The sequence below is a fragment of the Malus sylvestris genome, chromosome 11 (assembly GCF_916048215.2).
Source record: "Malus sylvestris chromosome 11, drMalSylv7.2, whole genome shotgun sequence".
In the NCBI taxonomy this organism is placed as follows: Eukaryota; Viridiplantae; Streptophyta; class Magnoliopsida; order Rosales; family Rosaceae; genus Malus; species Malus sylvestris.
The window spans coordinates 4,515,112-4,797,979 of record NC_062270.1 but is presented as its reverse complement, the minus strand read 5'-3'; the positions used below and the strand labels follow the sequence as shown (position 1 = coordinate 4,797,979).

The 282,868-nt window shown below is 36.9% G+C and overlaps 32 protein-coding genes, 1 long non-coding RNA gene, 2 other non-coding genes and 5 pseudogenes across 62 annotated transcripts; 14 read left to right on the top strand and 26 right to left on the bottom strand.

Moving 5' to 3' along the window:
* Window positions 1-17,763: 17,763 nt before the first annotated feature.
* LOC126588637 (uncharacterized) lies at window positions 17,764-20,019 on the bottom strand. Its single transcript, XM_050253740.1, has 2 exons — window positions 19,991-20,019; window positions 17,764-18,899 (listed from the first exon to the last, which is right to left on the bottom strand). The coding sequence occupies exon 2, from the start codon at window positions 18,889-18,891 to the stop codon at window positions 17,836-17,838; it is 1,056 nt and encodes a 351-aa protein (XP_050109697.1). The 5' UTR covers window positions 18,892-18,899; window positions 19,991-20,019; the 3' UTR covers window positions 17,764-17,835.
* Window positions 20,020-21,229: 1,210 nt separating this feature from the next.
* Window positions 21,230-23,917, top strand: LOC126589822 (GDSL esterase/lipase At2g30220-like). Its single transcript, XM_050255240.1, has 3 exons — window positions 21,230-21,890; window positions 22,495-22,756; window positions 23,482-23,917. Exons 1-3 carry the CDS (start codon window positions 21,276-21,278, stop codon window positions 23,736-23,738), a joined length of 1,134 nt encoding a protein of 377 aa, XP_050111197.1. The 5' UTR covers window positions 21,230-21,275; the 3' UTR covers window positions 23,739-23,917.
* Window positions 23,841-26,245, bottom strand: LOC126589821 (exocyst complex component EXO70B1-like). The gene has a single exon (XM_050255239.1). It carries the CDS (start codon window positions 25,871-25,873, stop codon window positions 23,969-23,971), a length of 1,905 nt encoding a protein of 634 aa, XP_050111196.1. The 5' UTR covers window positions 25,874-26,245; the 3' UTR covers window positions 23,841-23,968.
* A 1,927-nt stretch (window positions 26,246-28,172) lies between these two features.
* LOC126588702 (PRA1 family protein B2-like) lies at window positions 28,173-29,207 on the top strand (annotated as a pseudogene).
* Window positions 29,208-32,217: 3,010 nt separating this feature from the next.
* On the top strand, window positions 32,218-42,676 carry LOC126588709 (uncharacterized). The gene is made up of 4 exons (XR_007611567.1): window positions 32,218-32,689; window positions 41,678-41,920; window positions 42,002-42,165; window positions 42,335-42,676. It is a non-coding gene; the product is annotated as an uncharacterized LOC126588709 (long non-coding RNA).
* Window positions 32,782-39,238, top strand: LOC126588708 (uncharacterized; annotated as a pseudogene).
* Window positions 42,677-43,351: 675 nt separating the features above from the next.
* LOC126589322 (uncharacterized) lies at window positions 43,352-44,158 on the bottom strand. Its single transcript, XM_050254589.1, has one exon. The coding sequence runs from the start codon at window positions 44,156-44,158 to the stop codon at window positions 43,352-43,354; it is 807 nt and encodes a 268-aa protein (XP_050110546.1).
* LOC126588734 (uncharacterized) lies at window positions 44,156-46,090 on the bottom strand (annotated as a pseudogene).
* A 1,921-nt stretch (window positions 46,091-48,011) lies between these two features.
* Window positions 48,012-52,316, bottom strand: LOC126590144 (sorting nexin 2B-like). Its single transcript, XM_050255672.1, has 5 exons — window positions 50,839-52,316; window positions 50,546-50,755; window positions 50,120-50,380; window positions 48,859-48,945; window positions 48,012-48,378 (listed from the first exon to the last, which is right to left on the bottom strand). The coding sequence occupies exons 1-5, from the start codon at window positions 51,961-51,963 to the stop codon at window positions 48,298-48,300; spliced, it is 1,764 nt and encodes a 587-aa protein (XP_050111629.1). The 5' UTR covers window positions 51,964-52,316; the 3' UTR covers window positions 48,012-48,297.
* A 1,215-nt stretch (window positions 52,317-53,531) lies between these two features.
* Window positions 53,532-61,798, top strand: LOC126589353 (N-terminal acetyltransferase B complex auxiliary subunit NAA25-like). The gene is made up of 19 exons (XM_050254620.1): window positions 53,532-53,839; window positions 53,930-54,086; window positions 54,181-54,299; window positions 54,386-54,460; window positions 54,633-54,726; window positions 54,837-54,955; window positions 55,674-55,744; window positions 56,256-56,397; window positions 56,566-56,741; window positions 57,013-57,215; window positions 57,965-58,095; window positions 58,248-58,324; window positions 58,836-58,910; window positions 59,085-59,277; window positions 59,417-59,536; window positions 59,616-59,754; window positions 60,065-60,105; window positions 60,275-60,529; window positions 60,769-61,798. Exons 1-19 carry the CDS (start codon window positions 53,693-53,695, stop codon window positions 61,462-61,464), a joined length of 3,030 nt encoding a protein of 1,009 aa, XP_050110577.1. The 5' UTR covers window positions 53,532-53,692; the 3' UTR covers window positions 61,465-61,798.
* A 3,160-nt stretch (window positions 61,799-64,958) lies between these two features.
* On the top strand, window positions 64,959-67,105 carry LOC126589354 (laccase-3-like). The gene is made up of 5 exons (XM_050254621.1): window positions 64,959-65,057; window positions 65,173-65,324; window positions 65,461-65,834; window positions 65,914-66,861; window positions 66,949-67,105. Exons 1-5 carry the CDS (start codon window positions 64,959-64,961, stop codon window positions 67,077-67,079), a joined length of 1,704 nt encoding a protein of 567 aa, XP_050110578.1. The 3' UTR covers window positions 67,080-67,105.
* A 1,419-nt stretch (window positions 67,106-68,524) lies between these two features.
* On the bottom strand, window positions 68,525-71,807 carry LOC126589355 (uncharacterized; annotated as a pseudogene).
* A 16,486-nt stretch (window positions 71,808-88,293) lies between these two features.
* Window positions 88,294-90,687, top strand: LOC126591239 (laccase-3-like). The gene is made up of 5 exons (XM_050256820.1): window positions 88,294-88,406; window positions 88,522-88,673; window positions 88,810-89,183; window positions 89,264-90,211; window positions 90,299-90,687. Exons 1-5 carry the CDS (start codon window positions 88,308-88,310, stop codon window positions 90,427-90,429), a joined length of 1,704 nt encoding a protein of 567 aa, XP_050112777.1. The 5' UTR covers window positions 88,294-88,307; the 3' UTR covers window positions 90,430-90,687.
* A 236-nt stretch (window positions 90,688-90,923) lies between these two features.
* On the bottom strand, window positions 90,924-97,927 carry LOC126591238 (SWR1 complex subunit 6-like). 3 transcript variants are annotated; one of them, XM_050256819.1, is made up of 5 exons: window positions 97,467-97,601; window positions 92,247-92,773; window positions 92,043-92,142; window positions 91,455-91,561; window positions 90,924-91,358 (listed from the first exon to the last, which is right to left on the bottom strand). In XM_050256819.1, the coding sequence occupies exons 2-5, from the start codon at window positions 92,349-92,351 to the stop codon at window positions 91,155-91,157; spliced, it is 516 nt and encodes a 171-aa protein (XP_050112776.1). In that variant the 5' UTR covers window positions 92,352-92,773; window positions 97,467-97,601; the 3' UTR covers window positions 90,924-91,154. The 3 variants fall into 3 exon arrangements, with proteins under 3 accessions (XP_050112776.1, XP_050112775.1, XP_050112773.1); XM_050256816.1 differs by lacking the exons at window positions 90,924-91,358; window positions 91,455-91,561; window positions 92,043-92,142; window positions 92,247-92,773 and adding exons at window positions 93,197-95,305; window positions 95,813-96,820 and having other exon boundaries at window positions 97,467-97,927; XM_050256818.1 differs by lacking the exons at window positions 90,924-91,358; window positions 91,455-91,561; window positions 92,043-92,142; window positions 92,247-92,773 and adding an exon at window positions 93,195-95,305 and having other exon boundaries at window positions 97,467-97,925.
* Window positions 97,928-98,967: 1,040 nt separating this feature from the next.
* Window positions 98,968-112,210, bottom strand: LOC126589321 (cation/H(+) antiporter 24-like; annotated as a pseudogene).
* Window positions 112,211-133,008: 20,798 nt separating this feature from the next.
* LOC126588311 (shewanella-like protein phosphatase 1) lies at window positions 133,009-136,610 on the top strand. Its single transcript, XM_050253383.1, has 9 exons — window positions 133,009-133,319; window positions 134,128-134,228; window positions 134,368-134,481; window positions 134,721-134,933; window positions 135,030-135,165; window positions 135,280-135,455; window positions 135,832-135,920; window positions 136,023-136,092; window positions 136,201-136,610. The coding sequence occupies exons 1-9, from the start codon at window positions 133,046-133,048 to the stop codon at window positions 136,285-136,287; spliced, it is 1,260 nt and encodes a 419-aa protein (XP_050109340.1). The 5' UTR covers window positions 133,009-133,045; the 3' UTR covers window positions 136,288-136,610.
* Window positions 136,611-138,017: 1,407 nt separating this feature from the next.
* On the top strand, window positions 138,018-141,678 carry LOC126590547 (uncharacterized). Its single transcript, XM_050255995.1, has 10 exons — window positions 138,018-138,392; window positions 139,218-139,303; window positions 139,424-139,490; window positions 139,692-139,834; window positions 140,267-140,315; window positions 140,410-140,547; window positions 140,642-140,722; window positions 140,818-140,994; window positions 141,075-141,161; window positions 141,258-141,678. Exons 1-10 carry the CDS (start codon window positions 138,120-138,122, stop codon window positions 141,318-141,320), a joined length of 1,164 nt encoding a protein of 387 aa, XP_050111952.1. The 5' UTR covers window positions 138,018-138,119; the 3' UTR covers window positions 141,321-141,678.
* LOC126590548 (uncharacterized) lies at window positions 141,628-142,429 on the bottom strand. The gene is made up of 2 exons (XM_050255996.1): window positions 142,329-142,429; window positions 141,628-142,241 (listed from the first exon to the last, which is right to left on the bottom strand). Exons 1-2 carry the CDS (start codon window positions 142,360-142,362, stop codon window positions 141,742-141,744), a joined length of 534 nt encoding a protein of 177 aa, XP_050111953.1. The 5' UTR covers window positions 142,363-142,429; the 3' UTR covers window positions 141,628-141,741.
* Window positions 142,430-142,462: 33 nt separating this feature from the next.
* Window positions 142,463-142,533, bottom strand: TRNAG-GCC (transfer RNA glycine (anticodon GCC)). The gene has a single exon. It is a non-coding gene; the product is annotated as a tRNA-Gly (tRNA).
* Window positions 142,534-143,895: 1,362 nt separating this feature from the next.
* On the top strand, window positions 143,896-146,590 carry LOC126590525 (probable protein phosphatase 2C 26). Of its 2 annotated transcripts, none has more exons than XR_007612087.1 (11): window positions 143,896-144,139; window positions 144,223-144,274; window positions 144,679-144,758; window positions 144,936-145,017; window positions 145,125-145,195; window positions 145,285-145,364; window positions 145,450-145,547; window positions 145,746-145,869; window positions 145,977-146,054; window positions 146,157-146,205; window positions 146,291-146,312. XR_007612087.1 is itself a non-coding variant. In XM_050255971.1 (11 exons), exons 1-11 carry the CDS (start codon window positions 143,991-143,993, stop codon window positions 146,341-146,343), a joined length of 921 nt encoding a protein of 306 aa, XP_050111928.1. In that variant the 5' UTR covers window positions 143,897-143,990; the 3' UTR covers window positions 146,344-146,590. The 2 variants fall into 2 exon arrangements, 1 of the variants encoding a protein (XP_050111928.1); XM_050255971.1 differs by having other exon boundaries at window positions 143,897-144,139; window positions 145,972-146,054; window positions 146,291-146,590.
* Window positions 146,591-147,406: 816 nt separating this feature from the next.
* Window positions 147,407-150,088, bottom strand: LOC126590524 (uncharacterized). The gene is made up of 2 exons (XM_050255970.1): window positions 149,064-150,088; window positions 147,407-148,011 (listed from the first exon to the last, which is right to left on the bottom strand). Exons 1-2 carry the CDS (start codon window positions 149,844-149,846, stop codon window positions 147,796-147,798), a joined length of 999 nt encoding a protein of 332 aa, XP_050111927.1. The 5' UTR covers window positions 149,847-150,088; the 3' UTR covers window positions 147,407-147,795.
* Window positions 150,089-151,628: 1,540 nt separating this feature from the next.
* Window positions 151,629-152,636, top strand: LOC126589320 (protein CUP-SHAPED COTYLEDON 1-like). The gene has a single exon (XM_050254588.1). It carries the CDS (start codon window positions 151,629-151,631, stop codon window positions 152,634-152,636), a length of 1,008 nt encoding a protein of 335 aa, XP_050110545.1.
* Window positions 152,637-153,376: 740 nt separating this feature from the next.
* Window positions 153,377-154,100, bottom strand: LOC126589319 (heat shock 70 kDa protein 4-like). Its single transcript, XM_050254587.1, has 3 exons — window positions 154,095-154,100; window positions 153,737-153,939; window positions 153,377-153,617 (listed from the first exon to the last, which is right to left on the bottom strand). The coding sequence occupies exons 1-3, from the start codon at window positions 154,098-154,100 to the stop codon at window positions 153,377-153,379; spliced, it is 450 nt and encodes a 149-aa protein (XP_050110544.1).
* Window positions 154,101-155,781: 1,681 nt separating this feature from the next.
* LOC126589318 (protein CUP-SHAPED COTYLEDON 1-like) lies at window positions 155,782-156,801 on the top strand. The gene has a single exon (XM_050254586.1). It carries the CDS (start codon window positions 155,782-155,784, stop codon window positions 156,799-156,801), a length of 1,020 nt encoding a protein of 339 aa, XP_050110543.1.
* Window positions 156,802-161,009: 4,208 nt separating this feature from the next.
* Window positions 161,010-163,254, bottom strand: LOC126591525 (structure-specific endonuclease subunit SLX1-like). The gene is made up of 4 exons (XM_050257229.1): window positions 162,977-163,254; window positions 162,557-162,695; window positions 162,005-162,138; window positions 161,010-161,902 (listed from the first exon to the last, which is right to left on the bottom strand). Exons 1-4 carry the CDS (start codon window positions 163,213-163,215, stop codon window positions 161,137-161,139), a joined length of 1,278 nt encoding a protein of 425 aa, XP_050113186.1. The 5' UTR covers window positions 163,216-163,254; the 3' UTR covers window positions 161,010-161,136.
* A 1,593-nt stretch (window positions 163,255-164,847) lies between these two features.
* On the bottom strand, window positions 164,848-166,442 carry LOC126591526 (uncharacterized). 2 transcript variants are annotated; one of them, XM_050257231.1, is made up of 3 exons: window positions 166,115-166,442; window positions 165,869-166,010; window positions 164,848-165,113 (listed from the first exon to the last, which is right to left on the bottom strand). In XM_050257231.1, exons 1-2 carry the CDS (start codon window positions 166,277-166,279, stop codon window positions 165,903-165,905), a joined length of 273 nt encoding a protein of 90 aa, XP_050113188.1. In that variant the 5' UTR covers window positions 166,280-166,442; the 3' UTR covers window positions 164,848-165,113; window positions 165,869-165,902. The 2 variants fall into 2 exon arrangements, with proteins under 2 accessions (XP_050113188.1, XP_050113187.1); XM_050257230.1 differs by lacking the exon at window positions 164,848-165,113 and having other exon boundaries at window positions 165,580-166,010; window positions 166,115-166,441.
* A 1,795-nt stretch (window positions 166,443-168,237) lies between these two features.
* LOC126588373 (uncharacterized) lies at window positions 168,238-169,104 on the bottom strand. The gene is made up of 4 exons (XM_050253461.1): window positions 168,796-169,104; window positions 168,664-168,699; window positions 168,502-168,592; window positions 168,238-168,352 (listed from the first exon to the last, which is right to left on the bottom strand). Exons 1-4 carry the CDS (start codon window positions 168,928-168,930, stop codon window positions 168,267-168,269), a joined length of 348 nt encoding a protein of 115 aa, XP_050109418.1. The 5' UTR covers window positions 168,931-169,104; the 3' UTR covers window positions 168,238-168,266.
* A 7,456-nt stretch (window positions 169,105-176,560) lies between these two features.
* On the bottom strand, window positions 176,561-178,598 carry LOC126590809 (CBL-interacting serine/threonine-protein kinase 11-like). The gene has a single exon (XM_050256318.1). It carries the CDS (start codon window positions 178,328-178,330, stop codon window positions 176,951-176,953), a length of 1,380 nt encoding a protein of 459 aa, XP_050112275.1. The 5' UTR covers window positions 178,331-178,598; the 3' UTR covers window positions 176,561-176,950.
* A 4,681-nt stretch (window positions 178,599-183,279) lies between these two features.
* LOC126588342 (putative disease resistance protein RGA1) lies at window positions 183,280-197,313 on the bottom strand. 13 transcript variants are annotated; one of them, XM_050253428.1, is made up of 18 exons: window positions 197,019-197,313; window positions 195,981-196,930; window positions 189,560-192,416; window positions 189,322-189,397; window positions 188,958-189,054; window positions 188,571-188,822; window positions 188,386-188,459; window positions 188,182-188,251; window positions 187,276-187,688; window positions 187,107-187,199; window positions 186,018-186,101; window positions 185,819-185,915; window positions 185,258-185,507; window positions 184,997-185,087; window positions 184,831-184,924; window positions 184,541-184,729; window positions 183,981-184,341; window positions 183,280-183,825 (listed from the first exon to the last, which is right to left on the bottom strand). In XM_050253428.1, exons 1-4 carry the CDS (start codon window positions 197,191-197,193, stop codon window positions 189,387-189,389), a joined length of 3,993 nt encoding a protein of 1,330 aa, XP_050109385.1. In that variant the 5' UTR covers window positions 197,194-197,313; the 3' UTR covers window positions 183,280-183,825; window positions 183,981-184,341; window positions 184,541-184,729; window positions 184,831-184,924; window positions 184,997-185,087; window positions 185,258-185,507; window positions 185,819-185,915; window positions 186,018-186,101; window positions 187,107-187,199; window positions 187,276-187,688; window positions 188,182-188,251; window positions 188,386-188,459; window positions 188,571-188,822; window positions 188,958-189,054; window positions 189,322-189,386. The 13 variants fall into 13 exon arrangements, with proteins under 13 accessions (XP_050109385.1, XP_050109387.1, XP_050109383.1 ...); XM_050253430.1 differs by having other exon boundaries at window positions 185,819-185,944; window positions 186,038-186,101; XM_050253426.1 differs by lacking the exon at window positions 187,107-187,199 and having other exon boundaries at window positions 188,571-188,614; window positions 188,694-188,822.
* Window positions 189,061-206,570, bottom strand: LOC126589317 (putative disease resistance protein RGA4). The gene is made up of 3 exons (XM_050254585.1): window positions 205,121-206,570; window positions 204,884-204,965; window positions 189,061-189,199 (listed from the first exon to the last, which is right to left on the bottom strand). The coding sequence occupies exons 1-2, from the start codon at window positions 206,568-206,570 to the stop codon at window positions 204,901-204,903; spliced, it is 1,515 nt and encodes a 504-aa protein (XP_050110542.1). The 3' UTR covers window positions 189,061-189,199; window positions 204,884-204,900.
* On the bottom strand, window positions 190,123-212,587 carry LOC126588344 (disease resistance protein RGA2-like). 2 transcript variants are annotated; one of them, XM_050253434.1, is made up of 4 exons: window positions 212,138-212,587; window positions 211,080-212,050; window positions 205,827-207,738; window positions 190,123-190,271 (listed from the first exon to the last, which is right to left on the bottom strand). In XM_050253434.1, exons 1-3 carry the CDS (start codon window positions 212,310-212,312, stop codon window positions 207,217-207,219), a joined length of 1,668 nt encoding a protein of 555 aa, XP_050109391.1. In that variant the 5' UTR covers window positions 212,313-212,587; the 3' UTR covers window positions 190,123-190,271; window positions 205,827-207,216. The 2 variants fall into 2 exon arrangements, with proteins under 2 accessions (XP_050109391.1, XP_050109392.1); XM_050253435.1 differs by lacking the exons at window positions 190,123-190,271; window positions 205,827-207,738 and adding an exon at window positions 209,526-209,804 and having other exon boundaries at window positions 212,138-212,546.
* Window positions 212,588-221,499: 8,912 nt separating this feature from the next.
* On the bottom strand, window positions 221,500-223,734 carry LOC126588371 (EPIDERMAL PATTERNING FACTOR-like protein 6). The gene is made up of 3 exons (XM_050253459.1): window positions 223,019-223,734; window positions 222,868-222,911; window positions 221,500-221,997 (listed from the first exon to the last, which is right to left on the bottom strand). Exons 1-3 carry the CDS (start codon window positions 223,122-223,124, stop codon window positions 221,764-221,766), a joined length of 384 nt encoding a protein of 127 aa, XP_050109416.1. The 5' UTR covers window positions 223,125-223,734; the 3' UTR covers window positions 221,500-221,763.
* A 7,769-nt stretch (window positions 223,735-231,503) lies between these two features.
* Window positions 231,504-233,654, top strand: LOC126590674 (protein GRAVITROPIC IN THE LIGHT 1-like). Of its 3 annotated transcripts, none has more exons than XM_050256168.1 (2): window positions 231,504-231,821; window positions 232,228-233,654. In XM_050256168.1, the coding sequence occupies exon 2, from the start codon at window positions 232,231-232,233 to the stop codon at window positions 233,554-233,556; it is 1,326 nt and encodes a 441-aa protein (XP_050112125.1). In that variant the 5' UTR covers window positions 231,504-231,821; window positions 232,228-232,230; the 3' UTR covers window positions 233,557-233,654. The 3 variants fall into 3 exon arrangements, with proteins under 3 accessions (XP_050112125.1, XP_050112124.1, XP_050112123.1); XM_050256167.1 differs by having other exon boundaries at window positions 232,189-233,654; XM_050256166.1 differs by having other exon boundaries at window positions 231,505-231,821; window positions 232,224-233,654.
* Window positions 233,655-234,153: 499 nt separating this feature from the next.
* On the bottom strand, window positions 234,154-235,012 carry LOC126590677 (transcription repressor OFP17-like). Its single transcript, XM_050256172.1, has one exon. It carries the CDS (start codon window positions 234,909-234,911, stop codon window positions 234,345-234,347), a length of 567 nt encoding a protein of 188 aa, XP_050112129.1. The 5' UTR covers window positions 234,912-235,012; the 3' UTR covers window positions 234,154-234,344.
* Window positions 235,013-238,404: 3,392 nt separating this feature from the next.
* On the top strand, window positions 238,405-240,246 carry LOC126590675 (transcription repressor OFP4-like). Its single transcript, XM_050256169.1, has 2 exons — window positions 238,405-239,627; window positions 239,911-240,246. The coding sequence occupies exons 1-2, from the start codon at window positions 238,489-238,491 to the stop codon at window positions 239,996-239,998; spliced, it is 1,227 nt and encodes a 408-aa protein (XP_050112126.1). The 5' UTR covers window positions 238,405-238,488; the 3' UTR covers window positions 239,999-240,246.
* Window positions 240,247-245,764: 5,518 nt separating this feature from the next.
* LOC126590673 (probable serine/threonine-protein kinase WNK4) lies at window positions 245,765-257,692 on the bottom strand. Of its 5 annotated transcripts, none has more exons than XM_050256165.1 (7): window positions 256,981-257,692; window positions 255,413-255,678; window positions 254,901-255,124; window positions 254,660-254,817; window positions 254,273-254,582; window positions 248,232-248,552; window positions 245,765-246,543 (listed from the first exon to the last, which is right to left on the bottom strand). In XM_050256165.1, exons 1-7 carry the CDS (start codon window positions 257,038-257,040, stop codon window positions 246,122-246,124), a joined length of 1,761 nt encoding a protein of 586 aa, XP_050112122.1. In that variant the 5' UTR covers window positions 257,041-257,692; the 3' UTR covers window positions 245,765-246,121. The 5 variants fall into 5 exon arrangements, with proteins under 5 accessions (XP_050112122.1, XP_050112118.1, XP_050112120.1 ...); XM_050256161.1 differs by having other exon boundaries at window positions 245,765-246,549; window positions 256,981-257,691; XM_050256163.1 differs by lacking the exon at window positions 248,232-248,552 and adding an exon at window positions 253,862-254,182 and having other exon boundaries at window positions 256,981-257,689.
* A 4,967-nt stretch (window positions 257,693-262,659) lies between these two features.
* TRNAG-GCC (transfer RNA glycine (anticodon GCC)) lies at window positions 262,660-262,730 on the bottom strand. Its single transcript has one exon. It is a non-coding gene; the product is annotated as a tRNA-Gly (tRNA).
* Window positions 262,731-263,208: 478 nt separating this feature from the next.
* On the bottom strand, window positions 263,209-267,525 carry LOC126590671 (uncharacterized). 4 transcript variants are annotated; one of them, XR_007612124.1, is made up of 10 exons: window positions 267,010-267,524; window positions 266,459-266,644; window positions 265,645-265,737; window positions 265,357-265,539; window positions 265,171-265,273; window positions 264,884-265,069; window positions 264,304-264,809; window positions 263,773-264,146; window positions 263,505-263,687; window positions 263,209-263,471 (listed from the first exon to the last, which is right to left on the bottom strand). XR_007612124.1 is itself a non-coding variant. In XM_050256158.1 (9 exons), exons 1-9 carry the CDS (start codon window positions 267,265-267,267, stop codon window positions 263,564-263,566), a joined length of 1,941 nt encoding a protein of 646 aa, XP_050112115.1. In that variant the 5' UTR covers window positions 267,268-267,525; the 3' UTR covers window positions 263,209-263,563. The 4 variants fall into 4 exon arrangements, 3 of the variants coding, with proteins under 3 accessions (XP_050112115.1, XP_050112114.1, XP_050112116.1); XM_050256158.1 differs by having other exon boundaries at window positions 263,209-263,687; window positions 264,304-264,737; window positions 267,010-267,525; XM_050256157.1 differs by having other exon boundaries at window positions 263,209-263,687.
* A 3,669-nt stretch (window positions 267,526-271,194) lies between these two features.
* On the bottom strand, window positions 271,195-273,333 carry LOC126590679 (40S ribosomal protein S26-3-like). Its single transcript, XM_050256173.1, has 5 exons — window positions 273,168-273,333; window positions 272,971-273,063; window positions 272,709-272,793; window positions 272,451-272,581; window positions 271,195-271,646 (listed from the first exon to the last, which is right to left on the bottom strand). Exons 1-5 carry the CDS (start codon window positions 273,168-273,170, stop codon window positions 271,560-271,562), a joined length of 399 nt encoding a protein of 132 aa, XP_050112130.1. The 5' UTR covers window positions 273,171-273,333; the 3' UTR covers window positions 271,195-271,559.
* Window positions 273,334-273,991: 658 nt separating this feature from the next.
* LOC126590676 (UDP-xylose transporter 3-like) lies at window positions 273,992-277,435 on the bottom strand. 2 transcript variants are annotated; one of them, XM_050256170.1, is made up of 9 exons: window positions 277,214-277,435; window positions 277,019-277,065; window positions 276,751-276,918; window positions 275,959-276,143; window positions 275,695-275,762; window positions 275,355-275,487; window positions 275,013-275,174; window positions 274,647-274,919; window positions 273,992-274,513 (listed from the first exon to the last, which is right to left on the bottom strand). In XM_050256170.1, exons 3-9 carry the CDS (start codon window positions 276,878-276,880, stop codon window positions 274,415-274,417), a joined length of 1,050 nt encoding a protein of 349 aa, XP_050112127.1. In that variant the 5' UTR covers window positions 276,881-276,918; window positions 277,019-277,065; window positions 277,214-277,435; the 3' UTR covers window positions 273,992-274,414. The 2 variants fall into 2 exon arrangements, with proteins under 2 accessions (XP_050112127.1, XP_050112128.1); XM_050256171.1 differs by having other exon boundaries at window positions 277,218-277,435.
* Window positions 277,436-282,868: the final 5,433 nt, after the last annotated feature.

Genomic DNA, 282,868 nt, shown 5'->3' with positions numbered 1-282,868 from the left:
TTGAGTTTGCTGCGATGATTATCTTCTCTGTAGAAAACAGTATCAGATGAAAGTTCAAAAAATGTAAGGTCATGTTATATTTGCTGAGAATAAAAGCAGTATTAGTGAAACGGATGTCAAAATTTAACGACCTACAATACATTTTACTGAATTAACAAAACTCGGAATACTCGCATCGTTAACCAAACACATATAAGCTTTGCCGTGCAAAACAAATTTTATGCATCTGTTTATATAAATAAGAGTTAACAGCTCCTTGTCCACATTATCTTTCCAATAAAAAAAAAGGTCGTACCCAGTGCACAAGGCTCCCGTTTTACGCAGGGTATTAGAAACAAACAGATTGTTTATTAATGACCTGCTCTATATACATATGTATTACCTTGCAACCACCAGAGAACACTATTTGACAACGAAAAGAAAATGAAATGCCTCATCATTGAGAAAAATTGATAGCATGAATGTTCTTGATCCTTAATAAAAAAGAAAAGTACTAATTTTCAAATAATTAACTGAATGACATACCTTAATTCAGTAGTTACATGATTGATTAACTTAAGTAAAATATGGTTGAATTCATAATTAAGCTTTAATTTCTCACTCAAACTTTTAAACTTGTGTAAAAGCTTCAAGCAATCTTAAATACTTTCCTTTTCAAACCCTTTTCGTCTCTGTACATTGATCTAAACAAAACTTTAATTAAGCATTCAAGCTTTTAAACCTCTGTAAAACCCTTAAGTAATGTTAAATACTTTGCTTTTGAAAGCTTTTTGGTTTCTGGACATTGATTTAACCAATAACGAAAACAACTCTAAAAAATAATTGGAAAACAAATTGAGTCTTTTTTTTTTAAGAACGCTTAGAATGTACAACAACACATACCAATCAGAAGCACAGCGAAAAACGGTATCAACTCAACGCACAACGCATTAACTCAAGACACAGCCAAATTACCAGGGTTTCTTTCAAACAAATACAATTTTGCAGCAAAAAATTATACACACGGTAAACCAATTTGTTATAGCCAGCATAAACACAACAGAGAACCAAATTGCCACAGTTTTTTTTCAAACAAATATAATTGGGAAGTAAAAAATTACAGAGAGAGAACCAATATTCAGGGTTCCTTTCAAACAAATACAAACTGAGAATCGAAAATTACACGTAGTTGTTGTAAAACATACCCAAGCTCAATATAATTTCTTTGTCAGTAATCAGAAGAGGCAGCTTGCGATTATTCACCAATTTCACAAAAAATTTGTCCCAACATGCAGATCCGCAGAAAAAACAAAAACAAAAACCCTAAATTTCTTGGCCTAGAGATAGCAAAATGAGGATAAAACATTGAGAACAAACTAACCTTAAAAGTTCTTCCCCGACGATCGCAAGATGAGAACAAAACGCCGAACAACAAAGGATTCAATACCGGGAGAGACTGGAAACTAAATCCCAAAAAAAATCAAATGATGGATCTCTTCTGAGACAATTTTGCGAAAGAAAAAGAAAGGATTTGAGAGCAAAAGATGGGCCGACGAAGTGGGAGAAAATCACAGACTCATGAAAGTTAAAAACGAAAGAGGAAGGGTAAAGCAAAAAAGATGCGGCCGAAGCAGAGAAACAAACGATGAAAGACGCGTGGCCGGAAAGAGTATAACCGACTTTTTGCTGTATAAAAGTGGAAACAGTATATGGAGCAATGAAGAAACCGACAGCAGTTTCGCCCTTTCACTGCTGGTGAACAGTGTCGGAAGAAACTGAGTTTTAGAATATATGATTTCAACTTTTGTCCAAAAAAATAAAAGATGTTATTTCAACTTGTTCAATATCCCTTACTTGTGTACTTTTCCTATAAATAAGTTGCAAGTAGTGGCATGAGTAAAAATCTAATCAAAACATGTTATATGTATTGTTGGGCCGGTCTTTGAGCTATATAAGATTTTGTATAGTACCTTACTTATCGATGAAACAATCACTTAAATTTAGATGGATTGAGCCTTTGTAGATTAGGACATTGTATGATTTTAATAGAGAAACTTCTTAACTTGGGTGGGAGTAATTTTTTTTCTTTTCGAATGAGCATCCACAAAAGTCAGTGGTCCTGATTCCGTTTATAACCCTTTGGTATATATTAACCCTCTCTGTCTCCCATCATCTATGTTTGTTTCTTCTCAGTGAAGGAGGTAGGTTTTATATTATGGGGAGACCCCAAGTCTAAAATTACAAGATTTTGCACTCAATAGATTCTAAAGCAATTGAAGAAATAGAACAAGGCCAAGACATCACCCGATCATGAACAGTTCCGCCACTTTAATTTCTTCTTACATTTTTAGCTTTCCTTTTGCGTTTTGTACGAAAAAACTATGTGCGGTTTCTTCACGTTGAATTTTACGCTATCCTTAGTCTCTTACATTATAGTTTACCACAAATAAATACAGCCACATCAAAATCCATGAATTTATTTATCTTTCAATTGCCAATATGGACTCACCCTTAGTATGCGATTTCAAATCCATCAAATATTTTGTTGGCAGCCGCAGATCAATGCAAGTACAAGACTAAGGTACTTAAACCCTAGCCAAATATATGACAAGACAACTGATTAGAGTATTTGTCTTTGCTCGTGTGGATGATTTGTAAATTTTCATCTTTTATTTTTTTTTTATTTTTTTTTTTTTATGATGGCATCTTCTGCCACTTCAACCAGCTTGGACTAGGAAGCTTCATGGCACTGAGGTCTTATTTAGGCACCGACCTTAACTTAATCAACATTTACAATAATAATGGTTTGCTAATAAGGGACGCACGCACGAGGCATGAAATGCCATACGATTCCCGGTTGAATCTGAATTTCTAAGTTGATCAACATGTATACAAAGACTGATCGAAATGAAGCTAGCTAACTATCCATGGTTGAACAAGAGGCAAGTCTGTCTTTACACTGAAGCCAAGGTGGAAGTCCAATTTATTTAATCAAAGACTTGTTTTATAATTCTTGGGTTAATGATCGTTTGATTATATTAATGCATAGTTGATAACTGATCATCATTGGTTTTAGAGTATGATTGAAGCCTCTGCTCCTAACAGATGTCGTAGTACTTTACTACCCTAAACTCCTCTTTGTACTTGCTCCTACCACCTTCCCAAGACATAGCCAGAAACTTATATAACTAATGCTTTATTAATATAATTTTAGTTAATTAGTGGTTATTATCTCTGGGTACGCATTTGATAGCTGGCATTGTTGCCCAAAAGCTACAATATTTGATGCACATACAAATCTTAGGGATTGGTAGAAAAAATCCAAGTTCAGTTCATTGTATCCAAGTCTCGATCAACCAATTGGAAGAGTTAAGAATCTAAAAAGTGATTCTTTCAGTTCCTTTTATTGCTCTTCATGGATTAATTAGGATTAATGTATTGAAATATTTTGGATTTTCTATACAACATATTGCAAAGCCCAAGATTCATAAATTTTTGTAACCGATGGTATAACATAAATGAAATTTTACACTCAGTACAAAGGTGATGTACTTATGTTTACAATCCTAATAACTAAGAGTAATATTTTACGAGGCAACATTACATGTTATATTAACATTTTTGTAAAAGATGGAGCTCGCTGTGTTTATTTTTTTATCTCATTGGTGTATTTTCCTATACTATCTAGGAAATTAACTTTACATTTATAACTTTTGCTCTAAAGTTAGTGCTTTCATGTTGAACGCTAACCCTAGGAATGCATTGTCCTGTCATGTGTATGGTTTCTAAGTACAATTAGGTAAAATGCCTCGATTATTGGAACTGTCTAGATCATCAAGGATTTTTTTTTTTTTTGGGTCAAAGGGTAATATTTATTACCAACAACAAACTTTATAAACACAAGGGTCCAGAACAAAGCATACACAAAATGGTCCAGAAACTTTACTGTTTATTTCTTAAGGACCATCGATGTTTGTGGTCTGAGGCTCCTAGAGCACTTTCAGTGTAGGAAAGCCATGATAATTGAATCATCCTTACTGAATAGAAATTACTTTTAATAAATAGTAATTGTCTTTTGTATATTCATTCTTAAATTAAATAGTCATGGAAATGGTCAATAAAATATTAGTATTTTTTATGTTCTAAAATAATAATAAAAATATTTTTATTTTTAATTTCGGATATGATTTTTTACCGATCTCGTCATGTCCATGTATCATTATCTGAAAGTACAATGTTTGTGGATAGATTTCAATAAGATTTGTAACCAATTCTGTCGTGCAATGTGTCCTTCCATGTTTAGAATTGTTGAAAATATTGAAATGTGATGTAAGGTGAGAGAAAATGGTAAGGTATTTATAGAAAAAAAATATATATAATTTTTTATTTTTTTTATTTTTTTATTAACTTAATTAAGCTGAACCATTGGATTACAAAAAAAATTGAAATCCAACAATCAAGATTGTGACACGTGTCCCCTTGAAACATTTCTACTTTTTCTTAATTTTTAAAATCGGAACAATCTGTACCATTGATATGGAAATCAAACGGCCCAGATTCACCTGCCACTTAGTGGATTGCAACGCAGGCCCCATCGCCTGAAATCTTGTCGGTAACGCGGCCTCCACTCGCACGCGCCTGATAGAAAATTTTTTATAACGTGGCTGACATCATGCTGATGTCAACCTTGCATCACTCCTCCTCAGAAGCTTAGACCTTGGACTCCCGCCTGCTTTCTTCCACAGGCTCCTTCTTAGCCCAATTGCCCGAATGGGCTGGAGCTAGTTTGTGAGGGAAATGGATTGCAAATGGAGCATGTCCACAGGACAAAAGAGCACGGTGGAAGTGCTCTTAGCAACAACTTGAGGTTTAATTTTAACAATTTGTATTTTGAGTTCACATGAGAAAAGAAAAGGCTAACTTTCAAATATATCACAGCGACCTCTTCTAATATTGAAAAAGAACAACTAGCTAGTCCGTGTGATTGATTTAATTTATTTGATTTAACTTTAAAGATCTCTTAACATGCACCTCTCAAACTGCAGCAATCACAACTCAAGGACCTGTCCACTTCTGCTGTAAACCACTTTATCGAATCAAGCACAAAGTGACATATTATGCACTGTTCCAAATCGAAGTACATGATTTTATTGGAGAGAGCTCAATGAGGGCGAGGAAGAAGTGGAAGCTATGGACATGCATGGTCACTAGTTTTTTAGTGCAACAGTAAAGCACACCAAACAAAGCTTTAATTAAGCATACGAAACCATTATAGATGGGAGAGGTTGCAGAATTTGTAGTTGATATGTTAAGCCCTCCACCATTAACATGATGGTCTTTTATAATTGGAATGTTGCTACCCTTAGGCTCTAGGCTTTCTGGTCCGCCTTCCCATGCCTGGATTAGGCTTTGTTGTTTTCTTTGGTTGTTCTCTGTTCTTTGCCCAGTTAATATTATTCTTTACTTAACAAAAAAAAGAGATATAAACCCAAAACCCAAAAAAAACAAAAGTTGAAAGCAAGATATAAAGTCTAAGTGCAACAGGCCAATACATAAGCCAGCGTCAAGGCTTTAAAGGAGTTATTAAGGGACTGCCTTAGAGAAAGTGGTAATGGAAGCTCAAAGGAGAATTAAGATACACCATATGACCAACTGACCAAACCAATATGTCTTCTTTAGCTTTTTTTTCTTTTATCGGGGCCATAAGTGCAATCGCTTTGAGAAATAATTGTTGAGTTGCGTTACGATTGGTTGTAGGTTGACAATTTTTTACTATTGTTTCATGTGTATATATACACATCACATTAATGCTCAGAGATTCTCTGCGTGAGCGGCATACCTTAGCAAAATCCATAATTGTTATAGAATGAAAATTAGTTTGGAATTGTAAAGAAGCAGAATGGATGAACTTGAGAAGAACAAAAAATAGTATGAAATATTGAGAGAGATTGTTAGACGTAAATGTATTCTTTTCTTTCTTACTTTCTATTGTTTTACAATCCACACTTATATAAGTGTTTCCAAAACTCAATCTTACAGAGTAAGTAAACCTCCTTTTAACTACCTCTTTATGTCAACCGAATATCTCCTTATTCCAACTAACTATATCTCTAACAACCAAGATTCCAACTAATATACCAGCCTTTGTAGTCTCTTGACATGTGGCATTGGTTTAATCATTGATATCCTTTTCACTTGGACCACTATTTTCCACTTCATTCTTCTTACATCCCCCCTCAATCTGATGCTCGATAGCACTGAGCATTAGATTGGCACAATGCTGCTGAAACAAAGGTGCAGACAAACCCTTTGTAAGTATGTCTGCAGACTGATCGGCAAAGGACACATGATGAACTTGAAGATCTCCACGAGTGACCCTCTCCCAAACAAAATGATAGTCTATTTCAATGTGTTTGGACTTAGCATGGAACACAGGATTTGTAGATAGAGCAATAACGGATATATTATCACAATATATCATGGGAGAAGAAGGTAAAGGAATATGCATATCACAGAAGAGCCGTCGAATCCAAGCAAGTTCAGCAGCTGTAATTGCGTGGGCACGATATTCAGCTTCTGTGGAAGATCGAGACACAGTGTGTTGTTTCTTCGACACCCACGAAATAGGGTTTGAACCAAGAAACACAACAAAACTTGAAGTGGATCTCTTGTCATTTGGATCACCTGCCCAATCTGCATCACTATAAGATTGCAGATGTAGTGGTCCTGGTTTGAAATGAATATCATAGGTAGATGTTCCTTTGAGATATCGAATGATTCTCTTTACAGCAATGACATGAGAGACCATAGGATTATGTATAAATTGACAAGCCTGATTAACTGCAAACGCTATGTCAGGTCTTGTAAACGTGAGATACTGAAGTGCACCAACAACACTCCTATATTGCTCAGGACTGTGATAAGGTTGTCCATCATCCTTAAGTAACCTGTGATAGAGTAGATATGGTGTGCTACATGGTTTAGAATATTGTAAATCCACTTTATCAACCAACTCAGTGATGTACTTTATCTGTGATACAAACAAGCCTTCTGATGTATAAGTAATCTGCAATCCCAGAAAGAAATGTAATTGTCCCAAGTCCTTCATTTCAAATTCTTGAGTAAGAGCTTGGACAACTTGACTGATTAATTATGAACTGCTACCAGTGAGAATAACATCATTAGCATATAAGAGCAATAACATTGTCCCATTTGAAAACTGTTGCACAAACAATGAAGGATTTGCAGGAGAGACTTGAAACCCGAGACTTGGTAAAAAACTGGTAAATCTCTCATTCCAGGCTCTGGGAGCCTGTTTTAACCCATATAATGACTTCTGGAGCTTGCACACATAATTTGAAGGATATGTGGCACTTTCAAATCCTAGAGGTTGGGCCATATAAACTTCCTCTTGAAGTATGCCATGTAAAAAGGCATTCTTTACATCGAGTTGTCGAAGAGACCACTTGAATTGAGCAGCCAATGCAAAAATAAGTCTTATAGTTGTAGGTTTGACAACAGGACTGAATGTCTCCATGTAATCAACACCCTCCTCTTAACTATACCTTTGTGCCATAAGTCTAGCTTTATACCTTGACACTGACCCATCTGCATGTTTCTTTATTTTGTAAATCCATTTGCATCCAACTAAGTTCTTATCATGTGGTAATGGAACTAAAGACCAAGTCTTTTGAGAGTGAAGAGCAGCTATTTCCTCATTCATTACAACCTGTCATTTTGAAACTTGAGATGCAGCTTTGAATGTTTTAGGTTCTGAAGCAATAGTAGCAGTAAAAGCTTTCTTTTTTAACACCCCATTTTTAGATCGGGCTTGCATAGGATGTATATTCATTGGTATTGGTAGAACAACACTTAGTTACTCCTACTGAAAGTCAGGATCCACAGGGAAAGGGTGATGTGTTGTGGAGCTGGTTGGATGTATTGCAGGGTCACAATATATATGTGATGGAGGAATATGATTTGTGGGACAAGAAACACATTCTGGAGCACTAGATGCAACTGTTTCCAAAGAATCTGATGCTCTAGATGCATACAATGAATCTGAGGCACTAGATGAATGCATAGGCAAATAGTTTGTAGTTCGAGATTACAATGAATGAGATGAAGGTGTAGATGCTTGATTGGTTAATGTAATGACTGGAGTGACAGATGAGGAATGGATGTGTGCATTGGATTCATTCAATGGAGATGATGCAGAAATCAATTTTGACTGTTGACACATACTGGAAGTGGAATATGGAAAGCTATTTTCATCAAATAAGACATGCCTAGACACCAGAATTTTACCAGTTGCAATGTTAAGACAAATAAACCCCTTATATTGACCTACATATCCCAGAAACACATAAGTTGCAGTTTTAGGTTGAAGTTTAGAAGTGTTGTAAGGTTTTAAGAGTGGAAAACATGCACACCCAAAAACTCTGAGATGTTTAATATCAGGAACTATGCTGTATAGTTTTTGAAATGGTAATTGCATATGTAAAGAAGCACAAGGCATCCTATTAATCAAATAAGAAGTAGTACTACATGCATGAAACCAGAATTGGTATGACACTTTTGCAGTTTGAAGAAGTGTAATTGTTGTTTCTACAATGTGTATGTTTTCTTTCTGCCAATCCATTATGTTCAAGTGTGTCAGGACATGATTTTTGATGTAAAATACCATGATGTGATAGAAATTGTTGAAACTTAATGCTTGTAAATTCACCACCCCCATCAAATTGGAAAACTTTAACTATAGCAGAGAATTGTGTACACAAATAGGCATGAAAATAAGCAAAGGTTGCAAACAATTCTGATTTATTTCTTAATGGAAAAATCCATGTGTATTGAGTACAATCATCTATGAAGGTTACATAATACCTAAATCCTTCATATGAAAGTAAAGGGGCAGGTCCCCATACATCACTATGTATTTTTTCCAATGGTATGACAGATTTGTGTACAGGAAAATCAAATGGTAACTTGGTAAATTTTCCCTCTAAACATGATGTGCAGATCGATGAACATGGTCTATTGATGTAGAGACTTGAGATTGATGTAGAATTGCAGAAGTGATTGTATTGGATGCGTGTCCTAGTCTTTTATGCCATATGCTTGACTGAATTGGTTTTGCAAGAAAATATGAATGTGATGCAGGTAGGGTAGATGATGTCTTCTGTGAAATGTTGAATGGTATAGGGTAATAACCAGCTCTACACAGCCCCTTGAGTAGGATTTTCCTTGTGGATTTATCCTGAATCCCATTAGAAACATCATCACAAATGAATCTGCATCTATTGTCTTTGTAGAGTTAATAGATAGATAACAGGTGTTGTGAAAGTTTTGGAACATGTAAAACATTCCTAAGTGTAAGAAAGTGTTGTGGAATTACCAATTTAGAGGTACCAATATTGGAAATACTCAAACTTGCACCACTTGCAGTGGTAATGGTGTATATGCCCTGATATGGAGTAGATAGCTCCAAGTTTGCCAACTCATATGTCATATGTGATGTAGCACCAGTGTATGCAATCCAAAACTGTTCAGATAGTGCTTATGGTTGATGATTTGCATGCATTGCAGAGAGATGAGCAGTTAGAGGCCTTCCTTGATATGCAAAATTACCCTTGTGATAACATTGAACTGCTGTGTGTCCATATTTCCAGCAAATTTGACATTGAGTAGGGGTAGGACAACTCGAGGTTGAAGTAGTATGCCTTTGAAAACAGTCTGCAGCAACATGGCCCTTTTTATTGCATATTTGACATATAGGAATGTCAGCTGGATGATCTAGGCAGTGAGATTGGTATGGTTTGGGAGTACCAAGAATGCCAGGATTACCATTTGAAAATCAAGGACCAATAGTATATTGAAATCTCCTTTTGCCTTTGCCTCTGAAATTATTCCCTTTATATCCTCCATAGTTAGAATAGCCACCATTGAAATTGTTATATGACCCATGTCCATAACTATGATTAACAGAACTTGATCCTCCATTTGACTTGAATGACTGATCAGAAGAAGACCTTGGTTAATCTTGATCGAGAACAAGAGTTTTCCCTTTATCAGATTGAGTGCTAGCAACCATGGCACTACCAAAAGGCAATCCAGAAGAACTGTCAAAAGATTGCTCAAAGATAACTTCTTCTGCCAATAGTTGAGATCGAAAATCTTTGAGAGAGATACCATTTTCTCTTCCTCTGATCACACATTGAAATGTGTTGAAATCTGCAGATAAACCTTTCAACGCTAAGATGATAATATCATCATCATCATCAAAAATTACCCCAGCTGCAGCAAGATGATCTCTTGCATCTTTGATTTTTTGAAGATAAACAGACACATATTCTAACCCTTTCTTGATGTTATGAAGTTCTGTCTTCATCTAAAAAATTGTAACCTTTGTAACAGCAGAAAATCGTTCGGTGAGATTGAGCCACATCTCACAAGGACTCTTACTCCCAATGATGCAGGACATGGCAGTCGAAGACAGTGTAGCAATAAGCAACTGCATTAATGCACGATCATGCATCTTCCAGACCAGGTATTCATCGTTTTCGACCCCTTCAGCATTCGAATCATTATCAAATCTTTATGAACACTTTCTTGAACCATCCACAAATCCCATGATCCCATGACTTTCCAGAAGCAATCGGACCTGAAAACTCCAAGTAAGATGGTTGGAGTCATCCAATTTCACTGTGACCGAAGTGGAGATTGTGGAGAAAAGATTGGTGATGGGTGATTGAACAATCTGCAGCTGAGCAGCTGTAACCATTTTTGCAAATTCTTGAAGAACACTTTCACTGATGCTTTTAATCAAATAGTTGGTGGGCAGACGAGAAGAAACCAATTTTCTAAGCGCCTTGTATATTTCCTGAACCCAAAATTCACACAGAAATGCAAACTATAGGGTGTAGAAGAGAAAGAAATGTGTTAGAGACTAAGCGGAAGCATCGGATCGATCGGCCGGCGATGATACCATGTAAAGATAGCACAATGGATGAACTTGAGAAGAACAGAAAATAGTATGAAATATTGAGAGAGATTGTTAGATGTAAATGTATTATTTTCTTTCTTACTTTCTATTGTTTTGCAATCCACACTTATATAAGTGTTTCCAAAACTCAATCTTACAGAGTAAGTAAACCTCCTTTTAACTACCTCCTTATGTCAACCGAATATCTCCTTATTCCAACTAACTATATCTCTGACAACCAAGATTCCAATTAATATACCAGCCTTTGTAGTCTCTTGACATGTGGCATTGGTTTAATCATTGATATCCTTTTCACTTGGACCACTATTTTCCACTTCATTCTTCTTACAGGAATGGCTTATTTCAATTGTTTCTACCATTGTCCTATTTAGACTTATCCTTATGTTTTTAACATAAACCCTACCTTGATCCTGTATTAAAAAAATTAAAAAAAAATCTATCGTTGCACCTCAAAAAAACATAAACCCTAAACTCGAGCTCATCCTAAATCCTGAAATAACATTATAGTGAACATCAAAAAGATCAGCACATTGTCGTATTTCCAAAATGACGTGATCGAAATAAGCTGCTGTCCTTTTCCTTCTTATTAGAGAAGCTGCTCGATCTTTTAGGCATACAACTTGAGATCTTTTTCTCACCAGTGCTTAGATACTGCAGATTTTGTCAGCAAATTAAATCGTTATAAAAATTTGATTCCTATTGAATGTGCAGCAGGTGAGATATCTACTGATCTCATCCCTTGCAAGTGAAATAGTATATTTGCACCGTATTTCGTCATGCATGCATGCAGAGATTTAATTGAGTTTAAATCGAAGCATGTCACTGCAACTACCAGTTTAAAGATATGTTGTAAGCTATGGTTCAAGTTTCCGGACAGCACATATACGATTTACATATTGACTGTTGAGCATAAAATTAAGTAGCAAAGATGCAAACTGACCTGCAATAATATGGTGGATTGGGAGCAAATGCTATGATTTTTTTTGGGACATTTTGGATGCAGTCCCTAACTATCAATATTCTTTGATTGAAACCTTGTTAGTTTTTAGTTTTTGATTGAGGTCCTGATATTAATGTAATAATGTAAGTTACTATATTTTTTTAATTAAAAATTAAAAATTGAAATTTGTAATTGTTTATATTAATGAGATTTTAAATAAAACCCATAATTATGGGATTAAAAATAATAAAATATAAATTATTCTCTCTATTATATTGTGTGTGTGTGTATACATATATGTATGGGTACATTAACCAAAATTAACAAAAAAAGTTATTGTACCAAAACATGGATACATTCTCAAATCAACGAAAAAGAATGTACCCATATAAGTTTAAACATGGATTAAAAAATTTGAATGGATTTTATATTAAAAAAGGGTACATTTTACATATAACAAATTGATATATTTGAGAATGGGTACATTTAAGATTAAAAAAATTGAAAAATTATATGAATGGGTACATTTAAGATTAAAAAATTGAGAATCTTTTTATATATAAAAAAAAACTAATAGGTACAAACTTAATTTAATTTAATTTTTTATTATTTTGGAAATGTTTGAATTGAAAATTAATTAGAAGTTTAATAGAGGTGTGAGTATTAAACCCTAAATTAATTACTAATTTTTATATTAAAAAAATTATATAATAAACATGTAAATTCATTATCACATTAATGCTAGGGACTTGAATCAAAATTTAAGAACTAATAAGGTGTTAGTCAATAAACAGTAAAAACTAGGGACCGGATACTAATTTTTCCATTTTTTTTTAAAAGACACTTGGAAATGGGCAGATGAACAATTTGTCAATTTCCAATTCTTTTAAGACTTTTTTTTTTCAGAAACATTAATTATTAATTTGTTACTAATTCACTTGTATCTACACTTATGGTAAGGGTGAAATTTTGCTATAATCCCCATTTTCAGCTTCAGATATTTTTTCAACATATGATAAGTTTAGTTTTTTTGGGTAACCGTCAAACCGCTATAGAGTGTTACAAAATACACAATTTTTCTTGTACTTTGCACTTGTTTGGGCCTGATTTTAATGATTAATATTATCACATACATAAAATATAAGGTTCAAATCGTTATATAACATTGCAGAACGAAAAGGAGATCTGAAAATGTAGAACGAGAATATTCAAATAAGAATGTTGTTAGCATCCCTTGACAATTTTTAGTTCTGTCCTACGTTAAATGTTTCTTATTTTTTAACACACATGGACTTTTTATGTTTCTTAATTGTAACCAATAGAGCCCAAGGTTTGTTCCATAACTCCAGCCCAACTTTTGAGTTGGGAATTGGTAAGCAAAGGGTCAGCCTCAACCAACCCCTCTTGTTTTTTCGGATCACCTGCCCTCTATATACTAAACATGTTGTGGTTGTGGATACCAATTTTAGGTCTAAGGGTTAAAAAATCCAGTTTCATTGAAATTTCAGCAGATAATGATTAGGTCTCCAATATGATTCTTTGATTTCTTTGGTGGTAACTGGGTAGAAAATCTTATATAGAAGGAATGCATTCACAAGAGAAAGTAATGAAAGAATTTTTTAAAATTGTTATAAATAGGCAAAATTTATAGAGAGATAACCTTTACTCGGTGAAGGAACGAAGCAGTTGCAGAGTAATATACCGACACAAGCTTTACTCGGTGAAGGAACGAAGCAGTTGCAGAGTAATATACCGACACAAGCTGTTGCAGAGGAAGTAATGTATATTATTGCTATTAGATATATTTCTCTTTTCTTTCTTCTTCTCATTCACTAATCTTTGCAAAATTGAATTGCTCTATTTATAGAGCTACTTCAATGAAAATTACAAAACATTACTATTTAGCTTATGAGTATATAGTACACATGTGATACTTTACTATACACATTACTATACACATGTGGGCAAACATACCCATCATTTACAACACTCCCCCTTGGATGCCCACATATCAACATCAGTTGCCTCATTAAAACCTTGCTTGGAAAAACCCTGTGGGAAAAAACCATAGCGAAGGAAAAAGAGTACAACTTTACCCGGATGGTGTTGAGCATGCTTAGGTTGCCTCGTTAAAACCTTGATAGGAAAAACCCAGTGGGAAAAATCCTAAGCGAAGGAAAAAGAGTACAACATGCATGTATCATGGATGCTCCCCCTGAATTGTATCTCCCCCTGATTCCGCATTTTTCAAATCTGTAAGCCGACGTAATCCGATTCCCTGTACCAACTTCTGAAATGTGCACTTTGGTAGAGATTTGGTGAACAAGTCTGCTAAATTTTCATTGGAACGGATTTGTCTGACTTCAAGAACTTTAGCCTTCTGAAGCTCATGTGCGCTGAAAAATCTTGGAGATATGTGTTTAGTCTTATCACCTTTGATAAATCCTTCCTTCATTTGGGCGACACAGGCTGCATTATCTTCATGGATGACAGTTGGAGTGTTTGTCTTTGAAGGTAGACCACATGAATTCCGGATGTGATGGATCATTGATCTTAACCAAGAACATTCACGACTTGCTTCATGTAAAGCAATTATTTCCGAATGATTGGAAGATGTTGCAACTAGCGTTTGCTTTGTTGATCGCCATGAAATTGCAGTATCTCCATTAGTGAACACATATCCATTTTGTGAGCGGGCTTTATGCGGATCGGAGAGAAAACCAGCATCTGCGTATCCAACAAGGATTTGTTCATTTGTGGGCTTGTCTGAGTAGAAGAGACCCATATCTGTTGTCCCACGAAGGTATCGTAGAACATCTTTGACTCCCTTCCAATGACGAATTGTTGGAGCAGAGCTGTACCTGGCTAACAAGTTAACTGAAAAAGCTATATCTGGTCTAGTACATTGTGCTAAATACAATAAAGCACCTATTGCGCTCAAATATGGTACTTCTGGACCAAGGACCAGTTCATCATCTTCTTTTGGACGAAATGGATCTTTCTTAATGTCCAAAGAACGAACGACCATTGGGGTGCTAAGTGGATAAGCCTTGTCCATGCTAAATCGCTTCAGTATTTTTTCAATGTAAGCTGATTGATGGACCAAAATTCCACTAACACAATGCTCGATCTGCAGGCCTAGACAATATTTGGTTTTCCCAAGGTCTTTCATTTCAAATTCGTTTTTCAGATATTCAGCAGTTTTGTTGAGCTCTTCGGGGGTTCCAACTAGGTTCATATCATCGACATATACTGCCACTATAGCAAATCCAGTATTTGATTTCTTAATGAACACACAAGGGCAGATGACATTGTTGGCATATCCTTCTTTAATCAAATACTCACTGAGACGATTATACCACATTCGCCCAGATTGTTTCAGCCCATATAGTGATCGCCTTAATTTGATTGAGAACATACCCCGTGGTTTGTTAGTTGCTTCAGGCAACTTAAGTCCTTCTGGGACTTTCATATATATGTCAGTATCTAATTCTCCATATAGATACGCGGTGATGACATCCATAAGTCGCATGTCAAGTTTTTCTGAAATCACCAAACTTATTAAGTAACGAAACGTAATTGCATCCATTACAGGAGAGTATGTCTCTTCATAATCAACTCCAGGTCTTTGTGAAAAACCTTGTGCAACGAGTCGTGCTTTATATCTTGCAATCTCGTTTTTCTCGTTGCGTTTCCTTGTGAATACCCATTTATAACCTACGGGGTTCACACCAGGCGGGGTTTGGACTACTGGTCCAAAAACACTTCGTCTTTCCAAGGATTTTAATTCTGCCTGGATTGCATCTTTCCACTTAGGCCAATCTTGTCTCTGTTTGCATTCATCAACAGAGCGGGGCTCAATATCATCACTTAATATGATTTCAGTGGCTATTGCAAATGCAAACATGTCATCGATGATTATTTCATTTCGATCCCACAATTCATTAGTACATGCATAATTTATGGATATTTCTTTGCTTTCATGTACTTCTGTCTCTTCAGGGACATGTGTCTCATCAAGGACATTTTCTTTTTCTGGAAGTACAGAGTCACGAATTGTGGATTTATCATTCAATTCCTTTTCTTGAATGATATCATTTGGGTTCAATTGGGCCCTCATCTTTCTCTTTCGAGGAGCTGAATCTTTTGAACCTGGGGGTCTACCACGCTTCAGGCGTGCACTGGATGAATCATTCGCTGCCACTTTATTTTGTCCAACAGGGACATCAATTCTTGCAGGTGCGTTTGCAGCTGGTATATATGACTGTGTCACTTTCGAAGCATCATTAAATGCATCTGGCATTTGATTAGCAATACCTTGAAGATGAACGATTCTTTTCACTTCGTTTTCACATTGAGTGCTTCTTGGATCAAAATGAGATAAGGTGGGAACAACCCATGTTAGCTCTTGTCGTTCTTCTGGAACGGTCTTTTCTCCCCCTAACGACGGGAAAATTGTCTCATCAAAATGACAATCAGCAAAACGAGCTGTAAACACATCACCAGTCAAAGGTTCCAAATATCTAATGATAGATGGTGAATCAAAACCCACATAAATTCCCAATCTGCGCTGAGGTCCCATTTTAGTTCGTTGTGGCGGTGCAATAGGCACATAAGCAGCACAACCAAAAACTCGTAAATGTGAAATATTTGGCTGATGTCCAAACACGAGTTGTATTGATGAGTATTGGTGGTTGGCTATGGGTCTCAATCTAACCAATGATGCAGCATGTAATATGGCATGTCCCCATGTAGAAACTGGCAATTTCGTTTTCATGAGCAGAGTGCGGGCTATTAATTGAAGCCGCTTGATAAATGCCTCTGCTAAACCATTTTGAGTATGGACATGAGGAACAGGGTGTTCAACATTAATGCCCAGTGCCATACAGTAATCATCAAAGGTTTGAGACGTAAATTCACCAGCGTTATCAAGTCGAATGGACTTAATGGGATGATCTGGGAACTGTGCTCGCAACTTAATTATCTGAGCAAGAAGTCTCGCAAAAGCTACATTTCGAGTAGACAATAGGCAAACATGTGACCATCGGGTAGATGCATCAACCAAAACCATAAAATATCGAAATGGTCCACAAGGTGGTTGAATAGGTCCACAAATATCCCCTTGAATTCTTTGCAAAAATGATGGGGATTCATCATCAACCTTTAGTTGTGATGGTCTAATTACCAACTTCCCTTGGGAACAAGCCTTGCAAGGATTATCATTCGGGACATTAATGTGTCTGCTCAGTAATGGATGTCCATTAGAGTTGGTAATGATTCTACGCATCATGGTGGATCCTGGATGACCTAGACGGTCATGCCAAAGCATGTAAACCTTTGAATCAATGAACTTCTGGTTCATGACAGTATATGCCTCAACTGTCTTTATGTATGTACAATACAATCCACTCGATAAACCATGCAACTTCTCCAATATACGCTTCTGGGTATCGTTGGAGGTAATGCATAAATATTCCACATTTTCTACACTTTTCGTTTCAAGGTGGTATCCATTTAAACGTATGTCTTTAAAACTCAACAAATTTCGAATGGACCGAGTAGCATATAATGCATTCTTTATAGACAATATTGTTCCATTTGGTAACATAATCTGGGCTTTTCCTGAGCCTTCAATTACATCTGATGGTCCTGATATTGTTGTTACCTTTACTTTTGCAAGTACCAAATTCGAGAAATACTTTCGGTCTCGAAGTATTGAATGCGTGGTTGCGCTATCTGCAAGACAAAAGTCTCCGCCATTGATCTTGTTTTGAGAATAACCATAATTTTTATCCATGATCTCTGAGTAAAGAAAAAGCAGTTTATTCATACTGGAATACTATTTTTATTGAATTGAAAATGCGAGCATTAAACCACAGGTACAAATAACATGAGTACATTAAACATAAATAATTCAATCGGACCCATAAACTTCATTCCCTCTTTCATTAATAAAGTCTGTAGCATCCAGGTGGGTTGTGTTTAACTGTCCTGATAAATTGGTCACTGGATCAGGGGTTTCCATTGGTTTAGCCTGGTCAAGGAAATTGATCTCGACACCCTTTTCCTTGAAGGAGGCTTGATATAGTTCCACCAGATGCTTTGGGGTGCGACAAGTACGCGCCCAATGTCCGTTGCCACCACACCTATGGCAACCTCCTTCATGATTTCTAGGAGTGTTCACATGAGCTTTTCCTTTCTGGCGATTGGTATTTTTAAAGCTCGGGCCTGGATTATACCTTGGAACCTGGTTGTGAAACTGGACACCATGGTTCTTGCTTTTTCCTTTCCACCGACCTTGCTTGTGACCACGTCCTCGTTTGTAATTATTGCCACGGGAGGATATGGTATTTCTTTCAAGGGACGCAACATTCACTTCTGGGAACGGTGCTGATCCAGTAGGTCGGGAATTATGGTTTTTCATGAGAAGCTCATTGTTCTGTTCAGCCACCAAGAGCACAGATATCAGCTGGTTGTATTCAGTGAAGCCTCGCGCTCTATACTGTTGTTGCAGTACCATGTTAGAGGCGTGGAATGTGCTGAAAGTCTTTTCCAATAACATCTCCTCAGTGATAGTATCCCCACAGAGTTTCATCTGAGAGGTAATTCTGAACAACGCCGAATTGTACTCAGCCACTGATTTGAAATCCTGGATCCTTAGGTGAGTCCAGTCATAGCGAGCTTTTGGAAGAATCACCGTTGTCTGGTGATTGTATCTGCTTCTCAAGGCATTCCAAAGGGCTAACGGATCTTCAACCGTTAAGTACTCGCTCTTTAGTGCCTCATCAAGATGGCGACGAATAAAAATCATGGCCTTTGCTCGATCTTGAGAGGATGAACTGCTTTCTTCCTTGATGGTATCTCCAAGATTTGCTGCTTCCAGATGGATCTTGGTATCAAGTACCCATGTAAGGTAATTCTTTCCAGTAATGTCCAGGGCAGCAAAATCAAGCTTTGCCAAGTTTGCCATTTTCTTTTCTGAAAGAAAAATGAGGTGTGTAAGAACTTGCAGTAATATGTGTACTGGAGAAATATATTGTTAGAACTTCTGGTTCTTACAAATTTTTTTGATCTTCAGGCCAAAATGATAAGTACTCGAAACTTCAGGCTCGAGATTTACACAATTAATGAGAAGGGCAATTGTACCGCACCATTCTCATCGAAATAAGTATAGGATGGGTGATTATCCCGCACTACTTTAAACAGCAGGAAAATTTAAATATGTAGAGCAAGGTGGACGATTATACCGCACCACCTAAAATTGCGATAAAATTTAAATATGCAAAGCAGGGTGGACGATTATACCGCACCACCTAAAATTGCAATAAAATTAAATATGCAAAGCAGGGTGGACGATTATACCGCACCACCTAAAATTGCAATAAAATTAAATATGCAAAGCAGGGTGGACGATTATACCGCACCACCTAAAATTGCAATAAAATTAAATATGCAAAGCAGGGTGGACGATTATACCGCACCACCTAAAATTGCAATAAAATTAAATATGCAAAGCAGGATGGACGATTATACCGCACCACCTAAAATTGCAATAAAATTAAATATGCAAAGCAGGATGGGTGATTATTTCACACCACCTAAAATTGCGATAAAATTAAATATGTAAAGCAGGGTGGGTGATTATTTCACACCACCTAAAATTGCGATAAAATTAAATAACGGGAAAATTTAAATATGCAGGATAGAGCGGGCGATTATACCGCTCCACTTAAAATTTGCAGTAAAATTAGATCTGCAGTCCAAGATAGGCGATAGAACCGCACAATCTTGGATTGCATAAATAATCAGTGGGTTAGTAGTCAATATCTACACCAAACAAGAAATCAAAGATATAAGTGACAGTTAGTTGGAGAACTAGAAGTAAACATGGTGCAAACAGTTCTTCGCGAGGGTATACCCAGCAATTGAGGGAGAGGAAGAAGAAGAACAGAAAAAACCTTAGAGGAAACATTTTTTTTTTTTTTCTTTCGGTGAAAGGAAATGAGAAAAAGATTAGAGAGTCGTGCTGATAACGTGTTATAAATAGGCAAAATTTATAGAGAGATAACCTTTACTCGGTGAAGGAACGAAGCAGTTGCAGAGTAATATACCGACACAAGCTTTACTCGGTGAAGGAACGAAGCAGTTGCAGAGTAATATACCGACACAAGCTGTTGCAGAGGAAGTAATGTATATTATTGCTATTAGATATATTTCTCTTTTCTTTCTTCTTCTCATTCACTAATCTTTGCAAAATTGAATTGCTCTATTTATAGAGCTACTTCAATGAAAATTACAAAACATTACTATTTAGCTTATGAGTATATAGTACACATGTGATACTTTACTATACACATTACTATACACATGTGGGCAAACATACCCATCATTTACAACAAAAATGATATATTTGAACGATACTCATCATCTAGTTAAGGTGGAGAGTAAAGTAGTATGAATAGTTAAACTGATCAAACCTCAGAATATTTTCCTTGGTTGTTAAGTTCAAATTACTCTTAGAAGCATTTTTGGATACTTATACAACAATCTTTTCGTGATATAGAACATTTATCTTATCCTCTTCTATGTAGTTACAACGTTGTCATTTAAAAGATTTTTGGTCGTAGTGTAGATATATAACCGAAAAAACAAAAAAGAAAGAGAAGTTCTAAGTTCTACATTGTTGTTTCCCTTACAAACCAAGAGAACCGATGCCTCAACTACACGACGGATAGACGTAAGAAGCATTGCAAAGTTAGTGGAAAATGTCATCCACAAACGAAAACAACACATACCAAGTACCAACACTGTCTTAGCTCCAAATTTCAGAAAACCACCCAAAGGCACATACAGTGAAACAAAATCAGTGACCAATATTTAATCACCATGCACCGCATCATACCTTTCACTCCCACTAACACTAATGCTTTAAGAAAAAGATGGGTTATGGGTGTCTTTCGAAAAATCATAATTTGACACGATTATATAAACATATTTTTTGTGATTTTAGCACATTATGTTTTTATGTGTCAGACTGTGATTTGCATGTAAAGAAGAATGACTTGTGTAAAGGAAAAATTTTAATATGATATGTTCACGTATTGTACATGGGTTGACAACGTAATTGACCTTACTCATTTTTAGGGTACAAGATCAACCACTTCGTCCATAACACGTGGTCTAGTTATACATAGTGGTGTTCTAAAGAAAATATACATAACTTGACATCCATGCCAAGTTTCTACCTTCATCTCCATATATTTTAACTTTCATGGTTCTCAATCCAACACTTTATTTGATGGCCTATAACCCTATAAATCCAAAATATATGTGTTTCTAAAACAAGTTACAAAAATGGCACCCACAACACTCTTTATTATTCTTCTCCTAGTGCACATTTCCAATTCCAACACTTGCGATGCCACAAATCCTGCACCAAAATTCCCAGCAGTTCTAGTGTTTGGCGATTCAACAGTCGACACTGGCAACAACAATTACCTCAAAACATTGTTCAAGGGCAACCATTACCCTTATGGCAAAGATTTCCCTGGCCAAATCCCCACAGGCAGATTCTCCAATGGAAAACTAGTTCCTGACTTTTTGGTCTCCATTTTAAACATCAAGCAAACAGTTCCTCCTTTTCTCAACCCGAGCCTTTCGGATAACGACCTCATCACCGGCGTCTGCTTCGCGTCAGGTGGATCCGGATACGATGATATAACCGCTGCTGGCGCCGGAATCCTAGCGTTTTCGAAGCAGATTGAGTTGTTCAAGGAATATGTAGTGAGAGTTGAGAGGATTTTAGGGGATAAGGAGGCAAAGAAGTTGATTACTAGTTCATTGGTTGTAGTAAGTGCAGGTACTAATGACTTTGGTTTTAATTTCTATGACATTCCCACAAGAAGATTAGAGTTCAACATTAGTGGATACCAAGATTTTCTGCTGAATAAGCTACACATATTTATTGAGGTAAATTCCCATCCCTTTCACGTGCATATTTTCACCTGCGATATTTTTTTTCTTTTGAAAACTTCAATTTGGAAAGGGCTAGCCTTGATGCAACGGAAATGTTGCTCTTTTGTGATTGAAATGGCATGAGTTCGAGTCGTGGAAACAACATATTTGCAAAGTAAGGGTAAGGTTGTGTACGATTAACATTCCTCCTCCCGACAACTCTCGCCAAGTGAGAAGTCTTGTTGTCTTGGGCCGCACTTTTTCAAAACTTGAATTTGGATCTTTCAGAAAAATCTTAAACATGTGAAGCATGCATAGTTACAAGAACCATTCTGTAACATCAGTTTTCCCTTCACACAGTGAAAAGATTATAATATTTATTATATAAGATCACCGCTTTGCAGAAACTTCGCTTAGTCATTCTTTTTCACAAATCATAATCTGACATGTATGCATAAATAATTCATCAAAACTCACCAAATTGAACATTTATGAGCATATATCAAACTGCAATTTGTACGTAAGATGAATAGCTCCTTCCTCATCAAGACCCGAGTATTTTTCGTATTATATTGAACAGGTAGTACTTTGATGTGTTTTTATATCTGTATATATGTAGGAACTGTATGAGCTTGGATGCAGAAAACTGGCAATAGCAGGGCTTCCTCCAGTTGGTTGCCTTCCCATACAAGTTACTGTAAAATTTGGGAAACCAAAAGATGGACGATGTGTAGATGATGAGAATTCAGATTCCCAAATATACAATCAAAAGCTTGTCAAACTATTGTCCAAAATGCAGTCACTGTTGCCAGGGAGCAGAATTGTTTATTTAGATGTCTATGAGCCGTTGATTGACATGATCAACAATCCACATAAATTTGGTAAGAAACATTTATATTAAATTATTTATCTAAGGGGCGGATTTGTAGTACAATTTTTTACACATGTTTTTGTGGAATCCATTTCAATGTATTTTATGATCCGAAGTTTCTATTTTTTTATAACATTATTCATAGATCATTTTCTTGCAAAAAATTAGACAAATCTAAAACCATTAAGACATTCATTGGTAGTGAAGAAAATAAACGAATATGGTTCTGCAAAGACATCCTAAACTCATAATCCAATGGTCATATAGTATCAAATTTTGGTGATTTTTGGTAGACATGATTTTTTAGAGAAGACCTAAAACATAGACAGTTCAGATCATTGAAATACAATATGGGATGGGCCTCACAAAAACGTGTGTAAAAAATTATGACAAAAAGTAATGCTATAGATCATTTTCTTGCAAAAAATAAGACAAATCCAAAACCATTAAGACATTCATTTGTAATGAAGAAAATAGACGAATACGGTTCTGCAAAGACATCCTAAACTCATAATCCAATGATCATATAGTATCAAATTTTGGTGATTTTTGGTAGACATAATTTTTTAGGGCAAACCAGATCATTGAGATACAATACGGGATAGGCCTCACATAAACGTGTGTAAAAAATGATGTAAAAAAATGATGCTATAGATCCGTCCCCTTTATCTAAATTACACTGGTACTATGTCTGCAGAGCATATAGATCCTAATTTCGTAATTTTTTCTTATAAGGTTTTGTGGTAACGAAAAGAGGTTGCTGCGGTACTGGGTTTGTGGAAGCAGGGCCTTTGTGCAATGCACTGACTCCGGTATGCGCCGATGACTCGGAGTACTTGTTTTGGGATAGCATACATCCAACCGAAGCAACTTACCAGTACCTCTCAAAGTACCTAGAGAAGAATGTGCTTCCCAAGTTTGCTTATCGTAATCAATCGCGGCCGTCGATTACTCGGTCCGGCCATCCCTATCGGGCAGATGATCGATACTGATAATGCAGTTCCAGTTCCATACTCCCGTTCGGGGAGCTTTTCAGACGCGAAAAACCGGTTTCCGATCGACATCTTGGCTTCGACGTCTAGTTATCACAGATAGAAATAAAACTGTACTTAAACACAACCAAACATCTAGATTACAAAGCTTTCAATTCATAAACAAAACTTTCTGTAAACTTGTTTTCGATTACATACAAGGCGAATCGTCCCTAGCAGCTTTAGCTTCTTCACTTCCGGCCACCACCAGCGCCGGCGGATCCTCTACTGCCGCGGAACAGGTCATTGATCTTAGCTTCAACGTCCTCAGTAGCATACTTAATGTACTTATCATGCCATCCGATTTCCGGAACATTCGGAAACCTACCGATGAAGCTCTGATACGCTGGCAACAAGATTTTGACAAGCGAAATTATCAAATCGCCTCTGAGCTGATCGTCGAAAACTACCCAATTGGACTGCGTTTTACAGATCTCGTCGAAGTAGATGTTGAACAACTTGAGCTTCTCCTTCATGGACTTGACCGCAGCACTTGGCGCCAATGAGCCGCTATCGAGCTTCAACACTCCAAGCACCTTGTTCCATGAGCTTCTCTGGTAATTCACATGGTACTGCCGGACTTTCGCAGTGTGTTTTCGGATCCAATCATCGCCCAATAGCAATCCCAACTCGCTGTCTTTCGCTTTCTGCACAATGTACCTCCCATTGTTCATCATGAAAACATAGCACAAAGCAGAGTCCCGGTAAATCTTTGACTTGGCTTCCAAATTGCTCTCCAGAAGCTCCATAATCCACGCCATTTGTACGGACATGGACGAGCTTCGGTCATCAACCTTGGGTTGATGAGAGACCGCAGCACTGTCCTCGAAAACCTGCTCGAGGATCTGGCGCGATCGGCAAGCTGCCCGGAGATAATTCATCACATATCGAGTGATTGGATGCAATCCGCCGCCAGGAACTGGAGTTTTCGCAGGGTCGCGACTGATCAGATTCTCCAACTCCATGAAAATGCCTCTGATCGCTTCGCCTAACCTTTTCCAAATCGTAATCGCTTCGTTCCGGAGAAACAAGCAGTACTGATCGGAGAACACTGACTCGAATTCGGGCATCAAATCCCGCAAAGTCTCGAACACGTCGAGAATCCTGAACAATCGCTCTGGCGATCGGCTCCCTATTGCCACCGCGTCGGCGAAATTCAGTATCTGAATAGTCGAGCCTCGGCAAACCTCCATGAACGAGAGGTCCGCGGCGGAGGAGAGGCCGTAGAAGATGCGATCGCAGAGTCGTCGCTCGCTCGGAAACAGAATCCGAAGCGCGACGTTTGCTGATTTGATCCACCGCTCGATTTCGTCCTCCAGGTCCTGCCATGGCGTCTTCTGGACCTCTTCGATGCTCAGCTTCTGCAACCCTAGCCTCGACAAGCTCTCTTCCAGGAACTCTCTCCGGCAGCTGGAGTACACGTGCGAGCACTCCTTTCCGAAACCCGCCGCCACCATCCGCTTCGCGATCTCATGAAGGTCGTTGATGGTTCCAGAAGGAAGCGCGTCGATCACGATGTCGTAGTCGCCAATCGGCTGCGCAACAGGGATCTGGTGTTCCTCACCGTCCCCGATCACCTCCTCTTCTTCTTCATCATCATCTCCGGAGTCAAACGACAACGCGCCATTCGACTCGCCGCGAAACGCCCGAGTCAATTCTCGTGACTCGGCGCCGCGTTCGACCAAGGATCTGAACTCGTCCTCGAGCCGGAACATAGCGTGCTGCATAAGATCCTCGGCGCCCGTCAGGCAGACGCTGACGGACTTGTCGTCGGCCATCGGAGTCCAGTCTCTGATGGTAACGATGAGCTCGTCGATCGAGTCAAGAAACGCCGCGGAATCGGCGGAGTCGGACCAGATTGGGTGGTCAGTGGCCACATACTGCGAGATCTGACGGTCCAGCGACTTCAGCGAAAGCTCGAGAGCAGCACAGCTCCGAGTTCGTTCGTCGTCGGAAGCCAATTTCTCGCGAGAGAACCTACCGTCGAAGTTGGAAAAAATCTGCAAAATATCGTCGGCCATATTATCGTTGTGGCCCAGAGTCTTGGCTATGTGGCGCGCCATAGCCAACAATTTCTCTTCGCCGTTCTCAGCCATTGTACTGCAGTATCAGAGAGTGCCCTCCAAGTGTTTGATTTGATGCCTCGGTGAAGATAAACTTTTAGGGTTGTGAAATTGAGAGGAAAATTGGTTTTAATTTTTGGGATTTTTGGATTTCAGAATTTCAGAATTCCGTTTTGGGTATTAACCAATAAGCAATAAGCCAAAAGCCAGAAGCTAAAAGCACTGAGGGTGGGCAGAAGCAGTTGAATAGTATTATTTAGAGGTTCGCGGAAGGTGATTGGAAAACACGCGGTTTGTGGTGGGGAACGGATGAAGATTGAAGAGGGAAAGAGAAAGGCAGGTTTTCGTCTGGACTTTTTGAATTATTTTGCTTTTTCTAGATTTTCGGGACTGCAAGTTTTTCTATATTTTTCATTCCGAACAAAACAGTATTCTAAATTATTCTAATTTTATATACAGAAAGTTGAGCTTCATTCTCATCAGAATTATTCTAATTTTGAATAGTTAGATTACGGTCCAAGCTTAAACCTAGAAAAAAACGATCGTAATCAACTAACCTAACTCACCAAATGACATTTTACTACTTATGCATAGTTGGATTGCGGTCTGAGCTTAAATGTAGAAAAAATGAGTGATCAACTAATCCAACTCACAAAATAATTTTTTTTCGTTTATGCATTTATATTCTAGTACGAGTTCGATCTCATTAATTTTAAATTAGGTATAAATATAATAGATTGGATAAGAGAGAGTGAGAGGTGGGTGGAGACTAAAGAACGGAGAGAGGGTTGAATGGGTATTTTTTGAGGATTGGACTTTATTTGGATTTGGACAAATGAAGTAAAGTAAAAGCCCACAAAGGAGGCTTCGGCTTTGGTGGTCAAAAGCATAAACAGATGACTGGGTGTTCAAAGAAAAGACGTCGATTCCCACATCAGAATCTGGAAGAAAAAAAAAATCGAGGGGTTTCTTTCACTGTGTGCTCTTCTTGCAGTCGGTTTGAAAGTGCTTTTGCGTTCATAGGAATCACATTAACGGTAATAATTTAATATTACGATTTAATGATATTTATCATTATTAATGAATGAGAAATTTTAAATTAGATTTTCATTAAAAATAAATTTAGATCAGATTATTGTTAGCTTATTTGAAGTTAAGCCAATTTCCTCCTCTTTAATATAAATAATATCGTTTGTTAAAAAATCACATTAAATGTTTAAAAATAACAAAAACTAAAAGCTCTTTTAAATGCTTTTATAGTTTTTATAATCTATGGCAAGAATGAAAATAACGATCTATTTCTTAAACCATCTACTAATAAATTTTTCATAAGTTTGATTCTAATTGCGAATTTAAACCACATCAATATAAAGATTATATGTTTAATCGATGAATGCTTAAACAATTAAGTATTTTTTTAAGTCGTGTAGTTTCTACCTTTATAAAGTTTTTCAAAGTTTTCACTCATTATCGACATTTTTCCATAAATGTGTATCGGTATTTCACAAAAAATATACATTTAAATTGTCGCTTCAAAATCACGTGTAAAGTTTTGTTTTAAAACTATTATCATCACTCTAAGAGCACTTCAAACAAAGACACAATAAGAAACTTCTAATTACGGCAAATCACGCACTGAGTAAACATAGAAATACATTGAAAATACTAATAAGAATGGTCACATCCTTGTTGCCTTAGGGGTGAATTGGGAGTGAGGTACTTAAAAAAAAACAGCCATGAAAAAAATTATGAGGGTTTTAGGTGTTTGGTAAACTGAAAAAAAATGCTTATTTTGGAAGATGCTGCGAGAATAAGCTGAAATCAAAGAAAAAGCTGAAGCTGCTATTTGCAGCTTTAGAAAACTGGTTTTTTTTCAAAGCACACGGAGCTACAGTACTCCTTTAATGAAAAGACCCACTATCAAACTGTTTTTTTTTTTCCAAAAGCACTTTTACAAAAAAGTTTACCAAACACTCTGCTGATTTATTTCACATCCGCTTATTCTCATAGCACAACTGCTTATTCTCACAGCAGCTTTTTTTCAAAACACAGCAATACCAAACCAATCCTTAATCCATTACCGCGCGAATAACATTTTCTTTAGCAGTTTGAGTGGCAAATAGCGTACCCCTTATTGTACCCTTGAATTCTGAGAAGAAAAACTTACAAAAATATCACTGTAACGGTATCTTATCGCTCAGATGATGAACTACTCATGGTCAAAGACGCAATCTATCCGCGTGATTGCGGCTTATGCATACAGTGTGCCACAACTGATACAGCAAGAAAAGCAAACAACGGGTCCAAACACATTCAACCATCCAATATAATATTCACCGTCGATCCCTAGATCAACGGCCTCGGATTCTTCAACCCCAAATCCTATAAAACCATCCTTTTTATCTCTGAAGAAAGAAAAGTCGTCACAGTCTTGTTTCAGTCATCTCTGTTCTTCCAAACTTACCCCCGAACTTCTCACTTATTTACAACAATGTCATCGCCTTCCCTGATCCCAGTTTCGACCCAACAGTCTTCCCTCCAGCAATCCCAACGGTCTGGCACCAATCTACTCTTATTCCTCCGACCCTTCCTCACGCGCATCTCCGCGCTCTATCGCCACGCTCTCTCCAACAGCCGCCCTTGGACCGAGCTCATCGACCGCACTGCCTTCACCAGGCCGACCTCGCTCACCAATGCCGCCTACTTTAGCGTCAACTACCTCATCGTACTCGCGGTCGTACTCGCCTACTCCCTCATCTCCAACCCCTTCTCTCTTCTCACCCTCGTCTCCCTTACCGGAGCGTAGATCTTCTACGGGCGCCGATCGTCGGAGCAGTCGCTCGTGATCGCGATCTTAGTGACGAGCGTGTTGTCGCTGCTGCTGACAGCGGTGATGGTGAGGGTTGGGATCATCTGTGTTCACAGAGCATTTAGAGATCCTGATGATTTGTTCTTGGAGGAAACGCAGCCTTTGGGTTCTGGAATCATTTCGATTTTCGGTGGGCCCCTTCTTTTAGAAGGCAGGTGCCAGGCATGATGTCACGTGTCTGGCATGTGATAAGTGCAAATCTGAAGTCGTACATACTGCTTAGCTATAGATGAACCTTCCCCCTTGGGTCGGGTTGCTTATAAGAAGAAGAAAGATAAGTTTTGTTACAGTTGTTCTAAAAATTCCCGCGTAAAGTGCGCTTGTGTCTAGATCTGCTTAAGCGTCGGTCTAGTGTCTAAGCACCCGTTTAGTCTGTCTAGCGTCTGTCTAAATTCACCTAGGCACCTATTTAGATCGCGACTCTCATTTGTACAAAAAATTGATAACTTTTATTTTGCATTTTGATTTTCAATAAAATGTAAAATACTTATTGTGTAACGGACCATCCCCAAAAATTACGGTTTTTATAATTTTAAAATATGAAATTACGAAACTATCGTTCGAGGTAAATGCGTTGACTTTGTTTGACTGCCTTGTCGTATCACGTAAGATCCGTTTTCTTGGTGTATCCTCGTAGTACTTGTCACGACAAACGCATGGGCGCAAGCAGAATCGAATTTGGAGTTATAACAAAAGAGTTATTAACAAACGAAGTTGAAGGCAAAATGGTCATTTGACCATAAATCTGGAAGACTCCAGATTTTGCTGGAGCATTCAGATGATGCCACGTGTGTGGTTGTGATGGAAAGAAAATGAGAGAAATGAGAGGGGTGCAAACCCAGACCCTCCATTCGACTCGCGACCCGACCTAATTCCTACGAACACCCCTACGTCGATGCCGGCGTTTTCCCAAAAAATTGACCGTTGCCACCACCTGCATTCGACTCCATGACCCTCCCTCTACCAATTCCACCCCAAAATCGAAGACATTTGACCCTAATTCATGAAGATTGAAGCCGACGGATTTGAGGACATCGCATCGGCGATTCGTCGTTTCTGCAACCACTATTGTCGACCACCACTGTGGCTCGACTCCCCTTGAGGCCAGGATTAAACCCCAAACAAGTTTGGGGGCAGCAGAGCATCGGAGAGGATAAATCGATAACCACCCAATCTAAGGTTCCTGACGGTTCGTGGTGGTTTTCAGGCCACTTCCCGGTCGAATTGGACTTCGGCCTATGTATGAAAGTTATTCCTTCATTGAGATCTTCATTATTGTAAATTTTGGAAATTTTTAGAGTTGTTGAATTTTTCAATGAGTCAGGGTTGCCAGTCGCCGCCTTGTGGTGGCTCATGCAGCAACGCGTTAGGGGTAACGTGAGGTCCCTCCTTATGTTTTTTTGACGTGCCGAATCCAAATTCGTCATCCATTTTCCCAAATTCTAACATTGTAGTCGAGTTTTACTAAATGGTCCCTAGTTAAGTGCATCGGTGGAAAGTGACTCCATCCTCGCTAGCTTGAGCGGTTCCAGGCAACAAAATATTTGTGGGTGGACCCCTTCTAAACTTGCATGTTTTTATAAAATGTTAGGCTTGCATGCATTTCATATTTCAGAAATTAAGCATGTTTTATATTATGTTTTCTGGATTTCCATATTTATGGTTTACGTATAATTTATGATTTATTTAAATTGCATTACGAAATACTTATGGTTTATCGAAATTATGTTTTACGAAAGGTTATGAATCATCGGATTCTCGTATATGAAATTCTATGGCTTTCGAATATAATTGATATTACGGATTTATGAATACGGATTTGAGATGAAATTTTGAGATATGTTTTTTGTATTTATCTAGTGGGTTATCACACAACACATCCACACAACACGGGTATGTAGATGTCTATGGCCATAGGACATACTTGAGGATATCTATGTATATATTTCTTCTCCGGCATAACCCCTAGTCGTACAGCTTCGCCTTCGGGTGATGAGGCCTACCATGTTTCTTCACTAGCATAACCCAGTGTTGTACAGCTTCACCTTCGGGTGATGGATAAGTACTGCTTTCGGGCGACTATGATACCCCTAGAGAGTACAATATTGATGAGATTTATGGATTTGCCTTCGAGCGACGATAACATCGTTATTGAGCATGGTTTTACTCGTACTTGTTTTTTGAATGATTTCATGGCATGCTAGAGTTTTCAAAAAACTTACTATGTAGTATTGTATGTATTTTCAAAACAGGGGGTTAGTATGTTTAAAAAGAAAACGGCTTTCTTACTATTAGTACTATTATTATAACTTTGGTCCACTCACCTTTTTTGTTTTTGCTCCCCCCTCAGGATTTAGATTCAAGGCACATGATCCCGACGTCAGGGCACTTCCGCTCAGGCATCTTTGAGTCTCCTTTGTGTAGGACACAGTCATCGGTTCGTACCTTTCTATAATAATTCTTTCACTTTATTCTTGGTTAGTTGTATGCTCTGAATACGTTCCTGCTTTATTATATTTCTTCTTAATAACATATTTTAATTTGCACACATGTTTAAAATGGCTTCATCACCCTCGAGTGTTCGCCAACACGTGCCTACCTTGATATTTGGGGATATCGGGGTTGAGGCGTGTCATATTGAATATTTGAATAAATACTTAATCAATGCTTATTTGTTTTAATGTTTTATAATTTATATTTTGTTTTATTTTACAATTTATAAAATAGATCCTCGTCAGGACTATTTGTTTAGAGCCTGAACTGTAAGAGAGATGGAGCAAAGAGAACTTTGGGTGAAGAGACATAACCAAGAAAGGAAGAAGAGAGAGAACGGTTGTGAGAGTAGTGAAACAAGTGGTTTGTGGGAAAGAGATCATCTCCGGATCTTTTCCACCAAAGTCTGCAGATTAAGTGATTCGGGCCCTTAAAATTTGATCAAACAGTTAAAAACAGAGGCCTATTTTAAAAGTTATAATAATTTTAGTCATTAGATCAAATTTCAATGGTCCGAATCACTTAATCCTTAGGTTTTGGTGGAAGAGATTTGGAGATGATCTCTTTCCGTGGTTTGTGCATGGTAACACATTAAAAATGAAAATAATATTACAATTGATTCCTAGCCACAAGATGTAAGCCCAATATATAATATATAATAAATGTACTTAAATTCATATAGTCCGCCTAAGTTCTCATCCAGGCACTAGGTTTTTAGCTTAGGCGCCTAGGAGCCTAGATGCTATACCTCAAGTTGCCGTCCAACTAGTGTTTAGCGTCTTTTAGAACCTTAATTACAGTAAGGATATTATTCATTACTTTGAGATATTTGATGGACTTCTCAAAGTTTGCAATTTAATTTGTTAATTTTAGTGGCAATTTGTATTTGAATTTTTCCTTTTAATTCCATGAGGCAAAAATTTGATTATTTATTTTGCATAATTAAGAGATATGTTAAGGAGACTCCTAGTTACTTTACAGTTTAACATCAATTTCCGTACTAACATTATTAAGGGAGCTTTAATGAAAAGGGATTGAATTAACTTTTATTTAATGAAAAACCACCCTAAACTATTATTTAATGAAAAGGGCTTAAATTTTAATCATAAGGACACAAAACTTTTATCTTAGGCCGTACAAAACTAAAACACACGGGCTCACCAAAAAGCCCAAACCGCATAACAATTAATATTCCAAAATTGCCCCTAACGGAGCCTAACCCAGGCCCGTTAGCCGAAGTTACTAAAATTCATCATCCCTCCCAACGCCATTAATGTTCACCAGCCCCTTCACACCGTACCAAAAAATCAAAACCTCCATTACTCCAAACGTCAAGATCTCAAAGCGTTTTCAAGTTCGATTCAAGTTTTCAAGCAATAATCTACACATCAAATCCGGAATTTCTCAACCCAAAAACTACATTTGAAGACGAAAAACTGAAAACATTCGAACTGTATGTTTGCAGAGTCGAAATCGGACAAACACAGGTACGAACCTATAATTTCTGATATTCTTGATGATTTCTTACTTTAATTTACTAAATATGTGCATTTGCATGTTTGAGATTCTAAAAAATGAATTATGTTTCCAGTTCACAGTTCTGATTTGCATCCAGACGAAAACACACACAAAATTTGGGAAATAAAAGCAACAGAGAAGAAACAGAGGTACGTACCACAAAATTTCTGATATTTTTGGTGATTTTACAGTAATATGTAAGTTTGCATGCTTCGAATAGCAATGTTTCTGCAAAATGGTATATTTTTACTTCACTTTGATAACTGCTCGTTTTCTTATAACCTTTAAATAGTATTTTCTTGCCCTCATATGTTGTTTTCTTTGCTTAAATATAATCAACATTCTATTCCGGTGGTGTTTTAGTTTAATATATAGTGTTTACAAAACAGTTCACGATTTTTAAGTTTAATAAACAGTGTTTACGAAATAGTTTACAATTTGCTTCATTTGTAAATAGAATTAAAATGTAAGGAAATAGTAAAATCTGGGATGCATTCACGAACGAGTGTGGTTTTCTACTTCAGTTTGATAAATAGTTCAGTTTGCTAAATGGTTCAGTTTGATAAATAGTTGAGTTTGCTAAATAGTTCAGTTTGATAAATAGTTCAGTTTGTTTTGGTAAAAAAGTGCGGTTTTCTACTTCAGTTTAATAAATAGTTCAGTTTGCTAAGTGGTTCAGTTTGATATATAGTTCAGTTTGCTAAATAGTTCAGTTTGATAAATAGTTCAGTTTGCTAAATGGTTCAGTTTGATAAATAGTTCAGTTTGCTAAATAGTTTAGTTTGATAAAAGTTCAGTTTGCTTTGGTAAAAAAGTGTGGTTTTTTAGTTCACTTTGATAAATAGTTCAGTTTGTTTTGGTAAAAATGTGTGGTTTTCTACTTCATTTTTTATAAATAGTTCAGTTTGCTAAATGGTTCAGTTTGCTAAATAGTTCAGTTTGCTCTGGTAAAAAAATGTGGTTTTCTAGTGTACCTTGATAAATAGTTCAGTTTATTTTAGTAAAAAAAGTGTGGTTTTTTAGTTCACTTTGATAAATAGTTCAGTTTGTTTTGGTTAAAAAGTGTCGTTTTCTACTTCAGTTTGATAAATAGTTCAGTTTGCTAAATAGTTCAGTTTGATAAATAGTTCAGTTTGCTAAATGGTTTAGTTTGATAAATAGTTCAGTTTGCTTTGGTAAAAAAAGTGTGGTTTTCTAGGTCACTTTGATAAATAGTTCAGTTTGTTTTGGTAAAAAAGTGTGGTTTTCTACTTCAGTTTAATAAATAGTTCAGTTTGCTTTGGTAAAAAATAGTTGTAATAATTAAACTATGTTTATTCTTACAGATGGACGGAACAAAGAAACTAAGAATAAAGACTTTTGCTATAAAGAGTCCACGTAAGAAAGAGAATAAAAGACCTGCAACTTCTTATGTTCAATATAGATGCAACGTTTTCGGGTTTGCAAATGCAATGCAATTGTACAGACCAATGCTTCAACAACGCCAAGATGTCATCAATCATTTGGCCGAGACACCATTTTGGAGTCTAATCAAGTTCTACATGGATGATGAAATTGTTGCAACGGACAGAAAAAAGAAGTCTGATATGGATCTGATCAAGATCATACAATGCTATGATTCCAAGCAACAACAGTTCAAATTCGGAGATCATGAGCCAAAAGCAATAACAAGTGAAGACGTCGTTGAAATATTTGGATTGAACAACCAAAGGGTTGAACTACCAAACACAGACAAATCCACAAAGAACATGAATGACAACTTTGTCAAAGCATACTTTGCAAAGCAAAAAATAGTGAAAAAAAGGACATTGTTGAAGCATACCAAAAATCAGTCCAAGACAAAACTCCTGAAGGGGCAAAAGCTATTGCTTCAATTATATGTGTGCATCTGCTACAATCACTGTTATTTGCAACATCTGGAACTTACATAGCGTGGAGCTTCATAACAATTTGTGGAGCTTTGGACCAAATCAGAAAATACAACTGGGCAAAAGGAGTGAGGGACTACTTGTTCAAGAGGATTAACAAATCGAAGAAAAAGAGGAAAAATGGAGAAGAATCAGCAACAACAAGCGGATGCACTGCCCTTATTTTGGTAAGAAATAAGAACTATATTTAAAAAACATGAATTATGTCTTATAAATTACACAAGAAAGTAATTCAAAGTTCTTATTTCATGCAGTATTGGATTTGTCTTCACACCAATCTGGTGGAGACAATAAGTGGGCGAGAAAACATGATTCCTGCCATTGGAAGATGGGACATAACGAAAATCCACAAAGCAATCAGAGACATTCAAGTTGAAGAAATTGAGGTAAGGACAAATAATAAAAGTATTTCAATAAACAGTATATTTTTGCACTTTACAGTTTCATAACATAGTGGTCTTTACAGTTTAAAGTTTCAGAAGTGTCATTTATATAAAACAGATCAAGCAATAGTGTCATTTATATAAAACAGAAATAGTGTCAAAAAGAAAAGTGTATTTCAATAAATAGTAACATATATTACTCTATTATGCAAACTAGTGTGATTCTCTTTTAATAATTTGTACATTCAGTAAATAGTTTGCGTTTTTTAAAGTTTAATAAACAATGTTTACGAAACAATGACATTATTATGTAATTTAACAACTATTTAATGTGTCACTGTGCAGATTGGTGGAGGTATTCCTTGTTCTGAAGAACCAACAAAGGAGCATTCCAACATCAACCAAGAAGAATGTAATGTCATTCCTTATCCTCAACAAAATAATGAGTCTTCCAAGAAAAAGGAAAAGAAGACAACGGGAAGGAAAAGGAAAAGAACTGAAGTTGGAGCTGAAGAAGATCAAAGCATCACCATCACTGAAGCTCAGTCACAGTTTGATCAACTGTACCAAGAAGAATTCATGAAATTTGATGCAAGTTATCAAAAGGACTTCATCGGGATTGATAACACATTAGGTGTGGAAGATTTTGAAAAGTTTAAAAGATGTGCGAGCATGGATCAAAAGAGGTATCTAGTCCTCAGTCACATGATGATATATGCACTCGACAACATACACACAAATTCAATTGTAATGAATCAAACAACTGGAGCCCTCAACAGAAACATTGAAAAGCTTCTGCAAGAACGACTTGAGGACAAACAGAAGATTAGTTCAATGAACACAGAAATGATACAGTTGCAATTAAATAACACAGCAGCTTCTATGAAAGTAAATAAACTTCTGGATGAAATTGGAAGTTTGAAGAAGAAGCTACTGGAAAATCAAGCAATAGTACCAGATCTAAATGCTTCAACCAAGGAAGATCCAGAGGAGGATGAACCACCTAAAGAACATCCAGATAATGATGATCAAGTTGAAGAGCATACACATGATAAGGATACTGCTACTGAGGATCCAGTTCAAGAGAATGCAACTGAAAATGATGTGGCTATGGAGGATCCAAAACAAAGGCATGCAATTGATCATGATCCAGATGAAAATGAGGAGGATCAAGCTGAGGAGGATCAAGAACATGAAGGAAAAGACACTGCCACTGAAAAAGGAACCTTCGGAGTTCAACAAGATGTTCAAATGCAGACTCCAACTATCAAGGATGCTGAAAAATAAGGAAAAGAGACAGCCAAAAAGAAGACGAGAACACTAGTAAAAAATATTCGAAGGAGGGATGATCGTAAACCAAATGTCGATCCACATTATGATTATATCCCCATCCAGAGAAAACAAAAGAAGGCAAAATACATATATGATGTGAGTGACAGTGAAAGCCCTTCAATTTTTCAGTCAGAAAGCCAACCATTGGAACCAATAATTGAGAAAGGAAAGGAGGAGCCCAAGGTTGAATCACCCTTGAATCCAATTGCTAAAGAAATAGCAAACAAACCTGCAAAGAAGGCTGCAAAGAAACCTGTAAAGCAAAAGCTTGACAAACGGTATCATCTACCTGCATCAACAAGGGCGTACAAGTTACTTGAAGATAAGACAAAAGAAAAATTCAAGGAATATTACAGACAAGAGAAAATGTAAGTTTACATTATTAATCATAACTTAATACATGTGTACACACACACACACATATACATAGATATATAATACGTTTTATTTTCTGATACAGGGACTACTTCTGGATGCAGCCAAGACAAGGGTCCATGGCGACTGACCTTGTTGTCCTAAAATCAGATCTGACATCATTGTTTGTGGATGGAGCAATCGACGCCAACATAATTGATGCTTCGTTCTACACAATGGCAGAAAACGAATCAAAAATGAGGCAACAAAAAAATCTATATCTTCCTTCATTCATATTTGTAAGTGCCAAACAGTTTTGTTTACAAAAAAGTGTGGTTTTCTAGTTCACTTTGCTAATAGTTCACTTTAATATGTAGTTCAGTTTGCTTTGGTAACAAAGCGTGGTTTTCTAGTTCACTTTGCTAAATAGTTCACTTTCATATGTAGTTCAGTTTGCTTTGGTAACAAAGTGTGGTTTTCTAGTTCACTTTGCTAAATAGTTCACTTTGATATTAGTTCAGTTTGCTTTGTATACTTGCCTCCTACAAAAGGCCTTGCATTCACTTTAAAACTTTAAATGTGTATTCTTGGTTCAGAATGATATGGAGATTGAAAAAAAAATGTGTATTTTTCGGTTCAGTTTAAGAATTAGTGTTGCTCATTAATTAAGATTAATAAATACATGTGTATTCTTGGTTCAGAATGATATGGAGATTGAGAAAAGCAAGACTGATCAGGAGCACATTGACAAAACATTGAAGACAGTCTTACAAGATAATGTGGATAAAGTAGGAAAGGTCTTCATATTGATCAAGCATTACTTTCACTTCAGCTTGGTAGTTTTGGACATTAAAAATGGAAAAATGACACACTACAATTCCAAACTACCGAGGGTACATGGGAATACAGACCTATACTTTGATCATGCTGTTCAAGTGGTAAGAACAAAACTATAATTCAATTACAAACTATATTCTTATGCTGATAGGAAAAATCAAACTTCATAATACAATTTTTTTTTTGTTGTTTTTTTTGTTTTTTTTTTTGGCAGAGAGACAAAATAGAAGCATTTTACAAAGATTTCAAAGGAGACAGCAATCTCACAATAGATATTGAAAGATGCTTAACTTGCGCCCAACAAAAGGAGGACTCGTAAGTACAAACAACAAGTTGATCTCTATATTTTTCAATCAAATTTATACATTCAAACACATAAGAAGGACCATGAAAATCATATATACAAACACAAGACTCATACTTGAAAAAATAGTTTGCAATTTGCAAAATAATGTCATAAGAAGTTTCAGAAATAGTTGATTTTTCACTCTTTACACTTTACGAAACAGTATTACAAATCAACAAATAGTTCATTTTTTCAGTAATAATATGTCATCTAACTACAAATATATGGAAATGAGATAGAAAATAAAATCATTCTAGGAAAATATACTATAAATTTAGACTTTGCAAAATAGTGTCATAATATAGTTTCAGATATAGTTCCAGTTTGCATAACAGTGTTACGAACAAGAAATAGTTTCATTTTTTACTTTTAATATGTCATCGAATGTTATAATATGATCTCATTATCTGTCATATTTATTTGTTTTTTTTAAAAAAATAAATTGCATATTGGATTGTGGCATATTTGTCATTCAATTTGCAAACCAAGTAAGATTAATAAATGTGTATTTTTCAATCAAATTTATACATTCAAACACATAAGAAGGACCATGAAAATCATACATTCAAACACAAGACTCATACTTGAAAAAATAGTTTGCAGTTTGCAAAATAATGTCATAAGAAGTTTCAGAAGTAGTTGATTTTTCACTCTTTACACTTTACGAAACAGTATTACAAATCAACAAATAGTCCATTTTTTCAGTAATTATATGTCATCTAACTACAATTATATGGAAATGAGACACAGAAAACAGAAAACAAAATCATTGTACGAAACTATACTATAAATTTAGACTTTGCAAAATAGTGTCATAATATAGTTTCAGATATAGCTCCAGTTTGCATAACAGTGTTACGAACAAGAAATAGTTTCATTTTTCACTTTTAATATGTCATCGAATGTTATAATATGATCTCATTATCTGTCATACTTATTTGTTTATCCAAAAAAAAAATGCAGATTGGATTGTGGCATATTTGTTATTCAATTTGCAACCCAAGTGCAAGAGGGCAAACCAATAGAAGCCACCTTTGAGAAGGAAGAAGTATTTGCCAAAAGAGCTCAAATTGCAACTGCACTTGTGAATCACAAGAATAGTTATGCAAATGGACTGAAGAAGATACTTGAAGACAGAAGACAACAAAATAAACATGGTCAATATGATGACATTCCTGATGAGGATTTTATTACATTAGCTTGAGTTTTACAAATTACATTTTATATCAATGTACATCTACATACAAAACCCCGAGCTCAGGTGGGCTTGTATGCTGGTGCCCATCCCATACTTGCGTACGTTTTATAATTTTTTTGCCCTAGGGGGCCTAATACCATTACTCATCTAAAGAAACCATATAAAAATGAAAAAGAAGTTTAGTATGAAGCCAATCAACTTCACATACCTGATTCTTTGAGTTATAACTTATAAGAATGAGAACTATATTAAAAAATTTCACATGCTTACATTTTGACACTTCCTTTTTTGTTAAAGTTCCCTTTTATTATCCAAAAAATATAGTTACCAAATTAGATAAATTTATGCAAAACAAAAAACTAGATAACTTAAACTGTTTCTGAAATATATGTACACACTATATCTAAAAAATGAAAAATAACAGCTTTTTTTTTTTTTCAGTTCCAAATCAGCACCCCATCCTTCATTTCACTCATGCGCTAACTTCACTTTCTCTCCCTAACACCACTCTCATTTTCACGCACAGATAAGCCACGATGAAGAAACTGCATGCACTATAAAAAAAAAAAAACCAGAAACCCAGCCCCCAGCCCCCAGCCCCCAGCTCAAATCATCAATCCTCATTTCCCGATTTCGTACATCATTCAAGTTCTTTTACGGACGAATTCACGCAAATTTCAACTTCCCTGAGCAACTTGGTCGCAGAAATACCCAGAAAATAAACAAAAGGTAACAATCTTACAATTTTTCTCAACATATTTCACAAAATCATACGGTTCATTGTTTATATAACAAACATCTATTGGAATTAAGCATATAGAATAACATGCATAAACTTAAACAAAACCCAGATTATACTATTTGCTTAAATTTATTTTGTTATTTACTATCAGTACGAATCCATCACAGATCCACCCAAGAAAAGACTATTTACTAGCTAATCGTTCAATATATAAACATACATTATGCTATTACACGAACTAGTGTGATTCTCTGTTTGTAATTTTTATATTTGAGTAAGATAGTTCACGATTTTTAAGTTTAATAAACACTGTTTACGAAATAGTTTACAATTTGCTTCATTTGTAAATAGAATTGAAATGTACAGAAATAGTAAAATCTGGGATGCATTCACGAACAAGTAAATAGTTTGTGTTTTTTAAAGTTTAATAAACAGTGTTTACGAAACAGTTTACAATTGCTTCATTTATAAATAGAATTGCAATTTTTCCAGATCTTACACATAATACACCTCATATTGTATATTTTTATTTCTAATTTATTTAGTTATATGAATCTTATAAAGATTTATGCAGTTATAAAAATGTTTTCCAATTCCATAAATAGTAATTCACCTTGGTATGTTTCAAATATAATTGTGTACTCATACTGATTTTTATTTGTTTACGATCAAGTTGCATTCTAATAAAAATTATATTGACAGATGGTTTCAGTTAGAATAACTGTACAAATGTCAAACTCAACCAAAGCCAATGTCAAAATGATATCCAAAACAACATAGAGGACAGAACAAAGGAAAATGCTTGGAAAAATAGAAAACAGATCACGTACGAAGAAGGAGACAATTCATCTACAGATTGACACCACTACTGAAGAAGAAGTTGGAGAACCAATGCAAATTGCAAAGAAAAAGGTGCAAAAAAAACAACCACTACAAAGGCAGAGGAAGAGGGAGACACAACCTAAAGAACAGAACAATTGTGAATCAAGGATGCAGAAGAAAAGATGCCAAACACTCCAACCACCAACAGCAATCAAGAGAAAGAAAAAGGAAAATGACAAACCAGTTCCAAAGAAAAAGAAAAAGGAAAATGCCAAACCAGTTTCAGAATCAAACAAGCAACAAATTGAAGAAACAGATATTGAAGCTCTAAAAAGCAACAATACTCTCAACAAGAATGATTTACAAGTCAAAAAGCAAACATTCAGCCAAAAAGCAGCAAAGCCAATGACAAAAAACAGAAAGAAACTCTTGGGTGAAATTCCATCATTCAACCTGGATTTAAAAGATGAGCCTTCTTCACAACCGGATGACCTTCCAGCAACAAATCACATAGACAGCAGTGTGAATTGGACACAACTTCAAGTGTACAAGATGCTGAAACCAGATGATAGAAGAAGAATAACTCAATTCTGGTCAATAGACAGCAGGTAAGTAATACAAAACAAAACTCTTAACTGAGGTTTTTACACACTCCCATAACTTTATAAGCACTGACGAATTATTGTATAACTAATACTTTTGCACTGTCCTGCAGCGATGAATACTGGACGGCTGAAACTACAGATTTCAACTATTACAGAATAATGGTGTTGAAAGAAGACCTGCACAGTTTGATGGCAAATGGACCTACATCAACTCAGATTGTTGATTCTTTCTGCTACATGAAAAGAGAAAAAGAGAACATCACGAAACAAAAGAACTTATATGTCTCCACAACAATCTTTGTGAGCAAACAAAACAACTAATATTCTGCAAAAAATTATTTACATATACATATAAAAATTAGAACAATTAATCTGTAATTATGATGTTTGATAATTTTCATTTTCAACAGCACAACATCAATGAACAAAGCATTGAAACAACTCTGCAAAACAAGGAAAGGCTCTACAACCAATTGATGGACCAATATGGAATAGTATCAAAGATTTTCTTCCCATTGTTTCATTACAACCATTTCTCCTTGGTAGTTTTGGACACAAAAAATGCAGAAATGATTCACTACAATTCTCTTCGACAAAGCACAACAGATGAAGATCTGGACTTTGATTGCTACTGGGAAAATGCAGAAATTGTGGTAAGCAAAAACGCACAACCAAAAACTCTGTCATATTTATAGAAAACAATCATCTTATTATTACATTATAAATTTTTGCAGGGCCACTTTGTTCAATATTGGCTGGATAAAGCAAGAAAATCAACAAGTAATTCAAATGCTATGGATTCAACTTAAGCCACAACGAAGAAAATTAATTCCATCAAAAGTGACTTTGAATTCCAAATCAAAGAAGACAGAACCTGTGCACAACAGAAACCAACATCGTACGTTATAAAATTAAAAGCATTTTAGTTATATATATGTATAGTTTGTGCTTACTGCAGTTTCAGAAACAATATGAATAATTTGATACAGTTATAGAAATAGTTTGTACCACACATTTCATTTCATTATAATACTCATAATCATTCCATAAATTTCTTTGTAAATCAGATTAGATTGTGGCTTATACATGATGAGCTTCATTGACCAACTATCAACTAACCGGAAGGTTCAAGGATGTATCAAAGATCATCAAGTAATGAAAGCAAGGAAACATATCCTCGTGGATTTGATGAACCATGATTTCAGCTGGACAATGGAACAAGAAGCATATATCGAAATCTCACAACAACTCACAAGCATTGGACATTAGAATAAAAAATAAAAAATACGCATTATATGTAATTTTGATTCGGATGTACTTTTTAAGGTTCAAGATGAAAATCTGAGAGATGGTGGAAAGTATTAGTCTAAACTGAAGCAATACTTACATGTTCAAGCTTACTTTTGCTATGATTTACAAATGTCATTGTCAAACATGTTTGACACAACTCTCTCTCTCTCTCTCTCTCTCTATATATATATATATGTTTCATGACTTAATCTAAATTTTAATCTATTTTGATAAATAGTTCAGTTTGCTTAGTTAAAAAGTGTGGGTTTCTAGTTCAGTTTGATAAATAGTTCAATTTGCTTTGATAAAAAAGTGGTTTTCTAGTTCACTATCATAAATAATTCATTTTGATATATAGTTCAGTTTGCTTTGGTAACAAAGTGTGGTTTTCTACTTCACTTTCATAAGTAGTGTGGTTTTTTTTTCATTTTCTCTTACCTAAAATGGAATATTAACTAGATCAAGAATGAAAACCAACATACTTGCCTCCTACAAAATGCAACACACAAACTTACATACAACCTACAAAACAGATATTGAAACCACAAAGCCATAAACATAGATATGTATTCACTGTTTATCAAACTCAACTATTTATCAAACTCAACATACTGTTTCGTAAAACTGGAAATACTAAAACATTGAATTCATATTTATTACTCGAACATAATTCCAAATCAACAATTACATACTCCCAAACACCAATTGAAAAAAAATAAAAAAAAATATCCAAAATGAAAATCTGGTACATATTACCAAAAACTCCCATCTCTCAAAACAAAAAAGAAAAAAAATCACCCCTCTTGTATAACAACTTTACATGAAACCTTGTTATGTCCTGAACAACCACACCTACTACAAGTGACAGTCTTACTCCCACTGATTTCCCCAGCAGATTTGATCCTAGTTTTCTTTGGTCTTCCAGACGGAATCTTTGTAATTGGAGGCCTCACACCATTTATGATAGTATCAACATTCGGCTTTTCCAAATCTGAAAATGGATGCATGACAAATTGATATGTTTTCCGATAAAAGCTTGCTTTCCAGTAATCATCAACGTAATAAAAAACATCACGATTATCATGTTGCAACACCTGCAAAGCATGAGAACATGGGAAACAATTATGCTGCCATTGTACACAAGAACATGTCCTATCATCCAGACAAACAACAAACCGATTCCACTCTGTCCTAACTTCAAAAACATCCGCATCAGAACGACTAATCCTCCAATGCATGCCCTCCTTCAACATCAACTTCATCTCATTTTCTTTCTTTGGACACAAAATCGTATGAATATTCTGACCAACTATTCTTTTCTCAGCCATACTACCCATCAACCAAACTCTAATGTCTTCAAGAAGATCCATAAGTGGCATACAACGACTATTCGACACCATGGCGTTAAAAGATTCTGAAAGTGCATTGCTCATCGATCCCCATCTCTTACCAGGAAAATGGGCAATAGCATAGTTCTCTTTTGGAAAATCACACAAAAAATTCTTCACATGCCCTTGCCCATTATCCTTGAATTCAGCCATGCAATCATCAAAATCAGATGGGGTACATGCGTACGCACAATTTGCCAATAGATTCATCATTTTCTTCTTTAGTCCTTCACCAGCAGCATTTGGAAATAAAGTACTCACATTCTGTTTCAAATGAACAATACAAAATGAATGTGGACACTCGGGAAAGAATTCTCGAATGCTCTTCAAAATACCATCATGTCTATCCGACATAAATGTGATCACCCTCCCTTGAGGCCTCAATATACCAGATAATATTGCCAAGAACCATCTCCAATTTGCTATCGTTTCTGAATCAACAATAGCATAAGCAACCTCAAAAATCTCTACACAGCAAAAGTGAAAATGCACTGTCAAATGTCAACTACTTCTGAAACTGTAATTGAACTATTTAGTATACTTTGTTTGAACTACTTCTGCAACCTTTTTTCTTTATTTGAACATAAAATCAAAGACCAATGCACCAAAAAAAAAAAAGAAAAAAAAAACAGATACAGTCAAAGTATCACCTATTTATGAGACTGATTGAACTATTTCTTAAACTGTTCTTCAACTAGTTCTGGATATGTTTCTTTTGCACAGTAAGAAAACATAAACAAATAATATCCAATATAAAAGTCTAAAATTATTAACTCACCATCGTTACCATTTTTTGCATAGCAAGACAGAAGTGTTCCCTTATATTTGCTCTTGATAAAAGTACCATCAATGAATAACATCGGGCGACAAAACATGAAACCTTTTATCCATGCATCATAATCAATAAACAAACGAAGAAATCTATTGCTCTCCGGTACAACTTCAAGCTCAAAAACAGATCCAGGATTGCTTGAACGAGCATATTCAACATACCAAGGCAAGAACTTGTAAGCATCAACATCATCACCATTTAACTCAAAAACTGCCCTCTGTTTGCCAAAATAGGCAGTAGAATAATCGATATCTAATCCATAAAACTGTTTTAAATTTGAAATGATCTCCTTCGGTTTAATAAGAGGATTTGATTGAACCTTATCCTTGATAAGAGAAGCAACAAACTGTCGGCCAACAACTTTGTTTTTCTTCTTTCGAATCATACCCTTGCATGTATGCAGATTATGCAACTTCCGAATAACAAAAAAGTTATTAATATCACACTTGGATGCATACACACGCCAAAGACAGCCATCAGATTCCTTCCTAGAACACTCCGCACTAATGCGATTCTTATCATTCTTCAAATACTTCAAATCAAAACCACATTCAACAGAAAACTTCTTCAACTTATCTCGGAAATCAACACAACCTCCCCTAAAGACTTGCCCCTCAGATTCTATGTAATTGTCCCATTCACATGACATATAATTGTGCACACCGTAAGAACCATATTTTCCTAAATGATCATTTTCACTAGAAACAATCATAGAGTCTAATGTACGGCAAGAAGAAGATGTGCTTTCCGAAGGTAACTGAACTATGGAACCATCACATTTGTCTATAACCAATATTTCTACAATCGATTTCCCAACAACATCAAGAACCATCAGCATGTTTAGAACATCGGCATCACAATCTAACACGCAATTAGGATTTTCATTCAAACCATATCGCAACTCAAAACAACCAACTCTCAAACCCTTAAACCTAGAACAAAGATCAATGCAAATCTGATTGAAGGTAGAAGATGATGAAATAGAACTAACGACGCATAAACCACCATATGTAAACCGAGCTAGTTTACCATTCTCCATAACTGTTTATTAATAAACAACAACTGTTTATTAATCGGTTGTAAATCTAAATTCAAATCTTTGTAAAACAAATCAGTACCTAATAATTAAACAATATGCATATAAAACGAACAAAAATAACACTATTTATAAAACACAACAATCACAAAAAAAAAAAAAACAAAACAAAACAAAACAAAAAAAACAAAAAGTAAACTGAAATATCCACTGTTTCGTAAAAAAAGAACACTATTTCTGAAAAATGTTAAAAACATAAAATGTGATGAACACCTATTAGTTAAACAATATACATATAAAGTGAACAAAATTACACTAGTTATAAAACACAAGAATCACAAAAACAGAAAATAAACTGAAATATACACTGTTTCATAAAAAAAAGAACACTATTTCTGAAAAAATGTTAACAACATCAAATGTGTATAACACGAATTAATTCATAATAAATTTCTGAAAAAGAAAACAAAATCAAGATGACCAACATACAATATAAACAAAAAAAAAAAAAAAAAAAAAAAAGAATCAAAACTTACCTATTCTTCGAAATAAGAAACTCCTAACTGAAAATTTCACAAACCGGAATCAATCTACTAATCTGAAAACAAATCAACAACAATATATAAGTCAAATAAAAAGCTAAGCATAATTCATGCAAAAAAGAATTCAAAATCGAATTCCAATTCAAAAAAAAAAAAAAAAAAACAAACAAACAAACAAATCAAAACTTACCTGAGATTCTTCGAAACTCCTAACTGAAAAGTTCACAAACCGAATCAATCTGCTAATCTGAAAACAAATCTACAACAATATATAAAGTCAAATAAAAGCGAAGCATATTACATACAAAAACGAATTCAAAATCGAATTCGAATTAAACAAAAAATCCAATTCAAAATCGAATACAAAACTGCAAAAACAATGTCGATTACCTCCAAACGAAAATCTAACCAAATATGAAAGACGATCACTCCAGTTAAAATATTCAAGCACAACGAACAACACCGATGACAACGATTCAATAGAATCTCAAAATATGAAACTACTGCGAATCTGTTCTGAAACAAATGTTTATTCCGGAAAAATAGAACAACGGCGATCACGATTTCAAAATGCGCTCTCAACATTCGTCGGCAAACATTACTCAAACCACTCAACCAGATTCATAAAAAATTGAAAATCCCACTGAAACTGGTCGGCAAAAATTAAAATTCAATTAGTTTATATGTTCGGCTAACCCCAAACCGAGTAATCTAACAGAATAGGTAAATTAGGTTAACCACATCCGTTAGGGGTAAAATTGACAAACCACAATATTATTTAGTCTGGACTATTGTATTTGGGCTGATATAATAATGAGATTTGTACTAACCATTAAATAAACTTTCAATGTGGTTTTTGGTTAAAAGTTAAATTTTTCAAGCCCTTTTGGTTAGTTTTCCTTATAAAATATTATACTATACAGAAAGGCCCACTTTTTAAAAAGTCCCTTCAACATTTCTCTTAACAATATTTCAACATTTGAAACAAATTTCACCAATGAAAGCCAAAGGTCAACCGTTTCGAGCATTGATTTTAGGTTTTAAAACTTCGATTTTAGGTTTTAAGTATCGTACTTTTTCCGTAATAAGCATCAAACTCAATTTTTTTTTTATAACTTAGAACCTACAAATATAATCCAGATCGAAGAAAATTGAGTACAAGTGAGGTGTTTTTCAACTAAAAGCAAGATGTCCTGCACAGAGCCAGATTGATACATGTAGTTTTATAGATGAACATACAGAATATAAAGGAAAATTAGGGAAAAGAGCTTAAAAATTTTGAGTTTTAACAACAAAGATAAAATAAAAGGTAAAATAAATAGTACCATAATTGACTTTTTAATGTAAAAATACGATTTTTCGTTAAAATAAACAGTACCGGAAACTTTTCGTTAAAGTTCCCTAGAAATAAAGATAACAATCCAGTTTCTCCCAATAATCCGAAGGGGACATCTATAATTCAATCCAATCTCCCCCAATCATCCAAAGGGGACATCCTTGATCACAGGCTCAAACATCAAATTAAAATTTGCAAAACAACATATAAACATCCTCACCTTGAAGAGCAGGAATTTTGTTAGGTTTCATATCACAAAACTATCTTACAACGTCATGTCGAACAAATTAGCAAACGAGCAACAAGGAATCAGCAAACAATTGAAGCCAACAGCTGAGAGCCGAGCACCAGCTCGCGTTCAGAAACTCATGGATTAAAAAGCTCCACAATCAAACAAGTAGCAAGCAATTTACAGCATCAACTCTAAAATCGCACGATTATCTATCTAACAGATACAACTTTGGGAAAGTTAAAGTTTATAAACTACCCGGAGCTCCATTTTTTTTCGTTTTATTCTTATGAATGTAATGCAATTTACTTTGAAGTGGGTATCAATATAAATATGAAGAAAAAAAGAAGTGAAAATTTCATTTACAAACACAATGTTCAAGGGCTCTCTTTCGCATACGGACTGGTCTCCTCTGCAACATTTGACCACACATTTGCTATCTTTTCGGCGTATCCCACCTGTTGATTGTACAACACAACTATTCGTTACATGGAAGTGAAAGCGGCAATAAGGAGTGTGCAACAAAAGAGAAAGCATTCAAAGACGGACTTGCGTATGACACAAGAACAATGATGCCAAAAGAATTAACATTTAAGAGTCTGTCCCAACAGCAAATCCACTCTTAGCTAAGCCTCTCTCTCACAGATGCATTCGTTCACTTACCCAAAGCATCCCTTTTAGGCCTTTACAAACGAAACCATCCACTGATTCTCATTACTCATAACAAGTGGTAAACGAAATGGTGAAAAGCATGCATGAGCACATTCACAGGAACAAGTTCCAAATTCTGTTTAACATTTCTATCTAGCGGGGCATTTCAGATTATCCATCTCATAACACCGGAATGAAATCAATGAAAGAACGAAAGTAGTTTACATGCAGACTCTTATAGAGAGCTATAACTATCCTAGGTGAACAACAATGCAAGCAGTAAGTACCTGATTATGCACAAATCCCTTCAACATGTTCAAGAAGTCAGCGTGCCTCTCGTTGTCAAGTCTTTCAAGTTCACTCCTGTTATTTTCCTGCATTTCAACAAAATCAAATCATTCTAAGTTCTGCTGAGGATACTGACAATTAAACAGAGATATTTCAACTATACAGGGAAAAACAGTATGCATTTAGAATATTTCCAATATTATGTAAATGTCAAATATACAAATAGATCCATTTGCATCTGCTGAAAGGGCATTCAAAGTTTCACCGGGATTAAAAAAATTGGATAGCCTTTATCACAAAGGGACAAAAACAACAGGTTTAAGAGATCAAATGGATGCAATAGTTCGTCATAAAAACCTGAAACACTGAAACAGACACATCAAAACCAAATGTAATTTATGCATATTCAAATTTCTTAGCAACAAAACATGCAATGGTGGTCTGTAACAGTACAAGATCATTTCAGGTACTGAATAACACAAAGTTTGTAAAGAAAAAGAAACTCGGTTTCCAGAAGCATACACTTCATCCTACGCACGCAACAACAACAGCATCCAAGACCTACACTACTTAAAGTCGTTCCTCATTGTGAAGAACAGGCTCGGTGGTGGTGGCTTACAAGATTAACTAGTACCCTCATACAGGTGCAAGGCTCTGGCTAGACCTCACAAACATCACATCACATCACATCACCAGACCAGAGTCCTAAGCCAAAAGCAATGGCCGACAGCAACAGGATATATGGCAATGTTGCCGCCAGGTATTGAGATACCATAATAATAAATAGGAACATTACACTACCTAGTTTTTGATAACCCATGTAAACAACCAAGTATTAGTGATCAAAATAGCCATATGACATTGTCATCAAACACCAAGTGTCATGTACTTCAAAATGTTGTGAGCTTGTATGCTATATGGTTATGTGAATGCTATAAGGTTATCACCTATAAGATTACAAATCAGAGTGAGTAAATTCCCTGAAAGGAGTGAGATTAGACACAGTATAGGGTCAATAATGCAAAGCACACGAAAGGGACAGCTACACATAACGTGGGAGAAGCACTGGAAACAAACATGAGGACCTACGATTTAACAAAAGAAATAACTCTGCATAAAGCTAAAACAGGGGCAAACACTAGAGCCTTTGGGCTGCAAAAGCCTTCACAAGGTACTTACTGACATATTTAACTAGCACATACGGGAATGATTATCCTTGGCAGTAGTACATTAAAAATAATTTGAGGAGTATAATGGCACCTTGATCCGCTCATATTCTCTGATTGCTACATTTTTAGCATCCTCGGTGACTCTTATGGTTTCATTTAACTCCTCTAGCTTACGAATCCTTGATTTGTCACCGCCAAATATTTTATTGGATTGAACTTCAAGTTTTTCAGCTCGTGATTGCAGCGAACCCAATTCTGATAGAAGAGTCTGCACTGTCAACAGAGCACTTGACCTATCTGAGAATGCACCGTTGACAGCTAACATTAGCCCGAGATATTCATGAAATGTATCCTGCAACACACATAGTATGAACAGTCATTATTACAATTGATGGGTTTCCTTCTAAAGTAACAATGAAAAACAGCTGAAGAAAATGTACTACACACATAAACATTACTAACCAAACCAATTTTATAGTTCCAAATGCAATGACAAACAAAAGGGTTACAAAATTACCAAATGCTTGACGGTTTGAGCATTTAACTCCCGATAGAATCTGCTGGCTTTGACTGCAGCAGTTGCCACATTCTTCATGTCGGCAGCCCGCACTCTCTGAGAGCTGAACAAGGCCTCCTCGTTCTCAAATTTGGTCAGCTTAATAAACGCTAGTCCTAACTCTCCCAACGTCTCTCCCATGTCTTGTTGAGCTTTAACAAGTGATTCGGCCTATAAATCAAAGCAATTAATCACTTGAAACTGAAACATACACACACAGACAACACAGATATGTTCACTTCAGTACACATTACCTGCTGAGATGCATTGCTGAGCTGTTGCTCCAGCTCGTTCATCTGCACTTTCTTTTCTAAAAACTCCTTATCCTCCTCCCCCGCCAGCGGCCTCGAAGCTCCCCAGTCATTAGCTACAGACTGCTTCAACTCCTTGAACAACCTCAACAAATCCCTGCCGCCTTTTGCAGGCTGAACCACCTCGTGAGGCGCCAGTACCGCCCCACTCTCCCCAAACAACTGCTTAGGAAGCTTCACCGCCCCATCAAGCATCCTAGACGCCATATCAGTGGTTAATGCCAGGGGAAGCTTCCCCTGCACCTGCAAAAACACCTTCAATTCGTCGCTTCTCTTGATCACTGGGTGCGAAGCCAATCGCCTCAAGTATTTCTCCAATGCCACTCTTCTCTGCTCCACGAACTCCTGTTTCTGCATCACCTGACTCTCCACCACGCTCTTGTCCGGCCTTGGCGGTATAAAAAACCCTCTGTACGACTCCGCCAATCGGTCCGATAACGTCACCACGTCCCGAAACCGCCGCCGGGCACCGAATTCCGATCCCCCGAAATCCGGAATGTTCGTCCGAGTCTTGATCAGGTACGTGACGTATGTGTTAGCTCCCGGAACGATCGAATTCGCGCCTTCCTGCTCCTTCTGCGGATTCGAGACCGTGATTTTTAGGTACTCGGAAGAGGAAGACGGAGATCGCGAGAGAGAGTACGAGCTCGAGTTGTCGGAGCTCTTGCCGGGGCTCTCGATGCCGTTGATTTCGGCGGCGGTTGCAGCATCGAAGGGGCTGAAGGCCACGTCGGCGTACGAAGGCGTATCGAGGTACGTGGAGTTATCAGGGGCCGAGCTAGGGTTTCGCAGATCACGATACGGTGAGGGCGCGAAAAGGGGATCAGAGTCGGCTGGCGCTGTTGCGGCGGTGGTGGCGGAGGCTGAGGCGGCGGCGGAGACGATATGGGAGGAGGACGGCGACGACGAGAGGGGGTGCGTCGTATCTGAGAGCGACGACATGGCGCTGCGATAATTCGAGTACGATTTATTGCCATTCAATTGACCGTAGAGGACGAGATCCTCCATGTCTTCTTTCGGCGCGTGGAGGTGGGCTTCGCCGGAGCCCCGGTTCTCAGAGCCCATCATCTCGTTCCTTCACCGGAACAAAACCGATAGGAGACGAAAAAAAGAGTTGGAGGAGGAAGTAATTAGTCTAAGAATTGAGGGGCATTTAGGGGTTTTTGGGGAGTTGCAGAAGTGGGAAGACTTGACTGGAACTTGGCAGAGGTGGCAGGGCAGAGAAGACGATCGAGTGGGGAGGATGAGGGCGAGGGAGAGTCACGTGGGTATGGAGGATGTGCTGACTGCTGAGAAAGAACGATAAATCCGTGAGCCAAAAGGACGACGGGTTTAGTTCGTTGGACTCGGGACCATCTGGATGGGATGATGTTTTGGGAACTTTGGAGTTTTGCGGAGTACTTGGTTTTTACTTTGAACTGGACGGTTGAATGACGAGTTGCTTTGAATGGTTGGATTTAGTGGTATTGCTTTATTGGTTTTTTTATCTTTTTCGGACTCACAGACACATTTTAGTCTTTTTAGTATTGTTATATTGGTTTTTTTATATTTTTTGGAGTTTGAAAGACTTACATAAACATTTTAATTTTTTCTTACCACCATCGTATGATTCACCAGCGTAAAAAATCGAACTCAAAACGTACCTTGTGAAATACATGCCTGAAATTCATCTCTAACTAATAAGCCACATGTGGCAGTTCATACTATTAAACTGTTAATTAGTATGTGATAATGCAAAAAGAAAAATAGCACGCCTAATGAACGAAGAGAATTTGTTTCATGTTAGATGGTTTACCTGGATAAATGAATTTTATTAGATGGTCTTATCCTTTCATAATCACTTTAAGATGTATTATAGTCGCATCGTTTAATAGAATTCATCAACATACACACATAGTAACCAACCAAAATGACGGCTACATGTCCCCATTTAATCCACCGTGCATAACAATATATATTTTTCATACCATATTTATATTATCACTCTAAGACCATCTCCAACCCTTGGGCTAAAGCCCAAATTTTTTAGCCCGAAAAATTTAACTTTTAGCCCAGAAACATATTTTCTGCTCCAACCCTTCTAGCCTAAAATTTTAGCCCGGAATTATTAAAGAATGAACTTAGGCTAATTTTTTTCTTAAATCAATTTAAAAAATAATAATAAATCTGTAGATTATTGTAAATTAATTTTATGAACATTTTAATCTAAAAAAATTTAAATTCCGATAAACATTTGACATTTAGCTCGGGGGGAAAGCTGAGGGGTATTTGGCCCAGAAATAACATTTGGCATTTAGCCTAAAATTTTAACATGGATTGAAGAGTGTTTGGGGAGGGTAATTTGGCTTTTAGCTCAGGTTTGGAGATGGTCTAATAATCCTTAATGTGTTGAACAAAATAATAAAATCTTCATTTTCTAAAATCCAAACGGAAGTTTTTCATTAGAAAAACTAATGAAAATGGTTTGAAAATTTTAAGTTTTAATGAGAAGAACAAAATAAAGGGTAAATATAGTATCAGGATTGATTTTTAATGTAAAAATGTATATTTTCGTTAAAATGAACAGTACAAGAGTTCTTTGTTAAAGTTTATGTAATAATAGGTGACTCCACTAACTCCGCATCCAAACACTCCGATTAGGTTTTCATTTTACTGACTTTCTGTACTTCGCGTTTTCCCCGTTGTGCGTTTCCAAAGCTTCGAAGTAGCTCGCAGTGTATCCAAACTCTCTCTCTCTCTCTCTCTCTCTCTTCCAACCTACAACCTCACTCACTGACCCTTAAAATCCAGACGTCCAATGGCGTCCAAGTTCGGGTTGGCCGGAGGCATACCGGAGCGCCGGGTCCGACCCATTTGGGACGCCATCGATTCTCGCCAATTCAAGAACGCTCTCAAGCTCGTCACCGCCCTCCTCTCCAAGTACCCCAATTCGCCTTACTGCCTGGTAATTTCTCGCTCGCCCTTCTTATCCGACGTCGTTTTGCTCTTTACATTTTCGTAAATCCGCTTTCTTGGCGGCGTTTTCACTTCGCAGGCGCTTAAAGCTCTCGTCCTGGAGAGGATGGGGAAATCCGACGAGGCATTGTCGGTTTGCCTGAGCGCCAAGGAGCTTCTGCACTCAAACGACTCCGTTTTGATGGACGATCTCACTCTCAGCACCTTGCAAATCGTCTTCCAACGGCTCGATCACTGTCAGTATATATATTTTCCGTTTCTTAACTGTCTTGTATCAAACCCAGAATGCACACATTGCCGAATTTCTTGTCTTTTTGTTTGTACAACCAGTGGAAATGGCGACCAGCTGTTACGAATACGCTTGCGGGAAGTTTTCCAACAATTTGGAGCTCATGATGGGCCTCTTCAACTGCTATGTTCGCGAGTACTCATTCGTAAAGCAGCAACAGGTGTCTTTTTCTCTTCTTTCATATGTTATCTTCGTCGCTGTATCTTTTGTTTTCGTGTAATTTATTGTTGTGTATGTTTTTATCAGACAGCTATAAAAATGTACAAGCTTGTTGGGGAGGAGAGGTTTTTGTTATGGGCAGTGTGTAGCATCCAGTTACAGGTAACACTGGCTTTCTTGTGCCCTTCTTCTGTATCGATCAAAAGACACAATCTTTCTACTGGAATTATCATTATATGTTTTCAAGGTCGATTCTTGTTGACCGAATGGAAAAACATGAAACAATGGGAAATATGTACACTTGCTTATATCATTGGTTTTGAACTTCTGTTAGGTTTTTTGCGGCAATGGGAGTGAGAAGCTTTTAACACTAGCTGAAGGTTTGGTTAAGAAGCATGTTGCCTCCCACAGCTTGCATGAACCTGAAGGTGTGCATTGTTTATTCACTATTTATGGTGGTCCAGGTCTATCTCGAATCGTAATTATGTATTGGTGGACACTTCTAATTCCTGCACTAAAATCTTGTACTTGGCTTCAGCTCTTATGGTCTATGTTTCCATATTGGAACAACAAGCCAAATATGGGGATGCTTTGGAAATTCTCTCTGGAAAATTAGGATCGCTTTTGATGGTTGAAGTTGACAAGCTACGCATACAGGTACTTTCTAAAGCTTTCGTTTCTTGAGGCCTGCCATTAATAATCTACTGCTCGGATTTGAATCTAAATGCCTGTGTTATGTACACTCAGATGTTTCCACATGTCCTTGTCAGTTAAATAGACTTATAGTGGATGAATCTTGACACAAAACATGTTCTGTGCAAACACAAAAATATATCAAACTCAATTTGAATATGAATTTGTCCTGGAAGTCGTCCACAAGCATGCTAGTGGTTTGTTGCAACGGTATCAAGCATCTTATTCTGTTTAGAGTTTTTTTGCTATTTTCCAGTACTGAGATTCGCAATTCATCAGCTTATTGTTCGTTAATGTTGAAGCTTCTATGGAAAGCACATTTTGTTTCCCTTTGTTCTTTGTTTCTTTTCAAGGAAGACAGATGGATAACATTGCTGTGAAATAATATATAATGCTTGTGAAAATTGGACTGCTAAACAAGTTTTGCTTTCCATAAGAATTAGTTTAATAAGGTGACTTTTGAATAGATGAATAAATTAGTTTTTTTTCTAAAGAAATAACTCATTTGCATACAAATGAAAGCCTCGATATAGGATATACGACTGCATATAACTATTTTACTTTGTTTGAGTCTCTTTTTTTGTGTCAAAATTTTTAAATCTTGTAGTTACTAGCTTGAATGGTTCTTTGCCACTTGTTTGCTTTCCTTATCAACTTGTCCACTTTGGCTTTAAGTTGACAGGGGAGGCTTCATGCTCGGGCAGGTGACTACACTGCTGCTGCCAGCATATTTCAAAGAATCCTAGAATTATGGTATGCTTGTGAAATCTTTTTGTCATTATAAAAATAGTCTTACAGTATTAGTATGCAAGGCAGAACTGTGAGAAATATGAACAAGACTAGTTTGTTCTTGACTGCCTTTAATCATATGGTCTATATGGTTCATATTGATGTTGCCTTTATTTAAAGTAATTGAGGGGGTTTTGATGCCCTCCTTTCAAGTTAGTGATGTGAAATTACTCTTAGCAGCATACAAGACATGCTAGGCAGTACCCTTCCCTTTTATTCGTTCTTCAGATTTCTATGCCTTCTGGATCAGTACCTTGTCCATATATATTCTTTTAGGAAAACCTTTTCCATATATATTTCACAGTAGTATTGCTGATATTTGGCACAATATCAGCATAGTTAACTTTTTGTAATAAGTTATTTTAGTATTGATTGCCTTTTTTTTCAGGGCCTTGATGTGCCTTTCTGTCTTTCGGATCACTATATTTTCATTACAGAGATTTTGACTCTTAGTGTTGTTTCTTTCATCTGGCAGTCCTGATGATTGGGATTGTTTCCTACATTACCTCGGTTGTTTGCTGGAGGATGACAGCAATTGGTGCAATATGGCCATCACAGATCCAATTCATCCTCCAAAATTCATTGAGTGCAAGATTTCAACCTTGGGAGATGAAGTGGTACAAACTTATGTTTTTTTCTTTTCTTGCTATTAGAGAGTTGAGTGGTTCATGTTTGTCCTTAGTTAAGTTGACTTTCTATTTCTGTGTTATATTTTTTCTGTTATGCATATTTCTAACTGAGCCAATCTTTTGTTCAAAATTTGATTTTTACTTATTGGATTGCAGTTTGATTCTCGCATGTCAAGTGCATCAGATTTTGTAAAGAAGTTACTAGAAAATATCGGTGATAATTTTTTAAGGTCTCCATTCTTGGCAAATATTGAAATTGAAAGGAGGAGGCACTTACATGGCAAAGGGGATGACGACAAGTTAATGGAGTCTCTAATCCAATACTTTATTAGGTATATTACGAATATCCCATCTTCTCTACAGTTTTCACTCTTGAGTTGGCTATTTATATATTCCTTATGTTGTTCATTGTGGCGGTTAGAAGAATGGGGTTTATTAACTTTGGAAAAATTATTAACTTCAGTGACCTAGCAGAATTTAAAGCTACAGTCATTTTGTTTTCAAATGTAGGCTTGCTGATAATGATATGTACCTTTGCATATTGTAATCAAATTTATAAAACTACAGTTTCAAAGTGGTCATTTGATTTACTTTCAACCACAGGTTTGGTCACTTGGCCTGCTTCACTTCTGATGTCGAGATGTTTCTTGAAGTTTTAACCCTTGATAAGAAGGCAGAACTGCTGGGGAAGTTAAAGGAAAGCTTTGACTCCATTTCAGCTGTTCCAACAAAAGTTCTTGGGCAGTCAATAACATTCTTTAAAATTCAAGAATTGATTGGAAACACATTCAAGCTTCCTGTGGGTGGTGCGACTCTTAATCTTGTATCTGTTGAATTTCTTCAACTTCATTATATGACATGCCTAGAGAATACCTTTCACAAGTCATATCGGAAATGGTGGTATTATTTCTTTAGTTTGATGTTCTTTGAGATTGGTTATGGGCCTTAGACCAGGTTTTGGGATGATTTATGATGTGGGGTGTCTCTGTTGGGGGTTCTTTTCCCAAACTTTTTCCAGATTGCAAATAACATGGATGTAGGGCTGGCATATTATTTGACCTAGGCCGTTCGCCATATACAGTGGTCTTATTTTTGTGTGAACAGTGCTTTAACAGATGAAAAGCAGTAGATAGGACAGGAGGGGTGATGAGTTGCAGCTGTATGTTTGATGTTAGTTTAGAGGAGGGTAGGGTGTTGGCTTTCCACGGGGTATTCTTAAGCCCTTCAGTATTGGTTTTTTTTTTTCCTTAGTGGGATGCGGTTTGTGGGAGGATTTCAGTAGTGTTAATCTTTACAGGCTGTATGCACATATTTATTTTTCAGTTGGTTGGTGATGCCCAAGTCAAATGTAGTTCTTCTTGAACGTTGGCTTGGCGTCCTTTTTTCTCTATAGTTTTTGTATACTTGTTGCATCTACCATGAATAGCCGACCCCACTTAGTGGGAAAAGGCTTTGTTGTTGTTGTTGTTGCATCTACCATGAGTGTGACAATAAAAACATGTTATTAAGCTATCCTTTGAGCCAGACAATATTAATTTTAGCCATTCTTCTTCAGAACTTGAGGGATCTGCTGTGCAGATGGTCGAGATGTATTGTCAAAACCTTCCACTTTCGAAGGACTTGGATTCACAAGAGAGTATGCATGGGGAGGAGCTGCTCTCAATGGCATGCAATGCGTTGATTCAGGTATTTCATACATCTGCAAACGTACTCTCCTGAAGTGACTTGACGAATTTCTTGGCTTGTTTTACTAAAACCAATTTTCAGTTTGTTAAGTATTTAATTGTTAATATACTCTTATTGAGGCTGGTCTCATACACATACTGGTTTCGGTATAGTTATTCTGGCGTACAAGGAATTTCGGCTACTATTTTGAAGCAATTATGGTATTGGAGTTCGGCTTGACAATTCGAAAGTGAGGACCCCGTTAGTTTTAGTATAATTATTATCGGTATTATTGTTTTAAACTTGATGTTGGGCACCATGGCATCAAGTCTAATAAATATGTTGTCTTCTTTTCTTGATCTTCTGTCACATATAGCATCCTAATCTCTATGGTTCCAACATGTATGTCTTGTGTATATTCAATTTCCAGTTGAACAATTGGAGCCTGAATACATATGTATGTCTTTAAAGCCTTGTGTATATTCAATTTCCAGTTGAACAATTGGAGCCTGAATACATATGTGTCTTTAAAGCCTTGTGTGTATTCAATTTCCAGTTGAACAATTGGAGCCTGAATGCATTTTCTTAGCTTTATGGCTTAATGTGCTTGATCAACACGTAACTTTGCTTTAGGACTTATTTCCTTGTTAATTGAATTGTGCATGGGTTTGTATCCATAGAGAAAATTTTGCATTATTGTTTCCGTAGGAATCGTTCTTCTATCTGCTTATATAACATTAGTAATTTGGTTTGTTTTGCAGATATGTATGGCAGTACAAAATATTGTTGCTGCACTTGTACTCTCACTTAGGTGCCCTTTCGTTGGCGTATGAGTGGTAAATAACAATTAATCTAACCTTGGAACTTGTTATGCTAAAAGAATACTGTCATTGTTTGTCCAATGATACCATGCCAATCACTTGCTGATTAGTGGCTATTACTGGGCTTTATTGTTTATGTTACATTTACTAAATTTTTGTCAGTGCCTTACTTCTTTTAATCTTGTTTAGGTTCAAGTCATTGGATGTGAAAAATATCTTGATGGAAACTGTTTCACACCATATTTTACCCCAGATGTTGGTGTCTCCCCTCTGGGCAGATTTAAACTATCTGCTCAAGGATTATCTCAGGTTTATGGATGACCACTTAAGAGAATCAGCAGACCTTACATTTCTTGCCTATCGTCATAGAAATTACTCAAAAGTACGTAATGTATTTTTCATTATGCATATTATTTAACTACCTGATCTCTCTCTCTCTCTCTCTCTCTCTCTCTACTTAAATAAATGTTATTTTGTGACAACCAAGACTTTTTATTATATTGAACTATTTTTCATTCCAGGTAATTGAATTTGTCCAGTTTAAAGAAAGACTGCAACACTCTAATCAGTATCTAGTGGCGAAGGTTGAAGGACCCATTCTACAGTTAAAGCAGAATGCAGATAACATTGATGATGAAGAGGTAACTTTTCTTTGCAATTTTTCATTGAATGCATATTCTTTCATATGATAGCTAACATGTTTATGTTTATTTCTTTTAGACTGTTCTTGAAAGCTTGAAATGTGGGGTTCACTTTGCCGAACTCTCTAATGAGATTGGATCCAAGTCTTTGACCTTCAATGAAGATTTGCAGTCTCGTCCATGGTGGGCACCAACTTCAGAAAGAAACTATCTTTTAGGTCCGTATCACATGACCATATCTCCTACTTTAGTTATTAGACATTACAACTTTGCTACAAAAAATATGAGCAACAGTTGTTGGCATGTTGATACATTGCAGACCTGGAATGTATAAGTATTGGATTCACGTAACTGAGGGCAATTAATATTTCTCCAATCTTAATTCTAGCGTCTGATTCTTGTTCAATTTTTGGAGAGTAGAGCATTAGTTTCTATTTTTTATACATGTTCTGCACTAGATACTAAGGTCTTGTTTTCGCCTCTGATAATAGTTTTGAGAACTGACTTGAGATTTATCAATGGTGTCAGGTCCTTTTGAAGGAGTATCCTATTGTCCGAAAGAGCACTCGGTATAAAACTGTCTTGTACTGTTGTACAACTAATATGTATTTTATTGATGGTGATTTGGAGAAGTTGATTCCATGAAGTTACCCTGTGTCAATAACACCCTACTTATCTATTGAATTTTCTCATTGCCTTCTGTAATATAAATTTTTCTTCTGCTTGTACCGAATTTAGGTGAAAGAAAGGGAAGCAAATGTAAGGAGAGTTATTGAGAGGAAATCTCTTCTTCCTCGGATGATTTATCTATCCATACAGAATGCTTCGACTTCACTCAAAGAAAATCTCGAGGCCAATGGAAACACATCTGACCCTAAAGGCCCCTCAGAACTTAAGAGTTTGCTTGAGCGCTATGCAAAAATGTTGGGGTTCACACTTAATGATGCTATAGAAGCGGTTTTGGGGGTCTCTAGTGGCCTAAAGTCGTTTGAGGTAGTACTATACTCATTTTGGCATTTTTCTCTCCTTCATATATTTGTGATGTTAAAAAAGATGAAAAACTTAAGCATAGTTTTGTGAATCTCCTTATTTATTTTGAAATTTGAAGGAAGTAAAGCCAGGAAGGTTTTATTAATCGAAAGATTTGCTTAATTCCTCCGAAGATTTGCACCCATACGTTGACGGTGTATCCGACGACATTGATTGACTGGATAAAGTAACTTTTGTTGCAGGTCTTTGGTGCGGACTTGATTGACTGGATAAATTTTTCTGTGTTTCTGAACGCATGGAACTTGAGTTCCCATGAAATTGGTCAAGCAAACGGTGATGCGGGTCTGTCTCGAGCATGGCACTGTGTGGATTCGCTGTTGGAGAAGTATGTTTCGGAGAAAGTTAGCTCGATGGAGACTCTAATTAGCTGTCCTTGGGTTGATGTCCCAGTTCTGGTGCAGTTGGTTACAGAACCGTTGGCCTGGCATGCACTTGTAATTCAATCTTGCACTCGGTCATCTCTTCCGTCTGGAAAGAAGAAGAAGAAAACTGGAGTTCCAGATCATTCTATTCTGTCCCATATGCGGGATTCAGTCCAGTCTCTGCGTAATACTCTGGAAAAAGTTATGAAATGGTTAAGAGAACAGATCAACAGGCCAGAGGATGAAAGTTTGGAGACATTACTCTCCTCTTTGCAGAATAAAGGACAGAACGAAGGCCCTGGGCAAGTTTTCCATATTTTAGAAACCTGTATCTCATCCGTAAATGACACAGAGGTCGGTGATAGAATCTCCCGAGCATTGAAGTCTTGGAGTCCAACTGATGTCGCGCGAAAGCTGATAACTGGGAAATGTACGGTGCTGTCTGAGTTTCTACGGATCTGTGAATCCAAACTAAAGCTGTTGCAGACATTGAAACAGCAGATAGCTCAAGTATGAAGAATGATTGTCAAAGTTAATGTGATGTTTCATGCGCTGTTCAATTTTTCGTTATCCAGCGAGGGAAGAGATCGAAGGAGATGGACGTTTCTCTTGTCAGTAAAACTTTCGTACTGTTTTTTTTTCGCGGTTTTGTGCCGGCGGTGGTTCTGTTAGTAGTTGTGCTGTAATTTTCTTGTTGGGCAGTGTACACAGGCTTGTAACTTTAGTAATTTTTTTAGGCACAATATTTTGGACAATGTATCCTCCAATTTTTGTTTTCTGGTATTTCATCTCATAATTTGTCAAGCATTTTGTGAAATGTTGCTGATCGAAGTATTGGTTATTTGGTTCATGTCGCTTCATGTGATTCAGATATTTTTTTTTTTTGTTTTTTCTGCGAGTTAGATTAATGAAGCGTATTGATGATAAAAGTGATAAAATGTATTGCTGATGATAATTTAATGCTTGAGTTATTTTAAAAAAAAAGCATTTATGCTCAGAAGTGGTTATTGTAAAATGCTTCTATCAGGAATAAATGGAAAGTTTTAATAAAAAAAAAGTGCTTTCTAGAAAATAAATTGTCTAATTTATTTATTTTTTTTTTAAATTCAAAAGAACTTTTAACTTTTATGGTCAAATATGGTACCTAGTTACATCTCATAAGAACATATCTAATTGGCTGGGAGCCTCCAAGACAGATCTTCTTGGTACATTGAATATCTGGAGAGTGCCTGCTTCATCTCAAATCAATAAGAACTAATGAACACAAGATTAACTACTCTTCATGCGAATTAGTGCCTTGATTGATGTTTTAATAAATACCATCAAAGAAATACTCGTACACGTTGAAAAAAAACCATCATAAAAATGGGGAAATGATCATCTTAGAGATCCTGTAATTGTGTCCATTCATTGTACATTGTGCTATCATAAATTATTTAAAATTTAAAATTCAAATATAAATAGTACCTAACGAAAACTGACCGCATAATATGCGATAAACGGATACGATTGCTAGATCCTTAGGATCCTTAAGAAAAGGATTTGGCAAGGATCATTTCCATTCAAATGTCCGTACACTTTGAAAGTGTCAGCAGACTTGGTTTTTTTTTTTTTGAAAGTGTCAGCTGACTTGGCTTTTGTTTTTTTTTTTTTTGAAAGTGTCAGCTGACTTGGCTTTTGGTTTTTTTTTTTTTTTTTTGAAAGTGTCAGCTGTCTTGGCTTTTTTTTTTTTTTTTGTAACGTTAGCTAACTTTGCTTTCGAACATATTATTTTGGGTGAAATGCCGATTTAGTCACTGGACTATCACCTTAGTGAAAATTAGGTCTCTAAATTAATTTTTTTGGTAAAATAAGTCCCTAAATTCATTACAAATTGCTAATTTCATCCATACTATTATATTCAAAGCTATTTTATCCATTTTTTCGTCAACTTAAGTCATTTGATACACTTTAGAGTGTAATACCAACATTTTCTTGTCTATAAGCCCTTAACATTTCATATAGGTTGCGAATTTAATGTCTAATTTACCCTCAAAAGTTAACTTACACTGTTTCTTTATGAAAAACTATCAATTTATCCTCCAAAGTTAACTCCATGTACTATTTCTTTATGAAAAACTACCAATCTACCCTCCAATGTGTATCACATGCAAGTAACGTGACTTAAATTGACGAAAATTTGAATATAGTAGCTTCGAATATAACATTAGGGATGTAATTGGCAAATTTTTATAATTTAGGGACTAATTTTTCTGAAAAAAATAGTTTAGAGACCTAATTTTCATTAAGGTGATAATTTAGGGACTAAATTGGATGTTTACCCTATTATTTTTAATCCTTTTGGTTTTCTAACAAGTCTTACTTTTCAATTGTTTGTTTTGTAGACTAATCACTCGTAGAAGAGTAATTTTATACTTACCATATTTTTTATATCAAATTTGTACTACCTCTCTAATATGAGTAGGGCTCACCAATATATGGGGCTCTATGATGGCTGATAATTTATTGCACGACGTCACATGTTAACCTGACACGAGACGACACAAAGTAACAAGTTTCGGGTCAACCCATTAACGATTCAGATTGTTATCGGGTTAGTAGTTAAGAACCCGATATCGTTTGCCAGATCAGATATTCGACATGACAATTTATTGCACGATTCGTTGACGGATCGGGTAACTTGTTTAGAACCCGTTAAAATAACAGGTTTAACACGACACGATCTGTTAAGATAATAAGTTTGACACGAAAACGACAAGCACTAACCGGTCTAGTTCAATCTCCATTAGAAAAGTGGTACAAATATTGTATGAAAGATATAGTAAAAATATCATTTTTGTCTGTAAAATACATCTCTTAGTAAGTTTGCCCGTTAAAATATATATATTTTGTCAGGTACTCGATCGTAGATTATACGTAATGCAACAAAAAAAAGATTCTTTTCTTCTTCCTCCCTACCATATCAAACCAAAATTCAACCCCCATTTAACAGTCCCTAGATAATTGATAGGTTTTGAAAAGCACAAGTGAAATAGCACAAAAGTTTGGGTGAATGAGTCAATTTAGAATGCTTCAAAATGTCTTGGCTCACGAGGCATGATAGATGATGGACAAGTGGTGGTGTGATTCACTTGCCAAGGATGGAGATGATGAAGTACAAAATAAGAACAATAATAAAATTTTCTTGTCTTGCTATACAGTTCAACATGTTACGTTATTAGCCTTAGTCTAAACTGAGGATATAACGAAGGGGGTGGATATGTGGCACTGCATTTTTTACATAAATTTTGACACACGTTTTTGCGGGGCATACCCCGTAATGTATTTGACGATCCAAACCGTTTATCTTTTAGGTCTTCCCTCAAATATAGCGTATACTAAAAATCACCAACATCTGAAATCATATAACCATTTGATTAAGCGTTTAGTTTTTTTTTTTGTAGAACAATATTTGTCAGTTTCCTTCACTACAAATTAATGTCTTAATAGGTTTGAACTTGTCTAATTTTTACAAGTATAATCTATGAATGATTTTTTTAAAAGATAGATGGTTCAAATTGTTAAAATACATTATGAATTGAGCCTCACAAAAACGTGTCAAAAATTATGTAAAAAAATCGTACCATAGATCCGCCACCAACAACAAAATAGTACACTTGACCGTTAATAGTTAACATTTTCTGACCACGAAGCTTTTCGATTGCTCGCATAAAGTAAAGCATAACTCTCAATCCCTAATAAATTGAGGCACTAATAAGAGTCACCAAACCTTTGAGATGCTAAGCATTTTTTTAACATTTGACTGAGCAGGGCATAGTGGGTGAACCAATTCCCTGTTTGGTTGGACTAATATGTCCACGCAAGTGTCGAATGTTGACCGAGGAGGGCAATTTGTCAAAATATCAAACTAGTTGTCGCTTTTGTTTGCTCTGGGAAAATGAACTTTCGGCTTTCCCGCTTGATCCAGATATATATAAACTCACAAGCCACACACTGCCACCAACAAAGCAATGGAGCCCTCCAAACTTACCCTTCTGCTTGGCCTTCTTGCCTTCCTTACTTTCTTAGCTTCCTTCTCTGCTGCAGAAGATCACTTCCATGAATTCTTCGTACGCATTCATTCATTTCGTATACATATAGTCGTCTTTGTATTCGCGTCCATGTTCATATTTGTGTATTCGTATTCATAACGCCTTTGTTTTGCGCGTGGAAATTTCGAAATAGGTTGAAGCGAGGCCGGTGAAGAGGCTGTGCAGAACCCACAGCAGAATCACAGTCAATGGCCAGTTCCCAGGACCAACTTTGGAAGTCAGAAATGGAGATTCCGTTGCCGTCAAAGTTACCAACAGAGAGAAATACAACGTCACCATCCACTGGTATTCATTCATCATAATTTACGATGATTTTGAATTTTCCGCTGCTAATAAACTAAATCGTGGTTTATATACGGCTTAATGTTTGTCTAGTGTCCGTGCCAAGTTTATGTAATGCTCACTGTTCTGTATCTTTCAGGCATGGACGGAAGCAGCAGAACAATCCATGGGAAGAAGGACCCGAATATGTCACACAGTGCCCTATCCAACCAGGAGCTACCTACACATACAGGTTCACAATCACAGACCAAGAGGGCACGTTGTGGTGGCATGCTCACAGCAGATGGCTCAGAGCCAGTGTCTATGGAGCCCTCATAATCTACCCTAGATTGGGTTCTCCCTACCCCTTCCCGATGCCACAACGAGAAGTTCCCCTTCTTCTTGGGGAATGGTTTGATCGAAACCCCCAAGATGTCATGAGGCTTGCGGCTTTCACAGGAGGAGCACCAAATGTCTCTGATGCATACACCATTAATGGACAGCCTGGTGATCTTTACAGATGTTCCAAAAAAGGTTTGCTAAATTCCACTTGCTTAAATATGCAAAAATAAAAAGATGTATAATGTGTTGACATAAAAAAATGGCGATGCAGAAACCATTCGAATTCCAGTTGTATCGGGCGAGTCACTTCTCCTGAGAGTGATCAACTCAGCACTCAATCAAGAACTCTTCTTTACCGTTGCCAACCACCAACTGACTGTTGTGGGCGCTGACGCATCTTACACAGAACCTCTCACAACCAGAGTTATCATGATAGGCCCTGGCCAAACAACCGATGTTCTGCTTACTGCTGATCAGCGCCCTGCTCGGTACTACATGGCTGCTCGTGCCTATCAGACTGCCCAGAATGTGCCCTTCGACAATACCACCACCACTGCTATCCTTGAGTACAAGAATGCTGCTTCTTCAAATCAAGGTTTAGCACCAGTATTTCCTACATTGCCAGCTTACAACGACACAGCAACTGCTACTGCATACACTGCTCAGATAAAGAGCCCATCCCAGGTCAAAGTGCCCACACAGATTGACGAGAACCTGTTTTTCACTGTGGGTTTAGGACCTTATAACTGCACAGTTCCCAACAGCCCTTGGTATCAAGGACCAAACAACACCCGCTTCGCAGCTAGCATGAACAATGTTTCCTTTGCATTACCAAGTACCAACTCCTCAATGCAAGCTGCCTACTATGGTGTCCTCGGTGTCTTCACCACAGACTTTCCACCTGTTCCTCTTGTGCAATTCAATTACACCGGAAATGTGCCCAGGGGGCTATGGTCACCTTGTCGTGGAACTAAGCTCTACAAGTTGAAGTACGGTGCTAATGTACAAATAGTGTTTCAGGACACAAGTACTGTGACTATTGACGACCATCCTATGCATTTTCATGGATGCCATTCCTACGTGATTGGATCAGGATTTGGAAACTACAACCCCAGCACGGATCCAGCGAGATTCAACCTCATTGACCCGCCACAGAGAAATACCATCGGAACACCTCCAGGGGGATGGGTAGCTATACGATTTAAGGCTGATAATCCAGGTAACATGCTAATCTCGTATCCTAAGCTTTCATCTAACCAATATTTGTTCACTATTTTGATATCTTTCTACTTCTTGACCCAATTAGGCGTCTGGCTGATGCACTGTCACTTGGATTCACATCTCTTCCTGGGTTTGGCTATGGCTTGTCTAGTCGAGAACGGAATCGGACCATTACAGACTGTAATTCCCCCTCCACCAGATCTACCCCGATGCTAAATTACCAGCAGAAGATCGCACTAGCAGTTGGATTTCACCATTGAAATTGCACGATTTGCTGTTATCTTGGCATTCTTAGGTTTATTATGTACTAGAAAATAAGCCCGCACTATGATGCGGGAAGTCAGTGTACTAATGGTAACTGGATGAATAAGAAACATTTACCTAAATAAATTCAACATAATAATGAATGAACAGAGGGATATGTGATCGGTTCCATCCTGCATGTCTATATTTCCATTAAACAGAACAATTTGCAACACACTTCCATTCTAAATCCTTGTAAAAGTACTGGGGAAAAACGACAATTTCCTTGCAAGAGCAAAAACACTATGTTTGCTAGTACTTAATATAAATTCTTACACCAACAACAATAAAACATTAGCACATAAAGCATAGGTCTGTAAAATACAAAGTACACACCACATGCAATGTAATGAACATTTCCATTTAGTTGAGTTTAATATACAATACATACGCCGAAATAAGCATTTCGCTTTAGTTTCATACACATGTTGAAGAAATCAGGAAAACCAAATCAATGCATTTTCACGTAATTATTTTCTATCCAAAGCGAAACGGAGAATCCTCACTTAGCAACTGCTTCCTAATTATGCAAGAGACCATTTATTTCTGTGTAACCATCGGAAGTCTCACTCATCTGCCTCCCAATCCCCTCCAATCCTCCAACAGATGTATAAATGAAACAATGAAAATATATAGGAACTCAAAACTCAAGTGACCCTTCTTGCATGAGAACTCCAATTCAAAACTCAAAATTAAGTCTCATTTCTTGGTCGTCACTTCAGAACTTCCATCTTTTATTTTTCATGATATGCATGCTTCTCTGTTACAATTTGGAAAAATAAAAGTTGTTAATGTAAATGAATAACAGTTTTAGTGAAGAGAGTGATTTTCCTAATTGCTAAAATAATTGAGTAAATTTATGTGGTACTCAAAAGCATTTAATAAGACTCATTAAAATAAAAATTGCAAGCTACCTTTTATCGTCAGTCAACAACCTTCTACAAACTTTATTTTGGTGCCAACACGAAGAGTCACAACCTTTGTAAATAACAACAACAACAACAACAAAGCCTTTTCCCACTAAGTGGGGTCGGCTAAACCTTTGTAAATAACAATTGAAAAAAACCTGTCCAGATTCAAGATAAATCTTCAAGACAGTCATAGTTAAAATCTGCCATTCGCAATAAATAAAAAAAGAAAAAGACAACCATTGAGTTGCTTTCCTTCCAAAAATTCAATTCATCCACCATACATAAAATCATAAAATTTCCACCACGAAGCTCCATATACAGTTCTATACCACTCCCAAAATAAACTTATGCAGAAACTATACACCATAAACTTTCTCAAAGATACAATGTCCAGCTTGTATACTACTCAGAAGACATAATCCATCGAAAATTAATCTGCAAGAGGGATAAAGAAAATGTACCTTAACAACACCATTAATAAAATGGGGATCCTGGCAGATGTTATGCTTAAGAATACAATAGGAACTCCTAAATCGATTACAGAAAAAAACCAGCAACATCAACAGCCTTTTTGCGTACTGTTGCAGCCTCTTGTAGTCTCTCATCAACCTCTTCGTTATAGGAGTCGATGTCGCTAATTTGCTAGCACCCATAATTCATGAACCCAATTTAATAAACCATATTTTAAGATTAACTATGCATTGAGCGAAAACCAATTTCTATTTTTTTTTCCAATGCCTGCCAAAACATCAAAACCCACATTTCTAAACCAAATTGCACACAAAAGATATTGGGGCAACTCAAGTTGCGCAACTTAAACACATAATTACCAATACAAATACTTTAAACTATGACGTAGATAGCTTCAGCTGATCCACATATAGCCAAATTCAAAGTTCAAGACTTGAAATCAGGCTCAAAAACTGGAAATTTCACTTCAATTAAGCAGCTTTTCAGATGTTTACAGCTTAAATATGCATGATAACAAAAAGAATCATCCTTTGGACACTAACCGAAAAACCCTAATTTATATTATTCAAATTACAGAACCTATGATGACAAAACCAGTTACAGAACCTACCATTGTATGATCAAGATCTGAAACTATCATTAGCCAAGCTTTGAACCGATCCATGACTATCCTATATCCAACGCAAACCTGCACTGAATTATAATATACAAAAAATACAAACATCAGAAAAACCATTCCAAATCCAAATTCAAACATATGATTCCAATGACATGATGATGGACACACACACTACAACAAAACTTGCCAGAACAACCGAAAGCGAAAAAAAAAAAAAAAAAAAAAAAAAAAACCCAAACCTTAAAAACTGACCCAGAAGAACAAATCCCAGTTACCTCTCAGCCCAAAAGTTGTGATTCTCTTCTTATGTGAGCTGCACGGATATCCCAAACCGCTCTGCACTTAATTCCCATAAAATAAAACTGGTATAAAAATTTCATGACACCTATAAAAATCCACCGTGCATGGTTCTTTTAATTCTAACAAAGAAACTTCATTTTAAACTAACATTCACACAATCCTAATCATTTGTGAATTACCATATTCTTATCATTATTTCAATATGTCTTCTTATATATAGGGTGAGCTCAGACCAGTCACTAAAATTGCTAATGTATTTAGTGAGTAGGCTTGACTTACAATCTTCTTCAGTATCATCTCCATTTGGAATTGTCGGCACTGATCATAGCCACACCTCATAAGCTATCCAATCTCTTCCCTGGATTGGATTTGATTGTCTCAGATTTTAACTTTTCGGCCAGACCCTTTGGAGTTTGGAGTTTATTTGGAAAACATCGCGGAGTCCAATTGTATGGGGAGATTCACGCAGATGCTACAGCCTGAGCCATCAGATTTGGACAAAGTGGTGGTGGCAGCTGTCTAGAGGCAGAACAAAGCAAAAATTGAAACCACCATCTGAAATCAGAACCAAAAGGCATGAAATCAGAACCAAAAAAGGCATGAAATCAAAGGATTTAAGTGAATTAAGGCAGGGATGAAACTCATTTTATAGAGGAAGAGCTGAGCAGCTCTGCAATTCACAGGCACACCCCACCCCCTACCGCCCCTGAAACCCCTGCACCCTACGCGCACATCATGCACCCTTATTCCCCTGCACCCTCACTTTAAAACTCAACCCCAATATAATCAAACCTAAACAAAAATTAAAATCCAAATTAGCCAAATTGGAATAGTTAGATCAAATAAAGATTTGAGCCAACCAATTACACATATTAATCCATACAAAGGAATATGAAAAATTTGAGTCAACCAATCACACAAAGCAATCCATATAAAGATTTGAGCCAACCAATTACACAAATTTCAGAATGAAGAATAAAATTGACAAAAAATCTATACAATTTACACCTAATAACTTGCAATTTTCTCCTCAACCTAACAGTGAAGATTTAGGAAATACCAAATTAACAAACCAGAAAACCCTAACAATCAGAGTTGTTAAAAGCAGGTGTCTACATGTTCCAGCTCTTCATCAACACATTCACAGTTGGACTACAAAATAATCTATCACAACTTAATTCTTGCAACATGAATGTCAATCTTCAAACGCAAAAGCATATTTAACAAATGATTATTCACAGAAAAGCACTTTTACCAAATAATCAGGCAAACAATTCAATTGTACTCATTCTAAAAACAACTAAAACAAAAGTTAAAATAAATAAACAAATAGAAAGCTTAATCACTTCTAGCATCATTTCCCTGAAGCTTATAAAATTATTGGCCAAGAATTTGAGAGAAAGAGATGCAGGAACCTTTAAGTGGAGTTGATGAAGCATTAAATTGGATTTGGAACTTCGAAACCTAGGCATGGTAGAACAACGTTGTGTAGATGCAGAGAGAAAAATGTACAACAACCAAACCCAATTCACCAAATGAAAAAAAAAAAAAATTCTGGGTTATGTCTACAGCAATAAAATAAAATAAAAAATTTCAATCCATTTTTCAGATTCAGAAGCAAAAAAAATGGTGAACTACACAGCTAGGAAAATTCGAAAACAAAACCATTAGATTTGAAATTATTGCTCATAGATCCGTGAATGTTCGAACTAAAACAATAAAACCCATATTAAATCTTCAGAAATTGATTGAAAAGTCCTTACCTTGAGGAGGAAGACGAACGCCAACAACCAGATAAGCAAATTGGGAAAGGAAGCATATAGAAAAAGAAAATGACTGCACCCACCCTCTCTTTCTCTCCTTGTAATTGTGCACCCAAACTCCATGAAAAATACAGCAGTAAGATAAGGAATTGAATGGAAAATCCAACAATGAGATAAGGAATTGAATAGGATCTTCCGCTTAAGAAGCTACCAGTGGCAAGCAATTATTTTACAATTTGCTACAACTTATTCTTAAACATTCAACAACTCAAGATGAGTATTCTACAAAAACAGTATCCAGAATCGATTTCTTCACATCCTCAAGACCGCCAACATCTTTCTATTTCACATTAGAGACCTATAGGAAAACCACAAATAGGTACCCAATAAACAAAACACAGAGCAAGAAGAAGCCACGATTGCACTTTATTGTACTTAATTTGCTTAAAAGCAACACCACAGAGCAAATTCCAATAAACTAAGTTATTTATATGCTGGTATCCTAATAAATTATCCCAATAAACTAAATCATCTAGAAGGATAAATTAGATAAAAAAAAAAAAAAGGAAAAAAACCTATCTCAAAGGCATGTTGCGAAAATGTATTTTCTTAACCAAAAGAAAAGGTCACTGGATCTCAAATTACCGGCTAGCAATGATGATAATACAAAATAGAAAATCTCACACTTTATGGAAGAATTGGAAAGAAATTAAACTCATAGTAACAGATATATAATAGGATGCTATTTTTTTAATACATAAGTGTCAAAAAGTAATTATAGTCAAAATATCAACTATTGAATTCCATGTTGCTTCTGCGATCATTTACCATTCTAAAACCATTACTCTATATCCAGTCCTTGTAGCCAGCAAATGAGTTGTGGATATAATTCTAGTCAAAGTTGGAAAGATTATGTACTATGAGCTAGAGCGGAAAGTAAGAAGACTTACTTTTCCACCGCATCGTCACCTCCAGCTCTGTACCTTTATTCTAAGTTTGACATATATCAAAGTTCAAACGAACCACAGATTATGCATGTATTTAGTAAACAAAAGAAATCAGCATTGTTGATACTTGTATATCGAAGATATAAAACTGTGTAGTTGCCCTCTATTCGATAAAGGCTCTCAAAATAAAAAGATAATGGTGAATTGGTGATGCAGATGCTAAGATTAGCAATTGGATTAGCTTTTGTTCTACAACTGGGGATGCAGATGCTACGATGGCTTTGGAAAACAAAGTCACTGGAGTCATACCTTTCCAAATCAAGAGGAGCAGATTGGCAAAATTTATCATAAATTAGAGGCATACATTTCTGAAGTGTGGAATCAGAGTCAGCAGAAAACTGGTAGTACCCTGAAATTAACAATAAATTTAACAAATTGGATGATAAAAATCAAAACAGAGAAGCCCTAAGAAGCAATTAAGAGGGAAAGAGAGTACATCTACGATGAAGTTTAGATTGAGAGGGTGTGGTTTTAGCTTTTGGATTACACAGGGCAGGGTTGTAACCTATATTCATATTAGAGATGAGAGTAGAATCGAAAGCACTCCCAAGATTATACACCGTATTTTCCTGCAACCTAAAAATAGAATTAACCCTTATATGTATATTCTCATCTCTACCTAGCATGAGGCCTTTTGGGAGCTCACTGGCTTCGGGTTCTATTGGAACTCTGAAGTTAAGCGAGTTCGCGCGAGAGCAATCCCATGATGGGTGACCCATTGGGAAGTTCTCGTGTGAGTTCCCAAAAACAAAAACAGTGAGGGTGTGGCCGGGGCCCAAAGCGGACAATATCGTTCTACGGCGGAGTCAAGTCAGGGATGTGGTAGGGGCCCGAGCCGGGATGTGATAATTTAGGACATCAGGGTCGGGGTGTGTCATTCCTGATGGTACCAAAATTACCATGTGCCCCATATGTGAGGTACTACTCCAAAGCGCACCACACACCACACAAAGCTGCTAGAAATGCTTTCACATCCACGTACCCACGAACATTAAGTCCTGGAGTGAAATAGTCGAAATATGCGTAAAGGCGAACACATATCGTATAGTTTTTCCTTCATGACTATCCACTATGGTCGCACTCCAAATCGAGAAGTACAAGATCTGAAAGCTTGAATTAGAGTAACCATATCTCTTACCACATCATTCGAGTGACAGTTGTAATCTCAAGTCACACATGGCAATTAACGCCACAATCGCCAAGCTCAAAACCTACATTTATACCTTCACCAAATCCATGCTGAACTACTGCTCAATCTTCAAGACCACTTGAAACTCTTCTTGGTAAGTTTGGTAAACTCGTGAGAAGATTATGCTCTAATTGTTCCTGCTAGCCTCGATATGAAACTGGGCGAACGCATCTGCCAAATCGATCTATCTCGAATTCCTCAATGAATTAGCGAGAAACCATGTCGAAAAGACTAAAAGAACACTCAAGAATGAGGGTCAAAACAAGTTCATCAATCTAGAGTACAAGATATCTAGAGTGAATATATAACTCTGCTGCTTGAATGCGTGTAACTTCTTAACTTGATTACATGATAGTAATTGAAATGGTCGAATAATAGCTCAACTTGAACGATGGTCAAATGAAGCTAACGGACGGAAGGTTAGATTTTCCCTGAACCAAGATTTACTAAACTTCGTTACAATGGTAGCTCCAGAAATGTCAAATTACCAATGGTGAAGATTCGCTCGATAGGATGTTGATTTGGTGATTCAAGGACTGATGATCTCACTAAAAGTTTCGATGTCTAAGTGGTCCTCCTGGACAGTCTGTGTATTTCAAAACTGATACGGAGAACAGAAAAGTAACCCAAGGTTAACTAAGATATCTTTAAGTGCTAGGGGGTGAAACTAAGGGTACGAACAAAGCCGACGCAACCAAGACGTATCTTTAAGTGCTAGGGGGTGAAACTAAGGGTACGAACAAAGCCGACGCAACCAAGACGTCGGAGAGTCTGACAATTCCAAAAATGAAGAATTATATTAAAGGACTAAACAATTCCTTGGTCGACTCAGACCAATGTAGAAAAGTCGAACTTGAACTTAACTAACAAAGTTTCTCAATGATTAAAAGTAACGTCACCACAAGTACTCGGTATCTATGTGTTTTTATACTGCGTTGTCAGTAACTACAATTGCATAATCAGGGTGGCACGCGATGGTGCAATCGTAGACATCGGTAAATCCTAACCATCACTGCTCCCTGAGACTTAGCTATTTTCGAGTGAAGTTAACCGAGAAATGTGCAAGGTTAATAACGATCTGATCCATTCCTCCATGAAGATGTGTCATCAATTTTCCAAACCAAGATGATGGCAGATAACTCAAGGTCGTAGATAGGACGGTTTGCATCATATGGTCTCAATCGTCGAAAGGTAAATGCGTCACCCGATATGCTGCATCAGTGCACAACTATACCTTCAGTAAAACACCACTGTCGAATTCAAAATTCATTGATGTCGCTGAAGAGTTTAAGAACAATGATAGGGTGAGGCAACATCTCAAACAAAACTAAATGGTTTCCTAGCCACAGAAAAATGGAAATAGGGATATAGTCAAAGAATCGTTGACAACTGTCGATAGGAGTCAACAAGTCCGATGATAATTCATAATTCACGAAACTTGAGAGGGTTCTTGATTTCCACAATCACAATATTGAATTTGATAAGAACAATCTCTGTTATGCTCACATCTCTCAAGAAAGATTCGAGTCTAAACAGGGTCGACATTTGAGGAATTTGTATAAAGCTGGTTGTAGATGTCTAATAACTAACCTCATAGTCGGAGTAGACAAGGATGTTATTACTAAGACAATTACTGAGAAGATTTTTCGAAGGGTCCACATAAATTCCCTTAGTGAAAATAACAAACCCGAGGAAAACTGATTCGGTCTATAATTGATGCTTTCTTAATTTTTCTCCAACACAAACTTCTGGTATTTTTAGTAATCTCCCAACAGGTATAACTTTGCTTGCCATTCTAAAGGACCGCAGGTCGCAAAGTACCATCATAGGCTTCGATCTTCGAATGATCCCAACTCGACTTAATCCCACTAGTATTTCTCTATTTCACGTCACCTCTATGAAAAACCGACTCTGCCCGCCATTCCTAAGGATAGCATATTGCAGGGTATCAGTCTGATGTTGAAAGTCATCATTCAATCAATTACGTCTAAATTGAGGCACAATCCCGACACGAACTTCTAATGCTTCTAATAGGATGTAACTATTCATGCTGAATGAGGATTGTACAACCGTGCCGAATGACATCAGCAAATGGAAGCCATGACATCCAAATGATATCAAGACTGACACACTACTAGAATATGAGAACATCCTAAGTATGCTCTGAATAAAACATGTTTTGATACCAAACTGACACACCCCAACCCCGATATCCCCATATACCAAGGTAGGCACGTGCTGGCTGACACCCGATGGTGACGAAGCCATTTAAAACACGCATATAACTAAAATATATGCAATTAAAACGATTATACTAAAGCATGAACGTGTTCAGAGTATACAACTAGCTAAGAATCATATGAATGAATTACTAGGAAAAGATACGAATAAAGGGATGATACATACTGATGAGTAGATTTTATATTATATATTTTACCCTAATCTTAGTATATTTTGGTTAATATTTTGGAAGAATTTTGATACTTCGAATTGTATTTTCAATATAGGACTTTCAACTTCATCTGGAGAAAAACATGACCAAATGAATGAATTTTGGAGTAATTCTAGTTGGAGGACATTCGTGAGTCACTTAGCTTGATTGTATCAAAATTTGGGATTTTTCCACCAAGCGGTTATTTTCTGGCAATTAAATAAAGGAGCGATGCGCAGTACTGGAAAATGACGCTTTTGGGCTTAAATTGCGTTTTTGGAGCCCAAGATGACCTCGGATGGGTTTGTAGCCTTTTGGAGAAGTGTTCAGAATATTCCAAACATTAAATCCAGCTATATTGGGCCAGTTTTGGAGCAGCTTATGGGTCCAAAACGTGGCTGTTCAGATTTTAGGCGAATTTTACCATTTAATTTAGGGTTATATTTCCTATTTTATCATCAATTAAAGATTATATCTGCAAAAATTTGATTATTAATTTTAGTTTCCTAGGGGGAATAAAGGACCTGTTTTTAGGGTTTGTGTGGGGGCTTAGCAGATATATTGCTTGGCCGTCTACAATTTTTCTCTACGCTTTATTTTATGCAATTTTGGAGATAGAGAGAATTGCTAGGGTTTTGGAGATTTTCTACTTGAAGGTGTTTTCAATCCTTTTCTTAATAATATTTTCTATGATTTCAATTATAAATATGCGTAACTAATTCCTTTTGCTAGGGCGAAGTCTTGAGCCTTAGCATGAATATGTTATTTTTATTTCATTGCTTATGATTGATTGCATGCATACTTTGAATTGTTAATCAACAGGATAAAAACTATCTAATTTTCTTAATGCCTGATCACCATTAGGATCTTTAGAAAAGTAATTCGATGCAATTTTGGTCGGAAGGTTCCCTGAAATTGACGCTGGCTTCTTGTGATTAATAATTGTAATTTCACTTAGGATGAACACCACGTCTTAAGGGTTGCATGGTTTTTCAAAGAATTTTCATAAAGCATAATGAGTCTTTCATGTTCATATTTGATCCGAACGTCCGGACGGGTTACATGTTAGATATACGTTCTATGTTGGAGGTTCCAAGTAGAATATGAATTAGGAAAATCTAACCTTCAAAGTGACATGTGTAGATTATAAGTAATTGGTACAAATTCATAGGATTGCTAGGTGATGGTGGAACCCTAGTGCTTTCTTAATTTGATTTCTCCCAAAAATGTTTTCTTTTCCCTCCAGTTCTAATATTGCAGATTGTTTATTTTAATTAATTAATTTTGTTTTTATTTTAAGTAGGTTATAAAATCAATCACCTCAATTTCTACTTTACAATAATTAATTGAAATTTGGTTTGTTTCGAATTATTTAATAATCCCTGTGGAGAATGACCTTGCGAGATCCGTTTATACTACAACCACCTTGTGATTCTTGCAAGTATTATAGGAGTTTTTATCCCATTCACATGAGTAGTAAAATCCCTATCACATACGTTGAGAAGACTCGAGGATATCTATGCCATAAAGCCCTGACGCCGGGCTTAAAAACAGAAAAGGTGAGTGGACCAAAGTTATAATAATAATACTAGTAATAGGAAAACCATTTTCTTTATGAACATACTAACCCCCTATTTTGAAAACATGCATATAGTACTACATATAGTTTTATGAAAAACCCTAGCTTGCAATGTAAAACATTTATGAAACATCGTAAATCATATTCGTGTTGTACTCAACTATGGGTATCATAGTCGCCCGAAGGCAATACCTGTCCATCACCCGAAGGTGAAGCTGTATAACATGTCCATCAGCCGAAGGTGAAGCTGAATAACCTGTCCATCACCCGCAAGTGAAGCTGAATCAAATAGCATAACATCCACATCGACACTAGCTGTGGCTAGTGAAGCTGTATGATACCACTTTCGACGATGAAGCTAGGGGTATATAATATATCATATCTCACTCCTCCATCATATGTGTCCTATGGCCATAGACATAATACCCGTGGTGTGCAGATGTGTTGTATGATAACCCACTAGGTAAGTACCAAAACATATCTCGAAATCTCCAGCCAAATCACCAAAACTCAAGGGTTCGAAATCTCAATTCATAAATCGTATATAAAAACATATTTGTAAGTCCAAGGAGTTTCATATATAAAATTTCAATAATTCATAACCGTTATTAAATGTGAGTTCTATAAATTATAAATATTTCGTAAAGCAATTTAATTAAATAATGAATTCTATATAAACCATAATTATAGAAACCCGGAAAACATAATATAAAACATATTAAATGCATGAAATATGAAATGCATGCTAGGCTATATTTTGTAAAAATATATAAGTTATGAAGGGGTCCACTCACATATTTTATTGCCCGAGAACTGCTCAAACTAGTGAGGATGACGTCGCTTCCCGCTAACACGCCCCAAACTGAAACACCCCAACCCTGATATTTGGGATATCAGGATAGACACATGCTAGCCGACACCTGAGGGTGACGAAGCCATTTGAAACATGCATACGAATAGCATATATGTAATAAGAATGTAAAGTATAACATGAATGTGTTCAGAGCATACAACTAAACCAGAATAATATGGAAGGATTACTAAGAAAAGTTATGAACAAGGAAATGATACCTACGTAAAAATGCCCCCAACTTTAAACGTTAATATCTCTTTCGTTATAACTCCAAATCACGTTCTGTTTGCGCCCACACGTTCATAGCCACGAGTACTATCCAAGTACATCAAGAAAATGATTCTTATGTGACACGACAAGGCGGTCAACAAAAGTCAACGTCTTTGCCTCGAAGGGCATTTTTTGTAATTTTACATTTTTAAAATTATAAAAGTCATAATTTTTGGAGAGGAGTCATTACAAAGAAAGTGAGAGATTTGGGCTTAGGACTTCAATCAAAAGTAGGGGTGGGCACAATTTGGTTCAGTGCGGGTTTGAGTGAAACCAAAACTGAAACCGAAATTTTTTGCGGTTCGGTTCGGTGCGGTTTTGAAGCCAAAACCGAAATGAAACCAAGTCGTTTGGTTCGGTTGGTGCGGTTTCAAACGGTTTCGGTTTGGTTTTTAAGAAAAAATGTACAATTTGCAATTTAACATATATATAAGCATTTCTTAGCAATAGGAAAAAGACATTTGTTATGTAAACAATTAGCATGTTGCATGCAGTTGTGATGTTAAAATATGTTTGTGCAACAAAAGGGTGTTCCGTACAAGGTATAACATAAAACAAGTTGAATAACTTTGAATTCATTAAAGGTGAGCGAAACTTTCATACTAGAATATATGATATCATGCTTCAAATGAGTGGACTTCATTAGATCATTGTTTGACTCTTGATAACAAGATTAGTCCACCCTTGTACATATGTGTGTGTGTGATGGTATAAAATAACAATGGTCCTTCGAGTTAATGAACGAAAGAAAGTGATGAATGATGATATTCTAGTGTGCTTGACTCTATACTAAGTGTATGGATTCTAACAAACAACCAATTCAAACATGAAATCTAATATGGACATTTAATTAAATGTTTATTAATATTTGTGGTGTGGTTTGGTTTTGGTGCGGTTTTCAAAAGCCAAAACCGAAACCAAACCGGTTTTCTATGTTGAGGTTCGGTTTCAAAACCGAAACCATTTCAAAACTGCAAAACCAAACCGTTCGGTGTTGTTCGATTTGGTTCGTGTTTCGGTTTCTGGTTTTCAGTTCTAAGTGGCCACCCCTAATCAAAAGAAGTTTCTTTGTTATGATTTGTCACTGTACCTTGGAATTGGTAAACATATGCCCAATATTAGCAAATCCAGACAATTTGTATAATTATTCACCCAAAGATTTGATCAGCACATTCAGAATCTAAATTTATTATTGTTGTTATTTGTTTGTAAGAGGTGCGGTATTTGAGTATACTTCCTCCCAATATTGCTTAAAAAAATACGTGATGACTTCCATCTTAATGTTCATGGTTTCATTTGGATGTCTTTTTAATTGCAGTAAGAATTAGTTATCGATTCAAAATAATGACTCATATTATTGGGATTCGACACGAAGCATAAAGTGTCGCCTGTTGACTACTGACGCATTCTTTCTTTTCTTTACCGAACGTGTTGTGAGATTGTTGTGTGCCACTAAAGCTTAAGGAAAATTTTTATAAGACGACAATGCTTTATGACATGGAATGTTAGGTGGTCAAAAAGCAACATGTGCAGAAAATTAGTGTAGCATAAAAATTAGTGACCACAATTGAAGATAAGATGAGAGAAAATCGGTTAAGGTGGTTTGGACATGTGAACCAAAGACTTACAGATGATTCAGTTATACGATACGACAACGAGATAGAGCCTCAGAGCAGAAAATAGGTAAAGAAAGACCTATGAAAACTTGGAAAGAAACTATAAGAAAGATATGAAGTATTGGAGCTAAAAGAATACTTGATGCAAAACCAAGAGTAGTGGACATTCTAGAATTTATACAATCGACCCCACTTAATGAAATAAAACTTGATTGTTGTTGTTGTTTACTCTAATAAACTAATGATACGATCATTAAAGTGTAGTTCTTCCCTTATGTTTTCATAGGAAATGAGTGTCAGATATGACTTATCGAGTGCTAACAAGAGTTTTTGTTTGTAGGGAAGAGGATTAACTTTGTAGGAGAGTTGCAATGAGTAAATGATATGAAGTATCTGTACATGTAATTAACATATGATACATCACAAAGTATGCATTCAAATGAGTACTAATTTTATTCACTTACCTAAACTCAATTCTACCTCAGCTGGTCCCTATTTCTCTTTCAAATGCCATTTTTCAAAGCATGAACCTAGCTAATAATAAATACACATCTGGTTTCTGAAATATCAAACCCTAGTTACCAACACCATGAAATTAACAAATCCTTCACCTTCTGAGTAGGGCTAGGGTTACATGCAAACCTTCCACTTGTATTATCTGACCCTTGCCCTCTCAAAGTCTGCTGTTGTACCACTAACACAGAAGCAATACAACAAAAATCAAGAGAGGAAATATAGTCCCCAATTATTCTCAACTCACCATTCTCACTCCAACATGATAGCCCAGATAAAAGCATAGGATTAATCCCTTGTTTCCTCCCCACAATCCAAAGGTTATAATTATTTTCGTTATCATTTCTGAGACATTTAACCTTATATCCACATTGTAACTCAGTCATGGCCTTGAACTTTTTGAAACATTCAAACGCATCAAACTTGTTTCTCAGAAAGTACACCCATGACATCCTTGTGCAGTCATCTGTAAACAACAAGAAGTACTTGTTTCCAGAATGAGACTCTACTTGCATTGGACCACAGATATCTGTATGAATCAACTCCAGTGGATCTTTAGCTCTCTAAGTCGATTGAGAAGGGAATGAGTCCCTTTGTTGTTTGCCCAACATGCAACCTTCACACACACTTGATGACATTTCTAATTTAGGCAATCCATGCACCAGATCATGTTCTTCAAGTACCTTGAGACTTCTCTCATTCAAATGACCCAATCTCTTATGCCATATCTGAGAGCAATGTGTGACACCTGCTCTTAGTGCATACTGTGTTGCAGGCAACATTGTCAAAGGAAAACATCTATTGTTGGTCATATGCACCCTTACTACTAAATTATCCAGTGACCAACCATCAAAAATATTAACTACATCTCTTCCAAATAACAGATAATAACCGTTTTCCATCATTTGTCATACACTGAGAAGGTTTTCCTCAAGTCCAGGAACAAGCATTACTTCTTGTATATGTTTTCTTCTCAATTTAGTCTCAATCACCAAGGTTCCCTTTCCTGCCACTTGACAAATTTCTCCAGTTACCATCTTTACTTTGGAAGTCAAATTTCTCTGAACATTGACCAATAATCTCTCATCTCCTATCATGTGGTTACTACAACCATTATCAATGTACCACGAGTTATTGACTTTCACATCCGTCACTGCATTACAGGCATAAAACAATGATCCTGTATCTCTCATTTGATTTACATAATTAACTTTCTGCACTCCTTTATTCTCATGACAATCTTTCACATAATGGCCTGGCTTACCACAGCCTGTGCATTTTGGTTTACCTTCATACCAACATTTCCCATAGTGTAACCTGTCACACCATTTACCATCACTCTGAAAGTTGTTTTGCTTCTAAACATAATTAGGCCTATGATCCCAATTCCTTTTAGTATTATTCTATCTCTGAGAATAATCGGGTTTGTGATCCCAACTTCTTTGAGTGTTATTCTGCTTCTGAACAAAGTTTGGTTTATGATCCCAACCTTTTCCCCTTGACTTCCAATTCTCTTGAGACCTCTGATTCCCAGAAAATCCACCACTTCTGGCACCCTTAGATGCTACATTTAAACTTGCAAATGCTCTCTCAGTCGAAGACTCAGTATGTAAATTAAGCCTCTACTCGAATCCTTTTAGAGAAGCCACAACTTCTTGAACCTCAATAGTTTCAAGATCTCTAGAATGCTCAATCACAAAACAGATTGCATCATATGTTTTTGGAAGACTAATCAGTAATTTCTGCACAATTCTCTCCCTAGATAATTCATCTCCATAACTTTTCATTTGATTAATGATATCAAACAATCGAGAGAGATATACAGATAATGATTCACTATCCTTCATACGAGTATATTCAAAATCTCTACGTAACCCTTGCAATTTAACATTTCTTACTTGTTTATCACCTCGGAATTCACCCTTTAGAACATCCCAAGCTCCTTTGGATGTCTCTTCATTCATGATTCTGGGAAAGATCTGGTCCGAGACTGCGCCTTGAATCATCCCAAGCGCACAAGCATCCTTCATCAGAATTTCATTGAATGACACTTCACTTGACGTCTCCTTCTTCGTCTCATCGACCGTAGCTTCCTTAGACTTCAGATCTGAAGGTTCAAACCCATTTTCAACCAACTCCCACAAACCATGAGATTTCAGAATGATTTTCATTCGAATACTCCATAACTCGTAATTTTCTCCATTGAACATTGGAACTCTAAGCTCGACATTACCAGATCCAGCCATATTAGACTTGGATACAAGAAATCACAATTTCCAGATTCGATTGAAGCTCAAAGATGTAGCTCAATCGCACTCACAGATTTCACGCCCCAGTTTAGACAGTGAAACCAGGCTCTGAGGCCATGTTAGTGTTTGTGTGTTTTGATATGTATTTCAATGGAGATTCTCTTCAATGGTGGAGAGAGTTTTAGAGAGAAGATGATGCAAAACAATGACTCTTCCAATTTTGATACTCTGCACACAAAATACATTTTTAACCGTTATATGAGGAAAGAAAGGGAGATCCTTCACTCACCAACATACAATACAATCTTAACCATTCATTGTTATCATCCTATTAGATGATGCCACTTGTCTTATTCTATTACTTAGGCTAGATACATGATTAATCTACCATGTGGACTATGATCCAATGGCTCACATTCAAACTGAAACAAAACATGAAACATGATCCTTGCCGCCAACTTTCAGCTGAAGGGTTACACACCAACATGGAGACATTACTCTCCTCTTTGCAGAATAAAGGACAGAACGAAGGCCCTGGGCAAGTTTTCCATATTTTAGAAACTTATATCTCATCCGTAAATGACACAGCGGTCGGTGATAGAATCTCCCGAGCATTGAAGTCTTGGAGTCCAATTGATGTCGCACGAAAGCTGATAACTGGGAAATGTACGGTGCTGTCTGAGTTTCTACGGATCTGTGAATCCAAACTAAAGTTGTTGCAGACATTGAAACAGCAGATAGCTCAAGTCTGAAGAATGATTGTCAAAGTTAATGTGATGTTTCATGCGCTGTTCAATTTTTCGTTATCCAGCGAGGGAAGAGATCGAAGGAGATGGACGTTTCTCTTGTCAGTAAAACTTTCATACTGTTTTTTTTTTCTTTTCGCGGTTTTGTGCCGGCGGTGGTTCTGTTAGTGGTTGTGCTGTAATTTTCTTGTTGGGCAGTGTACACAGGCTTGTAACTTTAGTAATTTTTTTAGGCACAATATTTTGGACAATGTATCCTCCAATTTTTGTTTTCTGGTATTTCATCTCATAATTTGTCAAGCATTTTGTGAAATGTAGTTGTTCAAAGTATTGGTTCTTTGGTTCATGTCGCTTCATGTTATTCAGATTTTTTTTTTCTGTGAGTTAGATTAATGAAGCGTATTGATAAAAGTGACAAAATGTATTGCCGATGATAATTTAAGGCTCGAGTTGTTTTTTCTTAAAACACTTATGCTCAGAAGTAGTTCATGTAAAAACGCTTCTATTAGGAATAAATGGAAAGTTTTAATAAAAAAAAAAGTGCTTTCTAGAAAACAAATTGTCTAAATATATATATATTTTTTAATTCAAAAGAACTTTTAACTTTTTTTGGTCAAACATGGTACCTAGTTATATCTCATAAGAACATTTTTTAATTGGCTGGGAGCCTCCAAGACATAGATCTTCTTGGTACATTGAATATCTGGACAGTGCCTGCTTCATCATAAATCAATAAGAATTAATTAACACATGATTAACTACTCTTCATGCGAATTAGTGCCTTGATTGAAGTTTTAAACAAATACTAAACACTTTGAAAAAAAACAATCAAAGAAATATTCAAAACACTTTTGAAAAATAAATACCATCAAAGAAATGCTTGTACACATTGACAAAAAACCATCATAAAAATGGAAAAAAAGATCCTCGCCGGATAATGAAGCGTATTGATGATAAAAGTGACAAAATGTATTGCCGATGATAATTTAGGGCTCATATGGAGTTGGTTTTTTTTTTTTAAAAGACACTTATGCTTAGAAGTAGTTCTAGTAAAAATGCTTCTATTAGGAATAAATGGAAAGTTTTAATAAAAAAACAAGTGCTTTTTAGAAAAGCACTTAGACTAAGTTTTTTTTTTAATTCAATAGCACTTTTAACTTTTTTTGTCAAACATAGTTCGAAGCGTTTTTGGTGATATTAAAATAGTTGAAAACGTTTTTTGTAAAATGTGTTTTAAACCAATATTTAAGCACTTGACCTGCTCATACAAGAAGCACATAACTAGTGCTTCTTGTAAGAAGCACTTTAAGTGGTTTTGGAATCCAGAAATATTTTTTCTAAAAGAGTTTTCAGTCATTTTAAACACTTCCAAACGATTCCATAAAAGTGTGTTGGTGATTTGAAAACACTTTTACTTATTTTGAATGTTGTTTGTACCATACTTGACCAATCTCAAAACTACCGAGCACCGGTCAACGTTATACCGTCAAGGACCCAGAAGAGTTTCCCTCCAACCAAGAAACCAATCACAGCGCGACACGTGTCGACATTAGAAACCAATCATAGCGCGACACGTGAAAACATCAGAAGCCAATCACAACACGACGCGTGTCAATGTCAGAACAAAGTTAGAAACTCGCTTCTATAAAAGGAGATCATTATTCCACAATATTTCCTAATGTCATTTGTACTAAATCATTCACTGGTACTCACTAAAGGAGAGCTTGAACCACGTACATTTTGGGTTTGCTTCCCTATCTCTATCCAGTTACATACTTATCCACACTAGTAACTGGAGCAATCTAGCGAATGTCACAAACTTAACACTTTCTGTTGTACCAAAGTTCTCACTGATTTCATGCATCAACAAATATACTTCCATACATGCGCTTAGTTTAGTGGACTCAGTCTAAACTTTTGTATAGACCGTGAGTTCAAATCTCATGAACAACAGTCAAATAGCAATATGAGTAGCTCATGCGAAATGGTGAGGATGCATGTTTGATTGTTTTGTCATGTTCCGGTCTAAGTTTCTAAGATTAGGAACCAAAAAATTCTGAAACATGATATGATTTCTCCAAAGTTGGTTGGCAGACTACCTAAATTCCTAATTACATCTCATAAGAACATTTCTAATTGGCTGGGAGACTCCAAGACAGATCTTCTTTATACATTGAAAATCTGGACAGTACCTGCTTCATCTCAAATCAATAAGAATTAACTAACACAAGAGTAACCACTCTTCATGCCAATTAGTGCCTTGATTGATGTTTTAAACAAATACTACACTTTGAAAAAAACCATCAAAGAAATATTCGAACACTTTTGAAAAATAATTACCATCACAGAAATACTCGTACACTTTGACAAAAAACCATCCTAGAAATGTTCATACACTTTGAAACTGTCATCTGACTTCGCTTTCGAACATATTATTTTTAATCCTTTTGGTTTGCTAACAAGTCTTACTTTTCAATCGTTTGTTTTGTAGACTAATCACTCGTAGAAGAGTAATTCTATACTTGCTATATTTTTTATACCACATCTCTAATATAAGTAGGACCCATCAACACGTGGAATTTTATGATGATTGACAATTTATTGCATGACACGTTAACCTAACACGAAAAGACACAAAAGTAATAGGTTTCGGGTCAACCTGTTAACGATTCAGGTCGTTATCGGGTTACTAGTTAAGAACCCGATATCGTTTGTCAGATTAGATATTTGACATGACAATTTCTTGCACGATCCGTTGATAAATCGGGTCACCTGTTTAGAACTCGTTACAATAACGGATTTGACACGACACGATCCGTTAAGATAACAAGTTTGACACGAAAACGACAAACGCTAGCCGTTTGCCAGGTCTAGTCCAATCTCTATTAGAAAAGTGTCACAAATTTTGTATGAAAGATACAGTAAAAATAACATTTTTGCCCGTAATTACATATCTTAGTAAGTTTGCCCGTTAGAGTGTGTATATTTCGTTAAGTACTCGATCCTAGATTATACGTAAATGAGTTAATTGGTTTTCAATATGACCAAGTCGTTAGAAACCCTAATTATTCAGTGAAGATGGTGGAGGTGATGATACGGCAAGAAACTTGTTACTTCCATAGATGGACCCTCCTCCTCTTCCTAAGGTGGAAGTTTGTTGCATCAAATTCATAACGGAAAAACTAAACTAATGCAACAAAATTATTCTTTTCTTCTTCTTCCTCCCTACCAAATCAAACCAAAATTCAACCCCCCATTTAACTGTTCCTATATAATTTATAGGTTTTGAAAAGCAAAAGTGAAATAGCAAAAAAAAATGGGTGAATGAGTCAATTTAGAATGCTTCAAAATGTCTTGGCTCACAAGCCATGATAGATGATGGACAAGTTGTAACATTCCACATCGATCAACGGAGAGGGGGTGATGTGCCTTATATGTACATACCCACTTCCATTTAGCACGAGGTTTTTTGGGAACTCATTGGCTTCAGATTCCATCGGAATTCCGAAGTTAAGCGAGTTTGAGCGAAAGCAATCCTAGGATGGGTGACCCACTTGGAAGTTGCTCGTGAGTTCCCGAAAACAAAACCATGAGATCGTGGCCGTGGCCCAAAACAGATAATATTGTGACTACAGTGGAGTCGAGACTGGGATGTGATACAAGTGGTGGTGTGATTCACTAGCCAAGGAGGGATATGATGAAGTATGAAATAGGAACGACAATAAAAATTTCTTATATTGCTGGACCGTCTAACATGTTACGTTGTTTGCACCAGTCTAAATTGAGAATATAACAAAGGGGGCAAATTTGTGGCAGCATTTGTTTTTACACAACTTGACACGTTTTTGTAAAGCTCGCTCCGTACTGTATTTTGACGATTTGAACCGTCTATCTTTTAGGTCTTCTCTCAAATATCGCGTCTACTAAAAATCACCCACATCTGAAACCATATAACTGTTGGATTAAATGTTTAGTGGCTTTTTGTAGAACAATATTCGGTTGTTTCCTTCACTACAAATGAATGTTTCAATGGTTTTGGACTTGCCTAATTTTTTACAAGCATAACTTATGAATGATGCTTTAAATGATAGACGATTAAGATCGTTAAAATATATTACGAAATAGGCCCCACAAAAACACGTCAAAAATTGTGTAAAAAAATAATGTCGCAAATCCGCCCCCAATAACAAGATAGTACACTCCACCGTCAATAGTTTACATCTTCCGACCACGGAGCTTTTCGATTGCTCGCATCAAGTAAGGCATTAACTCTCAATCCCCTTATAGATTTGGTCGAGGCTTATGACCTTAAGCTCAATCCCTAATAAATTAAGGCACTAATAAGAATCACCACACCTTTGAGATGCTAAACATTGGTTTAACACTTGACTGAGGAGGGCCTAGTGGGTGAACCAAATCCCCTTTTTGGGTGGACTAATATGTCCTAGAAGATCTTCAGTGTCCAATGTTGACCTAGAAACCTAATTTACATGGGTAATTTCTCAAAATATTAAATTAAATTAAATTAAAATTAATATTTGTTCTTCCCTTTCCCGCTTAATCCAGAAATAGATAAATAGGTCCTCCCTCACAAGTCTAAGCTCACACTACCACCAGCAAAGCAATGGAGGCCTCCAAACTTACCCTTCTGCTTGGCCTTCTTGCCTTGCTCACTTTCTTAGCTTCCTTCTCAGCTGCAGAAGTTCACTTCTATGAATTCATCGTACGTATTCATTCATTTCGTATGCATATAGTAGTCTTTGTATTCGCGTTCGTGTTCATATTTGTGTATTCGTATTCATAACACCTTTGTTTTGTGAGTGGAAATTTGGAAATAGGTTGAAGCGAGGCCGGTCACGAGGCTGTGCAGAACCCTCAGCACAATCACAGTCAATGGCCAGTTCCCAGGTCCAACTTTGGAAGTCAGAAATGGAGATTCCGTTGCCGTCAAAGTTACCAACAGAGCAAGATACAACATCACCATCCACTGGTATTCATTCATCATAATTTACAACGCTTCTGAATATTCTGCTGCTAATAAACTAAATCATGGTTTATATACGGCTTAATGTTTGTCTAGTGTCCCTGCCAAGTTTATGTAAGGCTTATTATTCTGTATCTTTCAGGCATGGACTGAAGCAGCAGAACAATCCATGGGCAGATGGTCCGGAATACGTCACACAGTGCCCTATCCAACCAGGAGCTACCTACACATACAGGTTCACAATCAAAGACCAAGAGGGCACTTTGTGGTGGCATGCTCACAGCAGATGGCTCAGAGCCACTGTCTATGGAGCCCTCATAATCTACCCTAGATTGGGTTCTCCCTACCCCTTCCCGATGCCAAAACGAGAAGTTCCCATTCTTCTTGGGGAATGGTTTGATCGAGACCCCCAAGATGTCATGAGGCTGGCGGCTTTCACAGGAGGAGCACCAAATGTCTCTGATGCATACACCATTAATGGCCAGCCTGGTGATCTTTACAGATGTTCCAGACAAGGTTTGCTAAATTCCACTTGCTTAAATATGCAAAAATAAAACGATGTATAATGTGTTGAAATAAAAAAAATGGCGATGCAGAAACCATTCGAATTCCAGTCGTATCTGGCGAGTCACTTCTCCTGAGAGTCATCAACTCTGCACTCAATCAAGAACTCTTCTTTACCGTTGCCAACCACCAACTGACTGTTGTGGGCGCTGACGCATCTTACACAAGACCTTTCACAACCAGAGTTATCATGATAGGCCCTGGCCAAACAACCGATGTTCTGCTTACTGCTGATCAGCGCCCTGCTCGGTACTACATGGCTGCTCGTGCCTATGCGACTGCCCAGAATGCGCCCTTCGACAATACCACCACCACTGCTATCCTTGAGTACAAGAATGCTGCTTCTTCAAATCAAGGTTTAGCACCAGTATTTCCTACATTGCCAGCTTACAACGATACAGCAACTGCTACTGCATACACTGCTCAGATAAAGAGCCCATCCCAGGTCAGAGTCCCCACGCAGATTGACGAGTACCTGTTTTTCACTGTGGGTTTAGGACTTTATAACTGCACAGTTCCCAACAGCCCTCGGTGTCAAGGACCAAACAACACCCGCTTTGCAGCCAGCATGAACAATGTTTCCTTTGTATTACCAAGAACCAACTCCTTAATGCAAGCTGCCTACTATGGTGTACCCGGTGTCTTCACCACAGACTTTCCACCTATTCCTCCTGTGCAATTCAATTATACCGGAAATGTGCCCCGGGGGCTATGGTCACCTCGTCGTGGAACTAAGCTTTACAGGTTGAAGTATTGTGCTAATGTACAAATAGTGCTTCAGGACACAAGTATAGTGACTACTGAGGACCATCCTATGCATCTTCATGGGTACCATTTCTATGTGATTGGATCAGGATTTGGAAACTACAACCCCAGCACAGATCCAGCGAGATTCAACCTCATCGACCCGCCACAGAGAAATACCATCGGAACACCTCCAGGGGGATGGGTAGCTATACGATTTAAGGCTGATAATCCAGGTAACATGCTAATCTCGTATCCTAAACTTTCATCTAACCCATATTTGTTCACTATTTTGATATCTTTCTACTTCTTGACCCAATTAGGTGTCTGGCTGATGCACTGTCACTTAGATTCACATCTCTTCCTGGGTTTGGCTATGGCTTTTCTAGTCGAGAACGGAATTGGACCATTACAGTCTGTAATTCCCCCTCCACCAGATCTACCCCGATGCTAAATTACCAGCAGAAGATCGCACTAGTAGTTGGATTTCACTATTGAAATTGCAAGATTTGCTGTTATCTTGCATTCTTAGATTTATTATGTATTGGTTAGGTTGAATTTGTCAGTGAGTTCCCATTGTGATTTATTTTCCCGTATGGAGTCATGAGTTGGACAATGCTCCAACGAAGCAGTTAAGTTGTCATGTTATGATTTGTTTCCGAATTCAAGGAAAGGAATATATGATTCGAAACACTTCAGATTGCATATCTTATTCATTCCGGCTTTCAGATGATGAGTTGATAGCTCAAAATATGAAGGAAACACAACATGAGATAAACCTAGCTTCTATGTGGTGAGACGGTGCTAACTTCCCCAGAAGGTGCACCGTGCAGTCTGCATAAAACCATTCTAGAAATAAACTACGGCAACTCTTATGGTGAACAAGCTCCAGGAATGACGAGATGCAATTTCTCGGATTGCAGGAGAAAAAAAATCAATTACCACAAATGGATAAAATATGGTTTTTTCATTCTTTCTTTTCAGAACCGTTTGCCTTAGAACAAGATATTAGTGTAAATGATGGTACACCTACTTCTCAGGGAGACTAAAACCAAAACAACAATATAAACAAGAGTATTGTAACTGCTAACAACACAGTAAATGATAGTTATGGATTATCAACATGTTTCAGCATCAAGTTCACTAAAGTTACGTATGTTGGTTCAAACCACTCACCAATCAGGCAACAAACTTCAGACATCGAGTATCATTGTGTATATTCTGGCAACGACCTGAGCAGAAGCGCACCCCACACCTCACACATGTGTAGGTGGCAGCAGAACCACAAACAGTGCAGAAATGGCGGCAGGAGGTAGAGCTTGGTGGTCCCACTGCTGCCTTCAAATAGGAAGGTACATAAGGAGGCAAGGAGTCGAGATTTGCCTGTTTCCATGAGAAAAATTATGTAAGGAAACTTAGGAAAGGCGCATCAAGGCAATTCAAATCCTACAAGAATACATGCAGCAAAAACCCTGTTACCTCATGTACAAGCTCCAGGAATGTTCTTGGGGCCTTCTTGGCCTCGAGAGCTTTTGCCTGCCGAGTTTTACGCTTGGTGCCCTTAGACTGCTTCTTTGTTATAAACACTGCAGCAGCAGTTCAAATTGTTATTTATTTTCCTTCATTCCATCAATAATTGCAGAAGGAATTTCCCAAACGTTTAGTTATTACTTCAACCAAATTCGACTGGAACGGAACAACAATATCTCTCTAAGACTACCTAAGCTACAATTGCCTTCGATAGACAACTTACTGAAATAACTTCAAGTCATGAGATGGAGGGAAAGAGAGGTTGATCAGAATCTCTAATCTCTTCCGTTCTTACACACCGTTTGATGGCCATACTTATACACCATAGCTAATAACTTAACGAGCATTTCCCAACCAGAAACGCTTAAAATGCATATATTGACATCACAATGCACTTCGGTTTCGGATGCAAAATCATTCAACAGAATCTAAATCCCACTGTCTAATACAAGGTAATAACTTCTTTACGGAAACAAATACGAAAATAAAAAACCAACAAGAACAGAGTGGTTAAAGAGAAGTTCCATGAAAAATTACCATCATCATCGTCAAGAGAAGCTTCAGCATCGTCGTTAACTTCTACCGTCTCCAAACCAGCATTATCATTTTCCAAAGCTTCAAGCCTAGCAAAGGCAGCCTAAAACACCAACCAGCATAACCCATCAACTCTAATAAACTTATACAAATTCACAGGAAAAAAAAAACACCAAAACATATAAATACATGTGTGTTTGTATATACCTGCGTGCGGTTGTCACTGCTCTGTAGGGCAGCAGTCATTTTCGAAGCAACCTTTCGAGTTCGACTCGACATTCGGCGCAATGGGTTGGACCCATCGTCGTCCATTGCTGCAGGAAGAAGTTGAAAGGAGTCTCCTTTTCGAAAATTCGAGTGATGGAAAATCGATAGCAATGGCTTTCGATCAAGAAAGCATGATTGGAATGAGTAAAACCTTTCTGGGTAGGATTAATCCGGAGCTCACTGTGAGTGGTTCAGCTAAAGTCGTCGACTTTTATGACAATAAGATTTGGGTAGTCGCTGATTTCGCAAAACATATCGAATATACAGAAAGAAAATTGTATCACCGAAGCTGTATCGGGAGAGAGAGAGAGAGAGAGAGAAAGAGAGAGAGAGAGGCGTTACCGCACAACAATGGAGGACATTGCAGAGAGTGGAGGTCCTGGAGGACTGGGGGTGGAAGAAAGTGAGAGATTTGGGCTTAGGACTCCAATCGAAAGTAGTTTCTTTGTTATGATTTGTAACTGGACCTTGAATTGGTAAACATATGCCCAATATTAGCAAATCCAGACAATTTGTATAATTATTCACCCAAAGATTTGATCAGCACGTTCAGAATCTAAATTTATTATTATTGTTATTTGTTTGACAAGTACAAGGTTGTAGCTTAAGAGGTGCGGTATTTGAGTATACTTTCTCCCCTTATCGCTTGAAAAAATACATGATGACTTCCATCATATAATGTTCATGGTTTCATTTGGATGTCTCTTTAATTGCAGTAAGAATTAGTTATCGATCCTCTTAAAAAACTAATGATTCATATTATTGGGATCTGGCACGAAGAATAAAATGTTGGTTGTCGATTACCTAATACACTCCCCCTTTTCTTTATTGGGCGTGTCATGAGATTGTTGTATGTCACTAAAGTTCAAGGAAAATTTTATAAGACGACAATAAGTCCAACAATGTTTTATGACATGGATTGTTAGGTGGTCAAAAAGCAACATATGCAGAAAATTAGTGTAGCGAAGATGAGAATGCTTTGTTGGATGTGTGTGCACATGAGAAATGATAGGATTAAGGACGAGGATATCTGAGGTAAATTTGGAGTGGCCGCAATTGAAGATAAGATGAGAAAAAATCGGTTAAGGTGGTTTGGACATGTGAACCAAAGACCTACAGATGATTCAGTTATAAAATACGACTACGAGATAGAGCCTCAAATGGCAAAAAGGGTAAAGAAAGACCTATGAAAACTTGGTAAGAGACTATAAGAAAGATATGGAGTACTGGAGCTAAAAGAAGACTTGATGCAAAACCAAGAGTAGTGGCATTCTAGAATTTAAAAGAAGACTTGATGCAAAACCGAGAGTAGATGATTCAGTTATAAGAAAGATATGGGTAAATAAAACTTGGTTGTTGTTGTTGTTGTTTACTCTAATAAACTAATGATACAATCATTAAAGTGTAGTTCTTCCCTTATGTTTTCATAAGAAATGAGTGTCAGATATGACTTATCGAGTGCTAAGAAGAGTTTCTTTGTAGGGAAGAGGATTAACTTTGTGGGAGAGTTGCAAATAAGCGCGTATGTTTTGAGTGGAAGTAGGATTACCGTCTGTATGAAATGAGTACATGATATGAAGTATCTCTGTATGAAATGAGTACATGATATGAAGTATCTATACATGTAATTAACATATGATACATCACAAAGTATACATTCAAATGAGTACTAATTTTATTCACTCGCCTAAACTCAATTCTACCTCAGCTGGTCCCTATCTCTCTTTCGCCTGAGCCTAGCTAATAATAAATACACATCTGGTTTGTGAATTATCAAACCCTAGTTACCAACACCATGAAATTAACAAATCCTTCACCTTCTGAGTAGGGCTAGGGTTACATGCAAACCTTCCACTTGTACTATCTGACCCTTGCCCTCTCAAAGTCTGCTGTTGCACCACTAACACAGAAGCAGTACAACAAAAATCAAGAGAGGAAATATAGTCCCCAATTATTCCCAACTCACCATTCTCACTCCAACATGATAGCCCAGATAAAAGCACAGGATTGATCCCTTGTTTCCTCCCCACAATCCAAAGGTCATAATTATTTTCATTATCATCATTCATTGATTGAATGGCTGAGATTGTCTCTTCCCCATTCCTCACCACCACCTCTTTATAATTCACCCTCTCATTCCTCTCATTCTTCATCCAAAACCATGTCACAACCCCATCATCCAACTTCTTCTCCATCTCATCATCACCTTCAGAATTGTGTGAAAGAAACCGAATCACAGTCAGTGACACATTGAATTTTCCAGCCATCCTATCTGCATAACACAATGCCTCCCTAGAATCTGCTCCGCCCAAATATAGCACGGCAAAGTGTAGCTCGGTGTTCCTTAATGCCAGTTGGTTAACATGACCCTTGTCAACCAAAACTCCAACTGAGCAAGGTGCATGGGCTAACACATTTGAATTGACAGATCTAACCCCAGGCCTCACAGTTTCTGTTAATTGTCCTCCAAGAGTATCCAAACATTCTTTGTGAAAAGGCAAAATTAAAAGTGTGGCCTTTTTCACAAGAGCTAGGTCACAAATGTCTTGGTACATTGTTTTGTTTGGCACTATAGCTGTGAAGGGATGGAGCCTAACACACTCACCTTTGGTTTCTTGGTATTGCTTTATGACATTGTGGATTGTGTGACAAACTGCATATTTTGAATCTTGCTCTTCCTGCTTTTCATGGTCTATAAGCACAGGACAAGCCCGGCCAACAAGGTCGACAAGATGGAGAGAAAAGATTACGAACGGGGTGCTTAGAGTTGGATTGGAGATTTCAAGAAGGTTTATGAGGCCAGCTATGCTATCTTCATCATATATACATAGGACTATGCGAAGTTCTGCTTCCTCCAGAGGAGTGTGCTGGATGGTTCTCCTTTTATGGACCATGTATGGCCTTGTTGGGTCATAGAGGATGCTGATCAAGGGCGTGGCTATTGCAGTCATTGTAGTGATGGATATCACCATCATTGTAAACCCTGGAATCGCCATTATCTGTGCATGTATACACACAGAACAGCGAGCAAGTGAGTTCGGATGAGTAGGATTACGTTTCATTTATGAATTTCTACGAAAAGTAAAAATGCTAAACCCTAAGTTCAAAAGTAATGTAGTTTGGATATAAGCTCAATTCGGTGTAGATAAATAGTTAAGGCTCTTCATATATAAGCTCATCAAAACTCGATCATAGTTGAAAAACACCAAACTGATAGGTAAGATGTTGCTTTCTCTAGTTTGATTCTTTTCTGCTCCTCACTAACATTATAGTACTATTTAGGTGTAAAATGTCTTGGCAACAAATATAATTAAGAACCATTTTTATGCAAGTAGTGGAAGATTTCAGTCATACTTTTTTATCATCTAATCTAGCAGTTAATTTGTTGATTAACAATGTCATGTAATCCAAGAAGTATAAATTAACTGCCAATTTACACGATCTTTATGCTTTCTGTAAGTCCATTTAACATTTCTTTCATGTGTAGGCCAAAAACGTACGTTTACCTTTTTGTCCATCCAATGGAGTAAAACCACTATCTCCACTTGACCTTTTAGGATCATCATGAAGCTGAGCGTAACACCATCTCTGAGTGGCAACTCAAAGAAGGCAGAAGTGATTAGGGTTCCAAGCAACTTAGCCACATAGGCAGTCGCAGTGATGGCAAACAAGGGACTCAAGCTTGACCAACCAACAGAGCTCATGGCATTCACATCCACAGAAAGCCCAACCATTGCAAAAGAAAATGGCATCAAAACATCCACTATAACCATCTCACTCCTCTCTACAATTGTTGATCCAAGCGGAGGGCCATCCGGGATCGCGAAACCCAACCAGAACGCACCGTTTACGATCGTGATCCCAGAGATGTCACCCAAACATCCCATCACTAAAACCCCCAACAAAATCGACACCACGTATGCTTGGTCCACTGGTTGCCCTTCTGGGGTGGTCTCAGCAACTTTCAACAAACTCCTTCTAATCACAAACACAATGAAGGCCACAAAAACAACCACAGAAATCAAGTACCATAACACAGCCAGGTGGTTGCCCTCACCTTGCTTAGCTGCCTCAAATAAAACCATTATACAGCCTCCAATCGCATCGCTGATCACCGATATCGACAATGCCAGACGTCCGATCTCAGAGCTCAGAAGGTTGAGCTCTTTGAGGATGGCGTGGATGACCGGAAACAACGGTAGGGCCAAGCCGGAGGAAATGAATCCAAGTGAAGAAATTCTAGCTAGTTCTTTGTCCATGGACTTGCGCAAACTGAATGCAACAATTGATATAACTATGAAGGGGAGGAGCACTCCAGCAAATGCCATGTACAATTGTTTCTTATTTGTCTTTTTCACCAGCGAAAGGTCCATTTTCACTCCGGACAAGAAAAAATAATAAGTGAATCCAATTAATCCAATATTTCTCACTATGAATTTTGAATTTTTCGGAAACATAACTGAAGTAAATTTCTCGCTGCGGCCTAAAATTGACGGTCCAATGAATATACCACCCTAAACAAAGTAATCAAGTCAATTGTAATACCAAAATGATGAATTTCATACAACCTAGTAAAGAATATATGAACTTTATAATGATGTAAATATATATAGGGTAATACTAGGATGACTAAATTGTTAAACTAAATTTTATAACTTAAGTGTTGATAAGCGTGCTCATTTTCTATTAGTGACACATCATTTAGTTTGGAAATTTTGTTTACAAATTTTAATCTCCCTAGCATTACTCGTAAAATATATATACTTAGGGAGACCAAATTTTTAAACCAAAATTTGTAAATGAAATGATGTGAATGTTAATGATTGGATTATTACTTAAGTGTTGATTAACGTGTTTATTTTCTATTGGTGACATATCATTTGGTTTGCGAATTTGGTTTAAAATTTTAGTGTCCCTAGCATTATCCATATATTATACATATATATATATATATATATATATACACACACACACATATGCATAAAGGTTAAATGACTCTCTTGGCATTGGAACCAACCAAAGCTCGAATTCTCAGAGAGTGCGTGCATGAACATTTTTTTAAATGCATATATATAATATATATATATATATATATATATATATATATATATATATTAACAAACTAATATGTAAGATCTCTTAGGGAGAAGAGGAACGTACAATGACTTCTGAGACCATTCTGGGTTGTTTGAGAGGCTTGAGAAGAACACGGAGGATACGTGTGAGGACGATGATCAAAGCGAACTCTAACAACAAAAGAGTGAATGAACTTTTCAATGGATTTTCACCGTAAAGTAAGCTGTAGAAGCCTGTCTGTCGAGTCTTTCCACATGAAATTATGATTGAAGGATAAACATTGTTGAAATCTATGGACACATTGCTGGCCTGAGCTTTCACGGACGCCTGAAATCTGTTTGAACCTCCATCCCAAGGAGTTGGGGGAAGGTAAAGTGGGAATTTCCTAACCATGCAAAGAAGTAACTGGAAACCCTAACCATGCAAATGTTGAGAGAGAGAGAGAGAGAGAGAGAAGGCTAAGATGGGCGAGGACATGCGTTAATAAGGGATAAGAAGTTTTGACCATTTTTCAGATTTTCTTAGTTTGTGAGGTTGCCAACAAAAACAAATAGTTTGTGAGGATGTTGTTGATATTTCTTACCCATCACCCAAATATTTTGTATCGCCCCTATATGTCTCTTTTTCTTTTTCCCTTTTTTTTGTCGAAATCACCCCTATATTTCTTTACTTGTTCCAATGTTACCTGTACTATTTTCTTTAAAAATTGATGTAAAAATGTTTCAATGACAAAATCATTTTTATGATTTTTCGAGCATTAAAAAAATCGTGAGAGCCAATTAAGTTAATTTAAAAAGAATCCTTTTTTTTTTAAATATTGAAGAAAAAACTAACATTAAATCATGAGAGTAGGATCTTGATCAATGACAAAATTATAAGCTTAGCTAACATTAGCTAGGAGAGAAGCCAATCCCAATATTATAATCTATGACAAAAAAAATTACAGGACGTGTGAAAATAAAATTCATTTGGATTTCAATTATTTATTTATTTACTTCAAACGTAAAATTTGAGTGGACAGAGAGGGTTCAAGCCCGAATGCAGTAAAATTAACATGAATGAAGGGTTCAAACTCAAGAAGTATTTCTTCACCCGTCCATTCAAGAAGCTAATGTTGCTGATGATCATGGACTTGTTGATCTGCAAGGAGATATATACTTTAATTTTTTTAACGGCGACTTATTTTTTATTATTATCGTTTTTTCAATAGGGGTGTGTTATCCACACACCATTTTTTACTTCTCACACACCCTTTGTTAATTTTTGTCCGTTGATCTTTTTCAATTCATCCAATCCGACGGTCGAAAATCCAAAAGGTGTGGGAGAAGTAAAAAATGGTGTGTGGATATCACACCCCTTTTCAATAAAATGAGTACATGATATAAAGCATCTATACATGTAACAACATATGATACATCACTAAGTATATATTCAAATGAGTACTCATTTTATTCACTCCCCTAAACTCTATTAATTCTACCTCAGCTGGTTTCAATTCCTTAATTCTCTTTCAAAGGCCATTTTGCGAAGCCTTAACCTAGCTAGCAATACATACTCATCTTGTTTATGAAATATCAAACCCTAGTTAGCAACACCACGAAATTAACAAATTCTTCATCTTCTGAGTAGGGCTAGGGCTACATGCAAACCTTCCACTTGTACTTGTTAGATCTCGAAACACAAACCAAGAACAAGTAATATGAATTAGTGTGATCAAAACACAAACTTATGTTCATTAAACTAATGTACAGAGAAGATCATACCTGCAGATGAATTTGAGGAAGCAGCCATTCCAGGTTATGCAGCAAACAAGTAGTGCACCTTCTCCTATCTCTAGTAATCAGTTTGCTCTAACTAATAATAGGTCTTAGTTCGATGATAGAGCGTATCAACTGTGAGAGCAGATGCCACTATATATACACAACATAATCCTCGCCAAATCCCATAAGGATTCCCCTATTAGAATCCTTATAGACAACCAACATAGTGTTTCAGCATAACATGGATTACAAATCCATTCTTAATAAGACTTCCTATCCAAACTTGAGTCAAATAACTTAATCCACAGATTCATACTCATGCTCATATTTTAACATTCTCCCACTTGAGCAAGTATGAAAAAGTAAATTAGTTCTATCAAGTTTACAACAGGGTGATCACTAAGTCTTTTGAGTTTCATCATAAACAATTTACCCGTGCATTTCAAAACACAGGACCAAAAGATGTCAATTACAACCATTATGTAAATGCTAACTTCAAATCACATATGTTCAATTTGCACTTATAACATTATGACCAAATTGATACAAGTAGACCTTAAAATTGTCTACTCCCACTATTCCTCAACTTAATTCGAAACAGTTAAGTCCAACAAATAGTAAAACTATCAACTAGTAATTCATTCCAATATAATGAATTACCAATATATGAATTCAACCAACTGCTCAAGTCAAATCACAAAGATTCTCAAAGCATCAAACTGAATCCAAAACACACACACACACACACACACACACACACACATATATATATATATATATATATATATATATATATATATATATCAAACCAATCAATTACAAAAATTGAATCTCTGAATGCAATAAACCTAGCTAACAATTATACTAATTGATAATTAAACTAGCTAAACATAAACTTAACTTTAGAGAAGAACATTACTACCACACCAGCTCTTCGAACTTCACAGTAGCAGCACTTCTCAAACTTTATTTTGCAACTATCCTTAATGCAGCAATTGCTCTTTATAAAACAGAATAACAAACTACTCCTAGTGATCAAAAGACTCTTCACAGACATTAACTACCTCCTTGCCATTAGTTCTCAGATAATCCTTAAACATTTCACAATCCTTTCTTAGATGTCCTCAAGTTTTGCAGAAGAAAAAAAAACACTTAAGCTTGGCAACATTTTTAATTTTTGGTTTAAGATTGTTAGACCGTTTAGAAATATCAAATATTTTAGCAGAAGTACCAGTCTTGTCAGAAGGTTTGGAGTACATGAAATTCTTACTTGAATTATTTCCAGCATTGTTGAATTTCTTCCCCTTTCCTCCTGGCACAAAATTCACAGTCTCAACATCCTTGCCTCTTTCTTGCTATTGCCGAGTCTCCTCTTGAACACATTGTGCGATAAGCTCATATATATATCCCAACTCTTGTATTGTGTATTATAAGACACCTTCAGCTGAGAGTATTTGATTGGAAGAGCCTGGAGAATCATGAAAACCAACTGTTTTTCTCAAGGTTCTAAAAAACGCTAGGCGCTAGTCGGGTGGCAGGCTAGCGCCTAGAGCCTAGGTGGCTAGGCGGCCTAGGCGGATTTAGGTAAATTTCTTGTATATCTTGTAAATAAGTGCATATTGACACCTAAAAAAAACTGTACTTGTATGGATAATAAAATAATGATAAAATGCAAATTAGGTACACTATTTCCATAAGTATTGGATGAACTTGTAGTAAATCCATCATTTGCAAATTAGATACACCATTTCCATAAGTATACCACCATGAAACCAAAAAAGAAAAAAGCACGTAATTAATAAAAAATAAAAAATAAAAAACCTCCTAGGACCGCCCAGCCCGCCTAGGTGCCGCCTAGGCCGAACCCAATTTTTCTGCGCGATTTGCCCAAAAACGCCTCGGTTGCTAGGCGCCCAGCGCCTAGGCGGCCAACTAGGGCGTTTTTTAGAACATCGGGTTTTCTCCAATATTGACATCCATTGAGTTCAACTTCTCAGCAACATTGGTCATCTTCAGTATGTGATCTCGGATTGAACCCATGCCCTCAATCTTGTATGTGGTAAGCATTGCCATGTATTGACTGATTTCTGCCTACTGAGACTCTTTGAACTTCCTCTCAATTGCTTGTAAATAGTCAATAGGTAATTCATGCTTCTTGATCCCACCTCAAACAGTATCAGTCATGGCACTTTCAAGTATAGAAAGTGCCACTTTGTTTGCTCTGACCTATCTCTCTACATCAGCTTTCTCAGCCCTAGTGCTTTAATCAGTCAAAATTGGCTTGGGAGTTTCAAGGGCTATGTCAAATTCATTGAGAGTCAATAAGAGTCCTATCTCACATCTCCACTTCTTGTAATTGCTTCCCCTTACAAGACGGGAATATTTGCCAAGTTCATAGTCCTTAATGATATTGTAGATGCTCCAAATATCATGAAATCACAAATATGAACTTATTAGTTCCTGATTTCATCTCAACATCACTTTGCACATCATGACTATAATCACAGACCCATACATATAGTCTTAACAACAATCTGTTGATAAGCGTACATAAAGTAAAATGATATAACAAGAACTTTAAATAATTCGCTAATTTCTACCGAATGGTTTAATGGTGTCTCATACATGTAAAAAGCAATTTTAAAAAAGGTTAATCACAGTTAAATCAAAATCGAGATTTATATTTAAAAGAAGTTGATCTAACATATGACTCACTGCAGCAATCGATTAATGCAGACTTTAAAGGCCAAACACATTCATCTATACATGTATTCAATGGATGCCAAAACACATTCATATATATAGGATTTCAATGGAAACAAAGCAATTAACAACAAACCTTTTAATCACAGCATTTCAAATTCACGAAACGGACAGCGGAAGCGATTTAGAATTTGAAAATAGAAGATTTTAGTGTTGGGAAGGAAAACCCAGATCGATGTTCAAGGAAGGAATCAACATTTTCTCTAGTCTGGGGAAAAACCTCATTCGATAATGGTTTAGGGGTTCCAATGGTCAAATTCTCTCTCAAGTCAATGTCTTCAATGATATTAGAAAATTATAGCCTTATATGTGATTGGTCATCCATTACATAAGAATTCCTAACTGGCAATTTTAATTAGTTTGGATTTTTCTTTGATTTCGATATCTATATTTCAAAACTCAAAAAGAAAACCTCGATTCAAACCAAGCATCAAAATAGGTATGCCAATACTGATAAATAAACATAAATCATCAAACATACCTCCTGCATATGAGTTTCAATTTGAGATAGCATAGCGGAAATAATCATCCAAATTGATAACAGTAGTTTAGAGATTTATGGCTTATGTTTGTGATTTCTGTAATCGAAAAACCCCAAATTGGGGAGAGAACCCAGACCAATGATTTTGCACGAAGTCCAACGAAAAAGAAAAACTTTTGGAAAGGTTTTAACGGTAATATTTTAATAACACATTTTGTCGTTATTCATAAAAACCACATACCGGAACCCGAGTTCGATTCCTCTACGTTGAAACATAAGGCAAATTTATTTAAGTTACATAACCCATTGATTTAATAACAAGATTCATAAACTTGTGATTAAGGCTCTGATACCACATGTTAGATCTTGAAACACAAACCAAGAACAAGTAATATGAATTACTGTGATCAAAACACAACTAATATACGGAGAAGATCATACCTACAGATGAATTTGAGGAAGCAGCCATTCCAGGTTCTGCAGCAAACAAGCAGTACACCTTCTCCTCTCTCCAGTAATCCGTTTGCTCTAACTAATAATAGGTCTTAGTTCAATGATAGAGCATACCAACTATGAGAGCAAAGGTCACTATATATACACAACATAATCGCCAAATCCCATAAGGATTCCCCTATTAGAATCCTTATAGACAACCAACATAGTGTTTCAGCATAACATGGATTACAAATCCATTCTCAATAAGACTTCTTATCCAAACTTGAATCAAATAACTTAATCCACGGATTCATACTCATGCTCATATTCTAACAGTACTATCTAACCCTTGCCCCCTCAAAATCTGCTGTTGTGCCACTAACACAGAAGCAGTACAACAAAAATCAAGAAAGGAAATATAGTCCCTAATTATTCCCAACTCATCATTCTCACTCCAAAATGATAGCCCAGATATAAGCACAGGGTTGATCCCTTGTTTTCTCCCCACAATCCAAAGGTCATAATTATTTTCATTATCATCATTCATTGATTGAATGGCTGAGATTGTCTCATCCCCATTCCTCACCACCACGTCTCTATAACTCACCCTCTCATTCCTCTCATTCTTCACCCAAAACCATGTCACAAGCCCGTCATCCAACTTTTTCTCCATCTCATCATCGCCTTCAAAATTGTGCGAAAGAAACCGAATCACAGTCAGTGACACATTGAATTTTCCAGCCATCCTATCTACATAACACAATGCCTCCCTAGAATCTGCTCCGCCCAAATATAGCACGACAAATGTAGCTCGGTGTTCCTTAATGCCAGTTGGTTATGTATAACATAACCCTTGTCAACCAGAACTCCAACTGAGCAAGGTGCATGGGCTAACACATTTGAATTGACAGATCTAACCACATTCCTCACAATTTCTGTTAATTATCCTCCAGAGTATCCAAAAACTCCTTGTAAAAAGGCAAAATTATCAGTGTTGCCTTTTTCACAAAAGCTAGGTCATAAATGTCTTGGTACATTGATCTGTATGGCACTATAGCTGTGAAGGGATGGAGCCTAACACACTCACCTTTGATTGTATTAAGACATTGTGGATTGTGTGACAAACTGCATATTTTGAATTATGCTCTTCCTGTTTTTCATGGTCTATAAGCACAAGAGAAGCCCTGCCAACAAGGTCGATGAGATGGAGAGAAAAGATACTGAGCGGGGTGCTTAGAGTTGGATTGGAGATTTCAGGAAGATTGGAGATTTCAAGGAGTGTGTTGGGTGGTTCTCCTTTTATGGATCATGTATTGCCTTGTTGGGTCATAGAGGATGCTGATCACGGTGTGGATATTGCAGTCATTGTAGTGACGGATATCACCATCATTGTAAACCCTGGAATCGCCAATTTCTCTGTGCATGTATAGTTGTATACACACAAAACAGCTAGCAAGTGAGTTCGGATGAGTAGAAATATGTTTCATTTATGATTTTCTAGGAAAAATAAAAATGCTAAACCCTAAATTCAAAAGTAACGTAGTTTGGATATAAGCACAATTCGGTCTGAGGGCTCTTCACAAATAAGCTCATCTAAACTCGATCATAGTTGAAAAACACAAAACTGATATATAAGAAGTTGTTTTCTCTAGTTTGATTCTTTTGTTGTGAAATCCCGTTCCTGGATTTCACTGTTATAATCTACGTATTTGTATTATTGAGATTTTATATTATTTTTCGAGAATTTATTTTAATTTGTTTGAATTAAGATTTTAATTAAATTAGTTACGAAGGTTGAAGTTTGGAGATTAATTATTTAAAATACGTGGACCTTTTGAGGTCACAATTTATATCGTTGAATAGATTTCGAGATCACGAACATATAGGTTAAAGCCGCTTGCGAGTCTGAGTTTTAACGGTATAGTTACGGATAATTGAAGTTGTGTTACTAATCTTTATATTTTAATTTATTTTAAAACTCCCACATAGTGGGAGAGGGACCAGGGAGAAAAGGGGAAATAAAAAGAGAACAGACAGAAAAAAAAAAAAAAAAAAAAAAAAAAAGGGAGAGGAGGGTCTGATTTTGACCCTTTTTTGGGCATTTTCGACCCTTTTGACCCATAAACTTGACCCGCTCATATCTTCTTCATCCGAACTCCGTTTTGGGTGATCTTGGTGTCCATGGAAAGCTCTTGAAGAGCCCTACGACCCTGTGGTGTTAGATTTCCCATTTTCTGATCCACTTTTCCAGTTCGAGGCAGCAAAGTCCCGTGGGTTTTCCGGCGATTGTGTCATTTTTCCGATGATTCCGGCAACCATTTCCTTCGAGTGAGGTATGAAACTTCATCTACTCTTCATAATCTCCAAGTTGGTATGCTTGGTTTGTGCTTTCGTATTCGTTTTAGAGTTGGGTGTTTAAAACCCTAGAAACCCGGTTTTCCCCGATGAATTTGGATGGTTTCCGGTTAGAATTTGTTGTTGGCCTAGTTGTGAATAATGTTTCCCTTGTTGAGATCTTCATTCTTGTAAAATATGAGAATTTTTGGAAAAAGTTGGATTTTCCGATGTGTGGCATTCGATTTATGAAATGTTGTTGGTTGATTGTATTTAGATAGGTCCACCACTTGGATATTCTAACAGTTGACGATACTTTAAATTCTTATATTTATATCATTTGTGAATATGGCTTGGTGTTATAAATGCGATTTCTATTGAAATGTGATTTTATATATTTAACCATAGACATATGCTTATTAGCATGATTTGGCTTGTGTACTGATGATGGTTGTAATATATGTGAGTTTAATTATCCTTTTAGTAATGTGAATGATGAGTATGATTATTTTCATGACAATGTGATCCTAGAATCCTATTAGAGGTATGTTGTAGCACTTATATGCTTGGGTGACATATTAGTGGTGACCTTGAGAAGTTGATGGTGTAGGCGACTACGTTGTAACTCATAGAGGTTGAGATGTGGATAAGTTGAGGTGTTGAGTTTACTGCACCATGCAGTAGTTGTACATTGGTGGTCCTGCTTGGTTAAAACGCATTGGGGGACCATACGCATTCTAGGAGTGATCATGCTTGGTATATCCGCATTGGGTGATCACTACCTACCTGATTATTTTGACCCTGCTTGGTTAATCCGCATTGGGGGGTCATTAGTGGTCCTGCTTGGTTAATCCGCATTGGGGGACCATACTACATATGGATCGCGCTTAGTTAACCCGCGTTGGGTAATCCTTATGGCCATGTATGCTTAGGAGTGATCATGCTTGGTTAATCCGCATGGGGTGATCATTTCCTAATAGTTGTAGGGGTGACTCTGCTTGGTTAATCCACATTGGGGGGTCACTGCCTACTTGGTTACTTTCTTAAGGGTGGCTCTGCTTGGTTAATCTGCTTTGGGGGGGGAGCCACTTCTTGTTTGGTTACTTATGTGGGCTTCAGTTGAATTGCGTCCCTCTAGCCCTAGTTTTAATGTACATATGAATGATGGTTTTTGAGAATCTTGATGGTTTGAATGGGATAAGTCGTTGGATGTCTAGGTGACTTCTTCGGAGTTGTTAGAGACTTGATTATGTTTTCATATTTACGAACTTATATTTGAGGTTATAAACTATGATCAATGGTCTTTCTTTTTATAGATTATCTCATACTTGTAATTTGGTTCCGTGGAGTGGTCCGGAACCCAGTGTTGTTGGATTCTGTTGAGTGATTCGGAATCCTTGCTTTTGCTCATTTCCATAAAGTTATCTTAGAATCCTAGATTAGAGTGAATGAGAATTACGCACAATGGATCTTGTGCATACAAATTAGAATTATCATGTTATTATCCATAACTCAAGTAGGAAATTATGTACAGTTCTTTAATTAAACTCGTGAAATGATGTGCTATCTCACTGATTGATTAACGTAATTAAATACTAATATTGTGCTTCGTGATTCCCTGATATGTTACAAGCTATGGATAGAGATATAATATTGGAAGCATAGTGATTGGTATGATGTAGTGAAATATGATTTGACTTGTGAATTGGAAATGGTTGTGTCATGTGATTGAAATGCCTATTGAATTGCTTGAGAGATGTGAGATCTAGTAATGGACCGATAACCCATTGTGATGGGGATTTGTTGCTCGATATTAGTTCGTTTTGTTGAGTCTTCGTGAATTGAGTAACTTGAATCATGTCTTGTTCCTTCGAGCCGTAGTTATGCTTCTTGGACTTCCGTTCGGTTCTGTTGAATGGTTCGGAACTAAGTTCTGTTTGGATTCCGTTGAGTGATGGTCCGGAATCCCTTATACTCTGCGATTCCATTGAGTGATGGTCCGGAATCGTATCCTGGTTTGGATTCCGTTGAGTGATGGTCCGGAATCGTATCATTGACTTGTTAGTTCCTTGGATTGATATCAACTTCTGAGATGTAGGCTTCGGCCAAAATGTGTCACTCTAGCCCTACATTTTGGTATATGATGTGTTGTTGATTGATGTGATTGTGTAATAATGTTGGTTGTGATTTTTGTCATTATAATTAGACTCGTTGACTATTTTGGCTAGAGAATAGCATGGTGATCCATTGATTGTTCTTTGAGATGTTGCATATTATGAAATGGAGAATCATGTGAAATGTAGTGATTTATATAAAGGATGAAGTGGAAAATATATGTGTGGGCATAGCATACCTGCGTGCATGACAAGATGATAGTTGTGTATGGCTTATGGTTAATGCATAGTGTGGTACTCTATGTTTTTTTTTCATTATAAGTATTTTACGAAAAGATTAAAGTTTGACGAACGTTGAACTACGAATGGCTTGATCCCTATTGAAGGTACATAGGCAGTCTAACGAAGAGATTAGATGCAGCCATAAATTGTGCGAAAAATGCTACGAAATTTGAATCTTGATTTATGCTTTGTACATATCCCGGAGGCGGGGTATGTTAGATGTACGGGTATTGGTGACGTCACGTGTCGATTCTGGACGTATGTTGAGATTGGGGCGTGACATTTGTGTTTCTTATTAACATTAACAGTTGTCAGGGAGTATACTAATTAGGTGTAAATTAAATGTCTTGGCAACAAATCTAAGAACCTTTTTATGCAAGTAGTGGAAGTTTTCAGTCATTTTTTTGCCATCTAATATAGCAGTTAATGTGTTGACTAACAATGTCATGTGATGCAAGAAGTACAAATTTGTGAGATCCCACATCGCCCAGGGAAATGGATCATCTACACCTTATATGTACATACTCACCTCTAATTAGCACAAGACCTTTTGGGAGCTCACTGGCTTCGGGTTCCGTGGGAACTTCGAAGTTAAGCGAGATTGGACGAGAGCAATCATAGGATGGGTGACTCACTGGGAAGTTCTCATGTGAGTTCCTAGAAACAAAACTATGAGGGCATGGTCGGCGCCCAAAGCAGACAATATCTTGTTAGGCGGAGTGGAGTCGAGTTGGGCTCTGACAATTTGGTATCAGAGCCAACCCTAGCCAAAAGTGCTCATGTGAGTTCCTAGAAACAAAACCGTGAAGGCGTGATCGGGGCCCAAAGCATACAATATTGTGTTAGGCGGAATGGAGTCGGGTTGGGCTCTGACAATTTGGTATCAGAGCCAATCCCTAGCCGAAAGTGCACCAACGAGGACGTCGGGCCCTTAAGGGGAGTGGATTGTTAGATCCCACATCGCCCAGGGGAGTGGATCTTCTATGCCTTAAATGTACATACCCACCTCCATATAACAAGAGACCTTTTAAAAGCTTACTGGTTTTGAATTTCATAGAAACTCAGAAGTTAAGCGAGATCAGGAGAAACCAATCACAAGATGGGTGACCTACTGGGAAGTTGTGAGTTCCTAGAAACAAAACCGTGAGGGCGTGGTCGGGACCCAAAGTAAACAATATCGTGCTACAGCGGAGTTGAGTCCGGGATGTGATGGAGCCCAGGTCGGGATGTGACAAAATTAACTGCCATTTCACATGATCTTTATGCTTTTTATAAGTCCATATAACATTTCTTTCATATACATTCCAATGACGTACGTTTACCTTTTTGTCCATCCAATGGAGAAAAACCGTTATCTCTACTTGACCTTTTAGGATTAGCATGAAGCTGAGTGTAACACCATCCCTGAGTGGCAACTCAAAGTAAGGGTGGGTTCAAAAAATCGAAAACCGAAAAAAACCGAAAACCGAACCGAAATCGAAAAAACCGAACAGAATGAAAAAACCGAACCGAATTGAAAAAACCGAACCGAACCAAATTCTTTTGGTTCGGTTCGGTTTTAGTGATCTAGAAACTGAACCGAACCGAATTAATTAAATTGATTTTTTTATTTAATTATTTGTTTTGGAGTATTATTTTCTAAACCCAATTTGTAAGTTAAAATGTGTTAAACCCAATGTATTGCCAAACTTTAAGCTCAAAATATTTTTAAAAGGCCTATAAAAACTCTAAACCCTAACCTATTATTTATCCCCCATGTAAGGTTCCAGAACCAAACTTCCTCCTGAAGTACCTACATCCATCTCTATAGCACTGTCTACTTCTGCCCCATCTTTCTTTTTCAAATATACTCTCATATAACATGTAACAGAATCTATAAACATTTATTTCGGGTAAATTACTTGGGTAATTTGTGATGGAAAAGAATCCAACACACACTAAATAAATCCACCCACGCATTACTTTTACTAATCAAGTTGTCAACATGCAGTTACAAGCACACAACCTTGATCTTTAAACAACATCATACAATTTAACTTTTCTAAGTCATTTATACGATTTTTGTGTTGTGAGGTTGTTAGTTTGGACTTCGGAAGACTTGATTGATGATTTTAGTTCAACTTTAAATATTTATTTTCATTGTCTTTGATTCTAGTTAGAATGCTTACGTTATGATTGTGTTGGATATGTTAAAATTTAAAATTTCAATGTTTTTCATTTTTTGAAAAAAAAAACAAAAAACCGAAACCAAACCGGAAAAAACCGAACTGAAAAAAAAATGAACCGAACCGAAATTTCGGTTTAGTTTCGATTTTGGCAAAATACCAAACCGATTTAAACCGAACCCATCCCTAACTCAAAAAGGCAGAAGTGATTAGTGTTCCAAGCAACTTAGCCACATAGGCAGTCGCAGACTCGCAGTGATGGCAAACAAGGGACTCGCTTGACCAACCAACATAGCTCATGGAATTCACATCCACATAAAGCCCAACCATTGCAAAAGCAAATGGCATCAAAACATCTACTATAACCAATTCACTCCTCTCCACAATTGTTGATCCAAGCGGAGGGCCATCCGGGATCGCCAAACCCAACCAGAACGCACCGTTTGCGATCGCCATCCCGGAGATGTCAGCCAAACATCCCATCACTAAAACCCCCAACAAAATCGCCAACACGTAGGTTTGGTCCACTGGCTGCCCCTCTGGGGTGATCTCAGCAACTCTCAACAAACTCCTTCTAATCACAAATACAATGAAGGCCAGAAAACAACCAAAGAAATCAAGTACCATATCACAGCCAGGTGGTTGCCCTCACCTTGCTTAGCTGCCTCAAATAAAATTATTATACACACTCCAATCGCATCGCTGATCACCGATATTGACAATGCCAGCCGTCCGATCTCCGAGCTCAGAAGGTTGAGCTCTTTGAGGATGGAATGGATGACCGGAAACAACGGTAGGGCCAAGCCGGAGCAAATGAATCCGAGTGAAGAAATTCTAGCTAGTTCTTTGTCCATGGACTTGCGCAAACTGAATGCAACAATTGATATAAGTAGGAAAGGGAGGAGCATTCCCGCAAATGCTATGCACAATTGTTTCTTATTGGCTTTTTTCACTAGGGAAACGTCCATTTTCACTCCTGATAAGAAAAAATATATTAACTGAATCCAATTAATCCAATATTTTTCACTATGAATTGTGAGTTTTTTTGGGAACATAACTGAGGTAAATTTCTCGCTGTGGCCTAAAATTGACGGTCCAATGAATATACCTCCCTAAGAATATACCTCCCTAAGACCATCTCCAACCCTGGACTAAAAACCAATTTACCCCCTCTCCCCCCCCCCCCCAAAACACTCTCCAACCCATGCTAAAATTTTAGGCTAAATGCCAAATGCTATTTCTGGGCCAAATATCCCCCAGCTTTCCCCCGGGCTAAATTTCATAAAATTAATTTACAATAATCTACATATTTATTTTTATTTTTTAAATTGATTTAAGAAAAAAATTTAGGCTAATTTCATTCTTTAATAATTCCGGGCTAAAATTTTAAGATAGAAGGGTTGGAGCAGAAAAGATGTTTCTGAGTTAAAAGTTAAATTTTCCGGGCTAAAAAATTTGGCTTTTAGCCCAAGGGTTGAAGATGGTCTAAACAAAGTTAATCAAGTCAATTGGAATACCAAAATGATGAATGTCGTATAACCTAGTCAAGAATATATGAAATTTATAATGATAAATATACATATATATTATATATACACACACATATTTAACGACTCTCTGGGCATTGGAACCAAAAATCGAATGCTTAGAGAGTGCGTGCATGAACGTTTTCTATATGCATATATAATATTATATATATATATATATGTATGTATATATATATATATGTATGTATATATATATATATATGTATGTATGTATGCGTGGGTGTGTGTGTGCGATGCAAGATCTGTTAGGAAGAAGAGGAACGTAAAATGACGTCTGAGACAATTCTGGGTTGTTTGAGAGGCTTGAGAAGAACACGGATTATACGTGTGAGGACGTTAATCAATGCGAACTCCAACAACAGAAGTCTGAATGAACTTTTCAACGGATTTTCACCGTAAAGTAAGCTGAGGGAGCCTGCCTCTCGAGCCTTTCCACATGAAATTATAGTTGAAGGGTAGACATTGTTGAGATCTATGGACACATTGCCGGCCTGAGCTTTCACGGACGCCTGAAATCTGTTCGAACTTCCATCCCAAGGGGTTGGGGGATGGTAAAGTGGGAATTTCCTAACCATGCATAGAAGTAACTGGAAACCCTAACCATGCAAATGTAGAGAGAGAGAGAGAGAGAGAGAGAGAGAGAGAGAGAGAGAGATTTTTCAGATTTTCTTAGTTTGTGAGGTTGCCAACAAAAACAAATAGTTTGTGAGGATATTGTTGATATCCCTTCTTAAGGAAAACTAATGAAAAAGGTTTGAAAACTTTGAGTTTTAATGATAAGGACAAAATAAAGGGTAAAGTTAATAGTACCAGGATTGACTTTTTAGTATAAAAATGTGATTTTTCATTAAGATGAACAGTACCGGGAGCTTTTCGTTAAAGTTCCCTATTTCTTACCCATCACCCAAATATTTTGTATCGCCCCTCTGGTATCTCTTTTTCTTTTTCTTTTTTTCTTTTTTCTTTTTGGTCGAAGTCACCCCTATATTTCTTTACTCGTTCAAATGTTACCTGTACTATTTTATTTAAAAATTGATGTAAAAATGTTACAGTGACAAAATCATTTTTATGATTTTTCTAGCATTAAAAAATCGTGAGAGCTAATTAAGTTAATTTAAAAAGAAACCTAGTTTTTTTTTTTTTAATTCTAAGAAAAAACTAACATTAAGTCATGGACATAGGATCTTCATTAATGACAAGATTATAAGCTTTTTAGCTAACATTAGCTAGGAGAGAAGCCAATCCCAATATTATTTGATCTTAAGAACAAAAAAATTACGGGACGCGTGAAAATAGAATTCTTTTTTAATTTCAATTATTTATTTATTTATTTCAATTGCTAAATTTATTCAAATATACACTGAGTGAACAGAGAGAGTTTGAGTCTGGATGCAGTAAAATTAATATGAAAGAAGAGTTCAAACTCGAGTATAGTTAAATTAATTCGAATTTCTTGACCATTGATGCAATCAACCACATACTTTTGCAATGGACCACATATTTTAAGCTAATTCAAGGCCCAACCCATAAAAAGCTAGAACCTGTATGGCTGCAATCACACACAACCTATAAGTTATTAAGTTTCCCCAGCTAACTTTGTCTGAGAGAATTAATGCATACATTGCACTGTTTTATCTTTTATGTTACTACGCTGAATCCTGCATGTGAATATTCAAAAACCGAAGAGGAATTATTAATACATGGCAGGTGTATGGGCGCATTGTCAGGGTACAAATTAAAGAAAAATATTCAGAACCTCATGATCTTGGAACTTCAGCCCATCAATCGAATTACTATTAATATATGTTCCAGTACTCTGCTCTCAAAATTGGACCAGTACCTTAGGGTGCGTTTGGTACGTGGGACGGGACGGGACGGAACGGGACGAGGCGTTCCGTCCCGTGTTTGGTACGTCAAAAATGGGTGGAACGGGCTGTTCCACGGGACAGATTTTGGGTGTTTTTGCGTTCCACCTCCCCCCTGGAACGGGTTTGTTCCACGTCTGTGGAACACACTGTTTTACCATTTTAAGACAAATATACCCCATGTATTTTTCAAAAATTACACCTTCGTTCCGTCCCGTCCCGTTCCTTCATGTCCCGTCCCGTCCCGTCTGCGTACCAAACGCACCCTTAAACCTCAATAAGTATTTCTTCACTGTCCATTCAAGAAGCTAATGTTGCTGTTGATCATGGAATTACTGAGCAGCAAGGAGATATATACTCTATTTTTTTAACGGCGACTTATTGGTCTCATAAAGTAGCCATTATAAGTTTTTATCAGTAGGCTCCATTTTATATAACTAATTTTGGATCTAACCCTTGATAAAAGTTATAAAAGCAAATACTGTACTATCGCTCTTCTCGTTGATGCTGCTGCTGTGGAGATTTTTATTTTTCTGGTTGGAGTGCGTCATCCTCTCATGCTCTTCTTCCTCATCTCTCAAGGGTATATACTGTTTTTCTTTTCGATATGTTACCTTTCGAATTCGAATTCTCGTACATTTCAAGGATTATATTTTCTTGATACAGATATATTTAGGCCAATTGAATAAACTAAACCCTAGATAGTTTGATGGTTTCACCAATTAACCATGTAAAGCCAAAGGTACATCTTGGATATTTTAACTCTTAACCGTCTAAATCTTGTAAGTACTTGATTAAATCTTATATATATATTACGAAGGGGCGAGAGGGGAAAAGGTAAACAGGCCAGGCTGTGGCACAAAGCTGGTGGTGGGGGTCCTGTTGAAGCACATTCCTCGATCACATATTATCTTCTCCGAAAATGAAGATCTCTCGTCGTCATCATTTGTTTAAGCAAGAACAATTGGATATCAAAATATTGCTGGTAAATTTGTTCCTTTGTCCCCAAATAGCAGGACATACTTTGTAACCTAAAGTTATATCAAGTTTCTCAGCACCCGAAATACAATCCATCCCGGCCGTACACGTGGCTTTTAATGGCCAACCAGATGATTCATATTGCACATAGAACAGGCGATACACAGAGAACATATATATAAAATAAATATGAATTACGTATGAAAGAAGTCAAGTTCACCATCATCATCTCGTTTGCAATAGCAACACCAACACCAACACCAACGAATTGCTAATTTTATCTCTTTTATTAGGTTAAGGGACGAGATCGTGACTTTGGAGAAAATTTGTGTTTATCTGAAACACTTGTCACATGGTGGTGTGAAATATTTTTTTAAGGGGCTTTTAGATCCAGGTCAAAAAACATAGTGTTTTTAAGAGTGACTTCAGTTATCTAATTATATGTTTTTATTTCTTTTATACTCCTTTTATATTTTCTAAAAATAATAAAAATCTTTTAATATTATGCATTTTTCAACTCCAAAATATCTAATTAATATCTTATAAACAAAAAAAAATTAATATACTAACATAAATCTATCTGCAAAACATTCTGCCCTAACTCAAGTAGCAAATATATGAATGTATATTATAATATAAGTGAGATATGAAGCTTAACTAAAAGGTAGAAAAAAAACATAATATATCTACAAACAAGACACATTAATCTGTGACAAGTTGACTATGAAAAAGAATATGTTATATAGGTAGATAAAAACAATTAACCTGTGATATAGGTTGATTATAAAAATTTAAAAAAAATCTATAAATGGGTTAAAGCAGGAGGAAGAACAAGAAATAACAAAAAAAAATATAAAAATAAACAATCAAAGATAATTAGGAAGAAATTTGATTTTTACAATAAGTTTTTTTCTTTTAAGAGATAATTATTGATAATTAAATAATTAAATTTAAAAAATTGGACTTATTTTAATAAATTGGACCATTCCTACTGTTGGCTCAAAAAATTGAAGTTATATCAAGTTTTCCCTTTTTTAAAATATAAATAAACAACAAAATAATATGTTTCACTTATATATATTTTTTAAAGAATATAAATAAATAACACGAGTGTCTCAAATACACAAAAACACAAAAATCCAGACGCTAAAGGGAAGTAGTCTAACATTGACCGTTACTATTCCTACTAACCTCTCCACTATTGAAAAAGCTGCCCTGCCAAAAGACTCAGTCAAACCATGAAACCCTAGTTCTCATCACAACTCACAAGGCGTCGAGGCTTCTTGCAGTCATCACAACTCACCAGTTACTGGTTCCATATCTCAAAAACGTTAGCATTATTCTAGAGATGACTAAGGTTTGGATCGAATCTGCTAGAGGAACATAGATCATGGACAAAAATTAGATGGAAGTCGAGAACATCCAAGTTAGACAAATTAATCCCCAGATTTCAAAGAAATATTGAAAGTTAAGACAGTTCAAGAAGTAATTACTGAAATCGAGCATCGACTGTAGAAAATAATATCTCACAGAATATTCTGGAGCAATAACAGAAGAAAGTGAAATAATTATCAAAATAAGAAAGTGAGAGCGGGAAGATGGAGAAAAGAAACAACAAATCATGGTAAATATGAATATGCTTAATCAGGAAACAAATCTCTGGGTTTTACCCTTTAAAAAGATGCATTCATATAAATAATATATATATAGTTCTTTCTCAGATGGGTAAAATCCCAAAATCCCTTATCCTTAAAAATGTTTAAGATCAAAGGATGAAAGCTAGCTAGTGTAAACCTTCAATGGAAAAGAGCTTGAGAACAGCTAGCTAGCTGAAGATCCTAGCTAGATTTAACTGAGAAGAAGGACCGTACAAATTAAATTTAAACGATTGTTGTATGATTAATAAACACCAAAATTAAGGGAAAAATATACGCACTCTGCAGAGGTATGTCAGAAACAGCCATGAGAGTGAGAGAGAGAGAGAGAGAGAGATTAGTATGAAGAAGCCATGAAACTCAGGATGGATAGCGCATGATGAACAAAGAAACGCCCACCTAGTAAATAGACCCTTTGTTCATATGGCGCTATCCCTCCTGAGCTTTACAGATTCTCCCTTACTTTAATAATTCTACCATCAAAAAGCCTCTGCACATTTCAAGAAACCTAAATAAGCAAGGCTATAGTGAAATGAAAAGGCCAAAGCCCTTCAACATCTGAATAAGAGATGGAGAGGGAGAGCTCATCAGTTGGTGGGTGGGTTAGAAAAGTGAGGAAAAGGGGTGTATTTATAAGAGGGGCTAGAGATTGTAACATGAAAGACTTTTTTTTTTTGTGAACACATGAAAGAGTTTAGACTAAGTAAAATGAGTGAGTTTGTATGGTAGGACGGTTAATTTATTTTACTATTTAATTATGATTTGTATTTTGTTTATAATTTTGTTGGTTTGAAGATAGTGCTTTATTCGCTGTTCCTTTATACGCTGCCGACTACGATATGCATCTCAATGCTGGGATGTTATACGGTTCTGGTACAATACATACGAATTAACCTTTGTTTAGCAACTTTTCCCTAAATAAACTTCAATTATCTTTTGGTGACGGTGGTGGTTTTGGGCATGTGCAATAGGTGCCCTTGCACATGATCCCAAATCCTAAATGACTCCTAAAGATGAAATCTATCTTTGGGAAATCTGGTAGATTTTGCGTGTGAATAAGAGAAATATGGTCTTCATATGCATAAGAGGTATATCACTTTTATGTTTTTAGCTTGGTTTTGCCGGCTTTGCTATAAATTGTGTTTTTATTTATTTTTTTCATGATTTGTTAATTTCAACTATAACTCACAAGCAATAATACTTCATTTAGATCCCTTATTAATACAACTATAGACATATCAATTACCTTTGTAGCAGGAGTTTTTATGCAATGGCCCATTTATTATCTTTTGCACATGACCCCTAAAATCTCAAAACCGGTACGATCTCAGCTGACCATTAAATAATGTCTCTAATATAAACGAGTACACAATTTGAAAATAACGTAGCCAATTGAGTTGCATCTCTCATGTGGATAGTCTCATTCCTATTAGTGAGATGATATACAGATAATTAGTTGAAAAGGTACGAATAGTTTTATTCTTTCAAATCAATTTTTTACAAATTATAGATAACATCATATTACATGCACTCCTCAAGTCCTAAAATCAATTTCTTACCTCCCCCAAGGCTTCGATTCTGAGGAATCTTTTAAGTATATATGTTAGAGTACTTAGTCTTAAATTATAACTCAATATACTTAGTCTTAAACTATAACTCAAAGTCTAGTTCCAAGTTAAGTTATTATTTTGTTTAGTTTGAGAAGGATGAATTATTAATTACAAGGTTTAGCTGTAAATAAGAAAATAAAATTTGCAACAAACTCGTAGCACAAATTATTAAAAGGATATTTATGTGAAGGTCTCAGATTCAATTTTCTTCATCCCATATTTCTTGTATCAAAAAAAAAGAAAAAGAAAATTATTGAATCATTGATTGATTAGTTGATAGCTTAAGCATCAATTTATCTTGTGAGTGGGTCAACCACTGTATCAATTGGTCAAACGACTGCACTTCACCATCCCAACATCACTTGCGAGAAAATTTATACTTTTGGAACCCCCGACTAGTCGTAATCATCACGAGTTCATAATCCAAATTAGCTCTAGAGTCGAAACTCGTTTGCAAGATTTCAAATTGAATGAAAACACTTTTGATAAAAGTGTTTTTGGAACTAATACTTAATAAAAATACAAGTAAATTATAAAATAGTACTTAAAATGTTTTCTATAAGAAATACATAACTCGTGCTTCTTCTAGGAAGCACTTTAAATACTTATGAAACTCAAAAATAGTTTCACCCAAAATGATTCTAATCATTTTAAAAACATTTCTAAATGAAAACATCAGCAACATAAAAGCATTCTCTCTTGTATTGCAGTATCCCACTAAGAGCTACCGAATTGAATGACTAAAAAGACCAGTTTTCAAAATTCAGCAATTACATCAAGTTTAAGTGCGCTTCAACACTTTTGACATTTTTTTTTCTTCTGCTTTTTAATTGCGATCATCGATATGATTATCTGAAGGGACTTTTTTTCACTCTGATTACCGTCAAAGGAGATATTAAAAATACAATATAGACATATAACAGTAATAAATGACGACTATTTATTCCAATTGAGATGTCAAGCTGAATGAAAAAGAATGCTAAGTTGACATAGACAAAGAGGTGTCAAACTTGACGCTGCCTTCAAATATAGTTTTTGTTATTTCCAAAGACATTCTACTTGTCTTACCTTAAATACTTGCACATTTACATATTATTTTATTAATTTTAAACCAACAACAATCCAACTTTTATTGTTTTTGTTTAAAAAAAACATAAATGAAGCAATAAGTTTTGGCATATCAGGTGGAAGGAAAATATTGACAATCTGTCATCAAATTTAAATTTGATATTTTGGATTTGACGTCTTCTTTGAAGATGCTCTAAGGTTTTGCATTACTCATTTTCGTCGTTTCTTATTTCTCATAGAGGCAAAATATAACATAAAGTTTTTTAGTACTAGGAAGAGAAAAAAATTACTATATGTGGTGGAGGATGTCCCCTTGAAAGGTATAAATGTGGAATATAGCATATAAAACTTGTGAAATAGTACTCTCCCCACTTTTTAAAAGAGCTAGGGGATTGGAAGGGGAACTGAGGAACCCTTTGTGGAGGGATTTGTATGCGTAATTTTGTATGTGCGTGGCAGCCTGGGCAACAAGGGCACCACAGAATCAGGGAGATGATCACAAAAGGGATTTCATCATTAGGGTTAGGTGATTAAGTTGGATAAAAATTTGAGAAATGCTAGACTGGTTAACGATGAGGAAGAATTCTTCCTCAACACACTTAGTAGTCAATTCAAAAAATTTAATGTTAATGATATGAATCGTTAATATTATAAACCATTATGTAAAAATTCTTTGTAATAAATAAATGATAGTGCTTCATCGTCGAATTGTATATAAACACATAATCATAATTGATAAAAGTATTACGACCCATCTATCTATTTGCTACAGCTGATTGATTAAACAACTTTAATTTAAATTGATTTTTTTGCGAAGATTATCTTTATTGGTGATTATAAAATAAACGATTTCGACCATAACTACAAAATTATGTGGATCGGCCACGAAAGATTTTGAAATGAAATTCCTTAGCATTCTTGAGAGGTGAGGCATTTCTCTAAAAAAAATGTGATTTTTAGTGTGATGTCACAATATATTCATATTGTAACACTACCATGTTAGAAATTTACAATTATATAGTGTTTCTTTTACTAGTATAATAGTATTTAATCAATAAAGAGTGAGCATGAGATATGTATAAATAAATGTTATGAGTCGACCTATTGCCTTCACTTAATGATGTTAGTTTAGGCATTCGTCCGCCTCAACAGTCAACATTATGTCTACCCATTAACTTGTTTTAGTAGACATTTATCTTTGATATTTCTTGAAGAGTTGGGGAAAATTCCTCCATAAAATGAATCAATTATTCTAAGCTTTTCATTCCATCTCATGAGGAAGAACACTATTTAGGTTAGGAAAAACGAAGAGGGAAACTTCCACGTGACAAGTCTTGTAGTAAATTTGCCAACAGGATCCTCTCCAAATTCTTTTAGTGAAGATGTTAAGAATTCGTAAATTGTGTTCACATATTGTACATTGTACGATCAGTTTTTATCAGGTACTGTTTGTATTTAATTTTAATTAAAAATATTAAAAATAATTTTGTGAACACGAAAAATTCCTGAAACGAAAGAGACAAGAACAAACGTGCACAAACAAATATTATGTATTTGATGATGTTTTTGGGTTACAATCTCTCTCTATTTTGATCCTCTGATTCGATCTCCGTAAGGTGTGTATTTGTGGATGTGCGATTGATCCAAAGGGCCGTTGGGCTTGATCTAAGGATGAACGTTCTTCAAGGGCCGTGGACTTGATCTTGAAGGTGGATTTGAGTGGATCTTCAAAGGGGCTTTTGGGCTTGATCTTTGAAGAACAGTGATGAACGGATCTCCAAGGGCTTTTGGGCTTGATCTTGAAGAACAGTGATGAACGGATCTTCAAGGGCTTTTGGGCTTGATCTTGAAGAACGGTTGGATGCGTGAACGATGAACGAAGAACGAAAAACACTTTCTTCAAGGGCCGTCGGGGCTTGATCTTGAATTGGTGGATGATTGTTGATCCAAGGGCCGTCGAGGCTTGATCTTGGAAGAACGATGAACGAAGAACGAAGAACAGTTTCTTGATTCTTCGGGAACCTGGATGCTTGAGAGCTTCGGAGTTTCAGAGCTTCAGAGTTTCAAGGTGTAATATGAATTGGTCCCCCCAAATGAATGAAATGGGCTTGTATTTATAGAATTTTCCAAGACCTAATTTTGAATATAATATCCCAGATGAAATAAGTCGTTTCTGCCAGGTGTTGACACGTGTCTTATTTGATGACTTTTCCAACTCATTTCAATTTTCGTTGAGTCACATGCTACGTGTAAAATTTATGCAATACATGAGCGTTGACACTTTGATTTATCGGTCAACATTTATTTACCGAAATTTCGATGTCTACAAATTTTTAATCACACGATATATGATGAACAAATATAATTCACGAATCTTCGAAATTCTCACAAACAGAATCCGACGAGGATTCGGATTCGTAAATTTGCACTAGTTTCAAGTATTTACTAAACATTGGATTTATGAAGACGAGAGCTGTGCATTCAGCAATGGGGCCAGTTTATTCTCTGTCTCTGTGGGACGTCTCGGCACTTGCACCCAGAAGGCCACCACCACTACACCTACCACTCCACACCCCACTGGGTTAGGATAGTGTAGGAGAACTTATTGGATTTGTTAAGGTGACCACTCGTGTTGATGAAATAATGGTGTATATAAGTTTTATTGATATGAAATGCTGTTAACGGTACATATGTCATGTAACTTATTTTCATATAATAAATAAAAGACTCGATAAATACTATTAAAACTCAATATATCATCTCTTAGTAAAGAATGAGTTACATAACAACAAACACACAATAACAGGTTACTTTGACGTAGAATTAGTTGCTCTCCTCTCGTCCTCTCTCCTTTTTTTTTCTTCTTTTTCAGAACCTGTTGCAGGTTAATTTGCTCAGTTTTAACAGTTACAGATTCAGGCCCCCCCGAGCTCTCTAAGCCCTAGATACGCACTTGGCTCGCGAACCCGAGCCTTTTTTGGCTTCTTTCTCAAAAGTGAATTTCTTTTACTTTTCAACTTTCTGGGCTCTCTGCTGCCTTAAAGGACATGGTTGGCCCTAGTACCCCCCTGACCTGCATAATCAATTGCCATTCAATTATACCTGAAACTTCTCCATTGGGAAAAACAAAAATCTGGGTAATTTGGTCATTATGGCTTTTTTCTTTATTCCTTTTCTTGAAAAGACCTATAAAAAAAATGCTTTCCTGGTTCTTCTTCTTCCTCCTCAATGAATTGTGCCAGTCTGACTGACCAGCGACCTTTAGTGACCCCACTCATGCATGCGGATCGAAAATGTATTAAAACCCATGATCGATTTCTTTCCGTTTTTATTGGTAGAACAATAATATTTGACTACTAAATCATAGTAAGAATTTCAATTCAAACTAATTACTATTATAAATTATTCTATAAAAATTATTTTTGTAAAAAAAATTAATTAAAATTATAGTCGTTTAATTAATCATTGTAAAAAATAGATACTCAATTTATTTAGGCAATGGACTGTAATATTACGATTATTTATTTGTTACAGTTAATTGATTAAATAATTTAAGTTTTAATTATTTTTATGTAAAGATAATCGTTATAAATCACTAATATAACTAATTCTGATCATAAATATGAAGTTTTGTAAATTGACTGTAAAAAAATTTTGAATAAAAGTTTTTACTCAATTTTATTTAGCCAAATATTATTCTTCACAGAAATTGAACTCTCGATTTAGCCCTCTACGGAAAGTTTTTTGGTGAAAAAAAAATTCAAATGATCAAGCCCAAAAAACAGTACGTAAGATTCACATGCACGTGATGTGTGTAGAGGCAATAAAATGTGTGATGTTTAGTAATCGACTCCCCTACGCCAACAAGATCCACAATGCATGGACGTTGCACTTGACCGGACATCCGGTTGTTGGACTCATATATTTGAATGTACCTATCTACACTACATCCATAAATGTTATGTCACCACATACAACGATTATGTATATCATAATTATCAATATTAGAAATTGTGTTCTAATTATAAATTAGACTGGTATACGAATGTTGCAAAGAGTTTATAGTTCAAGTTTATTAAGAGTATTTATCTGCGCTGGCATTTGAGATTTGGTGTTTGATTCTTTGTTCCCTTATATATCTTATATACAAAAATAATGTTGTATGTACAACAAATGCAGTGGGAAAATTAAGTTACAACTTTAGTAGCGTCAATTTAAAAAGCTCCTATTGAAATGACGGAAAGCGTTTTTAGATAAAATATTTTTGAAATCAAACCTTAATAAAAATCTAAGTTAATTCGGGAAAAGTATTTGATGTGTTTCTTGTAAGAAGCATACATAATTGGTGCTTCTTGCAGAAAGCACTTCAAGTGCTTTTGAAATTCAAAAACATTTTCTATAAAAACTCTTTCAATCATTTGAAAGCACTTCAACTGCTTTTCACGTCTACTCTCATGGAAATAAGCAAGCCTCTCCGCATCATCCAACTTCCAACGTAGTATATCATGCCTCTACTTGGTGTATTTTTGTACTTTGGTGGTTTAGCTTTCCTTTAAGTATTTGGTCTTAGTATCCAATCTAGGTTTAGTTTTCCTTAAGTATTATGTGTTTCATGGTTTCCTTTGTAAAGTCAAGTATGAGAGTGAGGCAATTTCCACTTAATTAATTTTGATTGTAATATCTTTACTTTTCAAGTACTAGAAATTTAGAAAACTGTTCTGTAATTCGTACACAGTAATTCAAAACTTTAGGCAAGGCTTGGAGTGCATAGTTTGAGTGTTTTAACCCTCGTTTAATTATCGTTACTTGTTTTAAGTTTTTATCTTCGTTCGTGTGCTTGATATATATATATATATATATATATATATATATAAGTATATGCAAAAAATGAGAAATAAAGGAGAATGACAGAGGGGAAGAAATAAGAAAAGAATGAATAAAAAAAAAGGTTTTTATCTCAAATGGTCCCTAAAATTAAAAATCAATCAATATAATCCCTCAAAATAGGTATAAAAAATCAATGTGGTCATTCCGTCACAATTCTGTTAAAAATTTCGTTAAGTGCTGATGTGACACATAAATGGGCTTCACAAGATTTACGAATTTTTATCACAAATGATCTCTGAAATTGACCCACACCATCAAGATGGTCATTGAAATTGACCCACACCATCAATATGGTCCCTGAAATTGAAAATCAATCAATGTAGTCCTTGAAAATAGATGTTGCAAATCAATATGATCATTCCGCCACAATTTGGTAAAAAAATTTGTTATATGCTTATGTGGGTTTAATAATTAATTAAAAAAAATTGTCTAAATACATTTTTGCCACAATGAATTTTTTTTTCTTGTCGTAGGACCTACTTCAAAGAGAGATCATTTCCATAAATTCTCAAAGGTATAAGGCTTAACCAAGGCCTAAGAGGAGGTGTGGAAATAGTTTTCAATCAACAATGGACGCACCTAAGTTATAACCTCATTATCTTAAGGCAGACCTCATTGTTCTTTGCGTCACCATACCACCAGGGAAGGGCCGAACAAGCTCTCCAAGATTAAGGTTGTGAGGATGTTGAGCACCTAAATGTTAACGGTGATGTCACACTTTGCCAATGGGCCAAGCCGTCACCAAAGGTGATCTCGATCCAGGTTCAATTCGGTGAAGTGTGTAAAGATGAGTGTATTGAGATTTTTTATATTGGACTGGGATCAAGGGTGATTGCAGGACTGAGTTTTTGGGTTGACAATTTTTTTATTAATTATTAAATTATTTAACTTTGCTTGTAATTTTTTTTAATTGAATTAGACTCGTCTGTCCTATTTATGTGTCACATCGGCATATAACAGAATTTTTGACAGAATTGTGACGGAATAGCTACATTGATTTGAGACACTTACTTGTGGGACTACATTGATCAATTTTCAATTTCAGGGACCAATTTGATTTCACGGGTCAATTTAGAGACTATTTTGATATCGTTGGGTCAATTTCAAGGACCATTTGTGAGAAAAAAAGAACTTATGAGGCCTATTTATGTACCACATCAGTACTTAACAAAAATTTGAACAAAATTATGACGGAATGACCCCATTGATTTGTGACACCTATTTTCATGAACTACATTGATTGATTTTTAATTTCAATGACCATCTTGATAACGATGGTTAATTTCAAAGGCTATTTATGATAAAAATCCTAAAAAATATATTTGTAAGTAAAATCAATTTAACATAGTTTTTTTTTTTTGTATTTTCTTTATACATTTATTTTATATCTTTCATCCATGTATTTCTCCTTAATATGAAAATTGAAGACAAAATAGTTACGAATCCAAGTTATACTTTGTCAAACTTCACTTTTGGCAAATGACACGACACACTTATCACATCCGTTGACATGTCAATGTTTATATGAAGTAGTTCACCTTGGTCACTACATGGAAGCATCGTCAAGTTTAGATTCAAGATTGGACGACCTATCGTTCATGGTGCAGATCGGCAGCAAATCTGGAAACGGCTGGCTGGAGGCTAGCTGGACCTACAATCAGCAGGGTGGCATGCATTGTATATATAATCCAGTGAATTAGCAACGCATTTTGTTCTTAAAAGGGGTTGACCAACTTTAGTCGGCAGACCCTGCCCATTTGTATTTGTGTGCGTTTGTCACATCAAAGTTTGCTAGATATTCTGCATATTTCTGATATCAGAATATCAAAAGAACTCAACTATATCAAGCCACGTGTGGGTGATGGGTTCATCACTAGTGTTGGCCCTCTCCCCCGCTTCCCCTCACCCTGCCCGTTTGTATTTGTATGCGTTTGTCATAAAGAAGATCCGGCGAGGATCCTCTTTTTATCAAAAGAACTCAACTATATCGAGCCATGTGTGGGGTAATGGGTTCATCACTAGTGTTGGCCCACTCCCCCGCTTCCCCTCTATAGCCGAGACCAATATATTTTTTCAATTTGATTATATTTGTCACCCACTGGTCGATGCTTGCAATTGACCAATATTTTGTTGATTGCAATCGTTTTTGGTTTAATTACAATACTACATTAAACCAAAACTATTTAGAAAAAAAAATAAGAATCAATATTATATAGTTACTGAATTATTCATATTTCTTTACAATACTTTGTTAAAAAGAAAAAATTTCTAGTTCTCCTCCTTTTAAATGAAGGAAAGAAACTAACAATAATGTTTTGAATACTTTGGTCAACATCCCCCAATAGTCAATACATATACATTTTGTGCGGCCCGTTCAATCAATGTGGATCTTCTATGAGGACAACATCGATGGTTGTGTTAGAATGTGAGAATTCAACTCAAAATCCATGAATAATAAATATTAGAAAGTTTTAAGATCATAGTTGTTTCACGGATAACATTTTGGTCCTAAACAGTTAAGACCTAATTTCCTTACCCATATACAGATATGTGTTGATGAAAGTTGACTCAATACAAGCTAAGAAAAATGTCAAAAGTAGAGTACAACAATTACTCGATAGTCGATACAAGCTAAGGAAATATGAAGAGAGGGAACAACACTTATCTACAATTCAAGTAGGTAGATAGTCCACTACTAATTGCCAAGTGCTTTAAGATAAACTCATACTTGAGATCCATCATGCCTAAACCCCAATATAGGTGATTAAGTTGGGAAAAATTATTATCTGTGCATGGTTTGAACTCAGTAGTTAAAAATTGTGAGGGGAAGTGGTGATGTGAAGTAAGTAGCAGTTGGGTTTCATATGATTGTAAACTCTTTGAATATTATAAAGAAAATTGATGTTTTACCATCTATCAGAATAGCTCAACTCTTTATAAGAACAAAGTATAGTAAACTTCCACATCAAATATAAAACCTAGAGCTAAAATTGATGGTTATATCTAATTTGTAATTACCTAAACGGTGCTATTCCTATCAACAAGTGACCCTAGTTTTATATAACAACTTCAGTGACTATTTATTAAAACTAAGATAAATACTAAAGAAACTCTTTCAAAGTGAGTTTCTTTATAAATTATCTGCCACCTCACTTAATGTTAATTTTTATGTCAATATTATAAAATAGTGTGCTAAAAATATAAGGTGATACGGAGTACATGAAAAGTCTCACTTTTTTAAGAGAGTATCCTTATCATGTCTTTAAAAATAGATTATAAATTTTGTGTTGGTAAATTAGGTGAAGTGGAGGGGCTTCGTCCTGTCAATCTCTTTACGTTTGTGCTCTCCCACTCGAATACATCCACCGCCGGATCCGGATCAGGCACCGGGTCCCCCACCTTATCTGCCCTCAAATTCATGGTTGGGGCCTTGCTGGAGTAATACAGTGCCCCATGCATCTCAAGAGTCAAGACACTCACAGACTCACAGTCAAACTCCTATTCTTATATTCTGTACTCTTTTTATTTTTGGTTTTCTCAATTCGTACCACATAATAATAATTAAACTTTTCAATAAGGGCGTTTAGATTTAAATGCCTCGTTGTTCTATCTGTTTAAACATCAATTCCTTTTAGAATTTGTTTTAAACATTTTTCTAAATTTTAGGTGCCAAATATTTTATAAGTAGCATTTTTAATGCAAAATTACACAATTTGCCATATATATAATGTACCAATTAGCTAATAATTATCCAAATCTCCGAAAATCTAGTGGATGTATGTTTTAAAAATCTAAAACATTTCAAATTTGATTTATTTATGCTTCTAATGTGATCTATATTTATGTTCTACTTTCACGACCATTCTACAATCTTTTCGTGCCATTTCTTTTCTATCAGTCGATACTCTTCTGTCATCATTTGTGAGTCATGTTCATTCCCTTTCTATTTTCATTTTATGCAAACCTCTTGATTTGAGTATTCGTACCATGGTACATTTGGAAAATAGATTCTAGTGGTAGATGATATGGGGTATGTTTCCATTTAGTATTAGTACGTTTCTAACCAATATGTTGTCACGTTTTAAGTTGGCATGGGTACATTTCATATGAGCATCGGTACATTTCAATTTGGTACATTTCTAGATGATATGTTGGTACGTTTTAAGTTGGCATGGGTACATATCCTATCAGCATTGGTACGTTTCAGTTTGACATTGGTATGTTCCAAGTCATATTAGTACATTTCAACATGGGATGAGTACAATTCAAATTAGAAATTATATATTTAAATTCGGTTTCAATTTAAAATTCACATTCATATATCTCGTGCCGAATGACATTAATCTCTTTCCAACTAATCCCTTTTGTCAACAACTTTTATGCAAATTATATTGTGCTACAATATTTTACAAGCACTTGTTTTCTGTTGCATACTACATAACCATGCAATCAAACTAGAACTCAACAAGATAAATGTAGCGTCCATGGTGTAATCATCATGTTGGATTGGCTATTTTCATAGGTTTTTTTTGTGATCAATGAAGTTTTATTATAGAAAAGTAAATGTTAAAAATTCAAACATTAAGAGATAGTATTGATGATTTAATAGTTAATATCTATTAATTATCCAACATAGGGCATAGATTCTGACACGCCAAAAAACCTCTATTAACAAAAAAGATTAAGTGGAAAATCAACATATAACAATTTTCATTTAGAAAAAAAAAACTAATTAAAATAAATTTAAAAATGCTTAGGTGGCCACTAATCAAATCGTCTTAATCAAAATTTTAAAAGACAAAAATGTTTAATAAAAAAATTGTAGAAACAGAGTGGGGCGTTCTAATTTTCTCTTTCAATAATTCTAACGTTGTACAATATTCCAAAGAATAATATAAGTATGTAACATCTCTTTCGATGGCATTATTTGACTATTTTTCCCATGATTAGAGAGCCGTCTTTCTTGAAATGGATCTTTAATTTGTCACTAAGATCTTCGGACGACATTTTAAAAAATAGATTTAGAATTAAAAAAAAAAAAGAGACTAATCTTAATAATATAATAATTAAGGTTAACATGTAAACCATGTTAAGTGGTAGCCGACAAGCAAAAGCTAGCTTCTCATAACAATATAAAATTATTCAGACTTGGAAAATCTTATTTAACATTTCGTACACTAGTACTATATCTAACTACAAAACGTTTGGGAAAAAAAATTCAAAATATCAATACCTAACACCTCATAACACGTGAGTAATGTTGGTACATTTGTTTGAAAATGTTGCATAACATTTGGTTTTTTTTTTTAACAAATGATATTATCTATACTACGACAGAGGGGGTACACTTAGTCTCACAATTGACTAGCAATAATATGGTTCAAATTCGTCTTTAACAATAATCAAACATACTAAATAACTGCATAACATGTTCTTAGAAAAGCAATATAACCGTAGAAGTCAATATATGGGTCAATTCCTCCAGATAAGATTTCAGTTTATTATTTAAACAACTTTGTGGATTTGTACTCATCAGTTTAAAAAAAATTTGGAGATTTTTTTATTATTCTGGTGAACTTCGAAATATTGATGAAGGTTTTTGGAACTAGACGTTTGTAAATCCCTTATTAGTATTTTTCGACGAATTTGAATTTAAGATCTTAGCTATGACTACGAGATATCGTAACGATGTTATGTGTCTAAAAAGTTATAAAAACCAAGATCCCAAATAATTAAACATAAAATCCTCATAAATAAAAAACTGTATTAGAGAAAGTTTACACTCGTATACTCTTGCACTTCTTTACTAGTTATATGATCCATTTGGTTAGGGATGTCTCGAAAATGCTCAATGAGTGGATTGTTGGGATTTAACTAATGGATAATGTTTGTATCCCATCATGGTGGATTTGTCTCTCCACTTACGATTAACGAACCATTATCGTCTAAACATCATAATCGAAACTGTTCATTCTCCTTATTATAATTTAAAGATCTATAAAAAATTATCAATTTGGAGATCTTTTAACCATCTATATGCATAAAACAAATGGATGGTTCATTATAAGGATGTTACTTATTATCGAAAACCGTTGATTGGTTTAACAAGTATGGATGACTAAACGATCTTCAAAGTGAATGATTTTTTGCATATATGATCTTTAGACGATGATAAAGAAAATGAATTGTTTCGATTATGATACTCGGATAATAAAGATTCATGAGTCGTAAGTGAGAGACCCAACCATTATCCTTAACTTTGTCCTTTGATGTGCATGAGAGCAAAGCTATCTTGTACTTTGCTCACCCGCACATTTTTATTTTCACTTGTGAAGAGATTTAACTAAATCTCAACAATTCGCTCATGAAGAAAATTGTGCAGCAAAAAATTTCCTTTTTTTTGTTTTTTGTTTTTTTGTTTGTTTTTTTGTTTTTGAGGTCAGATCTCTTTTATCATGTGTTTTTCCTTCCCAACTCAATCTTTTGCTATAACCAAGGGTCCAGTTGCATTAAGGGTTCCTCACAATATTTACAATACAGGTATGTTTATAGAACTGGATCAATGTCGGGACTGGCCCTGATAACAATTTCTGAAACCCTCGACTGCGTATGCATGCGTACGTACGTACGTGAATTGACTGAATGTGACTGGACATATACATATCGGTCCGTGTTATGCTGTAGGCCGAGAGGTAGGGGGTGGTGGGCTTACTGTCTCATAATATCACATGCATATATCTATCTTTAGTCTTCACCAATAATATTATTCCCAATCCATTTTTGGCAACAAAAGCTGATCGTCTATCACCTTGTATATGTTTTCCTCTGCAGTGACTAGACATTGTGGCAGCCCTTCTTTCAAACCCTCTTTTCCAGCTTCCATTGTTCTTTCGCCTTTTTCATCAATTCAATTGTCATCTTCTTGTTGGAAGTTTTGCTTGTGTACTACTCCCCTTAGCATATACTTGGAGTCGGAAGGGAAATGGAGGTGTCTGACCACACGACATTCGTACGACAGGAAATGTTAAGGAGCCTATCAAAAGTGGAACTCTTTATAGACTTTTTGACATCTCATGTTTTCGTCATAATATTTCCTAATGTTGACACAAGAATTGACATAAAATTGTGAGATAACAGAGAATTTCACCTTTAGAGAGTTTCCTTAGCATTTATTTTTGTAATATACTTCTCACAAAATATGAGTTATCTTGAGTTTTGGTCTCCAGTCTCACGTGGTTCCACCATGCATGAAAGTTGTCATTGTTTACGCCTTGGATTATTTTGGGATTAATGGTAGAAGTGTCTTAATCTTGAAATAAATAGTATATGATGATTTTGTGTGGACAATCTTGGCCATGACTTCCCAAAAAATGTCAATTAATATGGAATTTACTTACATGAGAATGACATGATGACTCATGTATTCACTTCATGAGTAACCTTTAACTTAGACAAAATATAAAAGTTCTCATCCATTTCTTCCTTAAAATGTCTTCAATATAGTGAATAGTCATACCTGAGTCAAGTATCTCTATCAAACGAGGCCTTAGTGTGCTAATTATATCTAACAAAAGTGTAAGAAAGTACATTAACTAGCAATCCATTTGAATCAAGATCAAGACATAAAAAGCAACTACCATCTTTATATCTTTTATTGTCTTCCTAAATAAAACACTTTTTTTTTTTTTTAAAAGACGATATTATCTACACTAATCGAGAGGGGATGAGCTTAGCCTCACAATATGCTCGCAACAATTCGGTTCAAATTCGCCTTTGGCGAAAATCGAACCTAAGACCTCTCACTTACAAGTGAAGAGGAATACCACTAGACCGTAGTACTAAGTAGCAACATATTTTGTTAAATTAAAGGATCTTAATTAACAAAATTTTAATTTAAAGACCAATTCTAAACCAAGCTCAACGTTTAGAGACCAGTTCTAAATTGGAAAGTTCCGTTTACACCCAAAAGTAACATCTGGACACCCTTATATTATGGACACCCAACTTTTTACTCTTGACTTGGGTAAAATTTTAAAAGTAGCCATTAGGTTTAGTGAATTGGGCAATCTCAACCGTTAAAGCCCAACAGGCTTTTTTGAAAATAGAAAAGGGGCGATGTTTCCTATGGGTTAAGTCTAGAACACAATATTGGGCCAAACCTAACTCAACTATTTTCGATCCACATGAAGCTTTTGCCACCATACTGTCCGTATTATTCAGATATTCTTTTAATATAAATCCACTGTGTACTCTTATATAATTTCTCAACAAAAGAAAAAAGGATTAGATAAAGAAAATTAGTTAATCTAATCTTTTTTTAATCTTCACCATTGTTGGTGATACCTAAACCACTTAGGTAGGGTTTTTTTTTTGGCCCAAGCTCTTATTTGGTGCGGATAAATTAATCCAATTTGAGGTTGTTGATATTTATACTAATCGATCATAGAAGGAGAATTCTAATTCATTTCATTCTGATTAAGCTTCCTTCCTATTAATTTGGAAGTTCTTCTCATATACAAGGAAATGGTTCAGTTCTAGAGCCAAAGATTGTTGTTCTCGAACAAGCAATCAAAAAGATTTTGGAGCATCCTCGAGTTTAGATATTGTTTCTCCAATGATTGCAGTACCAACTACTTCTTGGCGAGTTCTACTACAATTAGGTTCATATAAGTACTACTCAACATTTTGCACTGGCGGTAGATGTAGATTGCCATGATTCAAATTGTGTGGAAAAAACGTGACTTGGCCAAAGTAAGGCCCCGTTTGGGATTGAGGTGATTTTAAAAAAAGCCACTGTGAAAAAAAACTGAGGGTCATTTTTGTGTTTGGTAAACTGAAAAAAAAAGGCTTATTTTGGAAGCTGCTGTGAGAATAAGCTGAAAATCAAAGGAAAAGCTGAAGCTGCTATTTGCTGCTTTGAAAAAAAGCCATTTTTTTCAAAGCATACGGAGCTACAGTGCTCCTTTAATGAAAAGACACACTATCATCCTGCTTTTTTTTTCCAAAAGCACTTTCACAAAAAAGTTTACCAAACACTCTACTGGCTTTATTTCACAGCCGCTTATTCTCACAGCACAACCGCTTATTCTCACAGCAGCTTTTTTTCAAAGCACAGCAATACCAAACCAGCCCTAAGTGCATTGCTTAAAATACAGCCCCACACTATATAAATTGCCACACATAACTTAAGGGAGGTCATACATATAATATACTTCTGATATATAACATCTCAATACTTGATTTCTAAGATACTTACGATATTGAAACCTCGAGATTGACATTACTTACCTATTTGAATGGCAGATTGAAATTTTGCATTCCCAATTTCCTCACCGTCTCGAAATCCAAATACTTCGTCAATCTTGGGAGTCAAATTCCTTATTTCGTGTGTGCTCCGCCAATCTCTTGATTCCTTCAAAGTTAGTAAATGATTCGTAATCAAAATCCAACTCCCTATATTTATTCTAATTACCGAAACATAAACACGCTATTAATTGATTGCGTTATATTATACAAAGTTGCATGAAAGATTTTGCGAATAAGTTCGTTAAAAAGAAAAATACAATTGCAAATTTGCAAAATTAAAAATCAATACGACTGAAGATATACCAAATGCTTGGCTGAGATTTCATTTTCATGTCCCTTGAAACCCAAATAAATACATAGCCTACGTAAAAATACCAACAAAAAAATAAAGTAAAAAAAGCAGACCAATATGAATGGCCACTGAGTCACTGCTGTTCCCAAAAGCAATGGCTTCACTCTGTTTCAACTCGCTGCCTCTTCCTCCGCCTTCCCAACCCCGCAAACTCTCAGAGTCTCCTCTTCCTCCTCCTCCTCCTTCTTCCTCTTCTTCTTATTCTTCTTCTTCTTTTTCTTCCAATTCTCTGAATGTTAATAGTTATGGCAGCAGAGGAGAAGCCTTAAAGCCCATTGTCGTCAGTGGCAGCCCGCCCACCTTTGTTTCCGCCCCCGGCCGCCGAATTGTTGCCGGTTCGTTTCATTTGTATTTCGTTTTACATATACTTTCGTATGAATGTTAATTTATAAGCGATGAAAGATGTTTATTTGGTTTTGTTTTCTCTTCTTTGTTGTTGTTTATTTAACTGTTTCAGTTGAATTTTAGATTTTAGCAATTGGGTTTGTCAGTGACTCGGTATATGCTCTATGTTGTTGGATTAATATTTAATTTTTGTTCAGTTTTGTGGTTGAATTTGCATTTTCAAAGTGTAGAACGCATTAGAATTTGTATGAACAATCCTAGCTAACTAGTCAAAGTACCAGTTTTTTTTTTTTTTTTTTTTTTTTTTTTTTTTTTTCTTTCTGCTGAATACCTCCGTTAATCCGTGTTTTTCTCTCTGTCAAAACTCGCAGTAATGGATCTAATATGGCACATTTTAAGTTTTTAACTGGCCATTGTAATTTGGTATATGTTGGCCTGAAGCTATGCAAATGTTGGAATTGAATATCTGAAATTATGAACAAATTCTTTCTAACATGTCTGGTTGATCAGCACTATCTTTAGCGTTTTCGATATCAGGTTCAGCTTGCAGGCTTACTTTCCATTATAGCATTAAAGAAAGGGCGACCCCTAGCCTACAAGGCTCCCTGCTTTGCGAGGGTGGGGGAAGTCTATCATACGTAGCCTTACCCTACAAAACCCTTGCTTTTTTGCAAAGAGTCTGTTTTCACGACTCGAACCCATGACCTTTCGGTCACAAAGGAGCAACCTTTCCTTTCCGTTGTGCTTACTTACCATTATTCACAAATATTTATGGCTTTGTGATTTGTGTTTATACAGTTGGGGATCTTCATGGAGACCTTGGCCAAACAAGATGTGCACTTGAGACAGCTGGCGTGTTGAGTCCTGATGGTGAAGATGTATGGACTGGTGGAGAAACGGTATACCTTTCATTGACATAGTTCTGAACACTTAAGGTTCTTGCTATTGTCTTCACCAGGCACAAAATTTGTCTTTCTGTTTCAAAAGCTAGTAACTTTTGAAGAACATGGGGATAAGCTGTTTCCTTGTGTTACTTAGGTGTTGATTCAGCTTGGAGATATACTTGATCGAGGTGAAGATGAAATAGCGATTTTGTCCTTGCTGAGATCCTTGGATATGCAGGCAAAAGCTGAAGGCGGAGCAGTGTTTCAGGTTTGTGTAGCAATTGGAATATCTGCACTGCTAGATAAACTTATTTGATTTTTTAATTACACTGTATTTTCCATCCCGATTTGATTGTTGAAGAATGTGTTAACCAAACTGATACACTGATTTCATGAAGGTTGGTTCGAAAGATGAGAATCCGTTACCCCTTGGTGCAAATTTGAGAAATTGATATGTAGATTGTTTCCTAATTAATATTGTTGACGGTCTTCTCTGTAACGATGTAGGTCAATGGGAATCATGAGACTATCAATGTGGAAGGGGATTTCCGATACGTGGATACTGGAGGATTTGATGAGTGTCTTGATTTCCTGGAATACTTGGATGACAATCGAGATGACTGGGAAGAAGCTTTTGTTGGCTGGGTTGGTGTCTCTAAAAGGATGAAGGAAGAGAGGAAAATGCCCCAAAATTATTGGGATCCATGGAATCTAGTGAGGGTACTGAATCCACTGTTCACTTTTTATTCTTTTCCCATTCGGCCATTCCTATTTTTTAATTTTTCTTCTGATAATGTTTTCTGAACATTAGGACAGAAGCAAAAAGGTGTGATTGCCAGATCAATCCTATTAAGGCCAGGGGGTCCATTGGCACGCGAGTTAGCACGTCATGCTGTTGTTCTTAAGGTTAATGACTGGGTCTTCTGTCACGGTGGTCTTGTTCCTCAACATGGTAAAAACAGTACTACAATCTGAACAAAGCGGTTTTCTGGTGCCATTCAAACTTTTAGAGAAGTGTATATATTTCTTGTTCCATCGCCTGATAGGAGTATTGCTCCTTCCACAGTTACGTACGGAGTGGAGAGGATGAACAGGGAAGTATCTGACTGGATGAGAGGTCTCGTTGAGATTGATGACAACCCTCACTTCCCTTTTGTAGCCACCAGGGGCTATGACAGTGTGGTTTGGAACCGATTGTACTCGAGAGACACTTCAGATTTAGATGACTATCAGATTAACCAGGCAAGTAAATAGCTATATTTTGGTTCCCTTTCCATATTCAGTTGTTTTGTTACTTGGGGCGACTTAAAATGAAAAGAATCGTTGCTGCGTTTGACTATTGGTTTCAAATTGCTTAATTATGGAGCTGATAGGGGATTATCTTGGAAATGGGAAAAGCCGGACTAGTTTCAGAATATTCACTAGCATATAAATCGATCATTGTTCTAGCGATAGGGGTTTTCTGCAATTGTTTTGGTAGTCTGATTGATTATTATTCACCAACATATAAATCAATCATTCTTCTAGCGAGATTGGGAATCAAGATTGAGTTCTTGTCCTCCCTGAATGTTGTCTACTGCTGACTTCTTTGGCTTTTGAAATTGAAATCATCTTTCAGATAAATTACATTCTTCAACAGACGCTACAAGCAGTTGGTGCCAAGGGAATGGTGGTGGGGCATACTCCTCAACCTACCGGGGCAAACTGGTACGATGCCAAGCTTTCTTCTGTCCAGTTCGGATCATTTATGTCAACCTAAAGTACTTTTGTTATAGATTCAGTTCTTGAATTATGGATTCTTCTTTGCAGTGAATATGACTGTAGCATATGGCGGATTGACGTGGGGATGTCCAGTGGAGTTCTCAATTCAAGACCCGAGGTAAACTTAAGTTTACCTACTTTCATGCATTACTGTCGGAAGCTATTTTGGTGAACGTTTAACAGGGATTAAGTTCGTTGAACATGTAATTTTAACTACGTTTTACAGGTTCTAGAAATAAAGGACAATAAAGCAAGAGTTATAAGAAGTAAGAAGGATCCATCTGGTGAATTGACGGTTGTCGATTATATATAGAGATGAGCAAACAAGTTGTTTTCCATGGCTCAAATTGTTTGTACAGAAGAAGAATAGCTTCAACAAAGGAGTAACGCCATTTTTGACCATCTTAAGAGCAGAAGCAGAATAGCAGAAGAATAGAGAGAAAAGATGCCACTGTATCATACATACCCACAAGCATTCAACATTCTTACTTTAATTTAATCTAGTTGAACTTGGTTTTTACTATTCATTCATTTTGAATGGTAACTGCAGATATAGTTTATACTTTATAGTTACCATGGACTGCAGATGTAATTGTAATTTTCATTATTAATAAATTTACTTTTAGATTTACTAAACCGAGCACGGTGACGTTTTAAGATTCATGTAATGGGTCCATTTAGTGGGATAAGGCTTGGTTGTCGTAGACTCTTTTTTAAACTGTGCCAATAGTTGGGAATTATAACTGCAAATGTTAAATCGTTGGGTTGGTATTTGACACAGACTTAACTGTGCCAATAGTTGGGAATTCTTACTGCAAATGTTAAATCATTGGGTTGGTATTTGACGTAGACTTTAAGAAAAGACAAGGAATATTTGAAGTTAACAGAAGAGTTTAACGCAAAACTGAGCGCGGTGGTGTTCTAGGATTTATACAGCCCATCCAACTCAGTGGGATAAGGCTTTGTTGTTGCTGTATTAGGTTGGTATTTGAGTTGAATTTTTGCACCATTGCTGATATGGAAAGAGAGGCACAACAACACAAACGCAATTTGATCAAGTGATCGAGTTTGGCCAAATTGGTGAAGAAGATAACTTTCAACCCTATAATAGCACTTAAGTACATTATACTTACACGTAGACGGAGATTTTTTGGTCTGGCCAAGACGTTTAGGCGGTGGGCGGGGTTGTTGGTCCAAGGAGAGAGCAAGGGAGAACAAGAACAGACGAAGCGAAAGTCTTAGCAGTCCTGTGTTTTCGAAGCGGGGTGTTCTCGTTAAGATCTTTTTGTGAGGTGTTTAGTCGAGGTGAGTGCCTCCTAGTCCAATTAAAGCTAGTATGTGCGGATAACAAATGCGGTACTACACTAACTCTTAGTCTAACTTTGTCCAGCAAAAGATAGTGATGGCAAACAAGGGAACTGGATCCCTCCGGACCCAAATAAATCGAGCCTCCTGAGCAAAATATCTGAACCATTGAAATTTGATCTAACGGCTACAAACAAGGGGTCTCTAAAATTTATAATAATTGTAGCTGTTGAATCAAATTTCAACGGCCTGAATCCTTTGATCCTTAGACTTAGTTTATTTGGATCCGGAGGAGATCCGGTTCCGCAAATATGCACCCTTGTCTTTATTAAAGGCTACAAAAATCTCACTTATGCTCAATTTTATAGAACTTTGATTTCTTTTTGGTTTACGGTGTTGATTGCTTACGATATGGAGCCCAAATTAGAGACTTATTACAACCTAAAACCTATGGGATTAATCAATCCGAAACTAAAAACCTTAATATGAGTATGAATAGCAATTTTATGTTTAATACTTTTCTTACATTGCATGACAACATGACATCATTTTATAGTACACATGTAATAGTTTTAACCGTTTATTCTCTTGATCCATATAAAGATCACATCGAAAAAAATTCATTTGATTTTAAGATTGTTTAATCATCTCTACGTGTCGATAGTAATGGTAACAATTAAATGAATCTCTGATGATAAAAACAAGATAAAAAAAGCAGTTGGACTGTGTTTTCTTGGTTTTGATGGCCAATTGGCCATATCCAACGTCTACCTTTGTAAACTCCGCTAACCTCGACACCCTCCGCGCACAATATCACTCAATCCGCCTACACTTTCTTATATGCACACCTCCCTCAGGCTTAACCTCCACCAACCTCTTATCCTACGCACGTCACTCGCCACCATGGCCGCCTACATCTCCCTCCCCTCTTCCATTTCTCTCAACTCCTCCTCCTTCTCGGGGCTCCGGAATGGTGCCGGAGCCCAGCTCGGCGTCCGAAACCTCGGGCGATCTAGAGTTTCCATGGCCGCCTCCGTCGGATCGCAGACTCTGCAAAGCGACGCCTTGTTCGCCGATTACAAGCCCTCCTCTGCTTTCCTCTTTCCTGGCCAAGTGAGTTTGTTGCCCATCTGCCATTTGATTTGTTTAATGTGAACAATGTCGTTACTCTGCTGCTCAATAGTCAGTCTAATTTGGGAATTGAATTCAAAATTTGAATGCTAGTTTGATATGAAAACTTTGTAATTTTGGAAAAATTGTAATTTGGGTTAGTAATTGAATAGTTCAAAAGTGATTATGGAGCATAAAAGTACTTTTTAGTGCAGGGCTTTTCCAAGGAGGACTTGGAATCTATATATATATATATATATATATATATATATATATATATATATATATATATATATTGACATTCTTCTGCTAGAAGTGCTTCTTGCAGAAGCGCTTATGAGTAGAAGTACTTCCTACCCGGACAGGCCACGCGTGTTTGTTCGTTTGGAGTTTCATCATGTTATGGTGCTAAAGATAGAGAGTTCTGAATTTCACCATGAAACTTTAGGAATTGAATTCAAAATTTGAATGCTAGTTTGACATGAAAAGTTTGTAATTTGGGCTATAATTCAAAGGACTGGCTACTTACAAAAGAGCCAAAAGTGCTTTTGACATTGTTTTGCAGAAAAACTCAAAAGTGCTTATGGCCATGAAAGTGTTTTGGTAAGCACTTGGAATTTTGATAAATTTCTTGACATGCTTTTAATACATTCGCTTCTTACAAAAGAGCTTACAAGTAGAAGTACTTCCTGCATAAGCAGTCCCAAACGAGCCCTATGTGTTTGATTGGAATTTCATCATGTTATGGTGCTAAAGATAGTGACTTTGAATTTCGGGTTGAGCTTCATTCTGTTAGATTGTTAATGTTCTACTGTGTTTGCAACTCAGGGTGCACAAGCAGTTGGAATGGGAAAGGAAGCTCAAAGTGTTCCTGCTGCAGCAGAGTTATACAAGAAAGCAAACGATATTTTAGGGTAACTTTAGATAGAGTTGTTCGTTAATTTTAGCTTAGCTCCGAATCAGATGTAGTTATCTTCTTTCATTTAACAGAAAATTGGCTTTTGGGAGTGATTTAATGTCTACGTTGTGTGCAGGTTTGATCTTTTGGATGTTTGTATCAATGGACCAAAAGAGAAGCTAGATTCAACTGTTATAAGCCAGGTATGTGCTTTGTTACTTGTTCGGTAGTTTAGTTCTACAGAAATAGGACTGTTGTTCCTCCATGAAATGTTTCAAATGTGCACCTTATAGTCAGTGATTTTCGGGATCGGGATACAACATTTATGCTCTTCTATGTCAAATGTTCGAGAATGAGGTTTTCTTGCGAGTCATTGATAAGTATGCACTACTACTAATTTGCAGCCTGCTATTTACGTCACAAGTCTAGCCGCTGTTGAGTTACTACGTGCACGTGATGGAGGTCAGCTGATCATTGATTCAGTTGATGTCACATGCGGCCTAAGTTTGGGAGAATATACTGCTCTAGCATTTGCTGAGTCATTCAGGTGAGTCTTCGAACTGAGCAACATATGCTGCAATTGCAATTGTATTCACGAATACATACAACAACAACAACAACAAAGCCTTTTCCCACTAAGTGGGGTCAGCTGTATGATTCCTTGAACACAATTGCGCTCGGTTCAATTCACGAATACATACTAAACAAAAACTTTGTTAATTTCACGATCTCCTGTTATGGGGGAGGGAGGAAGAGTTTATACATGATTCAACTTTTATGCCGCGTTTCCATGTTTGTAATATGAGGGAGAGGAAGCATCCCTTTCATTGCTCACCTAGTACTTGGTTTAAGATAGGAGATTAATCTTAATGTAGTCGTAGTAGACATGAAAGCAGATTTAGTACATTTGTCTGATCTTCAGTGGTGGCTATCTTCTTGTACTAATCTTTTGTTGGTCGACTTGGTTCAATATGTAAAGCTTTGAGGATGGGCTCAAGCTGGTCAAACTGAGGGGAGAAGCCATGCAGGTAATTTTTTGGTCGTGTGTCGATTCATGTTCCTGGAGGGACTAGGCTCATAGTCTGTTACACTAACATGCTTCCTTTTTACGACTTACTTCAGGCAGCTGCCGATGCTGCCAAAAGTGCCATGGTCAGTGTCATCGGGTTGGACTCAGACAAGGTGCAACAGTTGTGTGATGCAGCCAATGCAGAAGTTGATGACGCTGACAAAGTTCAGATTGCAAATTATCTATGCACTGTAAGAACTTCAACTTAGTAACCCTAACTAGGTGATTGCATCTTTAGTGTTTTTTAACAAAAGTATTGACCACGACACGATTTTGTTGTGGTAGGGAAATTATGCTGTATCTGGTGGTGTGAAAGGAATTGAAGCAGTAGAAGCTAAGGCAAAGTCATTCAAGGCCCGAATGACGGTACCATTCTTCATTTCCTACTTAGATGCAATTCCATTCTTCTTCTATTAACGATTGATGAAGAACCCACTTCTCCCCTGTTCCATTACGCTCAGGTGCGTCTAGCTGTTGCTGGCGCTTTCCACACTAGTTTTATGGAACCGGCCGTGTCAAGATTGGAAGCCAAGTTGGCAGAAACACAGATCAGAACACCAAGAATACCAGTTATCTCCAACGTTGACGCACAGCCACATTCAGATCCTGAGACAATTAAGAAGATATTGGCTCGTCAGGTAAGCTATCTAGAACTTTCTCCTCCCTATCACGTCACACGAGCAAGATTACTGATCTAGACCTAAACTCAAACTGACAGGTGACTTCTCCTGTTCAATGGGAAACAACTGTCACGACTCTGCTCGGCAAGGGGCTGAAGAAGAGTTACGAATTGGGCCCCGGAAAGGTACACAAGACTATACAGAACACCAATAGAATTTCAATTTCATCGTAGGGTGCTCAATTTCTTCGCTTCTAAGTTTGTGGTTGGATCATGTATCAGGTTATAGCCGGCATTGTGAAGAGAATGGAGAGAAGTGCTGACATTGAGAACATTGCCGCTTGAGAAAGGCCTTCGCCACTGCACTTCTACATCAACAGCATCCCGTTACCATGTAAAGTAATAGATTTGCTAATGGCGGCACCTGGCGGATGTTGGCGGCAGTGGAGAGCAGGGGCGGCAGTCGCGGTTGTACTTCCCAACTTTCCCGGAATTTACTAGTGTTTAGAGTTATGTTAGGCTATTAGAAATCCTGTTTTTGGTATAATAAAGTTTGTTGCTTCCTAATTGTAACCTGCTTTTATTAATTAATCAGAATTAGAAGTGCATAATAAGGTGGAAGATTTGGTTTTTTTGGAAGATTTCCCCAGAATTATGTGAATTGCTGGATATTAATATTATTGAAATTATATTTTACACCCAACATATTTGAAAATTTGCAGTCCACTCCAAACAGATAAAAAAGAGAGAATACAATTAAACTGTTTTAGCTCCGGGACGAAGATTGTCCGAGCCCGTGAAGGCGGTCCATCCAGTTGTTCTCGGCGATCAGCTCCGCCCAATGCGGAGGAGTTCCGGCGAATGAAATTCCACGCATGGCCTCTCTGACCCTCGTCGCGTTCTCCGCCGTCAGCGGCGCGTTTCTGCGACTCTCGTCTTCTCTGAACGCCCTCATGATCGCCGAATCGGAAGCCTCCTCCTCCTCCACTTCTTCTTCTTCTTCCGCTTCGCCATCCCTACTGCTGTTCAAGTGATCATTGCGCCCGACGTCGTCGTTTAGCTGGAGAAACGAGATTCCCCCCTCGACCTGATTGACAGTGACGCCGTTGGAGTGCAGCTGGGAGTGGATCGGAGCGGCGTCGTTTCCGATCTGGTCTTCGTCATCTTCGGAATCGACGGCGGAGACTGGCTGGTAGAACTCGGCGGCGGCTGCATCGTCGTCGTCGATGTTGGTGTCGGAATCGCTTCCGTTCTGGTAGTCTGTGACTGGAATCACAATGCACATATCAATAATCGATGAGTAGAGAAAACGAATTGAAAAAATAAGGAAGAGAAATGTGGGAAATACGAAACCTTGGATGAAATCAGGAGGAGCTGCGGCGTTCATCGTCGTTTCAGCGGTGGAGAGAACCAAACATCCGAGAAGTGTGAGAAGCTCGTTTTGGGGAAACTCTATATATGTGAAGAACCAAAAAAAGGAAAAAGGATGCACCAGCCGGGAATCGAACCCGGGTCTGTACCGTGGCAGGGTACTATTCTACCACTAGACCACTGGTGCCTTGTTGGAATTTGAGAGGAGAAGTCTGAAAATATAATTGTTTTAGCTGCTTTCTCAGTTTATAACCAGCAAGGCTTATAGTCTATGACAGAAATTTTGTAACCAGTCCTTTTATCGTGGATTGGTTCGTTTGGAAGTGCTTTTAGCATAATTAAAAATGTTTTTGGTAAAAATAATTTTGGAACTAATCCTTAATGAAAATGCAAGTAAATTATGAAAAAACCCTTTAGAGCAAGTCAACCAGAGGTGGAATAGCCCAGCACAAAGTACAAAAATCAGGCTGGGAGCCAGTCAATCCACTCCAGCCCTTTGCCTGGGACGCAGCCCAAGCTGGTCTCCAGGCCAGCCCAAATTTGACTAAGCAAGGAACCAGGCAATTGGGTTGGCGTGTGCCTTTCACGCGGCCTTTATGGCGAGTAGCCGACAGACGTTCAGAGGTTAGGCCCACCTAGTAGGCGCACTCACACCCCACCCCTGGGTCGGCGACATGGCGAAATGTATGCCGTTGGATTTCCAACGGCTAGTTTTTGTAGACCGTTGGATTTCCAACGGTAAAAAAAAATTAAATTTGACTTTTAAAATGGACATTCTGATCACAGATCAACGGTCCACGTTTTTTCTCCCAAAAATTAAGAATTTCACTTTTAAAAAATACATAAATTTTTTAATAAATTTAGATATTATTATTATTATTATTATTTTATTTTTTATAAATTCAGAAATTAAAAATAAAATTATTATTTTATAATAAAAAATAATAATATTTTAATAAAATGGACTAGGCTATTTTTTGTTAGGGGTGGAGATGCTTTGGTTTATTATTGTTCACTGGGGTCTATTACTGTTCACTTGAGTGGATAAATGCGCTGGGTGCTAGCACAAAGTCCTTAGGGGTGGACTTGCTCTTAAGTGCTTCGTGGAAGAAGTATGAAACAAATTAACGGTTTTGATAATAACTATTAACTAATATCCTCACAATGATCCTTCATTTACCTAATACATATGAATGACCAAAAATCTTCAAATTATTATTATTCTTTTTTTGTATTTTTGCTAGACATGTTTTTTAAATGACAAATGAGATAAAGAACAATTATGCTTTTAAATTTTATACCCAACAAAGAAAAGATAACAATACGTATACGTTAAAATATACGTTAATCACAACTAGGTGGACAATGAGACGCACCTATACAACGGAGACATGTATTGTCCTACAAAAAGTAATTTCTCTTCCACTTGGATTTTAATTGGGGAGGTAAGTTCATAAAAGCACTTTTGCTGAGAAGCGCTTACTAGAAACAGCCACATATGGGCCCTGATTGCTTACTTGTTGTGGAAGTGCAAATAAAGAAGCTTTGTGTTTGTGGCTGAAGTTTCAACTTTAAGCCACACATTTGAGCTCTCCTACAAGCTTGCCCGGCAGGTGGGTGAGGGAGGGAGAGGGGAAGCGGGAAATGGCAGTTCCCATATTCCGGGCCTCAATTCCGAAGTCTCACCCGCTTATTCACTCCATTTCCTCTGCTCTATCACTCACTGATGAAACTTGGAAGAAGAAAAGATTGCTATCCTGCTCAGCTGCTTCGTCGGAACTCAAACCATTTCGGTGAGCCCAATTCTGAGATTTTCCTTATCGTTTCAGTCGAATTCTTCGAGTTAACTGTTTGAGCTTCTGATAAAAATATGTAGGCCAGAGCTGTGTTTCTCTGTTGGAACTTATCTTATTCCACATCCCAACAAGGTTAGTGCAAGCTCGCAAACCATGTGGCCTCGCTTGGTGTCTAGGATTGAATTGGATTGGATTGGATTGTATAACTCATTGGATCGAAGTACGGAATGGTTTTACTTCCAAATTTTACTTCCTTTGAAGGCAGAGATGGATTCGTCATGAAGGAAACTTATCCCTCACAATTCTACTGTTTTTGCGGTGATTGTAAGGGGTAAGCGGCCTTCTTGTCTAATCCATCTTCTACCTTCAAACGTACATCGAGTCTAGTCTGTTACCAAAATCATTTCAATCCTAGACACCAAACGGCACGCATGTCAACTCATACTTTGTAAGTTTATTTGTGGAAAGCATTAAGTTTCTTTAAGAAATTCCCGGTCTTTTTTTTTAACCTTTGCAAGTCTCTGTGGGTGAAAAAGGTTGAAAAAGGTGGGGAAGATGCTTTCTTTGTGAGCAGCTACAATGGGGGAGTTCTTGCTGTTGCTGATGGTGTCTCCGGGTAAGGTTCTCAAACAGCGTTTTACGATTCAAAAAAAAAAGAGAACAAGGAATCCAGGGAAACTGGTTTAATAAACTCCAAGGAGTGGACACATAATTCAGATGTTTTTCTGCATCGACGCTGTAAGTCGTTCCTTGATTTCGGAATTTGTGATCTTCTTGTTATTTGGCTTGGCAGTTGGGCTGAACAGGATGTAGATCCTTCATTGTTCCCGAAAGAATTGATGACCAATGCCTCAAATTTTGTGGGAGATGTGGAGGTAGTTTCTCTCTAAACCAAGTAGCACTTTCACTATTGTTATGTAGATTTTTGAGTCTCTGCATATTTCGTGTTCGCTAAGAACCATGCATGTCACCTACGTAGCAGGTGAACAACGATCCTCGGATTCTGATAGGAAAAGCACACGCTTATACCTCTTCGATAGGTTCTGCTACGGTGTAAGATCATCATTTCATTCAAGAGAACTTCGCTATAGTTGCCATATTTGTTCAAGAGATTCTTACCTCAGCTTTCCTATGCTGATTAGAATGATTGCCATGCTGGAGAGGGACGGGATTCTGAAAATCGCGAATGTTGGGGATTGCGGATTAAGGGTTATTCGTGAAGGTAATAGTTCACGCTTTCTTCGCGCAAGTTCTGATCAACTCTCAGTTTATTTTCAAGTGACATGTAGCTGTGACTTGACTTGCAGGTAAAATCAAATTTTCCACATCTCCACAAGAACACTATTTCGATTGTCCATACCAACTTAGTTCAGAGATTGTTGGCCAAACGTATCAGGATGCGATGGTATTTACACCGCTCCAACCTTACGCGATTACTGTCTACATTTCTAGTCTTTCTAAACTTTCAGTCCCGAGTCCTACTTCGAATCAACTGCACACACACGTACACAAATGTCTCGCGGGTTTTTATATCTCCTCTAGTTGCTCTCTGCATTGAAACAAAATGGTCGTAAGACTTTCGAGTGCTCCACTCCGATTGCAGGTTTCCAATGTTGAGATGATGGAAGGAGACACCATAGTTATGGGCTCGGACGGACTTTTTGACAATGTTTTCGACCATGAAATTGTTTCGACAGTGACCGGATACAGAGACGTTGCTGAGGCTGGTATGTGTTTCCGAAATCAAACAAACGTGACCGGGAATTAATTAGTAACTAAGTCAGCACAGAACTTATGTCCTTTCTAACTGAAATTGATCTTATTGCTAGCAAAGGCATTAGCTAATTTGGCAAACAATCATTCGTTGGATTCAAACTTCGATTCTCCCTACTCCATGGAGGCTAGATCAAAGGTAAAATCATCGATCCGACTTGACCAACTTCGAAATCATAATACTTTCTCTCGACGAAAACATGATTACGTATTGATTTCCTTCCTCCGTAACACCTTTCAGGGTTTCGAGCCTCCTTTGTGGAAGAAGATTCTCGGAATGAAGCTTACAGGCACGGCCTATCCGGTTTTATACTATGACGACAAGGCCCCGTTATTCGTTGATCTCTTGGCTGACCTGAGTTTTCTGTTGTGCAGGTGGAAAGCCAGATGATATCACTGTGATTGTTGGTCAGGTTGTAAGCTTATGAAGCATTTTGGTCTTCTCCAAGAGATTCAAACTTCAAATACAAACGTTCCCTTTTCCGGGTAGCCGGGCTATAGTTTTTCGGCAATTTTCATCCGGTTTTACGGCAACTGATTGAAAGTCATCTCTTCATATTTGTGTACAAAAGTCCTCACTGCTATTAAGTTCTAGCTATTGTCTGAATTTCTCATCTGTTTTAATAGTACAATGCCATGGATTCTTCAAAATAAAGATCAACAGTCCAAGTGAAACTTTTGTGTCAACGTTTGTTTGGAAATGCTTTTCAAATTACTAGAAGCTTCAAATACTCAAAAGTACTTCTGGGTTATTTAAAGAGTTAAAAGTACTTTTCCGAGAAACACTTGAATTTCTGAGGAGAAAGTGTCTTGAAAAGCAGGACCAACACGGCTCAAATACAAAGTAGAAATCAACAACAACAACAACAACAACAAAGCTTTTTCCCACTAAGTGAGGTCGGCCATATGAATTTTAGAACGCTATTACGCTCGGTTCTGTATCACGTCTTCCATTAAATGCAAGTACTCTTAGAGTCTCTTCCAAAGTCTTCCTAGGTATTCCTTTACCCCTTCAACATTGAACCTCTATCCCTTAATCGCATCTTCTAACCGGAACGTCAGTAGACCTTCGTTTCACATGTTCAAACCACCATAACCGATTTTCTCTCATCTTTCCTTCAATTTCGACTATTCCTACTTTACCTCGGATATCCTCATTCATAATCTTATCCTTGCTCGTGTGCCTACACATCCAACAAAGTATTCTCATCACTGCTGCACTCATTCTATGTAAGTGTTGATACTTCACCGCACAATATTCTGTGCCATAAAGCATTGCCAGCCTTATTACCATCCTATCAAATTTTCCCTTGAGCTTTAGTGGCATACGACGGTCACACAACACGCCGGATGCATTCTTCCACTTCATCCATCCAGCTGGTATTCTATGATTGAGGTCTCCATCCAACTCTCCGTTCTTTTGCAAAATAAATCCTAGGTACCGAAGCAAAAATCAACAACATGCGCGAAAATTATTTGCGAGATGGAATATAATTCAAAACTTTATGATTGACTGATTGATTCATACATCACCAAGAAACCCAATGATGAAAAGGATTCCAAAGGGTCTCATTCATGTAGCACAGAATCTGACGAATGAACAAAAACATTTGATTTCTACGTTTATTAGAACAAAATCTGAGACGGGAAAGAAAAAACTACTTGAAACAAACAACAATGGTAAAAGTACAAATAAATTTAACCCACACTCCAACTTACCGACTACTACTGCCCATAAAATAGACTGGAGTCAGGTATGAAAACTTCTGATTGACTTGCTTACTATCCTTCGTGTGCAGCAACTCAGATCGTCAATTATACAGGCTGAAGATGTATCGCTATTGAAACGAAAAAAATCTCACTTGTCTTTAAAAGTCCCTTCAGGTTATAGTTCCACTGTTACGACTGCCATTGAGATCTTGGAAGAAGGTTTTTGAGGCTTCATATGTGGACCAGCAGATGGCAGCAGCTGGGGCATGGAAAAGCGTTCTTGGAGCCCATCCCCTAAGAAGACCTTTGTACCCATCCTTTCTCACAATTGTTTGAATAACATCAGTAATCGAACCACTTTTAAATCTGTCACATCCGCAAATACCCTGCACAACAAATCCATGTTAAGAAAAGCAGCAAAGCTTCAGGCAGGTTTGCATTCAGATGAGTATTTAAACCTTCACTCAAATCATCCAATGCCTAGTAATACCATTATAACTAAAGGTGTGTGAATCATCGGATATAGTAATACCATTACAACCAGGTATATGAAGCATCGGATGTAGTAATTCCATTACAACTAAATCCTATGGTTTATCAGTCATTCGTAAAGTCTTGAGCGAGGACCTTCCTTATCCTATGGCAAAGCACTAAAACGACCACCCATAAATCGTAGACCGGAACTGCCCCTCATGATTGATTGGGAGAAAGAGCGAGAGCGAGAAAGATGGATTGTTTGTTACTCTAGCAGAGGATCTAGTCCCACACCAATCTGCTTACAACAACAACAACAACAAAGCCTTTTCCCACTAAGTGGGGTCGGCTATACACCAATCTGCTTACATAAAAAATTACGTTCAGACTCTTAATAGATTGTCCAACCAGACTAACTAAACTTGAGTATGACACAGAATCCCGCTTTCAAGAGAGACAATCACTGAACCACAGAAAAGAAGGACGACACTTATAAAAACCAAGTACAACACTTATTACTTCTTTCTGCTCCATTACTCTGTCAAACGCAAAAAAACCTATCGATTTTTTACTTGGTCTCTCTGCCCCATATTATTTCTTTACATAAGAAAAAGAAAAACACAAGCACAAACAGCCAGTCCAAGTAACAATAACCTAGGATTCCATCGGAGACAAACTTTGCGGAAACCAACAAACAGAATTATCAGCTTATCGCTATGCAACATCATTAGTAGATGCCAGGAATCGGAAAGATTACAGGGCAGAGCAATCAGTGTCTAGAACTAAAGGGTATCAATTGCATCGTTGAACCTAGTAGCGTGGATGTGTAACTAAGCGGTATCAAAGTGATTGATTGTATGATGAAATTGAAAGGTTATCAGTTGCATCAGAATGTATTTAAATCAAACTAAAAACTAACACCAACAAGTTAATCTGAATATGGGAAAGCCAGAAGTTACTATACCTGACACTGTAATTGCGTTTTCACCACATCAAGCGGCGTAGTGACCACCGCAGCCAACCCCCCGGCTGCAGCACCAGCAGTGGCATGAACAATCAACCTCTCGTCATCCGCATGCTCGGGCGAAATCTCATTCAAAGCCCTCTTTGCCGCCTCGTACGTCGCGAAATGCACCGCCGTGTACGGCGCATTCATCAACACAGTCGTCCTGTAGGAAGCGTAAAACGCCCTAAACCCATCTTCCTTGAACACCTTCCGCACACAATCCCACACCCCCTTGTACGGGCTGTGCAAATTAGTCCCCAGCTGCAACCTCTGCTTCACCATATCCATCGGGGTAAAAACAGCGTCACTCGACACCGTTGCGAACACGCCGGAAATCGCGTGGGCAGCCGGGTTGTTCGGGTTCCCGCCCGAGAAATACTTCTTGCTCATCTCGTACACCGAGAAGTAGACGGCGTGTGCCGGGCCCGCGCCGAGTCCCATAGCCCCAATCCCGCGGTAGAGCCCGGCAGGGCCCTCGGACTTCAAAATTGACCGAAGGGCCTGCCGGAGTCCAACGGACTTAATCGGGCACGACCCGAGAGCTTGCATATGGGTTTTAACGGTGTCGACCGGGAACATAGCCATGTGTTCGACCATGCCAGCAATCGAACCGGCGATCATGAACTGCCAAAAGTGGAGACCGTCGTGGGGCGAGACGGTGGGGGTTGGGAGGTAATCCTGGGGCTTCGGAACCTGGTGAAAGTCCTGGTTTTGGAACTTGGCGGTGGCGTCGGTGGCCATGGGGAGGGAGAAGGCGGCGGGCGGCGAGATGGGTCGTCGGGAAGTAGGGTTCTGGAGATGGGTTCGGGTCGGATTTGGATGATCTTCATAAACAGGGGTTTCTGAATCAAACAAGAGAGGTTGAAGGTTGCATCTTTTGGATTTAATAGTGTCTGAGAGCTGAAGGGGAGGGTGTGGATTGAAAGAGTCAACGACAAGGAAAAGTCAAGTTGGGATCCAATATAAAATAAGTGATTGGGTAATTAGGGTTCCAAAGAATTGGGATTTCAATTTATTTATTAATTTAGTAAAAAAGAAAGAAAATAGATTTTTCTCCCGAATTCGTGGAGAGCAATTAAGATTTTTCAAAAGTTATGTTTTTGGTTTTAAGGCCCAATGGGCTTCTTTTCATTTGTTTCTGTTTTAGGCCCATATATAACTAGGTTCTGCCTCTTTCCTTAGTCAATGCGACGAGCACCATCCTGTACAAACGAGGAAGTTTAGCAGCAAAGGAGGTTGTGCAGTTAAAGTGGTTAAGAACGTTAACTCTTTGCATTATACACAGATTTTTTTGTATACAAGTAAATGATATTAAATAGAGAATTCTCTATCACAAGTACTAACATTATATTCTAAATTGATGAAGACATCAGCAACAAAGTTTGCTTTTTGAAAGACTTGATGCCCATGAGATATAGTGAAATCCTCTATAAAAGATTGGCATGTGTACGAAAAACCATAATAGCCCAATATCTCAATAGTAGCTTTGTTTAAAGCTTCGAATGAAAATGCTTATCCAAAATACAGGAACTATCTATTAAAAAAAAAACTATAATAAGATTGTTTTCAATCGCATTAGAGTTACGCTTTAAGTTAAGCCTTAAAATCTTTTTTCCAAAGCTTATTCCCTTTTGTTTCTTAATTTTTTTTGTAGTTTATTCAATTTTCGTTTTAATGTTTAAATTTAGCAAAATTATAACTTTTTGGAGTTTAACAATGAATATAAAACGAAACCGCAGCACAATATTATCACAATTTGACGTCTAAGGTTGACCGATAGAGACTTGCTAATTAGGTTATTCGCAGTATGGTTATACTAATTACCAAATAGAGTGTTTCCCAATTACCTAAGAACTCACACTGGTTTTTTATTACATAATCTCTGTATCCAAGATTTAACTTCTAAATTTTCAGACCACTCATTAATATATACCATGAAAAAAAAATTACTAATTTACTGCATAACATTATTTATCATACTCCACGAAGGATAAACTTCCATTTAACTAGAAATTCTTTAATATTTCTCTTCGGTTTTTGTTCAAGCAAAATTCCATGGAGTGGTTTAATTTTAATTATTTTTTTTTTCCAATTTTGCGAGTGTCTGCATTGTTTTTTCACAATTTGGAATTAAAAATATTAATAGCAAAAAAAAAAGAAAAAAAAAAGGAAAAACATAGAAAAATTTGGATTTAATTGTTTCCAAATTAAACACGTGGTTAAATGATTAACGGCTATGAAACTTAACATAAATGAAGAGAGTCGGAGTCCTACTAAAAGTGAGATTTCTCTATTTCCTAATACAATCAGGACAGGCTAATTTAGGGTTTCTATTTCTTACTTACCCTCCAAGCAACTAATTAACCCTAAACCAATACCCTCACCGCCCCATTGGCACTTCCCCTCTCTATAAATAGTACCACTCACTCTTTGCCTCTTACTTTTGTCTGTCCCATCAACAACAACGCACAGAAACCTAGTTCACCACTCGGCTACTGCACTTCATCTTCTCGTGTGTTGTTAATGGAGATCAATCATTCCCTTGTACCGAGTTTTTTCCGCTTCAAACCCACCGATCAGGAACTCATCGGTCGCTTCCTCCGCTACTTTTTGGTGGAGACGCCGCGGTTACTGCCCCCGCCACCGCACCACACCTTCATGCACAAGTGCAACCTCTTTGGCAACCACTCAGAACCCTCTGAGATTTGGGAGGCCTTTGGAGGAGGAGGAGCACTTCAACTTGCTGCTGCTGATCAACCAGCCTTGTATTTCTTCTCTGAGCTCACGAAGACAACCCCCAAGGGTTCGAACATCGTTCGGAAGATGGGAAGAAACGGAGGTAAATGGGACGGCAAGGCAGTCCCCACATGGGTTGAGGGGACTGACGGGACATCTACCTGTATTGGACTAAAAAGAACCTTCTGCTACAAGAATGAAGGCTCTGAGGACAATGGTGCGTGGTTACTAGACGAATACAGTCTCTTTGCGGCCCCAAGGAATCGCAAGAGCCATACAAGTTACGATTTTGATTACGCGCTTTGTCGATTAAGGAAGACGTCTGACATTAACAAGAGAAAGTGCCCGACTTCATCATCATCAGAGGATGATCAAGTGACCACTTTGAAGAAGAACGGCATTAACAAGAGAAAGTGTCCGACTTCATCATCATCAGAGGATCAAGTGACCACTTCGAACAAGAGGAAGAAGAAGATGAACGCAAACGAAGAGATCGAAAGTGATGATGATCAAGAATTACCTCAGCCAGCAGATTCTGGAATTGCTACAGTTGGAGCTGTAGAAGAGAATGATTGGGATCCAAGTTTATTAGAGAAATATTTGCTTGAAACCCATGAAGAGGAACCTGTGAATCCAAGCTTCTACAACGAATGGATCGCTGCGGATGGAGGAGTACAAGAAGCTTATCATCCAAATGCCTACGAGAATGTGCTCGACCAATCATTTTACGGCAGCAGCTACTTGGATACTTGTTTTTTGGAAGATCAGTTCGTGCCACCTATTAACATGGTATAAGAGATATTTTAATAGTTCTGTGTAATTTTCCACTACCAGTACAACTTGGTTCTGAACATCTGTATACAAATTCTGTCGGCCTTAGTCTGCTTTGTTTCCAATGATTATATATGTATGAAATTATGAATTATCTGAGTCTGATTTTCCAGTAAATTTACTCAAATATGTTAATTTGATGACAAAATAATGGAGCTGCTCTTTAAATGGGGGTAAGGCTAGCCGACATTCACCTCTCCCAGACCCTGCGTAAAGCGGAAGTCTTGTGCACTGGGTACGACCTTTTTTTTAATTAATCGTCTGTGAATACAAAGCTTGAACATTTTGATCTCAGATTATAAGAGTTCATAATCCGTGCGCTTAATTAATTACCACATGACGTTTAAGCATAAAGCATAAGCAGGTTTTGGGAGAAAGAAAGTAAGACTAACTTGAGACGCAAGGCACCTCAAACCAGTTTGGAGTAAACGTAGACAAGCCATCAAAGCAGGGTAATACAATTAAGCAAGTGGGTAAAAAAGATTTTCATTTCACTAGAAATTATAAAATTTGAACAAACATTGCTCGCACTCGTGTGCTTACAATTACAATAAGTTCATCAAACATGTCTAACAGAGAACACACTATAATTGGATGAAATTAGGAGACAATCAAGTTAACAATCCAACAATAAGAGAACTTGTAACGCTGCTCTTCTTGCTGCATAAACCGTTTCTGCATTGGGAGTGGAGTCGTCAAGCCTATTACCTCAGCTGTAAAAGGCCCGAGGTAGCTTCTTCCGGTGATTGTTTATCATCTGCAACTCTAGTTGTCAATTGTTGCCCTGCGGATTGCCTCAATTCAAGACTACTGACATTAGAAGATCCACACAACCCAAAATTTTTATTTACTTCTGTATCGAATGAGGCAGCAAGGTTCGAAGATGCATTCTCCCCGGTGATACCTTGATACAGTGATACATTGGAGGACTTGTGCTCATTTTCACTGACAATTCAAACAAAACCTGATACAGTGATTGTTGGAACTTTACAATTAGCCAGAACCCTAAATCACAATATATTTGGAAGGTCTCGAACTGTCTCGTCAATAGCTCAATCTTCTACATGTCTGCAGGGTCCAATATCCCAGCAACCTTCTCATCCTTCAGGGCGTTCCTCATGTTGTAGGTGTAGTTCTCAAGCAAGCGAGTTCTTGGCATCCAACTTGGTCTTAACCTCCTCACCTTCAGGTTTGTACCTCTCTGCCTCCTGTACAATCTCTCAGCCTCTTCCCTTCTCAAGCTGAGCTTGTCATTGGTAATAGTGGCCTTGTTTGAAAGGAAAAATACACAAATTTACCAATCTCCTGTACCTCTAGCTTTTCATGTCATGGAATCCACATCGTTAGAAGTTCAAATTTCATATACTATCGAAAAGAAAAAAAGTTTGATAACGGGTGCAAGCAATATTCTAGACCACTTACAATCATCGCGTTCAATAATTGGCTATTTATCAAAATTAAAAAGAATTAACTAATTTTAGAGGGAAAGAAAAGAAACGAAGAGAACTGGAGAGCAACACGTTAGTTGTGAGTCCATAGCGTTCCCATGGGCACTTTTCCATTGTGCTTTCGCACCCAACACATCAAATGCCATATAGGGTTTAGGATTTGGGGTCATGAAGGATACAATTACAAAGCAGCATCAGGATATTAGCCCTAGCACTAATCACAGAGGAAACTAATCCCTAGCACAAGAGAAGATCCGAATGCACTAAGCAGCATCAGGAAATTTCAGTGCCAATTATTGCCGTTTATTTGCAACATTGTTCCAGAGCTAGTTGCAAAGCATGAAAGAGACAAATATCTCCTACTCAAGTGCCAACAGTGCAATTGTGCAAACTCCGGACGGAGCAATTCACTTTATGATCATATTAAGCTATTTTCAACATAAGAAATAGCATTTTCATAAAATTTGAAAACAAAAAAAGGACTAAAAGAAACTATACTTCCGACTTAATTTAAAGTTATCATACAAAGGGTTTTAAAATATGGGTCCGGTTTTATATGCCTATTTTGAATGGAATCCACAAGTATTACATTCTTATAAGTGGGGTCCAGTAAGTAGACGTCAGCAACTAAAGTATCCAAGTTTTTTAAAAAATTACGTAAATTGTCATTGTATGTTTTAACACAACTCATCCAAAAATTAAACTGATTTAGATTTGGGAAAATAAATTACCTTCCTGTTAATGTTAATGTTAATGTTTGTCTACCTGAAATAGTGGAAATTCTAGTCTAAAATTTGCTTGAATTTTATTGGTCTTCCCGTTGAGCCGATACTATTATTATTTGTTTGAGTATCTATTATTCAGGTACTCCAAATGATGACATGTACCTAAAGAAGAGGAGGAAAACGATGAGGATTTAAGAAAGAGGAGAAGACCAAGTGCGTATGGTTTGATAAGCTAAAATTTAGGATAATTATCTTTTACTCTTTCATGAAATTAAGGATTATCATAAACTTATCCTTATACTATTGTATAAAAGTGGACTAATATTAAGGATTATTATCAGTAATGATAAGATCAAGGGTAACATTGGGATGAGAAAAAATGATCCAAAAAAATAGGAACGACAATGACGTGGAATTACAACCATTGGACCTAATGAAAAAATAACTAAAAAGTGTGCCAATCCTAATACTAGGGTATAAACGTGGACTAATATTAAATTAATCAAAATTTTTTTTTCCAATTTAGCTAGTGTCTGCATTTTTTTGTTTCAATTTTTTTGGAATTAAAAAAAAAACAATAGCAAAAAATGGAAAAACATAGAAAAATTTGGATTTAATTGCTTCCAAATTAAGGACGTGGTTAAAATGATCAACCGCTATGAAACTTAACATAAATGAAGAGAGTTGGAGCCCTACTAAAAGCGAGATTCGCTCTCTATTTCCTAATAATTTAGGGTTTCTATTTCTTACTTACCCTCCAAGCAACTAATTAACCCTAAACCAATACCCTCACCGCCCCATTGGCACTCCCCCTCTCTATATCTATATATACCACTCACTCTTTGCTCTCTTGCTTTTGTCTGTCCCATCAACAACAACACACGGAAACCTAGTTCACCACTCGGCTACTGCACTTCATCTTCTCGTGTGTTGTTAATGGAGATCAATCATTCCCTTGTACCGAGTTTTTTCCGCTTCAAACCCACCGATCAGGAACTCATCGGTCGCTTCCTCCGCTACTTTTTGGTGGAGACCCCGCGGCTACTGCCCCCGCCACCGCACCACATCTTCATGCACAAGTGCAACCTCTTTGGCAACCACTCAGAACCCTCTGAGATTTGGGAGGCCTTTGGAGGAGGAGGAGCACTTCAACTTGCTGCTGCTGACCAACCCGCCTTGTATTTCTTCTCTGAACTGACGAAGAAAACCCCCAAGGGTTCGAACATCACTCGGAAGATGGGAAGAAACGGAGGTAAATGGGACGGCAAGGCAGTCCCTGCATGGGTTGAGGGAACTGACGGAACTTCTACCTGCATTGGACTAAAAAGAACCTTCTGCTACAAGAATGTATGCTCAGAGGACCATGGCGCTTGGTTACTAGACGAATACAGTCTCTTTGCGGCTCCAAGGAAGCGCAAGAGCCATACAAGTTACGATTTTGATTATGTGCTTTGTCGGTTAAGGAAGACGTCCGACAATAACAAGAGAAAGTGCCCGACTTCATCATCATCAGAGGATGATCAAGTGACAGCTTTGAAGAAGAACGACATTAACAAGAGAAAGTGTCCGACTTCATCATCATCAGAGGATCAAGTGAACACTTCGAACAAGACGACGAAGAAGAAGAGCGCAAACGAAGAGATCGAAGGTGATCATGATCAAGAATTACCACTCCCAGCAGATTCTGGAATTGCTGCAAATGGAGCTGTAGAAGAGAATGTTTGGGATCCAAGTTTATTAGAGAAATATTTGCTTGAAACCCATGAAGAGGAACCTTTTAATTCAAGTTTCTACAACGAATGGATCGCTGCGGATGGAGGAGTACAAGAAGCTTATCATCCAAATGCCTACGAGAACGTGCTCGACCAATCATATTACAGCAGCAGCTACCCGAATAATGCTTGTTTGGAAGATCAGTTCATGCCACCCGTTAACATTGCACAAGAGATATTGTAATAGTTCTGTCTAATTTTCCACTGCCAGTACAACTTAGTTTCGAACATCTATATACAAATTTGATCGGCTTTAGTCTGTTTCGTTCCCGGTGATCATATATATAAAGCTATCAATGATCCGAGTCTGATTTTCCAGTAAATGTACTCTGAGATTTGTTAATTTGATGCCAAATAATGGATTTTCTTTTTAATTTACACAAAACAAATATTTTCTTGTCTTTAATTAATCATCATCGAACACAAAGCTTAAACATTTTAATCTCCAGACTGCCCTTCACAACCCGTGCGCTTCATTAATTACCACGTGATTTAACGATTAAGCATAAAGCATAAGCGGGTTTTGGGAGAAAGAAAGTAAAACTAACTTGAGATGCAAGGCACTCTAAACCAGTGTGCAGTAAACGTAGACAAGCCATTAAAGCAGGGTAATAAAATTAAGCAAGTGGGCAAGGGATTTTTATTTCAGTAAAAACTGTAAACTTTGAACAAAGATTACTCACACTTGTGTGCTTACAAATTACAATAAGATCACCAGACATGTCTATTACCTCAGCTGTATAAGGCCCAAGGTAGCTTCTTCCAGGTGATTGGTCATCATTCACAACTCTAGTTGTCAATTGTTGCCTTGCAGGTTGCCTCAATTCAACCATACTGACATTAGAAGATCCACACAAGCCTAAATTTTTGGTTACTTCTGTATCAAATGGGGCAGCAATGTTCAAAGATGCAATTCTCACCGGTGATGTGAGAAAACCAAATTTCTGTGTACAATTCTGTCTTACTCTATGACTGCATCCATATACTTTGTTGATCACCTTGCCAGCATCACTCTGCTTATCATCTGTCAAACCATTAACAGTACATCCGATAATGTTTCTTCTTTTTCATTGTATCGCTCTTCCACTTTCGCTTTGTTTTCCAAGCTACTTGCTATTTTCCATTGTGCTATTTAACTGAACACCGAGGATTCACATAGAATCTGCATCAACATCACTCAGCGAAACGAACAGTCAAATTGGGCTCACCTACTAATCCAAGTTCTGAAAGAAAGCAAAAGAAAGTCTCAAAGTTAAAACAAGATTGGATTGAAAACGTTCAATCAAGGATATGGGGTCTTAAGTTTAATGGATGCTCAACTCCTGAAGAGAAAACGAATGTACCTACCGCCCTTTCCAAAGACGACAGTGCGGTCACTTTGACATTCATCTCCTTCAACTACATGTAAAAGGGGATAAAAATACAATAGAATACATGCCAAGTACAGATCAAGAGTTCCAACCTTATGATGATGATGATGAGCTACTTCCGCCTAGACATGAGGAAGATCATAGAAATGAAGAGATTGTTGATGAAAATTTTACTCATAGGTGAGAGTTAGATGTTGAACGAGAAAGATTTGTTAATCTTCTTATATCTAGTTAATACATATTTCACATTTAATTGTCATGCAACTATAATGTGTTTTTTTTTTTTAAGAAACAAACATATATTCTTAATAAGTATGTATCATTTTGTTAATGATCATTATTTTTTTAATTGAATTTTCATTAACACTTTCATCAAGTTGTATGCTAATTATATGCAAAAAATACTTATGAAAAAAATATTGAGAATTATTAAGGAAAAACGCTTTTTTATTTGGCAACCAAATACTTTATTTAATATAAAAAACGCTTCTATACAATACAGAAAACACTTAGTGATTGCATGCCAAACAACAAACTGCTTCCTCATAAAAACGCTACGCAAAAGTGCTACAAACAAAAAGCGCTAGTAAGTAAAAACACTTTCTAAAATAGCACATCCAAATGAATCCTAAATTATTTGCAGCATTCTTCCAATTCATGGTTCTTGCTTCTTAATAAGGACTCTTGGAGATGCTAGACAAACAAAACCCAACACAATCCAAATCACTTTCTATGGCGCGGCGCTGCTGAACAACCACCGGAGAAATTGGCGCAGCGAGAAGCCAAGTTAAAAAAAAAAAAAAAAAAAAAAAAAAAAAAAAAACGAAGTTCAAGTTTGGTTTGGGTAAATACCAAAACTTGAAATTCTTGAATCATTCCCCTTGTTTTTATCCAAACAAAATTCCATGGATTAGTGGTTTCTTTAATTTTCCCTTCTTTTTTTTCCAGTTTATTAGTGTCTGCATTTTTTTTTATTACAAAATCCAATTTTTTTAACCGACCAAAAAATAATGGTAAAAAAGAACAAAAACTTGAATGTAACAAATTAAACGCGTGGTTTATTAAAATGAGTAACGGCTATGAAACTTTGACATAAATGTGAAGAGAGTCCTACTAAAATTGGGATTCTCTCTGTTTCCTAATACAATCACGACGTCCTAGAGTTAGGGTTTCTAATTTCTTACTTACTCTCCAAGCAACTCTCTCTCTCTCTCTCTCTCTCTCTCTCTCTCTCTCTCTCTCTCTCTCCCTCCTTAGTTGTAATTGTAGCTGTAGTTGTGATCAGTCCTAATTGCTTGAGGAAATTGTATTGAATCCCTTTTATAAATACCAAACCAGACTACGCCATCTCTAATCGTCTGTCCCATCAACAACACCGCACAGAGCCTATACTCCAGTACTGCACTTCATCTTCTCGTGCGGTGTTAATGGAGATCAATCATTCCCTTGTCCCGACCGGTTTCCGCTTCAAACCCACCGATCAAGAACTCATCGGTCGCTTCCTCCGCTACTTTTTGGTGGAGACGCCGCGGCTACTGCCCCCGCCACCGCACCACACCTTCATGCACAAGTGCAACCTCTTCGGCAACCACTCAGAACCCTCTGAGATTTGGGAGGCCTTTGGAGGAGGAGGAGGAGCACTTCAACTTGCTGCTGCTGACCAACCCGCCTTGTACTTCTTCTCTGGGCTCACGAAGAAAAACCCCAAGGGTTCGAACATCATGCGAAAGATGGGAAGAAGCGGAGGTAACTGGGACGGCAAGGCAGTCCCTGCATGGGTTGAGGGGACTGACGGAACTTCTACCTGTATTGGACTAAAAAGAACCTTCTCCTACAAGAATGTAGGCTCAGAGGACCATGGCGCGTGGTTGCTAGATGAATACAGTCTCTTTGCGGCTCCAAGGAGGCGCAAGAGCCATACTAGTTACGATTTTGATTATGTGCTTTGCCGGTTGAGGAAGACGTGCCCGACTTCATCATCATCAGAGGATGATCAAGTGACCCCTTCGAGGAAGAACGGCATTAAAAAGAGAAAGTGTCCGACTTCACCATCATCAGAGGATCAAGTGACCACTTCAAACAAGAGGAAGAAGAAGCAGCGTGCAAACGAAGAGATCAAAAGTGATGATGATCGAGAAGTGGGATCAAAACAAAACATGAATCTGATCGATGTTGTTGAGGAGGAAGAAGGACAAGGCAATTCTTGTCTAACTAGTAATGATCCGAGATTGACCATCAAGGTTGCCGAATCAAACGAAATAGTAGATAAAGCGCCGACCGATGGAGCAGTAGAAGAGGAAGTGCTTTCCCCAACAGCTTTTGCCTTAAAGGAATTTTTACTTTCTGAACCCGAGGAAGTGCTTATGCCAACTGCTTCTGAGGTCGATGGTGATGGAAGAGTTGAGGAATTATATGCTGAACTCAAAGAAGTGTTGCATCCAAGTATGGATGATTGCTGGGATCGTCTCCAACTGCAGTCATTAGACGGCGGCAACTTCTGGTCAAGCACTTTTATGGATGAGCACCTTAATGTTTAAGGGTTGTAGAAGCGACCGGCCTTAGTTGGTACTGAAGATTTTGTACCGGAATTTTTATCGGATTTAGTGATCAGGTTTAGTTAGTGTTTCTTACAACATTGGTGCAACAAAATTTGTCTGCACCATATCAATGTACTTTGTCTTTCCACTATAGTAGTTTACTCTTCGATTTGCTAATTTGATCAAATATTTACTCTGTTTTATATGTTTACTGTTTCCTTTTAATTTGCATGAAAAGAGTAAGTTCGCGTCGACAGTCTAACAGAAAATCAACTTAATCGCATTGCAGAAACAAGCGTAAACTTTTCGAACACAAAGCTGGATTAACTCGAAATGTTTAAGCATCAGCAGGTTTTTGAGGAAGAAAGAAAACCTTCCTTGATATGCAAGGTAGTCCAAACCAGTTTGTAAAGATAAAATGTGAAAAGCAGGGGAGTAAATGCAATCTTCATCAAGCCATCAAAGAAAAGAGGTAAAGTAGCAAGTGGGTAAAAAGAAGATTTTTATTCCAGTAAAAACTGTAAGAACTGAAGTGTTACAACAATATGCCATCAGGCAAAGATGACAATAGTTCCTCTAAATTATTCAACCAAACCACAAGATCATCAAGCACTATAATTGGATGAAATTTGGAGACATAGTCAAGTCAATAATCTGAGGATAAGTGGTGACAACTCTACTCTTCCCACCACATGAACCGCTTCTACATTGAGGAGCTGGAGTAGTCAAATCTATTACCTCGGCTCCACAAGGCCTGAGATAGCTTTCACCCGGTGACTGATCATCATCCGCAACTGTAATTGTCAATTGTTCCCTTGCAGGATGCCTCAGTTCAACACTACTGTCATCAGAAGATGTGGTAGCCACATTCGAAGATGGCATTCTCACCGGTGATGTGATAAAACCAAATTGCTCTGTGCAATCTTCCTTTACTTGCTGACTGTCTCCATATACTTTGTTAATTGTCTTTTCTGTATCATCCTGCTGATCATCTTTTGAATTATGAACTATAAAATCTGATAATGGTTCTTGCTCTAGAGTGCCGTCATACAAGAATTCATCACATTCTTTTTCATTGTAGTACTCAGAGCTTCCTACTTTATTGCCGATATCATTATGCTGATCACCTGCTGAATTTTGAACCATGACGTCCAATAATGTGTTTTCCTGTGGCGAACTACTGGTACACATATCTTGATCACATTCCCTTTCATTGCACCAATCATCTTCATTTTCAAAAATGTCATCAGATAGTTTGGTTGAGGAAGGAAGATCATCCATGGAGCAAACTTTGACCTTCACCTGCTCCGGCAGGCGTGGACAGCCAGCAGAATGCTTGGTGTACAGGCTCGAAAAGAAGTTCACAGTGAGGTTCAAGCTGATGATCCAAACAAACAAAATTTCACATCCCATTAGTACTATCAAAAAAGCATTTTTACTCATTCACTCACAATTCTTGCACTAACTAATAAAACGATACCTGTTCCATGGCGGAAGAGTGAGCATTGTGTATGCAAGCTTGATCTTGCTGACAAGTCCTCCAAGGGTTTTAAAGTTTGCAGCAGCCTGCCTAACTGCCCTTGATACAGTTGGATTCTGCCAGGCCCATTCAAACTGCAATTTCCAAATCCAGTCGATATAAATCAGAAATCCTCAAGCTAACATGATCCCAACCAAATATTAATACATAACTGATTTCAAAATTGGTTCCAACCCAATGTGGGTTCCAATAAAACTGGAGATATCCTCAAATGAAACATAATTCTCAAGAAATTGGAGTATGGAAGTTCCCAAATTCCAATTAATAAATCTTCATATAAATTTGAATCCAATAAATCAATAAAAAAAAATAGAACCAAATGGATGCTAAATTAGTACAAACTCAATGTAGGACCCAATCAAACTGGAAACATCCACAGTTGGCACATAATTAGGATATAATTCTCAAGATTTGCATCTAAGTTGATCCCAATCAATCATAATTGATAAATTAACTATATTTGGAGGGAAATAAAGACAAAAATGTAGAGACCTGGAGAGCAGAAACGTTTGTTGGGAAACCATAGATGCACATGACCATCTCCCAAGGCCGCTTTCGCTTCGTTCTCCAGGCTCCTTGCGATATTTCTCCGTTGTGCTGCCTTATTCGCCGCCGCGGATTCACTGTGAACCTGTATTCAGCATCACCCAGATAAACAAAGGGGTCACTTGCTAATCCACTTTATAAAAGAATGCAAAATAAAGTCTCAAAATTTAAACAAATTCAAATCAGATAGTGCCAAATGAACAAACAGCGAAATTGGGCAGAATTATTGATCGCAATTCTAAAAGAAAGTTTCAAAATTTACAGAAATTCAGATGGAAACATGATTGAATCAAGAATGATCTGATTATTCTGAACTGATTGGAGATTGAAAATTAATATAAGTAACTAAGGAAATTGGGAAATTACCCAATATAAGTGTGACCCTTGTAGCGAGGGCTGCGAGAGTTCAACAGATAGCAAGCAAAGAATCGACCTTCTCCTTCTTCTTCTTCTTCTGCCATCGCCGTTGGGGTTTCAGGGATTTCTGATCCTGCCTTTTTCTCTGCCTCATCTCTCTCTACAGAAAGGTATACTGAAATGGGAATGAATACGATTCGACCGTTGGAATATTTTACCCCTATTTGACTGTTTGAAGGCCACGCCATTCGACGGTCATGATCTGTCGGTGGTGCTGAAACAGAAACCAAGTTTTTGCCACGACACTTTCTGTTTCTTTACTCGCAAAAAGAATTGGCTGATTAGTTTAGTATCATTTAAATAATTCTTTTTATCCTTCTTGGTATTTGACGAGTACAAATTCTACAGTGATCTAGAAAAAAATTTCAACCGTTAAATTTTAATTTTTATAATATTTAAACAAAAATTTAATCTTTAAATTTTTTAGAATATCATATACTTTAGAACACTATTAAAAAGTGTAAGAAGTGGTACAAGCCGACCATAATTATTTTATTTTATTTTTCTAAAAAGGGGACCAGGCTGTCTACTTTTTCGAGATGCAATTCACCAACGACATGAAAATCGAATTCAGAACGTACCGTGTGAATTAAAAAAAAAAAAACCTTATTTTGCAATTTTCTTTAGTTTTTAAAGGGATTTGATTGATTTTCTTTCAATTAAATAGCTTCTCGATTGTGTCAGACACATCATATAATCAGTTTCCTCATGTTATAATACTGGTTTCAAATTCCTCCCAATAATAAATTATTTTTTTTAATACATAGATATTTTTACATTAAAGGATGAAGAGTTCGGCTAAGTTACATAATGAGCAACCTAATTTGGTATCGAATTCACCATCTACGAGATTCGAATCCAAAACATTTCATTTACAAATGAAGAGGAATAACACAATATCATAATATTAAGCGGCTCCCAAGAATCAAAATTAAACTTTATATTAATACAGTTGGACTTTATCTTGAAAAAAGGTTAACCTCAAGATCTGGCAAACTTTATTCTGAAATTTTGAAGGGAGATGGCCTTGAATCAATCAAGTTGTGGAAGGTTCATTTCAGTATGTCACATCCTCCCACCAACCAATCAGTAAGCAATAGCAGGCCAACATATAGTCAAAAGGTTGGCCAATCAGGAGAAATAATGAACCCAAAAGTACAACAAAACAATAAATCCGAATCACCATGTCAGAAAACCTAGCACAATTTAAGCACAAAAATTAGGCTACTCAACTCTGACTATTAACTCCATAGTTTACAGGTAGAACGTTGGCCGCGTCCTTCTAGTGTATGCCGGGGAATTCTATGCTCCGGGAATTTAAACCTTTCAGATTATTGGTCGACGTTATATTAATCAATATCTAACGGTTAAAAATCCCGACCGGAGAACCATATAAATTTTGGTTGATGGCCCTTCTCCAACAGCAGCTCGTCAAGGAATGAAAGTACAAATGCCAATGTCAGGTACATGGAGTTTGCTTACTATTACCATTACAGCAACAGAAATCCAGGTCATCCAAATCTGAAGATGCAATGTAGAAATTGGCAAGCTAACCTCCTATTTAGCGGCAGAGACGTCAAGAAGCAATTCGAAAGAAAATACGAGCCAATGCCATTGATAAGTTGCACGTAGAGAGTCAATTATCTGTCAGCAAGCTCAAGTAGAAGTAGGTCTAACAATATCCTTAAGTTTGTCTTCTACACTTGGTTAGTTGGTTCATGTTCTTAAAATGCATCAAATTCATTTCTGACTTGTCAAAACATCAAAAAATAGAAGATATCAACTAAGGAAACAATAGCTAACAGATTTGAGACAGAGGGGAATATACAAGGAGAAAAGCATTAACAAGGAGCAATTACCACTCTACAAAAGCGTCATATTCCAATTCGTTTGACGAAAAAGAAAAAATTACACATTACAAGCAGAGAGCATCAACCGTTCACAACCAGAATTCCAGAAATGTAGAATCTTGCCTAAATAGTCACATAGAAAGCCAGCAAAAGAAACTACCATTACTATAGACAACGAATCCACATCTCAAATAGCAGTAACACGAATGGCATCACAACACTTCCTTCCAAATGCCCTAACATCGTCAACAAACATTAGCTCATAGGATACGACAGCAGCATTCAGCAGCATAGGTTACACATTCGCATGTGGGCATGTAGGAGAAAAAATCTCTATATTGGGCTGCAAATCGCAACCTCGATTAACCATAAACCAGCAGCCATGAAAAAGAAAAATTTCCATTATCCCTAACCACGAAAACACAGAAATTCCCTCACCATAAACAGACAATTGATCCTTACGCTTGTGAATGCAAGCATAAGCATGAATATTGGTGTATCCCAACCTTCGATGTTCTAAACGAGCGTTTCATAAAATCCTCTCTCGGCCTTTTCGTTAACATCAAGTATAGTACCTATACTAATCGATTAATGAACACTCAAACGGGTTAAAGTAGGAGACTTTCTTATATAACTGACAACATGCTCTCTTTATAAATAGCATTAGCAAGGAAAAAGTATAATGTATGAAAACCGCCGAAGTTTGCAAGCCTTAGCTTTATGCATAGCACAGGGAATAGCATGAGATAGAGGTGGATTATGTCTTGGTGAAATTTCTCCACACGACACTTGATTAGTTAATACAGAAACCAGAACCAGATAGTGTAAAATAGCAAAATTACAATACAAATTGGATTGATATTGTTGCTGAATGGTAGTAATTACAGCTACAGCACACCATATGCAAACATCATACAACATTTCGGATTTCGTTTCAATTGGGACCTTTCAAAATTACAACTTCTTAGATTCTTAGTAGTCAATCTCAAACCTGGACTCGTGTGAGATTCCCAGCAATTATAGCATCAATCCGACTGCTTCGACGCCGTCGACGACGCCAAATGCCTCCAGAGGTAGCGTCCGCTGGCCATGTCCACGACGGTCCAGAACCCCGATTCCACGGCGGAGCGAACCTGCAAGAGGACACAAAAGAAGCGAAATTTGTTAAAACGGAGAGAAACCCAAAAGAGAAAGCAGAAATTGTGCAGGGATTGAAGGACGAAAATGGTTTGGGAACCTTGGAGAATTGGTGGGGAGATTTGTTGGGGTTTTCGAGTTGGTAGGTTTCTTGTTCATCTTGCAGCATTTCCAATTTGGGGCCGTCGGATTTGAGGTTTCTGAGGACAAAGAAGCCGGCGAGGGTGGCGGAGAGGAATATGAGAATCAGCCGCAGGGGACACATTTCTCCTTCTCAATCTGTTAAACACGCACAGAGAAGGACAGTAAAGAGGAGAGAGAGGGGGGAGGAGAGAGAAATGATTGAGAAATGTGTTGGTTATGAAAAAGGAGGGAGTGCTGTTGAAGAATGACAATGGTGAGAGGGAATGGTCAATTTTATTCTGTTTTGGTTATGGAAATGAGGTCATGACTTAAACTAATTCAAAGTATCGCGATAAATGCATTTGGCCTAACCAAACACACATCCACACACACGTCTCAAATTAATTGTCTAATTGCTTGAACATGACTTCAAGCATAAAGATTAGCATCTATAAGATGAGGGAGCGAGAATAAGAAATTTCGGATGCAAGAATAAATGTTCTTAATTAAACAAAGTTTTAAGTCTTTGAGTGAATTTTTTTTTATTTTGACTTTAAAAAAATTTCGAGTGCACTAGTCCCATTGTCAAGTTGTAGCATTAATAAATAAAATACGCCTTATAACACCCTTGTTTGAAAAAATTAAACATTAAAAATTATAAAACATTGTTTGTATTTTTTCTTTATAATGTGGGGAACATGCAAGTGGTGGATTATTTTGGTAATTTGAGTGTTATTTTTTAACCCACTGCTTCCTGAATTTAAACTTTACTTTCTCTCTTTTGATGTAGACTAGTGTAAAATATCGCTTGTACTAAAAAAGTTGATAAATATAGTCATACTAAATTGCAAAGCGAAGAAGCTCAAAGTTTTCTCCCAGTTATGAACCTATGTAAGGAGATTAGCATTTTCATCAAACTTTTCTCCCAGTTATGAACCTATGTAAGGAGATTAGCATTTTCATCAAACTGTCTGCCCATGAACATATGAGCTGAAGATGCTAATTATAGAATGGAGAGGGGGAGAATTTGTCTTTTGATGTGACATAGAAAGAAGGATTTCGGATGAGTCACACAATGAGTCAGTTATAGTTTGGTATTAAACCCGTCAAATAGGAAGTCGAATTTAAGACTTCCTACTTATGAGTGGAAAATAATATCACTATATCATACTAACATGATAACTTGTTTAAAAGTCCTAGTGTTAGATTAGTCTCCCCTGCCCTACCCTAATCACCAACTTATATACTTACCCCACAATCCAGCAATAAAAATCAACTGCGTCTTCAAGAATTCTACCTTTATTTTGCTTTTTCTTGTTTTACATGCTCTAGTTTAGTGCTTTGGCATAATCTAAATCAACTAATTGAAAAAGTCTTTATGTATAGAAAGTGCTTCTTGGGCTGCTTTGCCATGTCTTCTGCCCCTAGTATGTCCGTCGTGTATGAGTGCTTCTTCGACTGCGGTTGTCGAACCAATCGTATGAAGGCATTTTTTTTCCCCTGTACAATGGAAAGTCCACCAAGTTGCATTTGTACTGGTTTTCCACTATCCTTTTTAAATGATCGACGATAGCGCAGCCGCCCGATAGTGCAGCACTTACAATCATCAATGGCTGCGCTAGCATCATGGCCGGTGACTGATGTAGACCTGTAAACGGGTCGGGTTTAATCCGACCCGTTAAGTTAACGGGTCATCCGAACCCAACCCGTTAAATTAACGGGTCATCCGTTAACAATTATTATTTTTTTTTTTTTTGCATAGAATTTTTTTTTTTTTGTTAAGACTTTATTGAAATTACTAAAACATCTTCAACTAACGGGTCTAACGGGTTGACCCAAAGTGACCCGTTATTTAACGGGTTGTTAACGAATTCACCCGTTAACGACCCGACCCGTTAAGCATCCACCCAAATATTAATATTAACGGGTCGGGTCGGATCCAAAATGCCAGCTGATGCCAGCGTAAACCACTAATACTGCAGTGTTAAAGGCATAACTTGAGAACACGTGAGCAACTGCATTTTGCACCAATCAGCCGAAAAAAGCCATTCCCTATCTTAAAATGCTTGCTATCAAATGTAGAACCTTCAATTTAAAACTAACTCTCATTTAACTTGCCCAATGTCAACTCAACCTTCATCGTCACCCCTGCTAATCGAGACAGGCATTGCCAAACTATATCGGCACCCCTGCTCAATCTGTGTAGGCGAACAATCTGCATCAAACACATCCGGCACCTCTATGAGTTTGAGACTTTTGGCTTCCAAGCCAAAACAATCGTACAAGCAGCACGCCGCAGCCTAGAAGTTTAGATGAATTCACATAACAAAAGGTTCTAGAAACAAATTCCATGATACCCGTTACTACACATTAGACTTTGGCAACACGGGGCAATCTTCGCTAGCACTGTTCTTAAACTTCGAATACCAGCTCCAGATTTCGAGCTCACCATCACCTGAAATAAGAACCAAACCTGGAGTGTTACGTTGTGCTTATCAACTGATTAGATAACAATATACTCCATACCGCAGGTTGGACCAGAGACTTATTTGCTTTCAGACTCTGCAAAATCAGATATATTGACTAAAAATGATAGTATTACTGGAGAGAATGCTGCTTATATGCTGTATAATGTCAGTATAAACAAGCCACACTGACCTCTTCAATTTGCATTGCACAAAGTGCCACATCAATTGGGAAAACCGTATCCGTCTTGGTCAATAAAATCTGATACATATGTGCGCATACACCAATTGAAGATAATAGAGGAATATGTGGTTTCTTGTACCACATTGAATCGGTGTAACCGAAGAAGTAATCCCGACATTGGTTTAAAATAATACTTTTACAAGAGTGTGTCTACCTTTCCATCAAGTCAATGAGCTCATGATCCCTTGGCTTCATTCCCCATTTTGTATCAGTACGTAAACACACTCGCTTTAGACCAACTCTTGTCGAAACATACTCCTTCACCTACAGAATTCGAAGCGCCCGAAAAAACAATTATATTGGCACATATACGATTTAGATATTCGGATTCACTCGCAAGTATACAGTTTTATTCACCAAATTCCACTTTAGAAATGAAAAGGAGAACTTAAAGTTGTATGCTCACAAGCTCCACCCAAGCGTTCTTAACTTCTTTAGCATAAGCAAAGCCATACCAGGGAAAATCAACCAGGCAAAGCTTTGATCCCAGATTGAAGAAATTAATGGTCTGCGAAAGAAGCAAGCACATTCGTCGTCAACAAACTGAACAGCTGATGAGATCATAGCAACGAAGCCTATTTTATCACATGAGTAAGACCAGGCTTGTCTGACGTTCGTACAACTCCCCATTGTCCGGTAAGTACAATAAGTAGTGATGATTTCCCGACGTTCGACCTCCCTGAAAAAGCAAACAGAAGCTAACAACATTACTTATTGTCTCACTTAGGAAATTCGCATACTCGTTCCTAAAGTACGCGAATGAAAGACTTTCATTCTCGTACTTAAAATCATTGGAAAAAAAAAAAACCAGAAAAGGTATCGTTTTTCTTTGTTTTTACGTTTGGTTTATGCTGTAATAGGATACCATTGCACTGCATGTTGCATGAACTTTCTAAGAGCGACCAAGAGTACGAGATTGTCCCCATCACAAATTTGATAAACCAGTCTGGTAAGTTGTCATAATCCGAGCGCTGATCATACCAACCATGGAAATTGCGATTCACATGAGCATTCTCCTACCTGATCCGCGAACCAAACATGGAAATTGAACCACTGATCGTTGAGACCTGAGAATATGAATTGGGTTGGAATTGCGTGGTCCTCGAACAGACAAATATTTACTTTTCTCCATGATAAGCGACTAGAGATTTCATTTGCATCATTTTAGACAGACACAACTCCATATTCCCATATAGACAGGATAAAAGTAAGACAAGGATATACTACATTATATTTATTGATATCCCCGATAAGCTACAAATATGTACATATACATGAGTCAAAATAAACAAACAAGAGAGAGCCTTCACAAAGGTTGCTTAGGAGAAGTCGCAGCAGTCGGTAGAGCCCCAGAAAGAGAAGGCACCGGAGGGGGATCATTCGGAGCCTCAGTACTGGACAGAACCCTAGAAGTAGGAGGCATCAGAGGTTGATCATTTGGAGCTTCATTACGCGGTACAGCCCCAGAAGACGAAGGCAATAAATGCCTTTGGAACAAACCCACAAATCTCTGATGATCAAGTAAAACCTGACCATCAGATTCCTTCATCTGGTCCAGCTTCCTCTTCATGTTTGTAGCATAGTCATGTGCGAGACGGTGCAACTGTTTATTCTCATGCTTGAGCCCTCTAATCTCCTGTTTGAGACTCATCACTTCAGCCGCCAATGATTCAACTTGGCGGGTTCGAGCAAATAGGCGTTGGGCCATATTAGACACAGAACCTGCACACTGAACACTGAGAGCCAGAGAATCCTTAACAGCTAACTCATCAGATCGTTTGGAAAGTAGTATGTTATCTTTGGGAGTGAGAAGGTTCCTGGCCACCACCGCAGCGGTCATATCATTCTTCATAACGGAATCCCCAACGGTAAGAGGACCAGTAGGGGAGACGAAGGATGGGCGCCATATGTTGTCTGGAGAAGGCGGGGCTGCCTCTTCAACAAGGTTCAAGTCAAAACGACGGTCGGAGGGGCCAGACATTTTCAAAGGTGTTGAAGAGAGAAGAGGTCGAACAAATCAAGATCTTAGAAGTGTAAGAATGGAGCTTCTACTGGTGGAGATTCAAGTGTGCTTTGGAACTTAATGCCAGCCCCTATAAAAATCTGCACTCGACGGAGCTTCAGAAATCGAAGAGGCGCCTGCTCAGAAATCGAAGAGGCGTTTGCTTTCTCAAAAGCTGGGCTGCTCAGAGACCACGAGGGTCGATCTCAGAAATCGAAGAGGCGTCTGCTTTCTCAAAAGTTGGGCTGCTCAAAGACCACGAAGGCCGATCTCAGAAATCGAAGAGGCGCTTGCTTTCTCAAAAGTTGGGCTGCTCAGAGACAACGAGGGCCGATCTCAGAAATCGAAGAGGCACCTACTTTTCCAGCCTTGGCAGCACCTGTCACACGCACACTCAGCTTTGCGGAAATTATGGGCATTCTGTCGAAGACTTCTGGTGAAGTAGAAAGCACATGAGTCTTACTGTTCAATCACCCACTTCCCACACGCAATAGTAGCTCATGTGTATCACAGATAACTTTGCCAAAGTTCTCTGCCAAAGTTGAGCACGTGAAGCTTGCAGCTTCCACTACATCGCTCTGACCAAGACGGGTAAAAGAATAGCAAAGAAACAGCACTAACAAAGTTTAGACACATAAATTTTGAAGGTCTAGCTACCCCATATTATTACCCACAAGGGTAAAGGAACAGTATCACTGCTGGATAATTGGAAAGTCCCTGTGTGTCAACCTCTGTGCTTCGTGGCAAGGTAGACTAGCAAACATGCCCAACCTTTACTCACATTCGAGAAAACACTCCCAACAAGATTGCTTGCTCCAAAATCGAATAGGCACCGTCCTCCGAATCTCGAGAGCCAGACTCCCAACATGACTACTTTCTCAAAAATCGAAGAGAGGGTAAAGGAACAGTACCATTGCTGGATAATTGGAAAGTCCCTGTGTGTCAACCTCTGTGCTTCGTGGCAAGGTAGACTAGCAAACATGCCCAACCTTTACTCACATTCGAGAAAACACTCCCAACAAGATTGCTTGCTCCAAAATCGAAGAGGCACCGCCCTCCGAATCTCGAGAGCCAGACTCCCAACATGATTACCTTCTCAAAAATCGAAGAGACACCGCTCTCCGAATCTCGAGAGCCAGACCCCCAGCAGGATTGCTTTCTCAAAAATCGAAGAGACATCGTTCTCCGAATCTCGAGAGCCAGATCCCTGATAGGATTGCTTGTTCGAAAACCGAAGAGGCAACACTTTCCCAACTACAAGAGCCGGATCTCCTTGGATAAAGCTGTCTGTAATCTTCACACGCAACATCAGCTTTCCACATACCACAGACCACTTTTTCAAAGTGCTCTGACAGGGTAAAGGAATAGCATTACTACTTGTTGTTAAGGAGACTCCTATATATGTCAACCTCCATCCCCAACGGACAGACAGACCTGCAAAAATGCTCAACCCTTCCTCATATATGAGAGGGCACTCTCAACGAAGCCTTTCGAAATATTCAGCTTTCTTTCCCCCCGATAATACCTCTGCAAACAAGTTATACTAGAGCAAGAATATCTCATATCATCAGGGTTAAAAGCAAGAGTATCCCATATCATGCTTTTTCCCTGTCTTTTCCTTTGGACTTGTTCTTACCTGCAAGACAAGGAGAAAGAGAGCAATCAGTCAGCACTTGGAATCAAGCTTCCAGCCAGGAACTGACTGCCTGGAACTTACTTACCTGGCATTGCTCTCGAGTACTCATCTTCAACATCTTATGCTTCCAGGGAAGATACCGCATCTGCCTGAGGAACAGATAGGGCAAGTGAGAAGGATACAAGGAAGCATGTGGAGACAAGCGTAACAGCACACGTGCCGATACATCCATTACTCTGTCAAAGCAAAAGTATCCCATATCAGTAGGGTCGAACGTACTCTAGATTTGATGGACTTGTTTTGACCCTCAAATTCTTCAGTCGGCCTTATACTCTGGAGGAAACCAGAAAACCCTCCAGCTCAGTTCAAGAATAAGCCTGTGGAAAGTTACTTCTTCAAAAGCAAAAGTATCCCATATCATCTCTTCTCATTTTTCTTCTCTTTATCCTTCATGCTGCCTGCAAGATAGGGAGAATGTGAACAATCAGCCGGAGCTCTGATTGCTTACCTTGTCTGTCACCTCTTTCAGCAAATCCCCTAGCTCGGCAACTTGAGGGACTCCTACTACATGGTTTGTATCGCGCTTGACCAAGCCTGAAACTACAAGTAAGCTTCAAGTGAAATTGATACATTACCTTGTGCATCTCCACCAGTTAAAGATACCACCCCTGGATGGAGGAAGAGTACTTCCAGAGAAGATGCCACATCTACCTGTGAGACAGATAAGGCAAGTCAAGACGATACCACATTCCGATACTTAGAAGTTTCGTGATTACGAGATCATTCTCCCACAATATTTCCTAATGTCATTTGTACTAAATCATTCACCTGTACTCACTAAAGGAAAGCTTGAACCTATGTACTTGTGTAAACCCTTCACAATTAATGAGAACTCCTCTATTCCGTGGACGTAGCCAATCTGGGTGAACCACGTACATCTTGTGTTTGCTTTCCTATCTATATCCATTTATATACTTATCCACACTAATGATCGGAGCAATCTAGCGAAGATCACAAAAAGCGACCGTTTTCGCTACCTAGGATATATCGTGCAAGAGAACGGAGAATTAGAGAGATCTCAACCATAGAATAGAAGTTGGATAGATGAAGTGTAAGAGTGCATCCGGCGGGTTGTGTAACCGTCGTAGGCCACTGAAGCTCAAGGGAAAATTTTATAGGACGGCAATAAGGCCAGCGATGTTGTATGGCACAGAATGTTGGGCGGTGAAGCATCAACACGTACACAAAATGGGTGTGGCGGAGACGAGGATGCTTCGTGGGATGTGTGGGCACACAAGAAATGATAAGATTGGAAATGAGGATATTCGAGGTAAAGTAGGAGTGGCCGAAATTGAAGGAAAGATGAGAGAAAATCGGTTCCGGTGATTTGGACATGTGCAAAGAAGGCCTACTGACGCTCCGGTTCGAAGATGTGACTACGGGACAGAGGTTCAGGGCCAAAGGGGTAGAGGAAGACCTAGGAAAACTTTGGAAGAGACTCTAAGAAAAGACTTAGAGTACTTGGTTCTAACGGAGGACATGACACAAAACCGAGCGCAATGGCGTTCTAGGATTCATATAGCCGACCCCACTTAGTGGGAAAAGGCTTTGTTGTTGTTGTTGTATACATTTGTTCTTCTGTTAAAGGAGAAATTCTTGATTGGTGCTTCCACGTCCGGCACCTCTCATCAAAAGACTCAACTCACTCTATTTGGGCTCTTAAGCGTGGTACCCTACAGAGACACCAGCACACACAAAATTTCTTCTCATTAAGGATTTGTTCGGAAGTGGTTTTAAAATGACTGAAAACGTTATTGGTGAAAGTGTTTTTAGGTTCCAAAAGAACTTGAAGTATTTTCTGCAAGAATCACCAGTTAATTCTTCCAGGAAGCACTTCAAGTGTTTTTTCAAGATTCACTTGCAATTTTACCAAGGATTGGTTCCAAAAGCATTCTCATAAAAAATGTTTAGTCATTTTATAAGCATTTCAAGTGATTTTTCAGGATTTACTTGCATTTTTACTAATGATTGGTTTGAAAAGCACTTTCATCAAAAGTGTTTAGTCATTTGAAAAGCATTTAAAGTGATTTTTTCAATATTTACTTGTATTTTTATTAATAATTGATTTCAAAAAAATTCCCTTTAAAAATACCTTTAATTATTTTAATCATTCTCTCATCATGAAAAATAGAGCTAGCTTCCTCCCAACTCCATTCTCCCTCCCAATTACTCTATTATATTCTTTACTTGAACTTATCCGTTTCATGATTGATGCCCATAATTTTGCTTTTGTCCCTCCTTGCCTATACTTGCTGGCCGACCTAAACACTTTCTTGATGAATTATTGAAGTAATTAACACAAAACAGTGCATCAAAACGTCACTCCAATAAATAAAATAAAATAAATGATGCAGAGCACTCTGTCACCTGAAATCGGTTCCTAAAATCTTTGCAAATTGGCAATTATTCCAACCAGTTCAGGCCAAATAATTGAATCTTCTTTTTTTTTTCTTTTTCACACAAACGATATTATATATATTAAAACAAACAAAAGGGGTTTAGTCTCACAATAAACTAACAATAATATAGTTTAAATTCGTATTTAGCAAGAATTGAACCTAAAACCTCTCACATACAAGTAAAGAGAAATATCACTAGATCGTAGTATTAAATGGTTGAATCTTAATCTCTTAGTCTAGAGTCCGTAAACACAGAAATATGGACCATTCATTCAAATCTTACGGCCCCCAATTGTCCATTCATTATCATACCTCACGCAAACTAAGAGTTTAAATCTCTCTTTCCTCCTTGGACGACTCAGATTTTTGCGTTCGCAGACTCCAAACGTAGAGATTTAGAAAGGTCTTGGTTCCAAATAATTGGTTTGGTATGAGCACTAAATGTGTATTTTAAATAATTTTGCCCATAATATAGGGAAAGAGATCCTCTCCGGATCCTTTTCTCATAATTCATCAAGTTTGGGAATCCAAGCTGTAGAAATTTGATCTAACGACTAAAATTATTATAAATTTTAAAGTAAACTCCTGTTTGTAATCGTTGTATCAAATTTCAATAGTAATATACAAACTTAGTGATTAAAAGGAAGAATCCGGAGAGAATCCCTTTCCATAATATAAAGGAAGGCTAGCAATTTAAACCATTTGTTATATGGTCACATTCATTATTTATTATATGATTATGATGCTTTATGTCTACTCCATTCAATATAAAAGAATAAAAAAATAAATGGGTAGGCAAATGGCAGCAAGTCCATAATTGATAAATACTCCATTCTTTCAGTCCTTGTCAACCCAATATGTGACAGCAACCAAATTACAGTTGTCAAATTAAAAATTCGAGATGCGATAGCGGGACGGAGGATTCAAATTTAAGATATTTTCAATATAAAAAAATAAAATATAATTTTGACGTGTTTATTTACTTGAATGGATACAATCTTGAATCGAAAAAGTCATGAATGAGGAAGAGAATGAAAAGGTGTGGAATCAACGACCCATAATAACCCACCGAAATACTTGGTTCTGAAGTTTGAGTTACAGTTTGTACTGTCAGACTCACAAACTTTCTACTCCGTATAAGAAGTTGGAAATCAAAATATTCAGTTATCTTAACCAATTATGAGTTTATCGGTGTTCAATCACAGTTTGTATTGTGAGTAGGCTTGGCCTGGTAATTTTGTGGACTATCCATTAACTTGACACAAAAATTATAAGTTTCGAATCAACCTGTTAACGATTTAGGTCTTATCGGATCACCTGTGAACGAGTCGGGTCGTTATCAAATCACTCATTAAGAATTATATAAGATATCATTTTTCAAATATAGACAATACTCGTTAACCCGACAAGAAATAACACGATCCGTTGACGAATTAGGTCGTTATCGGCTCACTTGATAAAAATCTGTTAAGATAGCGAGTTTGACACGACACGATCCGTTATGATAAGATGTATGACACGAAAACGACACAAAAGTTAGAAATCAGAACACTTCTAACCCATATTCTAGATAAATAAACGTCATTAGACCGAAGATTTTAAATACAAACACCAAAATTGGAAGAAGAAAGAATCAATACAATTATACAAGATGCATTGCAAAAAGAGTCAGAGTTTTGATTAGATATAAATCTAACCCTTCATCCTCTCTTGCCCTCATCAACTTACACATATAATCTGTACAACTTAACTTGTACATTGCCCCTATCAAAGGCTATATATAAATAATATATATATCACCTCCCCTATACATGCACATATATCTCTTTTCCCTAATCCCAGTCTTAATCCCAGATTACAAAAATCAGGCTTAGTAATCTTTATTAATCCCTTTTGCCAGTACAAACACAACAACCAATCACCTTTTTTTTTTAATTTTTATTAATTAATTACTTGATTAACTTTAATTACCATTCCAAAAAGCGACATGTCGTTCGACACCCACAATCAACATTCGTCGACTGGGCAAGCGAGCGAGGAGGAGGACGAAGGAGGAGTTGACATTGACGATGAGGGACTTTGATCATCTGGGCAAATCAGGTAAGGCCTGAGCTTGTTCTTCCACATCTCCTTGTACGGCCCGGCGTCGCCGCCCGTCCTCTTGGCCTCCACCACCACTAGATTTTCCGTCAATCTGGAAACCTCCACCCCGATTGATAAATTCCCATTCTGGCCTTCCATCTCCAGCCCCCAATCCTTCTTCCTCCTCACCCTCAGCTTCCCCGCCTTTGCAAACTCCGCCACTCTATCCACCACGTTCTCCACTGTATCTTCCGAGATAAATCGCTCGCCGTCTTCCCCCGGGCTGCTGCTCGACTGCTCGAACAACCCGGACAGGTCCAGCCCGGCCGAGAACGAAATCAAATCGAACGCGTTCAGGCTCGTCACGCCCTTCTGCTCCTCCTCGCCGCCGCCAATTTTGGCGTCGTCCATCGAATAATCATCGTCGTAGAATTTGATCTCCTTGCATCCGCCTTTTCTGAACCACGGGTCCTTCAAAATCTCGTCGATCGTGATCCGGGTCGCGGGGTTTGTATCCATGAACCGACCCAAAAACCGCTTCAGATCCGACGACATCCATTTCGGGCACCGAAATTCTCCCTTGTAAATCTTCTTATACATGGCCATCAGATTTGGGTCGTTGAACGGCAGGAACCCGGCGTTCAAAACGTACAGTATCACGCCGCACGACCACACATCCACCTTGGCGCCGTCGTATCCCTTCTTCGTCAAAATCTCCGGGGCCACGTAAGCGGGGGTCCCGCAAAGCGTGTGGAGGAGCCCGTCGGGTCGGATCTGGTTGGTCACGGCACTGAGACCGAAATCCGAAACCTTCAAATCCCCGTTCTCGTCAACGAGCAAATTCTCGGGCTTCAAGTCCCGGTGATAGACCCCGCGAGAGTGGCAGTACCCGACGGCGGAGATAAGCTGCTGGAAGAACTTCCGGCTGAGATTCTCCGAGAACCGTGCCTTCGACACCTTGGCGAAAAGCTCCCCGCCTTTCACGAACTCCATGACGAAGTAAATCTTGGTCTTCGAGGCGAGGACCTCGTAGAGCTTGACGATGTTGGGGTGGCGGAGGCGGCGCATGATGGTGATCTCGCGCTTGATGTTGGACATGAGGCTGGTGCCGGCCAGCTTCTTCTTGTTGATGACTTTGACGGCGACGCTCTGGCCGGTGCGGACGTTGCGGGCGTGGTAGACTTTGGCGAAGGCACCGCACCCAAGGAGCTTGCCGAGCTCGTACTTCCCGAACAGGGCATTGTCTGGGACGCGCGGCTGCTGCGGCGCCAGCAGCGGCTGTCGTTGTTCGCTCTCCGGCATCATGGGATGCCGAGATGAGACCGAACCGGGGGGAATCGGGTCGGTCCGGGTTGTGGGTTTAGATTGGTTGAAAGGAGAGTGAGAGATGATAAATAAAAACCGGAGAGAAGATTTGGGAATCTTGTTTTTTTTTGTCAGAGGAGGAATGTCGGGAGTTTTAATTGGGAGGAGGAGGAGGAGAGAAAAGTACGGAAAGGTTTTCGGTGGAAGCTGCGGTGGAGGATCAGTTTGTTTGTTGTAGGGTTTTAAGGGGATATCTTCCTATACGTGGGAGAGAATAATTTTGTTTTGTTTTTATTTTATTTAGGGTTTTGCGGGACCAAAATAAAAAAATAACAAAAGACGGTTTTTGTTTGATTTTTTTTTGTTGTTTTTATTTTTATTTTTATTTTTTGTGTTCGAAATGTAGGAAATTTATAAATGGTGAAACAAAAATAAAAAAATCTCAAAACGAAATAGTTAACTAACAGATCATCTGTTTATGAATTTCGTTTTTAGTCTCCTTACACTATTTTTGGATGAAATATTACTAATGAATTTTAAAATTATGAAAATGGAAGAGACGAAATTTTATTTTTTAGAATTTGTAAATTTTCTTATTTACTTAACCTAGAAGAACAATAAAATTTGAATACAAATTTTTTTATTTTTAAACTCTCACCCATATAAATTTAGAAATGACACTGATTTACATTAGAATTTAAATTCGGGAATTGGAGGTCCCAAATTCTCAGTTTTTTTTATACTCGAAAATTCTAAATTCCTATGTTTATGAATCTAAACAAGGAAATTGGTGCATGTCGATTTATAAATTCTAATTTTTGTTAATATTTCAGGTTTATTTCTCTCATTCAAACATTCAAACATAGTGTTAGGCTATATTTGGACAAGTAATTTGCAAGAGCAAAGAAATATACGCTGAATTAGAAAGAAATGAACTATAAAACATTAGATGAGATGACATTAAACTATAAAACTTGAAATGAGTAAATAAAATGCATGATCATCGTGCCGACATAAATAAGGGATTTGCAAATGACTACATGCATTGTATTTACTCATTTTAAGTGCTCATCTATTTGTAATGCATTCTAGCTAATTTAGCCAAAACCCTTTTTAGTACTTACAAACCCTTGTACAAACATTTAAGCTTCTACCAACTTGCCCTTTGGTGTTTAATTTATCAAATTTTTATCAGAATGAAGAATAATTTCGTCAGTAAGAAAATTTAACCAAAGAAATGTAATAGAGTAAAAAAATATTAGGGATGTAAAGCTAAATTGAAAGGATAGGGGACTAATTAGAAATTTTAATAAAGTCATTGGTCATTTTAGTTTTCTTTTTTTTTAATAACTTGGCCTATTGCAAGCTCAAAAAAAAAAAAAAAAAAAAAGAAAGAGACGGATTTTTCTTTGAATCTTGTTTTATTAAGAAAAACATTAAGAGACCGTTTGATAATCATTTCATTTTCATTTTTTGAAAATTGAAAAATAAAATCTTATTTGGTAACTACTTTCGATTTAAATGTGAAATGAATTTGACCTTGTAGTTTTAATTGTATTCAAAACTTAATTTGTATTACTTGAGCCATTTCGAGAACAACTCAAGCTCATCTTGACACACATCGAATATGTAAGCAAGTAAATACAACACCCAACAGACAAGAGATAGCTCGACAAGCACTCGATGAGATCGAGTTGCTCTTCGGAGGGGGTCAAGTTTTGCTCGAGGGCTCCTCGAGTAATGGGAACTAGGCAAACAAAGGGTATGAATGTAATTAGAAAATTTATAAGATCAGCTATATTATTTAAATTGTACGACTCGTTTGATAGCTAGTTTGTTTGTAGTTTATGGTTTAATATTTTTGTGTTAGTGGGTCAAAAAGTGTAGATGAAATGTCGTAAGAGAAATCTAAAAGAAATGTACAAAGAAAGATGAGTAGTTACGCATAAAAATGTACACTCTCTCTTAAAAATGAAGCTATTTAAAGGAAGAGAAACAAAAATCTATCCGTTAGAAAGTTTCACTTTTGATAAATGTTGTTAGATTTTTTTGTTATTTTGGGAGGCTTTTGTTTTGTTTGTATTTCATTTGACTTGGGTTTAAGTTTCCTAAGTTGGTAACCTACCTATCTACCTACGTGTATATGTTTTTGTTGCACGTACCATATGGAGTGACTCAAGGAGTGAAGAATTAATTTGAGATTAGACTTTGCTTAAACAGGAATAGCAACGTTAACATTCTTCTCTGCTTTCAAATAAGAAATCATATAAGAGTTTTCTAGTATGTTCTAGTGTATCTTGTAAGTTGAGATTTTTTGTTATTTGATTCTTGGTCAATCATTTAACGACCAATAACAATCAAATATCCCAATGTATAAAATAACACTAAAACATATTATAGATACCAAAAAATGCATGCACGCATTAATTTTAATGACCAAATATCTCAATGTACATAGAGTATGTTGTAAACTACCAAGTTTTTTTCTTTATTTTTTTTTTATTTTTTTTAAGGATTAGTTGGTGGCTTGGACACGATAATTTATTTTTTCAGAGGCCGAAATGACTCACAAAGGATTTTCAGCCTTTCCACTCTTCCAAGAGCATTTCAATCTCCCTTAGTCACCATTATATGATTCACCAGCACCGAAATTGAATTTAGTATGCATGCAATGTAGTAAAAACAACCTAACGACCGAAAATGGGGAAAATTTAACCACCAAATATCTCAATACATAAAATACATCGTAACACACTTGAAATTTTCCGAACTATGTATGCATGTATGAAGGACAATCTTATCCGATAAATGTTTGACAGCATAAGACATATCTTGGATGAAGCTTTAGGTGTTGGCCATCTGGGGTATATAATCAGTCGAAATGACACACAATATATTTGAATATCGATTGGTCAGGGACAACAATTTGTGTCAAAAATTGTTAGTGTGTTTATGAAGCCAAAATGTGATCATGCTTCTGCGCTCGGGATAGAGTGCAGATGGTTGTTTTTTTGGATAAATCACATATCTAATAAAAGTGAATGGTGATTGTCGGGCGTGGAAAATAATTTAAACAACCTTCAAACCTTTTTAAAATTAAAATGTCCTAATTTCCTTGTCTGATGTCACAAAAAATAAAACTACAGAAACTATATGTGGTACATAAACGATTGATCGATGCTGCTGCCAACCACCACCATCAGTTTTCAAACTCACTGCCACGACCACCACCACCGTCATTACCATCGTTAGCACTCTACCATCACAACCATTCACATCTATACATCAACCACCACCACTCGTTTACAAACATATCATGTCTTCATAAAGCATATTTTTAAATTTTGCATTTATGTACTATTATATTTTGGTCAAAGAAATCATTTTAGAAATTCAATAACATTAAGTTTCATCAATTTGAAATTCGTCATCTCAAAATTTCTTAGTGCTCTTAAACGTGTTCATCCAACATATGTAATCTTGATTGGTGAAATTTATGCTTGCACATTTGGTCGGGTCTTGTCAAATAGTTTTAACGGATGCTCGACTTTGATTAGTGTTCTATGTAACGCACGCACGGTTGGCCTCACAAATTAATAATACTTAACACTGTTAACTCTTTGTTAAACTGTATAACACGTGTCAAGTAAATAGATAGGAGACATGAAAGAAGACACAAACTTAAAGACAGCAGACCTGCAGCCCGCTCGTTTAAGCTCAGCCAAATGGTCAATTCGATCAATGCTAAAAATTGTATAAACTTCATTAAAATTGTGTTACTTGTGAAATAGTGGGGTGTTAAATGAGAAACGATTTAGTCGTAGCAGTATAAGTGTTAACAACCAATAGTTAATTGATTGGAATGTTAGGTTTGAGTCCACTAGCTAAAGCTTCCTTCACGTACGTTATATGCAACAACGACAGGGTTTACTAAATTGATTACTAAATCAAAAAGTACTTAACCTAATATAATACGACTATTGAGCATAAATATTGAATGGCTAAAGCAGCATGGGCATAAGTAATATGAAGGGTCAATTAATTGGGACCAACATAAATATTGAATGGCTAAGAATTAAACCAAAGATTTGTAGTTTGTTTTGAAATGCATGGCTGCCATTGACAGGAGCCAAACCAACGACCGATCAGGAAGCAAACTTAGTTAGCTTATGTTCCAAAGCTACAAGAGCCAAGTGATTATAGTCTGATAGAGAGTATGGCATTGGCACTACAATCCCTTTCTTTATAGCTTTTATCTTTTTCTTGCAAAACAAAATTCAACTCTCATTTCTGCCTCAATCCTCTAATGTTAGATATTTTCACACCGTTACACAGTGTTATCCAATCATCTTGTACTATACTGCACATATTTATTTATCTTATTTGGTTTTCCTCTATAACGGATTGAAATAGATAACTCACTATATTTAAAGTTATGACGATAGAGAATGAAACAAAATAAATGCATCCAACTTGAAGGAAGAAAATTGAGGAATTATTGTCGTAAGTAAAGAAACTTATTCATCCTCATATTCGTCTTTGTCTAGTTTTATTATAAACGTTGGTAGGTGAATTATTTCCTATAATTTCATGCCAATTATTTCTAAGTTTTGTTAAAGAATGAATTTTAAAAGAGCCTTTTTACTTTTCTTTTCTCAATTTCAGCTAAGCTGTGCACTTCAAACATTTTCTTTTCTCAATTTCAGCTAAGCTGTGCACTTCAAACATTTTTTGTGATAAATTGACTTTTCAGATGAATTTTTTTGCAAGGCCAAGCGTGGAAGGAAACTAAACGTTTTTGGAAAAATTCCTTTCTTTTGTGGCCTCTTAACAATTTAAGGGCCACACTTTTCTATCTGTGGCTAGAACATGCATGGACAATTTACGAATATTTTTTTTTTTTGAGAAGAGGTACAATATTCATTGACATGAGACAGAATACGTACAAATAGTAGGATAGGGTGCATTTTACTGGGCCTCGATAAAAACCTTGTTGGGGATTTCAACCCAGTCGAAGGGAAAAAGAGCGTCCCGCACCATGAAAATATAAAACTTAACTATCCTCTATTAGAAGGTTAGTGATTACAGCAGGAGATCCCTCGAACCAAACTCGTCGCTGTTCTAGAGCGAGTCCCAATTGCGCCAATCTGTGAGCGACCTTGTTTGTCTCCTTGCGAGCATGCTTGACTTTGGTTTGTGGAGTGGAGCGCAGGAAGTAGCGCTCCTCATTTACTATACTATCCATCAACGACATGTCATCTTAGATTTAGCGCAGCAATGACCAACGCTGCATCTCCTTCAAGTTCCACCAGTTCCTTCGTTAACTCTCGCACCAGCAAGATTGCAGCACGTGCTGCCTCTATTTCTGACAACAACGGTGAAGAGATGCCGTCCAGTTTCATCGCCAGCGCCGCCACAAACTGACCTGTGTCGTTTCTTAGCACCACTCCAATTCCCCCTCTATATCTTCCTGTTCCTTCCATGCCGCATCAAAACTGCAATTTACGAGTATTAGATGTCATAAGAAGATAAACAATCATTTTTTTAATCAAACAACAACATAATGTCTATTCCAGCATTGATATCATGGAGAAATATTGTTGCGAAAATATTAATGAAAAATGAAAATGAAAGAGCGAGAAACAATGACCTCAGCTCAAACCAACTTTGAATCTCAAGAGAGAAACGATCAATGCAGAAGAAAGCCCTTGTAATAATTCACCATCCAGAGATTCACCAATGAAAAGTCTGCTTGAGAAGAGCTAACTTGTACTTCAACCGGAATATCAATATTCTACCGAATGCATACTGGTCCATTATCTTAGCTGAAACCCTAATCACCATCCAAGGTATTGTAAATGGAGGATCGGCATTGAATGAAATTTATGTCACAACCTGTTACTGTTTGACAAAGGCTTCTGCGGAATCCCAAGTCAAATCGCTCCTCCGAGGAATTTCCAAAGAAGTCAAAGACTGCATCTGCTTTTTGAAATTCGTCTTCAGCTGTGTACCTGAAATTGAAGTTTTAAGAGATGAAGGGAACGTGTTTATCATTTAATTGCCTAAAAATTTGACATATATGACTAGCAAGGATTACACTCAACTCATGCTAATAACCTTTCTATCAAATTTGAAGTATAATCTGCGATACCAAGAAGGTGGGAAATATGGAAGCACTCTTATTTTGTTCGTATGGTAAAAGTAAGTTACCCGCTTTTGGTTACGATACACTTCATTCCAATAAATTCAGTTGCTGCAAGGCCCATGCCCATGCCGCTTTTGGCTCCCATACACTTCATTCCATAAACCTTGGGGTAGAGAATGCACATATGTTTGTAGGAGTAAGTAACTTGTTTTCAGCTTGAATTTTCTGCTTAAAATAGAGAGACTACTTCATATCTGCAGTGCACATTTTATTATAAGTACGATTGATTCTCAGCTATAAAAATGTTAATCCTTCATAAGGGCATAAGAAAGTGGCTCAAAGAAGACAGTGTTACCTTCACAGCTCGAAGAACTCTGCAAAATACTAAGGTGTTGAGACAATGGTGAGTAAACACCATCAGGAAGAGACCCAATGTACCCAGTATGGACCTACAACAACATCGTTATCATCAGGGCATTCCATGTAAAATAATTTACTATGTTAGAAGCAACAGAGCAAACCTTGTTTTGCAACACAAATGACTCTTACGACATCGTTATCATCAAGGCATAATGACCAATAAGTTCACGGTGAATATGAAACGGAGAAAACCTGAAAAATGAAAAAAAATACGGATGTGCTTAGATTGTTCGATGTAAAAGAGAAGGAGAATAGCACACCTTATACACTGGAGCTGATATTACAGACTCTGATCCCAATAAAGCATCCAGAATTTCTTTCTTTCATTAAGGACAGTAATAAGTCCAGAGCACTGTACGAACCTTCCATATGTGCAAGCTGGCCTACTTCCATGCTTAGTAGTTTCTTTCTTTTAAAATGTAGGTTACATTTTAAAAGGAGCATGAGAGAGTCTTTAAGAGAGCGAGTGAAGAGAGAGAGAGAAGTTACAACTAGGGTAGTAAAATAGTTGTTTCAAATCTCAAGCTCTCCCTCTATTTAACAGCTGGCTGCTTCTTGCACTCTCCTTTCACAGTAATGCAGGACACAAGGGATGCCAGGAAGCCCGAGCTTCTAAAGATCCACACAACACAAAAAATAAACTGAAATCAAATCTTGTGCAAACTCATCAGGATGCATTTTGATATGATGACGAGTATCAAACTAAGAATAAAAAAAGGTCGTACCCAGTGCACAAGGCTCCCGCTTTAAGCAGGGTCTGGGAGAGGTGAATGTCGGCTAGCCTTACCCCCATTTTATGGAGAGGCTGCTCCCAAGTCTCGAACCCGAGACCTACCGCTCATGGGCGAAGGCACTTGCCATCGCACCAAGTGCGACCTCTAGTATCAAACTAAGAATATTTATCCAAATTAAAAGATTATTACCAATTTCTATCCAAATTAAGATTTGATGATAAGGAAACACGATTTAAGTTGAAGAATGATATTGATCTACGCAAGAGTTTTGGTTGAAATCCCAATTCTGCATGTACAAAGATAACACCAAAACAACTTAAGAACAAATATAAACAAATTTCAAGTTTTCAACTGATAGTAAAATGTTTGGAATTGAAGATTCATTTACCTAATCAATAGTGTGGGTACTCTGTTCGTCAAGTTACTCGAGGTTTCAATCACAGAGACAAAAGTCAACTGAATTCAAATCTCTCTGCATACAATTTAAATATCTGTTAAGAATTATTTGTAATCATAAAAATCTGAGTCCAAAATCTTTATAAGAATAATAACTATTTATCTTATGGAAGATTCAACGACAAAGCAATTCCAGTTATTTTGCCCACTTTCCTCATTATGCAAGAACCAGATGAATAAGGAAAGTGCTACAATTTTCATCAGGATAAAAAGTCATTAGTCCGTAATTTTAATCTCATTCGAACACACCAACAACTATATCACTCTCGATAATTGCATTTCAACTAACTTTCTCACTGAATCCCCGAAAAAAATCCCAAAATCTTGAATGTTCTGCTAGGAAAGACACAAAAATCAGCACTCTCGAAAATTTCAGCAATAATATGGGTACTCAACAGTTCATCAAGTTACTGAGCGATATCAGCTGCAGACACAAAATCAATAGTATTCAAATCACTGTGCATACAATTCAGATTTTACAAGTAGCCCCAAAACTATCAGTCCAAACTTCATAAGAAAGCAATTACAACAGTTCAATATATTATATCAACATTGTTATCGTGAAAACAAGTCTTGATTTGCTCATTGTGCAGGAACCAACGGAATAAGCGAACTGCAAGAGATTGATGCAACAAATATGATAAATCTACCACTACTGTTGTGATCAGGATTAAAATTCAAGAGCTGATAATTTTAAGATAACAATCTGCCCAGAAGAAAAATTCCACTTAAAAAGTTTTGGAGCAAAACAATGTGACTCAGAATGAGAACTAGTCTGGGCCTCTGTGACTAAAATGGATCGACTGATGGTTGAACAACCAAATCCGCTTAGATTTCAATGTATTTCTCAATAATGTAAAGCAATTCAAAATTTACATGCTAGCTTGAAAAGGATTGTAAGGCAAGTAGATTACTGAACAAGTATGAGAAATTTAGCAAGCAATCGATGAAACAAGGACGAAACAATATCTAAACCAACAAACACTACTTTTCGGGAAAAACATATCTTGTGCATCAATACCTGGACTCTGTTTGCACCTACCACACTACATTGTTCCAGTTGAGTAAGAGTGTCATGAAAAATGCCAAGGGATACTAAAAGAGTTATATATGCCTATTGGAAACACAACATATATAGTAAGTCGACTTAATTACTAGAAGAGCAAAGGAGATGGAGTTTGAAAACTTACATTGCTTAATTCACTGCGACAGTAAACTGCGGACGCATTGCATAACTTTGGCAGAGGGTTGATTCATCAAATTCTTATAATTCCTAATCCCAGCTCTATAAGGGATGTAAGGTCACCGTACAAGTCTGGTTAAGCCTCCACTCCCTCAAGTGGTTGATACATAAAGCAGTTAAAGAAGTGAAGTGTTTAATTTGATGGGACAGAGACTTGAGCTTTGGCCACCCTTTAAAATGTAACGATTCAAGCTACCATGATCAACCTTGAACATCAGGAATGGAATTGAGCTCCTCCCAGAACCCACCGAAGGTGAAGTTTATCCATTTCGGGTTTGTAGACCTTTCCGTGATTTCTTAAATTCGCCAAATTATAAAATCCCTAACTTAGCATTGCAACTGATGTTCTTTACCCAATTTCTGCAATAATGCAGGTATTTGACAGTTCATCAAGTTACCCAAGGGATATGAAACAACTGAATTCAAATCACTGTTCATACGATTAAAAAATATGTTAAAAAATCACAAGTAAATATAAAAATATCAGCCCAAAATCTTTGCAAGAATAATAACAGACGGAAAGCAATTGCAGTAAATCTATATTATATTATATGAAAATGGTTTTACATGATCACAAATCTTGGCATTACTCTTCCAGGTTTCTAACAAGATTTGAATACCATGAACGGGTTATTAAGCTAGTGGTTCAGCAATCCTACAGATGAACTAAAGAAACTTAACATATCGAATTGATGTTGCCAGAACTAAGAAAGACACATGTAAAGGAGAATGCTCACATGGTACCAAAAAAAGAGGATGGCTAGCTTGGTAAGGATTAAGGAGTATAACTTAAGGTATATTATAAAAAAAAATGAAGGTAGAGCGAGAAATTTAATATATCGTGCATTAGTACCTGGACCAAGTTTGCACTTACTGAGCATCCTGAAAAACACCACAGCATGCCAAAAGAAATATAGATGCCACTAGAAGACACAACATATATAGTAAGTCAACAGTACAATGTACTGATCAATTAGAAGAGAAGGGAAGAGGAGGTGCGGGAAACTTAACATATATAGTAAATCTTTTGTTCATATAGTAAAAGTAAGTTACCCACTTTTGGTTACGACACACTTCATTCCAGCTTTGGCTGCTGCAAAGCCTATGCTGATGTCCTCCACCACAACACAACTGCAGAAAAAGGAAAGACGTTATTTCTACACACTCTCATCCCCAATAAAGTGTACAGAATTTCTTTTGTTCATTAAAGACAGTACTAAGTCCATAGGACATTGTACAAACCTTCCATACATGCAAGCTGGGCTACGCAGTTCCTCAAGTTTTTACTATAATAATGCAGGTTACATTTTAAAAGGAGCATGAGAGAGTCTTTTAGAGAGCAAGTGAAGAGAGAAAGAGAGTTACAAATTAGGGTAGTACAAAAGTTTTTTCACTTCCAATCTCAAGCTCTCCCTCTATTCAACAGCTGGCTGCTTCTTGCACTCTCCTTCCGAACCAATGCAGGGCACAAAGGATGCTAGGAAGCCCAAGCTTCTAAAGATTCACACAACACAAAAAATCAACTGAATTCAAATTTCTGTGAAAACTCGTAAGGATGCATTTCAATTTGGCGACGAGTATCAAACAAAGAATGTTGATCCAGTTGTAGTCGACAAGATAAAAGATTACCAATTTGTATCCAAATTAAGATTTGATGATAAGGAAACATGGTTGAAGTTGAAGAATGATATTGATCCACGCATGCGTTTTGATCGAAATCCCAATTCTGCATGTACAAAGATAACACCAAAACAACTTAAGAACAAATATAAACAACAAATTTCAAGTTTTCAACCGATAGTAAAATGTTTGGAACCAATGGAATAAGCAAACTGCAAGAGATGGAAGCAACAAATGCGATAAATCTTCCACTACCATTGTGATCAGGATAAAAAGTTATTAGCATGCAATGGCCAAAAGGATGAAATCATGAAACAAAATCTAAAACAACAAACACCACATTTCTGGAAAAACATATCTTGTGCATCATTACCTGGACTCTGCTTGTAACTACTGCACTACATCGTTCCAGTTCGTAGTTTCAATCCAAGTATTGTCTCAGGAGAATACTGATCATTTAAAAGAAGAGGGAGAAGGATAAACAAATTATGTTATACTAGTTTACATTTGAGTGTAGTACTACTGGAGACACGGAATAAAATAAGAAAATAGATTAACATATAATATATACAACTCTTAGGATATTTGATTTCAATAATTTAAAACCTTACTTCTGAAATATGGAATGTGAGAAATCTTAGGCCAATCTGTGCCGCTGTCCCTCCTGCATCTTTCATTTAGAAGGGGATGACATCCAGAAATATACAGAGTATGTAATTTGGTGAGGCGTTGCATAGCTTGGACACTTGGTAAATTCATCAGATTCTTGCAATGTTGAATTGCCAGATATGTAAGGGATGTAAGGCTACCCAACCATTCTGGCAAAGTCTCCACTCCCTCATATGACTCTATCCACAAAAATGTTAGAGAAGTGAGGTGTTGAATTTGTTGAGGCAGAGACTTGAGCTTAGGCCAACCATACAACTGTAAGCTTGTAAGATGCATTAATGATCCAACTTCAAAATCAGGGAAGGAATCGAGCTCCTCCCAGAACCCACCGATACTCAATGTCTCCAAGCCAGTGGGCCACTGTCGCCCCGTCGGCAGATATTTTAGGTTTCGCCAATCTACAATCTCCAAATAACTGAGAGAATGGAGATTGTCTAAACTTGGAAGAATCTCTAAATTAGGGATTTTGACTATTGACAGCGTGTCAAGAGAGAGTGGGAATTGCAGGCTGCTCACCCAACTTTCTAATCTTTCACAATTGTAAATATTCAGATATCGAAGGGAGGTCATGGTGCGCAAATCTGAAGTAGATTGTAGACTAATGCACTTCTCCTCCTTCTCAACTCTGCTACTTTTCACACCAACCCATGATAGCTTTGGGCATCCAATTATCCTCAATTCCTGAAGAGAGGGACATTGTTGTGGAAGAGCAGGTATGCTTGTTAATTCATTACAAAATTCGATTGTCAATTTCTGAAGAGAGGCGGTGAGGGACCCACTGCCTTTCATTTCAATTGATGTCAGATTATTGCAATCCTCTATTCTCAATTCCACGAGAGAGGCCCATACACTCAATGGGCCTGATAATTGTTCGCATTTCTTTATACTCACTTCCACGAGAGAGGTGCAGTTCTTTAACCCACTCGGCAGGCGTGACAATCGTCCACAATCTTCAATCCCTAATTCCCGTAGAGATGCCATGCCTTGTACAATTGGAATCAACTCTAGACTATCACATCTTTTAATAGTCAGTTTCTCAAGGAGCGGGAGCGTGTGTAGCCCATCTGGCAAATGCCTCAGCTTTTTGCAAATACGAATAACTAATCTCACAAGAGAACAACAAGATCCAAGTACATTAGAGGTTGTGAGGGACACGCCGCCTTTAATTTCAATTGATGTCAGATTATCGCACCCATGTACACTCAATTCCACGAGAGAGGCACATATACTCAATGGGGCAGATAATCCATGGCATTCTGAAATATCCAACTCGCGAAGAGAGGTGCAGCAGTCTAACCCACTCGGTAGGCCTGACAATCTTTCACAATCTTCAATCTTTAATGTTTGTAGAGATGCCATGTCCTGTGTAATCGAAATCGACTTTAGACTAGGACATTTTGATATATGCATGTACTTGAGGCCCTCTGTAATTGGAATCAACTCTAGAGTAGAACATTTTGATATATACATGTACTTAAGGAGTGGGAATGCGTGTAGCCCATCCGGCAAATGCCTTAGCTTTCCACAATTTTCAATAACCAATCTCTCAAGAGAACTGCAGAACTCAGCGCCAACATATTTCAAGTTAGCCATCCACGATGGAAACTTATCGCCCATGAAATTTACAATACCTAAGCTCTGTAACTTAGGATGTGGTCGTAAACCTTCCAATACACCGTTGTCCTCGTTGTTGTCAATTATTGACCTATCTCCACTCCATTTGAATGTCAAATGACATACTTTCGTCTTTTCTTCTAACTTAGCTTTCTCTGCTTCTTCTCTGTTCTCTACGTGCTCCAGATCACGAATGATTAATTTACCTCTCAATTGATTCAAGCCATCCAACTCTTCGATTTGACGACCAATCTCATTACCCACTGAAAAGTAAGGTAATGTTTGAAGACAAGTCAACTGCCTTATCCCCTGTGGGAATTTTGTAATCTCACCAAAATGAATATGCCTTAGGTTGATCAAGTTTAGCAGCTCTTTTGGAAACTCTTTAAGGGCACATTCCGTTGCTCTTAATGTCTGAAGGTTATAGAGCTTGCCTATAGACTTGGGGAGTGCTTGGAATCTTGTTTCGGAAATGTCAAGATACCTCAAATGTTTCAACCTACCAATTGAATCTGGAAATTCTTTAATATTAGGATTACTAAATTTGAAGACGCGTAAAGCTTTGAACCGTAGATGAATGTTAGTAGGAACTTCATCGTCGTCCAAAAACAGTGACCGCAATTTTCCAGCACTTTTTTTTGGAATTGTTTCTAGTTTAGAAGTAGAAACCCGAGCAACATGTCGAACCTCAAGTGTATTATCTATGACACTTGAGTCACTCGTCAAGCTTTCGGATTTGTATACAATTTCTGCAAGATCATGCACAAGATCGTGCATCTTGCATTCCTGAACAATGCCATAACGATCCATTATAACATCTTGAAATAAAGAGCTCTGCAATAGAATATCAAAATATTCATTGCCTATGTCCTCCATATTTTTACTTTCACCAGTCGAGTCATTGCCTTTAATCTTCATATCTTTACTTTCACCAGGCGAATGGTGGAGTAGTCCTTGAGCCATCCAAAGTTGAACCAAGATATCTCTTTGAATTTTTGAATCTTTCTCAAACATTGAGCAATATGCAAAACATTGCTTCAATGATGATGATCCTAAGTTGTCAAAACTCAACTTCAAGATTGACATAATTTTATCTTCTTTTGATAGGTTGGCCCATATTCTATTGTTTTTAAATGACGACCAATCTTCAATACTTTTTCTAGTCTGCAAGATGCCTCCCAAAACCTGTTGATTGGATCAGTGAGTTTCCTGTCAAATATCATTAAATAGATTACTTATGACTACAATGATTTTTTTGGATCTATGTGAAGTGCAACAATGTTCTCCACCGTATTCTTTTTATCAGATGAAAAAAAAAAGGAAGAGTTTGTAACTAGATTAACTTAATGCAACTGACTTAAACCACTTAACTAATTTAATGATTATAACTAGATTGGTATCTTCTGGAGAGGTTCACCGCCAAGTAGTGACCCAATTCAATAATACATCGCCATGTGCTTGCACATGGCAATAGATTGTTCGATAAGAAAAGCTACGTGGTTGTGATTCTGTTCCATATATGTGCTTCTCCTCTGGAAGACCAATCTATGCAATTTGAAGTTTCCAAATTTGAACACAATTCAATCATTTTGCAAATAATATATCTAAAATTCAATGGGCTTGGAACAGTTTGTTTGCTATCAAAATCAATCAAACTGAAGATCGTTTAGTCATCCATATTTATTGAACAAATTGATGATGTTGGTACCAATTAAAATATCCATGTTTAACATTAGAGAGCACATAGCAAATAGACAAACATACGGATTACAACCTACGAATATTATTTGATTAACGGAAAAACAAAGAAACTGGATTGCCAAGATGGTTACATGTTGAGTCTCTATTGTGACCAACTTATAGATAAGTGAATAACAAGCATCCAATTATAGTAAACTAAAACCTAATCTCTAAACAAAAGCCTAATTCTAACAGCCCAAATCCTTAACTTATTATTTTCAAACGCTCTCGTCAAACTCATAGTGTTAAACAACATGAGATTGCCAACAAACAGAAGTGAATACAAGATCTGTTAGTCGGACAAACAAGCAAAGTCTGCTACGCGGATAGACAAACAAGCAGACGATCTAATTTATGATCATATACACAACGTCACTTGAGTGACCCTAATTCAAGTACTTGAGCAATCGTTGTGGCAGACCACAATAAATTACATACAGGCACTACCCGACATCAGCAACAAATGGTTCAAACAGAAGCAACTTCATTACTGGGAACATTTTATCGGCCCAATCCAAGAAAGTGGCCCAACGGAAAGCAACTTATTAATACTTTTTCAACTTTCTGTCTCGATTTTTTTGCCAATAATTTTCGTAAAAAATGACAGATAAAAATGTAATGAATAGTATCAGAAAAAGAAAAAATATGGTTTTTGATAAACGTGAACATGAGTGTTTCTTCGTTAAAACACACCCAAAAAAATAATAGCAGCAGCAATACTGGCAGAAGACAAAGTGGGTTTTGCGGCAATAGTGCGATGTGGGTTTGAGGACAGTCGGCAAGACGGTGATGGATCGGGGCTGAAGGTGGGCTCATGCCGCAGTAGATGGTGGGGCGACGGCACGGTAGCTAGCGCGAAGCAAGCAGACTTCGACAGGACACAGAGGTTCAAAGGCGGTCAAGCCGCAAGCAGTGAAGCAGCAGGGTTCGATTGAGCAGTGGTGTAGGCGTGATGCTCAGGCAGATGGCGGCCATGGCAGTGATTTCTGGGTTTCATTCTAATAAGGTGTGGGGTTGGTCAGGCAATCAGCAACGATGCGGATTCTGGTGGGCGTAGCGGTGGGTCTGACGCAGGTATGGTACGGGTTGATGTGTTTAGCAGATCTGGTCAGGCGAGTGCGATTTTGTGCTTGACGGTGGTTCAGGCGGACTGCGAGATGAACAGGCAGCATCAGCAGCAGGTTTGTGGTTCGATGCGGTGGTGGGAGTCGATTTCAGACAACAACAACAGGAGGCAAGCGCAACGCGGCTCCAGCGCCTCACGGCTCTGGCGGCTCAGCTTCAGACCTGTAAGGCTCCGGCTTCAGCATTCCAACAAATTTCAGCGGCTCCCGTTGTTTACAATTTTTTATTATAAATGCCCCATATTTTGTGTGTGAAAATAACGTTTTATTTTTATTTGAAAAGGAAGAAAAAAAGAATGTGGATTAGAGAGAGAAGTCTTCTTTTTTATATTTTATTTTTTAAAATTAGAGGATGTTAGGATAACTTTTAGGTGAGGCTTTGAAAAAAAATGTGTAAAATTTAGTTTGTGTGAATTTACTTTATTAGTTGCGATTTTGTTTTGTAGTAGAAGATAAAATTGTTGTTTTGTCCAATTTGGTTGACAAAAAAGATTTTATTAACGTAGTTTTGATAAAGAGTCATTTTGGTTTTATAAAATTTAACCCAATTCAAATAATATTTTTATAATATAAAAATTACTTAAAAATTCATAATAGAGTAATGTTGGTCTTCACATAGCTATACCAAAAAATAATGTACCAACGTAATTATTAATATATTATAAGAAATAACTATTGATGTATTTAAAACATGAAATAGATAGATATAATTAGTATGGGTACATTCACAAGAAATAGGGTTACCAATTAAATAAAAAAAATAGGTAAATGTTAAAAGTCAAAATTATGTGTACAAACTAAAACTAAAAGGAATATTAGTACAAATGAAAAAAAAAATACGAATAATAAATAAAAATATATGAAAAAATTACTAAACAGATATATTGGGAATTAATAAGTTTTTCACTTTTAAAAGGCATACGCTGACTTGTAAATAATTTAATATTCAAATATGACATAGAAAAAAGTCAAGGACCTTAATAAAAAAATAAGAAAAAAAAAATTCAATTAATGAGAGAAAAATGAAGAATAAGAACATAATTTATCCAACGACAAATTCAAACAATCTAAACCCAGACAAACGAATAAACGGAGAAGACAGACTCAAAAGCCTTGCCACAAATGAGAAGTCAGTGGCGTGTTTAGGTACAAATGGAAATCAATATGAGTTAACAACACTCAAAATTATATTTCGTGCTACTTCTCCTAATCATCGGAGGAAGGGGTGGGAGAGGTAGCAATTTAACAAATCAAACTAGTGGGCTCAGAAGTGTTTCAAAAAAAATAAAAAAATAAACTAGTGGGCTCAGGATATGATAAACCACAGATAGACTGTAGGGAGCTAGATACCAGCCAAACCAGATCAAATCCAACAAGGATTAAATCTGCTCTGATACCAAATTGAATATAGAGTGTGCATAATAAACACACGAACAAACAGATTACAAACCGCAAATATTATTTTGATTAGCAGAAAAAAGAAAAAAAAAATATTGTCGAGACGACTGTACTTAAAGACTACATTATGACTGACTTATACATCAGTGAAGAACAAGCATCCTATTTATAATAAACTAAACCTTAATTTCTAGACAAAAATCTCATTCTAACGGGCTGTGTTCAAATCCTAAACTTATTATTTTCATATAGTTAATTTATGTAATTTGAAATGAATTTTTTTACTAATGATTATGAAAGTGAATGGTTTTGGTTAAGAAACTTGTATGGTCAAAATACGTTTGTCATAAGGCCTTGTCCTAATTTATAAGGTGGTGAACCTCATGGGTAAATGAAGGTATTGTCCTAATTTACAAATAAAGCTTGTGAAAAAGTAAAAATAAAATGGTGCTAATTGCATGTTATGATATATAATAATAGTACGTACCTTTGCCGCCAATGGAACACCACCACAATTTTTAGCAATCTCTTTTCCAATTTTCTCGAACTCAGGAGCACTGCTAATGGGCCAAGCTTTAGCTTTCATGATGGACCAACATTCATCCGTAGAAAATTCTCCCAATTCATGTCGTGGAAGTAGCTTTTCTGAGATTAATGCTACTTTGTCATTGCGAGTAGTGACAATAATTTTGGATCCCCCAGCAAAATTAAGCTTTGACAAACATTCCATTAAACTATCCCATGTTTCTTGATCTTCGTTCCAAACATCATCAAGTACAAGTAAGAATTTTTTTTTTTCCAACCTTTCTTTAAGGGACACAAGAAGAACATTCTTATTATCTTTCGAAAGGACTGGTGGGGGATTGAGATGTTCTAACATATGGAGCAGAATTAAATTGACGTCGAAAGGGTTCGATACACAAATCCATATTCTAACTTCAAAAGAATTTTGTATCAAATCCTCATTGAAAACCGACTTGGCCAAAGTTGTTTTTCCGAGGCCTCCCATTCCCACAATGGCCATAACCGCAAGATTCTCTTGGTCGTATTTGGAGCCGGTCAAGGTTTTAACTATATTCGACACATCATCTTCCCTTCCAACAATTATTTCATCTTTGCCAATGAGTGAGTCGCTTTGTCTGTCCCATGTAATTCTCTGACGGGTTGCATCTGTATTCCTGGTGGAAACTAGTCCAAGAGGAGATGCTTCAGTCTTGAGATCCACCAAGGATGCATTGATCTTCTGAATTTTACGCGCCATTTGAAGACGAAATGCAAGTGGATTGGAGAGTGAAAAGAAATTCAGAATCTTTCTCTTCATATGGTTTTGGATTGCGACTTTACGCCGATCAACTTCGTACTTGAATTCATCCAAGACATCCTCAGCATCCTCGGCTACGCCTTTGAGTTTCTTCACCCATTCCTCTATTGCAGGAGCTGTTAGAGAATGAAAACAAGTTAAAATACCTAGTCATTGTAGCATGTGTGCGCGAGATTATAAGACAGATTCAAAAATATATACTACCTTGTGGTTTGTCGGCAACATCATTCAATAAAAGTTTAATGTTACCGAATGACTCTTGAAGGTTTCGGAGTTCAGCTTTGAAACCCCATGCTAGACGGAGTTCTTTCTCAGCAAGTGAAAGCACCTTCTTCAGTATTTCCTCCGCAGCAAAAGTAACCACAGCTTCAGCTGCCATTCCTTCAATTCCCTACTCAACTCAGCTCAGCGTGTTTAACTTCTCTCTTCGATGCAAATTACAGTTACAATTCAAGAGCAATGGAAAATGATACGATGATGCCGCTAGGTTTAACTTTTTATAACGTGAAAAAGATGGTGCATCGTCCAAATAATTGATATACATAATAATTGAATGAGATGTTATTCCTATCAGAAACAAATAATTGAGAGGATAGATTTACTTTAGACGTGGCTCCTCTTTGTTCACTGATTATGTTTTGCATAAAATTTAGGGAGTTTTAACTAAACATTCATTGATTATGTTTTGCATAAAATTTAGGGAGTTTTAACTAAACATTCATGGTACGGTTCATTTTTAACGAAAAATTATAATTTTACTTTTAACTGTCACTATTCACTATACCTTTAAAAAGAATTTTTCATTAAAAGAATTTTTTTTTTAAAACTTTCCATTAATTTTCATAAAATTCAACATAAAAAACATGGTGCTGCATTCAATAATTGAGGGGTACATTCCTATCAGATAAAATTACTTTTTATAAAGTAATTATCTCCTTCCGATGCTTTGAGTGCTCAAAAATACTTTTAACACTTCGAGTGCTGGAATCTATACGTGTCTGGTTCATTTGTTCTTTTCAAATCTTACCTTTTACTAAATTGCTTTTTTCTTTTAACTTTTTTTCTTGATGTATTTTAGTAAGTAGTGCCCTTATCTTTTCGTTGTCGACGCTTCATTTTTTAAATTTTTTATTAAATAATCATGAACAAGGAATTGTGCTTTCATAAGAAAACAACAGTACGTAGTCATGCATATATAGTCAATATCAATCAATAATTCTAAATTTAATCCCTAGTAGTCCTTTTTCTATCTATACCCCATTTTTTAAACTTAAGTTCTCATCCTTTCTTTCTCTGTTAGGACAGTTGGATCGCACAACACTTTTTTTCTTGTTCAAATCAATAATAGAGGGGTAGATTCCTGTAATAAAAAGTCACAGGATAAACTTACTTTAGAGGTGGCTCCACCTCCTTCAGTGACTCGATTGTGTTGGATAAGTCTTTTCTTTCAGCAGTTTCTACATCCTCGCTTGATAAATTGGCAGATGTGAATTTAAAGAAAAAAAAATATTTGTGAAGAGTAATCGCGTTGGTGATGGTAGAACTAAAACAGGTGGAGTTGACAAAGACAATTACTAATTCAGAATAAATGATAACTGTCATTGGGCTGCCCTTGCTCAACAGGTGGAAATGCTCTTAATGTAGATAATATCTTATATATCCAACAAAAGAAACTTACACATACCACTACATTATTGATTGAGATACCACCACGTGTGCGAGAACCCCATTCCATTCCATGTATGTTTGCTCTCTAATAATAGAAAGTAAATTTAAAACCATACTGCAATACTTTGGCTTAAGGCTTGAAGACTAAAAATGTCTTGCTAACACATCCCCACTGTCATTAAGTTGAGAGAAATTCCCTGTAACTAAGATGTGTCATTACGTCGATATCCTAAGTAAATCCAGCACTACCATGCGGACTAGTAATAAACACATCGCAATGCTTAATTGGGCAGGGATAATACCACAACATCTGTGCCGAAAATATGAATAGCGAAACCGCTGCAAACTGTGGCATCTCTACAAACAGTAAGAATGGAACGTCAATTTCAGTGTACTTTGTTACAGTTTTCCCTAAACAATTCTCCAACTAAAACAACCCACATTATCCGAAAGACAAAAAGAAAATAAAACCCCTTCTCAAAAATAAAATAAAAAATAAAAATAAAAATAAAAATAAAACCATTCCATGGCTCGATATCTTACATCATCACCGCAATAATTCGGAAGTCCCTTGGGAATATGACATACCGGTTCTTCCAGACTGCATGCATTCCTGCTTCTTGACATAGACTACAGATCTGAGACCACCACAAAGCTTCACTATCTTTACACTCGGACACAGAATACTACAGGTGAAGTCAAATAAGAGAACTCATATTCAAATTTATGGCCATTCATATTGAGGTCTTTTTTATCAAACATCAAAAGGCTAAATCCAACCCCATTTGACGATGTTAAAGTCTCCAATGCTGGCAATATTTACAGATCCGTCCCATATAAAACATGTACATTCTTAACACCATAATTCTTCTAAACTTGTATACAACCGAAATACTACTTCAACAGGAATATCTACATCAGGATTACCACCGAACGCAGACTATCATTCGTCTATTATCTTTAGCTGAAACCCTAATCACCATCCAAGGGTATTGTAGATGGAGGACCAGCACTGAATGAAATTTCGCTCCTCCGGGGGATCTCCAATGAAGTCAAAGACTAAATCTGCATTATGGAAGTCTTCTTCAGCTGTGTACCTGAAACCGGAGCTTTAAGAGATGAAGTGAACATGTTTATCATTTGACCCCGATAAAAAAATTTGACATATGTGACTAGCAAAGATTACACCCAACTCATGCCAATTAGCTTTTTAACAAATTTGAAGTATAATCTGAGATATCAAGAAGGTGGCATATATGGAAGCACTCTTTTGTTCATATAGGAAAGTAAGTTACCCGCTTTTGGTTACGATACACTTCATTCCATCAACTTTGTCTGCTGCAAGGTCTATGCCGATGTCCTCGGCCACAACACAACTGCGGAAAAATGAAAGACGTAATTTTTTATCCTAGAAAGTTGGGGTAGAGAATGCACATGTGTTTGTAGGAGTAAGTAACTTGTTTGCAGCTTGAATTTTCTGCTTAAAATAACATAGACTACTTCCTTCATATCTGAAATGCACAATTGATTAAAAACACGATTAATTCTCAATGATAAAAATGTTAATCCTTTATAATGGCATAAGAAAGTGGCTCAATGGAGACAGTATTTGTTGAATATTTCAAGAATATATATATATATACCATTTATTATATATATATATATATATATATATATATATTTCATATATATTCATGAAATATTATATACATATATATATATATATAATAAATGGTATATATATATATATATATTCTTGAAATATTCAACAGTATTACCTTCACAGCCCCAAGAATCTGTAAAATACTGGGCCGGACGTGGCCGGACTTGGGTCGCACACCCACGGCTCACCGGAAAACTGGGTTTAGCACACCCGTGGCGTCTCCGTGCAATTTCGTCATCCCAAAAACACAATCCAAGTTAGTTATAGACCACAAGGACAAAGATGAAGGGATTTCAAGGGTCCCGAGGCTTACCAATCGTCGGAAAGACGACGAACTCGCCGGAGTTCCTCTGTGCTCAACAGAGACGAAGAGAGAGAGAGAGAGAGAGAGAGCTAATGTGGTGGTGATGTTGGTGCTGCCGTCGTTGTCGCCATGTCGGTGGTTGCATGGGTGTGTGGATGTGTTAGCTACCCTCGGGGAGGGTTGGGTGCAGCGAGAGGAAGAGGGAGAGAGGTTTGTTCGAGAGTGAGAGACAAGGGAGAGGTCTCACGGGAGAAGAAAGAAGAAAGAGAAAGGGAGAAGAGTGGGCCGGGGACAAACTCAGAGGGTGGCCCCACGTGGCACACCATTTAATGTTTGAATGCATAAGACATATCTTGGATGAAGGTTTAGGTGTTGGCCATCTGGGGTATATAATCATTTGAAATCACACTTAATATATCTGAATATCGATTGGTAAGGGACAACAATTTTTGTCAAAAATTGTTAAAAGAGTGTTTATGAAGCCAAAATGTGATCATGCTTCCTTTCTTTATAGCTTTTATCTTTTTTCTTGCAAAACAAAATTCAACTCTTATTTCTGCCTCAATCTTCTAACGTTAGATATTTTCACACCGTCACACAATGTTATCCAATTATCTTGTACTATACTACACATATTTATTTATCTTATTTGGTCTCCCTCTATGACAGATTGAAATAGACAACTCACTATATTTAAAGTTATGATGATAGAGAATGAAACAAAATAAATGCATATAACTTGAAGGAAGAAAATCGAGGAATTATTGTTTTAAGTAAAGAAACTTATTCGTCCTCATATTCGTCTTTGTCTACTTTTATTATAAACATTGGTAGGTGAATTATTTCCTATATTTTCATGCCAATTATTCCTAAGTTTTGTTAAAGAATTAATTTTAAAAGAGCCTTTTTACTTTGCCTTTCTCAATTTCAGCTAAGTTGTGCACTTAAAACATTTTGTGATAAATTGACTTTTCGGAGGAATGTTTTTTGCAAGGCCAAGCGTAGAAGGAAGCTAAACGTTTTTTGAAAAATTCCTTTCTTTTGTGGCCTTTTAACAATTTAAGGGCCACACTTTTCTATCTGCGGCTAAAACATGCATGGACAATTTACGAGTATTTTTTTTAGAAGAGGTACAATATTCATTGATATGAGAAAGAATACGTACAGATAGTAGGATATAATGCATTTTATTGGGCCTCGATAAAAACCTTGCCGGGAATTTCAACTCAGTCGAAGGGAAAAAGAGCGTCCCGCACCACAAAAATATAAAACTTAACTATCCTCTATTATAAGGCCAGTGATTACATCAAGAGATTCCTCGAACCAAACTCATCGCTGTTCTAGAGTGAGTCCCAATTGCGCCAATCTGTGAGCAACCTTGTTTGTCTCCCTGCGAGCATGCTTGAGTTTGGTTTGTGGAGTGGAGCGCAGGAAGTAGCGCTCCTCATTTACTATACTATCCATCAACGACAATGTCATCTTAGATTTAGCGCAGCAAGGACCAACGCTGCATCTCCTTCAAGTTCCACCAGTTCCTTGTTTAACTCTCACACCAGCAAGATTGCAGCACGTGCTGCCTCTATTTCTGCCAACAACGGTGAAGAGATGCCGTCCAGTTTCATCGCCAGCGCTGCCACAAACTAACCTATGTCGTTTCTTAACACCACTCCAATTCCCCCTCTATCTTCCTGTTCCTTCCATGCCCCATCAAAACTGCAATTTACGAGTATTAGATGTCATAAGAAGATAAACCATCTTTTTTTTTTTAATCAAACAACAATATAATATCTATTCCAGCATTGCTATTATGGAGAAATATTGTTGCAAAAATATTAATAAAAAATGAAAATGAAAGAGCGAGAAACAATGACCTCAGCTCAAACCAACTTTGAATCTCAAGAGAGAAACGATCAACGCAGAAGAAAGCCCTTGTAATAATTCACCGATGAAAACTTAGTCTGCTTGAGAAGAGCTAACTTGTGCTTCAACCGGAATATCAATATTCTACCGAAGACATTGTTACCTGAAGACATTGTTACCTTCACAGCCCCAAGAACTATCTGTAAAATACTAAGGAGTTGAGACAGTGGTGAGTGAGTAAACACCATCATGGAAGAGACCCAAAGTACCCAGTATGGACCTACACCGACATCGTATGGGCATTCCATGTAAACTAATTTACTATCTTACAAGTAACAGAGCAAACCTTGTTTTGCAACACAAATGATCTTACGACATTGTTATCATCATGGCATAATGAGTAATACGTTCATGGTGAATATGGAATGGAGAAAACCTGAAAAATGAAAAAAATACGTATGTGCTTAGATTGTTCAATGTAAAAGAGAAGGAGAAAAGCACACCTTATACACTGGAGCTGATATTACAGACTGATCCCAATAAAGCATCCAGAATTTCTATCTTTCATTAAGGACGGTATAAGTTCATAGCACTATACGATCCTTCCATATGTGCAAGCTGGCCTACGTCCATGCTTAGTAGTTTCTGCGGTTTTTACTAGAATAATGTAGGTTACATTTTAAAAGGAGCATGAGAGAGTCTTTAAGAGAGCAAGTGAAGAGAGAAAGAAGTTACAATTAGGGTAGTACAATAGTTGTTTCAAATCTCAAGCTCTCCCTCTATTCAATAGCTGGCTGCTTCTTGCAGTCTCTTTTCACAGCAATGCAGGGCACAAAAGATGCCAGGAAGCGCAAGCTTCTAAAGATCCACACAACACGAAAAATAAACTGAATTCAAATCTTGTGCAAACTCATAAGGATGCATTTCGATTTGATGATGAGTATCAAACAAAGAATATTGATCCAGTTGTAATCGACAAGATAAAAGATTACCAATTTCTATCCAAATTAAGATTTGATGATAAGGAAACATGATTGAAGTTGAAGAATGATATTGATCCACGCATGAGTTTTGGTTGAAATCCCAATTCTGCATGTACAAAGATAACACCAAAACAACTTAAGAACAAATATAAACAACAAATTTCAAGTTTTCAACTGAAAGTAAAATGTTAATTGAAGATTCATTTACCTAATCAATAGTGTGGGTACAGTCTGTTCGTCAAGTTACTCGAGGTTTCAATCACAGAGACAAAAGTCAACTGAATTCAAATCCCTCTGCATACAATTTAAATATCTGTTAAAAATTACAAGTAATCATAAAAATCTCAGTCCAAAATCTTCATAAGAATAATAACTAATTTTATGGAAGATTCAAAGAGAAAGCAGTTCCAGTTATTTTGCCCAATTTCCTCATTATGCAAGAATCAAATGAATAAGGAAAGTGCTAAACAATTTTCATCAGGATAAAAGTCATTAGTCCGTAATTTTAATCTCATTCGAACAAATCAACATCAGTATCACTCTCGATAATTGCATTTCAACTAACTTTCTCACTGAATCCCGAAAAGTCTCAAAATCTTGAATGTTCTGCTAGGAGAGACAAAATTCAACAGTAATATCGCTCTTGATCATTTCAGCAATAATATGGGTACTCAACAGTTCATCAAGTTACTTGAGCGATATCAACTGCAGACACAAAATCAATAGTATTCAAATCACTGTGCATACAATTCAAATATTACACGTAGCCCCAAAACTATCAGTCCAAACTTCATAAGAAAGCAATTACAACAGTTCCATATATTATATCAACATCGTTATCCCGAAAACAAGTCTTGGTTTGCTCATTGTGCAGGAACCAACGGAATAAGCGAACTGCAAGAGATCGATGCAACAAATATGATAAATCTCCCACTACTGTTGTGATCAGGATTAAAATTCAAGAGCTGATAATTTTAAGATAACAATCTGCCCAGAAGAAAAAGTCCACTTAAAAAGTTTTGGAACAAACAATGTGACTCAGAATGAGAACTAGTCAGGGCCTGTGAAACTAAAAGCGATCGACTGATGGTTGAACAACCAAATCCGCTTAGATTTCAATATATTTCTCAATAATGCAAGGCAATTCAGAAATTACATGCTAGCTTGAAAAGGACTGTAAGGCAAGTAGATTATTGAACAAGGTAGTATGAGAAATTTAGCAAGCAATCGATGAAAGAAGGACGAAACAATATCTAAACCAACAAACACTATTTTTCTGGAAAAACACATCTTGTGCATCAGTAACTGGACTCTGTTTGCACCTAATGCACTACATCATTCCAGTTGAGTAAGAGCGTCATGAAAAATGCCAAAGGATGCTAAAAGAGTTATATATGTGTTGAGCAAAAATTGCACACAATATGTAAACAAATAATTCACTCGACACAATTTCACCCTCCTTCATTTTTCCAAAGAGGGTTTTATTAATTCGAGTTCGACCCATTCTACGTTCATTTTTCCCGAAAAGGATGAAACAATCTAAAACAACAAACACCAAATTTCTGGAAAAACATATCTTGTGCATTGTTACCTGGACTCTGCTTGTACCTACTGCACTACATCGTTCCATTCCAGTTGCATATCTTCAAACAAACTGTTGTCCCAGGCCCAAACTGATCATTTAAAAGAAAAGGGAGAAGAAGAAACAATTTTGTTATACAACTTTAAATTTGAGTGTAGTACTAGTGGAGACACGGAATAAAAGAAGAAAAGAGATAAACATATAACGTCAGCTCTGTAATTTGATTTCAATATTTTTAAAACTTACTTGAGATATGTGGAATGTGAGAAATCTTAGGCCAATCTGTGCCGCAGTCCTTGGTGCATCTTTGCTCTAAAAGGGGATGACAATTATAAATCCTTAGAGTTTGTAATTTGGTGAGGCGTTGCATAGCTTGGACACTTGGTAAATTCATCAGATTCTTGCAATAATCAATGCAAAGATGTGTAAGGGATGTAAGGCTACCCAACCATTCTGGCAAAGTTTCCACTCCCTCAAATGAAGATATTGTCAAAGATGTTAGAGAAGTGAGGTGTTGAATTTGTTGAGGCATAGACTTGAGCTTAGGCCAACCATACAAGTCTAAGCTTGTAAGATGCGTTAGTGATCCAACATGAAAATCAGGGAAGGAATCCAGCTCCTCCCAAAACCCAGCAATATACAATTTCTCCAAGCCAGTGGGCCACTGTAGCCCCGTCGGCAGATATTTTACGTTTCGCAAACCTACAATCGACAAAGTACGGAGAGAAATGAGGTGGTCTAAACTTGGAAGAATCTCTAAATTAGGGATATTGAGTATTGCCAGCGTCTCAAGAGAGAGTGGGAATTGCAGGCTGCTCACCCAACTTCCTAATCTTTCACATCTTTCAATACTCAGATGTCGAAGGGAGGTCATGGTTCGCAAGTCTGAAGTAGATTGTAGACTAATGCATTCCTCCTCAAGTCTGCTACTTTTGACACCAAACGATGATACCTTTGGGCATCCACTTATCCACAATTTCTGAAGAGAGGGACATTGTTGTGGAAGAGCAGGTAAGCTTGTTAATTCATGGCAATTCCAGATTGTCAATTTCTCAAGAGAGGCGGTGAGGGACAAGCTGCCTTTCATTTCAATTGATGTCGGATTACTGCAGTAATGTATATCCAATTCCACGAGAGGGGACCATACACTCAATGGGCCTGATAATCCATTGCAACTCCATAAACTCACTTCTAGGAGAGAGGCCCATAAGCTCAATGTGCCTGATAATTCATCACAATTCCGTATAATCAAATTCTGAAGAACTGTGCAGTTCTCTAACCCACTCGGTAAGCGTGACAATCGTCCACAATCTCCAATCTCTAATTTACGTAGAGATGCCATGCCCTGTGTAATTGGAATCGACTCTACACTAGGACATTTTGATATATACATGTACTTAAGGCCCTGTGTAATTGGAATCAACTTTAGACTTGGACATTCTGATATATACATGTGCTTAAGGAGATGGAACGTGTGTATCCCACCCGGCAAATGCCTCAGCTTTCCACAATTTCGAACAACCAATCTCTCAAGAGAACTGTAGAACTCACCGTCAACACATTTCAAGTTAGCCATTTCAATAATCTCAAGCTCCGTAAGATTGGGTAGATGACCGAGCAGTAGGACTCCATCACACTTGTCCCATCCAAGTAACTGAATCCTCTTCAAGTTCTCAAACAGCAATGACCCATTCATCATCCACAATGGAAACTTATCGCCTATGAAGTTTTCAATACGTAAGCTCTCCAACTCAGGATGCGGTCGGAGGCCTTCTAGGACATCGTCCTCCTTGTTGTTAGTCGTTGACCTATATCCCGTCCATCTGAATGTCAAGTGGCATGCTTTTGTCTTTTCCTCTAGCTTAGCTTTCTTTGCTTCTTGTCCGTTCTTTACGTGCTCCAAATCACAAATGATTAATTCACCTTTCAATTGATTCAAGCTAGCCAACTCTTCAATTCGATGACCAATCTCATTACCCACTGAAAAGTAAGGTAATGTTTGAAGGCAAGTCAATTGCCTTATCCCCTGTGGGAATTTCGTACTCTCATCAAAATGAATATGCCTCAGGTTGATCAAGTTTAGCAGTTCTTTTGGAAACTCTTCAAGGGCACATTTCGTTGCCCTTAACGTCTGAAGGTTATAGAGCTTGCCTATAGACTTGGGGAGTGCTTTAAATCTTGTTTTGGAAATGTCAAGATACCTCAAATGTTTCAGCCTACCAATTGAATCTGGAAATTCTTCAATATTAGGATTACCATATTTTAAGACGCGTAAAGTTTTGAACCATGGATGAATGTTATTAGGAACTTCACCGTCGTCCAAAAACAATGACTGCAATTTTCTAGCACTTTTTTTTTGGAATCTTTTCTAGTTCGGAAGTAGAAACCCAAGCAACATGTCGAATCTCAAATGTATTATCTATGCCACTTAAGTCACTTGTCAAGATTTCAGATTTGGATACAAATTCTGCAAGATCGTGCACAAGATCATGCATCTTGCATTCTCGAACAATGCCATCATAATTCATTGTAGCATCTTGAAATAAGGAGCTCTGCAATAGAATATCAAAATATTCATTGCCTATGTCCTCCATATCTTTACTTTCACCAGGTGAAGGGTGGAGTAGTCCTTGAGCCATCCAAAGTTGAACCAAGCTATCTCTTTGAATTTCAAAATCTTTCTTGAACATTGAGCAATATGCAAAACATTGCTTCAGTGATGATGATCCTAAATTGTCAAAACTCAACCGCAATACTCGCCTAATTCTATCTTCTTCTTTTAATAATTTGTCCCATGTTCTACTATTTTTAAATGACAACCAGTCTTCAATACCTTTTTTAGTGCTCAAGATTCCTCCCAAAACCTGTTAATTGGATTAGAGAGTTTCTATCAAATATCATTAAGCAATTTACTTATGACTATAACGATTTTTTGGATCTATGTGAAATGCAACATATCTCCACCGTATCCTTTTTATCAGATGAAAAAAGGAATAGTTAGTAACTAGATTAACTTAATGCAATTGGCTGAAGCCGCTTAAGTAATTTAATTGATTATAACTAGATTGGTTCCTTTTGGTGACGTTTTTACACTTTTTGGAAAGAGAATAACTTACATGAAACAGGTTCACCACCACTTGGTGTCCCTATCCAGTAATACATTGCTATGTGCAGAAATACTTGCATATGACAATACATTATTAGATAAAAAAATGCTACATAGTTGTGAATCCGGTTCATATGTGTTTCCCCTCTAGAAGACCAATCTATGTAAATTGAGGTTTCCGAATTTGAACACAATTCAATCATTTTGCAAATACTATAACTAAAATACAATGGGCTTGGAATAGTTTGTTTGCTACTAAATATAAACCAAATTAGAGATCGTTTAGTCATCTATATATATTGAACAAATTGATGATGTTGGTACCAAGTAAAATATCCATGTTTAACATGGTAGAGCACATAACAAACAGAAGAACAAACGAATTACAACCTGCACTTAGAGACTTCATTTTGACCAACTTATATACAAATGAATAACAAACATCCATTTATAGTAGACTAAATCCTAATATCTAAACAAAGGCCTAATTCTAACGGATTGAGCCTAAATCTTTAACTTATTATTTTCCAATGCCCCCGTCAAACTCATAGCTGTAAACAACATGAGTTTGTCAGCAAACAAAAGTGGATACATGATCTGTTAGTCGGATAGACAAGCAAGTTTCGCTATGCGAATAGATAAGGGAAATCTTGAAAATAGCCAATTTTAGAGGCATGAATTGAATTTTAACCACACTTACTAACTTCTTATAATTTTAACCAAAAACTCAAGTAAAAGGTTTTAATTACCCGTAATAATAGAAATTCCCCAAATTTAGAGAAAACCCTGTTCTATCTTTTCACATTACAGAACCCAACACAAAACCCATAAAAGGAAACCTTGTATCCAAACAAGTCACCCAACACAAAATCTAGAAAAGGAAAACCTTGTATCCAAACAAGAAGTCACAGAAACACACACCAAGTCCAATTTTAAACGAAGCAATCTTCCCTGTCACTTCACAATGCAGAACCCATCACAAAACCCAAAAAAAGAAAACCCCGAATCCAAACTGCAAGTAACACACTCACACATATACAGACATGATCATATAGAATTCCAAATAAAGGAGGCTTATGAAATCTCCTTCAAAATTTCTTAATTTTCTTGCAAACCAACCACGAAAGGTAGTGTTGGGTACCATTCATTCATGTTCTTAGTTAAGTAGTCTCCAATTATCAACTTAGAAGATGATAAAGTCCTAAGAGGCCAAAGTCGGAGCCAAGACTGTTTTCCGGGTGGCATACACAGAAATCAGGCTAGGTAATACTATCGCCTACACCTCCAAACGGAAAGGATATGGATTGTTAGGGGTAATTAAGACTTTTTATCTGGATTTTTGGTTAGAATCATAAAAAATTAGAAACTTTGGTTAAAATTCAATTCATGCTTTTAAAATTGGCTATTTTTCAAAAATTTCCCAAACAAGACGATCCAACTTAACATCGTGTACTCAACGTTACGTGAGTGGCTCCAATCTACTTGCAATCGTTGTGTCAGACCAATAGATTCCATACACAGGCACGGGCCAACGTTAGCAACAAATGGTTCAAACAGAAGTAACTTCATTACTGGGATCATTTTCTCGTCCCAATTCAATAAAGTGGTCCAACAAAAAGCAACTTTTTAATACTTTTTCAACTTTCAAAAATAAAAATAGTAGCATTACTGGCAGAAGACAAAGTGGGTTTTGCGGCAACAGTGAACAGTGCGATGTGGGTTTGAGGACAGTCAGCAAGACGGTGATGGATCGGGGTTGAAGGAGGGTTCATGCGGCAGCAGATGGTGGGGCGACGGCACGATTGCAGGCGTGAAGAAGGCAGACTTCGACAGGGCACAGAGGTTCAAAGGCGGTTAAGCAGCGGGCAGTCAAATAATATTTTTACAATATGACAATTACTTAAAAATTCAAAGAAATCCATAATAGAGTAATGTTATTCTACCCATAGCTCTAGCTATAAAATAATGTAGCCATGTAATTATCAATATATAATAAGAAATAACTATTAATATATTTAAAACATAAAATAAATACATATAATTAGCATGGTGCATTCACAAAAAAAATAGGGGCACAAATTAAATTAAAAAATGGGTGCATATTAAAAATTCAAAATTATGGGTACAAAATAAAACTAAAAAGAATATTAGTATAAATTATAAATAAAAATATGTGGAAAATCTGACGATGACTTGTAAATGATTTAAAATTCAAATATGGCATGGAGAAAAGTCGAGGAACCTTGATAAAAAAAAAATGTTTTAATTAATGAGAAATAAAGATGAGAGATGTGAACGAAAAATCCAAACAATCTAAACCAAGACAAACGGATAAACGAAGAAGACAGACTCGAAAGCCTTGCCACGAATGAGAAGCCAATGGCGAATCTAGGTACATATGGAAATCTATATGAGCTAAAAACACTCAAAATTGTATTTCGTGCTACTTCTCCAGATCAAAAGCCAACACCGGAGGAAGGGGGAGAGGTAGCGGTTTGATGAATCAAACTAATGGGCTTGACATATGATAAAGCACGGACAACGATATAGGTAGAGAGCTAGATACCAACCAAAGCATATCAAATCCGACAAGGATTAAACTTGCTTTGATACAAAGTTGAATATCATAGTGCGCATAACAAACATACAGATTACAAACCGCGAATATTATTTGATTAGTGGAAAAAAAGAAACAAGATTGTCGAGACGACTATACATAAAGACTTGTGACCGACTTATACACAAGTGAATAACAAGCATACTATTTATAATAAACTAAACCTTAATCTCTAAACAAAAATATAATTCTTTAACGAGCTGGGTTCAAATCCTAAACTTATTATTTTCCAACAAATATCATATAGTTACTATCTATAATTTGAAATGAAATTTTGTATTAATGTACGAAAATGAATGGTTTTAATTATGAAACTTGTACGATCAAAATTCGTTTGTCAAAAGGCCTTGTCCTAATTGTAAGGTGGTGAACCTCATGGGGTAAATGAAGGTATTGTCCTAATTTATAAATTAAAACGTGTGAAAAAAGTAAAAATAAAATGGTGCTAATTGCATGCTATGATACATAATAATAGTACGTACATTTGCTATCAATGGAACACCACCACAATTTTTAGCAATCTCTCTTCCAATTGCCTCGAACGCAGGAGCACTGCTTTCGAACTCAGGAGCACTGCTAACTGGGAAAGCTCTATCTTTCATGATGGACCAACATTCATCGACAGAAAGTTCTCCCAATTCATGTCGTGGAAGTAGCTTTTTCGGGATTGATGCGACTTTGTCACTGTGAGTGGTGATAATAATTTTGGATTCCCAAGCAGAATTAAGCTTTGACAAACATTCCATTAAATTATCCCATTTTTCGAGATCTTCGTTCCAAACGTCATCAAGTATGAGTAAGTATCTTTTACCTTTCAACTCTTCTTGCAGTTTTTTAAGAATTGCATCCTGATTACCTTTTGAAGGGGCTTTTGTCAAGATAAGAGATTCTAACATCCGACGAAGAATGAGAGTGACGTCGAAAGTGTTGGATACACAAACCCATATTCTCTTTTCAAAAAATTTGCGTATCGAATCCTGATTGTATACTGACTTGGCCAAAGTTGTTTTTCCGAGGCCTCCCATTCCTACAATGGCCATAACCGCAAGATCTTCTTGGTTATTGGTTTTGGAGTCGGTCAATGTTTTAACTATATCCGACACATCATCTTCCCTTCCAACAGTTTTTTCATCTTTGCCAATGAGTGAGTGGGTTTGTCTGTCCCATCTAATCTCCTGAGGGGTTGCATCATTATTCTTGGAAACTAGTCCAAGAGGAGTTGCTTTCCTCTCAAGATCCACCAAGGATGCATTGATCTTCTGAATTTTATGCGCCATTTGAAGACGAAATGCAAGTGGATTGGAGAGTGAAAAGAAGTTAAGAACCTTTTTGTTCATATGGTTTTGGATTTCGACTTTACACCGATCAACTTCGTACTTGAATTCATCCAAGACATCCTCAGCATCATGAGCTACGCCTTTGAGTTTCTTCACCCATTCCTCTATCGGCGGAGCTGTTAGAGAATGAAAACAAGTTAAAATACCTTGTCATTGTAGCATGTGTGTGCGAGATTATAAGAGAATTAAAAAATATATACTACCTTGTGGTTTGTAGGCAACATCATTCAATAAAAGTTCAATGGTAGTGAATGACTCTTTAAGCTTTCGAAGTTCAGCTTTGAAACCCCATGCAAGACTGAATTCTTTCTCAGCAAGTGAAAGCACCTTTTTCAGTGTTCCCTCCGCAGCAAAAGTAACCACAGCTTCAGCTGCCATTCCTTCAATTCCCTGCAACTCAGCTAATCACAGTGTTTAATTTGTCTCTTGGATACAAATTACAATACAAGTGAAATGGAGGATGGTATGATAGACAACAAGCGTCGGTAGGTTTAACTTTTTATAGCGTGAAAAGGGGGTGCATGCAATAATTGAATGACTAGCCTTCATGACATCCGTCGCGTGCAAAATGTATTTTTTGAATTACGGCATGCTACGCGTGATTTACACGTTTTAAATGTATTCATATACGTAAATTGATAAAAGAAAAGTCAAATATTTGAAGTAAATGAATAATCTTAGATCATGCTAAAAGAAATCCCTCATAAATCAATTAAGGCAGCTAAATTCACATAATAAAATCGGTATCTATTGAATTTATATTAATAATAGAGAAAATAATATTTAATAAACAACTGATTGAATCACATTATTACTAGCTCATTGTGAGGCTAAACTCACCCCCTCCCCCTTAATGTAGATAATATAGTTTGTTCAAAAAAAAAAAAACCAAATAAACAACTGATTGAATCACATTATTGCTAGCTCATTATAAGGCTAAACCCACCCCCCTCCCCTTTAGTGTAGATAATATTGTTTGTTCAAAAAAAAAATACAATCATTTGACAACTAATTTAAACACATTATTATCCGCGTACGAAAGACCTTTTTTATAACCGGCATTACAACCTCTTAAGATGAAAATTGTATTATTCAACCTTGGAACTTGCCACTCTTGTTTCTTAAAGACTTAAAAAGTAAACTATGTGATCTTTCCACTATTTTAGGTCATGTCTCAATGAGTACTCCACCATTTAGACATTTTTCTAATTATTACGTTTTTTTGTTAATTTTAAATGAATGTCTCACTCCATAACTTCAAGACCGTTCTTCAAATCAACGTAACATATCAATCAGGATCCTCATATATATATATATATATATATATAAATAGTTGATTTTTCAAACTTGTTGAAATTTGATTAGTTCAACTTTCTCATCTTTTGAAATTTCTATGGAAGAATAATCCTCCGGATGCCAAAAAATCTTTTGGTATAGCCAACTGATACAACAATCTTCATTCCTAACTTATATTGTATGCGTGTTGACTATTGGGTATCCCAAATCCATGAAGTTTCTTGATTCACCAAGCCCCGACGCATGTCTAACTACATCCCAAACTATTGTGTTTAGTTTATGATTCACTAACCTTCATGCATGCACTCACGTGCGTGCAGAATGCATTTTTTTAATCATGACATGCTACACGCGACTTACACGTTTTAAATGTATTTATATGCGTAAATTGATAAAAGAAAAGTCAAATATTTGAAGTAAATGAATAATCTTAGATCATGCTAGAAGAAACCCCTCATAAATCAATTAAAGCAGCTAAATCCACATAATAAATCGGTCTATATTGAATTTATATTAAGAATAGAGAAAATAATATCTAATAAACAACTGATTGAATCATATTAGTGCTAGCCCATTGTGAGGCTAAGCCCACTCCCCTATCCCTTAGTGTAGATAATATTATTTGTTCAAAAAAAAAAAACAACTATTGAATCACATTAGTACTAAACCATTGTGAGGCTAAGCCCACCCCTTCCCCCTTAATGTAGATAATATTGTTTGTTCAAAAAAAAAAAAAAAACTACAAACAATCATTTGACAACTAATTTAATCACATTATTATCCGCGTGCGAAATACTTTTTTTATGACCGACATTACAGCTTCTTAAGATGAAAATTGCATTTTTCCAACTTTGAACCTGCCACGTTTATTCCTTAAAGACTTAAAAAGTAAACTGTATGATTTTTCCACTATTTTAGATCATGTCTCAATGAGTACTCAACCATTTAGACAACCATTTTTCTAAATATTACGTTTTTTTGTTAATTTTAAATGAATGTCCATAACTTCAGGATCGTTATTCAAATCAACGTAACACATCAATTAGGATCCTCATGTATGTGTATATATATATATATATATATATATATATATATATATATATATAGTTGATTTTTCAAACTTGTTGAAATTTGATTAGTTCAACTTTCTCATCGTTTGAAATTTCTATGGAAGAATAATCCTCCAGATGCCAAAAAATCTTCTGGTATAGACAAATGATACGACATTCTTCATTTCTAATTTATATTGTATGCGTGTTGGCTGTTGGGTATCACAGATCCATAAAGTTTCTTGATTCACCAAGCACCCACGCACGTCCAACTACATCCCAAACTATTGTGTTTAGTTTATGATTCACTAGCCTTCATGCAAACACTCATGCGCCTGCAGAAGATATTTTTTGAATCACGGTATGTTACACGTGACTTACACGTTTTCAACGTATTTATATGCGTAAATTAACAAAAGAAAAGTCAAATATTTGAAATAAATGAATAACCTTAGATCATGCTAGAAGAAATCCCTCATAAATTAATTAAAGCAGCTGAATCCACATAATAAAATCAGTCTCTATTGAATTTATATTAAGAATAGAGAAAATAATATTTAATAAACAACTGATTGAATCAAATTATTGCTAGCCCATTGTGAGGCTAAGCCCACTCCCCTCCCTCTTAGTGTAGATAATATTGTTTGTTCAAAAAATAAAAAATAAATAAATAAAACTGATTGAATTACATTATTACTAGCCCATTGTGAGGCTAAGCGCACCCCCTCCTCCTTAGTGTAGATAATATCGTTTGTTAAAAATAAAAAATAAACAATCATTTGACAACTAATTAATCACATTATTATCCACATGAGAATGATCTTTTTTATAACCGGCATTACAACCTCTTAAGATGTTTTGAACTGTTTAAAAATTGAGAAAATAATATTTAATGAACAACTGATTGAATCACATTATTGTTAGCCTATTATGAGGTACTAATTATTTGAAAAAAAAATAAAATTGTACAAAAAAATTAATTATTAAAAAGACACTGTTAAAATGACGAAAATACTCCTACCACATTTGATGCATTATTTTAGGTAACTTTTGAACTTTTTTGTTTTAGGGGCATTTTTTTCAACTTATTTTTTGATGAAGCTTGTGACCTCAAAAATACTATTCACTTTGAGCTTGGCTTTATATATAGAGATATATTCAATCAATTAATTAAGTTTACACAAAAACCACACGCTTATTAAATTATTGCAACACTAACCTTAAAATATACGATGGGGTCAATTATTTAGGCCCTAAAGAAATGATGAAGAGCCAAGGGCTGCTGCAAATTTGTTTGTCTACCTAGGTACGAATAAATCTCACATTGACGAGATGGAAAATCTTTTATATGCTTATAAGTAGTTAAACTACTTTTTATACTGTCAATTGATTTTAAGGAAAACTAATGAAAAGGACTTGAAAACTTTGAGTTTTAATGATAAGGACAAAATAAAGGGTAAAATGAATAGTACCAGGATTGACTTTTTAGTGTAAAAATGTGGTTTTTCGTTAAAGTGAACAGTATCAGGTGCTTTTCGTTAAAGTTCCCTTGATTTTATGGTTGAACTTCAACTTTCTTTATAGTATCAGAGCAGATTGTCTCATGTGTGAAGCCCAAGGACCACATGCCCTCCACGACAATCGAGTTGTGTTGTCCACGTAGGCTTGAAAATTCACCACACATGAGGAGACATGTTGGGAATGAATCATACATTAATGAGATGAGGGACTTTACTTGTGCTTATAAATAGTTGAGCTACTCTTAATATTGTCAATTAATTTTATAATAGAATCTCAACTGTTTTCAATAACATTACTGGCAAACTAACAATCAACATCGACGTCAATTGGACGGTGTGTATACAGAGAGCATAAATTTTGTTAAACAGTTGATTACACACCGTCAACATGTATATACGTATTCGTCATATTCCCACATAGAGGAACCTTTGATGTTTGACAAATCAAAGGTTGCTAGATTTATGAACCATATGGATTATATATGTAACACTTCTTTCTAGAATATATTGCCGGTTAGTTATTAGATTTGTGAACTATATGGATTATCATATATGTAACACTTCTTTCCAGAATTTATTGCCCGTTAAGTATTAGAGTTTATTGTAGTTTTCTTTATACATAGGAGTTTTGTATTCGTTTATTTTTGTTAAGTCTAGCAAGATATATATACAGTCTTAGGGCTTATGTTGCCGTTTTAGCGAATTTGTATGGTTTCTAATTCCGTAAGGAGGAATCATAAGCTATCCTAAATGAAGTGGAAGAAAACTTCTTACCTGTTATGGAGCAGGGGCAAAAAATCTTAAAGTCGCCCTCATTGTGCAACTCTTTTCATATTTCTGTTTAAAATTAAACTAGGTCTGCCATTCTTGTTACCATCAGTTAAAACTTGCTGAGTACAATTCTCGGGCGTGTTTACGTATCCGTAATCGGAATGAGAATGTGAAATTGAATTTCGATTACGGAGTACTCCAGTGTTTACTAAACATAGAGGAACCAAAAAAGCAGTGGGGCCCACACAAAATTTGGAATTCAATTCCTTATATTGGTGGAATTGGATCCCCTAGATATAGGTGGTAATCCAATTCCTGATTGTTTGGGTAATCGGAATGACACTTTTGTTCCTTTTATGCCCTCACTTATTTTTTATATTTCCAAGACTATCATTTATAAACCAATTACAGTATATAAAATATTTGATTTGGGACAAAGGTATTTTAGTAATCATACTGGTTTATATTCTGATTCTACTGAATTAGTAAACAGTTTTATGGAATTCTATTTCGATTCTAGAACATTTAAGTAAACAGCTTCAACAGGAATCCGATTCTGACCTCTCCTCATTCCAACTTCTTCTCAATTCAATTCCTCATATTTTCATTATCGTTACATAAACACGTCATCAATATCTTTTTGTTCCCTCCACTTCCCTCTCATTTTATTTGAACGGTCACAATTAAGTCATGTCAACTCTTGTGATAACTTTTTTAGAAAGAGAGACAAAATGAAGAGTGTGAGATGAGAGGAGCTTCTCTCGAGGAGAGGAAAGAGCAGGGAAATAGAGGGACAAAATCTTGGACAAGGATTGTCTGCCCTCCCACTTTCCGTGTCTTCCTGTTTTGTGTGGTCACGGTTAAGTCACGTCAACATTTTATATTGTTTTTTTATAGAGATAATAAAACAAAAATGAATAGTAATATAAAGTGTTGACATGGCTTAACCGTAACTACACAAACAGAAGGGTATGGGAGGGCACGAGAAGTGAGAGGGCGGACAATTTTTGTCCCAAAATCTTACCCGTGGCAAGTTGGCAACATTGCACACAATAATTAATTGATTAGACTGTTTGTTAATGTTGGACGCGAAGGCTGTTCTATCATATGACACAATAGCTAATTTATTAAGACTTTTTCTAGAGTTTGCCGGTAAATAATGACATAGTGCACAGATGGTTACATTGAGGCTTTGAGTATAGTCCAAAATTTCGAATATCAATATAGAAATTTGGCCAATAATGAAAACATATATTCAATGACAAACAAAAACTGACATTTTTTAGGTAAAGTGCTACATCAATAATCTTACCAAACAGTTTTTTTACTCAAGAGCAGCATATTAAATGATAATTGTAAGACCAACCATATATATATGAAGGGGTCAATTACTTGGGACCTAAAGAAATGATGAATGGCCAATGGCCAAGGTTGGAATTTGAATGAATGGCCAAGCTAAGGTTGGAATTTGAGTTGTTCCAAATTTGTTAGTCTGGCTAGGTAATAACAACCGTACCAAACAAATATGTCACTAGCAAATTATAAAACACAATATTTTGGAGAATAATAATGTTCACCAACCACTCGTTCGTCTTTACTTCCAAGTTGTTGCAGACTCACAAATATAATTTACATATCTTCCAGAAAACTAATGTAACAATTGACGACTAATCTTGAAGCATTATTATATAAGCTTTTGGCCATGCCTTGGTAGGTGGTGGGAGCAAGTACAAAGAGGAGTTTAGGAGCATCTGTTAGACCATCTCCAACCCTGGGCTAAAAGCCAAATTACCCCCCAAATTACCCCCCCAAACACTCTCCAATCCATGCTAAAATTTTAGGCTAAATGCCAAATGCTATTTCTGGGCCAAATACCCCCCAGCTTTCCTCCCGGGCTAAATGCGAAATGTTTATCAGAATTTAAATTTTTTTAGATCAAAATGTTCATAAAATTAATTTACAATAATCTACATTTTTTTTAAATTGATTTAAGAAAAAAATTTAGGCTAATTTCATTCTTTAATAATTCCGGGCTAAAATTTTAGGGTAGAAGGATTGGAGCAGAAAAGATGTTTCTGGGCTAAAAGCTAAATTTTCCGGGCTAAAAAATTTGGCTTTTAGCCCAAGGGTTGGAGATGGTCTTAGGGGGCAGAGGCTTCAATCATACTCCAAAACCAATGATGATCACTTATCATTACATAATGCGATTTTTTATAAATTTTTTGTTACCTTATGTTTTTTGTACAATATTAATATTTTATATTGTTTGCATGAGAATTAACGTTAAATTATGAGGTGACAGAATCTCCATACAGAGTCCCACTTAGAGAGAATCACCCTAACATTTCCTATGCATTAATATAATAATTTTGATTATATATTAACCCTGGTATTATAAATAAGTCTTTAATTAAATAAACTGAATTTGGTGACATCGGTTTACAAATTTAGCACCTAATTTCATAAATGTCACTTTTTCTAAAATCTTTCAAAAATAACATAAAACCCACTTAAATAGACTTAAATACCCTCAAAATTAAAACCAAATAAACATAAGAATGTAGTTGGTAATGTAATGAAAAAATTCTGAATTGTGGCCTCTTCTAACTACATAGTTTTTCAATGAGGAAAAATAGTCAATGGCAGATGGATTGAGATATGAGGTTAGCAATCCTTCTTATATACGCATTTGATAAGGAAGATAACTTTTGGCAGCTGTACGGTGTTTTTCTACGTACCCAATGCAGATGATTGCCCTAGTCTGCTTCTAGCTAGTGAGGTAGATTAATTTACAGAACATAAATATTCATTGTTTCAAAACTTCCTTGTAAAAATTTTGGATAATTTATTCATGCTTATCTTTGCTTCTACTCCATATCTGTTATAGGTGGAGCTTTCAGAACTGCAGGATCCCAATCTTGCTTCAACTATGAGAGAACAGCAACACCGAGCCTTGGAATTTTGGGGAAAAAATTGGGTATTAATCAGCCTGTATATCTTGTTATCATTATGTAGAAAAAAAAAATTGATTACCATTTGTTTTAACACCTTTTTGCACTGAGTATGGCACAAACACGATGCATTGGCATGCAAACTAGAATTGGTGCGCTTGTTCATGATGCAAATATGCTCATGGAGCAAATGGAGAAACAACAATTCATCCCAGGCATCATGAATGTCAGGAATACACAATGACTGCAATCTTGAATCCCCACTTTCTTGAATTTCTTCTATGGATGTGAATTTTGAGGGTATTTAGGTCCATTCACGTGAGTTTTTTGTTATATTTGAAAGTTTTTATAAAAAAATCACATTTATGAAATTTGATGTTAAATTTTGGCTATTAATGATAATTACTCCCTTAGCATTATCCTAAAGTTAAGTAGAACTTGATATTGAGCTCACAAAATAAAATTAGACAAAGCCCATAATGACCTTTTGTGACAAGAAAAGCCCACAATGTTCTTACTTGAAATTAGATGCCTTCCTTCACTGATGATAAGTTAGACATTTAATGTAATGTTGACTTCGTTAAGAAGTCTAATTGACGAGGGTGAGATAATAAGTTAGAATTGAAATACGTTTATGGTTCAATTCTCTCCATTATTAATGTATAGGCAGGCAACGTATGTATGCAACATCTATTTCACAATCAAATTCATTTGTTATATGCTAATGGCATGATCAACTATTACGAAAAGGAATGTAGTGGCAAAAGCTTCAAGTTAGACAATGTGCACAATTGCTAATAGCTGTTTGATTTAGCGGCACATAATTTCTGCTTCTATAAAAGACGTCACGAGTTCAAACAATAATTGTTGATTCATAGAAAACAGATTACACGTTTTCTTTCGTATTCTTATAGTACTTGATGGCAAGATTCTAAAGATACTAGGTGTTAGTTGGGCGGTGGGTTGGGGCCTAGTGCCTAGGCGGCTAGATGGGAACTAGACGGGGGCCTATGTGGACTAGGCGGATTTAAGTAAACTTATTACATATTGTATCAATAAGTGCCTATTTATACTTAAAAAAACACGTAAGTTTTTTTTTTTTGAAACAAACACATAATTATATTGAGATACATAAATTGCACAATAAAATGACATATATATATATATACATATATAAAGTATTACAATATATTGAAAACATGAAGAACAAACATATAATAAGTGTTAATTCCAGTATTCAACAAGTCTATTACATTTTATTGAAAAAATAAAATGCAAAATGAAAGTTATCGATTTTCTGTCTAAGTGGGAGTCGCGACCTAGGCGGGTTTACGCGGCTAGGTGGACGCCTAGGAAGGCTAGGCAGACTCTAAAGCGGGTCTAGGCTCCCTTTCTTAGTTTATAAATGTCTAAGGACTAATCGGGACGGTGACCAGCCGTCTAGAGTCCAGGCGGCACTAGGCGGTAATTTTTAAAACAATGTTTGATGGGGAACCAGTTTTCAAATTGTATGCGAGGCGGAGCCTGTTTCGTTGTTCACTATTTGTCAATGTCTCTACCCAAAAAGAAAAAGGCCAATTACTTTCTTCGTTCTTTATGGATTAGGTTGAGATTGTCCTATGTTATTGTGAAGAGAGAGAGAGAGAGAGAGAGAGAGATATATATATATATATATATATATATATATATATGTGTGTGTGTGTGTGTGTGTATTATCGATGAGTCTACAACAATCATTGTGTGATCAGAGTCAAGTGAGGCAGAGGAGGGAGGGCGAGACAGTGAACCGGCCGGTGGCATGTGAGTTTCTCTTCCTAACTTATCGGGATATATAAGAATCTTTCCAAGCGTAGAGAACCTCGACGATTTCAGGTGCTACTATTTCCTAGCTTAGCTAGTTCCATGATTATCCAGTTGGCCCTAAAAAAAAGGTGTGGGGGGAGGAATGAGTTCATATTAGTAGTCGTTGACAAGAAGGTTTACAGGGAAGGAAACAACCATTCAATTACTATGAACATAAATTTCCAAATATTTAACACAATATATATTCTCCATACTGATCATATATAACTCTCCGTTAACGTGTATATATATTTCTACAGAAATTTAAGTCCTGTAAATATGCTTTTTTCTGACTAAATAAGCATATGATTAGCTAGAAAAGTAGATAGCTAGACTTTTGTGACACTAACACAAACAAAATAAATATCATAAAGCATATGATGATCATATTCATTTATTTTCACGGCATGTACAACTTGTTGCCACATTTGCACCTCCAAGCCTCCGGGTAGTACTCCGCCATCACCGGCGTCCCAGGTGGCACAAACACGTGAACCGGCTTGCAAGGGGTGCACCTGCCGCACTTGGATGTGCACCGAGGGGGCGACGATCCAGGTCCACTCAAGTACCTCCTAACCAAGCTCAAAGTCATCATCCTCTGCTCCCTCATTTTGTCGCTGTGCTTCCCAAATTCCTGCACCACTTCAGTTAGTTAATCTCCCCAAAATTAGCAATTATATATAACACAATTATCCACCAACCCCTCTGCGCACACAGTTTGCTAACGTCTGCTGACTTGTCAACATACATCCTTAGTGCTAAAGTGCGCCTACCAATGCTAATGTTCGCCGGCCCCCATAACAATTTTTAGCTCACGGGAGTACACTATACAACATGGTTTGAGCGGGTAGGGCGCTGAGCACAGCAGGCGCAAGTTACCAAGATGCAGTAGAATTTTTAGAAGACGACAATATGAACAACAAAAGCCTTTTCTTTTGCTTCTGAAAAGCCGAATAAAAATAGGTGTCCTCCAAGCCCAAAGCTATGTGCTAAACTACGCCTGTGGTGCTGTTCTTAATTAGGCAGGCTGAGCCGTACTACAAGACCATTTGTCTTAGTATGGACCAGGCCCGGTAAACAGCAGCAGGACCACCCTGTCCTTCAGTCAGTGTGTGCTACTTATCAAAGCACCATGGTGGCTGGTGGATTGATCAGTAATAACAATAATAATATGGTTCTATTTTTGTCTTTTCAATTTCATACATGCATATGCAGTCTATATCAAAAACCCAGCTTGGGTCAAAGTTAGTCAAAGCTACTAGAGACTTGCTGTAAGGTCATAATATGTGATGATTGATGTGATTGATGTGGAGAACAATAAATAACATAAGAAAGAAGCATTAGTGCTCATTGAATGTTGAAGTATCAGATAAGGTAGAGATTTTGGCACTCCTGGTTAGTGATCTATATTTAAATTCCGGCACTTCGTAAGTGCCAGCAGGAAGCTAAAGGAGTGTTAAAATCACGGTCCATAAAAGATGATAGGTATAGTGGAACTACCTACCTGAAAATATGAATCCAGTTTGCCCGTGAAGGCACAGTTGTTATCTGCATTTTAGAAACAAGTAGATAATTAAATTCGGTTTAAATGACTATTAATTCAGTGAAAATTTCAATTTTTTTTTTTTCTAAAATAAAAAACATAAAAAATTCACCTGGACAGGTAGTGGAAGTGGAGCTGATGGTGGTGAAAAGTGCATAAATTGAGAAAATGCCGATGGTGGTGAACCTTATTAGTCTGTGAAGTCTTTTCAACTCCATGGACAGCAAGATGGAAGCTCAAGAAACCCACCAATGGCAGAAGAAAACAGCAACTTTATCTGATATTTTCTGGGCTCTCTCTCTCTCACTCTCTCTCTCTCTGGCTATATTTCTCTCTGGGACCTTTTTCAGATTAACTAGGTTCCCTTGTTGCAACTGTCAGCTCAGCCCTTAAGTGAGGGTGGTTGTGTGGGAGGTTGAAAAAGAGGGATGGTATATTTAAGCAAGTTTGAGAGAGAGAGAGGGAGGAAAAAGAAAGTGTGAATCTAAGAGGGCCGTCACATCCTAAGCATTGCCATGTTTGGTTGTTTGATACTCTTGCAGGCTTTTTTCTACTGTCTTTCAACAATTCCCAAACCCAGAAATGTAAAAACAACTATTGCTCTGCTACCTTCTACACCTCCTCCTTTTTTCCACAATCCACAATCCACAATCCACTCTCCTCTTTTTCCTTTTTTTCCCTCAGCCAACTCTTACTCACTCCCCCACCCTTCTTTAACTATATCTTCTTTGTTTTTTATTCTCTGCCATCTCTTTCCACTTCTTAAATTTTTAGCACCAAACTTCTATCTCTTAGTGAGATAGTGTATCTCATGCATTGAATGAATAAAAGGTTAAATATGTGTCCAGAGACACATTAATTAGGAATTTAACAGTCAAATTTCAGTGTATTATACACCGATGCATATTAAAAAATCTCTTCACACGTATCGTTGCATTAGATATATATATATATATTTATTATCACAAGAACTATACTTTTTTTTTGCTCCCACAAGAACTTTACTTGGGTCCTAACTACTTAGGACCCTATATCTATGATTAGGTTGAAAACAATTAAATAATTTGTTATTAATTTGTTTTTAAAGCCGGTATAAAATGTGTTGTATTAGTATTAACTCGTACTATTGGATAAGGGTGTGCGGTCCAGACTCGTCAGTACCAAAATAATTACATTATTAAATAAGATAGCTCTTAAATTAAGTATATTATCATTTTTGTTTCAATTGGACTGTGAATTGAATGAGTTACTTATTTAAAATTCGATGTAGTTGATAGAATATCAATGGAGACTTTGAATATGATGATAATCTGATCTGACTTAATTGATAATGTAAGTATGTTTAGGTCATGGGGGGTAGTTATTTTATATTCGTTGGGGATTCTCTAGTAAGTTTACTTTTCTTATTAAAAAATGTGATATCCATGTTGGCATAGAGGGGATTTTTTTTTTAACAAACGATATTATCTACATTAAAAAGAAGGAGATGGGCTTAGACTCACAATGGACTACCAATAATGTAATTCAAATTCGCCTTTAACGAGAATAAGACTTAAGTCCTCTCACTTACAAGTGAAGAGAAATACCATTGATTTGTATTTTTTTTCCTTTGCCTTTCGGTTGAATATTGCAAAATATACTACTGAATATTAGTTAAAAAACACTTTAAGAATCATCTTAGAAACAAACCTATCAGAGGTTAAATATCTAATACAACAATAGTCAGGTGAAATAATATATAGTTGAGTGTATGAGTATTTGTTTTTCTTTCTGTAACAGTACTTTTTACTACGAAATCTGCTTTGATCGACAAACTTATTTGTATAGAGTCGTGTATAGTAAATTGGCAACTTGTAAAAATCGGGGAAGCATTATTATGCACCAACCATCTTTCAAGGCTTAGATGCGTTTGTTCAATTCACAACTCCCTTTTTACCCTGTTTGCTTTGGATTTTTGGGAAAAACAAGTACACACTGCCTGTAACATGCAGCAGTGGACCTTTGGGGATGAAAGGAAAGCATTTTCTTTCTGGTCTATGGTGAGATTAAACTGTTAGCATCTAATCAAACTGCCGTGAAACAATCCCCAAGCCGTTAATATGTGACACTTCGGGCACAAGAGGATGGGATGTCATGGCAATATGCCACAGAATCTGACCATCAAATTGGCTGGCCACTCCACTGGACCCACCTAAGCAATGAAAACTTCGAGATTCGCGAAGCAATCAGGTGTGGACAAATTGTCCAAACAAATCAGCAAGAAAATGGTGGGTTTGGTGATGGGTTTGGAAATGCCCGATGTAGGGCATGGATAATTGACAGTTTACTTGTTCTTTCACATGGCTTATAACTTTCTACTTCTCTTATTTACTTGTTCTTTCACATGGCTTATAACTTTCTACTTCTCTTATTCAGTTCAAGATTTTCTGAATGTTCTACTCTAAATATTAATCTATGTGTAGTTTCATTTCTTAGTGGTTTCTTTCTTTAAGATCAATAGCAATCCTAATCTTTGGCCGTTAAGCGCCCTAATGTAACCTCCGATTATTTTATAAAAAAAATCATTGACAAGACGTACATAATCTTTCTATCCATGATTAATATTCCTAGTGTCAATACACAACTTTTTCTTGAATTAACAAAAAAAAAAATTAATAAAAACATTAACAATGAAGCAAGACTTTGTTTAATGGATATCTTTAAACCATTGTTCAATTTTCATAAAATGCACATATAATCTCTAATTTTACCTAACCCTGTTGTGTTACCTTAGAGGTTCTATTTTACATGATAGGGTTTTCTCATGTCATCTTCCTATATAGCTAAATCTCCGAGAACGAATCAATTTAAGAGCCAAATTATTGATATGGAGTGCATTAGAAGGAAAATGTTTGAGTACTCCCTACGTATATGGACTCATTCCTTCTTCTTTCATGTTTCTAATGAATAAATATGTGTATACATATTGTTGAGAAAAGTTGAAGTTTCATCTCATAAAATCAATTGGCTATATAGGGAGTCCAACTTAATTACTTATAAGCACACGCAAAGTCTCTCATTTCCCAATGTGGGATTAACTCTCAACACGTTCCTTCACGTGTGGTGTTTTCAAGCCTAACATGTGGACAATACAAATTAAGTGATGTGGAACACGTGTAGCCTTTAGGCTTTCATACAAGAGACAACCTAATTATACCATGAGGAAAATTGATGTTCCACATAAAATCAATTGGCTATAGAGGGAGTAGCTAGTCCAACTACTTATACGCATATGCAATATCTCACTCTTCCCCGATAATTCAAGAATTAACTCTGAACAATTGTGATTAACATATAAGTAGGAATGAATCTTTCGTTGTGCATTATAATTAGAGAATGTTAACTGTAGCAGAAAAGGTAAACCTCTTTAAATACATTACTTAAAAGGGTAGTGTTATCCACACACTCATTTTTACTTCTCATAAGCTCTTTTTAATTTCGGACTTGAACAAGAAATAACATGGATATAAAAATAATAGTAAAATAAAACATGAATGGGGAAATTAAAGTTACTTTTGCTTATCCATGAGACATTACAAAGAAATAATTGCAGCATTATGAAGTAATAGCTTTCGCTAAATTTGATCATTTACTCTATCAGGAAAAAAAGATAAATTTGCTATTTGCTAGCTAAATCCTTCATCTCACGCTTACGGAATTAATGATAGAATAAGCTTATGTACTCTTGGAAGAGATGGTGAAATGACAGACCTCTGTGTTTTTCTTTTTCCTAACATGAATTGACAACAGACAACGACATAAATCATGAACAAATTATTCAACATATAACCTAATCATCTGCAGCCCGCCTTGCACTCTTACCATACTATCCTTCCATCTGAAAGCATTTACATTTCTAACGTATCACTTGGCTAGGTGAGATGAAAAAATGCCAAGAGGGCAAATGGGTCCGGAATTATAATCACATTAGGGTTTTGCAAGGTTCTAAAAAACGCTAGGCGCTAGTCCGGCGGCGGGCTGGGGCCTAGCGTCTAGACGGCTAGGCGGGCGCCTAGGCGGACTAGAAGGATTTAAGTAAATCTATTGTATTTCGTGTAAATAAGTGTCTGTTTATACTTAAAATATATATAATTTCATTGTAAACTAGAAAATAAAATGACATATATATTATGAAGTATTGGAACATAGTGAAAATATGAGGACCAAACATATAATATGTGTTTATTTAAGTGTTCAATAAGTCTCTTATAATTTATTGGAAACAATAAAATGTAAAAGGAAAATTATCTATTTTCTATTTAAGTGAGTTGCAACCTAGGCAGGTGTATATGTGGGTTTGGGCGGGCTAGGTGGGTGCCTAGGCGGTTTGGGCAAGTGCCTCAACAAGTCTAGGCGTCATTTCTTAATTTTCAAACACCTAGGCATTAATCACGATAAAACAGTGGGGTTTTGAAACACGATAAAAGTGAATATATTATTGCGCCATGAAGTAAAGACACAGAAAAACCAAATGTACAGAAACACATGTTCGACTTAATTACTCGTATCGTCCCTAGCAATGAATAAGTTGTTTGGAGCAAGCGTGGGCATTTGGGAAAAGTGCAGATGTGGAGAAAAGGAAACTAACTTATTGCAAGTCTCTGCAAATATTGCAAACCTGTTCTTGTTTCCATGCTTTTGTTTCTGCTCGATAGGGTTCTGATGCCCCTTGCTTTCCTCCTGGCCTTCCTCTTTGCTAATAGAAACCAAGTCCAGAGAGTCGTTGTCTCACATGTATATATGTGTGTGTATTATACATCTCTACAGATGTCGACCCACTTAGCCAGACGTGAACATTTCAATCTTGAATTAAATTTGACCGTTGTCCCACCAAAGCTAGGTTTAGAGTTTGATAGAGGTGTGGGAAATGCATTAGGTTAAATGAGGGTGGGACTCTCTTTTGAACAAAGCTGACAACTCTATATTTTGATTTTGATTTTGACAGATGGGGCTCTCTTTTGATCTGATGATCATAAATAATTGTTTGTGATAGCTGTGGCTGCCTTTCTCATATCAGGGACACTTTAGCGGCTATATAAGATATTTGGTCAGGATTCGATCCTATTGTGTGGTATGTATCATACACATACATTACCAAAATTGTAAGGGTTCACTTCTAAGATATGTTTTCATACATACTTTAGTAAAGTAATTAAGCTCCTCAATTTATTACGTGGCTGATTTACAAAATTTTATGATTATGATTATGATTAGAACCGTTCATATTATAAATTGCATATTTTTAAGATCATCTCTACAAAAAAAATAAAAAATTACATATGAGATCGTTTAGTCATCGAACCATAAAAAAATAGGAAAACTAATGAAAAATGGCTTGAAAACTTTAAGTTTTAATGATAAGGACAAAATAAAGAGTAAAGTGAATAGTACCAGGATTGACTTTTTTGTGTAAACATGTGGTTTTTTGTTAAAGTGAACAATATCGGTTGCTTTTCGTTAAAGTTCCCTAAAAAAATAGATGGATGGATATGGTAAAAGAATGATGACCTATTTATCTATTTGTTACAGTTAATTGACTAAACAATCTTATTTTTAATTGATTTTTTTTTTTGGTAGAGATGATCTTTACAGAGTATCTTGAGGAGTAACTCCTCCTTAATCTTAAAAAAAAAAAAATTTACATATGAGATCGTTTAGTCATCGAACAATAAAAAAAAATAGATGGATGGATATGGTAACAGAATGATTACCTGTTTATCTATTTGTTACAATTAATTGACTAAACAATGATAAAAAGCTTCGTGTCCACAATGGTAAAGGTATCAACTATCGACTTCTTAGAAGAAGTTGTGCTTAGGACAATTTCCCAACATACAATCGTGTGACTATTAATTGTTGATGCAATCTCATCCGTATATGCATGTAAAGCCCATATTGCATTGCATCAACTGTTGAGAATTGTCAGATCTTGTTGTGCATGGACGAATGCTTAGAAATTCTCTTTAGATTAACCCAACAACAAATAGGACTTTGAAATTAATGGATATTATTCTTACTCCCTTTATGCACTCCAATACACTGTAGAAGAGTGCAAAATATAATTGCATTTCGGATATTTTTTGTTTGTACTCTCAGCTCCATACAAATTTACAGGGTTGAGGGTTCCATATTTATTTTCTTCTATGTGTTATGTCTCCTCTTCTTGATCCAAACGGTTCATGATATTAGATTGAAAAAAGCTGTACACCATCTTGTCTATTAGAAAACAGGACCTTTAAGGTCTGCCAAGACATATAACTACTACTTTTTATGGAAATATAATTCATTATCATATAAAATAAAATAAAGAGGTACATAGAATGGTCCAAATACAAAGCGAAACACCAAGAAATAATATGGACCAGCCAAACAACAAAATAAAGGGACTAAAACAAGGAAATACGCCCAAAACAGAACAAACCCTAGAAACCCTAACTACTCATTCACCGCAAGAAACGCAGCCAAGCTAAATCAGATGTAACTCAAACAAACTAGTTTTTTTACCATGCTTGTAGTTTGAATTCAAACATGCCATACTTGTCCATTCTTATAGTTGTTTGTGGAAACAATTAAACTACAATCTTTTCATAAGTTTCTTCTACTCTTTTGGAGGAGTAGTGCTTGTAACATTAAAATTATATCAAACGGACAAGGTTTTATATGTCATATATAACTTATATGTGTCTTTCTCACATCTCAGACATATTGGTCACATACAACTTCTTTTAGTTAAGTACACTGATTTGGTTGAGAGCAAGGATACAAGCGATAAGCGCAAATGAACTAGGTTTTATGTTTCACGCCCATAATAATCCCATTGCAAGATTGAAACACTTTACTCTCCCTTATCTTATAATTTTGTTCCAGTAATATACTGTCATGAGAACTATTAATTATTTATGAGCATATGTGAAAACAGCAAGAAGAAACAAATTAAGGGGACAATAACATGTAGAATTTAATATGGTAGCAAAGATTTGGGGTTGGTATTGTCACTGTTTTCATGTAGTATAACAGTATTACAAGTGGGACTGGGATCAATATATTTGCGATTTAAAAAACGGTCCCCCATTCTTCTTCCTCAATTTGAATGTCGTTTTCACGATCTTGGCTCCATGCAAAGTCTCTCAGTATTAAACTTTTCAGGTTTTTGTGTTTGCTTGTGTCTCTCCCTATCTTTTTAATATTGGACTCACTTCTTGTCCCTTATAAGCTTGCATATTACCAACTCATCTGTTCAGATAGATTCTTCACGTGATTATGCTTTCCAGTTCACCCCATATCAACAAGGCAACTGCTCTTCCAGTTACATTCTGCACTTTGACAGTTTCTGAAACAATAAGCCCTTCGTTCTATTAAGTTTGGTTTCCCCAACGCCTTGCCTTAGGGTTAACTAGAAGGGAAGCTGAGATTTTTCATATTTGTACCATATCTAGTATCAAATGAGAGTTTTCACTTTTAATATCTTCGATATTTTTTATTGTAAAATTCAATACATAATAATAAGTAGTTAAGTTAGAACATATCGGTAATATTAGAGATAAGAACCATGTTTGGAACTATAAAATTTCGCATGTAACTTGTACTTCCTTTATGGAAATCCAGAATTAGGAAAAGCGTATTGATTGCGGCTTTTTTGGGTTTTTCCTTTTTAAATGTGGGAGCATTTTTGCTCACCACCATAAACTATGGTGTATGCTCACCATACACCTAATCAATTGACACGTGTCATTTCACTTAATCTTGGTTAATTTTTTTCAAAATTGAAAAACTAACATTTAATGTGAAAGTTAACTAGAGTTAAGTGAAATGACATGTGTCAATTAATTAGGTGTATGGTGAGCATACACCATAGTTTATGGTGGTGAGCAAAAATGCACTCTTTAAATGTCCAACCTAGTGCGCGTACTCAACATTAATTTAACTATTAGAGATTTTTTATACACTATGTGATATTACTATTCTAAAAAAAAAACTATAATATGTAACAGCCATTTATGAAGAGTGTTCCGGCGCACGTAAAAATTTCTCTCTACACACGAGTCCATTTCCCTAAACGCCTGTGACATGTCCATCGTGTCTTATATTTTAGTTGGGGTAATGCTTTGAGAGGTCAAATTTAAAGGCTACGTTTACAAATTAAATAATATGTCATAAATAAAAATAAACACATCAATCATCAACTGTCATATATTTTAATTTTCAAAACTTTATGTATAAATTTAATTTCTCTATCGTTACTTTTTCGGTTGCGATCCCACATTCCACAGCATGTATTTCAACGGTACAGATTCAAACTGGAAATCCCAAACCAGCAGTAAAATTACAGAGCAGATCTCGGGATGCGCGTCGACGCTCTGAGTCCCTCTGAGTCTCTGACATAGACGTTAAAAGAAACTCGCGTGCGATCCTCTCTTTTTTTTTTACAATTAACTTTCTGGTAACTACGTGCGCTTCTTTTGGAGCTTCTTTCTCTAAAAAACAAAAAAAAATCCCAAAAATTAAACACTAAAAAACAATTTAAATTTAAATTCCAAAAAAAAAAAGCAGAAAAAGTAAAAAATGCAGGAATTTCAAAGTGGTGGCAGGAGGTTATTCAGAAGCCATAGAGATTCGCGGTCTGGGTTTTTAGCACATTTCCCAGAAAAATGAATAATATTAATTTAAAAAGTCACCAAATTTTATAGCCCTCACATTTTTCCAAACAATTTCTCAAAAAATAAAAAATTTGTACTGGTATGAAAATGTTAAAATATGATTACATTGGCATCTCCACCAAAACCCATTTTTCGCTGAGACTGGACATTGGAGAATGCAGAACAAGGAGATAGCTCTACGCCAAAACGCCGTCGTCTAGCTGCTTCACTTGCTGGCTTGTAAGTTTCCTGTGAATCCCAAATGCTGTTGTTCTTGCTTTGCATGTGCCCTGCTTCTACTGTAGAATCGCTTCTGTTGATTTCTGGCTTTTGGGTTTTGTAAAAGGGCTTTTGGGTTTGTTCCTGTTGAACTTTTGGTATATGGGTTTGGTTTGATTTGGGGTTTTTGATCCTCAAAAGTGCTTTTGGGTCTCTGCTGGCTGCTGGGGTTTTTGTTGAGTATAATATTGTGTTAGTGGGCTTTTTCTAAGCCGGGTTTCATGGATTTGCTCTGCCCAATTTGAGAGACAAGTTATATCAGATTCGTGTTTTTTTAATTTTGTGGAAGCAAAAGTGCTTTTAGTGAAATTGTTTATTGGATCTGCAGTGCTAGTTTCTGATTAGGGTTTTTGAATCTTTAAGGAAGGAAATGGAATTTGCTACTGCCAAACCCCTTAAACCCTCCTCAAACATATCTGATATTGTCTCCAAGTTTGCCAAAGTTTGCAAGTTGAGATCCATTGGCGTGTTTTCGTCCGAAAACCCGGATCATAACCATCAACCCAACAACCCCAACATTAGTAATGCACATTTGGGTGAGGATAGCAGCGATGTGACAGAGGAGACAGAGTGTGATGGGGTGAAGATCCACCCCCAGCCCGTGGAAGTAAATAGAGCAAGTGATAAGTGTGGGGATGCAGAGTTATCCAAGTTGTTTGACATTGTTTCAGCTCTGAAATTAGCTTACGTTCAGCTTCAGCAAGCTCATTTGCCCTATAACCCGAAGAAGATTGTAGCTGCGGACGAACAATTTATGACTGAGCTTGAAGCGCTCTGCAAGATGAAGCGCGCATGTAAGGAGAAGCAATGTATAAAGTTGAAGTCTGATCCCTCTCGTTCTGATATCCTGAAGAAGAAAGTTGAACTGAATGAGAAGCTACTGGACGAGTTGAAGTTTCAAATGGAAGTTAAGAACTCTGATATACTCTGCTTGCAAAAAGAGCTCAGGGATTTGGATTCGGTGAATGTGGCACTGGCTGAAAAGGTAAGTCAGGTAAGTTTGCAGAGGAAGAATGTAAAGGTGTGGAACGTTGCGACATTTCAGGATGCTTTCAGAGCTGCGTCGAAATCTATTCATGATTTTGCAAAGCCGTTAATTAGCTTGATGAAAGCTTCAGGCTGGGATTTGGATCTTGCGGCAAAGACAGTGGAAGTGGAAGCTGTGTATTCAAAAAGGGCCCACAAAAAATATGCATTTGAAGCCTACATTGCTAGGAGAATGTTTTATGGAATGTCATTGATATCTCATAATGTGGATGGTATTATGAGATATGATGACCCGATCGATGCCCTGATGGAGAACCCAGATTCCGATTTTGCAAGATTCTGTGGAGAAAAGTATCTCTTAGTTGTTCATCCGACAATGGAAGCCAAGTTTTTTGGGCATCTGGATCACAGGACTCTTGTATTGAGTGGCAGGCATCCGAGGACTCCATTCTACCAAATATTCGCGAGAATGGCAAGGTCGGTTTGGGTGTTATGTGGCATTGCACCTTCGATAGATTCTGAAGCAAAAATGTTCACTGTCGAAAGAGGAAGTAAATTCTCCGATGTCCATATGGAGTCCGTGGAGGAAGACGGGGAAGGCGCAGCTGTCTGGGGTGAACGACTGGTGGAGTTTATGGTCGTGCCCGGAGTTAGAATTGGAGAGACAATTGTGAGGTCTCGGGTGTATGTTTCGAAATCAAAAATGTAACCATCGATTGGTAATGTTTACAGTTTTCTGGCTAACTGGTAATTCAGCTGAACCTAACTTCTGTTATGAAAATGTTAATAGTTCAATTAGTCGAGAGCTTGTTGGAGATTTCCAATCCTAGATGAGTAAGAAATTTCCAAATTTCAAGTTCTGAATTTTGATAGATCTATATGAATGTAGTAGACTGCGTGAATCTGGTTAATGTTTCTTTCCACAATTTAATCATGGCCCCTGTTCTCCAACTTGGGGAACACTTTGCTTGTTCGGCGATCACTTGTATTATGACATTTTGTGTCCTAGAACGTGTACCGATACATTGAAATATCTCTCGTTTACTTGGATTGGAATGGAACTATTTCGATTCTTGACTTTTCATGTGTTTACTAACATGTGTATTGGAATTATTTCGATTTTTGACTTTTCACATGTTTGATATCTCGTACGGAATCAACAAAACTTGAGGCTCCTACTATGAGATCAGTAATCCAGTACGTGTAAAATCAAGATCCCATTTTCATTCCTTCTCTCCCATGTTCCCTAGTTTCTCGATTCATAATTCTCGTCATTCTAAGTAAGTAAACATGTCATTAGCGATGATTGTTTTAGATTTAACATTTCAAGATCCCATATCCATTCCCAAAATTTACACCTAACTCTCTCATCAAATTGTTTCCCATCTAGAGAATTTTATGCCTAGTGAATCATTTTTTGCACTTACACCTTATATTATAAAAATAAAAATATGACTTGGCATTTAAAACAAAGAATTCAATTTTTGCAAAATCACACTAACTTTGATCACTGGTAGGGGAAAACAAGTCCTTGCAAAGCTCCCCATAGAATCTCCCAACCAAATCAATGAAAACAGGGCACTTGAGGTTCTTCCAGCAATACAGAAGCTCTTCCACATCCATCAAGTCCCCCACTTTCCCTTCCTCAATGATCATCTCCACCAAATAGTTCTCAAAACTCCTGCACGCATCTTGCACCTCGTCATGACCCGAAGCCGCCGCCCTTCCTCCGGACATAGCCTTCAAATAAGCCGGTGTGACTGGTGACGAATAGTGCATTATTCCATTTCCGTCGCCCCCTCTTTCAGAGAAGCTCTTGAGCGCTGCTAGTCTGTCCATTCCTTTCGGCTTCCTGGTTGAACAGAAAGATGATAGGAACAAAGTTATCCGACTCTTCTTCTTGAGAGACTTTTTATCCTCTTTCACTTGGGTGTAAGGAGATCGACGGAGACGAAGAGCTCTTAAAAAGAATGGTTTTTTGAGCTTGAATCTGAAGATTTGTAGGAAATTTCTGCATGGTTTAAGTAGCTTGGATCTCAAGGCAACTGATGCCTTCAACTTCATAGCTAATGATTGGAATAAGCAGTGTGATTGAAGCTAGGGATAGTGCAGGATGGTGACTTTGCTGCTTTTTATCACTTTTAAGAGTCTTGCTGTTGCAATAACGTTTGGTGTAACATATACATATATATATATATATATATATATTATATATATATATATATATATATATAGAGAGAGAGAGAGAGAGAGAGAGAGAGAGAGAGAGAGAGAGAGAGAGAGAGTTCTGTGCTTTCTCTTAATTGGGTGATAAATAATGTTGATGGGGTTCACGTATTGGAGTCAAAGTAAGTGGGATACCATGAAATTGGGAAATGAAGCGAACCCCATAGTTCTTTAAGTGGGTGTCAATGTCAACAGCTGGGTTAACGCGTGGTCTTTGGACCTTGAAATTTTGGGAGCGATCTTTAGTCGAAGGTGTATATGAGGATATGGAACACATATCGTGCTATGCATGTGATAGTATGTAAGTTGGAGACAATATCAATGTGGTTAGTAGTGAGTCGCTAGCTCGTTTTTTTCAAATCTTGAAAAAGTCGTATTCATTTTTCACCAAAATATAAATAAAATGTAAATATAATTTTTATGTGTGAAATTTATATTTCAACATTTGAGATAAAGAGAGGGAGATAGACTCTAATCTTTATAAAAGTTTGTGAGAAAATTGGAGAGCAAAAAGCCAAGCACTTGTGTGGATCAAATTTGACATGGTCTTGTTTGATAAGAGTACTCTATTTTGCTCAACGATAAGTTCTTTTTTCGGTTTTGTTCGAGATTTGAACATATGAATTGTTTTAACAAAATAGAGTTTGAATATCGCTACAAAAAAGTAATGGACAAAAAGGTGACCCAAACCAATTTAAAAAACTAACACAAAAATAAAAATATTATTGGCTGCCAATAATAGGGTGCCTAGTGTTAGCATGGTCCGGTCTAGCCCAACTAATCCAATGGGCTGAAATGACGGCCAGGTAAATTTGGACCTTTCAGGACTAATAATTGAGTTAGGCTACATCTGACCCATTTTACGGGCCTATTAACAAACCCATGACCACGGGGGAAAGAAAAAGAAAAAAGAAATAGTAGAATGGCTTGTGGAAAGGTGTCTCATAATTCAAAAGTTGGGACCATTGATCCTCCTGGTCCCGATTGTTTTCTGTTTTTCTTGGTATGTACGAAAATTAATTCGATTTTTTACATGTAAGGAGTAATTGCCGTTTTAACATACTAACTGAAGTTTAATACCTTTGTGTAAACTTTTATGTTTGTGGTTTTAGTAACATATTTATGTATATCAGTACGTGTAAAACAGCGATTTGCACAATTTACAAATAAGTATGAATGACTTCTTACAATCTCTTTTGATATCTTGGGGTTGGATAAAAATGGATAAACAACTACATTCAAAGTATGTTGAAAGTATACATAAATAATTTTTCAAATCGAGAGGATTTTGACATGAAGGAAAAACTAATCTTACAATTTTTGGGATGAAAATAATGTTTGTCTGTCGGGACTTGTTTTCATATCTCTGTCTTGAGCTAATGTCACTTGTCACAAAGTCACTTTGTTCCTATTTCATTGTCTCCATCATTTAATATCCCAATGCTCACACATTCATTTTACTCTTCACGTATTAGTCGATATCATGTTAGTTGTTAGGTCTTTTCTTAAATGTAACTTTAGGGTTTATGTCACATATGTATATATGAAATTCATCACTCTTCTTCTTTGAAGAAAGTTGAGTTTTACCATAAAATCAATTGGGCGATATGGGGAGCAATTCAATTACTTATAAGCAAATGCAACGTTCCTCCTCTTATCAATTTGGGCTTCATTCTCAATATGCCCTCCATATGTGGTGAATTTTCGAGTCTAACATGTGGACAACACAACTCGGGTGACGTGGAGCACGTGTGACCATTGTTCTTCACACGTAAAACAACCTGCTCTAACATTGTGAAGAAAGTTAGGTTCCTCCATAAAACCAATTGGCAATATAGAAAATAATTCAACTACTTATAAGCACATGCAAAGTTTTTTCTTTTATCAATTGAAGATTTATTCTAAACATTTTCTCTTGTAATATATGAGGTTCAGTTTCAATCCGTATCTATCAATTACACGCTTGCGGTCCCTAGTGTGTAAAGAAGAGATTGAAGCATTAGTCTAAACCAAGGACGAGAATAAAATAATCTCCAATACCGAGCCAAATTCTTACCGTTAACGTTAGTCTATTGTGAGCTCCTCCACAAACATAAACTGTAAGAAATAACTCATGAAACGTGAGCAACTGAACATATTTATATTGGATTGACATTGTATCAGTATTATAATTATATTGGATTGACATGGTATCCTATAGTATAAACTCATAGATTATCCATGCTGTTTACTATTTTATATTAGGTACGTAGATTAGATATTAGGGAACTTTAACGAAAAGCACCCGGTACTGTTTACTTTAACGAAAAACCACATTTTTACACTAAAAAGTCAATCATGGTACTATTCACTTTATCCTTTATTTTGTCCTTATCATTAAAACTCAAAGTTTTCAAGCCCTTTTCATTAGTTTTCTTTAGATATTATGGTATAACAATATTTCAATATCATACAATAATTTTTTAAACGTTTTAATACTGAAAACAATTATGCCATAACTAGCAACTAGTGGTTATCCAGCCTTAGCTTTGAGAGCCTGCGGGCCTTGTGGAAATTAAGCACTTTGGAAAAGGCGTGGAATATCATCATTTGTAAAGCAAGAAATTATGGGAAGATATACAGCACTTAGTAGACAGATGGGTCTTGGCTGTTACTAGAATCATGATTAATGTTGGCTGCTTTAGGTAAATAAAAGGAGGAGGATCCAGATGAGATAAAATGTAAAAGAAGGGGACAACAACGCATTTGGGGTATATATATGCAGGAGCCTGAAAGCATCAAATAAATCAAGCTCTAATTATATTCTTCATTGTTTATGGTAAAGAGTAAAAACGATATCGTATCATATATTCTATGTATAAATAATATAGAAATTAGACTCCTTCAAGCTTAAGATGCACTACCTAATCACAACGATCATTGCTTGGTGTTTGCAAGATATCACCATGCATAAACAGTGACCTAATTGGACTGTGCCAAGTAATACAAACCAAACAATTAACCCTAGTTAGGGCTAAATATAAAACTCTTTGCATAAAAGTGTTTCTCCTTGTTAGAACTTAACTTTTCACTAGTTATAGCATTGAAGAGCTTTTTTTTTAATTTTTTTATTTTATCAAACGAAAAATTTGTTAGATTTGAGAGTTAAGGGGTTCGAATCCACACCATAGTGCAAGGACAATACTCCTCTCCACCACCGTGGTAGAGGGCCATTTGCTAATTTTATATTCATTTTACTTGTAACATGTTGCTTTCGTACTAAATTTTTCTAGTACTGGACCCCAATTTCAACCTTCGATGTAGACCATAACATTCAGCTCTTTTTTTTAAGAGTGAGAGCCATACACACACACACGAGTCAGAGAGAGAGAGAGAGAGAGAGAAAGGGAGGGAGGAGCTAGCTGTTTCATTCTTGATGGGGAATTACAAGTTCAGATTTTCAGACATGATCCCAAATGCTTGGTTTTACAAGCTCAAAGACATGAGCAGCACCAGAAACAAAAACCACAACACCTCCCAGCACCATCATCACTCCACCGATCAGAAGAAACCAACCTCAAATAAATTCTCACCACCCCAAAAATCTCACCTATCTCAAACAAGAAGATACTCCTATTACTTCTCTACACAACCCAACATAGAAAACAAGTTCTCCAATTCACCTATCCACCCAAAAGCCTCAGACACACATTTTCCCGAAAACCCCAGAAGAATATCCACCAGAAGATCCGAAAGAAAAGCTGTTTACAAGCCTTCTCCTAACAAATCTGTCTCAAAGTCCTCATCAAATTGCAACTGTCATGCTCAGATTAATTCGGTTTGGACTGATGAGCGCCACAGAAATATTCAGTCTCCCGATTACTTTGGTTCTTCTAGTGAGAGTTCTAGTGAGGCTGACTTTCACGAATTAATCCCATCAGAATTTGAATGTGACCTGAAATTTCCTGACATGAAAAATGAAGGCTCAACAAGAAAAATCCATGATCAGAAGCTTGATGGGTTTGATTCTGATCTGATCTCAGAGGTAGAGCTTCCTCCAATTTTGACAAAGCCACTGAAATTTGATGAGGCCACCAAGTTCAAGAGAAGTTCATCAAAAGTGAAGGAAATACAAGGACAAAGGTCTCTCACTGTCAAAATTGTCAAGGAGGAAAGCATTAGGAAGGGTAACCAAAGGAAAGTTGCCCGGAATTCGGTTCGAAAGTCTTCTGCCAGTTCAACAGGCATAAGACTTAGAGGCAACTCTCCAAGACTTGGAAGGAAGAAGAAAACTCAGCCATGTGGTAGAAAGAGTGTGCCATCATCACCATCGTCGTGCTTGAAGTCGAAGAACAGGCACCTTTCAGAGAGTTTTGCAGTTGTGAAGTCCTCAGTTGATCCACAGAGGGACTTCAGGGATTCAATGATGGAGATGATTGTGGAGAACAATATCAGGGCAGCTAAGGATTTGGAAGACCTTCTTGCTTGCTATCTCTCACTCAACTCAAAGGAATATCATGAACTCATTGTCAAGGCCTTTGAGCAAATCTGGTTTGACATGGCACACATCAAAATGTAACATTTTTTACTGTCTTATATTGTTAAATGCCAATGCATGTATATAATCTTTATTTAAATTATGATGGCTACTTTCTGACTTCTGGGTTTCTAAGAAAATATCTTGATACCTCAAAAAAGCTGCATGCATGTACTGTTTGTTGAAAGAACTGGATTCACTGATTTTTTTTTTAGCAAGGTAATATTTAGCTATATCCACACACACTTTTTTGCACATCTTTTATTAATTTTTATCATTTGATCTTCTTAACCTGATGATGTGGATTGTTCTGTTTTGCAGGTTTAGACCTTTAGGTTTGATTTTAGAGGGGTTATGTTTCATGTCACCTCCTCTTTTCCTTGTTTTTTTTTTGTTTCTAGAAGGGTAAGGATTATGTTCCCCATTCTTTTTCATGTATTTTTTTTATCCTTCTTTCTTGTATTATAAGAGGTTAGGTCACCTCCTCTTTTCCTTGTTTTTTTTTTGTTTCTAGAAGGGTAAGGATTATGTTCCCCATTCTTTTTCATGTATTTTTTTTATCCTTCTTTCTTGTATTATAAGAGGTTAGGTTTATGTCATTTCTTACTAGGTATACCTCTTTTTTTATTATCAATAAAATTTCCCTTGTACCGTCAAGATTATCTAAAAAAAATAAAAAATGAGGCTGACCACAATTTTGTGTTCCCTTATCGTCTATATAGTGCCCACTAAATTGACAACCAAGAGACACTAATATGCAAAAAAAATTAACTAATAACAATTTTTTTACAAAACAAAAGGTGGATCAAAGTAGATTGGATTTTTTTTTTCATTCACTTATAAGATCCTACAAAAGGTAGAGCACAAATTCTGCTTTGGGGAATATCTTAAGGAGTACCGCTTGCGCCGGCACATTACTACTAAGAACGGCGCCTCGCGTCCTTCCCATGCTGTGTGACAACGGACGCTACCTCAAAACAAAGGGGCCACCCACCCTTTCCCCGTCTTCTCACTCCCTAAGGAATGAAAGGCCACATCTAGCTCTGTCCACAGTTTACTAGACTATTAATTGTTTCAATTTAACTACAGTGTTTTGACATAATGTTAAAGTTGAATGTCCGCACATTGTGAAAAATGGTAGGCCTTACCATGTCAAAAGAGTATAAACATGTATTCCTGTTTGAGGGCTTTGGCTTGGCTCTTGTGGATAATTTTGAGAAAGATTGCTGTTCCCCCAGGTTTTGTTTCTGGAAACAAGCTCAACTAGTTGGTACTAGATCATGAGTTGCAGTAGTGTAATCCAAAGGAAAGAAACTGTACAAAAGCACAGAAGCCAGATGAGAAAACTTTGCTGTATATATTATTTTGTACATATTAAAAAATTGAACTAAATGAAAGTCTTAAACAATGTGGTTGTCATGGAACTGTATATCTGCATAGACTATCTTGCCATGTAACGGGTTAAATATATCATCTTGCTAAAACCTCTTTCTATGTATTTATTAATTATTAATATATTATAACACATGAGATGACAACCGTTAATCGAACAATACATACTATTCAACTTCTTACGTGATAGAGAAGTCTGGTTGAAGTTTTCTCTGTCTTCTGGGGTTATTAGAATCTCTTCTCCATAAGAATAAAGGTTAAAGGGCGACTTCAAAGAACTTGTATATTTAGATACATATATATTCATACTAAGTAGCAATTTTAAATTAATAGTTTAATGACGTAACATGTAGATAGAGTACCAATGTTCTACGTTGTCACAACGCACAAGACTTGTGATAGCTAGGGTTTCCACATGACTACATGCCATACCACGTACCGCGCGCAATGCAAGAGTGATGCAGAACCAGTTACTGCTCATTAAGTTGCAATTGTGTGGCAGCTCCCTATGACCTATATATGAATGGTTTAGGTGGAAGTGGCAAAAGGACTCATCATTCTGAATGCATTTGACTTGTTGATTTTGACACACAATAAAGCATATAGTACGAGGGTTGATATAAATTCAACCTAATTTCCGTAGATTTGGGGTTACTGTGCTGTTTTCTTGATGACAGAGGAGATCAAGGTCGAGGACTACGGGAAGAGATCCCCTTCCACCAAAACCACACAATCAATTAATTTGGATCCTTGAAATTTGATTCAACGGCTACAAACAGGGACCTATTTAAAAGTTATAATAATTTTAACCGTTGAATCAAATTTCAAGGGTCCGGATTAATTTATTATGTGGCTTTGGTGTGAGAGATCCGGAGGAGATCTTCCCGATGACTACGGACTCTGCCCAAAACATAACAACCGTCATCGTTTCATAGTGATAATAGGTTGATATTTAAGGGTGTAATCAGGTAATTTAGAACCACCAATGTTTCACCAAAGACTGAATTATTATGAATCTTGGAAATAAATACATAGCTTGATATATAAAAAAAGAAAAAGTTTATATTTTGTTTGTAAAAAAGGTATATATTTATAAAAGATAATACTAAGGAGATCAAATTTATAAATCAAATAATATAGTGGTTGATGATTGAATTATTACTTAAGTGTTGATTAACGTGCATATTTCCTCTTAGTTACGCATTATTTGGTCTGCAAATTTAATTTAAAAATTTGATCTCCTTAGCGTTATCAATTTATAAAAGTAAATTTCTTATCTGTATGGTGAATTTCTCACTTACCTTCTCACTTCTTTGCATGCCATATGTACTCCACTAGCACTTAAACCTAAAATATAACCATGTCAAAGTCCCACTATTTTTATTCCTTTGTTAATATAAGGGAATGACGTTCTATGATTCATATAGTCAACCCCACTTAGTGGGAAAATGTTTTGTTGTTGTTGTTGTTAATATAAGGAATTTTTTTTGAAATGTCGTATGAACTTATACATTTTTTTTAATTTGTCATATGAACTAAATTTTAAAGCAATTTGTTATATCAATTTTCTGAAATCATTAATTTGTCATCTCACCTATTTAAATTTTCCATCCAAAAGAAATCATGTACAATGCACATGACTTATGTTCAGGGTTATTTCGTACTTTTGAGACCTTTTCATAGATATGGGGTGGGAATAAATTGGTTTAGGACTTTTGACCTCATATTTACAAGTTCACTACTTTTCTTTTGTACAAACAAAAAACATTTGGCTGGTAAAAAGAACATGTCGGGTTTGTTTCAAAAACTCATTGTCAACTACTAAAAAAGACATTAGGTTCACTAACATGAACTTAACTAATGCCAAGTTTTGAGAATTCAACGTGGTCATTCATGTCTATTAAAAAAATGGAGCTGAAATGTCTAAAATAACTTTGAAATTTTAGAAATAATCTTGAAGGGGAGTGAGGAGTTGAAATGTCCAAAATAACCTTGTAAATAAGTGTGCAATCTACGTAGCTTATTTTGGATGGAAAGAATAACAGAGTTAGAGTGAGATGACAAATTAATGATTTTGGAAAATTGATATGACAAATTGCTTTAAAAGATGTATAAGTTCAGACGACATTTAGGATAATTAAATGTTTAGCTTTGCTTGCTAGTGTAATACACGTAGTAATAGTATGAATAAAAGTGAGAATGTTTAAATGAGAAGGTAAGTGAGAATGTTGTTAGCACTCACTTTGGGTAATACTAGAATGAAATCGAATTATTAACCTAGCATAACCTAAAGAGCATTTTCGGAAGAAGAATGTAGCTACCTTCCTCATTTGTCTTTCCCTATCTACCTTTTTCATTCATCACTTGACAGTGTATTCTACTAACAAACTAAAGTACATAATTCATGCTTTTAAGGTCGAAAATTAGAATTTACACTTTTAATGCATTAATTATGTAATTTAATTTGTTAGTGAAATACACATGTCAAGTGATGAGTAAAAAAATAAATAGGGGAAGGCAAAGAAAAAGTAGATAGCATTCCTCTTTTTGGAAAACTAGTCGACCCACATATGAAGTCATTAGATTCCTAATCACTCTTGAGAGCATTTTTGCTCACCATCATAAACTATGGTGTATACTAATCATACACCTAATCAATTGACACATATCATTTCAGTTAACTCTAGTTAACTTTCACATTAAATGTTAGTTTTTCAATTTTGAAAAAAATTAACCAAGATTGAGTGAAATGACACGTGTCAATTAATTAGGTGTATGGTGAGCATACACTATAGTTTATGGTGGTGAGCAAAAATGCTCCCATCACTCTTAAGCTAGCTACGAGCGGGAAAATAACTTTGTCAAATATTGGTTCTCTCCATTTTTTGGGTCTGGCTACAATGCTACGTTCAACTTACTCGTGCGAATTCTATACAAAATTCCACCCGTGCAAAGATTCATTAAGGGGTACTTTAACGAAAAACTCTCGGTATTGTTCACTTTAACGAAAAATTACATTTTTACACTAAAAAGTCAATTCTGATATTATTCACTTTACCTTTTATTTTGTCCTTATCGTTAAAACTCAGAGTTTTTAAGTCATTTTCATTCAATCATATGCAAGATTTAACTTGTAATTTTACAATACAACCACTCAGTAATACGTACTTTGAGAAAGAAGGTATTTCTAACAATTGCGACTGTGCAGTATGACAAGCAAACCTTACATGACGAGATAACGAATTTGGACACATCGTAACATGCAAGAGGACGAAGGAACAAAGAAGTACCAGATTTGAAAACTGAGCAAAAAAAATCCAATCAGGACCACAGAAAATTCAGGAAGGAAGTCTCATTAGAGGACCGTCATAATCATCTCCGGGAATGAATCCCATGATCTCACGCTTGATCGACCCTTTTTCAAAAAGTAGATTGCCCTTTGGCCTTTGTTACTTTCAACTCAAACAATTTATAGTATTTTTTTATTTTAATATTAGAAGACGTTTTAAGTTCAAATTTTTTACTCCTAATAACTCGTTGAAGAAAAAGTATTGGCTAAATATTTCTTTTTCGTATTGTAAGAGTTCATTTCATAGGATTCACTAAAAACATGATATGGGGCGGTAAGTATATGATGATTTATCAAACAATTACAGCATGCTGTTGCTACCTAATCCTCTCATCACTACAACTCATTGCCTACTCCAATTGGGTCCCTAATTATAGTTGCATGAAAAAGAACTGAATCATGTAATTTTGGAATGGAGTTAATTATAAGGGCATGGCCTTATTTTACATGGGACCAATCATTACAATATTTGAAAGGATGGTCTTATCCACACACTTACTTTTATCTCTCACACACCCCTCTTAACATTCAACCGTTGTATCGAATGAATTAAAGAATATCAATGGAGAAAAACTATCAAAGGTATGTGAATTGGCATGAAGTTAGCAAAATTTTTGGAATACAATGTATGGCATGCATTGATGAATTCAAAGGATAGATGTATGTTCAATTATTCAAAAGAATTAAACAGATAGACATGAACCATCTAAAAGATAATATTATACGCATTGATGTATGGTAGAAGGACTCGTGAGTTAGAACATGATCAAACTCTTATTCTTCAAACCCACAAAAAAATGTGCAATCCAGGATTCCCGGGTAAAGACTGTTTGGATGTTGCATATGTCAACAAGTCTACAGCCTTCACGTATCCAAAATTGGCAAAACACGTCCATCAAGAAACATTTCCTAAACCAGCTAAACCCTATCTTCAATAATTCAACATTATGGATACAAGTAATTTGTGTAAGTTCCCATCCAAACAACCCGTACCTAAAACACATCAGTCTTCGTGTTTACTGTGAATTAGATAATACTGGCAGGGACTACTCATACCAAAAACACATCAGTCTCTGTGTTCACCATCATCTTATAATGCAAAATGGCATATTTGGCACTTGCAGCCTGCTAGCTGTAAAGGTTAGGACTGAGTTCCTTCCAAACGATAAAAACTTACCTACATCGGGATACTAGTTGTGGCAATATCGCAAACCCATCACGTATTGTCATGCACTCTACTTTTTCTTACATCCCTCAAAACACCATTTTAGAACACCTGATCAAGACCCAACTGTTATAGTACTATAGGTGACGAAATTCTGTGTCTATAGTTTGATTCGTTAAGTGTGTTTCATTAACGTTAATCAGTTGTCAAGACTAAACTAAGTAGGATTTATTTTATGGCAAACACTAAAAGAAAAGGGCATCAACACATTTAAGAACCTAACACTAGCCATTTATCCTGATATCGAAGACATTATGGAAGCATAATTACAATCTGTCTGCACAAAATTTTTTACAACATACAAGTCACTAGATTCTTGAAGTGGTCCACAAATTCATTCGTATAACTTTGTCCTTGCTTGTGGCTTGACAACTATTCCCGCCATATCAGGAGCAATCAAGACAGTAAACTGTCATTTCTTGCACCTCCAGATTGGGAAATAAAATTTCCCTTCCTCCCTTACTGAGTTTACTGCTCATGAGTAAATGTAAAAAGTAGCTGGCGTAATTTACCATTCTCATTTCTTGTGGTTCTTGTATAACAAAACAAACAGCAGCTAATGGGTTCTACAACTTCTTTGAAACCTCACAAGGCGCTTGAAACCCAATAGTTTCCACAGCTCCCACCGTCTTAAACAAGCGCCTCTTATTCACCTCTTCAACCACAGACCGGTGTAGTAGTTGGCTTCTTGTGTCTCCTAATGACCTATTCCTCATCAATTTTCGGCTATCCATGATCCTTTTATCCTTCGAACCAGATGCTAAAAAAGCTTTGCATCTCTCGAAATATTTTTTCGCTATAGACTTCCCAGCATTGCGTGTTTCTTCGGGACAAAACCTTGTGGACTTGTGACATTTTGATATGGGATGTTTGTCTCCTCCTGCGGCGAACATCTTAGTCCCATGCTCATTGGCAGAAATGAAACTTACGTTGGGAGATGTTACCGAATGTGATGAGCTTTGTGAGCTGGTCTCGTCAAGCAAATCATCTGCAACTACAATCATTTGCAATTAAAATGTAAGACTCAAAATCTTAAGACGGGGCTTTGCTTAATCCCCATGTCAGTACTTTTAGCAGGAAAATGCAGCCCTAAAGGCCTGACCTATAAAACTTTGTTAGAAATGCATCATATATGTACGTGGATCAGACTTCAGGAGTAGCACACAACAATAGTCAACCGGCCCACACTCAAAACACCCATCCCAATGTTCAAGCCATCATCCAACTACAGGCTACTTTCGAAGCCAAAAGTTGATTTAGTCGCGGTTTAGACATATTCTGATATGCCCAAAATCAGCCTCAGCTGGAGGGCATATCTATTGCAAAGTTGAGCCTTTGCAGGCGTTACTTATGAACCCGAGCTCATAATCAACATATTATCATGTGATTTATGTTCTGGTCAGTTCGGTAAAGTTTCTTGATATATTTATAGACTCCAGATTAAATCCTTTATTCACCAAGGATGTGTTATAAGAAATGGAACAGGACTGCAACTAGCCCCCTTGATCTCTAATTGTGGAAATTTTCAGGTCGACGGGCCGAGGGCCCACTCTAACAACACCGATACTGTCCCCACTTAACCACCTGCACAATCCTCAGGTGTGGGGTTTTATCACAAAAGGCCTCGATGTTAGTTAGAGAGGGGTATTTCTATTTAAAGCATTATTTTCTTCTCCCTCTGTCCGATGTGGGACTGAGGGTTCCAACACTCCCCCGCACGTGAGACCCCACTTATGGGTCACACGTGAATTTCCACACATCGGCAACCACGTGGAGCCATGTCGGGACTCACCCAATCACGCGGGGCCAATGGGGACCCACCCAAACACGTGGCATCTTTGGCCTACGTGGACAATCGCGTGGGGCCAAAGGGGACCCACCCAATCACGTGGCAGTACGGGCCCGCCTCCTGGCTCTGATACCATGTGGAAATTTTCAGGTCGACGGGCCGAGGGCCCACTCTAACAACACCGATACTGTCCCCACTTAACCACCTGCACAATCCTCAGGTGTGGGGTTTTATCACAAAAGGCCTCGATGTTAGTTAGAGAGGGGTATTTCTATTTAAAGCATTATTTTCTTCTCCCTCTGTCCGATGTGGGACTGAGGGTTCCAACACTCCCCTACACATGAGACCCCACTTATGGGTCACACGTGAATTTCCACACATCGGCAACCACGTGGAGCCATGTCGGGACTCACCCAATCACGCGGGGCCAATGGGGACCCACCCAAACACGTGGCATCTTTGGCCTACGTGGACAATCGCGCGGGGCCAAAGGGGACCCACCCAATCACGTGGCAGTACGGGCCCGCCTCCTGGCTCTGATACCATGTGGAAATTTTCAGGTCGACGGGCCGAGGGCCCACTCTAACAACACCGATACTGTCCCCACTTAACCACCTGCACAATCCTCAGGTGTGGGGTTTTATCACAAAAGGCATCGATGTTAGTTAGAGAGGGGTATTTCTATTTAAAGCATTATTTTCTTCTCCCTCTGTCCGATGTGGGACTGAGGGTTCCAACACTAATGGACTACAACTAGCCTCCATAGGCAATGTCCTTCTAGGAAAGACTAGCATACAGAAAAAGACGGCTAAAGTCAAGCCTTGTGGACAAAAATAATAGTGAGTAGTCACAGTGCAAATTAACTTAGTGAGTTCTATGAATCATACCTTGGAGCGAATCGCAGCCATTTGTCATTCCATTAATGCCACGAGAATTGATCAAGCCAGATAATGACAAGCGAGATGATGAGTAGGAGTGAGAGTTAGAAGGACGGTGAGGTCCATCTTTGTCATCATCTTGATACTTAAATGTGTGGTAGGCTTCAGGTTTCCAATCTGGTACCAGAGCAGATATCTCCCCTTCAATCATATTAGCAATTTCAAATGGCTCCCAATCAGTGATCTCCAATTCCTTGACCATTTCCGTTGCAACATCAAATGGTGTATCGTTTAATACGTCAAAAGGAAAATATATGTTCCTAAGAGAACCTGCATGAGAAAACAGTTGAAGAAACGTTCACCATTTGAATCTCTAGTTCACTTGAGCGACAACAACAGCCAGAGGAAGTTAAATAGTACCGTCTTTATCAGCAATCTGAACTTTGAGAAAGATGGTATCATCTTCAGAATTTAGCTTCCCCGTGATTGTCATGTCAGTCCTGGTTGGATGATCACTCAATTGCAGCTTCTCCATTTCTTTGTCGTTTAAAAATGGCTTTGGGCGTCCAAGCTTTCCCAGAGGAAGTTAAATACTAGGTGAGGGACCCCACACATCAGTGTGAATTACTTCAAAGGGAGTGATAGATTTTGAAGCAATTACAGGGAAATGGAGTTTGGTAAACTTGCCTTGCAAGCAAGCTTTACACAAGTGTGACTGAGCATTACAAGTAAAAGGAATATGAGATTTACTAAGTGCTGCAGTGACAATAGACTGTGTAGGATGACCTAATCGACAATGCCACAAGAAAGAAGAAGGTTGTTTTTGACCCACATAAGCAATAGGAGTAGAGCCATGAGAAAGAGACCGCTGTGGTTTGAGCATAGGTATCGGATAGACAGCATTATTACTCAGTCCGTGGAATAGCATTCTCGCGGTGACCTTGTCTTGTATACAAAGAGACACATCATCAAAAATACACCGACATTTATTATCTTTGCACAATTGATTCATAGATAACAAATGCTGAGACAATTTCGGAACATGCAACACAAAAGGTAACTTGAAATTATGAGACTTAGTGGGAAGAAAAGAGGGACCAATGTGTTTGATCAATAAACCTTCACCACTAGCACTGGTCACAGTATCAGTAGAAGGATATGATGTTGCCATGTGCAGATTGGATACATCGGAGGTCATATGGTTGGTGGCTTTAGAGTCAAGCAGCCAAAAATCTTGTGGAGGAGCCGATGAGGATGATCCAAGACCAGTATGCATAGCAAGGGGAGCATGGGACTGAGGCATCGCAGAAGAAGGAAACTGAGAACCATGATTCTGTGAAACCATAGACTGTGGAGAACAAAATGGATTCCACATAGAAACCTGACCATATTGACCATATGGACCATTATGCTGCGAAGTAGGCATAGATGGAGGTACACCCGGAGAAAAAGGGCTGGAGAATCCAGAAAATGTCTTGTTTCGATCAAAACAAGTAGCTGCCACATGACCAACTCGATGACATATCTGACAGCCATGTTGAAAACAAGTCAAGGCAGAATGACCTTTGCGATCACAGATTTGACAGATTTGATTTGGATTATAAGTCAAGGATATAGGAAGTGGTGTGGCATTCTGCTGAAAAGATGAAGAGACAGTATAGTGTTGAGGCTGAGCATACCCTCCAGAACCATTATACTGTCCACCAGAGGTGTGACCACCATTATACTGTCCTCCAGTACCATTATACTGACCACCAGAATTGTGACCATGAAATTTCTTTCCTTGTCCCTTTCCTTTGTGATTATTGCCCCGGAAGTTGTTTCCCCTAAAATTATTGTATGAACCAGAACTTTGTTGAGTGACAAATGCCATGGGAACATTAGACACAGGAGGTAAAGGCAACTTCTGAAACCCGGGAAACCCCAGAAGAGACATATTTGATACGGGCATGAAAGGTGACATGAAGTTAGGATAGCCAGAAAAACTTTGAACCATTGGAGGGACAGATTTTGTCCTAGATGACTCTCCATGATCAAAATGAGAACCAGAAGCTTGAGTATACATAGCAGACATTAAAGGAATCTGCTTAGTAGCTTCATCCAAGGTGGATTCTTCTGCCTTCAACTGAGATCGCAATTCCTTGAGAGAGACAAGATTTTCCCGTCCACGAATGACTGCCTTAATGGTGTTATATTCACTAGGTAGACCGCGCAGTGCCACAATAACAATATCTTCATCAGAGATAGTTACACCAGCAGCAGCTAGTTGATCTCTAAACTCCTTGATCCGCTGAAGATAGACATCAACAGATTCAGGTCCTTTCTTGATATTCTGCAGATCAATCTTGAGTTGAACAATACTAGTTCTAGTGACACTGGAGAAACGTTCCCGAAAGTTCATCCACATCTCATTAGAACTCTGACAACCAATTATGCAAGACAAGGCAGAAGAAGACAATGTAGCAGAAATCAATGTCATTAAAGCTTTGTCATGAATCTTCCATACTTGATAAGCATCAGAGACATGGGGATTATTCTCAACAGTTTCATCATCAGAGGCAGAATCATCAAACTGAGCAGGACAAGGGATAGAACCATTGACAAATCCAACAATTCCATTTCCTTCCAGTAAGAGTTGCATTTGAAAATTCCAGGTAACATAATTGGAATCATCAAGTTTCACTGTGACAGTATTCCCAACACTTTGGAATTAAAGACGAAATAGGTGACTGAGTAAGAGCTAATTGCACAGGAGTCACCATAATTGCACAACAAGATTACACGACCAGTAATTGCAATACAACTGCAATAAAATCCACTAGCAACCACAACAACGAGTATGAGCAAGACACCAACACGTTCGAGTAGACACAACATGAAACCCCCAAATCTTAGGGTTACAAAGCCACAGAGAAATTGAATTCGCACTGCGCAGAACAAATATATGCAGTAATCAAATGCAAAAGAATCGACAACACCTGATACACGAAGACGATTACGACTGCAGCAAATCAATCGACACACAAACCCCGATCAAGAAATCACCGACAATCGATCACAATCAGCAACTCCAAAAACACAGCCAACGAAACACGAAATGGCGAGGCAGAGAAATCACCAAACACCAAGCACTGACGGAAAACGACGGCGGAAGCACGAGGATCGTCAGACGGAGGCGTGAGCCACACCCGGCGAAGATACCATGATAACAATGGAAAAACCTTAGAAGCTAAGGAAACAAGAGAGAGAAATTAGAGAGGGAAACTTGTTTCTAACTGAATGAATTCTTTTTATTCAACTTACTTAGAATAATTACAACTCTTGGTATTTATACATCTCTCTACTACTACCACTACCAATAATACATAGACACTTGTCATAATCCTAAGCACTCATCATATTAACACTAACAGTATGTTCAATTATTCAAAAGAATTAAACAGATAGACACGAACCATCTAAAAGATAATATTATACGCATTGATGTATGGTAGAAGGACTCGTGAGTTAGAACATGATCAAACTCTTATTCATGAAACCCACAAAAAATGTGCAATCCAGGATTCCCGGGTAAAGACTGTTTGGATTTTGCATATGTCAACAAGTCTACAGCCTTCACGTATCCAAAATTGGCAAAACACATCCATCAAGAAACATTTCCTAAACCTGCTACCTTACCAAACCCTATCTTCAATAATTCAACATTATGGATACAAGTAATTTGTGTAAGTTCCCGTCCAAACAACCCGTACCTAAAACACATCAGTCTTTGTGTTTACTATGAATTAGATAATACTGGCAGGGACTACTCATACCAAAAACACATCAGTCTCTGTGTTCACCATCATCTTATAATGCAAAATGGCATATTTGGCACTTGCAGCCTGCTAGCTGTAAAGGTTAGGACTGAGTTCCTTCCAAACGATAAAAACTTACCTACATCGGGATACTAGTTGTGGCAATATCGCAAACCCATCACGTATTGTCAATTTGTCATGCACTTTACTTTTCCTTACATCCCTCAAAACTCCATTTTAGAACACCTGATCTGGACCCAACTGTTGTAGTACTATAGGTGACAAAATTCTGTGTATATAGTTTGATTCATTAAGTGTGTTTTATTAACGTTAATCAGTTGTCAAGACTAAACTAAATAGGATTTATTTTATGGCAAACACTAAAAGAAAAGGGCATCAACACATTTAAGAACCTAACACTAGCCATTTATCCTGATATCGAAGACATTATGGAAGCATAATTACAATCTGTCTGCACAAAATTTTTTACAACATACAAGTCACTAGATTCTTGAAGTGGTCCACAAATTCATTCGTATAACTTTGTCCTTGCTTGTGGCTTGACAACTATTCCCGCCATATCAGGAGCAATCAAGACAGTAAACTGTCATTTCTTGCATCTCCAGATTGGGAAATAAAATTTCCACTCCTCCCTTAGTGAGTTTACTGCTCATGAGAAATGTAAAAAGGAACTGGCGTAATTTACCATTCTCATTTCTTGTGGTTCTTGTATAACAAAACAAACAGCACCTAATGGGTTCTACAACTTCTTTGAAACCTCACAAGGCGCTTGAAACCCAATAGTTTCCACAGCTCCCACCGTCTTAAACAAGCGCCTCCTATTCACCTCTTCAACCACAGACCGTTGTAGTAGTTGGCTTCTTGTGTCTCCTAATGACCTATTCCTCATCAATTTTCGGCTATCCATGATCCTTTTATCCTTGGAACCAGATGCTAGAAAAGCTTTGCATCTCTCGAAATATTTTTTCGCTATAGACTTCCCAGCATTGCGTGTTTCTTCGGGACAAAACCTTGTGGACTTGTGACATTTTGATATGGGATGTTTGTCTCCTCCTGCGGGGAACATCTTAGTCCCATGCTCATTGGCAGAAATGAAACTTACGTTGGGAGATGTTACCGAATGTGATGAGCTTTGTGAGCTGGTCTCGTCAAGCAAATCATCTGCAACTACAATCATTTGCAATTAAAATGCAAGACTCAAAATCTTAAGACGGGGCTTTGCTTAATCCCCATGTCAGTACTTTTAGCAGGAAAATGCAGCCCTAAAGGCCTGGCCTATAAAACTTTGTTAGAAATATGTACGTGGATCAGACTTCAGGAGTAGCACACAACAATAGTCAACCGGCCCACACTCAAAACACCCATCCCAATGTTCAAGCCTTCATCCAACTAGATTTAGTCGCGGTTTAGACATATTCTGATATGCCCAAAATCAGCCTCAGCTGGAGGGCATATCTATTGCAAAGTTGAGCCTTTGCAGGTGTTACTTATGAACCCGAGCTCATAATCAACATATTATCATGTGATTTATGTTCTGGTCAGTTCGGTAAAGTTTCTTGACATATTTATAGACTCCAGATTAAATCCTTTATTCACCAAGGATGTGTTATAAGAAATGGAACAGGACTGCAACTAGCCCCCTTGATCTCTAATGGACTACAACTAGCCTCCATAGGCAATGTCCTTCTAGGAAAGACTAGCATACAGAAAAAGACGGCTAAAGTCAAGCCATTAGGCTTTTAAGTTCAAGGAGTAAAAGGCCCAAAAATAATAGTGAGTAGTCACAGTTCAAATTAACTTAGTGAGTTCTATGAATCATACCTTGGAGCAAATCACAGCCATTTGTCATTCCATTAATGCCACGAGAATTGATCAAGCCAGATAATGACGAGCGAGATGATGAGTAGGAGTGAGAGTTAGAAGGACGGTGAGGTCCATCTTTGTCATCATCTTGATACTTAAATGAGTGGTAGGCTTCAGGTTTCCAATCTGGTACCAGAGCAGATATCTCCCCTTCAATCATATTAGCAATTTCAAATGGCTCCCAATCAGTGATCTCCAATTCCTTGACCATTTCCGTTGCAACATCAAATGGTGTATCGTTTAATACGTCAAAAGGAAAATATATGTTCCTAAGAGAACCTGCATGAGAAAACAGTTGAAGAAACGTTCACCATTTGAATCTCTAGTTCACTTGAGCGACAACAACAGCCAGAGGAAGTTAAATAGTACCGTCTTTATCAGCGATCTGAACTTTGAGAAAGATGGTATCATCTTCAGAATTTAGCTTCCCCGTGATTGTCATGTCAGTCCTGGTTGGATGATCACTCAATTGCAGCTTCTCCATTTCTTTGTCGTTTAAAAATGGCTTTGGGCGTCCAAGCTTTCCCAAAGGCAATGATTCATCTTTACCACAGTCGAGAAATGGATCAAGCAATAATTCTTTAGCTGATAATCTCTTTGAAGCATTTACCAAGCATTTGCCAACAAATCGCTGTGCTTCCAAGTCTTCAATCCGGTAGAATGCTCCTGGAAGCTTCCCCTGAAGAAAAACAGTGGCAAGGGGTAAGGTTCTGTTCACTGATACCTATTAATCTTGACTACGAAACTTCACCTTACCGCTGTCACTTTCTTGTAGATTTGTGCAGCGTTGACACACTCACTATATGGGTATTCAGATGTAAGCATCTCCAATACACACATGCCAAATGAATAGACATCGACTAGTTCGTTGTAATCTTCGTCGTATAGTTCTGGTGCCATGAACTCTGGAGTGCCTAAAAGTATAGAGACAGATAATTATCTTCCAGTGGAAATAAGTGCCAGAATTTATGTGCTAATAATGGAGATAAACGAGTACCTATAACACTGTGAGCAGATTGGGAACCACGGAGAATTGCTGCAAGCCCTAAATCACCAATTTTGACTTGCCCAAGGTGCCCATTAACAAAGATGTTGTCACACTTAAGATCTCTATGGATCACTGGAGGATCATGTCCATGCAGATATACAAGACCCCGAAGGATCTGGCGGGCCCAGTTCTTTATGGCTCGGATGTCTACCTGATTATATTTCTTCCTATACCTGCATATGAAAGATAGAGTAGTTTATCAATACATTGAGCCAAATGCATTGAATAAGGAATCCTATTTCATGCTTAAGAATTAGTATCAAGGACAACGGTTCCCAATCTGTTGATCACATTGTCCTTCTCATTAACATAGATTTAATGAAGAGACGACTTTGGAGAGAAGAGGCTACAATTAGGGTCTATTGTTACATTTTCTCCATTTTCCAGTGTTTTACCTAGCTCAAAAGATATGCAAGTTGAGGAACTAGAGTTAGCAATACTGGAGTTGGAAAGAAGATTACTCTCTTAGTGTCCCCGATGTGAACATTTCAGTAATGAAGTTAAAAGTTCTGTGCTCAATGTCGATCCAGGAGGTGTAGAACCGAATTATGGAGTCGTGGTTGAGGGTGCTTAGGAGGTGAACTTCTGAGTAGAGCCGTTGCAAATCCTCTGGTGAGCGAAGAACTTGATTAAGTTTTACCTGATTCCATGCCACCTCCATCCCAAGCAGCTCATCAATTGCCTTGTACACTGTTTTCATTGCTCCTTTGCCAAGAACTTCTTCAAACTAACACAAAGAAAATGCTATTGTCACTTCAAAAAGCAATCGAAAATATCATTTCCGTTTATTTATTTCCATACATAAACCAGAACAAATTAATTGACTCAACATTCTATTAATTTCCATTGACTATTATTATCACTGAAATTTTCAACATATGGTTAATTACTCTTGAATCTATAATTAACCATATGCTCAGGAGTCAGGAACTGACTTTTAGTTAAAGAGTACTATTCGGAGAATAATCGGATTTGAAGTTCTCACTCTAATAGTATTACAAGGTTGTCCCTTAAGAGATAATATAGATAGCATAAGCACAACTGAATAAAACTTCGACCAAGATGCTTGCTGGCCAAGAAATCCTTTTGATTTTGTTTTAGGGGAGTGCTATTCACACACCTCATTTTACTTCCAACACACCCTTGTTAATTTTTGTCCATTGATCTTGTTCAGTTCTTTCGATCAGACGGCTGGAAATTAAGAGGAGTGTGTAAGGGGTAAAAGTTGGTGTGTGGATAGCACCACGCTTGTTTTACATCTAAACTAATGAGGCACCAAATTAAACAATCAAATTTATTTCCCAAAATTTCTCAACTCCTAACATAATTGAAAACCAATATTATTTAAGAGAAGATTTAGCATCTTGTATTAAATTAACAATCTTTCTTTACACCAACTGTCATAAAAAAATAAATTAAAATAAATAAATAAATAAAAAACTAGGGAACTAATGGGTTAGAGTTCAAGGTCATCGGGATCACCCGGATGGCGATTACTCCAGCTTAAACTAAAGTACTTAATGATGAATTAGACAATGACTCACCCACTAAACAAGATTGACCAAATAAACTATTCCATCCTTCAAAACTATCTAAATTCTATAACCAGACTTAATGTTATTCTACTTGTGTATAAGAACATACATGGATGCATGCATGCATACATATACACACACACATACAATACAATATTGATCACCTACTCATGAGTCATGGCGAGCAAGAAATCCATGCTAACCAACCATTTGATCAAACTCAAATATCTGATGATCTGAGATTCCAAAGTTTAAGCATTTCCATGGTTTTTCAGATAGTTCTCAAAATTCATTTAATTAAATAATTTCAAGAAACAAATAGTAACCAACTTTAATATATATACAAAATAAATAAATTTAAAAAAAAAATGTATAAGCAAGTAGTACACTTTGAGCCACCACAAAAACAATCAATTCCGGCAACTGGGTAACGTCCATAATTTCAAAAAAAAAAAAATAATAATAATGGTGAAATGCATATTAGTATTACATACCCGACCATATCTCGCAGTAGGATCCATTTCAACATAGCCAGTCTTATCTGCCATCGACATGTTCGAGGATTCCAGCTACTGACTTCCCAAGCAAACGTTGTTTCTTTTGCTTGATGAACAAACCAGAGAGCAGGTGATTACTAGAAACAAATTAAAGGTTGCTAAAAATTATCAAAAGGGTGTGGTGGGAAAATTAAATGAGAAATTTGGGAAATCAAATCCGAGGCTTTCCCTCGTGGTTTTCATAAGAGAAGACACCAAACAAGAGCCAGAAGAGCCTCGAGTAGTCAATCCTCAGCATAATCCAACCCATACCCACTACCACGGCGCGAGAGACCCCCTCGTACTTGTTGGCAACCATTTGGGACTTGGGTTTTAAAAAGATGTCAAATTTCAGAGGCAAATGGAAAGAAAGTTTGAAACTTGGAAAGGGAGAGTTGTGTTTGTTTGGGGAATTGAGGAGTAGGGAATGGTTGGTGGGTTTTTGGGAGGGGCAGTTTGAGAAATTGTCAAAAGTTTTGAAGAATCAAAGAGATTGTGGTGTAGTGGAAGATGGGGTACGAAACTTGAAGAATCTGTGGCTACACTTTGTTAGTACCATTTGTGGGAAAGGGGAGGAATCCAAATTGTAAAAGCACTTTTGTGGGATGTTGCTGTTGTTGTTTGTGGGCAAAGCAATTGAGTTTTCAAGTGAAGGGAGAGAAGTAAAAGCTGTAAATATAGAACAGGGAAACCGAACAGGAAGAGATGTATAAGTGTGGTCCCCGTGTGACGAGAGGTGGTGGTGGTGGTGGCGGCAACTCCATAGGGACTGTTTGGGTTGTTTTTATTGCGTCAAATGCTTTGGCTTTTTTGCATTTGTAGTTTGAAATTCTGTTGGTAATGTTACATGCATGGCTGTCAATGTTTTACACGGCTCGTTAATTTGACACAAAATAATACAAAAATAACGAGTTTTAGGTTAACATGTTAAATAGTCGGGTGGTTATTGGATAACCCGTTGACATGTCGGGTGGCTATCATCATTCGTTAAGAACCTAATGAGATATCATTTGTCAGATTCCAACATTAAGCGTGAGAATTTTTTGCATGACCTATTAATCTAACATGAAACGACATGACTAAGTAAAGAATCGGATCATTATTAAATCACTTGTTAAGATAACAAATTTGACACAACATGACCCGTGACATCACACAAATACCACAGCCAAGCTAAGCTTACATGCATGTATGATGATGTATCATTATTGTATAGTTGACACGAAACTACTGGAAGTTCTTTTATAAAAAATTAAAAAAATTAAAAAAATTAAAAATTAAAAAAATTAAAAAAATTAAAAATTAAAAAAAAAAGAATAAAAAACAATACATATAAATAAGATCTATGCAAGATATTTGTATCTTAAGTTGTTAAGCGTATTTTTTTATGCATTCAAAGTCATAGATTTGATTGCGCACATGTGTTTAGCTTAAATGTAGGCAAAGCACGGTTTGTTTAGCGCTTGTCAAGGTACGCTCACTGCTAAACAAATCTGACGGTCTTGGTAATCTTAATAATTTTTTTTTTTTACTTATTGAATTGGCCACAGAGGCGAAGCAATTAATGGATCACGAAGCTCCCATGTCCATTCTAACATTTTTGGTTTTTTAATCAAAATGGTATATATGATTTGCATAACTCATCATTTTAGTCTTTGAGAATTGAAATCAATAAAAAAGGTTCTTGAATTTATCCAACATCAATCATTTTATCATTCCATAAAAAAATATATTAAATAGGGACCAAAATGATAAAAACACTATCAATTTAATAAACAATGGGCCAAATGATTTGAAATCTCATGGACCAAAGTGAGGAGTTTTGCAAATCTTAAAGACCATTTTGGCTAAAAAAGTTTAGTGTTATGCTTATGATTTTTAACATTTTTCGTAAGCTCAAGCTCCCAATCCGACATTTTTACTTTAATTTCTTACATCAAGTTTGATTTGAGGTGAGTGGCTCTTATCGAGTTTAGACAATTTATTGCTTGTGAGCTTTGAGTAAGACTTTGGTCTAGAGATCACTGGATGGAGAGAAAAAGAAAGTCATAGAGGCTTGAGGTTTAGGTTTAAGACAGAGAATGATGAAGACAACAACATACCAAAACCAAATAACATTGGTTGGTTGCTTATCACATGCAAAATAAATTTTATAAATAAGGAGAGAGTTTCAGATTGAGACATTAAGCCCTTCTTAAACTAAAATTTTAATTTGGCCACTGATTCGCTATAGCCTTATATAACTCATGATTTTTATCAGGTTTGTATAGTTTAACAAAAATCATTATAAAAATCATTTTGAAGTGAGTTAAGACAGTTCCATTAGGTATCTTTGGCATGCAGACGGGACGGGACGGAACGGAACGGAACGGGACGGGACAGAACGAAGAGGGAGTAAAGATGCCCTTGGATGGAAACAAGGAGGAAGAAGAAGGAGACGGAGATATTATAATTTTGTGTTCCACAAATGTGGAACAAGTCGTTCCAGAAGGTGAGGCGGAACGAAAATTCACCCAAAATTCATCCCGTGGAACAACGCGTTCCACCCGTTTTAGGCGCACCAAACGTGGGACGGAACGCCTCGTCCCACTCTGTTCCGTCCCGTCCTACGTACCAAACGGTACCTATTGCACACGCCAAAGATCTTGTGAATACTGTTCACCAAAAAAAAAATCTTGTGAATACCTCAATTTTGCGAGGATTCTTAAAGTTCATGTTGGAGACCCGAAAGTAATTTTATTGTTTTTATGATTACATTTTAAAGGCAAACGGCATTTTACTATAGTAGTAAAAAGTAATAATGTTTATAGTCTTGGTACTGGTTTGATCTCACTTATTCTACCTCCCTTTCCTGACGTTTAATAAGTTAGCATGAGTCAAGCCACTAAGAGCCTAGAGTGGTTTCGGCCCATTCTGTGTACTGTGTAAGAAATTTTTGATAGTCTCAAGTCTGCAATTGTAGAACCTTGAGACAAGAAGAAGAAAATACATTGAAGAATTTAAGTCGATAGACATGTATCTTATATTTGTCTAACAATTTTGTTTGTAGTTGCTTTCTAATCAACTATTATTTCTAAAGCAATCTAATCAACTATTATTTGATGCTCTTCACTTTATCTTTCATTTTTTTGTCAAATAAATTAGATTTTCTTGTATTTTAGTGACGTATAATTTAATTTGGTTTGAAAATTTCATCTCCGGGAACGGCTGTGTTAATCCACTGAGGGCTCCTCCCACCTCATTTTTCCAATTATTTAGTAGTGGGTTGGCAAATCAATCGCTATCTCACTTGTCTTTTCATGCATTTTCAATTTTTCATTGGGTCCCCCCACTGCCTATTATATTCTTATCCTCTCTTTCTCAATGATTTTTTTCTTTATATTTGTCCCCATTTCTCTCCAGATCTTTATATCCGATACTAATGCATCAGAAAATTCAGATAACTTATTTTAAATTTTACAGTTCTTATTAATCAATTTTACCGGTTCATACTCACATAAATTAAAGATCCGAATTTCTTCCTCTTCGGTTTAACAACCCAAATCTCTTAGTTCTTAAAGATTTGAAGAGGATCTCAATTCAATATATAACTGTTTGTGTCTGTCTCAGATAAATTATAAATGCTGCATGAAGTCTGTGAAATTTATAACCAGAATTTTTATACCTTATAGAAAATAAAATTTAATTTGGTTGAGCATACCAGTCTTGCATGCAGACGTGCCATCTTGCGCCTCGCGGTCCGTAATTTGCAATGCATTACAAAATACTTGTTTTATAGAACTAACTAACAGTTTAAAACCTGAAAACCCTAGTTTGCGTTTGGACGAACTCATCCAAAAGAGGACAGGTAAGATTGGGGAAGCTTGTTGCTGTGGGTTGTAGTGTACAAATTAGCAAACAACAATAATGTCATAATTAAAATAAATAAATGTTTCATTTTGTGGTTTTATAATGCATGTCTGATCAGTAACTCAGCACACTTTTTTTTTTCTAATAAAACAAGATACTTGATAATATCGTACACAGTCCGTTAAGTATTTGAATTATAAGTTTAATGAGATTGGGTTAAAACTGATAGAGTCACTAATATATCGTTAAATAAAGAGTTAGTTCAACGTCATATTCTATGCAATAAATTACAATCATAAAAGACTTGCGGATAAAACTTACAAGATAAATATATGAAAACCCTAGTATGCGTTTGGACTAATTCAGACAGGTGAGAATGGGGAAGACATGTTGTAGGTTGTAGTGTACAAATTAACAAAGAACAAATGGTATCATAGTTTAAATGGATAAACTTTCGCTTATGTGGTTTACACAGCACACCGTTTTCTTTCTTTTTTATAATGAAACAAGTCATGACTTGTACGTTCATGCACTACGAACGGGAAAACAGTCAAACACAATGATTGTTTCACATATATATATATATATATATATATATACATATATATGGTTATATATTATAGTGCGGGTAATTATAGTTAAGTATTATTATATAGGCAGCTCTGTACCCATTGATTAATTTGGCATGTAAATCTTTACGTGCGTAAATAACAACAAAAAGTAGGATGAACAGGTACAAAAAATTACAGTTTTATACCTACCTTTGTTTTACTGTATTATTTCCTGATATCTCTCGATGTTTATCTGTTTTTCGAGTAGTTTGGTACGAAAAACCGTGGCTCTAATACTGTAGGAAGACTTGGATGTCATACGTCTTCGTACGAGTGCTACACTTGCACGGGAATATATATATACGACCTAATGACATGCAAAAGTTCCTCCTAATCCCTCAAATCACATATCGATCATATTTTAGAATATATAAATAACCTTGATAGAGAGATTTGTCTTTTATTATACGTGATAACTAATAGTAAATCGACACAAATAGATTTTTTTATGGTTAGCTTACCTTTCTCGTATTACGACCTTCTACGTGAATTAATTAAAGATGCGTACACGAACGTCATGATCTGCCTAATCGTCAAATAGTAAAACATATTGAGTTAATTAATCCGCCCACATTTTGCTTGGTCCGCAGAGCTTGAACCTGAACTTGTGGAAATTAGCAAGAGGTTTTTGGCTCGAAAGATTTATTGTGACGTTGAAGGAAGGAGGCAGGCAACTGAAATGAAATGGACAGATCACATGAATTCAGCCAATTTTTATACAGTTGAAGTAATTTAAGCATTGTCTTTGTATAATAATTAATAATTTAATTAAGAATAATCATTGTGAGGAGAAGGCAATTTAGATGCTCTTTTTTGAAAATCATCATTTCCACCAAATTCACATAATCAAAGAATTTGGATTTTTAAAATTTGTTAAAAAAATGAAAATTCATTAAAAGTTATAATAACTTTATCCATTAAGTCAAATTTTAAAATTTCAAATTCATTGATTATGTGAATTTGATATAAAAATCTAGAGAACATCTCTTTCCCACCTTCTTTACTTAATTAGTGCCGCCCAAGTACGACTTTATTGGTTTCTTCCCTAAAATCCGTTGCCACGTTGGAATATGACTAGACAAAACTATCCTTTTCATTATTTATTTTTCTGAAAAATCAAAGGGCAAAAGGTCAGAGATAAATCTCTTTCTCATGAACAAAAAAGTAAAAAAATGGATGCACCAGCCGGGAATCGAACCCGGGTCTGTACTGTGGCAGGGTACTATTCTACCACTAGACCACTGGTGCCTTCTTGGTCAGTTGCCTGAGAAATACGTAATTAATGTGAATGCCTAATTGAAGGTGCAACCCCAAGAATGTAATTGTAGTAGAAAACTTGCTACGTTCAATGTGCGTTGCATGAAGAAATGAATAAATATTGCCCAACATGAAGGTAGAAGAATTACTTAATTCTCACAAAAACGTAAAACGATGTCAGGTGAGAGTTTCTTTTATCTCTAATCACTTATAATTTTCTGCTAAAACAAAAATCATTCACTTTGACCCTCTAATCCAATTGAATTGTGGCACCAAACGAGCCCTTACGTGCGACAACTTGTTCATCTTAAGCATAAGGTTCCTGCATGGTAACCTTTGTAGAATTCTTGTGTTTTTTTTAGTACAACGATGTTCTAATTGATCAAACTTAGGTTTGAACATGATTGCTGAGAGAAAAACACATTGTTCTAAGCAACTTGATTAAACCCACGTCTGCAACTGTTACCACTTCACCAAAATAAACTCAACTTCACTGCAATTAACTTTCATCGATTCAAAATAACATTCGACCAAAAAAAATCCACATAACCAAAACTTTCCTAGTTACATTTATAGATTTCATCATGTGTTTAAAACTAGAAACTTTGGGAGGGAATGACAAGCCGAGGGGCCAACTTTACCCCGTATATACATCATCCACCCCTTCCAATGAAAGCGCACGACTGTGCGCGTAGATATGTAACTACAAAAACGAACCAGAATGTACAATATGTGTATGCTATATCGAAACAACTAACAACGGAGGTCCCAAGGAGATCGAAGGTGAGGGGGACAAGTCTTCCCGGAAGCTCAGTCTAGTGTCTTCATTGTCCAACGCATAATCCTTCCTTCAACGGCACTCGAGAGTTGAGCGGCGGAAAATCATCTTCATTTTTCAGGTGGAATGCCTGATCTTCATTTTTCAAAAGGTTTGATTGTTCTTCAATCCTGAAGACACAAACAACAGGAGAGCTTTTTAGCTTTAGAAGAAAACCGTTGTGCAGGACTACTTCGAATTAACAAATCCAACTACCTTTCCTCATCGGCTCCAAAAAACTCTGCTTGATGGTCCAATTCCGGCATGGGTGCCTCCTCCCATAACTGAGGGGATGAGGATCTAGATTCGAGTTTCGCTGGCAAGTTGGAGAAACTGTTGCCATGAAATGATTTCCAAAGAGGCATGTGAGGTTGATGGTAATCTAATGTCGCAGAGTTTCCATGACCTAGAATTGGGTACTCCACTTCTGAGAGCTCTCGGCTGCATTCTTTAGGGGAGATTGACTCTTGAGGAGCTACAGTGAAGCCATAACCAAAGGCGTGTCTCTGAAATCGAAAACAAGTTCCTGGTGCCTGTTTCCTTCCCCTCCCAGGCAACCTATCCTTAAAGGGACGGTAACACTGAAAAGACTGTAAGCAGATAACCATGAGATTATGAAAACCAGGACTGTAGTCCTCTGAGAATGACTTTGTAGAAAAATAAACCCAAAAATATGAAGCTCATGAATCTAAAATTACATGAATGCAGTCTGAGAAAATGATTATATAGAAAACATAATGGCACTACCGCATTGGGGATGTAGGTTCCAGTCCCTCGGGGTTTCCTTTTTTCTCCTCTGAAAGCAGCAACGGAGATAATGGAATCATTTGCTTGGTACGCATGTACTCCCCAATCAACACCATTTATGTTAGTTTGAGAATTAATATGCTGATGGAACTGAAGGGCTTCAGACGTACCTCCCCATGGGTTCTCTTTCCATGGCTGAGGTGACAAGGGAGGACTGGGCAACAAAGGAGGTGATGTAGCAGATCCAGGGAAAAAGGGACCATATTGCAGGTTCATTCCATGACTGTCAAAATCTCCACCAAGCTCCAACAAAATGTTCAAAGCTTCAGAACCCCCAGACAACGCATTATTGTGCACATTTGTCTGACCATTGCTTCCACGCCTATCCAAAGTGTTTGCAAAAAATTTGGGCAGCTCATCTGCTATGCATTCCCCTGGTAACGAAAGAATCCAACTGAGCTTGCGAGCTCCATATTTAAAAGCACTGCATATTCGATAGAAGTTACCTGTACAAAACCCATCAATCATACTACAATAAAACTCCACACCAGCATGAGAAAGAGAGAGACAGAATGCATACTTCTGCTGACACTACGCCCAAGGTTGTTGTTCTGTTTTAGTGGATCTATTATATTAAGATGCTTCAGGGGAAAAGCTCGCAAGTTTGTCTCATGCCCCTTTGATGGAACAGAGAATATTTCCACACAATTTCTAATAAACTCTTCACTCAGCAGTAGATCATCTCTCCCATTTTCTGGTGCCTCAACTGCAGTTTTTAAGTGAGTGAGTCAGACAGACAGAGAGAGACAGAGCAAGAAAACATAAATAAAGCATCTAACATCACAAACAAACAATAATATCTCTTACCCACTATATCAGGCAGGGACGATTTGCATACTGGTCCATTTAAACTTATACAGTAGTTCTCCCAGTCAAATTTGCTGAAGTAATCCAAAAATCTATAAAGGACCTATAAAAATGAAAAACAATTAGGCTCTTAAACTTATCTATGTATTTGAAATAAGGACTCAAAGTTGACTTGGGAGTACTCACTGCCAGAGGGCCATCCAGTGACGAATGAAAAAAATGGAAAACATATAGGATTAATGTTTCCAAAGCATATGTTGAAATCAAACCATGATGGGCCCCAAGAATACGACTCTCATAGTAGCACCAGGCTTTTGCCAGAATAATACTCCGCTTGAACAGATGATTTTTGCCAATATAATTATCAACCTGCAAAGGAAGCAACATAAGAAATATGACCCAAAGATCAAACCTGAGTGAACTTTCAGTTATACAATATGAATCGTAGCTAATCAAAATTTGAATTGCTAATACCTGTTCAAGAAAGTGCAGTGTACTAAATCCTCCTAACTGATTGGAGGATATATCTACAACTATATTTTGTATAATGCACTTCACAAGCTTAACCTGCAACGAAAAGCTCCAAATTTTAGATAACGTAACCTCGCAAATGGAAATTGAAAATGTCTAACAAAGAAAATTATGATATCTTCATCAACCTAGGAGCGTCATCAATGAACATGAAGCACTGATGTTAAAACGCAAGAAAGTAAAAGCACTCAACAAAATGCCTGCAGATGTTGAGTTCCACAATATCCAATCATGAATATCAGGAACTTACCCTATTAATAAAGTAAAGTCAAACAAATTCAACCTGGCAAATAGAAAAGCTAAACAGTTTTTGTTGTATAAATAAAAGGGGGTGATATGCCACAGGAGAACTCCAAACCAACATAAACAGTTCTAGACAAAGTTCGGAAGAAACAATATTCGAGAGAAAATTGAGAACATTTAACAAAATAACTTTATTTTGCTAACCGGCTTATTAATATCTATTCTATTCTACACTCAGGACAAGTCCACAGTATCTGTGGAGAAAAACTTGGTCAGATATAACACATCAATCTCAACACTCCCAAACATACATTACCACAAAAAGAGATGACGAAGTTATAGGAAAGAAATCCCACAGAAGAACAAGTATTGTATGTCGATGCGAACAAAAGAAAAATGCGATAATACCTACATCAAAGACTCGAACTCTAATAATATATGGAATTATAAATGTTTTCAACTGAAGAGACTGAAGGTTCCCAACAAAATATTAAGGCATCGAGTGGGGAAGAACCTCGGCATCAATGTAATGTACATCCTTCACATGAAATGGACTAGCTTCGTTATTCTCCTCGCCTTTCATAATTGCATACACATCAGTTGCAAAGACTTCATCAATGTTTGCACTGCCAAATACCGTCATATCAATATCGCCATCAGGCAGATACGTTTTCAAAGGAACTGACCCATAAGGAAAAACCTGTGAGATAACAATACAAAAATCGCCATCGTAACTTATAAGCAAGTCAATGAAATGAACAAACACAGAAACAACATTATAACTTCACCGATTCCTCAGAAAAAAATGAACTCGAAAAACGATATTGCTTCACGGTTTGCAACTAGTACCAACATTTCGTTGCTAAACAGAAATCGAACAGGAAAACACGAGAAAATCCCATTCCATTTATTAAAGTCATTACCTTGAAAAACTAAATTGGACATGAGCAGATAAACCCACATCGCCATTACCACCTAATTGCACAAGAATTACACAAAACAAACACTAACCCAGATGGCAAAACAGAATTCGAAAGAAATGTAATTGGGCAGAATTGTAATTACCTGACACCCGACGTTACATGTGATGAGGTTCTGCACATATTGAATGACCTCCTTCCTCGTCTGGTGGGCCGCCAGAGTGGGCTGAATCTTTGGGACTATCTCCTGGGTTGCCTCCTCGGCTCCGGCCCAAGATTCGGTGGCTATGACGGAGGGATCGGGGTTGGTGGTCGGCAATGACGGCGAGGGCGGCGAAGGGCAGGGTCGATCCTTGCGGAAGACGACGTTGTTCGGCAGCGCCGAACAGAGGAGACGGGCCATGAGATCAACGGAGGCAAGATTGGGGGAGGAGAAGAGAGAAGGAAATGACAGGAGGAAGAGGAAGGAAACGCCGAAACGGCGCCGTTGAGGGAGTGGTTGACAGACGGTGGTCGGAGATTTGGAGGAGGAATCAGAGGGTGTGATTGGAAGGGAAGACCAGTTTCGTTTTTCGGTGGTGTGAGGAAAAACCTTTTAAAAACCCCCCCAAACCCAAACGCAAAAGCGGCAAAAATCCTCCTCTCTCTCTCTTTCTCTCTCTCTCTCTCTCTCTCCTCCTTCTTCTGTTTCTTTCTTAATTTTTTTATTTTTTATTATTTTATTAAATTTTCACGAAAGACCCGTCGAATTTTCACTTTCGTTCAAGTAATATCTTTTTCCTTACACTTTCGTCCTTATAGTTCCATTTTATTTTCATTTAATTATGAGCACTTCTTTGTAACTCGAATCAAGTTTTCTCCCTCATGAGTTGATATCTTTTTCAATATCAATTTATTATAGATTTTTTTGCAATAAACAAATTATGGGCACTTCTTATTTGAAAATTTCAACTAGACCATAGGGTTTACTCAGTTAAAAATGACTTTATCGTCATAAAATAGCGTCGACACTATTTTTTTTTTTTGATAAATGAATGAGATTTTGCTTTAACTAATCCATGGTGTAAAAATGAGGATATCTACTAAATGCATTTAGAGAGTAGATTCGCTCTAATAAATACTAGATACGTCTACATTTAATGGAATTAACACCAACTTTTATTTTAACAAACGATATCATTTACATTAACGAAGAAGATATGAGTTTAGCCTTATAATAAGCTAACAATAATGTGATTCAAATTCGTCTTTGACGATAATCAAATCTAAGACTTTTCATTTACAAGTGAAGATGACGATAATCAAACCTAAAACTTTTCACTTACAAGTGAAGATGAATGTCACTAAACCATATTACTAAGTGGTAGAATTAACACCAACTTAGTTGTGCACATTGTTCTATCATGAAAAAAATTAAAACACGTGCTTGAAATGATTGAAAGAGGGATTTCTTAGTTGGAGGAGGATGAAAATGTAAGCAAAACTACAGGGGCAAATAAAATATACAACAAAAGTACGAGGGCTACTAGTGAAATTTAGCGTTAATTTTGGGGGTTTTCGGTCGTTGTGGGCCACATAAGGACACATGTCTGCCGCATAGCGACGCGACGCCATGCAAATGCGAGCGCGAGGCCGGGGCGGAAACGACGACGCATCAGCATGTCATCATTATTACCAAAGGAAATGCTACGCCAGGTAGACACCGCAACACGCTGACGCAGTCAAACGACGTCGTTTCGTGTCCTGCTTACTTTTTTCAAACGTTTGGGGATCCTTATCTTACCGTGTTTAACTTTATTTCCTAATTTTGCATTCGTTCACTGATGCATGTATGTGTTCGAAGGCAAAAGGTGAATGGCCCCTCGCACAGTTCTCCAAGGGTGAATGGCACTTTTGATGATGTTGGTCGGGCGAGCTCCCGCGGCTTGATGTGCTGCAGGATGAGTTCAACGTTAATTTTGAAATGTGTTTTTGTGGGGTATTAGGTATAGGTTTTGAGGCTCACAATTAAAACTAATAAAGTGCTAGAAATGCCACTATTATCTTCGTTATAACAGATGTAAAACAGATTTGATTTAACGTAAGATCGGATATAAATATATCTATAATTAACAAAATTCTATATTTTTATGAAAGAATAATAACGTCGTACAACTCAAATTTCAAAGATTGTCTTTTGTGGCATCCCGCTAAGCACAAGATGTGATCATTGTGTTGTGTGTGGATTTGGATGGCAATGCACATGGTTTCTTTCAACATTCAGATGTGTTGGCCATCATGACTTTTGAAAATTTCCAAATTTAAACTCACCCGATTAGAAACGCAACTACGCTGGGCTATTCTGGATAAGTATTATTTTCAGATTCTTTTTATGAAGATTCGGATGATCAATTAATCATGTTCGTTTATTGTACAAAGGTTAGAAATATTTTAAATTTTTAAAATTTTAAATTAAATATAAATAATATATAATAAAAACTGATCTCACGATATACGATGAACAGACACAATTAATTAATCTCGGGATCCCCACAAAGAGGACCTGGAAAGGATCCTTGTTCGTCAATTCTCCTTTAACCTGGCATGCATTTCCTACGCCCGCCACAGCATCCATGTCTATCTACATCAACTGTCAATTGCTCCTCTGTGGACTTGTCCACCTTTTTCCTTACCCCTTAAGATGCAAAACCAATGTTTACAAAAAAATAAATTATTGTTCAAATATAACCGCCACGTCTTCACGAAATGCAAATTTACGTAAGGCAAATTTACTCGTGTTATACTCCGTACAACTTTTTGTTAAATGCCCTAGGTCCATCAAGTATCCAGCCATAACCAGTGGCGAAACTAATAATTGTCGATAGAAAGAGCGAAACTTAACCACTGAAATGATGCCGCTTGTCTTTTGTCTTTTCTCATGTCCAAAATGACGTTGTTCTATCGTTTTGGACCTGTTTTTTTTTTTAATTAAAAAAAGGTCACTCACAACACAACAACGGCAACAATAGCCTTCATTCAAGCATTATAAAGCATGAATACAGACATGACTACACAATACAACACGTCAATACGAACAATTGTATCATGTTGGTAAATATTTAATAATAAAAATATTTGCAACATATTTTTAAATGAGCAAAAAAAAATAAATCAAAGAGGGATTTATGGTTTTGTTATGGTTGGGCTTTAGTCCCATTTAAACCCAAGAAAAGATAGGATGTGGAATATAATGTGGTGTCGTTTCAGTACAAAAATAAAAAACCGCAGGTCGTATTTAAAATGAACGCTCAACAAAACGTTGAAGTAATAAAACGCTCAACAAAACGTTGGTGTCTGGCAGAACGATCGGTCGAGATCATCGCCAAGGGAGACGCTTCACGACTTGCAGGTTTTCTGACGAGGGCAAAGAGGCAGACCGTCGCTCATGGGTTTCATTTCCGACAAGGGAAGGGGTGGCCGCCCCTCCCTGTCCCTATGTAACTTCGCCTATGGCCATAACACCCTATGTAACTTCGCCTATGGCCATAACACTACACCACATAGTGGTGTTCGTGAAGCATCAACCCTAACACCACTGTCCCTGGCATAAGACAAATTTACTCTCCGGATCTCACTATTCAGAGCTCAAACACTAGAAAATTCAAACCATTCAAATTAAATTCGACTGACCCCATTAACTCAATTTATTAGCCCACCACACAAACACAAGGGCTCCAATTTCGCTTTGGCACACATTAAGAGCCTGGATTCCCTAACTCTTAGGCTCCGAACACTAAACAACAACAACAACAACAACAACAAAGCCTTTTCCCACTAAGTGGGGTCGGCTATATGAATCCTAGAACGCCATTGCGCTCGGTTTTGTGTCATGTCCTCCGTTAGATCCTCCGAACACTAAAGTCGAGAGAAAATCCAAATTCCGTAGCATAAACTACATCACCTGGCAGTATGACGGCCAGCAAATTCGGCTTGAATGCTTAGCAAACTTACAGCAAGGACAAAGCAAAACAACTGATGTCAACAGTGCCTGTAAAAAATCTCTGCTGAATAGTATTTTAACAGGTAAAGGGATTGAATGCATCAAGTCTTAACAGCTATTGTTCTGTCGTGGATGGTGCCAAAACCAACTAATGAAAAGTTTAATTAGGCAACTTGAAAAAACGATTAGGAAATAGGACCATTACCATTCGGAGCCAACGATTTTTCTTGATGAAGTCGACCGCAACCTAATCCCAGCCCGTCAGCGACAACAAAGTTGACAGAGTTATCAACAAGAACCACTAGTGCAACACAAAACATAATTCGAGAACCAGAACAACTATCATCAGAGTTCAGAGACCAAAACTAAACTTATATAGTTCAAGGACCATAGCGCCAATTTAAGGCTAAAAACCAGCGTAACAAAATCTTCGGAGATAAAATTCTAAGTGAAAACCAACAAAAGTTGATGAAAGTTAATACGAATATGAAAGTGTAAAGACTCTGGTTTTGAATCTCCGGCTGCCCTTTGTAAATACCTTCCCGCAACATGATAAGTACGACATATAAGACTGAAGCACTATGATATTACACATAAGTCACAACGGAGTCAAAGACGCATTCAAAGATAAAATGGAAATAAAGCGAGGTAGCAGCCAAAATTAAAAGTCTCAATGCACATCCTCAAAGCAATTGAGCAGCAGATGTGATGCCTTTTCATGGACGAGCAGCTGGCGCTCCAGCACCAACAGGGCGTGGACCCTGACCAGGAGCACCAGGTGCACCAGGCCTAGGTGTATCCTCCTGAAATGCATAAATCGAAATTGAAAGGTTTATTAAAAGACAGTGAATGATGAAAGCAAATGTACAAACTAAAAAATTACGGCCAAATGTGAACCAAATATATCAAATGTTGCTTCCGGGTAGCAACTATCTAGCCAAAAAGGTGAAATGCTAACATTGGGGAGAGGGGATGCAGCTGAACTAGACAGATAGGGTGCTTTTATAAGTACCACACTTCAATCCTAATATCGGCAAATAAAAACCTTTAATTAAAGAATGAAAGCAACAGCTGGATTCGAAAATCAGACGGAGGTATAAAAACTTTAGCAGGGGAAACTCCTAGCCAGTAAATGTTATTGAGATATTACTACGATACTACATACAATTTTGAAGTTAAACAAAAAATTGTTTAGCATGAGTCTTCAAGCTCCTAAATGCCACTAGTAATGGAAGTACACGGATCATTTAACCAAATAATAAGTCTAAAGTTTAGCTACCAAATATGTGTGTCCTAAAGGCAAAGGAAATAGAGTCTTCACAGTTGGGTGCATCCGAACCTCTTTTAACCAAATTCAAAATGGCATTAGCTCCTTTGCTCTTAAACTTGTTAAGTTTGTATGGATGGACCCTCGTCAACTTAGGTGGAATGTATAATGAAATAATTTCAAACACGAAATCCCAACAAACATAAGTATTGAATAAACACAAAACATACAGCTTACGTGAAAGCATATGTCACACTGAACCATAAGCCAAATTGCATAGAAGCATAAACTAAAACAAAATAAAAGATAAAGATATATGGGGATGAAGTTTAAAGCATACCCGGCGCCTGTAACGCTGAGGGGGCTCACGGTTCCTCCTGTTCTCGCGAGACCGAACCCTCACAACGTGGGAGTGGATGGCACAAGAAACGCAGTATTGCATCTTAGCATACAGCTTAGGAAGAGTGTAACCTTCAAATCAAACAGCATTCCCAGTAAAACATTATCAGCAGTCATCAGAAATCAAATACTAAAATAACACCGAAAACAAAACGAAGAAACATTTACGGAATTAAACAGAAAGGGAAAGGATTATTACCATCGTAAACACAAGCCTCCTGAACATCCCTAACTGCAGCCTGCTCAACAATGTTCCTCACCAGAAACCTCTTGATAGCTTTGTCCTTTTTAACACAAACCCAATAAATTAATCATAAAACTAATTCAAAACCAGAACCCACTTAAAAATAATCCAAAAACTAATTAGAAACTCAGAACCCACTTCGAATTTCAAATCTTTCACCTCCAAAGATTTAAACTTTAATAAAAATACAAAAAGGGATAATGAGGTAAAAGCACACCTTGGGGCAGCATTTCCCGCAGTTGGAGCAGCGGATGAACTTCACGTGGCCGCGGCCGTGCTTGTTCCGGCCGCCATTTCTTCTCTTGAAAGTCTGCAAACAGAGAGAGACTAAGAATTCTAATTTGAATGGTAAGTAAAATATTACTCGTTAATCGTGTAATTTGGGGATGGAGATATGGGGGAGAGAAGATTTACCATGGTTGCTGTTTTGCCTTCAGGGAAGTGAAACCCTAAGCCGCCCTCTCGATCTGAGCTTCTTCTCCTTCTGCTGCCAAATGCTTCGGCGGCCTCTTAAGGTAGGAGGGTATATATTTGTGTCCGCTTTCTTTTACTAGGGTTTTGCGGGCTTATGATCCATTCGGGCCGGGCCCGTTAATTCATTTTCTCTCTTTTTATTTGTTTCAAAACTAAAAATAAATTATTGCTTCCTTGTTGTTTTCATTTTTTTTCCCCAACACTCCTAAAATATGAGAAATGTTTCATTGTGATCGGAACACGTGTTTTTATATAAGTAGTGAAAATTTTTACTTTTTAAGTTATTAACTTTTTAACACATATATCCCACCATTTGTATAATGACATGTGGTGTACCACTCTATGTACCGGTCACACTGAAAAATCTCTCCTAAAATATGGAATGACAGCTATCTTTTTGTACCATGGTGATTACATTTTGTATTGACATACTAGCTCGTTTGCTAATGCTTTTAAAATGATTGTAAAATGTTTTTAAAACTAATTCTTGATAAAAATACAACCGAGTCTTGAAAAATCACTTAAATGCTTTTAAAACTCAAAAACATTTTGCTACTACCGTAAGTACTTTTAGAATCCAAAAAACTTTTTCTCTGAAAGTGTTTTAAGTCATTTAAAACAATTCCTGACTTAAAACCACTTCCAAACAAGCCCTACATGTGCTGGAGCCATATCAAATTTGATATAGAATGATACATATCAAATTTACAGTCAAACAACATAAACACCGTACATTCCCCGACACCATGGCATGAGAAAGCATCTAATCACAATTATGCCTTCATTGCTCCAGGAAATTGCTTTTGTTTTCTCATACTGGTACAAGTGCGATTATGTTTTTGTTTTCTCAACTACATTTAGAGGGCTAACCTCATGAAATCTGCAGACCAAATACTGTGGTTCAGCAATTTTCACTAATACAACTAAAATTTGGGTTACAACACAAAATTTTCGGTATAAATCCGATTTGCCAAACCCGTTTCAGACAAAGTTAATAACCAAAACTGCTATATAAAGTAAGAAAAATAAGACATTTCTTTGACCTGAAGCTTCCTTCTACAACGGAAATTATAAACCCACAATGCCACAGATAGAAACCCCTCTCCAGCAACATCTTCATCGCCGGAACAGTTTTTCCGCCACTAAATTTGATCTACTGCAAATGAACTCAGGGATCACACAGGCGTTTAAGCTTGTAGGTCCTTGTTCTTCCATACAGGAATTTTAGGATCGTTCCCATTTCCATTTTCCACACCTAATAACTGAGCACCTTCACTTTCTCTCGTCTGCAACCATGGGGAGGATAGGTAGTATTAGCCAATGAATCGGCACAAATTTGGGCCAAGTTAATATTTCAGATAAAGGATATGGGAATTATATAGAGAACGTGTGAATGAGATATGAAAAATTGGGACGCACCAGGGGTAACTGTTGGGATACTTCATTAGCCTTCCGCTGGCTCTCGAGAGTGCAATAATAAGAATAGAGCACCATCCCGACTATAGCAATCAATATCCCCAAAATGTTGCGCCAGCTAAATGGGTCACGAAGTAGAATGTAGCCAAATGCCAAAACAAGGCATGTTTTCAGATGTCCAAGGACCTGATAGGTTACTGCAGACGTCTTTCCAATAACCAAAAATGTACTGAAGTTTACGGAGACAGATATCAGGCAGGACAGAACAATGAAGAACTGCAACATAGACAATATCACGGTAAATGAAGGATATAGAAATGTTGGAAAGGGGTCTGGGGAGGCAGCACTGGGGAAATATTGAATACTCACCAGCACTTGAGGGGTATATGCAAATGAGAAAACATTTTGATTAGTCAAAAGTCCATCTAGAAATGGACCAATGACAAACAACGTTATTGCCTGATAGGGGCAAGATTGGTACAGAAGTTGGGTTGATGAAACTTTGAACTTCTTCTGGATGGTATTGGTCATCTGAAATAGCTGTTAAGGTCTAAAACAATAAACACTACGATAATGCCATACAGTAATCAGTAAATAATGCAGATCTTATTGATATGATTTCTTTTTTTTTTATCAAAAGCGGTTTGCTTAAACATTAAACGTGTACAATGCATCTAATGAAATAGAAAAGCTCAGTTCAATTTAGGATACAATCTGAGCAACACAGGTTGTTAAAACTGCCAGCAGGGACAAAAAAGAACCCAGAGCATTGAGTTGAAGATCCGTCACTGTTGCAACCCCAACTCCCAAAAGAAGGATGGAGAGTGAAAACTGGACACTTCGACTGTCATAAGGTAAAGAGTGTCAGAACAAGTATGCAGTTGTATCAGTTGAAAATTCAACGAAATCGTGCATCGAAACTTAATATAATGACTCAGGTAAATAGTGAAAGCAAATATAACATCCTATATACAAAATTTCCGGGTTTAATTCAAACTAGATTGAACTACAAACAAATTCATCCCACAACCGATCTATGATAAACACTGACCTGAATTTCTTCTTAAAGAAAAGGGTCTCCAGAAGAACAGTACAAGGGATGATTGCCAGTTTTGTCATCTGATAAAGAAAATTTCTTCAGAAATTGATAATTTACATTAAAACTGCTGAAACAGTAACAGATTTTAAAATGAAAATGTAATATCGTTTGGCAAAGAAGTAAATAATCATAGCACGAACAGGATCACATACAGTACAACATTAAAAATGCATGTCTCAAGTTGATGAAGGCAGCCAAAACTAACAAGAACTTTACCTGGTAAAAACCAACGGAATTGAAACCCAAGCTAAGATTCAGAAGGCCAATAGAGATTCCATTAAGAATTCCAAATCCCATTACAGAACTAGCATCAAAAGGCTTGTGTTCAAAAAATTTCATCCATAACGCTACGTGAAGCGAACAAAATGTGACTAGAAGATGCCAGCTTGTCAAAGTTGTGGCTGCATATCCCATATTGTGATTTAGTATATTAATTAACATTGACAAGGCGATAGTACAATATCATGATCATTAGCATGATGTTAAGCTAAAGAAACTACATAATTACAAGAAACAAAGCAAATACATATGATACTCAAAAAAAGAGAATACATATGAGTTAAAGATCATTAGCATGATCTTTCTAATACATAATTTTTTAATGAATCACCTTAGAGAATACACAGAAGTATTCTCAAAAAAAGCAAACGAAATGAGAATACATATGATACTCAAATCTTTCGTATTTCCCTCTGTGGTTATCATAAATTAGCTCTACATTCATGAATCATGACCAACCATCTTTTCGGTTTCCATCAAAGTAAACCACATTCAAGCTTTTAAGATGCACCAGCCGAATTAACTAGAAAATCTTTTGCCAACATTATATGTATTGAAGCAACCAAATTCTACCGACATTTATCATTTAACACTATCTTAAAACCAAAAAAATGTGCCATAGAAGGAATTCCAACCACCCAAACAAAGCAGAAAACCAATATATACATATGCCAAATTTCATATCAAACAGGTGCATCAAATTTCATATCAAACAGGTGCATTACTCACCAAAAGTGAAACCAAGTGTGCTAATAAGCGCCTTGTTGCAAATCACGATTGACACCGACGACACCACCGACAAACTCAGAGCCCCAATGGTTCCCAGCTGGAACTTCGGGCTCTCTCCCATCTTCCACATTCTTTCCCTCAATTCAAAGCCCAAACCTTTACACGGATCTAGCATATCCCAGAAAGAAATATCCAACCAATTTCAATCAATTTCCAGTAAAAATCACAAAACAGACATACCATAAATGCCCACATTCAAAATTCGTACCTCATTATCCGAAATTTCAGATTTTTCAGGCGCAAAGCAGCTCAGAACTGCAGCAACAACAATGGCAAACACACACAATTACAAATCGCCACCGACACTGGCTCCAATTTTCGATTATGAAACTCTAGATCTGCTTCTTACTAAGAAACACCAAATCAACAGAGAAAGCGAGAAAAGGAGGGAGAGAGAAATAACGTACGGAAACGAAGATGCGGAAGCTGGAATCGACAAAGGACGGTCAAATCAAATCAATCAAACACCGATCACTGAGATTGCAAAGAATCGAGTGTGGCATTGATGGCGGGCATCATCAGCATGTGTTCTTCGTTTAATTCTTGTGAAAATTCGAAAAAAAAAATTGGAAAATTGGGAAAATGAAATGAATTTTTATTTTATTTTTGGGGGGTTTTTTGTTGATTTTTTATTTTTTGATTCCGATTTCCGGGGGAGGGTGGCCTCTAATAACGCCACATCAGCATGTGTCGATTTTTTTTGGAAAACTTAACGAAATATTCTTGATCCTGTTCACATTTAACGTTAATAATATTTTTACTCTAAAAAATCATTTTTCGTATTATTCACTTACAATAACTTTTTACCCTTTTGTTAAAACTCTGAATTTTTGATCATTTTTCATTATATTTTTTTTATTGTTTGGGGACCCATTTCATGCTAATTGTTAGGGGTGGGCAAACAAGTATAGGAACCGCAGTTCGGGACGGGTACATGCCGGTTCCTATTTTGTAAAAACAAAAATGGGGCGGGGCAGGCTTTTGAAATTTTCAGTTCGGACTGGTTCCTGAAGTATAAGAACCCTGGGTACCCGGACTGGCCTATTTGTAGTTAGAATGGACGGATGAGATTGAAGAAATCATCTCTCCATCCAATCTGAATCGTTGGTTTTAGGTTTGCTAGTCCTCAAACCTATCGAACTTAAATATCACTCTCACTCTGTCGATCGAGTCTCTCTCGCCGTCTCCAGTGCGTCGTCCCCTTCCCTCCACCACCCCGACAGCACGACGACCCAGATGACCACCATATTCTCGATTTGTCACCTCTTTCTCGCCGTCTCTATTTGACATCCCAAAGACCCAGACTTATAGAACCCAGCCACCCCGCCACCCATCTTTTTGATTTGTCACCTCTCATTCGTCGTCTCGAGTGCGTCGTCCCCTCTCTTCATTGAGGAGGCTGGATTCAGATCCTGCAGGTTTACTCCAAGGAGATTAGAAAGCACATGCTCGACACCATCAAGTCCAGGAACGTCGTTGCTTCTGCTGCTCCAAAACGGCCCCATAAAGTCCGAGACTGCGAGCTCTGCGGTGGAATGTACCGATGCTACTGCCAGTGAGGATGCTAAGGCCGAAGAGTACTGATCTCTCCATATGTGTTAGGTCACTCTTAGCTTCGTATTAGGGCTTTCATATCGAGATTTGTTCATATTTATCATGGATTTCTTGTGATGCCTATATACTTAATGACCTGCTAAATATTTACACTTTGTTAATTTGGCTATGCGCTTCAACTTTTTGTGGATTATATTATCTGGGTTTCTGTTGTGAGTATTGATTTACTGAGTCTCAATCTGCTTTGTTCGGAGATGTTTATGCTGAAGAATTTATAAGGAAGTGGGTGCATTTGGAATTGGAAATTTTTCGAAATCTTTCCTCTTGCATTATCTGGGTTTCTTATTGCATAATATGCTACATTGGTGAATCTGTGCAAATTCCAGTTTTTTTTTTCAAAAAAAAAAAAAAAAACAAACAAACAAAACCAAGGACCCGTGGACCCTACCCGAACCAGCCTATTTCAATCGGGCCAGGTAAGGTCCAGTTCCTATGTAAGAAAATGTAATCCCCGACTCGCCCATGCCCGTCTCCTTTACACTCGGGTCTGGTTCGATCCCTTCAAATTTGGGTCCGGCCCGGCCTGTGCCCACCACTACTAATTGTTTCTATTGGATAAGCCCTTGGTTTTCAAAAGTCAAGGACTAGAATCCCAGCGTAAGCGATTTGTTTGTTTTAAACTTTTTTAGGGTTTAGGGGATCGCACATGCTTTAAGCTTGTAGGTCATTGTTCTTCCATACTTGTATTTTAGGATCGCCCAGGCTTTAAGCTTGTAGGTCATTGTTCTTCCATAATGGTATTTTAGGACCGTTCCCACTTTCATTTTCCACACCTAATAACCGAGCACCTTTACTTTCTCTCGTCTGCAACCATGGGGAAGATAAGTAGTATTAGCCAAAGGGGCATAGGTCAAAATATATCATGTTTTAATACAAAAATCGTCTTCAACATAAGGCTAGACCAAAGGGCTTGTGAGCCTTATCGGGCCATAATTCCATCTACTAGGCCAGCGGGTTGGCCAAAAAGAGCCAGCCAGCCCGTTTGCACCAGCCCAAACCTAGGCTAGCAGACGTCATGTTATTGTTGAATTCGATTTTTTTTTAGACAAAATTTAAAAAAAATTCTAATTTTTTTCCTATAAATACCTAAGCCATTTCTATACAATTTCTCACATCATTTCATAATTTCATACTATCTTACATCATTTTATTCAATTCTTCACCAAATTTTCACATCCTTTTCATTATATAAAGATAAGAGAACCATAGCTTTATTCATTTAGCGACAAGTGACACTCAAAATATATCTGAAAATCTTATTTTAATATGATAGTTTAATTCAATTAGACATATTAATTCAATTAAAATAATAAATTATTAAGTGGGCTAAAAAATAGCCCCCTTCGATTAGAGATGAGTTTTTTTTCTTAAACGGGCTATGTTTTGGCTTATGATCATTTGACTCACTTGGTTGGAGATGATATAAAATATAGTTTGACACTGTTCATTAAAAAAATAATTTCTTACAAAGCTATAGAGTTAAACATGATCCTTTGATCTCTTTTAGGTTGGAGATAATCTCATGGTGGGAAGTGGCCGAGTCCCACCCATTATTTCGTTTTCGTGCTTCGATTTGGGTAGTGCATGTGATATGTTCTGTCACTGTCCATCCCTCACACATCTATTTGGGCAGTGCATGTTAACTTATTAAAGGCAATAAATTAAAATTTTATATTCTAGTTCATTATACATTGTACGATAAAAAATTATTTTATTTAAAATTAAACATAAATAGTACTGATCGCACACGTATGATGAACAGGTAAAATATAAGGATCCCTATAATTTCATAAAGAAAATATAGAGAGATCCGCATAAGGGAGGGTGGCCTCTAATTACGCCTTCACCACCATGTGTCTCTTTTGTATGGTTGGAGAAGCATGGGGCCCATTTGCTGCGACTTGTCTCAGTAGAGCGATTTCTTACCAAATTCTGTGATATTTAATTTGGTTACTTGCCACGCTTTTTTGGTAGTTGTAGGAAAGAATAAGAGCTCCTATGTCTGAATTCCTACCGACATGGCATCAACAACCAAAAACTAGACCAAAGACCGAAACAAAAAAAATTTCTAAAGCCTCCACAGATGTTGACTTGCGCGTGGAAATCTTTGTGGGATAAGGAACATATCTGAATCTCTTCTACCAATTCATCTAATCAATCCATTCGAGCTCTTGAAATTTGATTCAACGTCTAAAAACAGGTGGTCATTTTAAAAGTTATAATAACTTTAGTCGTTGCATCAAATTTCAAATGTCTGAATGGGATGATTAGGTGGATTTGGTGGAAGGGATCCGGATGATCCCTTTCTATCTTTGTGAGCCTTGTCTATTTAATGAATTCTTATCTTCTTCGGAAAAAAGTTCACACTTGGAAATGCTCGACTCAAATAATTTCTCATCATATGCTTTTATTAAGATTTACTTGTAGTTCCGTTTTTTTAGAGCCTTTTTTAAGTACTCAAAACCCCAAAACTTTTTTCGAGGTTCCTATCGATCAAAGAATTGAGAATTCGTAGTTTGGTTGGCAGGGGACTTGGTTGTTCAAGAGCTTTCATTCAAATAAATGAGTTATAATCCTTCTAAACCGTATAATTTTCGTAGTATGGCACAACACTCTGTGGAAAACATGAGGCGGGAGAGCGTCAAAGCATGTAAAATAAAAATAAGAGTTATGGGATTAAATCTCATATTGCAAGAAATCCAAGAATCTCTGGGGCACTAGCACGGATTTCTGGAATTATTTTTTGCTCCAAGATTGGAAGAATCAATCTTATATCTTGCCTATTAGCTACATTGAGTACAAATGTGGAAAAGAAAATAGAATTTTATTTGCGTGCATAGCTCACCATGATTAAAAAAGATCTTTCGCATACACATGAACATGTCCAAAAATGCTAGTATTTATAATAGTAAGATAGGAGCGAATAAACACATTTACGTTGCTTTCGAAGATTAAACTTCAAACTATGAGCTACCAACTCACAAAAAGGAACGCCAAAAGCATGAGCTACAAAATAAGAGACTGAGTGCGTTACTCGGTGCATTTACGCCATGCGAATAAGAAAACAACACACTTCATATTAATATACTGTTATTTTTCAAGTAATAAACTATTATTGATACGTCAAAATAATCTTAGTGTACTTTTTCTAATTAAGAACAAAAATACAAGAAGATAAGAATATATGATGTGTTGTGCAACCTAGTGTTAGTGTCACATAGAGATGTATGATGAAGCTGTGAACACGGAAAATTCCTGAAACGAAAGAGACAAGAACAACGTGCACAAACAAATATTTGTATTTTTGATGATTTTGGTTTACAATCTCTCTCTATTTTGATCATCTGATTCGATCTCCGTAAGGTGTTGATTTGTGGGATGTGCGATTGATCCAAGGGCCGTCGAGGCTTGATCTTGGACGAACGAGGATGAACGGATCTTCAAGGGCTTTTGGGCTTGATTTTGAAGAATGGTGATTGACGGATCTTCAAGGGGTTTTGGGCTTGATCTTGAAGAACAGTGATGAACGGATTTCCGAGGGCTTTTGGGCTTGAACTCGAAGAACAGTGACGAACGGATCTTCGAGAGCTTTTGGGCTTGAACGGATCTTCAAGGGCCTTTGGGCTTGATCTCGAAGAACAGTGATGAACGGATCTTCAAGGGCTTTTGGGCTTGATCTTGAAGAACGGTTGGATGTGTGGATTTGTCGACGTTGTTGATCCAAATGGCCGTTGGGGCTTGATCTTGGATTAACGGATGATGAACGATGGTGCTTTCTTCAAGGGCCGTCGGGGCTCGATCTTGAATTGGTGGATGGTTGATCCAAGGGCCGTCGGGGCTTGATCTTGGAAGAACGAAGAACATTTTCTTCAAGGGCCGTCGGGGCTTGATCTTGAATTGGTGGATGATTGTTGATCCAAAGGGCCGTTGGGGCTTGATCTTGGAAGAACGATGAACGAAGAATGAAGAATGCTTTCTTCAAGGGCCGTCGGGGCTTGATCTTGAAGGTGGATGATTGTTGATCCAAGGGCCGTCGAGGCTTGATCTTGGAAGAACGATGAATGAAGAACGAAGAACACTTTCTTGATTCTTCGGGAACCTGGATGCTTGAGAGTTTTGGAGTTTCAGAGCTTCAGAGCTTCAGAGCTTCAAGGTGTAATATGAATTGGTCCCTTTAAATGAATGAAATGGGCTTGTATTTATAGAATTTTCCAATGCCTAATTTTGAATATAATATCCCAGATGAAATAAGTCGTTTCTGCCAGATGTTGACACGTGTCCTATTTGATGACTTTTCCAACTCATTTCAATTTTCGTTGAGTCACACGCTACGTGTAAAATTTATGTAATACATGAGCGTTGACACTTTGATTTATCGGTCAACATTTATTTACGAAATTTCGATGTCTACATAAGCAAAAAGCATGCAGCCAAGTAAGATCAA

Excerpts from the sequence above, each read along its gene's own strand:
- LOC126590679 (XM_050256173.1), bottom strand. Across the intron at positions 272,794-272,970 it reads GCGGGAAATGCTGCCCCAAG|GACAAAGCTATCAAGAGGTT; the intron begins GTGTGCTTTTAC and ends TGTGTTAAAAAG. Across the intron at positions 271,647-272,450 it reads CTCAGCGTTACAGGCGCCGG|GAGGATACACCTAGGCCTGG; the intron begins GTATGCTTTAAA and ends TATGCATTTCAG.
- LOC126590144 (XM_050255672.1), bottom strand. The coding sequence starts at position 51,963 with ATGATGGGCTCTGAGAACCGGGGCTCCGGCGAAGCCCACCTCCACGCG. Across the intron at positions 50,381-50,545 it reads CTCAAACCGTCAAGCATTTG|GATACATTTCATGAATATCT; the intron begins GTAATTTTGTAA and ends TGTGTGTTGCAG. Across the intron at positions 48,946-50,119 it reads GAGAATATGAGCGGATCAAG|GAAAATAACAGGAGTGAACT; the intron begins GTGCCATTATAC and ends GTTGAAATGCAG.
- LOC126589822 (XM_050255240.1), top strand. The coding sequence starts at position 21,276 with ATGGCACCCACAACACTCTTTATTATTCTTCTCCTAGTGCACATTTCC. Across the intron at positions 21,891-22,494 it reads AGCTACACATATTTATTGAG|GAACTGTATGAGCTTGGATG; the intron begins GTAAATTCCCAT and ends GTATATATGTAG. Across the intron at positions 22,757-23,481 it reads CAACAATCCACATAAATTTG|GTTTTGTGGTAACGAAAAGA; the intron begins GTAAGAAACATT and ends TTTTCTTATAAG.
- LOC126590676 (XM_050256170.1), bottom strand. The coding sequence starts at position 276,880 with ATGTGGAAGATGGGAGAGAGCCCGAAGTTCCAGCTGGGAACCATTGGG. Across the intron at positions 275,175-275,354 it reads CAACCTGTGTTGCTCAGATT|ATGACCAATACCATCCAGAA; the intron begins GTATCCTAAATT and ends CAGCTATTTCAG. Across the intron at positions 274,920-275,012 it reads CATATACCCCTCAAGTGCTG|TTCTTCATTGTTCTGTCCTG; the intron begins GTGAGTATTCAA and ends TCTATGTTGCAG.
- LOC126590671 (XM_050256157.1), bottom strand. The coding sequence starts at position 267,267 with ATGGCCCGTCTCCTCTGTTCGGCGCTGCCGAACAACGTCGTCTTCCGC. Across the intron at positions 265,070-265,170 it reads GTCCCTGCCTGATATAGTGG|TTGAGGCACCAGAAAATGGG; the intron begins GTAAGAGATATT and ends TAAAAACTGCAG. Across the intron at positions 263,688-263,772 it reads TTTGGAGCCGATGAGGAAAG|GATTGAAGAACAATCAAACC; the intron begins GTAGTTGGATTT and ends TTGTGTCTTCAG.
- LOC126589318 (XM_050254586.1), top strand. The coding sequence starts at position 155,782 with ATGGAGATCAATCATTCCCTTGTACCGAGTTTTTTCCGCTTCAAACCC.
- LOC126591238 (XM_050256816.1), bottom strand. The coding sequence starts at position 97,775 with ATGGTTAGGAAATTCCCACTTTACCTTCCCCCAACTCCTTGGGATGGA. Across the intron at positions 96,821-97,466 it reads GAATGGTCTCAGAAGTCATT|GGTGGTATATTCATTGGACC; the intron begins GTACGTTCCTCT and ends TACTTTGTTTAG. Across the intron at positions 95,306-95,812 it reads TCCATTGGATGGACAAAAAG|ATAATGGCGATTCCAGGGTT; the intron begins GTAAACGTACGT and ends ATACATGCACAG.
- LOC126589320 (XM_050254588.1), top strand. The coding sequence starts at position 151,629 with ATGGAGATCAATCATTCCCTTGTACCGAGTTTTTTCCGCTTCAAACCC.
- LOC126590524 (XM_050255970.1), bottom strand. The coding sequence starts at position 149,846 with ATGGCCACCGACGCCACCGCCAAGTTCCAAAACCAGGACTTTCACCAG. Across the intron at positions 148,012-149,063 it reads AAACGCAATTACAGTGTCAG|GGTATTTGCGGATGTGACAG; the intron begins GTATAGTAACTT and ends TTTGTTGTGCAG.
- LOC126591526 (XM_050257231.1), bottom strand. The coding sequence starts at position 166,279 with ATGTGTCCCCTGCGGCTGATTCTCATATTCCTCTCCGCCACCCTCGCC. Across the intron at positions 166,011-166,114 it reads CTCCCCACCAATTCTCCAAG|GTTCGCTCCGCCGTGGAATC; the intron begins GTTCCCAAACCA and ends GTCCTCTTGCAG.
- LOC126590675 (XM_050256169.1), top strand. The coding sequence starts at position 238,489 with ATGGGGAATTACAAGTTCAGATTTTCAGACATGATCCCAAATGCTTGG. Across the intron at positions 239,628-239,910 it reads GACATGGCACACATCAAAAT|GTTTAGACCTTTAGGTTTGA; the intron begins GTAACATTTTTT and ends TCTGTTTTGCAG.
- LOC126589322 (XM_050254589.1), bottom strand. The coding sequence starts at position 44,158 with ATGATGAATCTATTGGCAAATTGTGCGTACGCATGTACCCCATCTGAT.
- LOC126590547 (XM_050255995.1), top strand. The coding sequence starts at position 138,120 with ATGCACACCTCCCTCAGGCTTAACCTCCACCAACCTCTTATCCTACGC. Across the intron at positions 139,304-139,423 it reads AAAGCAAACGATATTTTAGG|GTTTGATCTTTTGGATGTTT; the intron begins GTAACTTTAGAT and ends CGTTGTGTGCAG. Across the intron at positions 140,995-141,074 it reads AGAAGATATTGGCTCGTCAG|GTGACTTCTCCTGTTCAATG; the intron begins GTAAGCTATCTA and ends TCAAACTGACAG.
- LOC126589317 (XM_050254585.1), bottom strand. The coding sequence starts at position 206,570 with ATGAATGGGTCATTGCTGTTTGAGAACTTGAAGAGGATTCAGTTACTT. Across the intron at positions 204,966-205,120 it reads TCACATTCCACATATCTCAA|TTTGGGCCTGGGACAACAGT; the intron begins GTAAGTTTTAAA and ends TTAAATGATCAG.
- LOC126590525 (XM_050255971.1), top strand. The coding sequence starts at position 143,991 with ATGGCAGTTCCCATATTCCGGGCCTCAATTCCGAAGTCTCACCCGCTT. Across the intron at positions 145,548-145,745 it reads AAACGTATCAGGATGCGATG|GTTTCCAATGTTGAGATGAT; the intron begins GTATTTACACCG and ends CTCCGATTGCAG. Across the intron at positions 146,206-146,290 it reads TCTCGGAATGAAGCTTACAG|GTGGAAAGCCAGATGATATC; the intron begins GCACGGCCTATC and ends TCTGTTGTGCAG.
- LOC126590677 (XM_050256172.1), bottom strand. The coding sequence starts at position 234,911 with ATGAAGTTGAAGGCATCAGTTGCCTTGAGATCCAAGCTACTTAAACCA.
- LOC126589821 (XM_050255239.1), bottom strand. The coding sequence starts at position 25,873 with ATGGCTGAGAACGGCGAAGAGAAATTGTTGGCTATGGCGCGCCACATA.
- LOC126590548 (XM_050255996.1), bottom strand. The coding sequence starts at position 142,362 with ATGAACGCCGCAGCTCCTCCTGATTTCATCCAAG. Across the intron at positions 142,242-142,328 it reads TCCTCCTGATTTCATCCAAG|TCACAGACTACCAGAACGGA; the intron begins GTTTCGTATTTC and ends TTGTGATTCCAG.
- LOC126590674 (XM_050256168.1), top strand. The coding sequence starts at position 232,231 with ATGGAATTTGCTACTGCCAAACCCCTTAAACCCTCCTCAAACATATCT.
- LOC126590673 (XM_050256161.1), bottom strand. The coding sequence starts at position 257,040 with ATGTCGATGGCAGATAAGACTGGCTATGTTGAAATGGATCCTACTGCG. Across the intron at positions 254,818-254,900 it reads ATCTGCTCACAGTGTTATAG|GCACTCCAGAGTTCATGGCA; the intron begins GTACTCGTTTAT and ends CTATACTTTTAG. Across the intron at positions 246,550-248,231 it reads TGGCTGCGATTCGCTCCAAG|TTGCAGATGATTTGCTTGAC; the intron begins GTATGATTCATA and ends AAATGATTGTAG.
- LOC126588373 (XM_050253461.1), bottom strand. The coding sequence starts at position 168,930 with ATGTGGTACAAGAAACCACATATTCCTCTATTATCTTCAATTGGTGTA. Across the intron at positions 168,700-168,795 it reads GTGCAATGCAAATTGAAGAG|AGTCTGAAAGCAAATAAGTC; the intron begins GTCAGTGTGGCT and ends CTGATTTTGCAG. Across the intron at positions 168,593-168,663 it reads AGTCTCTGGTCCAACCTGCG|GTGATGGTGAGCTCGAAATC; the intron begins GTATGGAGTATA and ends TTCTTATTTCAG.
- LOC126591525 (XM_050257229.1), bottom strand. The coding sequence starts at position 163,215 with ATGGCGTGGCCTTCAAACAGTCAAATAGGGGTAAAATATTCCAACGGT. Across the intron at positions 162,696-162,976 it reads AAGGGTCACACTTATATTGG|GTTCACAGTGAATCCGCGGC; the intron begins GTAATTTCCCAA and ends TGCTGAATACAG. Across the intron at positions 162,139-162,556 it reads CAAACGTTTCTGCTCTCCAG|TTTGAATGGGCCTGGCAGAA; the intron begins GTCTCTACATTT and ends TGGAAATTGCAG.
- LOC126588311 (XM_050253383.1), top strand. The coding sequence starts at position 133,046 with ATGGCCACTGAGTCACTGCTGTTCCCAAAAGCAATGGCTTCACTCTGT. Across the intron at positions 133,320-134,127 it reads CGGCCGCCGAATTGTTGCCG|TTGGGGATCTTCATGGAGAC; the intron begins GTTCGTTTCATT and ends GTGTTTATACAG. Across the intron at positions 135,456-135,831 it reads ATGACTATCAGATTAACCAG|ATAAATTACATTCTTCAACA; the intron begins GCAAGTAAATAG and ends ATCATCTTTCAG.
- LOC126591239 (XM_050256820.1), top strand. The coding sequence starts at position 88,308 with ATGGAGGCCTCCAAACTTACCCTTCTGCTTGGCCTTCTTGCCTTGCTC. Across the intron at positions 88,407-88,521 it reads TTCACTTCTATGAATTCATC|GTTGAAGCGAGGCCGGTCAC; the intron begins GTACGTATTCAT and ends ATTTGGAAATAG. Across the intron at positions 89,184-89,263 it reads TTACAGATGTTCCAGACAAG|AAACCATTCGAATTCCAGTC; the intron begins GTTTGCTAAATT and ends ATGGCGATGCAG.
- LOC126588344 (XM_050253434.1), bottom strand. The coding sequence starts at position 212,312 with ATGGCAGCTGAAGCTGTGGTTACTTTTGCTGCGGAGGGAACACTGAAA. Across the intron at positions 212,051-212,137 it reads TGTTGCCTACAAACCACAAG|CTCCGCCGATAGAGGAATGG; the intron begins GTAGTATATATT and ends ATTCTCTAACAG. Across the intron at positions 207,739-211,079 it reads GTGTTCCATTGATAGCAAAT|GTTTTGGGAGGAATCTTGAG; the intron begins GTACGTACTATT and ends TCCAATTAACAG.
- LOC126589353 (XM_050254620.1), top strand. The coding sequence starts at position 53,693 with ATGGCGTCCAAGTTCGGGTTGGCCGGAGGCATACCGGAGCGCCGGGTC. Across the intron at positions 54,727-54,836 it reads CAGCTTGCATGAACCTGAAG|CTCTTATGGTCTATGTTTCC; the intron begins GTGTGCATTGTT and ends ACTTGGCTTCAG. Across the intron at positions 56,398-56,565 it reads CAACCTTGGGAGATGAAGTG|TTTGATTCTCGCATGTCAAG; the intron begins GTACAAACTTAT and ends ATTGGATTGCAG.
- LOC126588637 (XM_050253740.1), bottom strand. The coding sequence starts at position 18,891 with ATGGCAAACTTGGCAAAGCTTGATTTTGCTGCCCTGGACATTACTGGA.
- LOC126589354 (XM_050254621.1), top strand. The coding sequence starts at position 64,959 with ATGGAGCCCTCCAAACTTACCCTTCTGCTTGGCCTTCTTGCCTTCCTT. Across the intron at positions 65,058-65,172 it reads ATCACTTCCATGAATTCTTC|GTTGAAGCGAGGCCGGTGAA; the intron begins GTACGCATTCAT and ends ATTTCGAAATAG. Across the intron at positions 66,862-66,948 it reads ATTTAAGGCTGATAATCCAG|GCGTCTGGCTGATGCACTGT; the intron begins GTAACATGCTAA and ends TGACCCAATTAG.
- LOC126588371 (XM_050253459.1), bottom strand. The coding sequence starts at position 223,124 with ATGGAGTTGAAAAGACTTCACAGACTAATAAGGTTCACCACCATCGGC. Across the intron at positions 222,912-223,018 it reads CACTTCCACTACCTGTCCAG|ATAACAACTGTGCCTTCACG; the intron begins GTGAATTTTTTA and ends TCTAAAATGCAG. Across the intron at positions 221,998-222,867 it reads AACTGGATTCATATTTTCAG|GAATTTGGGAAGCACAGCGA; the intron begins GTAGGTAGTTCC and ends GAAGTGGTGCAG.
- LOC126588342 (XM_050253428.1), bottom strand. The coding sequence starts at position 197,193 with ATGGCAGCTGAAGCTGTGGTTACTTTTGCTGCGGAGGAAATACTGAAG. Across the intron at positions 196,931-197,018 it reads TGTTGCCGACAAACCACAAG|CTCCTGCAATAGAGGAATGG; the intron begins GTAGTATATATT and ends ATTCTCTAACAG. Across the intron at positions 192,417-195,980 it reads GTGTTCCATTGGCGGCAAAG|GTTTTGGGAGGCATCTTGCA; the intron begins GTACGTACTATT and ends TCCAATCAACAG.
- LOC126589319 (XM_050254587.1), bottom strand. Across the intron at positions 153,618-153,736 it reads ATATTGGACCCTGCAGACAT|TGAAAATGAGCACAAGTCCT; the intron begins GTAGAAGATTGA and ends TTGAATTGTCAG.
- LOC126590809 (XM_050256318.1), bottom strand. The coding sequence starts at position 178,330 with ATGATGCCGGAGAGCGAACAACGACAGCCGCTGCTGGCGCCGCAGCAG.